The sequence below is a fragment of the Vulpes vulpes genome, chromosome 14, assembly GCF_048418805.1.
Source record: "Vulpes vulpes isolate BD-2025 chromosome 14, VulVul3, whole genome shotgun sequence".
NCBI classification, from domain to species: Eukaryota; Metazoa; Chordata; class Mammalia; order Carnivora; family Canidae; genus Vulpes; species Vulpes vulpes.
In genome coordinates this window covers 102,442,656-102,691,969 of record NC_132793.1, presented here as the reverse complement: position 1 = coordinate 102,691,969, position 249,314 = coordinate 102,442,656, and the positions used below count along the sequence as shown (strand labels likewise).

The 249,314-nt window shown below is 45.0% G+C and overlaps 4 protein-coding genes, 3 long non-coding RNA genes and 1 other non-coding gene across 62 annotated transcripts; 4 read left to right on the top strand and 4 right to left on the bottom strand.

Annotated features, from left to right (window-relative positions):
• Positions 1–7,420: 7,420 nt before the first annotated feature.
• On the bottom strand, positions 7,421–27,251 carry WHAMM (WASP homolog associated with actin, golgi membranes and microtubules). Its single transcript, XM_072737417.1, has 10 exons — positions 26,581–27,251; positions 24,551–24,724; positions 21,807–21,957; positions 20,465–20,634; positions 19,265–19,430; positions 16,273–16,460; positions 15,176–15,262; positions 14,829–14,924; positions 10,359–10,827; positions 7,421–8,282 (listed from the first exon to the last, which is right to left on the bottom strand). The coding sequence occupies exons 1-10, from the start codon at positions 27,172–27,174 to the stop codon at positions 7,960–7,962; spliced, it is 2,418 nt and encodes an 805-aa protein (XP_072593518.1). The 5' UTR covers positions 27,175–27,251; the 3' UTR covers positions 7,421–7,959.
• A 2,143-nt stretch (positions 27,252–29,394) lies between these two features.
• Positions 29,395–73,051, top strand: FSD2 (fibronectin type III and SPRY domain containing 2). Of its 2 annotated transcripts, XM_026002565.2 has the most exons (13): positions 29,395–31,027; positions 47,500–48,162; positions 48,288–48,383; positions 49,674–49,904; positions 51,120–51,142; positions 52,373–52,494; positions 55,945–56,100; positions 58,255–58,389; positions 59,127–59,277; positions 61,379–61,512; positions 63,826–63,958; positions 68,842–69,018; positions 71,010–73,051. In XM_026002565.2, the coding sequence occupies exons 2-13, from the start codon at positions 47,557–47,559 to the stop codon at positions 71,260–71,262; spliced, it is 2,217 nt and encodes a 738-aa protein (XP_025858350.1). In that variant the 5' UTR covers positions 29,395–31,027; positions 47,500–47,556; the 3' UTR covers positions 71,263–73,051. The 2 variants fall into 2 exon arrangements, with proteins under 2 accessions (XP_025858350.1, XP_072593519.1); XM_072737418.1 differs by lacking the exons at positions 61,379–61,512; positions 63,826–63,958 and having other exon boundaries at positions 30,892–31,027.
• LOC112921213 (uncharacterized) lies at positions 72,295–76,929 on the bottom strand. The gene is made up of 3 exons (XR_003235206.2): positions 76,744–76,929; positions 74,688–74,795; positions 72,295–72,631 (listed from the first exon to the last, which is right to left on the bottom strand). It is a non-coding gene; the product is annotated as an uncharacterized lncRNA (long non-coding RNA).
• LOC112923582 (small Cajal body-specific RNA 15) lies at positions 73,443–73,570 on the bottom strand. The gene has a single exon (XR_003235719.1).
• A 249-nt stretch (positions 76,930–77,178) lies between the features above and the next one.
• On the top strand, positions 77,179–82,405 carry LOC140595476 (uncharacterized). Its single transcript, XR_011997117.1, has 3 exons — positions 77,179–77,286; positions 77,744–77,806; positions 82,290–82,405. It is a non-coding gene; the product is annotated as an uncharacterized lncRNA (long non-coding RNA).
• A 27,689-nt stretch (positions 82,406–110,094) lies between these two features.
• AP3B2 (adaptor related protein complex 3 subunit beta 2) lies at positions 110,095–143,024 on the top strand. Of its 5 annotated transcripts, none has more exons than XM_072737373.1 (27): positions 113,344–113,503; positions 114,015–114,274; positions 119,512–119,587; positions 119,718–119,792; positions 120,083–120,178; positions 125,024–125,184; positions 125,463–125,529; positions 125,632–125,814; positions 125,915–126,198; positions 126,752–126,806; positions 127,097–127,168; positions 128,453–128,515; positions 128,867–128,999; positions 129,257–129,366; positions 130,023–130,199; positions 134,869–135,055; positions 136,270–136,388; positions 136,854–136,962; positions 137,252–137,369; positions 137,735–137,918; positions 138,062–138,122; positions 138,452–138,558; positions 138,743–138,971; positions 139,366–139,450; positions 139,662–139,759; positions 142,366–142,504; positions 142,609–143,024. In XM_072737373.1, the coding sequence occupies exons 2-27, from the start codon at positions 114,033–114,035 to the stop codon at positions 142,757–142,759; spliced, it is 3,381 nt and encodes a 1,126-aa protein (XP_072593474.1). In that variant the 5' UTR covers positions 113,344–113,503; positions 114,015–114,032; the 3' UTR covers positions 142,760–143,024. The 5 variants fall into 5 exon arrangements, with proteins under 5 accessions (XP_072593471.1, XP_072593474.1, XP_072593470.1 ...); XM_072737369.1 differs by having other exon boundaries at positions 113,401–113,543; XM_072737372.1 differs by having other exon boundaries at positions 113,407–113,503; positions 114,159–114,274.
• A 1,181-nt stretch (positions 143,025–144,205) lies between these two features.
• On the bottom strand, positions 144,206–146,830 carry LOC112921239 (uncharacterized). Its single transcript, XR_011997116.1, has 3 exons — positions 146,721–146,830; positions 146,506–146,611; positions 144,206–144,291 (listed from the first exon to the last, which is right to left on the bottom strand). It is a non-coding gene; the product is annotated as an uncharacterized lncRNA (long non-coding RNA).
• Positions 146,831–152,939: 6,109 nt separating this feature from the next.
• On the top strand, positions 152,940–248,276 carry CPEB1 (cytoplasmic polyadenylation element binding protein 1). 50 transcript variants are annotated; one of them, XM_072737396.1, is made up of 12 exons: positions 152,940–153,431; positions 171,684–171,858; positions 221,011–221,199; positions 234,123–234,349; positions 236,496–236,748; positions 238,504–238,617; positions 238,927–239,016; positions 239,900–240,036; positions 243,100–243,298; positions 244,549–244,643; positions 245,371–245,451; positions 246,836–248,276. In XM_072737396.1, exons 3-12 carry the CDS (start codon positions 221,046–221,048, stop codon positions 246,944–246,946), a joined length of 1,461 nt encoding a protein of 486 aa, XP_072593497.1. In that variant the 5' UTR covers positions 152,940–153,431; positions 171,684–171,858; positions 221,011–221,045; the 3' UTR covers positions 246,947–248,276. The 50 variants fall into 50 exon arrangements, with proteins under 50 accessions (XP_072593497.1, XP_072593505.1, XP_025856297.1 ...); XM_072737404.1 differs by having other exon boundaries at positions 152,991–153,431; positions 221,008–221,199; XM_026000512.2 differs by having other exon boundaries at positions 153,260–153,431; positions 238,927–239,031.
• The last annotated feature ends 1,038 nt before the right edge of the window (positions 248,277–249,314 follow it).

Below are 249,314 nucleotides of genomic sequence, written 5' to 3'. Positions count from 1 at the left end.
TGAAGACACTTTACCCACTGAGCCACCCAGGTGCCCTGCACCCAGTCCTTCTGTATCATTAAGTGTGCTTCTGAGCATTCTCTTGTGTATGTTCTGACACTGGTCCCACTCTGTTGGCCATCACACATTTAGACAAAATGTCTCCATTAGTTAAACTTTTTCAAAAAAATGTTAGTACTTTTTATATTACTATTTCTAAAAGAAATTTGGGATCATTTTGTAATGTTTAGAGGAATCAGAAATTGGATCATGTAAAAATTGATGGCTTACTCTAACTTTTCAGAGAGAAGTAACATCTTTATGATATTAACTTTGATTGCAGTACATTAATAAAGTATTATGTTCCTCCATATATTTTTTCTAGTATCAGTAATTTTTGTAGTTGTGCTCACTAGTGTAAATGAGCCCCCTTGTTCATTATAGTTTCCAGCTGCCTATTGTCCATATAAAATATTACTTTTTTTAAGTATTACTTTTTTTAAATGAAAATTAGACTCACTGATTTTTATTTAAAGTATTATATGAGTTATATAAATGTACACATTAGTGGAAGACAGACCAAAAGTGCCCCATAATGAAAATACCCTCTCCCCTGAGATAGTCAACAATTGGTGCAGATTCTTCAATTTTTTTTCCCTAAAAATGTTTTTCTCTTTTATCATTTTGACCACCTGCTACAACTCTTCCACTACTTGTATTTTTACTTGGCAGTAGAGCTTGGGCATCTTTCTGTGTCAGGACATATCAATCTACCTCATCCTTAACTCTACATAGTGGTGTATACTGGTTTATTTAATGGAGCAACTGGTGGTTTATTTTTGTACCTAGGCAATTACTGAGTATTCTGTTGTTCTGGTGGTTTTGCTGTTGTTCATTCTTTTGCCTGTCTCAGGTAGCTAATAGTTCTGGGTGGTGATGATAGTTTTACCTCCACATTTTCTTCCTTATCACATTGACCAGCACTTCCGGAAGAACGTTAAGTAACATATATATCATTGTGCCGGTGTTGTACAATCTTTACATATATATAAAAAAAGGATTTTTTTTTTTTTACTTAGCAAGAATACTACTAGTGTTTTGCTAAAAGTACAGATTTGACTTAGTGTAAGATATTCTTAATATTTGAATTTCTATATTAAAATTATGTCTTTCTAGTTTGCTGAAAGCTTTATCAGTAGTGGATGTTGAAATTTATTAAATTCCTTTTTTTTCACATCTGTCAAGATGATTGGATGGTTTTTATCATCACCTAAGATGAATCATTTTCATAGACGTGCTAATGTCTAAACCCTTTCTGCATTTCTAAAAACTACTGGCTTACTAATGGTATATTATTCTTTTCATATAGATCTTTACTCAATGTTAATAGTGGTTATTTATGGTGGGTTAGTTTAGGGTAGATTTTTATTTTGTGTTCTTACCATATTTTCTGATTTTTCTAGAAGTCTCACATATTACTTGTATAATAAAAAGAGCTTTAAAATAAAAAAAATTCTGAATTTGGTTTGCTCCTATCTTGGAATTTTTCATATGTTAGGGTGGATAGTTGTGTAATTTTTTTCTCTGCTTTGTCAGATACTAGTGTTGGGTTTATGTTAACTTCTTTAAAAAAGAAAAAAACAACCAAGAACTTAGGGAGCTCTTGCTCTCTCTTTTCTATGCCCTAGAAACAGTTTAAATAATATTTAGAATTTTTTGTTCCTTCAAGTTTTTATAACCTGTGTAAAACTGTCCACGTCTAGTGCCTTTTTAGGAAATAATTCCCTGACACTTTTTTTTTAATTAACTCTCTTTTGTTTTTAATTTTAACTCTATTCTGTGAGTTTTGGCCCATTTAAGTTTGCTAAATAATGATTCCGTTAAGATTTTCAGATTTACCAGCATGGAGTATTCTCCTTTCTCGTTTATAATATCGTATGTCTGTGTTTTCCTTTTATCCTGATTAGTTTTTCCAGAATTAGTCTATTTTATCAGTCTTTTCAAAGAACCTAAACCCAAATTTACCCTTTCACCATTTTATTATTTTATTTGTTATTGTTATTTCCTTAATTTTTTCACCTTCTCAAGTTTACTGCCATTTTAGCTTTGTCTTGTTGTTGTTGTTGTTGTTGTTGTTTTTAAGATTTTATTTACTCATGAGAGACACACAGAGAGAGGCAGAGACATAGGCAGAGGGAGAAACGCTCCCTGTGGGGAGCTTGATGCAGGGGTCAATCCCAGGACCTCCGGGATCACGACCAGAGGTGAAGGCAGATACCCAACCACTGAGCCACCCAGGCTTCCCAAGCTTTGTCTTGTTTAATGATGGACGCGGTTACTAGCAGTTGTAAGGCCGTGACTTCTCTTCTGAATACTTCTTTATCCATTTCCCTTGCATTTTTAAGTAGAGTGTTTTAAGTTATAAGTAATTTGTAATTTTCAGATCTAACTTAATTTTTCACTGGAGAGTTATGTGAAATTATGTTCTTAACTTTCCAGATAGTTTATTTGCTATTGTTGTTTTTAATATTTGTTAATCATTTTGAGTTCAACTGCTTTGCTGTCCAAGAGGGTATGGCCTGGACAATTTCTGCATTTTGGAGTTTATTGATCTCTTCTTGGACTGAACAACACTTGTCAATTTTAATAAATATTCCCAGGAAACTGGAAAAGAAGGTATATCTCTGAAAGGAACAAAATTCAGTCTATCTGTATTAATTTGACCTTATTAATTATATTATAAACTGTTAATTTTTACTTGATCCATTAAAGACTAAGGAAAGTGTATGTCTCCCACTACTGTTGAATTTCTATTTCTCTTGTGTATCTAATGATTTTTTTCTTTATGGTTTGAGTATGATGTTATTTGGCAAATTATCTTTTTATATTTAAGGGGAAGAAAATGTCCGTTTGAAAACTTGTATATCTTTGTGAATTTTACCTGATTTTGTTGTAACAGAGTTGTTTATGTAGAAATACACAATTCAGTAAAATGTTTGTGTCTGTTTTTAAGTCCACAAAAATCTTTCAGGATTTCAAAAATCCTTTGTGTCTTAAGAAGGTATTTTAGAAGCTCTTGATCACCCCAAGGGTAAGTTGATGTTCTCTGGGGTCACTTCCTGAGCTAAAGCAAGGCTGGCAGTGTGGGTTGAGGCCCATACACTTTTGGTGGAACAGCATAAGAGTTTTCGAGTATACCAACATTTCCAGTTTCTGCTTTGGGGCAACCCAACCTGTGGTTGGGTATGCTTAAGGGACACCTGCCCTTTAGGTGGTGACATTTTGTCAATACCAGAACCTGTTCTCAACCCAACCAGTTTCTTTCTTCTGCAGGCCTAGCCTTCTGAGCAGAAGGCAGCAGGGTGTATGCTTGCGTTCCTGGCTGTTGGGGGGAAAGTTAATCCCAGAGACTTATTCTACTGGAAAAGATTTTTCCAGAGCTGTTTGAACAGATATTCACATGACAAAGTCTGCATCAGGCAGACAGCAACTTCTCCCAAACACGTGTAGGACATGTGAATCTCAGCCCACCGCTCAGGAGTGGAGAAAGTAAGACCATCTCTCTTTTCCCTTCATTCAAGTTCATTTCTGTTTTGAGTCCGCATTTTTCCGGGCCTGGTCTTGGTCAGTTCTGGGACTCCCCTCTTTACTCCAGTGTGAGTCTTCAGAGGTTCTGGGGTTGGGGGGGGGCTCATGTATCTTTCAAGGTTTTTGGAGGAGGGGGTAGTGCCTACCGAGGGATCCTCTGTGCCTGCCCCTGCCCTGCTGTCTCTCACTCTGCTACCTCTGTGTCGCGCTTGCAGCTTGGGAGTACAAGAACTACCCAGATGTTCCCATGCTACAGAACTCTCCCTGAGGCTGTCCTAGGCCCTCTCTGCAGAACATCCCATTTGACAGCCAAGGTTTCTGGTGGAGGGTGATTTAACTTGCAGGGACTGCTGGATAGGCCAGATGCATTTGCACGGGAGCTCCCTGCTGAGTGGAAGTGGTTCTGTGGCCACCAGTACCTGCTTGTTTGCTGATGGCCGCAGGCCTCACAGCTGCCTTGTGGGTTAGCCTGTGACCCTGACCACTGCGAGAACCACCTCCCCGGGGGCCTCCTTACACTATCTCAGGTCCTGCGTTTTACCTCTAGGACATTTGGCCAGGTTGACCTGGGTCTTGAAATAATCCTCCCACAATTCTGAAGTTTTTCTTCCCAACCCTGTCTTAGCTCTGACTATCCCTCCTCCTTCCACTCGTCCTCCTGCTTTGGAGTGTTGAGGTCTCTGAGGATCCGGCCTGGGGCCACTTTCCCTTGACGTTCTCTCCCCTGGCCACACAATTGAGTTCCCATCTTTGCTGCCTGTGCAGTGACTCGTGATCTTGGGGACCTCCCCTCGGGCCGTCCGATCTCTTCACCCCTGCCACTGTCTGCAGACAGAACACCCCTGCCTCCTCCTGGCCTTCATCATCCCGGAGCTCCTCCACCCTCTCGTTCCTCTTATGTGAAGCTGCCCAGGGCCTCTTCCTAAGGCTGGAGGCATCGGGTCCAGCCCCACCTTCCCGCCTCCTCAAGGCCTTCCAGGGCACCTCCCCACCTGCCCAGCCTTGCCGTGCTCCTCCTACTTCTCCTCTGCCACTTGGAACCCTTTCGCTGGGCCAGCCCCGCTCTTCTTCCCACAGCCAGCCTGGGCGTGCAAAGGTGAGATTCCCAAGAGTTTCTGCATGTGGGTACCTCCAGGGCTGAGGTAAGAGGGTATGTTTTGGTACTAATGGAACCCAGCTGATGGGAGATCTGTGGAGCCAAGAACAGGGGTCAGAGCACAGCCGGCTTCTCCAGAACTGGGGGACCCCAGGCCACTCTGAAGATCCTCAGCCCATGAGACATCAGGCTTCGAGGCCCCGCCCTTGGAAGGAGCCCACTGTGACTCTCAGCATACCTGCTCCATGCTTCCCTCACCACAGCCCCCAGTTTGCGGTCTCCCTGTGTGTGCTGGTATCTTCCAAGGGTGGTCCACAGACCAGATGCTTCGGGGCTGCCTGGGGTTTCCAGGCCATCCCAGAAAAGCTTTCTGGATTAGTACCTTTGCAGCTTGTCCTGGCAGTATGCATTCTAGCAAGCTCCTTGTGCTGGACAAGACGATGGCTCCCCAAAGATGTTCACATCCCAGTCCCTGGGACCTGAGAATATGTGACCTTACGTGGCAGCAGGGACCTTGCAGATATGACGCAAGTTATGGAACTCCAGGTGGGGAGGTTATCCTGGATTATCTGGGTGGGCCCAGGCTAATTGCTGAGTTCTTAAAAACAGCACTTTCCTGGCTGGGGTCAGAAGGAGCCATGATGGCGGAGGAGAGTCTGAGAGATGAGACCCTGCTGGCTTCGAAGATGAATGAAGGCCACAGCCAGTGAACGCAGGTGGCCTCTAGAAACGGGAACAGACAAGGAAACAGCCTCTCCTTTGGAGCCTTCGGAAAGGAACACGGCCCTGCTGACACCTTGATATCAGCCCAGTGGGTCCCATGTTGGAAGTCCATGTTGGACTTGGATCTACAGAATGGTAAGATGATGCATTTGTGTAGTCTCCAGGTTTGTGGTTATGGCAGCAGGAGGAAACCAGTGCGCTCCTCACAGAGTTTACATAGCTAAATATTGAGAAGTTCTGCTGCATAAATTCATTCACCTGCATGGTTTCATGTGGTGGGTGGTCATGAATAGAAAAGTACCTGCTACTACATGCTGCATTCCCCTACTCAAATTCTGGAGTGGGCACGAGTGGATGCATGAACAGGTAAATTAGCCCAGCTCCTCCTCTTTCACTGCAGGACACCCCAGGGATGCTGCTGCCAATATGGACTGGCTATCCTAGGACCGGCTTGGGCCAGAGGGCTCCGAGGGAGAAAATGTGGCCTGGGTGGGCTGCGTTTGTAGCTGGGCTGTGGGTGGGGAGGCAGCACGAGTGGTGTCTGGGACCAGGTGCAGTGGCCATAGAGGAGGGAGAGGGGCAGGAGGATTTCAGGGAGGAAGGCATGTGGGGCTGATGCTGAAGGATGGCTGGGGCTATGCCAGGACCTGGAGCCGGGGGCAGCCAGGCACTTAGGCTTCAGGTGGGGCACCATGGTGCCAGACTACAAGCTGTGGGAGGGATGAGGCTGCCCGGGGGACAGCAGCTAGGCCCCGAGGACTCAGTACCTGTGGGCAGCTGCGAGGCTGGGACCTGGGAGGGCAGGCGGAGAGTGAGGGGCACTTAGAGACTGGGAGACTGGATGTTAGCAAAGGAGGTAACACGTGTCCCTCTCCATGGCTCTGAAGTCCCTGAGGCCAGAGCCTGGCCAGAGTCTGCCATCAAGGTGTGGCTGGAAGAAGGGGGCAAAGGGAGGAATGAGGGAGAGGAGGCTCTGGGGAAAGGGAGGTTTTGGTGCCCGGAGAGCTGTTAGGTGAGGAGCTTTAACCAGGAGGACTCTGTTTTGAAAAGGGTCCTATTTCTGAGGGCTTCTTGTCTTTGGCAGCCCTTACAAAGCACATTCAGAATGATCCAAGCCTGAGTCAGTCTCAAAATACCAAAATTACAATAATTAGAATAAAAACAATTCCAAACTGCAGAGTAAGCATAGGAAAGTCCAGCAAAGCTCTGACTTTGCCATTTTTTAAAATATCAAATTCTTTCCAGAGAAACGTTTTGGTGCTAAGCTTGGCCTGTCTGTGCTGCGGGCAGGAGGCCTGAGGCACAGGCACTTGACTTGCCTCGGGTTTGGGACCAAAGGCCAGCAGGCGTCCTTCTGTGTAGCGCCCCTGGAACCTGTGTGGGGGCCAGGACAGGCAGGGGCAGGGCCAGGCCATCCAAGCCTGGGTTCCACTTACAGAGCGTGCCTGTTCACGCACAGGAACCAGATTCGGGCTGGTACCTCCTGAGGTCGGGAAAGGCAGGACGCAGGCCAGACCTGTGGGCACCTGACCATGGCCACCCACGAGGCCCAGGCCCTGGTGTGGAAGAAGGTTATAGATTCCTCCCGGCTGAGGCCCCTCCCAGCCAAGGCCTCTCAGGCCTCAGTTTATCAGGATGGAGTTAGTCAAAAAGAAATCGGAAGTAGGAGGGATTTTGGTAAATGACTTTTCTGTGGAAACAAGGGAAGGCCAGTGCATCTTGTTCTGCATCTTGTAGAAACCCAGATGGCTAGGGCAAGGGTGGGGGTGCTCTGGACAGTCTGAAGGCAGGAGCAGACTGCCTAGTGTGGGTCCCTCCCTCTTCTTGATTTTAACACAAAGCAAGGAGGAAAGGTCCCAGCATGAGACTTTAGTTCCTGAGGGGGACATTATCCCTCACCCTTGGTATTTGTTTAAACAAATGTTTATCTGAAATCTCGTTAAAACCTTTAAACCACCCCTGCCCCCCACGCCCCACCAGGCAGGGACAGCTATGTTCAGATATTACATTTCATGTTCTCATGAGTGACACTGGTGCATTATAAATAGTTCTTTATTATGAGTTTATATAGTGCTCAATACATAAAATAGATTTCATTTAAAATATTTAAAATATTTCCTGGCTATGAGCAGTTTTTTCTAATTCTTGCTAAAATCATTTTCACATTCGAAGCCTTCTGTGCAAGGAGACCCCCGCTCCACCCAAACAGGGAGACGCGGACCGTAGCTCAACAGCGCTGCTGAGCACAGTGGTTATCAACTTTTTTCAGAACGAGGGAATGATTCCAGATAATCCTTGGTGGAAAATAAATACTGTTCTCTTACGCCCGTAATACAGTGGGTTCTTAGATCCCAACTACCTTTTGGTGTGTGGAAGTCACCAGCCCTTGACTTCCTGCCCTGATGTTAAGAGCCTCGGCATTCCAGAAAAGCTGCAACATCACACGGAGGCCTGCTCACCAACCAGGCTGTCACGTGGCTGACGGACCTGCTCATGTGCTTTTCCAGAACAGGCCCTGGGCCTGCATCCCCTTGTTCAGCCACCCGGTGTGGAGCCTGCGGTGGGGACAGAGCTCAGCGGTCCCACTCACTGCCACCACCACAGCCGCCAGGGCTCTGCTCATCACCGTCCTCCCCCTCCTCCTCCTCTGAGTCAGCAGACACTCTCTTGATTCTCTGGAGCGCTGCCTTGATACTTCTCTCCAGGTCGCTGGCTGGTTTGTTGCTGGGGTTCAGGCCTGGGCCAGAGTGAACTTTCTTCAGTTTGACCCCCTGCCTGATGGCAGCCAGAAGCTGCTCATTGAACGAGGCACGGGGAGGGCTCAAAGTGGGCGCTTCCATTCTCCGCAGAGGGGTGCTGCTGCTCCGCAGGGAGGCCAGCACTTCATCCATGGATCCTGAAATTGGCAAACAGCAGGTGCCATCAGCAAACCGCATCTCTCCCCCCAAGATGCCAGCGCACTTTTGTATAGCTCTGTGTCAAGTCGCACGCTGGATACTGACATGATTGGAACAAACCATCTTCCATTAAACAAACGCCTTGATTACCTGTGAGAAAGGCCAACCACAGGCTCCCTGGGTGAATACGGGCGAGTTTAGTCACTATCGTGTCCCCTGACCACTCACTGTCCACCACTTCCTCAAAGCCACAGCCACTCGGAGGCCCAGTCATGCGCACCTGCTGTCACAACAGCTGTCTTTCAAGACATGGGGTTATCTTTCTGTGATTCTGAGGGACAGGGAATCCTGGGGCTGTAAATAATTTGCCCCCAATGTGCGTGACAGCTGCACACAAGTTCAGGAAATTGTATTTGCTTCCCACTTCAAGAAGATCTTTTTCTACAACGTACCCGCCGTGTTTCTCTAACTTCACCCTGCAGTATATCAGTGGTGACATGTTCTGTGATGGTGACATGAGGAGGTTTGCACACACAGGGAAAGGCTGAAGGTAAACTTTCATCAGCGACAGTGAACCTGGGGGTGGCACTGGTAGGTCGCTGTGTGCTGTGTTAATTCCACCTACAAATGTTACCTGAGCCAACGCACAGCTTCCACCTGGGACGGTGCAAGATGCTGTCACAACACAGATCAGATTAGACTTTCAAGGCTTGGATGAGAAGCTATTCTTCACTCAGGTGCCTTGAGATAGTGCCCTCCCCCGCTCAAGGGGGTAAACTCTGTAACTGCCCTCCAGAGGTGGGGGTGGGGGCGAGGGGGACTGTGGCCACCACCATGGAGGTTTCCAGGAGGCTTCAAGACAGAGTCCTTCCTGGTTCGGGACTGAGGCCATGCTCTACCAACCAACCAATTTTGGATTTAAACTCACAGTAGTCCCCTTCCAGGAGTAAGAAGATAAAGTTTCACACTGATTTTCAGGTACTAACTCACACCTCCTTATTCTTTGCAGTGAGAGGAGGTGGGGTGGGGTGCTGAGTAGGGCCTCCTGATACCGTGCGCACTAACCCTAACTGGGATGACCCCCACATGCAAACTGCTGGCCCAGGCAGGCATGCTCTTGCTCTTCATTCACACTGTGTTATTGCAGACGCCAAGTGGAAATGGGCCACTTGGCTTCCACCTAACAGCATGAACGTTTTCACCTGTACCTGATTCTGGGTAGAGGGAAACTGTGAACTCCAAGTAACCGGAAAAATCAATTAACCAGAACTGCACTTTGGAACTGTTGTGTTTATAGGATTCCTGTCGCCTACTCCAGCGGCCCTGCCTGTGCTCAGGGGAGCTGCTCAGGCACAGTCTTTGTAACACAGGTACATGGAATTTTTCTGGGGTTTATCTAAACCCTTCCTCCACCACCGAGCAGCAGGCTCCAAGTCTGGGCAGATGGATTTCAGCCAGTCGCCTCAACAGTCAATGTATCAGCCATCACCAGAACTATGAGTCAGAACGACAGCCCTCATTCAAGAATATTCGTGTGTATTCAGTGTATTGTACTTGCAAAGGCAGAACAGGGTCTGCTGTTCTTTTGACCACTTCCGTTTAGAAAGATCTCCCAATATATGGTTTCCCAGTCCAGCAGTCTGTAAGAACACCCTTCTATATTCTAATATTCCTCTCCAGTAATTCCCAACCAGTATTCTCCTTAAGCTGCAACAGTTAAATTCTGTAAATGACTCACAGATGCTTAATTCAAAGCAACAGTGGCAGAAATCAAATGCACACTCAAGTCCTAAGGACCTGAAACAGGCAAGTCTTTAATAGTGATCCCAAGTCATGGGACCATTAAATGTATAGAGATCGTTTCTTCAAGATGAGTTAGTGTTTATCGAACTCAGATTCTGGCTGTGCTAACTTTGCAGTAATGATAACTTAAGGCAGCAAATGCTGGAGAATTTCAAGATTGTAGAGAATTCTGCAAAAGGTTTTGATGTGAGGGCAATTGCTTCTACAGCAAGAATGCTTCAGCCCACCGCTCAATGACCCTTGCTGAGCAGAGACAGAACTGCAGCGGTTACCTGGGCCTCCGAGAGCAGCTGAGGAATAGTGTGGTCTCCCAGCAGATGGTTCGCACATCAGGGGCAGTGGCTGATCCTCGGCTACTGGAGTTCTCAAGTGTGAGTTCTGGCGATTCGTTGATTGAGAATAAGAAAAGGGCTGAGCAGGGAAGGGTGGTGGGGGTGGCGGCGGTGGAGGGGGCGGCAGTGGGGGTGGCGGTGGAGGGGGCGGCGGTGACAGTTCCTCACTGGATCTGCAATGTGTCTGGTCACCAACTAGAACAGAGCTCTGGGCGGTATTTCCAGGGCTGTGCAGATCCTCAGAAGTTTTAGCATTATTGACTTCAGAGGGGGGAGCCCTTCTGGTCTCCCCAGAGGACAGATGGCTTGCAGCAGCCGCGGGAGAAGTCTGCAGGGAAAGCCCACCTGGCAGGTGTGGAGCTGCAGGCTCTGAGCAAGAGGTCTTTAGTACAGACCCACGTGGACATCTCTGAAAATGAAACACTGCTGTGAGAAACTTGCCACAAGTGCAAACCATCAGAATGCTGAAACTTGCTGTAAATAAGTATACACTGAAGGGCCTCTGTCCGTGGATTGTTCTCGTTTGCAGTGGCTCCTTCTCACTTTGGATAGCTGCCCTTGCTACTAAATCTATTACTAAGAAATAAGCATTTATTCCTTTGATATGTAATACTTTCTCTACAGTAAAATAAATATATGAAAGTATAAGCATAAATGAAAACATGCATATTTTTGTATGAAAATAAAAATAGGAAGTTAGCTGAGAAAATTATGGTGAATTTATTTAAAATATTACGCAGCAATGAAAAATCATAATAAGCAGTATACACAAAGTTGGTAAAACATCCTAAAAAAATACAGGTGATAGAGTTAAATTTATAACCATGTAAAACTCAGCTGTATGAAAAAAATTCTACCAGCATCAACCTCAAAGTGACAGTTGTAACATGTCTCTTCTCTAATTTGTAGGCTTAGAGTAAATTTTATACTTTAAAAATGTAAATTTAAAACATTCTGGTTTCTCGGGTGTTGGTTTGATAAAGAAAAACATACCCTATAAAAAAATGAATTTTGAATGGTGGGAGGCCTCCCTAATGAAGGCACTGACTGGCCAGTAAAACACATAAAATGTTAACACTATGTGGCCATTAAAATGAACTAGATTGGGCAACCCCAGTGGCTCAGCGGTTTAGCGCTGCCCTCAGCCCGGGGTGTGATCCTGGAGACCCGGGATCGAGTCCTATGTCAGGCTCCATGCATGGAGCCTGCTTCTCCCTCTGCCTGTGACTCTCTCTCTCTCTCTCTCTGTCTGTCTCTCATGATTAAATAAATAAAATCTTAAAAAAAAATGAACTAGATCTATATATATAAACATGAACACATCCCAAAAATATAACTTGAGTGGGGGGAAAAAAAAAACTGGCCAAGGATGTATGTAATGTGATAATACTATGTAAACTTAGTAGTAATATACCCAAATTGCAATTCATGATAAAACAAAGAGTACAGATTACCTCGTCTTTTTGCAGTTGCTTTATTTAATTTGCAAATATTGCATTTTTTTTATAAATTAAAGGTTTGTGGCAACCCTGCATCAAACAAGTTTCGGGTTCGTTTTTCCAATAGCATTTGCTCACTTGGTGTCTCTATGTCACATTTTGGCAATTCTTGCAGTATTTCAAATTCAATTCTTGCAATATTTTCATCATTACATTTGTTACAGGTGATCTGTGATCAGTGGTATTTGATGTTACAATTACAAATGTTTTGAGAGGGGCGCCTGGCAGGCTCAGTCAGTGAAGCGTCTGCCTTCGGCTCAGGTCACGATTCTGGGGTCCTGGGATCGAGCCCCCTGTTGGGCTCCCTGCTCAAGGGGCAGCCTGCTTCTGTTTGCTTGCTCTCGCTCTCTCAAATAAATAAGATCTTTAAAAACAGTTGTTTTGGGGTGCCCAAACTATGCCCTTATGACAGTAAACTTCATTGTCTTATTCTAGGAAACCCACCTTCAGCAGCCACCACCCTGACTAGTCAGCTGCCATCAATGTGGAGGCAGGACCCTCCACCAGTGGAAAGAGTACAACTAGCTGAAGGCTCAGACAATCGCATTTTTAGAAGTAAAGTAATTAAGATATGTACTTTTCTGTAGCCATCTTGCTATTAACACTCAACACACTACAGTACAGTATAAATATCGCTTTTAACATTGCACTGGGAAACCAGACAATTCACTTGCCTCGCTTTACTGCTTTAGTCTGGCACCGAACGTGCCCTGTCTCCCTCCCAGGTTCCTCTGCCTTTCCTGAGCACTAGGAGAGCCTGGCGCCAGACCCCAGACCTCAGCCATGCAGTCACTAGGCCTGCAGCTGCCAATCACGTGTTGTGCTGGTAGAACTTGAGCCCCAGAAACTCCAGGCGAGACTCCAGGGTCATCCGACCATCCCCTGATGGCAGGGATGATGCTCCCGCCCCGGCACTCCGGTGGCTGCACTTTGCTGTGACTCTGGCCTGTTGAGTTCTGCCTTATGTTGCTGGGAGTCCCCAGGGCTCACCTAAGACAAATTCAATCTTTTGCCTCCCAGCGGCCCCTCAGATATTTAAAAGCCTGCCTGGGCCCACCAGCTAGCATGCATCACATGACTCACTTCCCATCCTCTCCTGCTCCTACTTCCTTCCTTCAAAATGTGCTCAGATTGGCTTTGTCCCCTTCAAGGGGGCACTTCTTGGCCAACGCAGGGTCCCCTCATTCCACAGAGGCTGCTTCTGTTCACACACCGTAAAAACACACTGGCTTTTCTGGAGCTTCATCACAAGTGGTGGCAGGAGGCTGAAGAAGGTTCTTTCCCCTGCACTCAGACTGCATGCACGCCTTCCTCCCACCCTCTGGAGAAGCGTACCCCTCCGAGGACCACAAAACCCACACCTTAAGCCAATATGAGGTCAGCATGTTGGATTTTCACACCTCCTGCTCAGTCTGAGAGCGTTGGTGGCCTAGTTCTGCCATGTCCATCAGTTACCCCTCTCATCTCCACAGTTGAAAAACTGATCACTGATCAGCCTATTCGAGGCTTAAGAGCCAGACTTGCATGCCTTGATCCTTCTTCCATCCTGACTGCACTCCATTAACCAGTGCCCTCCAGCGAGAGCCCACCAACCTTTCATCCTGTGCACATTCACTCTGCCTTCACGTGGGTCTCACATGATATACCTGCAACTCAGTCTCCCATTTTTGGAGGCAGGGGCAGGTCTGGGCATCCGTGACTTTCAGAAGCCCCCTGGCTGGTTCAGGTGTGCTGCCTGGGCCGGAGAAGGCCTGTGCGGCTCCAGAGTTACAGACAAGTGGCTGCACGCAGCATGAGCTAAGGTGGGTCACCACTGGGGCTGCAGCCTTAAGTAAAGGAGAATGAATGCAGGTGTTTAGCACTGGGCTGGCATGCAGCAGGTGCTCATTAATCATCAGAGTAGCGAGCGTACCAAAAAGTGAGCTGAAGTCAGTGTGTCCTGATTTACCACTCCAGGGCCCCTTTTCTGGTTAACATCACAGCACACCTTCAATACCTTATTCCAGAACTTTGGGAATGGATAGTCTCTCTTTTGGGGGGCAGCTACCAACTTGGGTCTTTGTGAGGGTATGTGGTGAAAACAGATTTATGTTTTATATTCAACTAGTTTAACATTATTTTTAAGTAAGTAGCTATTTACTTTCTTTTTAAGCCTATTCACTTTTTTTTAAAAGATTTTATTGATTTATTCACAAGAGACACACAGAGAAAGAGAAGTAGAGACACAGGCAGAGGGAGAAGTAGGCTCCATGTAGGGAGCCTGACGTGGGACTCGATCCCAGGACTCCAGGATCACACCCTGTGCCAAAGGTGGGCTCTAAACCACTGAGCCACCCAGGGATCCCCAGCCTATTCACTTTTAACAGAGCCCTTAACTATCTACTTGTCACAACACTGCCTTGACTGCTTTGAGAGACTTATTACAAGTGAGGAAGAACTGAGCTAAAGTCGAGGTCAGTTTAACTGTTTTTTAGTTGTCCTCGCTGGGCAACAGCATAGCAGGGAGAGTCAGAATCAGAACCCTGGTGTACAGCAATGTCAAAAATTTCTTAATATTCTACTATTTTGGGGGTGCCTGGGTGGCTCGGTAAGTTAAGTGTGTGCCTTCGGCTCAGATATGATCCTGGGATCAAGCCCCAGGTCAGGCTCCCTGCTCAGAGGGGAGCCGGCTCCTCCTCCTCCCTCTTCCCACCACTCCATTGGTGTGCACTCCCTCTCAAATAAATAAAATCTTTTAAAAAATATTCTTATATTTTCATTTTTTATTTCTACACTAAAAATAATGGCATTTGGAGAACATTTTGTGTTTCAAGTGATCTGTTCATAATACTCGACACTTTTCTCCTAGGATGGGTGACCTTCATTTATTTCTCCAGAAAATACAAGTGAGGCCACTATTTCTAGAACTTACCTCTTTAAATGTTCTCAACCGCTGGAGTGTTTTTTTGCGTTCTTGGTTTATCCATTCTTTTTTCTTTTTCTCCTCTTCTTTCATCTTGTCTCTTTTCTATATTTAAAGGAACATATGTTTGTACATTTCTCAAAAGAGAGGTCTTGAGAAAAGAAAGGGCTGGTGATCTGATACTGGTGCCTACCCCAGCCCCACCCCGCACCCCCTCCCAAGCTGCAGGGCTGGACTGCAGGCTCCCTAGGATTAAGGCTCGCAGCTGCCCGTCGAGGGCAGGGGGTTCTACTCTTTACAGATTGAAGCCAGTATGTCATGTTATGCAAACATAGAACATTTCTTCGACCACTTACCACCTGGATACTATGATGCTGATGAAAATGTTTCATCCTTTCTTCAGCCAACTGCAGTCGCAGCCGATGATTCTCTTTGCATTGATCCTGGTGGAATAATACAAGTCACTTGCACAGTTTTTACTATCGTAGTAGGCTCTAGCAGAGAAGTTTAGCAGAAGAAAGCACCACCGTGTTTGTGCTGTCCTGTGAGGCATTTGTTCTCATAGTTTCTGGTGTGGCTCCAGGGTCCTGCCTCCCCTTGGTTACATGCTGACTGGCTACTTCGAGGAATCGACCACACCCAGTCATAAGGGCAAGGCTGGGATTTAGTGCTGTGAAAGATGGAAATGAGGGGATACACAGGCAGCCCTCCATGCTTACATGGCATGTGTCCAAAGAATCTATTTCCATGCAAGTGTTTTAAACACCTCTCCCCATAATATTACAATAGTAATTATATTTCCAAACATACCTACATAACCATATACAACCCACAAATACATTTACATTAAAAACTGTATTTTAACTGTACTAGCTATTCTTATATATTACCTTTTATGTGATTGTGGAATTTATAAAAATTAAGAAAAAAGTCACCAAATATAAGGGTTGAAATGAGCTGAATGTTCTTCTTATAGATTTAAAAAAAAAAAAATTTAAGTCATCTCTGCACCCAGTATAGGGTTCAAACTCAACCCCCAAGATCAAGAGTCGCACACTCCACTGACTGAGCCAGTCAGACACCTCATTATTTTTGACAAATATTCTATAATCAATAATTTACAATAAAATAAACTTTAGAATGTACTGAAGATGATTACTTGAATTTTCTACCTACCATGATTTTTTTAAATACCTGGGCATGTAACAGGCATTTAACAAACAGTTGTTGAATGGATTAACTAAAATCTAGAGATTATGGTAAATGCTTAGACCCCCAAAAGGGAATCCTTTTCAAAAAAAATAAATAAATAAATTGTAGCCACTGATACCTGTATAAACACCCAAGAAGAGGTTAATCACTGTGTTGGTAAAAAGCCTTCCTTTCAGGACCTCTTCAGCTTTCATAAAAGGAGCCTTGGCAGGAAGAGAGCTGCCCTGCATGGCACTCCTACCTTTCTGTTCCTGAGACAGGCTCTCCGGGCACAGATCGTGCCCCGCTGAGTCTCCAGGCGCTGGCGCTGCCGGCTCAGCTCCTGTACCTCTACACTCTTGTCACTTGGCAGCCCTGTCACACAGTCAAGGGCTCCAAGCTCCTCAGGACTTTCACATGGGTCGTAATAGACAACTTCATCCTCTTTATCTAGAAATGTATTGATGATGTTTTTAAAACATTTTGGTAAAAAAAAATAACACACAAATATACTTTAAATTTTAGAAAGTGAAGATGACTTGTAACCCCACCACCCTGGGAAAGCCACTATTAACATGGGTATACACATACACAGCTACAGACACATACACCTGTACCTACACACACAGCTATACACTTATGCACATACACACAGACCCTACACACACACACACACACACAGCTATACATAATCAATAACACATAGCTAAGAGGACATCTTCCGTGTGATGGAAATAGAATTTTAATGGCAACACAGTATTCTCTAATTTGAGCATTCTGTATTGTTAGAATATTCCAGGGTTCCATTATTATTAATTTCACCGTGATGAACATCTGAACATAAAATCTTTCCGTACATTTTTATTACTTATTTAGAAGATGAACAGTCAGGGCTCTTGATAATTAGCATTCAGTTTCCCTCCAGAAGGGCAACCTACATTCTACCAGCAGTGTGTCATTAAGGTCCCTTAAAGATACTTAATTTTGGTTACATATGTATTTTTTTTAAATACATGTTAGTTGTAACAAATCAAGTCCTACAAAACTAGAAAGTGAAATTTTCTTCTTCTCCCAAACCTTTGGAATCCCATTCCCAGAGGAAAATATTATGAACAATTTGGCATGCATCTTTCCGGGATTAGCTTTTTAAATAAGATTTTCCCTTAAATATGTATAGTGCTTATAACCTGAAATTACTATAAAGTTTTTTGAATACCTAGGATTAAATTAAATGTTTAGATTCAGTATGAAGAAAAATATTATGCTTGGAGGAACTTGAGGGGAAAAAAGAGATGTAAGTAAAAGGAAAGACATACCATGTCCTTGGATGGGAAGATTCAAAATTGCAAAGATGACAATTCTCCCCAAATTAATCTCTAATTTTAAGCACAATCCCAATAAAAATTCCAAGGAGGTTTTTAGGTTTTTGTTTGGAACTTGCCAAAGTGATTCTAAAGTTCGTCTGAAAGAATAAAGGAGTGGAAAGAATCAGGAAACCTGAGGAAAAGCAGAGTACTATGGAAGGCACTTGCTGAACCAGACACTAAATTGTACACCCAAGTACAGTAATAGGAACATACGGGACCAGCACCAGAAGCCATTCACAAACTAGTGAAAGAAAATGACAATTCATTATTAGGTAAAAATAACTATAATAATTCTGGACATGAGACAGGAAGCCAGTCAAAGCACTTTGGGAAAACATTTTCAAAATCAGTGACTGAGATTACCTAACAATTTGGGGGAGGGGGGGGGAGTTAGATTCCCACCACACATCAAGATTAATTTAACCTGGATTAAAGAGCAAAATTTTTTTTAATCAGAAATATACTAAAAGAAAACACAAGTAAAATTTTGATATAGTTTGGGGATGAGGAGCACTTTGACAGATGCAGAAAGACTTTACCAAAAGCAGATATGACTTCATAAAAATGAAGTATTTCTACAAGGCAAGAAAAAGCAAATGGTGGAGAGAAATTCTTTGCAACACAGGACAGATAACAGAGTAATAGTCTTAGTGTGGAAAGGGAATGTTCCAAGGGAAAGTGGGCAAAGACCAACGATAGACAGTTAATAAAAGAAATGCAGCCAGTCAACCGCAAAATCATGCCCATTACACTTGTAATTAAATAAATGAAAAGTACAAGAGGCCATTGTCTTCTATCAAGTAGGCAAGAACTTAAAATAATGGTGTAAGTGTGGAACAGCTATTTTCATAATCAGCTCTTTTCACAACCTCAATCTGGAAGGCCATTATGTAGTATGGAATTCAGAAATCAAAAGATAACAAAGGTGAGGGGAAAATGTGCATCGAATGATTATTGCAGGGTTAGCAGGTGTGTGTCAACATGTAAAATCTGCACTGTCCTTGACCCAATGATTCCCCCTTTGGAAATTTATTACAAGGAAATAATCTCAGGGCACCTGGGTGGCTCAGTCGATAAAGCATCTGCCTTCAGCACAGGTCATGATCCCGGAGTCCTAGGATCAAGCCCAGAATCAGGTTCCCGGATTAGGTAGCAGTCTGCTTCTCCCTCTCCCCCTTCCCTTCTCCCTGCTCCTCTCTTTCACTCACTCTCAAATAAATAAATTAAATCTTTAAAAAAAAGGAAAGAAAGAAAGAAAGAAAGAAAGAAAGAAAGAAAGAAAGAAAGAAAGAAAGAAAGAAAGAAAGGAAAGAAGAAAGAAGAAAGAAAGAAAGAAAGAAAGAAAGAAAGAAAGAAAGAAAGAAAGAAAGAAAGAATCTCTTCTACACACAAGGATGTGTCAAGGAGGGTTCTTTGCCAAATTGCTGTTTGCAATAGTTTAAGACTAGAAATCACGGTATATCCGTATAACCAAATACTGTGCTGCCATTAACATCTCTCATGTTTTTGTTACTTACCGAAATGGAAAGGTGCTTATTATGTATTAAATGAAAGGAAGTTATTAAACAAGATATATACATTTTGGGTTTAAAAATTGGTATTTACTTGTATACAGTTGTATCAGTATACAAACAAGACTTTCCAGCATATTATTCTCACTTGGTATCTGTGATGATGGACTGGGGGGTGGGTAAGTTTTCCTTTGTTTTGCCTTGTGTTTAACAATGAATATATTACTGGAATAACAGAAATGCTAAAAGGAAAACTTTTTTTTAGGAAATTTCAGTAGATGTTTTAGCCAATTTATAAGAAGTAATAACGTGGCCTGTATTTCTTTGGAGGTGTGATTTAAACATTTTAACATACACATTGAAATATATACCTTACCTTTTATAAGCCTTTTAATTGAGTCCAACTGTGTTATAAGCAGTATTTCTTCATATTTTAATATCTCAAATTTAACCTCATACAGTTCTAACTGGACTTCATAATACTGTATTTCTAATTCGTCTACAACATCTACATTTTTTTCTTGTTCTGGAAGATCTTCCATCTTGTTTTCATGAAAAAAAAATAACAGCAAGTTAAAATGATTAGTATGTTTAAAGCTAATGTTAGGGGCACGTGGGTGGCTCAGTTGGTTGAACATTCCCTTCGGCTGGGGCCGTGGTTTCAGAGTCCTGGGATTGAGCCCCACGTTGGGCTCTCTGCTTGGCAGGGAGTCTGCTTCTCCCTCTGCCCCTCCTCTGGCTGTGCACGCACGCTCTCTCTCTTTCTCTAATAAATAAATAACTCTCTCTTAAAAAAAAAAAAAAAGCAAATGTTAAATGCATTTGAACAATTTTCTATTTTTTGCTTAGGACCAAATAGAAAACAAAGTGAAAAAACATTTTTCCAATTTCAAGTAACAAAACAAAAATGCTTTATTCAATGTTTGTTACAAATGCTTTAACTTACCCTTGAAACAAACGAAAACAGTTAGGTTTAGAGAAAAATCAAGGCAGTGAGCCATTTGCAGTGTTTACTGCTTCAAACTCTTAACATTACAGGAAGAAATTTAAGGGGCTGTGATCCTAGGCTGAAAGACCTTTGCATTACTCTCGAGTTGTGCTGAAATACTGCTTGATTGACTTAAGTATATTACCCACTTCAGTACTGGGCTCAGTGTTACTACCAGGAGCATCCTACAATAGAATATTTCAAAAGCATCTTAACCAAGAGGAAGCTTTAAGGCCAACCTTCCACAGTCTAAATTCTCAGCTAGTAAATGTTGGAATGAATGAAGCAAGGAAGCTCTTAATGCTGCCTGGAAAGAAAGGTACTACCTAAAAGTGTGGGGTTTCTTTCTTTAGAGAGAGAGTGAGCATGCACACATGCGTGTGCATGAGGTGGGGGTGGGGAGAGAGGGAGAGGGAATTGTAAGCAGGCTGTACCACCAGCATGGAGCCTGATGCGGGGCTTGATCCCATGACCCTGAGGTCATGACCTGAGCCTAAATCAAGAGTCAGACACTTAACCAACTGAGCCACTCAGGTGCCCTAAAAGTGTGGGTTTTTTCCAACCAAGTTTCATTTATCTTTATCTTACCTTCCTCTGAATTTCAGCTCTTTTGTGATTTAAACACAACTCTTTGGCTCTCATAAGCTGTAGAGTCTCTCGGGCTAACATCAGCTTGAGTTCTTCTAACCTGGGAGTTGCTGTGGCCCAGGCAGCCTGGCCAAATCTCTTCTTGTCCTGTTCCATTTGTTTCTGCATTTCTGTTGGATTGGAATTAATAAAAATAAAACATAATTACAACTCATTGAAAAGGGAAAAATGTATTCTGAGCTAATTCTTTACTGCCTCCCACCTTACTTGCAAAACATCCTTTTTTAAAAGAAAAAAATGTTTTAATTACCTTTTATTGTCACAAAAATTATACATGGACATCAGTATAAACATTTTAGATACTTTGGGGAACCTGGCTGGCTCAGTTAGTAGAGCACAGGACTCTTGATCTCAGGATTGTTGAGTTTGAGCCCCATGTTGGGTGTAGATATTACTTAAAAATAAAGTCTTTTAAAAAATTTTTTTAGATACTTCATTAAAAAAAAAAGAAGTAAATCATGAATCTCACCTACTTGAGGCGATGTTTCTTACATTTTGGTGCATACACTTCCAGACTGTTTCTAGGTCAAGCTAGATAGGCAGTTTGAACCAAAGACAAAAAATAAACAAAAAAACCCCACAAGATCATCGTTCTTCTTTGTAGTTCATTTATTTCACTTAATGTATCATGCAACTCCCAACAGTCATAAAAACAGATATAGAGAATTGGGCATCACAGCTACGGGACATTTCACTTTATGAATGAAATGTAACAAGCTGGCAGACACTAGGTTTCCTGTTTGGGGACGCCATCTATAATGACATCCTCTATGAGAAGTCTTCCGCAACCCCCCCCCTCACCCCTGCCTGTCTGCTGAATTTGCTCACATCTCTCTCCCCTCCCCCTTCCTCTCTTCCCTCACACTTGCCAAGTTCCTTCCAGTCAGAGGGCCTCTGTGAGTGCCATTTCTTCTGCCTGGAACACTCTTCCCTCACTCTGATGGTCTCTCAACTCCCACTGACCTTCAGGTATTGGGGCAGGTGCCATTCCCCAGAGGCCTTCACTGACCTAGTGAAGGAGCCTCCTGCCTCTTGGCAGCTCTCAGAACACCCTGCTTCTCTTCAGGAGGCCGGCTGCTACTGCCATTTCCCATGTGTTTGAATGTATACATAAATAAGATCTCTCTCCCCTCACCAGACTGTACCATGTCTGTTATGCTTACCCTTATACTGAATCCTCAGCTCCTAGGAAACGCAGTGCCTCGTGTGCAAGAGGTACTCAAATGTTTGTTGAATAAAATGAAAATCACATACACCTTAATGTAGAATTTTACACTGTTACCTGCTAATGCTTTTACTGTTTCTTTAAAATAATTCACTGTAATGTCCTGAATAGAGACTACAGCTTCTTCAGCCTGTCTGGTCCATTCTTTGGCTTCTTTCTGCAAGGCAACTATCCTCTTAGGACCCAAATCATCCTCATTCAAGGATTTCTACAAAAGAAAGGAAAATTGTATTCACAAGAGAGAATACTAATGCAGAGACACAGGAAATTGGTTACATGGATTATTTCAACTACTTTTATTACTACTAGTTAATTACATTTCATTCATTCAGCAATTCCTTACTGAGAATGAATGAGGCTCTAAGCCAGGCAACACTTGGGAGACAAGGGATACTCTGGGGCATAAAGAAAAATAAAAACCTACTTTCACTTTGCAATATTAGAATAACATTTTCTAGACAGGAATTCTCTCAAGTTATGTTCCTCTATTAATACACAATTGTTTAGGGGCACCTGGCTACCTCAGTTGGTGGAGCCTGTGACTCTTGATATTGGGGTTGGGAGCTCGAGCCCCACGCTGGGTGCAGTGATTAGGTAAAAAATTAAAAAAAAAATTTTAACCCACAATTGTTTAAATCACACCGGTTTTGTTAAACATTCAGCACAAGGCCCAGTACACAGCATTCAAGTGTTAGCTGTTGCTACAGCTTCTTTCAGGGACACGGCAGGAAGCTTTTCAATATAATAATTCTTCTCTGAAGGGCAAAAATAATACAGTAACCTAAAAGATCATAAAATCTAAAAATTCATAATTATGACATGTACTAGTAGTCATTTGGCATCCAGTTCTTCTACAAAACTAATAATATAAGAAATATATACAGGTTAGCCATCAGAGAAATGTAAATCAAAACCACAGGATGGGGTACCTGGGTGACTCAGTGGTTGACCGTCTGCCTTTGGCTCAGTTCATGATCATGAGGTCCTGAGATCGAGTCCTGCCATCAGGCTCCCTACTGGGAGCCTGCTTCTCTCTCTGCCCCCCCCCATGAATGAATAAATAAATAAATAACCTTAAAAAAAAAACCACAGGATACCACTTTACATCCACTAGGGTGGATAAAACCAAAAAGACAGACAATAACAAATGTTGGAGATAATGTGGACAAACTGGAACCTTCACTTACTGCTGGTAGGAATGTAAAATGGTACATTCTGCATTGGAAAACAGTCTGATGGTTCTTTGGAAAGGCTACATATAGTTACCATAGGACCCAGCAATTCCACTGCTAGGTATATATCCAAGAAAAATGAAAACATAGGTCCACATAGAAACTTGTACTCAGATGTTCATAGCAGCATTATTCCTAATAGTTAAAAAGTGGAAACAACCTAAATGTCCATCAAACAACCCAAATGCCCATCAACTGCTAAATGGATAAGTGAAATGTGCTATAGTGAATACTAAAGGATAAAAGAAAGAAATGAAGTTCTGGGACATTGCACAACATGGATGGACCTTGAAAACATTATGCAACATGAAAAGAGCCTGACACAAATGACTACATCTCATGTAATCCCACACAAGATGAAATGGCCAGAATGGGGAAACACACAGAGGCAGAAGGCACACTGCTGGTTGCCCAGGGTTGGGGGAGAATAGAGAATGACTGCTTATGGGTATGGGGTTTCTTTGGGGAGTGATGAAAATGTTCTGGAACTAGATAGTGGTGATAGTTGCACAAATGAATATACTAAAGACCACTGAATCATATATCTTAAACAGGTGAGTGGTATGGTCTGTGAATTGTATCTCAGTGAAGCTGTTAATTAAGGAAAAAATATATACAGGAAGTAAAGACTATCCAAGTAATATGCTTTCAGTATAATGAACAGAACAATTTTCTCTGGAAATTTGAGTGGCATGAGTTTTATCTAAACAGGACACCATTTCTACAGTACAGTAGCTTGGCAGGGGCTGTGAGTATGTGTGTGGAAGTCTGGCCCAGTGCAGAGGCAGAGCTCAAGAGATCTCTCTGATGTCTTCTGACTCCAGCTGGTTGAGACCCAGGGAAAGCTATTTCACCCCTCTGGGCCCTAGGTTCCTTCGTAACACTGACAGGAGGATGTCTACGCTAACCAGGGTCACTGGGTTGCTACATAGCTCAAGGAAATAAGAGCGATGGCAACATTTACTAAAGCTTAAATTACTGAATTATGATCCAGGGCCTTGCTATTTATATTTTCATTCAGTTTCTTGGAAATCTGCATATGTCCTTAGAATCTGAAAATAGGCTAACATAAACAAGCTTCTCATCAAAAACAAGTCATTAGCAAAGAATGTGGTTTAACCCTCAGAAAGCTGCAGAAATCTTAATGTATTCAGATGACCAACATAAAATGCCTTCATTTTCAAATTAATTTTTAAAAATAGGGGATCCCTGGGTGGCTTAGCAGTTTAGCACCTGCCTTTGGCCCAGGGCGCGATCCTGGAGTCCCGGGATCGAGTCCCATGTCAGGCTCCTGGCATGGAGCCTGCTTCTCCCTCCTCCTGTGTCTCTGCTTCTCTCTCTCTCTCTCTCTGCCTATCATAAATAAATAAATAAATAAATAAATAAATAAATAAATAAATAAATCTTTAAAAAAATTTTTTTTAAAAATAAACTCAACATATGTATACTATCATCTAAACACAAAGGTGGACCCAAGGTGCCAACACACACTGAATCTGAAATGGGACTAAAGAAATAATATGTGACACATAACAAATCTGATAAAATACAGATATAAAGAAAACATACCAAAATATCAAGCTTACATAAAGTTGCAACTTCTCTCATATCCCTAAATGGCTTCAGTAAATACTGGAAAAATGTAGTTGCTCCAGTAACTAACTCTTGGTATGCTTCATCTTCCTCTCGATAAACTTTCATTAGTGCTACCATGGTGTGGGCTTGATCATGCCCCTGAAGAACCTGGAAGACAAAATGTAAATAAAAGCTCACGTAAGGACAGTATTTATAAGATCATACCAAATAAACAAAACTAAAGAAACTTTAATGCCCTCAACTTCACAAATTAAAATACTGATTATATGAAAATGCTATTGTCCTACAACTAAAATGTCAACTAAAACGAACAGTTAAATCATGGTATATCCAGGGCAGAATGTTATGACTATAATCATTCAATGGTGTAAGACCCTCTAACAAACTCCTTTTATTTAAGATTTTATTTATTTATTCATGAGAAAGAGAGAGAGAGAGAGAGGCAGAGACACAGGCAGAGGGAGAAGCAGGCTCCATTCAGGGAGCCCGATGTGGGACTCGATCCCAGGACTCCAGGATCATGCCCTGAGCCAAAGGCAGATGCTTAACCACTGGGCCACCCAGGCATCCCACAAACTCCTTTTATAAAACCATTTTGCTTGGGATCCCTGGTGCATGGAGCCTGCTTCTCCCTCTGCCTATGTCTCTGCCTCTCTCTCTCTCTCTCTCTGTGACTATCAGAAATAAATAAAAATTTAAAAAAATTTAAAAAAAGCCATTTTGCTTTAAAACGCTGGTTCTAGGGACTCCTGGGTGGCTCAGCAGTTGAGCGTCTGCCTTCAGCCCAGAGTGTGATCCTGGAGTCCTGGGATCGAGTCCCACATCAGGTTCCCTGCGGGGAGCCTGCCTCTCTCTCTCTCTCTTTCTCTCTGTGTCTCATGAATAAATAAAATCTTAAAAAAAAAAAAAAAAAGCTGGTTCTATATGTTGATTAGGAAGATGTAATTAAGACTTTGAAATATGGCTGAATTCTTCCCTCACACTCCTCCCTTCCTCAAAAGAATGCGCAGAAAAATCATCCAGATTAAGATCGGCCTGTAATGAGAACAAGCAAGCAAGAGGAGGTGTCCAGGGTGTCAGAGCCTCAATCTTGGCCACCCGTAGTAAATTGTGAATACACACAGCCTATTTTTCTCCCAAACTCTTTTGTGAACTTGCGTTCCCCCTACCCTCGTTAAATTCTGTAAGTTTATCACTCAAAGAATGAGTTGTTGGGCTTCCCAAATGACGTCTTTTAAACTTAAAATTGCACTCCGGTTGCCCTTCCAAATAAAAGAATAAAGCTCACTCCCCGTCGGCTTTCCACCAGACGTTTGCGTTACTTTCCAACCTTTCCCCTAGAAGCCCCTTCATCCTCTAAAGCAGCTGGTCTCCAGTGTTCCGGACGGCCGCCGCCGCTCCCCACCCCCGCCCCCCGCCGTCCCCGCCGAGAACCGGGAAGTGTTTACATCCCGTCCGCCAGGCTGTTTCCCACGTGTACTACGGCTGCTTCCGGTTCTGCTTTCGCTATTCTCTGGCAAATCCTGTTAGAGGGCAGCCGGGTCTGCCAGAGTCTTCGGAGAAAGGGGTCAGGGGCTGGCTGCAGACAGAGGATGCACGCTGACCCGCCTGAGAACTGCAGGTGACAGGAACCTGTGCACCTGCGCGCGCTCCCCCCCCCCCCGTCCCCTACAGGTGACAGGCACCTGCGCGCGCCCTCCCCCCCTCGCCCACAGCTCCCCTGCAGGTGACAAGCACCTGTGCACCCGCGCACCTGCGCGCGTCCTGCCCCGTCCACGCCCAGCTCCCCTACAGGTAACAGGCACCTGCGCGCGCCCCCCTCAGGTCCCCTAGAGGTGACAGGCACCTGTGCACCTGTGCGCGCCCTGCCCGGTCCACGCCCAGCGCCCCCTGGCCGGCCGACAGCCCGGCTCTCCGGAACCGAACACAACCCACCCACCCCCACCCGCGCCACACGCACCGCGGCCCCACCCCCGCGGCTGCCCCTCCCGCCCCGCGGCTACCTGGCGCAGCCGCGCGCCCGCCGCGGCCCACCGCGCGCGCAGGGCCCTCTCCCGGAAGTCGCGCAGGCTCTCGCAGTCGGGCGCGCCGCCGTCGGCCGGGAAGAGCGCGTCGCGCACCGCCGCGCCGCCGCAGCCGCTCGCAGCCTCGCCCAGGTAGCGCTCCAGGCGCCCGCACAGCTCCTGCACCGCCGCGTCGCCGGGGCCCGCGCGCGCCGGCCACACGAGCGCCCAGAGCCCGAGCCCCAGGCCCCAGGCCCCGCCGGCGCGCGCGTCCAGCTCGGGCGGCAACGGCGGGAAGCAGCGCTCCAGGGGCGGCCAGAGCGCCGCCAGCTGCCGGTGCGCGCCGCGGAGCCCGGCGGCCGAGAGCAGGCCCGCCCAGCTCGGGGGGGACGCGGCCCGCTCGGGCTCTGGTTCGGGCCGGCTCCCCTCGCGCCGCCGCCGCTGCGCCGTGCGGTCGTGACAGGTCACGGCGAACTTGCCCTCCGCGTCGTTCCAGGCCACGAGGAAGCGCAGCTGGTGTCGCTCGGGCTCGGCGAAGAGGTCGTCGCGGACCGGCACCCAGCCCTCCAAGCTGTCGGGCTGCTCGTCTTCCATGGCCTCGGATCAGCGGCCCGAGGGCTCGGCCCGCGCGCGCCCGGCCTCCCCGCGCCCCGCGCCGCCGGCCGCGGACCGCGACATTCTGGCGGGACCGCGCTCGCGTCAGCGCCCCCGGGGCGCCACCCCACCCCCGGCGCCTCCGATTGGCTGCCAGCGGCGTGGGCGGGTTCTCGGCAGCCAATGGGAAGGCTGGGACTCTGTCTCCGGCCGGCGCTGGGAAGCGGTCCCGGTCGCCCCGCGGGGCGGGGGCCCAAGGACTTCCCCTCTTGCCTCACCCTTCCCACCTTTGTACCTGCTGACGTAGGGAAAGTGTTCCTGACGAGTTACCGTCTTAGCCTCCTGCGCTCAAAGAACCTCTTGAGAACGGGGACCCACTGATTCGGTCCTCGCTCACTGGGGCGTCGGGGAGCACCCGAGGGTTCCTGCGCTCAGAAGGGGTGCAGACTTGCTGGAGACCAAAGGTTAAATCAAACGTAGGAGTTAGGGGCTGAGGGTCTCCAAGCGCCACCCACCGGGTAAAAGCCACCCGATTGTTGTTACCAACTCAACGAACTTTTATGGAGTGCCTGATGTGTGCGGGGCGGGGCGGGGGGGTGCTGCAGAGGGGCATACACAAAAGATGTCTCTCTGTCGTCAAAGCATCCCAGCTCCCAGACAGCGTGTTTAGATAGTGTGTTCCTACTCTTCGCTTTACAGCCAAGGAGACAGATCCAGAAGGAACCTTGTCCCAACAATACACAAGCAGGCTAGTAAGAAAGACCACCTGGCTGCCCAAGACCTGTTTAAGGAGATAGGGGAAATCTAATTTGCACGTGAGGATGGGATGTGACTTGGAGCTGGTCGGGTTCACCCAACAGGGAATAAGACAGCCCAGGTCTGTGTCCGGGAACCGCACAGTGAGCACTGACTGAGACACAGAGCAAGTCTGCTTCCATCCCGTGAGTTCATGGGATGGGTGGTGGGAGGAGACAACCCAGGGAGCCGCGAGGAGAAGCCTTTCTCCACGACTAGGCTCCTGAAGGCTAGACTCAGGAACCGGTGAGAAAACTTTTGAAGGTTTGGATTTGGGAAAGCAGGAGATCAGATTTACAGTTGCTGTTATGCCCAAAGGAAAACAACAACAAACCAGGGCCAGCCTGGAGCAGTGGTTAGGGCATCTCTCCCCCTGAAGTTGATCCCAGGGTATCTAGAAACTTCTGTGGAATGAGCTTAAGGTCGAAAGTTGCTTATCTGAGTCTCCCCCCACCAACCCTTTAGTGCTTGTGTAGTGCTGTGGGGCCTTGGACTCAGAACTGCTGCACTTGGTAGTCTTCTTGGAACAAGAATTTGTTAGTTGAAGGGATTTATTTTTCCTCAAGTCATTTTTAAATATATTATCTTAGCTAACATGATTTACTTGTAATTCAATAATAGTCTGTTTTAATATCTTTTTTGTATATTCTTTACAGTATGTCTTTTTACTGTATTTGTCTTATATTGTTTTATCTTTTTTAGTATTTCTAACTTACCTGCTTTATCAAAATGACACTAGCAGGCTTTCTAATTATAAAAGTAATTTCATTTTTGTGTGAGGGAAAGATGTTTGTATATTCTTAGAAAAAAATAAGGGTGAGTATACACTAAAACTAATCATTGTTGTTACCAGGATACATACCTACTTTATATTCACTTTATGGTTCCTTTGTAATATTTGCCTTTTTCTAAGCCAAATATCATATATTATTTCTCATTATTAAATAGTTTTTAAGAATTAATAAAAGGTGTATAAATAATTGTTATCAAAATAGGTACAATAAAAAATATAAAGAAAAAAGCAAAATAACTCAAAAGTTAAACTCTGCTCTCATTTTATGTGTTTATTATTATATGTAATATCATATATTATTATATGTTTATATATTATGCTATATATTATATATCATCTATATAATATATATATGATTATGCTGTAATTGTATTTTATACTCTCTACTTACAGATATGTTGTGGGTATTTTCCACATAAAAAATAGGTATTTACATGATTGTTTTTAATACTTGCCAATATTGAGTGACTGTATTGTGGTTTACAAATTCTATATTGATAATCATAGATTAATTTCAGCTTTCTGCCAATATGCATAATGCTGTGGTGAACATCCTTGTACATATATCTTTGCGTAAATTTTTTCTTTCAATTTTTTTGTTCTGATATTTTATTTTGCTTCTAATATTCTAGATACCTGGCAGTAATGATATTTTTCAAATTATACTTTGATTGAGATTGAAAAAGCAGCAGATGTAAAATTCTGAGATAAAATCACCATAAGGAGACTTTTCAAGGAAATGGTTCAGAACCCAATTCATGCTTTCAGGGGGGAAATTGGTGGAGCCATTTCTCCAGAGAATGCTGTTAGTGGGATGGAGGGAAGGTTGGAAGTCCTGTCCTCTAGCCCCAAGCCCAATGAAAGATCTTCAAAGGGACCCTTCAGAGAGTTTGCTGTATCTCCTGCAGGTGGACCAATGGTGGCCTGAGGTGAGCGGATTGGCTGCTTTGATGGCAGACCCAGGGGAGGTGGTTGCATTGGTTCTGACAGCATTCCAGAGTTTGCAGGGACCAAGGATGGGCCTGCCTCCTATGATCCAGTTGTAAGCCAGGAGGAAGACAGAGTCAGCAAGGAATCATCAGATCCTGCCCAAAAGAGCCAACTGCACGGGTAAGGAGACCTCATTTGATGGATCCTGGAGGTGACCCACCAGAGCCTATAAGGAGAATGCAAGGGGCCTCCTGGAAGAGAAGGGTTCTCAGCCTGGTTATGGAAACCCAGGGGAAAGGTCTCCATAATGGAAAACTCCAGAGATGTAAAAAACTCTCCATGAGAGAGGGAGGGAGAGTGTAGACACACACACAAGTGCACAATAGAGAGCTCTAAGCACCTGCCAGCCCAGAGAGCCGGAAGATAGCACCCACTGTGGCATTAACTCCAATAGGAGCCATCTTATCACCTTGGCGCCTCCTGCCCTGGCGTTCCACCAGCAGCTCAATAAGGAGGTGTGGGGAGAAGAGGGCGACCTCTTTCCTCCTTTCTGAGGGCAGACTTCCAGCTAAAGAGGCCCAGACTGGGTAGCGGAGAAGATTTTGATACTAGCTAAGCGAAGTCTGACTTTTACATTAATATTCTGCACTATACATTCAGTTGCTGAATGCAGACTATGCCTTCACCCTTGGACTGAATGTCACCTAAGAGGGATCAGAAAGTTATGGATCTGCTGGACTTTTTTATCCACTGAGGGAAATAATTCCCACTGTGAGTAAATGTTAAAGGAATGGTGGAAGAAAAAAATATTAAGTTGCATCTGATTGCCTTCAGAGTTGTGCTTGTTCAAAACGCTCTTGAAATAGAGCGTCAGGTGGAAGATGCACCACACAAGGGCCCTCAGATGCCCTCCCTTTCCACATGCCCTGCAGCTACCCTCCTGCCCCTGCTGTGGCAGCCTCCAGCCCTCTAAACATGACCAGCCATTGGAATAGCTCAGTGGGTCTCCAGGCCTCAAATCCTCCCAGTATGTGAAGAAACTCAGAGGACAGCATATGACCTCTCCCGGTGACACTTGAGCAGCAAGAAGTGGCAAGAGAGCCTAGGCAGGTCTATATTTGGGCCTTCACTCATGGCAGGCCTGTTGCTATTTGCAGCGGGAAGCCAGCTCATGTTACCATCACCTCTGCACCCCAGCTGTAGAGTCCTGCTGTGAGACAGTCGGGGCAGCACTCTGGGGTGCACAGGTAACCCAGAGGGAGATCTTCAGTTTTCCAGCTATCATCCAGAGACCTTGGAGGTAAAAGGAGACCCTGTGGACCCTTAAATCAGCAGGCAAGTTTTTGGATAATCATAGTCTTTTAATGCAAAGGGTATTTTATTAGAAACCCCGTAACTTGATGCCACAATGTTAATGCAAAATCGTTCCTTTAGGGAGAGAGGTATCATCTTAAACTGCAGAATCTTAAACTGTGAATGTCTTCTGTGCCTTCCAGTAGCATGGATTTGCCTTGCTAATCCAACGTAGTGTTGGTACAGGGTGTGGAAGCTGGCCGTTCTTAAAATGTACCCTTAGAGTATTTTTAGCGCGGGGGCCCATTTGCTAGAACAGTTTGGAACCCTAAATAGTGTTATCCTCTGGCTCCGGTGACGGATTGATAAATACATCTTGTTTTAATCTGTGTGGGCATCCCAAGAAATCAGAATTTCATGTTTTGATTGACATACGGGAAGACAGGACTATGATCATTTTTCACCTGTTATACATACCCCTCCTCCCATGGAAAGTTTCCAGGTTTGGACCGTGTCTGTAAAAGTCGATTTGAGCTATTTTGCGTAACTGCACAGCCAACACTTTATTTTTTTTAAAAGATTTTATTTTTTTATTTATGAGAGAGAGGGGCAGAGACACAGGCAGAGGGAGAAGCAGGCTCCACGCAGGGAGCCTGATGTAGGACTCGATCCCGGGTCTCTAGGATCAGGCCCTGGGTTGAAGTTGGTGCTAAACCGCTGAGCCACCCGGGCTGCCCACAGCCAACACTTTAAAGCAAAGTTTCTTCAGCTGCAGCTTGGGAATTTCTAAGAGCTACACAGGTGAGCTTCTGAAACTATAGGCAAAATTACTTTTGTGCCCTCATGGGCTCACTTTTGGGGAGAGAATTAACACCTTTCAGTAGATTCCCAGAAGCTCTCGTGCCCTATAGAAGGTTAAAAATCATTTTTGTGAGGGACTTTTCTTTTTTTCTTTCTTTTTTTTTTTGTGGGGGACTTTTCTAATTAATGCACTGGGGTATACCTCCCACATAGACAGCAAAAGTCTGTTTTCTTTGTAACTGCAGCCCCATAGCCTAGAGTAGAAGCTGTCTAGCTACTCTATTCTTTATAGGCTGTGACCTATTTATTTCTCTGAGGTTCAGTTTCATCACTTATGAAATGACAATTTATTGTTAATGTTCCTTCTCCCCAGATTCTGAATATTTTGGTAAGACACTAAAAGAGTCTGGGCGTTGAGGAGGAAAGTGCATGGCAGCTGTGGAGGTGTGTTGCAAACCTCCTGCTTAGGTGCCGGGCGCCCAGACCAGTTTGTTTATCTGTCCAAAGGGGAAAGGCTGGCACAAAAGAGTTTATTCCCATTAGATTTGTTCTCAATGTTTTCCAGTCTTCTTGCTTGTATGACAGTTCAATTTGGTATTTCACCCTTCAGTTTCCGGTTGAAAGAATTTGTCAGCATGATTTATTGGTAATACAGAATTCTGGTTTTCTCCCTTTTGGTGGCACACAGAAATGTGTTAGTTTTAGCAAGCTGCTCCAGGGTCTGTAGGCAATATGGTGTAGTGGAAAACTGAGTCTGGATCCATCTCTTTACCCGCTGGATTATGTGTCCAGCATACAGCACAGGGCCGGACACAGAGTAGCCCTGGGTCACCCCTTGTTAAATGAAATTGGGCCTGGCAAGTCCTTTCTCCTCACAGAAACTCAGTTTTGCCATCCTAAAATCAGAAAGTTGAATTAGATGCTCTCCAAGGGAACTTCTGTCCCTAGAGGGTCTATACCTCAGCATAGGCCCCTTGGAAGCTCATGTTGTGAGGACCAGTGACCTCACAGTGGATGTTTGTGCCTGGAGATGAGGCCCTTCTACTCTGGTGCCTTCTCCCATCTTTGGTTGTTTTCAGGGGATGGAATGATCCCACAGCGGCTGCAGGGCCTCCACTCTGCCATGGCTACTGTGAGTCTTCACTTTCTGACCCCCGTCCTCTCCTTTCGTGGGTGCCCTGGTGGGAGAGGCCAGGGTCCACATAATGATACTAACAGCCACCCCCACATTAATAATAGCAATTGACACGTACCGAGCACTGACTTTGAGCCCTGGGCTAGGCGAAGCATTTTACACACATCATGTTATTTCATCTAAATGCTATCTTTAGGGTGCACCTGGGTGGCTCAGCGGTTGAGCACCTGCCTTCAGCTCAGGTCATGATCCCGGGGTCCTGTGATCGAGTCCTGCATCAGGCTCCCTGCAAGGAGCCTGCTTCTCTCTCTGCCTATGTCTCTGCCTCTTTCTCTGTGTTCTCATGGACACATGAGTTTATTTATTTAAATAAAATCTTTTTTTTTAATGCTATTTTTAGGAGGCAGGAAGCACAATAGGCCCATCTCATGGGCTCATGACAGTAAGACCCGGAGAGGTGACTTTCCCAAGGCTACCATGATAAGAAGTAGCAGAGACAGAAAACAAGCACAGAGCTTTCTGAATCCAGAGAGCAGTGGCCTTACAGAGGGGTTAAGGGTGGGGTGAGGGTGTTCCCTGGAGATTGAATTGATAGAACCAGAATCAGCATTAATTGGGTATTGGTTACCTGGATGATGTCAAGGATGAGCTCCTGGTCTCTGGTTTGAGACCCTGGTTCTATTTCCTTTGGATGTATACCCAGAAGTGGGATTGCTAGAGCTCATGGTAATCCTGTTTTTAGTTTTTTTAAAGAACTTCCATACTATTTTCTATAACGGCTGTACCATTTTATATTCCCACCAACAGTGAATAGGAGTTCTCTTTTCCCACACCCTCTCCAACACTTGTTATCTCTTGTCTTTCTGGGACTGCCATTCTAAAAGGCACGAGGTGCTATCTCATTGTGGTTTTTTGTTTCATTGTGGGTTTGGGGGAGGTTGTTTTTTGTTTGTTTTTAGGTAGGTTCCACAACTGGCGTGGAGTACAACTCAGAACTTGAACTCATGACCCTGAGATCAAAACCTGAGCTGAGATCAAGAATTGGCCACTTAACCCACTGAGTGACCCAGGCTCTCCCTCACTGTGGTTTTGATTTGTACTTCCCTAATGATGAGTGATATTGTGCATCTTTTCATATGTCCGTTGGCCACCTGTATATCTTCTTCTGAAAAATGTTTTGTCATGCCCTCTGTCCATTTGTAATCAGATTATTGGGGGGGGTTTGCCATTGAGTTGTATGAATTCCTTGTATATTTTGGATATTAACTATCATGTAAATAGTTTACAGATATTTTCTCCTATTCCATAGATTGCCTTTTCATTTTATTGATTGTTTCTTTTGCTATGGAAGTTATTTTTAGTTTAATCTAGTATTGCTTGGTTTTTCCCCCTCTTGTTGCTTATGCTTTTGGTGTCGCATCCAAAAATTGTTGCTAAGACTGATGTCAAGGACATTTTCCCCTTGTTTTCTTCTAGGAGTTTTATGGTTTCACATCTTACATTTAAGCCCTTAATTTTTGAGTTAATTTTGGTAAGTGGTATAAAATAGGAGTCCAGTTTTATTTATTTTTTGCATGGGATTATCCAGTTTTCCTAGCACTATTTATTGAAGAAATTGTCTTTCCCCACAACAGGGTAATTCCGATTAGCTAGAGCGAAGGCAGTGTTTAGAGTCCCTTAGGTTGAAAGACTCTGATTGTTTTGTTGACCAGTAAAGGATGTGGGGTCATTGGATGGATCAGAATGGGGAGAAAACAAAGCAGTGTTTCCACAGCTGGATGGCCCCTTAGGCATTGGGAACCTCTGAAGAGAGATGTGGGCTAAAGTAGGGGTGATGCATGTGCTACTCAGGAGTATCTTGCAGTCCTTTGGGTCTGGCACATGTGTTTAGGGGTACGTAGGGAAGGCCTCTTGGTCCATCTCAATGCTTGTTTTATTGGGATGCTGACCCATCATAGGGAAATGTGTCCTACTTCACTTGAAGCCATACCTCCCCATCCCTAAAGCAAGCTATGTTGTGAGGAGATCCCAGGACTGCCCCAGCCAGAGTTTAATGGTGGGCAAGCTTTAGGAATTAACCCAAAAGAACATCCAGGCTCTGGGATCTTCATAAATCACACATTTTAGGAAAGCAAAGCACTGGCCCTTAAACCTGTTGCTTTGTGATGCTGCGTCTAGGAACAACCTTCTTCATTCATCCCCCCTCCCTCCACACACACCCACCCAAGGGGCAGACTGAGTCCCCATGGATCTGTTGGTGGTCCAAGCCACAGTGGACCTAGTACCTTGTGCATCAGTCCTGTGTGGTCATGGTGCTCAGCCCCAGCACACATTATTTAAGGGATGCTGACCACTGTCTTCCATATAAGAGTTTTGGAGCATTAGAGAACAGGACTTGAAGCTTTTCTAAACCTAATGTGACATGCCTGGTCTTGGAATCAAGTTTCCTAATGTGGATCCAGCCCCCAGAGACCAGTTGCATCGATGGTATGTGGTGAGGGTAGCAGTATCTTTGTCCATAATAGCAGCTGCAAGTAGGCCTCTCTGTGTGGTGCTAAGAGAGGAAGTGGAACTGCAGCATCCTATGTGAACTTCAGAGAGGGGGTAAGAGGCAAGATTCCCAGGGGCTCACCGGGGCCAAAACTGTGCAGTCCATTCCCACTATCCCAACCACACTCAGAGAAGGCCTGCGGGTGTTATGTTTTGTCTTGTCATCAGCAAGAGCTGACATGAGCCTCTGGGGCATGTATGAGGGACTTCCAAGGAGGGTTATTGCCCTGAATAAGTTGGAAGAGTGACAATTGGTACAGAGCCCAGATGAAGAGAGGTGGCCGAGGGTTTCCCCAGGGTAAGGGCAGAGCAGGTCTTCATCACTGGGATCCAGAATCTCTGAGTCTTCCAGAAGTAAGGCCAGATGGGGGGCTGGGTCAGTCCTCTGCGCTCCTCATGACTGCCCTGAGCCTTTCCCTGTGCTCATAGGACAGAGCTGGGAGGGTGTATGGCAGGCAGCCAGAGGAGCCTGGTGGCTGTTTCCAAGAGTGTGGAGGGAAGTGTGGGTCACAAGAGCAAAAGTGTCCTCTCTGACCAGCCTGGAACATGGGCCAAGTTCTTTTCCCTGGGAGAATGGGTAGAAAAGCTGAGTGATCCTTGGTCTCCTCAGAGTAGAGGAACAGAGGAGATGAAACAGAAGACCTAGAGCAGGAATATGCAGGATGAGGATCAGGACCCAGACAGTGCAGGACATCACAAGCACTCAAGGGCAGAGCATAGGGAGGCTGAAGAGTGTGTTTTCCAGAAGTGTGCCCCGTCACTGGGACCTCAGGCATTTGCTAGTGTGGCCTGTGGGGGTGATCGCAGGCTTGTGGCTCGGGAGACAGGATGCATGTCGTCACACCACACATCAAAGTGGAGAAAGTGAGAGGCAGTGAGCTCCATCTGGCGGTGTCAGATCTGGGGAGAATGGGAATGTTCAGGAAGCCAAGGCTTCTCTAAACTTCTGCCTCTGCGTGGAACAGAGATTAGGGCCAGAGACAAGGATATGGAGCCGCGAGAGTAGACAAATCAGTTGCAGGAGGTAGAGAGAGAAGACGAGCAGGAATGGAAGCCCGGGGAGTTGCTCAGTGCAGGACTCAGAAAGAGTTCAGCTGTCCCAAGAGAAGATGGTAGGCTGAGCTGGGTCACCAGGATCGAATGTCACAGAACAGCCAAGAGAGCATGGGCCAGTGTCCATGGATTTTGCAATTAGGCCATCAGAAAATGCTATATTGTTTTAAAAGGCAATCAAAAACAGAACATGGAAAGAAAAATGAACGGCATTTTTAATTTTTTAAATTTTTATTTATTTACTTTTTTGAATGGCATTTTTTAAATATAGCTTTGGGATGGTTATTAAAAGGACAGTCAGTCTGTCAGCAGAGGTCACAAAGTCCCTCCCTGCAGAAAAACAGGCACTGCTGGTCAGGGGAGCCACTGAACCTGAATCCTGGGTACAGCAAACAGCTGGCTGCTGGCCCTGATCCCACAGTGGAAATTAAGGGAGGCTGTTTGGATCATAATAAACATTATGACTGGGGTGGGGAGGGAGTACTAAGCTGTATCTTTAATTTTTTTTTGATTTTGTTATTTACCCCCCAAATTTATTGTATATGTACCATTTGGAATAGTTAGGAATGGCAGTTTTCCTATTTTATTATTTTTAAATTTTATTAAAGATTTTATTTATTTATTTGAGAGAGGGAGAGCAGAACAGAGGCGCAGAGGAGAGGGAGAAACAGACTCCCCACTGAGCAGGGAACCCAATGACTTGGGGTTCGATCCCAGGACCCCGGGATCCTGACCTGAGCCGAAGGCAGACTCTTTGAGCCACCGAGGCACCCCAGTAATAGTAGGTTTTTTTTAAAGGCATTAAGTTTACCACAGTTTATTTTTAAAGGGGGCATCAGGAACTGGATTATGGGGGTGGTTATACGACTTGAGAAATTCACTAAAAACTATTGCATCGTGCACTTAAAACAGGTGAATTTTATGATTTGTAAATTATATTTCAATAAAGTTATTTTCAAAATAGATTAATGAGTAGGCTAAGCAGCTCACAGAACTCCTGGTTTTATGTAGGAATAAGTTGTTGATAAAGTGCTTGTGCATGTAAATTGGAATGGTAGAACAGTTCAATAGATAGAAATTTTGGCCAATATTTGGACATCAAGTGCACCTGTTTGTGACTTGTACAGTTAAATAGAAAAAAACCATAACTGCTCCTCTATACCAAAAAGGTCATTCTAAGGGGCACTCAGGTGGCTCAGTCAGTTGAGCATATGACTTTTTTTAAATTTTTTATTTATTTATTTATGATAGTCACACACACACAGAGAGAGAGAGAGGCAGAGACACAGGCAGAGGGAGAAGCAGGCTCCATGCACCGGGAGCCCAACGTGGGACTCAATCCCGGGTCTCTAGGATCGCACCCTGGGCCAAAGGCAGGCACTAAACCTCTGTGCCACCCAGGGATCCCGAGCATCTGACTTTTAATTTTTGCTCAGGTCATGATCTCAGGGTTCTGGAATCGAACTCTGTGTCAGGCTCTGCACTCAATGGGGAGTCTACTTGAGATTCTCTCTCCTTCTCCTTCTGCCCCTCCCCCTGCTAGAGCACACACTGTCTCTAATAAATAAATAAATAAATCCTTTTTTAAAAAAAGATTTTATTTTATTTATTCATGAGAGAGGCAGGAACACAGGCAGAGGGAGAAGCAGGCTCCATGCAGGGAGCCCAATGTGGGACTCGATCCCGGGTCTCCAGGATCATGCCCAGACCCAAAGGCAGATGTTCAACTGCTGAACCACCCAGGTGTCCCAATAAATAGATCTAGAAAACAAGCAAGCAAAAATCATTCTTTTAGGGACACCTGGGTGGCTCAGTTGGTTAAGCACCTGCCTTCTACTGAGATCATGATCCCAGAGTCCTGGGATAGAGCCCCAGGTCGGGCTTCCCCATCAATGGGGAGCCTGCTTCTCCCTCTCCACCTGCCTCTTCCCCTGCTCATGTTCTCTCTCTCTCTCTCTCTCTCTCTCTCTCTCTAGTAAATAAAAAATTCAACCATAAGTAGACAGATAACCCAATTTGAAAATGAGTGTATTGGGGTTCTCCAGAGAAACTGAATCCAGTGAGGGGGTATGTGTATGTGCGTAAAGAATGTGAAAGAGGGACGCCTGGGTGGCTCAGTGGTTGGGCATCTGCCTTTGGCTCAGGGCGTAATCCCAGATCCTGGGATCGAGTCCCACATCGGGCTCCCTGCATGGAGCCTGCTTCTCCCTCTGCCTGTGTCTCTGTCCCTCTCTCTGTGTTTCTCATGAATAAATAAATAAAATATTTTTAAAAAAAGGATGTGAGAGAGACATTTATTTTAAGGAATTGGCTCATGCAGTTATGGAGGCTGGAAGTGCAAAATCTGCAGGGTTGGTTGGCAGTCTGGAGACCCAGGGAAGAGCCAGTGTTGCAGTTCAAGTCTGAAGGCCATCTGCTCCCAGAATTCCTTCTTGCTTGAGGAAGAGCCACCTTTACTCTGTTAAGCTCTACAACTGATTGGATGGCGCCCACTCACATTACGGAGGGCAATCTGATTTACTGAAAACTCACCAACTTAAAAGTCAACCTCATCCAAAAAACACCTTCACAGAAACATTCAAAGTAATATTTGGGGGATCCCTGGGTGGCTCAGCGGTTTAGTGCCTGCCTTCGGCCCAGGGCGTGATCCTGGAGTCCCGGGATCGGGTCCCACGTCGGGCTTCCTGCATGGAGCCTGCTTCTCCCTCTGCCTGTGTCTCTGCCTCTCTCTCTCTCTCTCTCTCTCTCTCTCTCTGTGTGTGTGTGTGTGTGTGTGTGTGTATCTCTCATGAATAAATAAATAAAATCTTTAAAATATATATTTGACTAAATACTTGAACACCATGGCACAGCCAAGCTGACATATAAAAGAAACCATCACAGTGGGCAAAGGATTTGAATAAACTTTTCTTCAAAGATAATATACAAGTGCCACTAAGTGCATGAAAAGATGCTTTACATCATCCATATGGAAAATGCAAATCAAAACAACGAGCTAGAACTTCACATCTGCTAGGATGGCTCCAATCCAAAAGATGGACAACCCTTTCACGAAGATGGTGCCGAAGGTGAAGAAGGAAGCCCCTGCCCCTCCCAAAGCCGAAGCCAAAGCAAAGGCTTTGAAAGCTAAGAAAGCGGTGCTGAAAGGCGTGCACAGTCACAAAAAAAAAAAAAGAAGATCTGCATGTCACCTACATTCCGATGACCCAAGACCCTGCGTCTCTGAAGGCAGCCCAAATATCCTCGAAAGAGTGCCCCCAGAAGAAACAAGCTTGATCACTATGCCATCATCAAGTCCCCCTTAACTACTGAGTCAGCCATGAAGAAAATAGAAGACAACAACACACTTGTGTTCATTGTGGATGTCAAGACCAATAAGCACCAGATCAAACAGGCTGTGAAGAAGCTCTATGACATTGATGTGGCCAAGGTCAACACCTTGATCAGGCCTGATGGAGAGAAGAAAGCATATGTTCGACTGGCTCCTGACTATGATGCTTTGGATGTTGCCAACAAAATTGGGATCATCTAAACTGAGTCCAGCCGGCTATAAATCTAAATATAAATTTTTTCACCATAAAAAAAAGATGGACAATATCAAGTGTTGGCTGGAACATGGAGAAATTGGAACGCTCCTACAGAACTGGTGGGAATGCAAAATGGTTAAACCACTTTGGGAAAGAGTTTGGCAGTTCCTCAAAAGGTTAAACATGGTTATCACATGATCCAGCAATTCCATTCCTCAGAATGTACCCAAGAGAAAGAGTCAAAAAGTGGAAACAACCCAGGTATCCATCACCTGGATATGTTATTCATGACATAAAGAAAATAGGTTATATTCCTAAACTGGAATATTTTTCAGCTGTAAAAAGGATACATTGTACAACATGGATGAAACTTGAAAATATTATGTTCAATGACAAAAAGCTAAACACTGAAGACCATATGTTGTATTATTCCATTTATGTGAAATGTCCAGAATAGGCAGATAGAGACAAAAAGTAGATGGCAGGTATCAGAGGCTAGGGGAGCAGGTAGTGGGGAAGTGACTGCCAATGAGTAAGTGATTTTTTGGTGGGGGTAATGAAAATGTTCTGGAATTGGATAGTAGTGATGAGCACATAACTCTAAGTTTATTAAAAATACTAGATTGGGGAACCCTGGGTGGCGCAGTGGCTTAGCGCCTGCCTTTGGCTCAGGACGCGATCTTGGATACCCGGGATCGAATCCCACTTCGGACTCCCGGTGCATGGAGCCTGCTTCTCCCTCTGCCTGTGTCTCTGCCTCTCTCTCTCTCTCTCTCTGTGACTATCATAAATAAATAAAAATTAAAAAAAATACTAGATTGTACACTTTTTAAAAAAGATTTATTTGAGAGATAGAAGAGAAGGAGCACACAAGTGGAAGGAGGGACAAATGGAGAATATCTTAAGCAGACCCCCTGCTGTGCATGGAGCCCAATGCGGGGCTCAGTCTCCCAACCCAAAGATTGTGACCTGAACCAAAACCTAGAGTCTGACACTTAACCAACTAAGCTGGGCACCCCTAAATTTTACGCTTTAAAAGCTGAGCCTTATGATTTGTAAATTATATCTTAATGAAACCATTATTTTTAAAAGTACAAATAGGGGGGCATCTGGGTGACTCAGTGGTTGAGAGCCTGCCTTTGGCTCAGGTTATGATCCTGGGGTCCTGTGATGGAGTCCTGCATTGGGGTCCTGCGGGAGCCTGCTTCTCCCTCTGCCTATGTCTCTGCCTCTCTCTGTGTCTCTCATGAATAAATAAATAAAACCTTTAAAAAATAAAAAGTACAAATAGTTTCAAAAGATACACTTTCTGGCATGCTATAAATGTTTACATTTCCAAATAAAACTTTTTTATAACTCTTGAATTTACTTAATGGACTCTTAAATACTATGGTAGTTTGATACCCTTCATCAGGTATGCTTTAAAAAAAATGCAACAGAAACTCTTATGGAATGCCTGTGATGTGAGCATAACTCTTATGTGAGCCTGTGGCTCAGTTGCTAAGCATCTGACTCTGGGTTTTGGCTCAGGTCATGATCTCAGGGTCGTGAGATTGAGCCCCACATTAGGCTCCACGTTTAGCATGGAGTCTGTTTAGGATTCTCTAGAATGTCCCTCTCCCTCTGCCCCTTTTGCTTATTTTCTCTCTCTCTCTCTCTCTTTTTCACAAATAAATATATAAAGCTTCAAAAAAAAAACATCTTTTATAACATTAGAAAGTTTACCTTGTTCTTTTTTTCTCCTTGAGCTTGTGTTTACATATAACTTCTCCAAAGAGTTTTATCCTAATGTATTTTTTCTATCCTTATAAAGTCTTATTGATCATCTAGGAGAAATCTCAACAACAACAACAAAAAACACATATATGCATGCAATTTAATTTTTTTTACTTTCCTGGAACTATAAGTCTCTGAATGATAATTTATCAATACAATTTATAGTCACATGTGAGCAAAATAACATGCATTACTAATTTTGACAATTAATAAACAAAAGTGAAATGGAAATGCATCTCTTGAGCTGGATGGGGCTTTAAAAAAAAAAAGTTAATTCGGAATGCCTGGTGGCTCAGCACTTAAGTGTCTACCTTTGGCTCAGGGCATGATTCTGGGGTCCCAGGATAAAGTCCCACATCGGGCTCCCTGCAGGGAGCACAATTGGTTGAGCATCTGGCTCTTGGTTTAAGCTCAGGTAGTGATCTCAGGATCATGAGATTGAGCCCCGTCCCATGTCAGGCCCCATGCTCAGCTTGGAGTCTGCTTAAGACTCCTTCTCCTTCTCCCTCTGCCCCCTCCTCTGCCTCTCTCTCTCTAAAGTAGATAAATGAATTTTTTAAAAACATAATTAATATGCACCAAATAACAGGGCACCAAAATACATGAAGCAAAAAGTGACAAAAATGGAGAAAGAGACAACTCAACAAAATCAGTTGGAGACCTCAGCACTCTACTTTTGATAACAGAACAACTAAAAAGAGGATCAACAAGGAAATAGAGGACTCAAATAATACTGTAAACCAGCTAGACTTCAGACAACACTCCACCCAACAGCAGTAGAATACACACACTTCTCAAAGCATATAGAATGCATTCCCCAGAATAAATCAAATGCTAAAACAAATCTTCATAAATTTAACAAGGTAGAAATAATACAAAAGTATGTTCTCTGACCATAATGGGATGCTATTAGAAATCAATAACAGAAATTTGAGAAGTCATAAATATGTGGAAATTAAAAATACATTCCTAAATAACCAGTGTTTCAAAGAAGAAAGCAAAGGGGAAATTAGAAAATAGTTCAAGATGAATAAAAATAAAGATAAAATATATGAAAAGTTTTTTTTTTTTGCCACAGTATCGGAATGTAGCAAAAGTCATGTTTAAAGGGTAATTTACAACTATAAATGCCTGTATTTAAAAAGATATTAAATCAGCAACCTAACCTGCCACTTTAAGACTCTGAAAAAAGAACAGCAAACTGAACAAAGCAAGGAGAAGGAAGGAAATACTAAAGATTACAGAGGAAATTAATAAAGAAGGGAATAGAAAAACAATAGAGAAAATCCAAGAAAACCAAGAACTGCTTGCTTCCTAAAGAGATCAGCAAAACTGACAAGCTTTTACTGGCCAAGAGAAAAATAGAGAAGACTCACATCACTAGAATCAGAAATGAAAGAAGGGACATTATTGTCAACCTTACAGAAATAAAAAGAATTTAAAAGAATACTATGAACAATTGTATTGCAAAAATTAGGTAAGTTAAATGAAATGGACAAATTCTTGGAAGAATCCAAACTATCAAAATGATTCAAGAAGAAATTGACAATGTGAATGGGCCTATAATAAATAAAGAGACTGAATTAATGATAAGGAAAAAAAAGGGACGCCTGGATATTTCAGGGCATGATCCTGGAATCCTGGCATCGAGTCCCGCATCAGGCTCCTTGCAGGGTGCATGCTTCTCCCTCTGTGTGTGTCTCTGCCTCTCTCTGTGTGTCTTTCATGAATAAATAAATAAATAAATAAATAAATAAATAAATAAATACTTTAAAAAATAATAATAAGGAAAAAAAACTCAAAATGAAAGCCCAGATAACTTCACTGGTGAATTACCAAACTTGTAAAGAGGAAGTAATGCCAGTCCTTCAGAAGTTCATATATATATATATATATATAACCAAGTTCTTCCAAAATATAGAAGAGAAGGAATATTTCCCAACTTTTAAAAAAATTTTTTTTTTTTATAGTCACAGAGAGAGAGAGAGGCAGAGACACAGGCAGAGGGAGAAGCAGGCTCCATGCACCGGGAGTCCGACATGGGACTCGATCCCGGGTCTCCAGGATCACACCCTGGGCCAAAGGTAGGCGCTAAACTGCTGCGCCACCCAGGGATCCCGAATATTTCCCAACTTATTCTATGAGGCTACATCTTCCTGACACCAAAACCAGACAAAGACATTACAAGAAAAGAAAGTTACAGGCTAATATTTCTTAGGAATATGAATGCAGAATTCCTTTAAAAAAAATGCCAACAAACTGAATCCAGTAATATATATATATATATATATATATATATATATATATATATATATATATAATTAAACACTATGTCTAAGTGCAATTTATCCCAAGAATGTAAAGTTGGCTTAACCTCAGAGTTGGCAGTGAGTTCTTAGATATGACACCAAAAGCACAAATAACAAAAGAAAAAATAAAATAGGCTTCCTCAAAAGTAAAAACTTTTGTCCTTCAAAGGACACCATCAATAAAGATGAGAGTGCCTGGCTGGCTTAGTTGGTAGAGTGTGCGACTCTTGGTCTAGGGATTGTGAGTTTGAGTCCCACGTTGAGTGTAGAGCCTACTTTAAAAATGTTTTTTAATTTATAAAAAGCAATGAAATAGACTGTCTACAAGATGGGAGAAAATATTTGCAAATTATGTACCTGATAATGGACTAGTCTCTAGAATATGTAAAGAAATCTTACAAATAGCCCCGTTAAAAATAGGCAGACTATTGAATTGACATTTCTCCAAAAAAAGATATACAAATGGCCAACAAATGTGTGAAAAAATACTTGCCATCAGTATTCATCAGGGAGATGCAAATCAAAACCACAATGACATACTATTTCACACCCTCCAGGATGGCTATAATAAAAAAAAAAAATCAGATAATAACAAGTGTTGACAGGGGTGTGGTGAAATCAGAGCCTTCATACACTGCTAGTAGGAATGTAAAATGGCACAGCCACTTTGGAAAACAGCTGGGTAGTTCCTCAGAAAATTAAATGTAGAGTTACCCTGTGACCCAGCAACCCCACTCCTAGGTATATACCCAAGAGAGATGAAAAAGATGAAAACATATACACACACAAAACTTGTACATAAACATTTTAGCAGCATTGCTTATAGTAGTAGTCAAAAAGTGAAAACAATCGAAATGGAAAGGGAAACATGCAGGGGTGCCTGGGTGGTGCTGTCAGTTGAGCATCCAACTCTTAGTTTGGGCTTAGGTCGTGATCTCAGGGTCGTAAGATAGAGCCCTGCATTGTGCTCCACACTCAGTGGGGAATCTGCTTAAGTTTTTATCTCCCTCTGCCTCTTCCTGCCTCTCTCTCTCTCTCAAATAAATATATCTTTAAAAAAGAAAGAAAAAGGAAATGTGTAAATAGGCTGATGAATGGATAAAAAAATATGATATACCCATACAAGGGAATATTATCTCGCTCTAAAAAAGGAAAGAAGTACTGGATGAATCTTGAAAACATGCTATGAAAGAAGCCAATCACAAAACAGTATATTATATGATCCCATTTATATGATTCCATTATATGAATCCAGTATATTATATGATCCCATTTATAAATCAATAGAGACAGAAAGTAGATTACCAGTTGCTTAGGGCTGGTGGAAATGGAGGAATGTGGGTGGTGGTAGCTAAAGAGTGCAGAATTTATTTGTGATGGAATGAAAATGGTCTAAAATGTTCTGTGGCAATTGTTGCTTGTTTTCGTAAATATACTAAAAATCATTGAATTATACACTTCTGACAGGAGAATTGTATGGTATGTGAATTCAGTATCAGTAGCAAATATTATCAGAGGTAATCTAAGATAATAGCAATTATGTGCCAAGAAGAAAGCAGACACTTCGGAATCCAACAGACTGTATAATCCAGGTCCTCCAAGAACCAAGCACCAAACAGGATCAGATACACAAGGATTTTATTAGGTGAAACTCTTATCTGAGATAAAATGGGGAGAAAGATAGGAAAGGCTGAGAGTGCTCTCAGACCATGGTGCAAGTCTGACCCCAAGTGAGGGAGGGTAAGATGGTTTGGAGGAGCCACTCCAGTCTGCCTTGCACCCTAAGAAAGATTCAGCAAGGCTGTCAAGGAGTCCTCCGGTCAAAATCTGCTGTCAGAGGAGTTTTGGGTCAAACAGAAATGGATCTGCCTTAGAATCCCTGCTACACTGTCATTGGATGGAAATGCCTGTGGGAAGTGTGTCCTCCATGCAATGTGATGATGGATTTCAGAGCACATCTGAACACCTGGTCACCAAAGCTCCTGTAGTTGGGACATCTGTCAGGCACAGTATCGTGGCCACCACACAGACTAAGGTTCAAATATCAGCTCAGCAAATTATTGACCATATGACCTTGCTCCAGATACCCTGTGTGAGCCACAGTTTTATCAGTTGCAAAATGGAGATAATAGCAGTGCCTACCACACAGGGTATGCCTCTAAACTGCCGACCATAGAGAAAGCACACAGTAAGTGCTCCATGAGTAGTAGCTGCTACTAATGTTGTATTTACTACTTCTACCATTTATTATTTCCTTCTAGATTTGTATACCTCCATTAACTAGTAAACATCATAGTCTCCATATAATGAATATTGTTTATTTTACTTAATATCATACTGTACGTCTTTGCCAAGTTATCATTTGCTCTCCCTAATATTTTAAAGTCTGCATTATATCCTATAGAGTATGGATATCCTAGTTTACTTAACTATTCTCCTAATCACTGGGGCTTTACAATTTAATTTTTTTGCTGTCGTAATAATTTTTGTGGGCACCTGGGTGCTCAGTTTGTTGAATGTCCAACTCTTGATTTTGGCTCAGGTCATGCTCTCAGGGTCATGAGATCCAGGCCTGCATGGGACTCTGCACTGGGCATGGAGCCTACTTAAGATTATCTCTCTCCCTCTCCCCCTCCCCACTCTAAAAAATTTGTGATAGATATTTTTATATAGAAACGTTTTTTCTCCTGTATTGAATATTTCCCTTCAGGGTCCTCATGAGGATTACTAACTTAAAGAGGGTGAACATTTTTAAGGCTCCTGATCTGTGTTGTCCCGTTTGCTCTCCAGAAAGTTGGGGCTAGTATACATTCCAACCCGCAGCATGTGAGCATACTCACTTTGCTGTACCCTACCCAGTCTTGGGTAACATTCTTATATTTTTAAATATTTGCTCACTGGAAAGGCTAAATGGCATCTTACTTATTTGTTCTCTATTATTCATAAGGATAGACCATTTCCCAAATGTTTTTGCACAAGTGATTATTTTGTGAGTTGTCCTTGCACACTAACTTATTGAGATCTTAATTTTTTTCTATCAATTTATACTATTTGTTTAGTAATAACTGCCCAAGTCACTTTGCTTTATTTGGCCTCTGTTTATTTGTTTTAATGAAGAGGAAACTATTGAAATTTCTTTGGTAATATCTGGTCCTCTTTAAGCTTAGAAAGTCCCTCCTTCCTGGAGAAAGTAAACTTCTCTTTGTAGATAGTTCAAAGTAAAACCGCAGCTGAGCTGCCTTTTTAAATTAAAAAAGTTTAAAAAACATTTTTTTAAATTGTGAATGAGCGAGACCAGTCTAATGACCATGTACTGGGATGGCCTTCTCATGAATGGGGTTGCTCACTCCTTCTGTGTCCTAGACCCCAGGACGCCCAGTAGGAGCTGCGGGGCAGGAACTCTGCAGGTGCAGAGGCGCCATGGACGGGGAGGCTGCGGGGACACCCGAACTGCGCCCAGCCCGGGCACCCCAGGACTTCCACTTCTACCCCATGGATCTGTATGACCCCGAAGACCGGCTGCACCTCTTCCCGGAAGAACACTTGCAGACAGGAAGAGAAGTGCAGGCCGAGATGAGCAGCGAGCCCAAGGGGGCAGCCCCGAGAGACCTGGAGGAGGACGTGGAAGAGCTTGTCCATTTATACGCACTTGGAGACGGCAGCGAGTGGGACGCGGAGCTCGTGGACGGAAGCTCGCCCCATCTGGAGGTTTGGGAGCAGCGGCCACGCATGGCGGGGGCACACAGGGACTGGAGACTGGGCGCCGAGGCCGAGGCCGGGGACCGGGGCTGCGCAGGTTGGGGTGCACCTGCCCCCAGCCGGGACCTGCGAGAGGCCTACAGGTACTCGCATGGCCGGGCCAGTGAGGAGTACGAGTGCTATGTGATCCCCGAGGAGGAGGACGAGGATGAAGCCGCCTTGGTCTTCTGTGTCACTTGCAAAGCTCCGGTGAGGGCGTTGGAGGTTTCTGATGAGCACAGAGAGCACGAGGTGACCCCACTCAGCAAGGCCCTGGAAAGCGCCAAGGTAAATAAATGTTCTGTCTGTAGCGCATATATATCTCAGGTAGGCAAGCAGAGAATGAATGGAAATGCTTTCTACAGAAGAGAGAATAGAACACTAATGTCTCCTTGCTAACCTCTGTTTGCTAGGATGAAATTCACAAAAACATGTTCAAATTGGAAAAGCAGATCATCGAGATGGAGAATTTTGCAAATCACTTGGAAGAGGTTTTCATCACGGTGGAGGTAAGAGCAGGTGATGGACCCATCAGTCACACGCTGGCTTCCACAGGTGGTGGAGTCTGTAGCTGTTGTCAGGTGTGGGTTAGAGACTGCCTCCCTACTGCCCTAGTAGGGGACCTTAGGAGGATCTATCTTCTGGAACCAGGTACCTGTCCACATTCTCTCCTGAACTGGAAGCTTCTCTGTCTTTCTAGCCTCAGCCCTACTGCCAGGTGGGGCTCTTGCATGGCCCAGGCTTGACAGGGCCCTGCAAGGCAGCCATCCTTCCTTGTTCCTTTCCCCAGCTGTTCTCTGTATCTTATCAGATTAATACACATTTGTGCCTATCACCAAACATGTCACAGCCCTGGGTCAGCCTCTGAGACATGTAGTACCACTGTGATGCCAGCACTCAGCCTCACCATCCAGATAAAGTGCCCCAGGACAGAGGATTGGGAGACTTTCTACCTCCCTTCTCTTCATGCAAGTGCTCCGCTTCTATTAATCTGCAGGAGCATCTCATATGAATTAGCTGAGCCCCAAGCCCCTTTCCTGTGAAGCTGGACCTTCTTCACCACCAGTCTTAAGAGGGAGGAGAACTATGGCACAAATCCCTTCTGCAGGGTACAGGGAAGGAACAAGCGAAGGTAGTGGTAGGAATAAGTGTGCAACCACCTGGACAGAACTCCCTATACTCCCACTGGCAGTGCATCTCAGATCAAAGTCAATCACCCTCAGGGAAGACTCTGAGTCTTCTCGTTTACACCGACACCAGTGCCATTCTGAGCAAATCTTGTGCACATAGAAGAGGCTCAGCAAATACTCCCTGAATCCTAAGGGCTTCTTCTTTGGAAATGTCTCTGTTATCTGGTGAGGGTGACATCGGTCAGAACCTGCAGAGCTCTCTTGACTTTCCAACCTAAGTAAGAGGACCAGTATTTGATGGGCTTTAATTAATATTACACATCTGCTGTGCCCCAGGATTAAGTACTATCACAAGTCTCCCCCTGTCATCCTGCACTCCCATCCATTAGGCAGTGCCATCTGGCCACAACCCTTCCTCCCCTGGGTGAGGGTTGCAAAATGCTGCCAAGAGAAAGCAGAGCTTCTCATTGAGATTATCCCAGGGGTTCTAGCTGCAGACTCCTCTTCCTAGCTCCTGCTGTGCACACCCCGGCATCCTGGCAAAAGAAGCTAAGACCAGGGGAGGTGACTAAGATATCTCTGGGTGGATACGTTTTCATGCCCCAAATGGCTCTGTTGCCAACACACCACATTTCACCAAGCTGATGGCTGAGATCAACTATCTTGCAGGAGAACTTCGGAAGACAGGAACAAAACTTTGAGTCACATTACAACGAGATCTTAGAAACACTCGCTCAAAAATATGAAGAAAAAATACAAGCTCTAGGGGAGAAAAAGAAAGCAAAGTTGGAAACCTTGTATGGACAGCTGGTCAGCTGTGGGGAAAACCTCGACACCTGCAAGGAACTCATGGAAAACATAGAGGAGATGTGCCATGAGGAGAAGGTTGACTTCATCAAGGTCAGTCATGAGGTGACATGAGGTCAGGAACCCAAGTCACAGTATGGCTAGGACAGGTTAGAGCAGCCCGTCTCTGCCTAGAGACCTTGCAGTTGACTGCTGTGGGCAGCATCCATCTGATTGCTGGATGTTCATGATGGCGAGGTGGTCTCCCATGTCCCTGCACAGCTTTGCCACGAGAGGCTGAGCTGACTGGGACATGACTGACCCCTCCCCTGCACCATTACTGAAGCCTCCAGGGGGCTCAGCCCCTCTGTACTAGAGATCTGTCTCCTCACCCAGGAGTTGAGCAACATCAGCACTCAGAGTTTTCTTGTCACCTCAGGTGGCTTCGAGAAGCCTGGCAGCTGGGGGTGGTGGTGTGTGTGTCCAGGCTAAAAAGGCACCTCTGACTCTCCAGTTATAAGGGCACCAATTTGAAATTTTTATAAACTCAAACATGCCATCCTCAAAGTCCATTTCTTAATTTCTTTGAAATCTAGTTAGATCTGACCTCAAGGCCCCATGCTGCTGGGCTGTGGGAATTTTAATCTCAGTCAGAGGTGGGGTCCCCTTTCTTCACAAGGACCCACAGGAATATGGGACAGTTGTGGTGTCAAGGATGTGAGGGAGGGGCCTTCAGCCACCAGAGCTCCCCCAGTTGCCAAATATGGCCTGCACTCTGCCCCTGCCCACAGTGGTGCCTCAGAACCCAGCAGCACTTCCTTCCTGCCATGCCTGGGACAAGGGACCCACAACAGAAGCTGAAAAGCAAGTGGGGAGGTACCATTAGAGCCCCCAACATGCAGGCCTTTTGAACCACTGGCCCCACAATATCACTGTATCTCAGAGACATAATCCCGAATGTGTAGAAAGCGATATGAACGAAAACGTTCTCACTGATATTGGAAATGATGAGACCTTAGAAACAGCCAAAATGTCCATTAACAGAGGAATGATTCAATAAACAATGGAGTTCCCCTTCAATGGATGGTTACTCAGTCTTTCAAACTGATTGTGTGAAACAGCACCTGTAGTGGGAGTGCTCACGCAGCTCATGGGGAGGAGCTGGGAGAGGAGTATGGAGCCAGTGCTCGGCTTGGCACAGTGATCTTGCTAGAGTGGGGGCTATGGCTGCTCAGTTTTAAGATGTGTTTTTAATCATTATATACTTTGAAAAGGAAATTTATTTCCAAAATTGGTTTAATATTTTCTCCTTTTCCTCCTCCTTTTTAGGATGCCGTGGCCATGGCTGACAGGTAATACTTTTGTCCTGAAATATATATATATATATATATATATATATATATTTTTTTTTTAAAGATTTATTTATTCATGATAGACACAGAGAGAGAGAGAGAGAGAGGGGCAGAGACACTGGAGGGAGAAGCAGGCTCCATGCCGGGAGCCTGACACGGGACCCGATCCCGGGACGCCAGGATCGTGCCCTGGGCCAAAGGCAGGCACCAAACCGCTGAGCCACCCAGGGATCCCCCTTGAAATATATTTTCTTATACTGTTTGTTCTCCTCTAGTATTCCAAATAGATTTGGTTCCACTTGGGTATATGATCCCAGTTTCAGCTTTTGTGTCTGCCCAGAAGATCCAATAGCACTGGCTTTGGAGGGATGATGGGGGTCACAAGGACCCACTAGTACCAAATCTCAGGATCCCAGGGCTAGAAGCAAGAGGCCCAGCCAGCAAGCCCGAGGTCAGGTCTCCTCCATGAGCCCCTCCTTTCACCAGGAGGAGCCAGGATCCAGTGTCTCCAGCACCCACCCCCAAGCTGTGCCAAGATCCAGACTATGTACCACAGAAAATGCACACATTGTGGAATCAGACAGGAGTTCAAATCCTGCTACCCCGATGTCCCTGGGCTAGTCCAGTCAGTCTAAAATCCACCTTCCTTATCTGCAGACAGGATAGTTTTATGGGAATTAAGGGAGGCAGTGTCTGTAAAGCAATGCTGAAACTTGATAATATAAGGATTAAGAGAACTGGGAAAAGACACACCTGGTTTCAAATTCTACCCCTGCGACTTACAAACCCCATGACTGCCAAGAGGCAAGAAAATTCAGAGAACCCGTCCACTGTCAGCAGGTGGAGTACCCTTGGCCCCATGGAGAAGAAACCCCAGAGTCTGTACATCATGGGGCCTAGGGTGGTCTGGGGGTGGGAGCCTCCAGGTCAGCACCCAAAAGGTCTTCCAGAGGGCACAGATGTGGAACTCATAGGTGCGTGCCCCCCAAAATGACCCCACCTCTTCCCCTTCCATCAAATGCAGAAACCAATCCACCCCATCCCCACTGGAGACCCCCTGGGTCAGTCACCAAAGCAGATGGCAGAAGGAAGCCAGCGGCATGTTCAAATAAAGAAAGAAAAATTCAGCAAAGAGGCCCTTCGCACCTATTACCAGTCATCCAGCTCCTTAGACATACCCCCAGGAGTACACCCCTTTGTTCTTATCAGTGTGTCCTTTTATACCAACAGACTTGGAAAATTCTTGAATACAGAAACAGATGTGGAAATCTCTGCACAGCCCGACTTTGAAGATCAGACCTTGGACTTCTCTGACGTAGAGCAGCTGATGGGCTCCATTAACACCATCCCAGGTGCATGTTTACCCTGTGTGTGCACCTCACAGAAAGTTCAAGTTCCCTGAGCTTTGATAGTTAAAAACATCATAAAGATTTAAGAGCAAAGTTTTTTTTTTTTTTTTCACTCAAATTTCATGTCTTTATGGCTTGTACAAGTGAGAATAGAGGCCGACCTCCCTCTGGGGTAAGTACCCACCTCACTTCCAGGGAGTCAACCAACATTTGGCCCCAGGCAGCCTTGAAATACTTTTTGTTTATAGGCTGCCCAGATTCATAAACACCTGTTCTGCCTGAGTCACTCCAAGTGAGCAGCCTGAAGTTTATTTACTTAAATAGCACAGCAGCTAGGAAGTGAGCTTTGGGATCCTGTGGAGCTGGTGAGAATCCCAGGCCTGCCACTTCATAGCTGTGTGACTCTGGACAACTTACCTAACTTCTCTGAGTCTTGATTTCCTTGTCTGCAAAATGAACATAATAATGCCTCCTGGGATATGGTAAGAATTACATGAGGTAATACATGTATGGCATGTCACATGGTACCAGAAAGCTCCTAAAAATATCATTGTGATTATTTATTTCTTTTTTATTTTTTATTTTTTTTTTTATTTATGATAGTCACAGAGAGAGAGAGAGAGAGAGGCAGAGACACAGGCGGAGGGAGAAGCAGGCTCCATGCACCGGGAGCCTGATGTGGGATTCGATCCCGGGTCTCCAGGATCGCGCCCTGGGACAAAGGCAGGCGCCAAACCGCCGCGCCACCCAGGGATCCCTGATTATTTATTTCTAAGAATAATCCTGTATTCGGGGTTTTGGTTTTCTTTTTTTTTTTTTTTCTTGGCTGCACACCTCTTTCTCACCAACACCCAACTACATCGTAAAAACATTATGTATATCATTTAGATTTTTCTTTTGCGTAGGTTTTTTAAATTTTTTATTATTTTTTTAAATTTTTTAAAAAATTTATTTATTCAGGAGAAACACACGGAGAGAGGTGGAGACACAGGCAGAGGGAGAAGCAGGCTCCATGCAGGGAGCCTGATGTGGGACTCGATCCCGGGTCTTCAGGATCACGCCCTGGGCCAAAGGCAGGTGCTAAACCATTGAGCCACCCAGGGATCCCCTGCACAAGTTTTTTATTTTATTTTTTTTTTTAATTTTTTTATTTATTTATGATAGCCACAGAGAGAGAGAGAGAGGCAGAGACACAGGCAGAGGAAGAAGCAGGCTCCATGCACCGGGAGCCCGATGTGGGATTCGATCCTGGGTCTTCAGGATCGCGCCCTGGGCCAAAGGCAGGCGCCAAACCGCTGCGCCACCCAGGGAGTTTTTTAAAATAAAAAGGGAATTCTTCTGTTTTGCAACCTTATTTTATCAAAACAATTATGATTAATATTTTCTTGTACTGATCTATAACATCATTTTAATATATACATTAATTTGTTTACTTAATCCTCAACTGGATGGGATACTGGACATCCATCCATTCTTAGACTCATGGTTCAAGGGATGATTTCTTTTTCTTCCTCTAAGTAATTTATACATATAAATAAAATTTAAGTTCAATTTGGCAACATACAGTGTTAACACCAGTGCTCATCTCATCATGTGCCCTCCTTAATATGCATCACCCAGCTACCCCATCCCCCCACCCACCTTTCCTTCTGCAACCCTTTGTTTCCCAGAGTTAGGAGTCTCTCATGGTTTGTCTTCCTCTCTAATTTTTTTCCACTCAGTTTCCCTCCTTTCCCTTATGGTCCCTTTCACTATTTCTTATATTCCACATATGAGTGAAACCATATTATAATTGTTTTCTCTGATTGGTTTCACTCAGCATAACACCCTCCAGTTCCATCCATGTCAAAGTAAATGATAGGTATTTGTCCTTTCTAATGGCTGAGTAATAGTCCATTGTATCTATATACCACATCTTTATCCATTCATCTGTCGAAGGACATCATGGCTCCTCTCAGTTTGGCTATTGTGGACATTGCTGCTATGAACATTGGGGTGCAGGTGCCCGTTTGTTTCACTACATCTGTATCTTTGGGGCAAATACCCAGTAGTGCAATTGCTGGGTCATAGGATAGTTCTTTTTTTAACTTCTTGAGGAACTTCCATCCTGTTTTCCAGAGTGGCTGTACCAGCTGGCGTTCCCACCAACAATCCAAGAGAGTTCCCCTTTCTCTACATCCTTACCAACATTTGTTGTTTCCTGTCTTGTTAATTTTATCCATTCTCACCGGGGTAAAGTGGTATCTCATTGTGGTTTTGATTTGTGTTTTTCAAGGGGTGATTTCACTGAGCTATGATGAGCTTTCCCATCCTAGGGATGGTGCTGCCCAAATAATCAGGCCCAGACATTTGGAAGGAAAGGCAGTATCACTCATGTCAGAGTTTGAAAAACATTGACACTTCTCTTCACCCCCAAGTCCAGGTTCCATGCAGACTACCACCCTCCCGCCTGCATTCAAAGCCTCCTGTGTGGAGTACCTACCCCAGGGCCACCCCTCTTCTTACTGAAGCTCCTGATGTTCTTGCTGCGGGGCCATTCCTTGCAGGGTATAGAAGGACACATGCTGTACATCCTGGACTTTGTCATTTGGGGATATGGGTTCTTCCTCCTCTTCTTCTCCTTTGTCACGTTAGGACCTTCCAGGCCCTGACCAGGGAAGAAAGGCTGAGCAGTGGCTAAGTAAACTCTTTTGAGTTTGGTCATGCTCTTACCTGGACTGAGCAATGTCAGAATTGGAAGCTAAGGTGGTCGTACAAAGGCTGGGTTGGAGGGAAGAATCATGGAGGGAAACAAGCAGTGCTTCCTACATATGTGTTAGTCTGGAGAGTGGTAAGACAGAAGTATCAACCTCCAGAGAACAAAAGAATCAACGCAGTTGCTGGAGTCTGATGATAATGGTTCCCAAAAGCACAATTTCACCCAACCCAGTCTTCTCTCATTATAACAAAGACATGGCTGTTGGATGGGTCCCCCAAGGAAAACAGAGCTTCCCTGTTGAAGGCTTCTCAGACTCCTTGGTTCACTTCAGGGCTGCAGATAGCACTGCTGTGGTCCTGGCTGTCTTCCATCTTTGGATGATGTAGAAGGGGCCAAAGGACCCATACCTAGGGCAGGTCCGGCAAACCACAATCCAGCCCAAGCTGGAGGGGATTTGTCACCAACCCCTTCTCCCCAAGCTTGTGTGGATTTGTCAGAGCAAGAATGGACATGCTGGTTGTTGCTTGCAGACTCAAGGTTGAGGGGTTTGGCTTTCCTGACCTTGTCCAATCTGGGCTGCTGCTTCCACTTCCAAAGCTTGTAGGTATGTGTAGGTGTGTGTGTGTGTGTGTGTGTGTGTGTGTGTGTGTGTGTGTGGTGGGGGGTGCAATAGACCTATGACAGGGGTCACGCCCATCCCACACCTCTACAAGGCTTCTCACTTGTGTTTGTCTTTCTCTATTGTCTTCATCTAGCTCCTTCTGCTCCAGTGATAAACCCACAGACCCCTAACTCAGCCACGGGATCCTCTGTCCGCGTGTGCTGGAGCTTATACTCTGATGACACCGTGGAGAGCTATCAGCTGTCCTACCGGCCAATGCAGGACAGCTTACCTGGGAAGGACCCAGAAGGTGAGGCTCTGCTAAGAACACACTCGTGCTCTGGAATGGCTGAAGGCCCTCAGAGGTTAGGGCCCTGTCTTCCTAGCACTCAGAAGGGCGGAGGTGGGATGCATCTGCGCATCCAGCTCCTTGGAGCTGTCATGATCCAGGAGCTACTCAGAGGACAGGATGCAGGCAGGTGAGCGTGACAGAAAGGGTGAGAAAGGCAAATTGGGGCCTGGCTGGGAGAGTCACAAGGCCAGGCTAAGGTGTCTGGAGTGTAGATAGAGCTGTCAGGTCAGAGTTGCCCTTGGGATGAAGCCCTGGATGCCCTGGATGCCCTGGATGCCCTGTGTGCACGAAGGGTGGGGACGCCTGTCCTGGAGGAGGCCCAATTGGGCTGTCTGGGTTCCAGTGGGCCTAGCATGTGAGGGGAGGGTAGGCTGGCTCTTCTCAGAGCAACCCTGTGCTGGTAGAAACTGGAGAGGTAGCACGGAGACCCCCATGAAGGGTGAGGGGGCCTCTGCAGCCTGGAAGGGCCACTGCTGCTCAGATTCACATTCCCAGGCTGAGCAACCTCCTGGGAATGGACCCTCACCTCCCAGTGGGCAGCCCATCCTCCTCCCTGGGAAATGGAGCTGGCTGGTGTGGGGCTAGGCTCGGGGTAGTTGCCTCCCCCACCCCACATAACAGATAAGCCATGTGCCTGTTGAGAAGAGAGGCCCAGACAGTGCAGGAGCCCTAGTTGAGTGCCTGAAGGAATTCCAGGACCAAGGCTAGCCTGGCAAGACCTGTCCCGTGTGCATGGAGGCAGAGTGAGATTGGTGGCAGGGCCTTAGGGATTTCCACTTTATGAATACAGAGACTGAGACCCCGGAGAGAAACAAGCTGTCCATGGGAACACATGGGTGATAGCAGAACCAGGACAAGAATCAAGTCTGCAGGCTCCCTGTACTTTTTTTTTTTTTAAGATTTTATTTTTTTATTCATGATAGGCAGAGAGAGAGAGAGAGAGAGAGAGAGAGAGAGGCAGAGACACAGGCAGAAGGAGAAGCATGCTCCATGCCAGGAGCCCAACGCAGGACTCAATCCCCGGACTCCAGGATCGCGCCCTGGGCCAAAGGCAGGCGCCAAACGGCTGAGCCACCCAGGAATCCCCCCTGTACAGAGCTTTGCTCACTGTACCAGGCCAGGCAGGTGGAGGGGTCAAAGTGCTGAAAGTGAGGACTGTTTTTCTGCCCAGGATGTAGGAAGGAACGGGAATTCTTAAGGAAAGTAATTCTAACTGATGCTGAGTGAGGTCAGGATAAGGTGAACAGATGGTGAGGGTGGTCTGAACAAAGACTAAAGTTAGAGTATAGTGGGGAAAGAGGAAGACTTGGAACAGGAGATCAGAGACCAAGAAGCCAGACCTGACTAAGCCCAACTCTTGTTGTGAATTGACCCTGCTGGCACTCTATGAAGATACACAGAGGAAGCCAGGATATTTGGGCTGTGTCATGACCATCTGTGAAGATCTTTTTAATGGACCACTTTGTAATAAAAGAACTGTTATCAGAGGGTGGATTGATGACATATCACTGCCTTCCAAGAATCTGGGGAGGTTTGGAGGTGTAGCAGTTAGAACACCTTAGCCCACTCTACTGTATGCATCTATATATAACTTATTGCTTAACATGACAAACATAAACTGTTTCTTATAATTCTGTGAGTTGGCTGTCCATTCTTCTGGTCTGGGCTTGAGTAGGGCTGGATGGTCTAGGATAGCCTCACTTACAAATCTGGGGACTTGGCTAGGATGGATGAGATGACCTGGATGTCTGGGACCCTCTGTCCACCTGGTCTCATTGTCCAGAAGGCTGGCTTGGGCCTGTTCACATGGAAATGGATGTGTTCTCAGCAGCAAGAAGACAAGCGCCTGCTCACGGGCATTCCCCAAACCTCTGCTAGCATCCTATTTGCTGCTGTCCCACCGGCTACAGCAAGTCACATGGCTGAGCCCATCAAGGGAGGGCAGGAAAAAATGAACCTCTTGAAAGAGTAGGGAGTCAAACTGCAGAGGAGTGCACGTGTAGGGGTAGGAGGAATCTGTGGCCAATTTTGTAATCTACTATAGCACAACTCATTTGGAGCTATTAGCCTATTTTTAGGGTTGAATCATGTCCTTTTTTTTTCCCCCCCCAGAGTTTACAATGACTGTCAAAGAAACATATTGCTCAGTGACAAATCTTATGCCAAATACCCAGTATGAATTTTGGGTCACGGCTCAGAACAGGACTGGCCCCAGCCCTGCCAGCGAGTGTGTGGTGTACATGACAGGTAATTGGGGTCACTTGTTTCTGGAGCAGGACCTTCATTCCAGGGGGACACAGGAGTCACAGCTTTCTAGATGTGGCAAGACGCTCGATCTTATTTGGCAGGGCAGGAATAGCTGTATATTTTCTTTCATGCAATACATGCAATCTGTATTCCGAGGATGGAAGGGACATTCGCTCAGAGTTGGTCTCAAAATATCAAAAAAGCCCTGCTCCTAATCGCAGGGCCATAGAACCCTTCAGCCACCTTCTGCTCCAGGAACATGGGAAGGGGATTCTCTGTGTCTTTGTCCATTTGGGTGGCCGTAACAGAACACCACAGACAGAGTGGCTTATAACCGACACATGTTTATTTCTCTCAGTTGTGGAGGCTGGAAGGTCCAAGATCAAGGTGTTGGCATATTCAGTGTCTGATGAGAAGCCTTCCTGGTTTGGAGATGGTGGGCTGTGTTCCAGCTGTGTCCTCACACAGCAGAAAGGGGCCACAGAGCTCTTTCATTCTCTTTTATAAAAGATGTCCTCCCTCTCCTCTCCCAGAGATCCCACACACCATAATGTGGGGAAGTAGGTTTTCAGCACATGAATTTGGCGGGAGGAGGGAGGGGGGCACAGAGCCTCTGTCTGTTGCGCATGCTTTGCTTTTTCTTGCACTGAATCTCTTCTGTGCGAGGACAGTGGCCATGCTGTGTGGCCCCACGCCGGACACATGGCTGTCTTCCTCTCCCTTTGTCCTGCACCTAGCGCCTTCCCCGCCCATCATAAAAAGCAAAGAGATACAGAGCTGCGAGGAGGCAGCGCTGATTTGCTGGGAGTCCGGAAACCTGAATCCCGTGGACTCTTACACAGTGGAACTGACCCAGGCAGAAACGCCTGAACCCTCAGGTGTAACCGAGTGAGTCACGGGGGGATGTTTGCTGGGAGCAAGAGGCCTTGACACCTCATGTGGTGACCCAGCTCAGGCAATGCATGGGGACTAGAGTGGGGGTCGGTGGTTGGAGTTTGGGGCACATGGGAACCTTAATTTGGGGCTGCTTCGATTTCATGAGAAGTTGCTGGAATGTTATTACTGAAGGCACATGTCAGGTGAATAAATGGTTTAAGTGTCGGGTTGGCTTTCTCAGCCCAACAACGATTTACAGTTCATTATTCCTAAAAGTATTGTGGGCGTAGGTGGTGCTGTGTCCTGTGCTGGGGTCCCCCACAGAGCTGGCCATCAAGCGGAGGCAAATAGAAAAACAAGAAAACAAGCAAGCGTATGGGGTGCTGGAGAAACCGAAAGACCCACCAGGCTGGAATTTACAGGAGAGGGAGAGCATCCTGAGGCAAAATGAGAGGTTAGAGTTCAGCGTACAAAGAACCTCATATCTATGGAGGAAGGCCGTCGGAAGGCTCATATCGCCCCAGGCTGGTGGAGCTGAACGTGTTCACAGGCGGATGAGGGCTGGACTCAGCATGCACAGGGTGCCCGCAGATCCCACAAGCATGCAGCTGTGTGCAGTGGGGGACAAATGGACGCACCTCTGTTCACCACTGGGCAGTCCTGGAGTTTGTGGAAAGGGAATGAACCATCCGGGCAGCCCAGGACCAGCCACCACCTCCAGGGCTCTGGAGAGAGGGAGGAGGCAGGGTTGGTGTCAACTGCTAGGAAGGACGGATTCTTCTATGCTGAATGTAGGCTTGGAGCCCGGCCATCTATCCTGAGCACCCTCTGCTCCTGGTAGAATCCATGCATCCACAGCCATATCAGGGTTACTTCCAGAGATACTCAGGAATGAGGCGGGAGCGGCCCAACAGTTCTGGCCACCTGAATGATCCGGATTTTCTTTGCAATCTGTGCTGATACTTTAGGAGCACCTGATGCCTGGGACCAGCCCATAATGATGGGGGTCACCAGAAGGCTGGTCAGTGACTGAGGTGACCTGGGGTGGTCCCTGTTCCCTAGTACAAACCTAAGCATCTTGAAGAAAAGACAAAATCCCTTCCTAGGCTAGGCCTTTCCTGCATCTCGAGCTCATCTTGTACCAGCTTCTCTTCCCTCTCTGGGTCCAGCCACACTGTCCTATTTTAGTTCTCCTACTTCCCGTGCTCCTTCCTGCCACGTGCTGTGTGACTCCATGTAGGACACTCCTGTCCCCATTTCATCCTAGTTACTTCCAAGTCATTCTCCAGGTCTCAGCTCAGAAGTCACCTCTCCAGCATCATGCACCCTGTAGTATGCATCACCATGTCACGGTTACCACCTTACATTTTCTCCAGTGATGGCTTGAGGGGTGCCTCTCTACCCATCCAGACTGTAGCTCTGTGAGGGCAGGACTACATTCAGTTTTCCCCAGAGCCTCCCTCTATGGTGCCTGGAGCCTAAGGTGTCTGGTTAATATTAATTGGATGAAGTGTGAAAGTGCCCCTCTGGCCTGGAGCTGCAACCTTCGGGATGACCTGGACACCCAGGCCTCAGGGTGAGGGTGTTGAATTTGTGAACAGGCATCACCCCAAAGTCTTCTCTCTCCCGCTGGGCTGAAATGGGTTTAACAGTTGCAGGAATAGTCAGTGGCAATTAGGGGTGTGTATTGTGTGTTGTAGAATTTAAATACATCGGATTGTTCCCAGGGGGCTTCTGTCTGTTTATAAACACAGACTGAGGCCTGGTCAGGGCCCAGAGCTGGGCTTCGGGAGGTGGTCCTCAGCCCCTGCCCGCAGGGGGGTTCTGACCCATCAGACAGCTGGGGGCACGCCACATCCCCCTCTTGCCTGCCTCCACAGACACGGCATCAAGCCGTGGCTCGAGGTGCCCGGGACACCAGGGTCGGGAACCCAGAGACAAGAGAGACCAAACACAAGGAGTGACAAAGAACAAGGAAAGTGGGAGGAAACACTCCTGGCTGTGCTGCTGTTGGTGGGAGGACAGGGGTGTGAGGCTGGGTTTATACTCTCGGCTTGGAAACTGGCCACCAGGCCCCACCATTCAGTAACTGCGGCCCTGCCTTTTTGCTCAGGTCAGTTGTGGGGATCCCCACTTGCGAGTCCCTGGTGCAGCTGCATCCCAGGCAGAGCTACACGGTCTACGTGCGAGCCCTCAACGTGGGGGGGCCCAGTGCAAGGAGCGAACCTGTGACAATCTACACCACTGGTACGTGCCCAGGCCGCACGCTCCCTAGGACCTAAGGAAGCCACTCTGTGGAAGGCCAGTGCTGCATGACTTGGCTGGAAAATGTGGCAAGTCAGGCCAGGAAGGGGGTCGGGGATAGAGGCCCCGTGGTCCCACTCTATAGACGGGAGTACTCAGGCCCAACTCAGAGCAGTTTGGTAGCAAAGCAAACGTTAGCACTCAGGGGTTTTCTCCATGTCCTCAGGTAGACTAGAGGCTTGTCAGCCAGATCTGGTGGGTCCAGACACCTCACAGCTCACTCAGGCCACATACTACTCTTGGGATGGCGTCTTTATTCCCAGCAAGAGCTGCTGGCCTTGGCTTGTCTCCTGTTCTTGCTTTCAGCCCAAGAATCTCCCACCCACCACAGGCCCAGCTTGGACCTGGCTGCTCAGCCTCTCCCTACACCCTGTCTGGCCCTGATGGGTGCCCACACCCCCAAGACCCAGCCACTTCCCCATCTTACTTGCCATACTCCTGTCATATGACTATCACATGTACTGTCCAGATCCTGAATGAGCAGCGACATCACCAGCAACATTCCATACCTCCGCTTTCCTGGCAGTGCTTAGCTGTGGGTTCTGAGCTCTGTAATGGTGCACTGGAGCCCAGTGGCTCTCCCCACACAGCACAGAGCCAGTCCAGCTCAGCCGGCTGACTGGGTGACTGGCAGGTAGGAAGCAGAAGCAGGGAGCTAGGTCTGGGCTCTGAGGATGACATACTCTTGACTGGAATCATTCCCTAAGGAACATTGTGTCATTTGTCCTCATTTCCAATACTAGGAGGAAAGGTGTGTGATTAATTCCCACGATGTTTCTTCCACACAGATGGGAAAAACAAGCTGAGTGGCCACCAAAGGCCCCAGAGCTGGTGCAGGCTAGTGCTGGGATTAGGACTCCGGTTTTTCTGTTCTGTTGGCCCAGGGCCTGCCTTTATTTGGCTGGCCCTTCTCATTTTCTGTGCTGACCTAGTGTTTTGAAATGTCAAATTCTGGCTGTTTCAGTAAAAGAGAACAGAGCAAAAGGTACAGCCAGTTCTTGATTACTCAGTCATCTCTGAATTAGTTTGTTTATATAATTCTTTTTAAGAGTGTATATTTATGGAAGAAGGGGTGCCTGAGCGCCTCAGTCAGCTTAGCATCAAACTCTTCACCTCAGCTTAGGTCTTGAGCTCAGGGTCGTGAGGTCAAGTTCCGCATTGGGCTTTTATTTATTTTTTAAAGATTTTATTTATTTATTCATGAGAGAGAGAGAGAGGCAGAGACACAGGCAGAGGGAGAAGCAGGCTCCATGCGGGGAGCCCAATGCAGGACTCATTTCTAGGACCCCAGCATCACGACCTGAGCCTCCACATCGGTCTCCCTGCTCGGTGGAGAGCCTGCTTCTCCCTCTCCCTCTGCCCCTGTCACTGCTCATGCTGTCTTTCTCAAACAAATAAAAACATCTTTTTTTTTTTTTTTTTTAAATGCTCCTCTGTTAGAACTAGCGCACCAGGAGCAAGGACCATGTGCTGCATCAGCTGGGGACAGTGGGGATGGGGAAGACCCAGCCTGCCCCTTGCTGGAGAGTGCAGACAGTAAATGAAATTTCCAGTAGCAGCTAACTGTGAAAATAATTGTGAACAGCTTGATGGTGATGCCCAAACTCAGGTTTGAAATGAAGAGGAGTGACAGGACAGGAACTTGAGAAAAACAGAACTTGGTTAAGACACAGGAGTATAGAATGAGTCACTGTGCTCTTATATGATGGATTTTTTACAAAATAATTTGTTAATCTATTCCATACCACTTTGTGGTGAGCTTTGTTTTAACTGTGATTTGGGGAGGTCTCTCCCCCACGGCCTTAAGTGAAATGTTGAATTTTACTTCCTTTTGTCCAACTGATCATTAAGAATCCCAATTCCTATTTCCCCTGGCAGGTAGATTAGAGGCTCCTGTCTGCCTGCAGGCGTTTACAGCCTCCTGGTTAAGAACAAAGTCTCCGGAATCAGAGGGCCTGGGGGTTCAAATTTGAGTTCTGTCATTTGCCTGTTCTTTTTAACAACCTGGTGCCTCGGTGTTTTCCTCTAGAAGTGCAAATGTAACAGCTGTTTCTAAGGGTAATTGTGAGGATTGAATGAGCTAAGACTTGCAGATCGCTAGCTGGGAGCAAGGCACAGGGACGCCCCCCACTAGCTGCCCCACTCATTAGTAACAAGGTGGGGGGGGTGGGACCCCACAAGCCCCAGGCTTCCGAGAGGAGCTGGCAGCAGTGATGGAGTGATGGGCTGGGTCTGCATGTGTTTCCGCCTTCGCAGGCAGCTCCTTTCACCTGAATGAGCACACCTGCCATCCCTGGCTGACCATCTCTGAAGACGGGTTGACTGTTGTGCGAAGCGAAAGGAAAACCCTCGCAAAGGAGCCGCTCCCTAGTAACACCCGGTTTACCAGGTACTTTGTTTGAGAAAGACAGCATGAGCAGGGACAGGGGCAGAGAGAGAGAGAGAAGCAGGCTCTCCACTGAGCAGGGAGACGGATGTGGAGCTCGATCCCAGGACCCTGGGATCATGACCTGAGCTGAAGGCAGCCGTTTAACTGATTGAGTCACCCAGGTGCCCTGAATTTTTGAATATCTAGCAATTTTTGCTGATTCATGCTCATTTAAGGCTTTTATAAATACATTCCACTGGAATGTTCTGTGAACCTTCCTAATCCTTGCCGTAGTTCAGGGAAACATAGATTAGGACAGATGCCGCCTTGAAGATGGAAAGAGGCCCCAGAAATGGACATGGGGCGAGGGGTCTGGTGGGGAGGGGAGGCTGGGGAGGTGGAGGGCAAGGGTCTGGCTGGTGTGAGCTGAAGACACGTGGGCCTCTGAGGTTGGGTCCTGGGTGACTAAGCGGGGCGAGTCTGACCATGAAGCGGTGATGAGAGTCACACTGACAGGCAGTGGGAGAGCCAAGCAAGGAGGTAGGTCTCCCAGGGCTTGGCCCGCGCTCTCTCTCCTACACTGTGAAACCTTATTTTAAAATTCCTGATGAAGGGACACCTGGGTGGCTCAGTGGTTGAGCGTCTGCCTTCAGCTCAGGTCATGATCCTGGGGTCCTGGGATCTAGTCCCACATCAGGCTTTCCGCAGGGAGCCTGCTTCTCCCTCGGCCTGTGTGTGTGTGTGTGTGTGTGTGTGTGTCTCATGAATAAATAAAATCATTAAAAAAATAAAACTCCTGATGAAAACCCAGGATGGAATCTGAGCTAGCATTGGTGGAAGAGACAGGGATTGTGCTAGTGCATGACCTGAGGGAGGGGTGGTCCTGCAAAGATGTGCGCCATCTGTCCAGATCTGTAGCTGTTTCCAGACCTTAGTGCTCAGTTCATGCTGAAACCATTTACTTATGCCTTCATTCTTTCTGAATACTAAAAGCAGACTTAAGGGGCAAACATACATTACTGAAATAGAAAAGTCAAAGCAGTGGAAGAACACAGATAGGTTAAGTTCAAGAGCTAATTCCATTTCCAGGATTACACAATGAACGTGGCTCTCAGCCTCCCCAGAGTCAGGAAGAGAAGGTCCTGGTGGGTTGGATTTAGAGTCAGGAGTATCTTCCAAGGAGGAAATGGGGCTCCCCTATGGGGGTCACAAAGGCCACTGATGCAAACTGTATCCAGCCTCCCTGCCCGGGTCCTAGACTATCCTGGGACTGGGGTTTTTACTGTGTGTGTATGTTAAGCACCTACTGTATGTAAGTGTTCGCGTGCCGTAACACAACCACATGGGGTATAATGAAAGCAACTTTATCCTTTCTCGCCTCTGCCCATTCAGCCCAGGGTTGGGGGGCATGGAGAGATGGAGAGGGATAAGAAGTGATAAAGGTCTTACTTGTATATAAAATAAAGATTATATATATATAAATATTTTATTTATTTATTCATAAGAGACACAGAGAGAGGAAGAGACATAGGCAGAGGGAGAGGCAGGCTCCCTGTGGGGAACCCGATCCCAGGACCCCGGGATCATGATCTGAGTCACAGGCAGACATTCAACTGCTGAGTCACTCCAGTAACCCTTACCTGTGTTTAAAGAAAAAATTCAACTGAGCAGATTTTAAAGATATTCTTGGCTTTATTCACTGATTTATGAACTGGCCATCATCCAGTCTAGCAGGCGGAAAGGATCTCTAAGGAGCCGTCCAAAATGGAAGACCTTCATGGGCCGAGTGAGCAGGAACAAGGAAGTTATAAGTAGGCAAACAAGTGGGTGGTTGTGGCAGCTTCATTTCCTTCAGGGACAGCAGTGCCTATCAGGTATATCCTCACCAGTGCTCCTCAGGTGATGACTGGTGGTTTAAGATTCCATATCTGAGAGAGCTGAACTATAACTGAGTTGTCTCCGTTTGGTGACATGGGGCTTAGCGTACTGGACTCCATTTTGGGCTTGTTGTCCTGTTTTTAACCTGCTTGGTACCTGGCTGGTCCCAGGGTGGTATGTGTCTCAGGCAGTCCCCTCCCCGTTGAGGCCCCTCACAACCCCTCAACCTCAGCACCCAGTGCTATAGCTCTAGTTCTACCAAGGTCTCCTGGGCCCTCACAGGAAACTCTCTGGCAGGATCCTCTTGAGAACAATATAAAGACAGGTGTCCTCAGTGGGTTCCATTCACACCTGGTCCCCTGAAAACACACACCTTTGACCAGGCCACTGCTCCTTCACTGTGTGTGAACCATAGGGAAAGCTCTCTGTGCAGACAGAGCCTCAAGTATCCTCAGCTCCAGCCCTTTTGGTGTTGCACTAAAAGTTGCAAAACAGTTTTTGGCTGCCGAGTCCTACATAAGTGGTCTAGCACCTCAACTTGAAATATGGGAGAGCTCACCGTCTATTGTTCTGTTCTTGGCTTTCTGGGGTCCAGTCAAGCAGAGTTAGTCCCATTTCATTATCTTTTTACCGATGTATCTGTTGCCCTGTGAAACACCATGCTGTGTGCTGGGGACAAAGAGAAAAGGATGCTGTCCCTGCCCACCTGACTCAGACTGGCAAGTGGGGGAGACACGTGTCAAAGACACACGTATGAAAGATAAGGTAGAAGTACGGACAGGGCATTGTAGGAGTCCCAAGGAGGAAGGCTTCCTGCAGGGGGAAGGACAAATGGTAGTCCTCCAGGCCAATGAGGCAGATCCAGTGTCTTACACCAATGACAGAAGCCAGAGAGACCGTCTGTATGGAGCATGATGAGCAGTTGAGTGTGTCAATGGTGTAGGGTCCATAATGAGAAGAGGTGGAAGATGAGGCAGGAAAGATGGAAACAAGTTTGGATCTTACCCTTCAGGTTGGGGAAAATTCAAGTAGGGGAAGTGACAGGATCAGATTTTTATTTGAAAAGGATCACACTGGGCGGTGAAGTGTGAACTGGGGATGTAGGGGAGAGTGGGTGGGGCACAGAGGACAAGGAGATCAGAGGGGAGGCTGCGGCAGCCCTGACAAAATCAGTAACAGGGTAGATGAGCCGAGCCAATGGACTCAGTAGATCCTTAGTGCATAAAACCAGCAAGGAGAGTGGCCAACTGGTTAAGGGAGGAGCAGGGGAGGGATGGGTCCAGGATTGTAATTTATGGAGTGCTTATCAAGTGACAGACTCCGTTTCAAGTGCTTTCCACAATAGCCTGTGAGGTCCAAACCACATAAGGTTTTACATAAGAGGCAGAGAGAAGTAAAGGAATGTGCCCAAGGGCACACTGCCAGATAAGGGTTGGGGTCAGAATTAAACTAGAAGCTAAACTTGTAACACTGCATTATTCCTCTCCTAGTTTGCCTGGGGGTTACTGGGTGGATAATGAGTCTATTAACCAAAATGGAGAAAACATGTGGGGTAAATAACCCACGTGTTTGGTCAGTGGGAGGGGTAGGAATGGAGAAGTCCTGTTTGGGAAATTCTGAAAGAGACAGCAGGGGGTGGAGATGTGGGTCTGGAGCTTGAGGTAGAGACGCTTCGTTTTACAGAGGAGTTCCTTCACTTGCAGCCTCCTTCCCAAAGCTTTGCTTGGCCTTCAGAACTTGGGGTCTGAATACGTGAGGGTGATCTGGTTGCGACATGTCACCCTTCAGATCGCCAGGGTTGGTGCATCTGAGCTGGCTGATGAGGCAGGAGTCCCCTTGCTCCTCTGCTGCTCCCCTGTGCGAGCCTCCCAAAGCTGCAGGCTGGGTCGAAGAGGACCTTCCCTGATAGAGGATGTAGGAGTCAAGGTCAAGGTCACCCTGTTAAGGGTGTAGGAGTAGCTGTACTCGCCTTCAAGAACCCCTCCCCAAACTCTCAAGGTCCATTTGTAGGAGAATGTATGTAGTCAAGCTTCCAAGACTCCAGGCACATCCAAATGAGGCACTGCATGTCTGCAGTCTGCCTTTCTTTAAATAAGAGCTTGAGGTTTGAGTAGACATCATGTGTTAATGACAGCTAAACAAATCTGCCAAGGGATTTGGGGAGCCACAGAGTTTGGCTAATGTAGGAGTCTCCTGCCGGAAGTGGAATATTTTGGAGATACTGATGTGGTCCAACTACCAACAAGAACCTTTCTCTAAAGAATGTTGTATTGTTGTAAAACAAAAGAGAACTCTGACCTTTGTAAACCTAATTGTTCCTGGTAGCATCATTTGTGAGGAATTTGCCATTTGCTCTATTTGGGTCTGCCCCTGTGATGTGAATCCCTGTATTATGCTTGTAGACGCCTGGAAGATATACATCACCTCACTGCCCCCCATGCTAGTGTCCTAGCACCAGCAGTGCTGAATAGGTCCTGAACTTCAAGCACGTGGTTCCCTGGACTATACAGAGTTCCTTGAGGTTTCAATCCCTTCCCCCACCCCTTTTTAAGGATTTTATTTATTTGAACGAGAGCGCGAGTGCACATATGGTCGGCGGTGGGAGGCAGAGGGAGGAGAAGCACTCTGTGCTGAGCAGGGAGCCTGATGCAGGACTCAGTCCCAAGACCCGGAGATGATGACCTGAGCTGAAGACAGATGCTTAAGTGACTGAGCCAGCCAGGTGCCCCCCCCCGCCCCTTTTCAACAAGTAATTCCAAACTTTTATTTTTGTACTAAAAAGGCCAATCATTTAAAAATGCACACAGCGGCTTTTCTATCCTGCCTCCATACCAGCAGGGTAATAATCCTCTTGTAATCATCAGCATCATGAACTGAGGGTGTGTCGCTTCACAAGGGAGGTGGTTCAGAACACCTACCTCCACATTTATAGACCACCTCCTACCGACCCCAACCACTGGGATCACTCACCTGCACAGCCAGGCTTGGGTCACCCCAAAGCACATGTTTCCACTTTCTAAACCCAGGTGTGTTGCTGTCATGGGGAATCTAATTCCAATCAGAGGGCGCCATTACTGGGAGGTGGAGGTGGATGAGCGTGTGGACTACACGGTGGGTGTGGCCTTTGAAGATGTCCCTAAACAGGACGACCTGGGAGCAAACTGCCTGTCTTGGTGCATGAGGCACAGATTTGCATCATCAAGGTAAAGTAAAATCTGGATACCCAACGTTAAAGTTTGTTTTGAAAGAAGAGATCAAGAGGTTTCACTAGCAATAATTAAGGCCTACAGTACGTTTCGTAAATCTTTTTAGGGTATTACAGGTCTCTTTACCAGCCCTTCTCCGTAAAGTCCAGATGAGAAGAGAAAGAGCAGCTTTGGGTACTTTTCTTTCGGATTAAAATAGCTAAAATTCATGGAGAGCTTGTTCTGTGCCAAGCACTGTTCCACACTCTTAAATGTGTACTAGCCCATTTACTTCTATTATCCCATTTAAAAAAAAAAAAAAAAAAGTATGCCTCATAACAGTCATGTCATCTATCCAATGTTTTCAGAGCTTAAAATCAAATCCAGGCAGTCTGGCTCCAAGGACAGCATTCTTAACCACTAAGTAATTGGTTTTTCATGTTGAACTTATGTTATTAAACGGATAGTTTGATCTGAAGCCCCAATTCCATCTTTCTAAGTGGGCAGAGGCTTAAAATAGTTATGGCTCATTCCAGTTTGCTTCTGCTGCTAAGCACTCTGTCCTCTATGCATGGACTAGTTCCAAAAAGAGGCCCCCAGTGGGGTGGACATTGTCAGACTTAGAAAGCCATCATTGCAACCTCCCTTCACCTCAAAAATTGTAAAAATTCATCCTATTTTCCTAGTACCTCTTCTACCACGGGGCCTCTGACCCTCGTTGGCTTGCTGAATCCTATTAACATTTGATCCGATGTTCTCTGCTCATGAGCCTCCATCATGGTTAAACACTATCTGTCATGCCCACACGTATGTGGGAAGACCAGCTTGCCCCCTGTAAGATATCTGGATTAGAATGGACTTTACTGAACTTAGACCCAGTTTGAGGAATACAAATACCAGGCACTGAGCCAAATGGTTTATTTGGATCCTGCCTGAAATAAGACTAAAAATCAAAGTGTCCTCTCCTATAAAAGGAAAAACGAATGGCAGAGGAAAACAAGAGAGAGAATAAAGGAAGAGTAGGGGTCTGTGTATAGTGGGAGGGGTGGGAAGTCAGAGGACAGAAGAGGATGGGAACATGAGATGGCATGAAAAAGGAAGGACAAGAGCCGAGCACTGGAGCCAGAGCAATTTCTTGCAGTCCCATCTTTGAAAGACACATGAGAGAGGGACCGAGTTACAAGTGGAGGGTGAGGGCTGGGTATCTTAGCTGATTCGTATTTCTTGCTTTAGTCTTGACTCTACTGTGGTGGGAAGAGGTAGAGGAAGAGTGGCTTCTTAGTTAAGGAAAAGGAAAGGAGCAGCAGAGGGGAAGATGAGGTGACGCGTGCTGGAGACAGGCTGGCTTAGCCTGATGCACTGAAGGCTATTCCAAGTGCTCCTCCCAGGCATGTGGACCAGCGTGCTGCTGCTGAGCTCTGCAAATGTCTGCACATAGCAGGGGTAGGAAGTTCCTGTGGCTGGTTTCAGTTCAGGCCATTCTTCAAAGCACAAAGGATACAGAGCCTGGCGAGAGGGTACTGCAGTGAATGGAGACGGCCCCCAGGGGCCATGGCTGAACCCAGACGGCTGAAGGTTTGAGAATGGTGCCTGAGTAAGTGCTTGCTTGTGCACAGATTCTACCAAGAGGCTCATTTTATTCCATGAAAGATCATGAGGCTGCCTGTTTCAAATGTCTTTATTACAAAGGTTTTATACATCTGAACCTTAAAAATCTAAATTTCCAAAACACCTATATCTATACAAATTTTTATGTAGTAAGAATTTATGTTACTGTACCTAAGTATTTTAGGTTAACAGATTGCTTGAAAACAAATGGAGTTAAAAAATAAAAGTCTCTTAGGACAAATTTTAGAAAAGATATATAATTTTGGAAAGGGCCTTTTTTGGTAATCAGTTAAAAAAATAACATAAGCATAGGAGTATATGAATAAAATTAATATGAAATGTTCTGCAAATAATCCAGACAGAATTTCTGAAACTTTGTTGTATCAACATTTAATTTTCAGGCATAAGTATGAGTTCCTGCATAACAAGATGACTCCAGACATAAGAATAACGGTGTCCCCCAGGAAGATTGGCATTCTGTTAGACTATGAAAATTCAAAACTGTCATTTTTCAATGTGGACATTTCTCAGCATCTATACACATTCAGCTGTCAGTTCTACTGCTTTGTGCATCCGTGTTTTTCTTTGGAAAAGCCTGGGTGTCTGAAGATACATAATGGCATTGCAATGCCAAAGCATGTTGCTTTCTATTAGACCATTTTGATCCCCGACTTCCGTACCTACCCCTCTCAGCCACTCGCCCCTCGACTGGTTGGACTTGGCATTCAAGCACCATGCACCGAGCACAACTTATGGCTCACATTCTCATCTGGCAGACTGGTGCATTGACACTTACTTCACCTGACCCGGATTCCAGTCCTGTGCACTGCCACCTGTGTGACGATAGGCTGGTCATTACCAGGCCCAGCTGTAAAACGAGAGCTCAGCCAACATGAACCCAGAGGTCTTTCAAGTTGTCAAATTGTACACATCTATTGTTTACATGCAAAGTTACCTGAATCTCCAAGGCCTTCAGAGCCCGGGATGAGGGGCAGTGGAAAGGAAGGGAAAAGATGCATAAGTGTTAATGGCTGCAGCACATCTGTGACATGTCACTAGCACCAGTAACAGACTTGAGGAGGCAGGGAGCTGTCCCCAACCAGAACCAGGGAAGCCATGGACCAGCACCACCTAACCAGATGTGCCTTCCCCTCTCCTATCTTCCCGGCACTGCAATGAGCACTCTGAACACCCCGTTCCGAGGACTTACCCCACTTAAACTTTGAAATGACCTCTACCAGGCCCAATTCCATGAAGGCAGGCAGTGTTTTATTCATCATTCAACCCCTAATGGCTAACATGTCACAAACAGGTACACACCATGTATAGACTAAATTAGTATCTTCTTCATCCGACCACTGCTCTATTGATATTAACAGCAGCTCAGATACTTGAATTAACAAGTCACCTTGATGATCTCACAGCTCCTTATGTGTACACACACGCCTGCCCTGCCAAGCTGGATCACTACCCAGAAATAAGGAAAGTATAGCCAATGAAGCACAGAGATAGTTCAAGTTATAGACACATGTGTGTATTCAAAACTGTTCTCAGCTACCAACATAGAAACTGCCAGGTAGGAAGTAGGAGATCATAGGCAAGCCTGAATTCAGGATTCTAACAGGCTTTATGGAATATTTCACATGTAATACGAACATGAATAAAATGATAAAAACTTAACACCTATAAGGTTTAAGTGAAATTTTTATTTGACTAAGAAAAAAAAATCTAGAATTGCCACTGACCATTAACATTTAAGATCCACTTAAGGCAGATGACCAGCTTAAAGCATCACAATTATTCAGCATAAAAAACTTTTGATTAAACATGTTTCTTCTACAAGAAGAAAAAAAAGAAGTCTAGAACAGAACCAAACAAAACTTTTTCTGTAAAATATTCCAATTCCTAAAATACCATGAATAATCTACTGAAATTAAATTTCAACAAGGGGCAGGATTTACCTCAAGGCCATGTTCACCAGCAACCTGAATCTGTTAAAAAGATTCAGGTAAATCTGATAAATCTGTTAAAAGACAAAACAAAAAAAAATATTTTTAAAAGTCAGATCATTATAGCTACAATCCCTGACTCTGCAGTTAAAACATGTCAATCTGTTCTTACCTGTATCACTTTATAACCCTTGAGCAAGTTATTAACATAAGCTTAGGCTTCCCTCAATAAAGGGGAACAAGAATATGGAGAATAACCACAGAATCCTAGTGTAAACTAACATGGGCTTAGTAATTCAGAATAGTCAGATTTTAAGACACCTGGTGAAGGGACTGGAAAGTTGGTTGGAGACTTGGGATATAAGATGACATTGGTTCCTGGTAAAATTAAATTGCCTTTTTTGGAAAAGTGTATGTTTAATAGTTGACTTCCTGCTGGTTCAGACAATGATATGCAATCACTTGTACACATCCAATAAAATATTTCAGAAGCACATGCTTGGTGATCAGTATAAAGCAGAGAGATTACATGGGTACCAAGGCCTTTTCTTTAAGAGTTCTCATCCTCCAGTATTTGTCAGAATCCTAACTCACATGGCTCACACGCTGGCAGTTGCTCTGGAGCACAGTTCACTGTGACACAGCATTCTGTAAACGGGACTGTGCTGGTCTCTGTCCAAGGAGGCTCATCTAACCAGAAAACGTGCTGGGCCCTCTGAAGGCTGCGCTCCAGGAGAGGACCTGTCCTCCACTTCTTGAACAACTTCTCCAATTTCCAGTCACCTTCCCACCAGTACAATGAGAGTCTCATGGGTTCACTACCTTCTCCCACCCTTTCCAATCTCTTAATTTACCGTTCTTATTTTCCAATGCAAAGTATGTAATTGCTGTTGGTAGATTAAGTAGGTCTTGAATTTATTTTGCTAACAAGACCTGTTCTATCTACCTTTTCCTTTAGGAGGCTAATAGCAGAGTTGGCTTGACTTCAAGGACTCTGTTTTCTTAGTCTCCAGACAACCAAGTCCAGTTTTTAAAACAGTCCTCTAGTGTGTTGAGACATGAAAGGAATAGTAATGGACTACTTTTAGGTAATTGATTACTTCTCAAGTTTTCAGAGATTTGAACTCTTACATACACATGCTTCACTGCAAATAATGGTTAAGGAATCTAAGTGTAAGATGAGAGTTGGTGATTTGGGAAGACGACTCCAACCAGTCAGCATCTTCTCTGTCAGCAAGTCTCCTAGAAGGAGCATGACAATGAGCTGGGTACAATGCCCCAAGTTAGGAATTACTTTAGAGTTGCTACTGCACAGGTGGTAGTTCTTGTCACATATATCATGTCCCACTACTTCACTGCTTGTTTCCTGCTACCCTCAATCCCAGGAAAAAATTATGCCACATTCACAGATTGCTTTCTCTTCATTCTCCCAGACTTTGACAGATCAGGTTTTTCTGCTCCACTTTCATCTTAATCAAATCCCGGTGGAATTAAACTATCATTGATTTGAATTGTGACAATTCAACTATACAGCATGCAGCTCAAACAACATGCACCCACGCAGATAGAGCCAATAAAAATGCTTTTGTAATAGGAACTCGGATTCTAATTTTGTTGTTCCTCCATGCTCATTCCTAGGCTTAAGAGATACCCTTAAATTAAAAAAGACTGGTTTGGAGGCAAGACTATAATCCATTCACTGGGAAAGCACTCAGTCAACAAAACTGAGGTTTCCCAGCTGTGCATTTCAACAAAGAAGGAACTTAGTTTTTAGAGGTGGATTTCCTGAGTACATTCATTACTTCTTGGTAAACCTGTCATGTTACTCTGCCACTCAAAGTTTCCTACCCTTTGACTTCTTTTATATCCCAAACACCCAACCAATTAAGGGGGAGATGGACAAGAAGGAAAACAAGAGAAGCACCATCCAAAAGTAAGGATAGACCTCTGAAGAAAGGTGTAACATACTTGCTTGATACTATCTTTGTAAAATCTACAATTTACAAAAAAGCCACAGATCCCTAGGCACCTGGATCGGACGTACCCTTTCTTGCCCACCTAATTCCTCCCCTCCCAGGCTGAAGTCAGTGCCACACACTCACCTCTGAGTGGCACACTGTGACTACTGACCTATGTCTGCTCCACTTGACAAAAATGAAAGGCAGGAACTGTATCTTCCTAATCTCTGAATGATCAGAACGCGGAAGCAATGGCATTCTTTCAGAAGAGCTCATAAACCTGAAAAGAGGTAAGAGACATCCAATTGTCTTCCAAATTAAAAGAAAATCTCTTCATCAGAAAGCAAAGCACTTTCAAATTGCAGGTGATGGGTGGGGAGGAGATAAAAAAATACAGTGTGATTCTCAACCTTTCTTCTGTCCCAATACACCTGAAGGATCTTACCCACACAACCCCATTTAATAACAGTGACTTCTAACTTGGGAAGATTGGGAGGGGGCTTACAAGAATCTGACGTGAGGAAGATGTATGTAGTTTAGGATGCTTCCTTCCCATCCCTGCAAGAGATCTCTAACACTCATTTAATATTATAGTTTTGACTATTCTTAAGAGCCCAAAGGTCTACAACATACATGTTTCAAATGTTCTGAAACATCAATAAGGCTGCTAAGTGGAAGTTAGGGCCTTCAAAGCCTGATCTGAAAGCACACCACACCATGACTCTCTACGGTCTTAGAATCCTACATAGATGAAAATCCTACAAAATCCTACAAATGAGGCACCTCTCATTCTTGAAATCTCATCCCTTCCTAAAAAGCTGATAGAATTTTCAGATCCTAGGTTTCATTATTTTAAAATTATTTCATTATTGGAAAACTACGTTCCCAGCCCTTCAAAGAATCTCAAGCCAATCTCTCCAAAATAACCACATATAACTATTTACCAAGGATTTCTGTCAAGTAAAAGGCATTTTCAACATTACCTACTTCTGTAATAATTATGAACTCAGTAGTGAGTACATTTCTGTGCAGTTACTAATCCACTGAAGTCTCGAGTTCTGGAAGTGAGAGATGAGAGGTGCAGACTGCAGACTGTAACCTGCTGTGGTCCCAGGTGGTGAAGGTGAGCAAGAGTTAAATGGCCAGGGGAATGAGTGGTGTAGAAATTGCCTACAGCCTGTGCATGTCCAAATCCACTCCATGGGTGGAGTCTCTCCTTAGCCCTGACTCTCTAGAAGTTAGTCTGAACCACTGTCTGAAGCACTATACAAATCAATGAGGTGAAAAGAACACAAAATGGATAATGTGTTCCTCGTGCCTGGAATTATACATGTCCTGGAAATAAAAGATCCTTTCTTGTTACTGCATTTTTAAGGTAATACTTCTGCTCATGTCACCACCACTTGCAATAGCAATCATGTCTACTTCATCTCAGATTTCTTTGGACCATTTGCCCAGAGCACTTGTTCTGTTGGGTGTGGTTCTTGTGGGGGCCCCTGAGACCCTTTTAGAGGCTTAGTCAGGTCACAACTACTTTCATGATAATACTGAGACATTATTTGCCCTTTCACTCTTATTCCACGAACCTACAGAGCAGAGTTTAACCGGAGGCTACATGCATGTGAGGACATTCATAACTCTGACAACAGTATATGCTTGTATATTCTTGTGTTTAAAACATTTCTCAGTTTTAATCTCCAACACTAAAAATACTGATATATAGATACAGCTATCTATATATCTCTCACATAAAAAGCTCTTTGGAGGGGATCCCTGGGTGGCTCAGGGGTTTAGCCTCTGCTTTCGGCCCAGGGCGTAATCCCGGAGTCCCAGGATCGAGTCCCGCATCAGGCTCCCCGCATGGAGCCTGCTTCTCCCTCTGCCTGTGTCTCTGCCTCTCTCAAGAATAGATAAAATCTTAAAAAAAAAAAAAATGTGGAGGACAGAAGTCTAGGCTGGAAATGAAGAAATCTCACCCCTAGTCCTGCCTCTGTCACTGACCGGCTCGGCGACCTTTCAGCCCGCCTCCTCTCACTATATGCCTTCAATTTAAACTGAACCGAGGTGGGGAGGGCCCAGATGGCTCTTCCTCCTCTGACACCGAATGACCTCCCCGGCGGATTCAGGAAGCTTAAAAATGACCAGCCGGCGGGGCATGTTTCCACATTAACGCAACAGGTGCCGCTGCCTCAAGCAGGAGCCACCGGTTCAGACCGTCCGATTCTTACCGGCCCTCGCGTCGCAGCCCTGGGCGACCCAGGCCACCACTTCTGTGAAAGTCACCTGCTGCATTATTCCTCCTTAAACCTCACGCTGAGCGGGTACTTCTTCTCTCCGCATATACCCCCACCGCAGCTCCGTGAACCACCGCGCTTGTTTTTCTTCAAACGAAGTCAAGAAAGCTGAGCACCAAGAACGAGCCCCAGCACGTTGGTGACGCGGACGCCGCGACAGATACGCCGACCTCTCACCTCTACGCCGGCTCCCCGCCAAACTCCCCGAAACCCGACACACCAGCCAGCCTGCCTACTAGAGGGCCGAGGTTGCCCGCCCGGCCGGTGGCCACAGATCAGCCTCAGACTACGCTACAGACGCACCTAGCCCTCCCTCGTGGGGGCGCGGGGCAGCGCCTTCTCTCTCCTTCCGGTGGGAAAGAGCCTTTTCCGGTTTCCGGGAGTGGAGAGGAAGTCCCTCCCCCCACGGGTCACCGTAACTCAGCGGGACGCGCTGACGTACCACGGATGCGCCCGCGGACGCGCGTGAATGATGTGGTAGGTGGACAGGAGAGGCTCCGGAACGGCCCCGGTCGCTACTGCTGGGTCTGTGGTGGGGAATGGGAGGGGGCTGAGCTGTACAGCGGAGCCTGGGAGAGCTGCTCGGAGACTCCCATCTCAAGAACTCCGCCGTTCCTCCCTGAGCGTCCGTTCGAGGCCATTCCCCAGCCAGCTGCCCCGTGTTTTACTTACTTTCCGACCTCAGTTTACCAGCGTGGCCGCCTACCTTGCATCGTGATGGTGACCACTTAGCATTGGCTGTCAGTCCGGCGTCTCATGGCCGGAGCTCATAAACGTCTGGGGATTCCTGCTGCTGCTTCCGGAAGCCCGCGTCAGGAACTGGGCTAGGGACACGGCGCTGTTGGGGTTGGGAAGATAAATTCCAAATTAAAATCTGCCCTATCGAAATATCACTAATTGGGTGGCTTAGAGCAGCGTGTTTGCTCTCTTACAGTTCTGGAACCCAGAAGTCCGAAATGAAGATGTCAGCAGGATCATGCTTCCCCTGAAATCCTGGGTAAAATGCTTCCTTGCCTTTTCCCAGTTCCTGGTGGTGACCAGCCATCCCAGGAGTTCTTTGGCTTGTTAACTGCATCGCTCAGATCTTTTTTTTTTTTTTTTTTAAGATTTTATTTATTTATTTATTCATGAGATACAGAGAGAGAGGCAGAGACACAGGCAGAGGGAGGAGCAGGTTCCACGCAGGGAGCCCGACATGGGACGGGACTCGATCCAGGGGCCCCAGGATCACACCCTGGGCTGAAGGCAGGCGCCAAACCGCTGAGCCACTGGGGCTTGCCCCATGGCTCGGATCTTTTAACTGTTCCAATACGATGTTTTTTCTGTGTTTCTGTCTCTGTTTCTTTATTTTTTTTTCTTTATTTTTAAGAGTTGAGAGAGCGTGTTCACAAGAGTGGTGGGAGATGAGGGAGGAGCGGAGTAGGGTGAGGGGGAGAGAGAATCTCAAGCAGATGGCCTACTGAGTGTGGAGCCCAGTGCAGGGCTCCATCCCATAACCCTGAGATCCTGACCTGAGCCAAAATCAAGAGTTGAGTGTTGAATGAACTGAGCCACCCAGATGCCCAGTCTCTGTTTCTTTAAAAGGACAAAGTCCTCTTAGATAAAGGACCACCCTACTGTGGTATAACCTGGTCTTACCTAATTACATTTGCAATGACCATGTTTCCAGGTCAAGTCACATTCTAAGGTTCTGGGAAGGACCTGAATTTTGGGGGGGTGACACTGGCCAACCTCATGTAGCTGTCAGCCTTAAGAAGTTGGCAGGCTGGGCAGCCCCGGTGGCTCAGCGGTTTAGTGCCGCCTTCAGCCTGGGGTGTGATCCTGGAGACGCAGGATCGAGTCCCACGTCGGGCTCCCTGCGTGGAGCCTGCTTCTCCCTCTGCCTGTGTCTCTGCCTCTGTGTGTGTGTGTGTGTGTGTGTGTGTCTGTCTGTCTGTCATGAATAAATAAATAAATAATGTAAAAAAAAAAAAGTTGGCAGGCCATGGGGCACCTGGGTGGCTTGGTGGTTGAGCATCTGCCTTGGGCTCAGATTGCCATCCCAGGGTCCTGGGATCAAGCTCCACATCGGGCTCCTGCTTCTCCCTCTGCCTGTCTCTGGTTCTCTCTCTGTCTCTGGTGAATAAATAAATAACATCTTTTTAAAAGAAGGAGAAGGGGGATCCCTGGGTGGCTCAGCCATTTAACACCTGCCTTCAGCTCAGGGTGTGGTCCTGGAGTCCCAGGATTGAGTACCACATCGGGCTCCTTGCGTGGAGCCTGCTTCTCCCTCTGCCTGTGTCTCTGCCTATCTCTATCTCTCTGTGTCTCTCATGAATAAATAAATAAAATCTTAAAAAGAAAGAAAAAAAGAAATAAGTTGGCAGTCCAAAAGCTGACAATAATTTGCTGTAGGACACATGAATTCAAACATTTCAGTTGGATCCAAAAAGTTCTCGTGGACATGTGAGCTATTCCCTTGGTAAGCTATTCCCTTGGTAAGTGGGTAGAATCTGGATGTATCATCATAGATGATACACAGCATTCCAGGCAAACAAACATCACAGACAAGAAAGCACAGGCTGAAATGTAAAATAAAACAGGAAAGCTCTTGAATACAAGCTGAAGAGTTTGGATTCTATTCTGTATGTAAAATAAGCAGTAAATCAAAGTGTTTTTGGCAGAGGAGCTGTGCTTTGAAGATTAATTAGCAACATGAGTCAAATATACTTTGTTTTACTTAGTCCATTTTAAGAAGTCTTAAGTCCTTTTCTCTGAGCATATCTTGCTATTTTTCATCCTGGTGTCTCTGCTCTTGCTGTCCCTTATTCCTGGAGCCCTGCCATCAAGGAGAGTTCTGCAACTCATTTTATAATGTTTGCATCCTGTGATGCTGAAACTGACAAAGATAGCACAAGAAGAAAAAGCTACCAAACTCTCATAAATACAAAGCCCTATAATAAAGTATTAGTAAAGTCAATCGTGCCTTCCATCTAGAACAAAAAATGTTTTATCCCAGAAATGATTTAACATTAGAAAGCCTGTTTCTATAAATCAGTTTTAGTAGTTTAAATCTACATGATCATTTCAATTGATAAAAGTGTTTTTTGAAAATATTCAATACCTCCTTTGAAAACACTTAACAAAATGAGAATAGACAGGGGATCCCTGGGTGGCGCAGCGGTTCGGCGCCTGCCTTTGGCCCGGGGTGCGATCCTGGAGACCCGGGATCGAATCCCACATCGGGCTCCCAGTGCATGGAGCCTGCTTCTCACTCTGCCTATGTCTCTGCCTCTCTCTCTCTGTCTCTGTGACTGTCATAAATAAATAATAATAAAAAAAAATTAAAAAAAAAATAAAATGAGAATAGACAAATAGCAACTTGATAAAAGGCACTTAAAAGAAATGATAGTGAATTTCATACTTAATGATAAAACAGTAGAAACATTCCATTAAACTCAGGAAGAAATGGAATATTTACCTTCACTAATATTAAACACTGTGCTAGCATTTCTAGCCAGAACAATAAAAACAAGAATGGGACAAAAATGTTAGGAAAGGAAAAGGGAAGGTACTATTTTTAGATGATGTGATTTTATTTCTAGAAAGTGGAAAAGAATGAAATTACAAATTACTAGAACTAATTAAGTGGTTCAGCAAGGTGGCCAAATAAATTACATACAGAAACTTAAGTTTTTCTTATATGCCAGTTATAAAGTAGGGGGGAAAAATAACCAAATATGAATGTACTGCACAAAAGAGGCTTTTTATGAGAAGTATTATGAAAAGACATTAAGGATAAAGATAAATAAGTGGAGATTTTATGTTCTGGTATGGGAAATTCAGTGTTTTAAATATATCAGTTTATCATAAATTAAGAAAGTCTTCATAGAGTGCCTATTAAAATACTGATCGGGGGATCCCTGGGTGGCTCAGCAGTTCAGTGCCTGCCTTTGGCCCAGGGCGTGGTCCTGGAGTCCTGGGATCGTGTCCCGCGTCAGGCTCCCGGCATGGAGCCTGCTTCTCCTTCTGCCTGTGTCTCTGCCTCTCTCTCTCTCTCTCTCATGAATAAATAAGTAAAATCTTAAAAAAAAAATACTGATAGGATCTCCAAGTAATTCTCTTTGGTCTAAGTATTGTATTCTTTTGATACATTCTTGGGTGCCATTTATTGGTATTTTATTTAGAATGTATCTCTTATTAGACTGATATATAGGGGAGGTTTTTCGGTACTGTATTAATCATATGTTGGTACTTAAAATTATGCTAGATCCCTTAAAATAACTTTAGGGAGCATTTCTTATTTTACTAATTATCTGAAGTAATTTAAGTGACTTTAGAATTATTTGCTCTTTTAAGATCAACTAGAGAAATCATTTGTGAAACTCTGTTATATGATGCAGTATTATATGGTGGATTTTAAATGATGTGTCCGCTCTCCTCTGTGATCACTTAAAAAGTCAACTCTTTTGTGGGGGATCAGGTATAGTTTATACTTTGCTTAGAAGTCATCCATTTTCAATAGGTTTTCCAAATTAGTTGTCCATTGTATTGTCTATGAATTCTCTTGTGATTCTTTTATTTTTTTAATTTTTATTTATTTATTCATGAGAGGCAGGCTCCATGCAGGGAGCCCGATGTGGGACTGGATCTGGGGACTCCAGGATCACGCCCTGGGCAGACGCTCAACCGCTCAACCGCTGAGCCACCCAGGCGTCCCTCTTGTGATTCTTAAAATCTGATCTGCTTGTCAGTTGTTTACTTTCTCATTCCTAACCTTACACATTTTTATTTTCTTTTTTTCTCAAATCAAGCTCATAGAGGATTTGTCTCTTTTGTTGAATGCTTCATAGAACCAACTTTGGAGTTTTTCTGCTTTTACTATTTTGTTTTCCAATTTGAGTTTTGATGATCATTCCTTTTCCTACTCTCTTTTGTTCTTTTATAATTTCTTAATATTAATCTGAGAGCCTTTATTTTTTAAGTACTTTTATTTTTATTATTTTTTAAAGATATTTATTTATTCATGAGAGACAGAGAGAGAGAGAGATAGAGACACAAGCAGAGGGAGAAGCAGGCTCCCTGCAGGGAGCGGGAGGTGGGATTCAATCCCGGGTCTCCAGGATCAGGCCCTGGACTGAAGGTGGCGCTAAACCGCTGAGCCGCCTGGGCTGCCCAGATGCTTTTATTTTTAATCTTTCATTTTCAATGAAGACATTTTAAGGCAGTAATTTGCCTCTGAATACAACTTGTGTTTATGTTACATAGCTTTTGGTATAAAGCGTTCTCTTTTTCATTGCTTTCTACGTATGTTGTCATTTTGTCATTTTTTCTCTTTGATCTAAGAGTTATCCAGGATCATATATAATTTTTTAAAATAGTTATGTTTTTCAATTATTTTCTTTGCTCAGTTTTTTTGAGAGAGAGACGTATTGACATTCATCACTCTTGTAAGTTCAAGTGCACAGCTTTTTTTTTTTTTAATTTTTTGTTTATGATAGCCACACACACAGAGAGAGAGGCAGAGACATAGGCAGAGGGAGAAGCAGGCTCCATGCACCGGGAGCCCGACGTGGGACTCAATCCTGGATCTCCAGGATCGCGCCCTGGGTCAAAGGTAGGCGCCAAACCGCTGCACCACCCAGGGATCCCTCAAGTGCACAGCTTGATGGTAATCATGTTTGTATTATTTTCCAGTTTTATCATTAGACAGAATTAGCCTCTGTATTTTTTAACCAGGCATTACTTCTTTGGCCAGTACATAATCAATGATTACAGGTATCAAAATATGTGTATTTTCCACTTGGAATTAAAAAGTTCTATGCCTCTGTTCCATCAAGTTTACTGGTTTTAGTATTCAAGTTTATTGATTTTAGAGTTCAATTGTCTGATATATTTCCTAGATCAGTTTAATTCTAGAAGAGATGTGATTAAAATTTCCAACTTAAATGTATTTTTAAACAAGTTTTTCTTGCATTTCTAAAAGATTTCCTTTATGTATTCAACTGCTACATCAGTGGTCCACCCAAGACTATGCCCTGTGTTCTTTGCAAGTTCCTTTTTATCCTGTTTAATGCTTACTTATGTCTGACCAATATCCCCTTATCTGATGTTAAGGATACCATTCCTTATTTTGTTTACGTCTGTCTGGTTTCTCATAGCTTACCTCTTATCTGTTATATTACTTTTAAGTTTCATTTCTAGTAAAAGAAAAAATTATAGATCTAATGAGTGAGCAATCTGGGTTTAGTTTTTCACCTGGAAAGTTTAGCAGTAATGATGCAGAAGCCAGGTGATACACTGAGGAGACTTGCAGATGCATGGAGGCCTAGAGCTCTTGGATAGTTCTATGTTGCAAAAAAGAAAGAAAAACAAAAAACTTTCATATGATGTTAAACAGTTCACAATACTGTGATCACTATTGTCAAATATCATTAATTTTATTCTGAGAAATCAGAAGCAGATCTGCAAGAAGTCATGGATTAGATTTTGCATTAGTGAAGATTATTTTCTTTATAAGTATTTCAGGTGTCCTATGAATGGTTCTGAGGTGACTAAAACCCAGGCCCACTTTCTCCTTGCTTTCCTTTTTTTCCTGCCAGAAATCAGCCTGCCTCCTCACATCCTGCCTCTGTGCTGCCCGCCTAGCTCTGAGTTGTCAGAAGCTAATGTGGTCAGAGGTCCTGCCAAGGCTCTTGCAGTGGAGGGGAGAAAGGTGTTCTTTTTACTCGCAGCCAGTAGGTCAGAGGGTGAACACAGGAAAGCTTGAGAACTGGAAGCAAAACATTTCCATTCCTATTAGTTGCTGGGTTCTCCCAACAATAGCCAGTTGGAAGAGGGGTTTCCAGGACCAAAAGTACATGGGCCCTGTTCACAGTTTCCCACTGAAGAGGCGCCAGGTTAGGAGCAGTGCTGCTTACCTCACATCCCCAGCTTTTCTCCTTCTACTTCCCTGCCTCCTTCCCTAATCAAATGGTCAGATTTGGTTCCTGTGGTACATCTCCCTTTTTTCCTCCTCTATAACTGATAGACTTTGGGATTGTGAGAGATGCCTTGGGATAAAGGTTGGAAGGCTTGCTTTATAGATAGCAGAGCAGAAACCCAGAAATACTTCTCTCATTACTCTGTGAGCTTTGTGGAAAGTGTCCCTGTAATTTGTTCCATATAAATTTTAATCCGTGGTCAGATCTGATTTCTCTCGGTGCTAAATTGAATCTAAGAACAAGAGTGACACCTGAATGAGTAAAGGTTTCCCTTGTGAGGAATACTGGGAACAACACCTGGATGCTTGGTGTGTGAAGATGTTTTTTAAATGAATTTGTGGCACTTGTACAAACATAGGGGCATTGGAGACGAGAGAAAGGAGACCCAGTTTGACAGGAGGTGCTTGCTGCCAGTGCTTGGGAAAAACACTCCAGCAAGTCACCTGAATGCTGTGTCCTGTGTTGCAGTGATGTTGAAGAATGTGATTCCCTAGAAGTGCCTCCTTGGCTCTCACCTAACTGCGAGAGGCAGCCTCTGCAACCCCTGGGTTTTCAGTAGAACACCTGCTGTCTACCTTTCTTCAACACGTACCCTTCCTCCACCCTATCAGAGGGAAGAAGTGGTCTTCCATGCAGGGCTCCTTTTCCTTCTGTGCCCAGATGCCACATCTCTCTCTCTCATCCTCATTGCTTCCTCACCTAATACACATTTTCTTGTTTTGTCTTCTGAGCCCCATCCAAAGAATACATATCTCTAGATTTCTTTTAGGCGTTTGAAGTGATTAATCCCTCCTTTAAAAAAAACTTTATTGGGATATAATTAATATACTGTACAGCTTACCCACTTAAAAGTGTATGATTCAGCGGTTTTCAGCATATTCACAGATATGTGCAACCATTACCACTGTCAGGTGTAGAACCTTTTCATCTCCACAAAAAGAAGCTCCATGTCCTTTACCTGTCATCCCCATCCCTCACAACCAAAGCAACTGCTGATCAGAATATTTTGTAGACAGAAGATTCTGTTGCTAGAGATTTGCATCTTCTGGACACTTCATGTAAATTGAGCGCTATATCAAAAAAATAAAAATAAATAGAGCGCTATGTGTGTTCTTGTGTCACTGGCTACTGAGGACAATTTTTTCAGGGTTCATTCATGTACTAACATCTATGAGTGCTTCATTCCTTTTTATGGCCAAATGATACTCCATTATATAGATATATCTATCAGTTGATAGGCATTCGAGTCCTTTCTACCCTTTGGCTATTGTGAATAGTGCTGCTATGAACTTTAATGTACAAGTTTTCATTCAGATGCCTGTTTCAGACCTTTTGGGATAATACCTAGGAGTGGTACTGATGGGGCATGTAGTAGTTGTATGTTTAATATTTAATGTTAGCTTAAATATTTTAATATTTAGTGTTTAATATTTATATGTTTAATATTTGGAGGGACCACCCAACTGTCTTCATAGCAGCAGCACCGCATTAGCTTCCCCCAGCATGCACTGAGATCCACTTTCTAGTACCAAATTCCCAGTGGTCAGTAAGGCCTTTCAGTCTGAAGGCTCTTGCCCTCCAACTGTGAGAAATTCTCTAGTTTCCTCACTTTTATTATTTATGTTCTTCCTGGAATTTCTGTTAATTCAAAGTTGAACTTTCTGATTGATTTTTCTGTCCCTTGTCTCTTTTTCCATTTATGTGTTCAGCTATTTAGTTGAAGATTGCTTCAGTTTTGATCTCCATGCCCTTCCATCAACTTAATTTCAGCCCTACTCTTAACTTTCAGGAGTTGTTGTTCCTTGTTACTCTTTTAGAGTATCCTGTTATTGGCTTAAGAGTGAAGTTTCTTCAATGTCTGCATTTTCTCATGTTCCCTGAATTCTTTTCTTCACAGTATAGTTTCTTGTTTATTTATTTATTTTTTAATCTTTCTACTGAAGATGTTATTTCTGTCTTTTCATCCTATAAACTTCCTCACATTTCTGCGGGTCTTGATTGTTCATTTTTAAGAATGAGGTACTAAATGGATTATCATGTTTCTGTACTTAGGTGACACTTATCATCTGCTAAGATGATAGGGCAGGAGTGCTGACATTTTGCCCTAAGTAGCAGAATGCAGGGTATTTTCTATGGAGCCATTAAATTTATATACAGAATAACATTTCAGTGTTTTCTGTGTGTATGTGTTATTGGGAAGCTCTGGGTGTTATCCTGTTCCTCCTCCCACCCTGGGGGTAGATCTTGGCTGTGAAGTGCTCTGTGTGCTGGATTAGAATGAGGGACACCTCTTTCATGTGTGGTTTCTTGGCTCTGCCTCTCATCCCTGCACTCTGAGGTTCCTGGTTCTAGACCTTTCTAGCAATATGTGGAGTACATTGGTTTTTTCCTTGGCTTTATCTCTCACCCTCCCCAGTTTCTACTACCTCCCCTTAGCTCTTGTCATTCCTCATCAGCTTCCTGTCTTGGCTAGTGGTTTTGAAATCTCTGATCCACTGATGGTCCTTTTTTCCATTCTCGTCTTGATCTTTATGTCTCCTTTTATCTCTTAAGTGTTGTTTTAATGAAATGTTAGGAAGGTGAGATAAGTCAGTGTGTTCAGTCTTCCAAATAATTTTATATCATTACTTTCTTTTTTTTTTTTTTAAGTGTTTTATTTATTTAAGTAATCTCTACACCCAGCATGGGGCTCAAACTCATGACCCCAAGGTCAGGAGTCACATGCTCTACCAACTGAGCCAGCCAGGCAACCCTGCTTTCTGATTTTCACCATTAAAAACAACTAAAAGTCCATCAAGAGTTGATTAAATTATGCTCTGTTCATACAACAAAGTACTAGGCATTCATTAAAAGTGAATGAACCTATTTTGGCATCAATAATTTGCCAAGATGAGTATGTCTTTAAAAATTTACAAAGCATTGAGTTATAAAAATATAAACTAGATTCATACATGTGACTGAGGAAAGAACCCAATTATAACAGTGGTTAAATCTGAGAGGTAATATCCAGAGTTCTTTGTTTCAGTTTCTTTAAACATCTCTAGATCTTCTGAACTTTTTAAAAATAAGCATGTTTTTAGTAACCAGAATATATGTAAATTTATTTGTGAAATACTATCATGACTATCCTTGTACATAAATAAGCTTTTGTGTGCATCTTGGCTTTTTCAAGTATCCACATTTATTTGATGAGGAGAACATCATTTGAAACTTTAAATATTTTCAAATTTACTCTCCAGAAGGAATGCAGACATATATTCACCAGCAGTATTTGACCATGCTGGTTCCCTAGGCTCTCACTGGAGCCAGGGAATGAGATCATTATGCAGTTCCTGCTTGGCCAGTTTGATGGGTCATTGCTTCCAGTTGCCTTCTGCAAGAGATATCTCATCTGATTGGCACCCAGAGAGTCACCCCTTTCAAACTGGTGTTTGTATATTCTCCAAAGTTGTGCTTTTATCTTATCTTTTTCTATTGTCAGCATTTTTTTTTTCTGATTTATTTTCTTATGAGTAATTATCAAAATAGTCACTTTGATATTTGGAGCTCTTCTTTACCCAGTTCAAAAAGTGTGATAACTAAAATAGTAAATTCCTGAGCTCAGTTCTCAGATCTCAAAATGATTTTTCCTCTAGTTAAGGCAGTATAGGGAGAGAATTAGGAGTTTGAGCTTTATAGTTAAGCTGCCTGAGCTAAAAATCTTAGCTTTACGACAGCTTACCTGCTGTAACCCTAGTCTAGTTAATGAGCTGGAGCCAGTTCCCTCACCTAAATAATAGGCGAACCTTTCTATACAAGCATGTGACATAGTGCTGGCACATAATAGACTCTTGAATTACGTTTATTCTATCATTACTATCATAAGACGGGACACTCCTGAGTAGGTACAATGGATTGAAATGTGCACTCTACCCCAGAAAATGTATGTTTAAAAAGAATTTTTTGTTTTAGTATAGTTAACAATGCTACATTGCCCTCAGATATACCATATGGTGATTCACTTCCTCTATAAAAAAGTTATATGCTGTAAAAAAAAAAAAAAGTTATATTTTAAGCCCTACCTCTGAACATGATGGTATTTAGAGATGGGATCTTTGGGAGATGTTTAGGTTTAAATGAGGTCAGGAGAGCAGGGACCTTATGATGGGATTAGTGCCTTTATAGGAAGAGACAGCAGAGCTCTCTTCCCATCTTGCTCCTCAGCAAGAAGGCAGCTGTCTACAAGCCAGGAAGAAAGGCTTTAGCAAAATTCAACTATGCTGGCACTCTGATCTTAAGACTTAAATTCTCCAGAACTGTGAGAATTAAACAGTCTGTTGTTTAAGCCAACAATTCACTGGTATTTTATTATAGCACCCTGAGCTGATTAAAACATACAGTTTTGTTATTGTGGAGCATAGGGCCTGTAGTCCTAGGTGAGAAATAAGAGGGGAGCAATGATGATAGACCATGAGATGAGTTTGGGATGCAGGTAGAAGTAAGAGTACATAGTATGGACATCCATGCTTTTCTTGCATCTGTTTAACATCTAGACTGTTTATCATCAGAAAACAGCAGTGAACTGGTAACTCTTTTCCCAAGCAACAAGATCTTGATTCGTCTCAGTTTGAAGGCTAATTTTGTGGAAGATTATGGAATGACGTTTCTGTATAAGGCTTTGTGTCATCTGACTATAAAATGCATAATAAAATGCAGATTGTGTTCTGCAGCTTTCCTTCAACATGGCATTTGTTAGGTAGGGATTCTGTTCATGGGTGTGAACGCTGGAACCTGTATCTGTTAAGAAAAAGTTGAGTTCAAAATGACTCTTTTTTTTTTTTACTCTTTTTTTTTAATGGAATTCTGAGTCTTTTGTCTTCAATATAATCATAATACAAATTTTTCTTTCCCAAAGTCCCACTGATTCTTAGAGTTTTCTTTTTGTGGGGGAAAAAAAAAACGCTCTTGTTGTTACTAAATCGGTATTAGGGTATTGTGAAGAGAATTAAAATGTTTCAATCCACAACTTCATTAGATTAATACCAACTACTTTAAGGCTTATTTGTTTATTCTGTATGTGAACAATTTTGTACATGTGTTTATTCCCTTAATATTATTTCAGTGACTCAGTATTGTTATTTGTTTAAAATATCCCCATTATCTCTGAAAGGGTGCTGGTTTTACACACTGTGTGGCCAGTGGGTGCCACTCTGACCACTCAAATCAGGGCCCCAGAGGATACAGTTTGTCCAACCAAAGGACCAGCCTTCATTTTTAGGCTAATAAATTCAAGGTTTACAATCTTTACAGGAGATTTTGAGAAATTAATTTTTTTTTAAAATTTATTTATGATAGTCATCAGAGAGAGAGAGAGAGAGGCAGAGACATAGGCAGAGGGAGAAGCAGGCTCCATGCACGGGGAGCCCGATGTGGGATTCCATCCCAGGTCTCCAGGATCGCGCCCTGGGCCAAAGGCAGGCGCCAAACCGCTGCGCCACCCAGGGATCCCGAGAAATTGATTTTAATTAAACAATTTAGCAAGAAAAGCATGAAATTCTAGAATATAAATGTAAATAGAAGAGAGGAGATTTGGAATTGATATTTGGTATGTAAGGATTCTTTATTAAAGTCATTTTCCTCTGGAAGGAATGTTTGAATGTTCTGAAAAGTCATTTTCTTCTGGAAGGAAAGTCTGCCTGGAACTTTGGGTAACTAGATGATCATTTATTTATAACGAGGGAAAACTGCAACATACAAACACACTTGTTCTGAAGGCTCTTGATCAGAGACTCTTGAGGTCCCCTTCCCCTGCTACCTGAGATGTTCACCAGGATTCTTCTTCTACCTCCTGGGCTGATTGTTTCTCCCACAGTGGTAATAAGCTGGGAACCTGTTGGCAGATAAACCAAAGTAAAGAAAACCATAGCCTGGAATTTTTACAAATGAGGACTTAGCAGGCATGGGATCCTTCTTCCCAAGAGTATCTCCGAGAGCCTGCAGACTGAGAGAGGAAAGTAGAGATTGGAAATAGAACTAACATTAAAGGGATTTACTGAAGGATAAGACAGATGACAGCATGGGTTCGTCCTGTGGCTCTCCTCAGCCCTGCATGCAAGTGATGGAATTAGCTGCCGCCATCACTAAACAAAAACTAAACTGGGAACAGATGCTAGAAAACTGTTCCTGCTTTAGGAAGGCACTTATTTTCAGTGTAGGAAAGCCCTTCATACTTGGGCATTAGGAAGGGTCCTCCTTCCTGCTCTCTGCCTGTGTTCCCAAAAGTGAAGTCTCACTTGACTTGCCCTCTGTGTTTTAGAGGTTCATGTTCCTCCCATTCCACAAAGGCCAGCTGGAGAATTTGAACTCCCAGGCCCAGAGGAAACTCAGCCAGCCACCCAGAAGCCAGGTCTTTTGTTTTTATGTAAATTATATTCAATGTTCAACCAAAACTTATTACATATAAAGAAAGCCACAGCAGTTAAGAAAAAGCCCTTACTGATCAAGCCACTGGCCTAAGAGGGTAACTAAAAAACTTTAGTGTCTATGGAAAGATATGAAGCTCCTGCACCATAAATCAAGAATAGGCTACCAGGGAAAATGAATAATGAGAATGAAAGAGCTTTTAGAAATTAAAATGATTGTCAAAATAAAAGTATAATCGTACTGGAATAAAAAATACATTTTCCCTAAAAAGATAATTAAAAAAAAGATACAATAACAGCTAAAATTACTTATGAAAATTTCTCATTCAATGACCTTTGAGATGGTCCTGTTATTGTGGAGTTCTGTGAAGCAGTTCTTTAAAATCCTCCCCCTTTATTTTGAAACATGTCAAAAACCTCCAGAGAAGTTGAAAGAATTAAACAATGAACATCCATATATCCTTCATCTCAACCAGTTGTTGATATTTTGCCACATTTTTAGTATATTTCCTACTTAGCCATTTTGTTTCCTTCCAAATTTCTGAAAAGTAAGTCATAGCCACCAAGATCTGTAAAATTTTGATCCAAGTTTAATGGTTGAGATGATTTTGGCAGAGTTGGGCAAGACTTTTTTTTCTTCAAAATCAATTATTTAGGGATCCCTGGGTGGCTCAGCAGTTGAGCATCTGCCTTTGGCCCAGGGCGTGATCCTGGGGTCCTGGGATCGAGTCCCACGTCCGGCTCCCTGCATGGAGCCTGCTTCTCCCTCTGCCTGTGTCTCTGCCTCTCTCTCTTTGTGTGTCTCTCATGAATAAATAAATAAAATCGTAAAAAAATCAATTATTTGCATGCAAGTACTTTTTTTTAAGTACTTGTTTTTAAAATATATTTTTGAACATGGACGTTTCATAATTGTTATTATGTAGCCTTAAAAGTTCATGGGCTTGATCATAAAAGTAAACATAAGAAGAAAAAAATATTAGTCCAGAAAAAAAACTAAATACCTGAAAGAATTTAAGAAGGAAATAATCAGGAAAAATGGAGGAAAAGAAATAATAAAAGAATGATAGTTCAGGTAATGCAGAGATACGTCTTTTTAGTGAAAACTAAGTACAATAAATTTAAACAGTGTCTGTCTCACACACACACACTACAAACCTTTGGGAGATTTTTGATTACTAAAGATAATAGCCTAAAAGCTTCCAGAGAAGGAAAAAAGAAAAAAAAACCTAAGAAAGAATGAGAATTAGATTGTCTTTAGCAAAAATGTATGTTAGAAGATACTGAAGCAGACCTTTAAAGGTCTGAATAAAAAGGGTTCTGAATATGGAATTCTGTACCCAAACAAATAGAAAATGGAAATAGATAATTCAGTTATGTAAGAATTCACTTTTGTTTCACATCTAAATTTTTATGAAATTACTTAGTATACTTTGGAGAGAATAAAACATCTCTCCAAAGTGACAGGAGAATCCAATGAAAAAAAAACCCTAGAATGTTAGCAGTAGCCTGAAAAATAATGGGTCTGCATTAGAACAGGCTGTTAAAGGATCAGAAGAATTCATTGAAACAAAAAGCAGATTCCTGTTAAACATATAATTAAGAGGCTGGATGATCATCACCAAAAGAGGCATAGGTGTATGCTTCATTTTGTCAAATAAAAGAGGTTATTGGAAATGCCAGGGAGGGATGCCTGGGTGGCTCAGTGGTTGAGCGTCTGCCTTCGGCTCAGGGAGTGATCCAGGGATTGTGTCCCGAATCAGGCTCCTTGGAGGAGCCTGCTTCTCCCTCTGCCTGCGCCTCTGCCTCTCTCTGTGTGTCTCTCATGAATAAATAAATAAAATCTTTAAAAAAAGAGAGAGAAAGAAATGCCAGGGAAGAGGAAGTTCTATAAGAACGTAGTAGTCCAGATACAAAAACTAAAATGTAACATTGAAAGCAATTACTAGAGTGTGAAAGTATTTGATCGTACAAGTCTGGTGATAGGATTACATTTCTTACTCTTTGGATTTAATCTTAGTCCTTGGTCCTGCAGTGAATGATATTTATAGAAATATCTCATAAGTACTATATACTCATTTGGAAATTTTAGAATATATATATATATATATATATATATATATATATATATATTTAATTTATTTATGATAGTCACACACAGAGAGAGGCAGAGACATAGGCAGAGGGAGAAGCAGGCTCCATGCACCGGGAGCCCGACGTGGGATTCGATCCTGGGTCTCCAGGATCGCGCCCTGGGGCAAAGGAGGCGCCAAACCACTGCGCCACCCAGGGATCCCTAGAATCTATATTTAAAATACAGAAAACAATGACTAAACTGTGTAAAGCTCAAAGTTATGTAACCAATTAGGATAAAAGAAGTGCACAAAAGTTGGGAGATAATTTCCTCATATAAAAGTCAATGGATGTATCTACTATGGTATCAAACTAAAGTATTGACAGGAGATATAAAAACAATGTAAAATATGTACAAAGGAAAAGGAGCCTTTGGTGGAGTCACTCCATTGAAGACGTGTGAGTCCAGGGGGACCAAGGCAGCTAGAGTTTACAGGACAGTGTACCATAGAGGAGAGAGCTGGATAGGTCATTGTGGAGATTGGGTCCACATGAAGTATTCACCAGAGTACTGATGATCAGCTTGTGTGTGAGGAAACCTGATGCTAGTAAAAGAACCGCCTGAAAGAATTTTACTGCAGTGCTCACAACCAAAAGTAATGCCCATTCCTACCACCAAGACTGGAAGAACTCCTAATTCATTAGGCATTGGGGAGAGTACTAAAAGTCTTGCTTCATTAGTGGGGAATAATTATCTCTAGCCTAAATACAGTTCTAGTTACACCAAACAAATCTTAAGACCAGAAAGGACCAGTTTCCAAATAACTACATCTTAGATCTACATCAAAGCTCCAAAAATTTTGTAGGGATACAAACATATCCAGTAGTAAATGTAAAATTCACAATGTCTAGCATCTACTCAATGATTACTGGGCATGCAAAAACGAAAAATAATCTAATCCAAGTGGAGTTAGTTGAAACTAACCCAGAACAAAGATATTAGAATTAGCAGAGAAGGACATTAAAAGTTATTAGAACAGTATGCTATAGATTGAAAAAGTAGAGAAACGGAAGACCTACAATCCCAATTTAAATTTTTGAGATGAAAAATACAGCACCTGAAATTTGAAGCTGGGTTGGATCCATGGCAGATGAGACATTGGAGAAGACTAGTGAATTTGAAACATAGTCATAGAAACTATCCAACATGAAACAGGGAAATTTGTTTTCAGGGCAGCCCTGGTGGCTCAGTGGTTTAACGCCGCCTTCATCCCAGGGTGTGATCCTGGAGACCTGGGATCGAGTCCCACGTCAGACTCCCTGTGTGGAGCCTGCTTCTCCCTCTGCCTGTGTCTCTGCCTCTATCTCTCTCTCTGTGTCTCTCATGAATAAATAAATAAAATCTTTAAAAAAAAATTTATTTTTAAATGAACAGAGTATAAGTATGCTATCAGATAATTTACAAGTGGCCTAATACACTTGTAATGTGAATCCCTAAAAGAGAAGAGGGGAGGATATACTTGAAGAAATAATGATCAAAATTTTCCCAAATGGTTGAATACTATAAATCTACAGATTGAAGCTCAGTGTACACCCAAGAACAGGAAATATGAAAAAATATACCAAGTACATCATAATCAAAATTTTTAAAACCAGTAAAAAAATCTAAAGCAATTGGATTGGGGGGAGGAGTTATGGTAGAAGGAGATATTACATACAGAAGAACAAAAGTAGAGATGATGGCAGATAACTTGGTGGAAACAATGCACGTAAGAAATATTGGACTTTAGGGACCCCTGTGTAGCTCAGTGGTTGAGTGCCTTTGGCTCAGGGCGTGATCCTGGGGTCCCAGGATTGAGTCCCACATCGATTTCCCTGCAGGGAGCCTGCTTCTCCCTCTGCCTGTGTCTCTGTCTTTCTGTGTCTCTCATAAATAAATAAAATCTTTAAAAAAAAAAAAAGAAATATTGGACTTTAAACAAAAAATCTGTCAAGCTAAAATTCTATACTAATTCTGTACCTTATTTCAAAAACCAAAGGTGAAATAAAGAGTTTTTCAGACATACTAAAGCTGAAAATTCATCAGCAGCATCCCCTCCCTACAAGAAATATTAAAGGAACTCACTCAGGCACAAGGAAAATAGCACCAAGTGGAAACCTAGATCTACTGGAGAAATGAAGAACACCAGCAGTGACAACTACATGTGCATTTTTTCCTCAAAACAACCTGTCATTTTTTAAGAAAGAGCAAGGCTGTTCTTAGGACACTACAAAACTGAGTGAGTTGTGATTTTTCCTGATTTTTGCTTGGAATAGATATGGATCATTGCATCCTGTGGTATGACATCCTTAATTGAGCAAAAACGTCTAGAAAGTCATTTCTGTGACTTTAGCCACCAGTTTATTCATGATACTCACCCCTTTATGAACCCGGAGAATAAATAGTGGTGGGAGGCACACGTTTTTCATTGTTTAGCTAACTTGTTTCTGTGATTATGAAATGGACACATGGTCTCTTCAAGGTACAAATTTTAAAATACTGGTTCATCAATGTTTCTGGGACTATCAGTCTGTTCTGTTAGTCATTTTGTCTGATCTTGCACCAGTGCCACCCTGTCTTAATTACTCTAGCTTTATTGTAAAACCTGGTATCTGGGAAGATAAGTCTGCCCTCCTTATTCTTCAAGACTGTCTTAGCTGCTCTTGGCTGGTTCTCCTCTATACATGTTTTATTTTTTTTTTTAATTTTTATTTATTTATGATAGTCACAGAGAGAGAGAGAGAGGCAGAGACACAGGCAGAGGGAGAAGCAGGCTCCATGCACCGGGAGCCTGATGTGGGATTCGATCCCGGGTCTCCAGGATCACGCCCTGGGCCAAAGGCAGGCGCCAAACCGCTGCGCCACCCAGGGATCCCTCCTCTATACATGTTTTAAAGTATGACAGTTTCCACAAAGTAAAGGTGAATTTGTGAGTTGTATAATTCTCAGGTAGGGTTAAAGGCAAAAATTTATGCTTAAGCTACTTCTTAGGTGCAAATAGTGTATGTGTACTATAAGCTTTTTTTTTTTTTTTTTTTTAGTGTTAAATAGTTTATTATACGGTCTATAGGCAGAGTTCACCAATTATTCTGGTACACTTGAGTCCTTTATAGTTTTTTTTTTAATTCAATCTAGAATTAAAAGATTGCATGTTGCATTTAGTTTTCATATTTTTCTTTCCTTTTTTTAAAATAAATTAATTTTTATTGGTGTTCAATTTACCAACATACAGAATAACACCCAGTGCTCATCCCGTCAAGTGTCCCCCTCAGTGCCCATCACCCATTCACCCCCACCCCCCGCCCTCCTCCCCTTCCACCACCCCTAGTTCATTTCCCAGAGTTAGGAGTCTTTATGTTCTGTCTCCCTTCCTGATATTTCCCACACATTTCTTCTCCCTTCCTTTATATTCCCTTTCACTATTATTTATATTCCCCAAATGAATGAGGACATACACTGTTTGTCCTTCTCCGATTGACTTACTTCACTCAGCATAATACCCTCCAGTTCCATCCACGTTGAAGCAAATGGTGGGTATTTGTCGTTTCTAATGGCTGAGTAATATTCCATTGTATACATAAACCACATCTTCTTTATCTTAAGTTTGTCTTTTTCAGGATTTTCACAGGGTTCTCAATTTCAGGTTCACAAATGGTTTTTCTGATTAGACTTTAGTTTGGGTCATTTCTCGCCTATATGTGTCTTCATTGTATTTTTTTTTTTTTAAAGACTCCGTGAGTCTTTTTTTTTTTTTTTTTTTTTTTTAGATTTATTTATTTATGATAGAGAGGCAGAGACACAGGAGGAGGGAGAAGCAGGCTTCATGCCGGGAGCCCGAAGCGGGACTGGATCCCAGGACTCCAGGATTGCACCCTGGGCCAAAGGCAGGCGCCAAACCGCCGAGCCACCCAGGGATCCCTTCATTGTATGTTTGAGGGATATTTTTCACTTCTGATTGTTGTGACAGTTTGCCTCCGTTCTTAATCTCAAAAATCTGTAATATAAATGTAGCCCCAAACACCTTGAATCGTGATGGGATGGCCCAGTTATATAATGCTTTGAATCACCCAGAGTGTAACCCATGCATGCTCAGGTAAGTCCCAGCTGTGTCCTGTAGAGAATGTGTCCAGTGAAAAGGTGGTAAGAGTCTGTTATAGCAGCAGGTCATGGTGAGTGTCCTCTGGGGTTTGCAGTGGATCATGCTGCTCTCATTGTCCCCCCACCTCCAGTAGATTGGCCAGTGAAGCATGGTAGATAATAAATAGTTAATGAACTCTAAGTGAGACAAACTTACTAAACTATAAATCATTACTGCTCAGACTCCAGAATCCTTATTCCTTTCTCTCAAATCCTAAATGTTCAAAATTTGAGCATTCAGATGCTCTCACACGTGTGTGTAGATAAGATCCAGGATGATAATGAGTTCTCTATCCTGGAACCTCAGAACCACAAATAAAATCAAATGCAGGAATCCCACAGAAGCATCCTAAAGGTTTTCCCAAGTTCAACCCAGATGAATAAGTCTATCAGATACACATACGTTCATGGTTAAATACAAAAACTCATTCTCTTTTGAAGAGACCAGATGGATGATGGCAATTATTTGTGATAAAACACTATTTTACAGGAAAGATGGTTTTTAGTTGGGTTAGCCTGTTCTTGGTTGGTCAGTGGGATGTTCCTAGCATTCCACTGGAGGCAGGAACCCACTGTGGGGTGAGGAGAGTAACATAATCAAGATCAGGGGATGGACAGATGCTCTATGCTGCTGCTAGGCTGTGAGAAGGGTCAGTTGTAAAAACAAAAATGAACCCTACAGTTTTGTTTGGATGCTATGAGAGAATTCTCTGAGTGCTGTTGAGAAAGATTGATAGAATTATGAAAGGCAAAGAAGATATTGGTGGTGATCTTCCTGATTTGAAGACCTCTAAATGTATTCTGTTGGAATGATCCTGAGTAGAGATGGAAATGAGGCTTATCTGCAACGAGCCAGGACTGAAACCTCATGAAGGTTTATGTGCCGCTCTCTCAACGGCCCTATTATCAGCCACATAGACTACAGTTGCTTCATGTTGTTACCTGTGGAATTCAACTGTCAAAACACCTGGGGTTGGGTCCTGGTTGTGCCCTTTGAACTTTGAAAAAGACCCTTTAAAATCATTCTTTCTAACGTGCTTGTCTTTACTTTGAGAGGATCGAGTATGCTAATGTTCTGTCATTTTGAAAGAGTATAAAGTATTATTTACCAGTGGACCTAAATCAAGAACTAGAGTAGAACAAATGTTAACCCTTAACCTACTTTGGTTGGGAAGGGAGATTTGAAAGGATGTCTGGGCACAACCCAACTAAAAGGGTTCTCAAGTGTCAGTCACTCAATCTGTCCTTTATGTCCTTCTCTTTTTATTGTGTCTGCTGTGGTTTTAGGTGACACATTCATCTCTTAATTCATCTGCCCTCATCTAACCACCCCCGAAAACCTGCTTTCCCAGTTTCCATTATCTTTCATGCTGGCCACTAGTTATTCTCTAGAATTTATTTAATTATATAATTCCTATTCCAATAGCTCCTTTTAATTATCAATATGCAGAATATATAAAAACTATATTGAATATAAATATTTTAAAAATAAAATTTACATATAACATTTTACATATATGTATAAAATTACCTCCGTTTCTATCCCCTTTTCTATCTGTGGAGATGAGGGATGAGGCTGAAAGTTCCAAACTTCTAACTATGGCTTGATCTTTCTGGTGACCCACCCTACCCCCCAGAAGCCCACCCAGGGTCACCTCAATAGAACAAAAAAACATTGCTGTCACAATGAAGGAATCGAAGGGATTTAGGAACTCTGTTCGAAACCAGGGTCAAAGGCCAAATATATTTTTAAAATATTTTATTTATTTATTCATGAGAGACAGACAGAGAGAGAGAGAGAGGCAGAGACACAGGCAGAGGGAGAAGCAGGCCCCATGCAGGGAGCCCGACAGGACTCGATCCCAGGACTCCAGGATCACACCCTGGGTGGAAGGCGGCGCTAAACTGCTGAGCCACCCAGGGATCCCCATTACTAGGAATTTAAAAGGATTTTAAGAGTGCTGTGTCAGGACCCAGGGACAGAGTATATATGTACATATGTATATGTATATGTGTATATATATATATGTGTGTGTGTGTGTGTGTATATATATATATATATATATATATATATATATATCTTTTCTATCCTCGCATTCACCATTTACTATACTTGGCTCCCTGTGTTAAATCCCATTATTATTTGCCTAAAGTGTATAGCTTTCTTCTTTGGTCGTTTTTTCAGGTCTTCATTCTTTTCTGAAGCACCCCGCCCCTGCCATGTACGCATAGAAATATAAGAACAGTTTTACACTTTTCTCCTGCTAATCTTTTATCAGTTTAATTCTTTGGTCCAGCCAGAGACCCTAAGAGGGTTTTGGAGAATTTTTTCTTCCCATACACTAACATCTTCAGTACAGTGCTGAATAGAAGTAGTGATAGCAGACATCCTTGTCTTGTTCTAATTTTGAAAGGAAGCTATATTAATTTGCCAGGCTGCTGTAATGAAGTACCACAGATTGGGTGGCTTAAGTAATAGGAATTTATGGTCTCACCGTTCTGGAGGCTAAAGGTCCAAGATCAGCATGTCACCAGGATTGGTTCCTTCTGAGATTGTGAGGGAAAATTGTTTCATGCCTCTCCTGTAGCCTCTGGTGGTTTACTGGCAACCTTTGGTGCTACTGGGCCATAGACACATCACCCTGACCTCTGCCTTCATGTTTATATGGTGTTCTCACTGTGTATGTGTCTGCTTCTGTGTCCACATTTCCTCTTTTTGTGAAGACACCAGTTATAATGGATTAGGAGTCACCCTAATGGCCTCATATTAACTAATTACATCTACAATAACCCTATTTCCAAATAAGGTCACATTCTGAGATATTGGTTAGGACTTCAACATATTAATTTTTGTGGGATACAATTTAACTTGTGAGAAGCTCTGACACTTTGCTATTAAATGTGTTTGCCATGATAACCTTTATTAAGTAAGTTCTTTCCCATTTCCAGCTTGCTTAAAAGCTGTTAGCTTGGATGTTAACCTTTAATCAATGTTTTTATGTACTTAATGAGAGTTAATATATGGCTTTTCTTTAATCTGATAGCAGGTGATTTATTCTAATAGCTTTTCCATTTTAGTCCATGCCTGAATTTTCAGAATAAGTCCAAATTGATCATGATTCTTAATACATTTCTATATTCAGTCTGCTAATATTTTAGAAGATAGTTTCTGCATCTTTGTTCATAAGAAAGATTGGCCTATAAGTTTTATTGTTGTCATTGGACCGTCTTTACTTTTTTTTAATATTGTTAAAATAGTGGGGAGTGTGACAGAGATTGTTGGTTGGTTCAGTTTGGGATAATGAAAACATTTTGGAGATGGATGGTGGTGATGTTTGCATGACAGTATGACTGTACTTAATGCCACTGAACTATACACTTAAAAATGGTTAAAATGGTAAATATTATGTTATGTATGTTTTACCACACACACACACACACACACACACACACACACACACACACACACCAAGCCCACAGCTAACATGCTTAATGATGAGAGACTAAAAGCTTTCCTTTAAAGATTAGGAATAAAACAAGGATGTTTGTTCTTACCATGCCTGTTCAGCATCATACTAGACATTCTAGGCAGGACAGTTATGAAAGAAAAAATAAATAAAAAGCATCCAGATTAGAAAGGAAAAAATAAAACTGCCTCTATTTAAAGATGACATGAGGGATCCCTGGGTGGCGCAGCAGTTTGGCGCCTGCCTTTGACCCAGGACTCGATCCTGGAGACCCGGGATCGAATCCCACATCGGGCTCTCGGTGCATGGAGCCTGCTTCTCCCTCTGCCTGTGTCTCTGCCTCTCTCTCTCTCTCTCTCTCTCTCTCTGTGACTATCATAAATAAAAATTTAAAAAAAAAGAAAAAAAAAGATGACATGATCTTATATATAAGAAATTCAAAAGAACACAAACCTAACAGAGCTAATAAATTCAGGATTGTTTCAGAATATAAGACAAATGCACAGAAGGTCATGGATTATATAATTCCATTCATATAAAATATCCAGAATAGGCAAATCTAGAGACAAAAAGATTAGTGGTTACTAGGAGCTGGGGGAAGAGGGGAATTCAGAGTGACTGCTTCATGGATATGGGGTGTTTTTTGAAGGTGATGAAAATGTTTTGCAATAAGTGGTGATTGTTGTGCATGTTTATGAACAACCTAAACCCCACTAAATTGTATATTTTAAAATGGTGAACTTCAACAAGATTATATAGATGAAAAGTGCACATGAAAATATACTCAACATATTAAGGAAGTACAAATTAAAACCATTGTGAAAAGAGGAGCCCAGAGAAAGATGGACGAAATGTTATATGGTATCTGGGATGGAATCCTGAAACAGGAAAAGGACCTTAGCAAAAAAGTAAAGAAAGCTGAATGAAATACGGACCTTAGTTAATGTGTTGGGGCGCCTGGGTAGCTCAGTCAGCTAAGTGTCTGCCTTCAGCTCAGGTCATAATCCTGGGGTCCTGAGATCGAGCCCCACATTGGGTTCCCTGCTCAGTGGGAGCATGCTTCTTCCTCTCCCTCTGGCCTCCACTGTGCTTGCTCTCTCTAGTGCATGCTCTCTCTTTCTGAAATAAATAAATAAAAACGTTAAAAAATATAATGTGTCAATTCTGGTTCAATAATTGTCCCAAGTGGACAGTACTAATACGTTTAAAAGGGTTTTTTGGGATGGTGAAACTGTTCTGCATGATTAATCTATCTATACATGTGTTAAAATTCATAGAAATGTACAACAAAAATAGTTTACTGAATGTTAATTTTAAAAAATAAAATTTTTAAATGATTTGGAGGAATTGGAGAGTAACTAAGAATCAGGAGAACCTGTAGATTTGGTCCCTGAAAGAAGCAAACTGCACTGGATGAGATCCATCTTTACAAAGGTTTCTCCTTAGGACACTCACCAGGCTGCACAGTGTAGGTGGCTTAAATTCATGCACAAAGCCACAGACTTCTTGGCTTAAGATAGCAGTGGATTTTAGTGGGGGAGTGGGGAAAATGGGTAAAGGTGGTCAAAAGGCACAAACTCCCAGTTAGATAAATAAGTCCTGGGAATGTAATGTACATCATGGTAACTATAGTTTAAAAAAATACAAAAGATATCAGTGGATAAAGTTTACTGCTGCCAGAGCGGCTGAATATTGAAGGAGAATACCCAGAAAGGAGGCACTGGCAGGGAGGAAGTCCCCTCAAATCCTTAGAAGACCCCTTTCTGCACATCTACTTGGGTGAGACTCCAAGGAGTACAGTGGAAAGCAACAGTCAAAGGCAGGAAGCAAAGGCCAGATATTTCAGCTGCTGCCTGCTCTAAAAGAGGTGATATTTGTAGTTTGCTTTTCACAAACTCAAAGGGGCATGGTAAATGCCTTAGACTGTCCGCTGAAATCCCATAGGGGCCATGTGTTGGAAGACTATGTCCTGGGACTAAGGCTTTTACTCCAATAATAATGGGGAAACTTAAACCATAACAAAGGTTGAACCCAAACTACACAAATACAAGATCAAATTCCAGCTACTAATTTGACTGCCTGCTAATACAAAAATCAACATTCTTCAGAAGATAAAAGAATGTAGAATCTGTGTAATGTCATCCCAAATGTCTATTACAGAATTTTAAGAATCCTAGACATGCCTGCTCCCAAATGTAATTCAGTATTAATAGAAAAGCCAGACAAGAGCAGTAAATACCAAGACCACTCAAATATTGGGAGGGAGGGGGTGGAGAATTTGAAGCAGGTATTATAAATATCTACAAAAGAGTTTAAGGAAAAGAGTTATAATGAATACATGAATGAGGCATTTTAACAGAGAAAAAAAATTATTTTAAAAAATAGAAATACTAGAACTGAAAAAATAATTCAGTGAGTGGGTTTAACAGCAAATTGATGGTGTCCACACAAAATGTGAGATCAAACATCAAGAGACATCTCAGTTAAGGGACTGAGAACAAAATATTGAAAAAGAAGACCTATCAAACAATATTCAAGTGATGGGATTAATTGGAGTTCCAGAGGGAGATGAGAGAGAAAATAGGGTAGAAAAAAATGTGATTAATTAATGGCCAAAAAAAAAAAAATCCCTACATTTTGTAAAGACAAAATATTTCAGGGATCCCTGGGTGGCGCAGCGGTTTGGCGCCTGCCTTTGGCCCGGGGCGCGATCCTGGAGACCCGGGATCGAATCCCACATCGGGCTCCCCGTGCATGGAGTCTGCTTCTCCCTCTGCCTGTGTCTCTGCCTCTCTCTCTCTCTCTCTCTCTCTCTCTCTGTGACTATCATAAATAAATTTTAAAAAAAAATTAAAAAAAAGACAAAATATTTCAGATTCAAAATCTCAGGGAACCACAAGATGATAAATATGAACAAAACCAATCTAGACATATCACAATCAAGTTGCTGAAAAGAGAGATAAAGAGAAAATATTGAAAGCAGCCAAAGATGATAAACACATGACACACTAGAGAACAAAATGACTGGACTTTTCACTGACTTCTCACTTGAAACCATGAAGGTTGATAATAGTAGGGAAGGGCGGGGGTCGGGGGTAGTATCTTTAAAGTACTGAAAGAAAAAGATCATTAATACAGAATTCTATATCCAATAGGATAAATGAAGATTAAATAAGTATCTTCAGATTAGAAAATCATCTAAATTTATTGCCAGCAGATCTGGACAAGAAATGCTGAAGGAAATTCTTCAGGCTAAAGGGAAATAATATCAGAGAAAATCTTAGACCTTCACAAATGAATGAAGAGGACAAACAAAAAAATACAGAGAACAAGCTGGTGGTTTCCAGAGAAGAGATGGATGGAGAGATGGATGGAATAGATAAAGGGGATTAAGACTTGGCTTGATGAGCACTGAGAAATGCATTGAGTTGTTCAATCAATTTATCATACACCTAAACTAATATATAGCACTGTATATTAAGTATACTTTAATTTAAAAGGAATGAATGAGGAGCAGAAATGATAAATATATGAGTAAACATAGAAGATTTTTGTCCTTTTCTCTAGAAGATAGGACACTTTAAAGCAAAAATTATGTTATCTTGTGGTTTATAAAGTATATAGTTATATATAACAAATACAGCATAAAGGATATAGAGGGGATGGGGTAAATGGACCCATGTCTTCATACAACCCATGAAGTTGTATGATATTATCTCTAAGTAATTGTGAAAAGTTCAGTAGGTGTATTGCAATATTTAGAGACACTACTCAAATATAAGACAAAGAGGTAGAGTTAACTATCAGTAGATAAAATGGAACTCTTAAATACCTGACTGTTAAAAGACAGGAAAAGGAGAACAAAGGAACAAATATCAAAAGAATTTTTTAGATGGTAGACCTAAGTCCAACCATATCAATTATTTTTTTTTTTAATTTTTTAAAATTTATTTATGATAGTCACACACACACACACAGAGAAAGAGAGAGAGAGGCAGAGACATAGGCAGAAGGAGAAGCAGGCTCCATGCACCGGGAGCCCGATGTGGGATTCGATCCCGGATCTCCAGGATCATGCCCTGGGTCAAAGGCAGGCGCCAAACCGCTGCGCCACCCAGGGATCCCCATATCAATTATTATATTAAATATTTGTGGACTAAACAGTTTAAAGGCAGAGATTGCCAAAATGAATAAAACGAGACTATATTCTGTCTAGAAGAGCTGCACTTGAAATATAAAGAGACAGACTATAAGTAATTGGATGGTAAAAGAACCTGCAAATGGGGAGCATAACATCAGATGCAATAGATTTCAACGCAAAACACAGTAGCAGAGATAAAGAAGAACATTCATACTAATAGAAGGTCAACTCATCAGAAAGACATCACATGCATAAAGTGTTTATGTACCTAATAAAAGAGTTTCAAAATCCACAGAACAAACTTAACAGAATTTTTTTTAAAGATTTTATTTGAAAAAGAGAGCACAAGTGGGGGGCAGTGCAGAGGGAGAGGGAGAAGCAGACTGCTGAGTAGGAAGCCCCATTTGGGACTCAATCCCAGGACTCCAGGAACATGACCTGAGCCCAAGGCAGATGCTTCACCAACTGAGCCCTAAATTCAATCAAATTAAAGGGAGAAATAGACCATCTCTCAATCATAGTTGGAAGTTTTAATATTCTTAACAACTGAAAGAAAAAAACAAAAAATCAGTAAAGACATAGATGATCTGAACATTACCAACTACACTGACTTAATTTATATTTCTAGAATACTGTAAATGTGCAAAGTAAATATTTTTAAGTGCACATAGTATAGTCAACAAAATAGACCATATGTTAGTCGATAAAGCAAGCCTCAATACATTCAAAGGGAATACAGAGTTTCTCTGACCACAATAGTGTGGGGATGGGGCACTTGGGTACCCTAGAGGGCCAGTGAGGGGATAAGTATGGGTTCAGAGAGCAAGCACAAGCAGGTGTGGAGGTAGGGGCAGAACATTATGAAGAAGAGATGGGTGAGGGCACCAATAACCCACCCAGACCCCAGCCTCATGGTCATTGGCTGCCACCTGCCTTCAGAGCTGCCAGGAGGGAGTACTACTATCAAAATGGCCTAGGCCTTAAAGCTCAGGACAGAGCCCCAGGGCTTCCTGCTTGGCTTCCTTGTCTACCTGAGGGACTAATAGCTTGTTCTCCCTGCTCTGGCCACAGAGGGAGAGCACCTAGCAACGTGTGGAGTGTGGCCACTCCAAGGTAAGCTGCTTGGGCTGGGGGGCTGGGATTCAGGTAGGCTTACTCTATGCCAAAAGGGAGGGATGAGCAAACCCTTTGAAAGGACAGGAAGGGTCAGAGCGGACTGTACTGAGGGCTCAAGGGAAGGGCCTGCTCTGCCCCAGTAGGGAGCCCCAACCCTTGTTCTGACTGAAGGTACCAGTTGAAGGCAGCGACCCCAGAACCTTCCTCCCCACAGAAGAACTCTGTCCAGGGCTAGGCTGAAGGGGGATGGGAGGGGTTGGAAGTTCTGGTCCGACTACAGCCCCAGAACCAAGAGCTGCCACAGTGGCCCCACAATGTCTGTACTTAGTGACAGGACCCCATTGGGTTGAGGTCCAGGGCTACCCTCATCATTCTGTTCCCCTGAAAGCCTCAGGTGAAAGGAGATAAGCTCAGGCCCCCAGCAAAGCCCCAGTGAAGTAGGCAGCATTGTCAAGACAGTGCAAAGAAAGAGGTGCTTTGTGCCCCCAGTCTCTTGCTCATGGGTCGGGCCTTGCTCCTTTCCTTTCTTACAAGGAAAATGGTGGCTTGGTTCAATGAAAGCCAAAGGGAAGCAGCTGTTTCTCCTGGTCAGGAAGGATGCACTTCCTAGTGGGGGTGTCTGGGGGAAGGGGGCCATCGTGTGCTAGCATCATGAGAGCTGTAGTACTTGTACAGTGGTGGAGATCAACGGCACTAGACCAGACCCTCTGGGGTTGAATACTGGTTTCTCCACCTACTAGCTTATAATCTCTCCAAGCCTTGGTTCCCTCAACTGTAAAATGGGAAAGCTAACGGCATCTATTTTATGACAGTTGTTGTTAGGACTAAATGGGGTTTTAGTACAGTGTTTTGGCAGTAGATATTATTATGGGTGGAGCACCACATGTAGACCTAGATCCTCTATCTGAAAGGACATCTCATCCAGACCCTGACTCAAATTCCAGGGCCCGGTCGAAGGTGGCCAGAGTGCTGCAGGGCTCCTACCTTCACTGGGGAACTTTCAGAGGGAGTCAGGGGTGGGGCCCTGCTTGCCTGGGCCTTTCCAGCTGGGTGATTCTCTTGAGAGCTCTGGGCCAGGGGTCACAGGGAGGCAGCCGGCCTCTGAGGGCCCATTGTTCTTCTCTGAGCTGGGAAAGATGCCTTCTCCCCACCTCTCTTCCCCCTGATGCCTGACTCTGCATGCTCAGGAGCAGACCAAAGGTAAACAAACACTGCCGTCTCTCCCTGTACAGCTCACAAAGAGCTCTCAGTGTCTCACAATGGTCCTGTGATTCCCAGCCTTCTGAGCTCAGTGCCTCCAGTTCACAAATGAGGAAGTTGAGGCCCACAGGGAGGAAGTGGTATATGTGATGCCCCAAATAGAGAAGTGGCTCATCCAGGATTCGGTCTCCCAGTCCTGTATCTGGTATTGCAGACTCAGGGGCACAACAAGTTCACAGCCATGCACCGACAGCTGCCCCCTCCCCCCCATGCACATACACACAGACACACATAGCACACAGCCCAGGGAGATACAAAGGGAGGGGCAATGGCCTAAACCCTCCCTCTTCAGCAGCCAGGTGATGATAGCTAGGTTTCTTTTTGTTTGTTTGTTTTTTTGTTTGTTTTCCTCCCTAGATGAGCTTCACAGGTAACTGGAGCAGCAGAAGTCCTCAGCTTGTCTTGTCTTCTCCCCAGGTGGGATGCCTGCTGCCCCAGTAGGAGCCAGGGTACAGCTGTGGCCACTAGTTGGCCTAGTGTTAAAGAGGGGAGAGGGAAGCATGAACCAAGGTGCCCTCCCTACCTAAGGGATTGCCAGAGTATGACCAAAAGCTGAGGGCTGTGCATGTAACTGGTTTAAAATCAAAGGACGTGGAAGGGGAGAGACCAGAGTCTAGGGTGACCATCCAGGTTTTCCTGGGTTTGGGATGTGCAACTTTCAATTTTAAAACCTGGAAAGGGGATCCCTGGGTGGCGCAGTGGTTTAGTGCCTGCCTTTGGCCCAGGGCGCAATCCTGGAGACCCGGAATCGAATCCCACGTCGGGCTCCCGGTGCATGGAGCCTGCTTCTCCCTCTGCCTATGTCTCTGCTTCTCTCTCTCTCTCTCTCTCTCTGTGACTATCATAAATAAATAAAAATTGAAAAAAAAAAAAAAACCTGGAAAGTTCCAGGCAAACTGGGATGAGCTGGTCACAGTCTTCCACAGCTTCTAGTCTGGGAAAACAAGACCTCCAGGAATACATAGAGGAGACTACAGGCTAGGGCCAAAAAGGAAACAAGAGTGTCAGGGATGAGTGAGACACAGCCACATGGTGGTTGGCACCTCTGCAACTTTGGCTGAGTAGCTCCACTCCTCGTTTGCATACGGGTTCTTCCCACCCCAGTCAAATCTGCTGGAGTCAGACCCCTCCCTTCCAACAAAGACACCCAGAGTGTCTGGTGGGCCCACCACTCCCACCCACCTGGGAGTGGTGGGCCACTTCCTTGCAGCCTGGGATGGGTCAGTGCTCAACAGGCCCCAATTTTCACCTTCTTTCCTGGGGAACTGTCTCAGACCATATCTCTGGCACAGCCCAGAAGGCCATCTTACCAAGTCCCTAGATGGCTCTGTTCCCAGCAGATATGAGAAACCTCTTCCTTCCATATAGGGAAACGGAATGTAAAGGTGACCAGACACACAGCTGTGTGCCTTGGTTTTCTTATCCTGAAAACAGGGATACTGTCCCTTTTTTGTAGAATTGTATTAAACATCAAATGAGCAGCTGCTCAATAGAGGTTTGCTGCCAAGCCTGTTGGAGGAGATGCCTCTCTTGGGTCCAGAGGTCATTTGGGTTTCTGTTTCTTCAGCTCAACTCGGGTACATGCAAGTCCCAGGTGTTGCCTCCAGGGAATGGCAACATGGGAGATGGTTGAGGAAGGGGATGCTGAGGGTGGTGGGAGTGGGGGGAGGGAGATTGGAGAGGCTGGAATTTAGGATGAGAAGAACACACTGGATGAGGAGCAGGTCCCAATTGCTGGGAACCCAGGGGTTCTCAGCAGGCTCAGGGTAGGATTCATTTGTGATGCCCAGGTCTCTGGCATTCTTCAGCACACAGAGGCATGGGTCGCCTTGGGCCCTGAGAGGCCCAGCTGACCTGCTGCCCTCCTGCCCAGTGGAAGGAACGGGCTCCTCCATCATCCCGGCCTGTGCAAACAAACCCCCGGCGGTCTGGTCCCTGTTTCCTCTCAGGCCCTGACCTGGGCAGTCAGCACCATTAAGTTCCTCTCTGAGGCTTTCCTGGGTCGCCACTTCGAGGCCGTGGAGTTGGAGGGCAGCGAGCCTGAGCCAGGAGACCTCTTCCCGTTCAGGCTGTTGTCCCCCACCGGACGCTGTGCGGGGCCCACGTGGGTGTGTACTGTGGCCACGGGGAGATCATCCACTTTGAAGGTGAGCATCTCCGGCTGGGACACCAGTGGGTGGGGCAGCGAGAACAAAAACCGGGTTCCATGCTGGAGGTGTGGGTCTCTGAAGATGGGCGACCCGGCACGCAGGGTGCAGGGCTCTGGGCCCCCAGGGCCTCGGAGATTTGGCTGCAGGATCAAGGCTGATCTGCGCCCACTGGGCGACCCCTGCAGGGAGGAATGTCGCAGGCCAAGGGCCTCACCCGTTTCTGGGCTCCTATGAAGGCATCGTATCCAAACAGGGGCAGCGCCCAATGCTGCGCTCCCGCTCGCTGTGGCGTGGACCGCGTGGCTCTGGAGCACAGCATGTGGGAGGCAGTGGATGCGGACCCGCCCCCATATCACCCCCACGAGCAGCAACTGCGTGCACTTTGCGTGGTGTCTGCTGGGCCCCATGCCCATCCTGGACCCCCTGCAAATAGATAGCCGTCCTATTAACTCGGTGAGTGCTGCCCAGCTACCCTTGCACCACCTCACCTCACCTCCCAAGCCAGTTAACAAATGCTGCTAACCAGTGTGCTCCTGCAAAATTCACACTTTCCCTCCCAGCCCGGGCCACGTTCCTCAAGCACAAGGTCCACTTTACTCTGGCAGACCCAAAGCACCCAGAGGGAAACTAGGCCTGCCAGCTCGTGGAGATTCCACTTCTCTGAAACTCTTGGGCCCACTCCAGGAAGGCCCCAGCTCACAGATCTTGGCCACATGTGTTTCCTTCAGCCTACCAACTTCTAAACCCGGGCGCTGCCCTGGTCCTTGTTACCCTCCATTCCTGTTCCCCCAGGGGAACCTGCCTATGGAGCCATCTTCCTGGGCCCTGTCCGTTTACACCCAGGCCCACAAATTCTGGTTCTGGAGACACTGGGATCCTAGTCTATAGATTAAGACTCAGCCCTGTAAACTCTTCTCACCACTTCTTCTGCTCACCAAGTCAAGCCGTCTTCACCTCCTCCTCCAAGCCCAGGGAAGAGACCGCAGCCATCCAATCCAACGCCTAACTAGATCCCACCCCTTTACCAAACCTGGCCACTACTTTCTAGATCCAGGCCGTCTTTCCTTGGGGGTACTTCTGGCCTTGGGAACTGAGCTGGGGGCCTCACATAATCCAGGGGTCCTGACTGTCACACCAGACCTTACCCCAGCCTCTTTCTTCCCTCTCTCCCTTCCTTCCTAGGTGTCGGTGGACTTGAACTTGGCTATGGACTAGGTGTGATCTTAGGCCCTCCTGAATAGGCACGGGGCCTCAGAAATGGGCATTAAACTATTTTGCAAAGATGAATTCCGGGCTCACTGCCGCTTCTATTCAGTCTCCGTTTCTCTGCCTGCAGCCTGCTGTAGGCTCCTCACTAGGACAGACCTCCTTAAATTCCGTCGCGTTCAGGAACCCCCTGAACCCCCCACCCCCCACCCCCTCCCCCCGGCTTCCTGGTGAGAAACCAAAACACCACCAGAGGGCCCAGATTTTGCAGGAAAGATGTTGCAGGGAGACGGAGGGTCCTTGGTCTCTGAAGTGGGTCTCGGGGTGCAGTGCCTCCTTCCCGCTCTAGGACCGCCCCCCGCCCCCCGCCCCCCGCCCCCCAGCGCTGTCCTCAGTCCAGCGGCGGGGCGCGGAGGTGCATCCAGTCCTGCAGGACCGAGGCTTCCTGACGGGGAGGGGGGCGGGGGCGGGGATTTCCGAGGCCTGCGGGCGGGCCCGGCCCCCTTGGCTCAGCCCCGCCCCCCGCGGACACGCCCTCCGCTCCGCACGCGCCGGTCCCTTTAAGAGCCTCTCGGCGCGGCGCGGCGCGGCCCCGCTCGGGAAATCAGCGCTTTGCCTCTGCCCGCGCCGATTGCGGCCTCTGCAGAGCCCGGCCCGCGCTGCTTCCCCGGCCCCGGCCTCCGCCCCGGCCGCCCCATGTCGGCCGCCCCCGCCTACGGCGAGGACAAGGGCGGCTCCGCCGGCCCCGGGGAGCCCGAGTACGGCCACGACCCGGCGAGCGGCGGCATCTTCTCCTCCGACTACAAGCGGTGAGGAGCCCGCGGCGCGCCGGCACCATGGACAGCGCCCGGCCGCGCGGACCGGAAGCCCGCCCTGCCCCCTCCCCGCGCCCGGCGGCGCCCGGGCCCTGCCCCCACCTGGCCCAGCCTGCCCCAGCCTGCCCCAGCCTGCCCCAGCCCGGCCCCCGCGGCCCCAGCCCTGCTCCGGGGCCCAGCGGGGACCGGGAAGGGGCTGAGGCCCACCAGGAGGGCCCGCCCCCGCCCCCCCCCCGGGCGTGCCTGCGGTCTGTGGGTTTGCACGACAGCTTCCCCGCCTCTTCCACGCGGGCGAGCTGGCTCCGGAAGACCGTGGGGGAGGCTCGGCGTCGGTGAGCTGGCCCTGCGTGTGCCCTCCGAGCCTCCCGAGCCGGGCCTCTCCTACGGATCGCTTCCCTCGTCCTGGCCCCACGCTCAGGCCCCCAGCTCCCATCAGGCTGGCGCTCACACACCTGCTTCCCACTGTGCCCCTGGAGTTCAGCCCTACGAGGTCTTCCCACTCTTGCCCTCCACCTTTGGCTCATTCTTTGGTTCTTTCCTTTATCTGTAAATCCTGAAACCAGCATTTTTTTAAAAAAGATTTTATTTATTTGTTCATGAGACACACAAAGAAGCAGAGACATGGGCAGAGGGAGAAGCAGGCTCCCTGTGAGGAGCTTGATGAGGGACTCGATCCCAGGCCCCCCGGGATCACGGGGAGGGCCCCACCCTGGCCCTCTCCGTAGGCCTGCAGCCCCCTTCCCGGCCTGAGGCAAAGGCAGATGCTCAACCACTGAGCTACCCAGGCGCCCCATGAAACCAGTATTTTAAGGGGGTGTTATGTCCATTCTTGTCCTAGTCACTGTGAATGCAGGACCATTCTCAGTCCTCGTCCTCTAGTGGCTCTAGACGGGAGCACAGAGGAAGAGTCCATGCTGTGGAAGCAGTCGGAGGATTGCGAGGAGCTGGTGCCTGGCCTGGAGAACAGAGGCAGGGGAGCATGAAGGGTGTTCTAGGCAGAGCAAAGAACTGGTAGGGAGAGGGGAGATGGAGAGCCAGGCTTTGTAGGTGCTAGTGGGATATGGCCCAAATCGTTGTGCAATCCCCTGGAGTGACCAGAAATGAGGGTTCTGAGCAGGTTATACAGATTTGCATTTTAGGATTCTAGGCTGAATCATGCAGAAGAGATTGGGGTGTGCTAGTTTGAGCAGGAAACAAGGGGTGGTGTGGAAGTTGGGGGACATGACATGGTGATCTAGACTGTGGGAGGGGAAGAGGATTTGAGGGTTCTTGAGACTGTAGAAGTCACAGACCTGATTAACTGGGGGAAAAAGGTAAGTATAATACTCAGATTACTATTTCTTATAACTGGATAGATGGTAGTGCCTTACAGTGTGTTTGGAAATAAAGATGTTACAAACAAATTTGTGAAAATAATGTGGAGCCCAGCTTTTGAGAGCCTGAGATTGTAAACTCTGGGGGGTATTTAAGCTTAGGAGCTAGGAGATTTTAGGATTTGGATTCCAGGACAGATCCTTAAAATATATATATAAATAAATACGTTTAATATAAATAAATAAATAAATAAATAAATAAATAAATAAATAAATATATGTATATATATATTTATATATATATATATATTAAAGCCACAGAAGGAAGTGAAGGTAACCCAGGGATATAAAATGAGTACAGACAGTGCACAGATAGGAACTTTAAAGACACAGACATTAGGGATGACCAGAATGCAGGGGAAGAGTGTTTCAAGGTAACTGAGAAAAAGTAAACTGAAGGCATCATGCGGTTTCAAGGAGGCAGCAATCCATAATGTCAACCCAAAAAAGGGAAAGAAATCACGACCATTGGTTTGACAAAGAGTCGGTCAACCTCTCCCTGTTCTGCTCCCCACTTCCTGTTCTGTGGGACAAGTCTGGCGAAGTCAGAAGAGGGGGAGCTGGATTATTTTTCCCCAAAAATGTTAAACATACAGAAAAATTGAGTTCATAATACAAGGAATACATACATACCCTCCACCTAGATCCAACCATTGTTGACATTGTGCCGTGTTTGCTTTATTATTTTTTAAAAATATTTTATTTATTTATTTGTGAGAGACACACACACAGAGGCAGAGACACAGGCAGAGGGAGAAGCAGACTCCCTGCAAAGAGCCCGATGTGGGACTCAGTCCCCGACCCCACCATCACGCTCTGAGCCAAAGGCAGATGCTCAACCGCTGAGCCACCCAGGCATCCCTGCTTTATTTTTTTTTTTTTTAAGATTTTATTTATGTATTCATGAGAGACAGAGAGAGGCAGAGACACAGGCAGAGGGAGAGGCAGGCTCCCTGTGGGGATCCCGATGCAGGACTCCATCCCAGGACCCCAGATCATGCCCTGAGCCCAAGGCAGATGTCCAGCCGCTGAGCAACCCAGGTGCCCCTCAGCCCTAAATTCTTATCAGCGTCTCAAACCAGGTTAAAGTGAATAGAGGAGCAAATAAGAGATAAATAAATAAAACACAGTGAATGGGAAATTTGGTTTCCAGAAGTTTGTAAAGGGGAGAGAGAGAGAGAAAAAAAAAAAGAGTAGCTGGAGATAATTAGTTCAAGAAGGTTTATTTTATTTTTGTTGTTATTTTTGCTTATTATCTGGATGGGGGAGCCTGGAGCAAGTCTAACTGCTGATGGGAAGGAGCCAGTTGTGTGGGAGAGGCTGAAGGGAACTGAAGCAGGCCTGAACCCCTGGGTGGTGGGAGGGGAAGCCTACAGAGCTGCCTTTGAGGAGGATCACTGCCCACGGGGGAGGAGGACAGGAGAGGAGATGCAGATGTTTGGGAGCTGCAGGGGATTTTATCTGAGGCCTTTCATTTTCATGAGAAGCAGGTGGTGAAGCTCTCAGAGCCAGAGAGCAAGGCTGTGGGTGGGGATTTGAGGCGCATTGAGCAGGTCTGAAATCCAGCAAATAAAGCCAACTACTCCTGGCAGGGTAGGGGCAGCAAGGATGGGAGGGCCCTGGGTATGAGAGAGAGCAGCTAGAGGGACAGGCTGGGGGGCCTGGGCCAGGTGGGGAGGAGGTAGAGACCAGAGAATACTGAGAAGAAGGAAGGAATCAAGGACCTGGCTCTGGGTTCGGGTCAGAGTGGGAAGGGGGTGTACAGGGTTTCTGAGGAAGAGCAGTTCTGGGGAGGCAGGGGTCCAGATGTGGCAGGAGAGTGGGAGTAAGGAGGGCTTCCCTCACCTCTGTCTGGATCAGCTCCCCTGGCCCACAGGCCAGAGATAGGGGTGGTTTACTCCCCAGTCCCTGCCGTCCTCCCCATCTGGAGTCCTATCTCTGAGCCACGAAAAGGAAACCAGAGCCTCCTTCCCTGCCAGTGTCTGGTTTCTGAGTTTCGGGGGCGGGCCGTCTAGGACAGGGACAGGCATCCCTGGCTCCCTGGTTGGCTCAGTCTCATCTCAGAGCAGGACCCGGTGCCCCATGCAGCGATTCCTGCAGCTCCCGGGGTCTGTGGTGAGGCCAGGGGGCAGAGGGGCTGGCGCAGCTGACCAGGAGGCTGCCAGCCCTGTGCTGGCCCCTGAAGGCGGGCCCCCACCCTGGTACCAGGCCCTGCAGCCTGAGGAGCTCCGGTGGCTGCAGGCCCCCGAGGAAGACACAACCCCGGAGGCGTCCCTGGAAGGGCCTGGCCCGGAGCCTGGCCAGAGCCAGAGCCAGCCGCTAAGGTACAGAGGAACTCCCAGGGCCCCTCACCCCCATGCCAGGAAGAGTGGACAGCTGCTGCTCTAGCTCAGACTCCACCTCCCCAGGAGGAGGTCTAGGCGGGTGGGGGCATCAGGGGTGCAGTGTGGGGGCTGAGTGTATGAGGCGATGAACATAACTCGGGCAGCTCTGGCGGAGGGGGATAGTGTTATGGTTCCACCTGGACCTTCCCCCTCCCAGGTCCCGGCTGCAGTGGGCTCTGGGTGAGGTTTGGAGACAGGCTAAGACGCAGAGTTTGGGCAGCCCACCCCCACCCCCACTTCTAGGGGATTGGGATTCTGGTGGTGAGGAGAGGGAGGAAGGTGTGTATCAGGGAGGTGAGCACGTCTGGCCTCAGTGTCTGGGTGGCTCTGGCCACCCCCTGGAGAGTTCCTCGGCCAGGTCAGGCCAGGGGTCAGGGCAGAGAGAGTGTGGTGTAAGGGGATCTGACCACAGAGGCTAATGTTTCATGGCTTCGGAGCCTTGCTGTGCATCCCTCACTCCCTCTCCCTCTCGGGCACACAAGATGACGGCCCGGGGGTGGTCACATCCCAGGAGGGGGCTGATGTCTGCTCATGGGCATTTGACAGTCCTGCCTGGGCTCCCTGTGCGGTGTACCCACAGGCCCTCCCCTCCCTCAATTCCCCTTGGCCAGCTGGAGCCTCCAGGGCCTGGAGTATATGCACCAGGCCTGGAGGGTGGGAGTAGTATGGGTGCTGCAGCACGGCCCCAGAGGTGGTGCATTTGACAGGGGCCTGTGGCATTTCTAGGATTGGTGAGGACGCTCCGGGTGAGGAAGTCTGCTTTAGACAACACCCAGGCAAACTCCAGCTGCTCCCAGTCAGGTCACCCAGGCCCACCCCTCAGGAGGAGGCCGGAGAGTCCATGAGGCTGCCTGTGTTTGTTTGATCCTAGAAGCCTAAATTCATCTTCCAGCATCTCAAATAGGAGTTGACTGGACACTGGGGAATGAGGCCAGAGTGACAGTTTTGTTGGGAGGGTATGTGTGTACGTGGTGTGTGTTGTGGAGGGGCTTGGGTGTGGGGGTGCACTGGGTGGGATGTGCACATCCAGATGGGGGGGTGGGGGACAATGGAGAAGTCTTGTGGGAATGTGTGTGTTTGTGGGGGTCTAGGGATGTGGGTGTGAGGTATGTGTTAATGCATATGTGGGTATATGTGTGTAGAGTTTCTGTGGGAAGTGTCTGAACATGTGGTGTGTGTGTCTGTGATCGTGTGTTTCTCCAAGGGTCGTGGGTGTGTATGGGTTTATGTATGAATTGTGTGTGTCTGGGGGTACAGGTGTGTCTGGGGATGTGTGGATATATCTATGGGGTGGAGGTGTGGGGGCATGGGTATGTCTAGGGGTGTAGGTATGAGGTGTGTCTGGGTGTGAGAATGTCTGGGGTGCAGGTGGTCTGTGGGGTGTGGGTATATCTGGGGGTATGAGTATGTCTGGGGTACAGATGTGTCTGTGGGGGGATGTGGGGATGTCTGGGGTACAGATGTGTCTGTGAGGGGTACAGGCGTGTCTGTGGGTTGCAGGTGTGCCTGTGGTACGTGTGGATGGTGCTGGAGCGCGGAGGGGGTATTGGTATGTGTGGGTGTTTGTGGGATGTGTGCTGTGAGCTGTCCATATGGTGGAATGTGGCAGTTCAGTGGCCTGCACTCGTACTCGGGGACTGGGGTGCCCAGCGTTTATCCTCCCGCAGCCCTAATGGTGCCCATGCTCAGCTGCACCGGCTGGGCCTCCTGTACCCCGTGGGCCTGAGCTCAGCCTGCAGCAGTGGACCACCTGGCCTGTGTTTGGGAGAGTGAGAAGATCCTCTGATCTGGGGGCATTTAGATGAGCATGGCTGGGGCTGGACATTCTTCTGCCTCTGTGACGACTAGCAGGTCTTCTGTGTCCTGGAAGACATTAGCTTTCTACCCTGCTTTCCACCAAAAAATCTGTTCAGGAAAGACCCTTTCTAAAACCCTTGGATCATCCATAGCTTAGCTCTGCTTCTGTCCCTTCTGAGTGTGCATTAGGTACTTGGGCATCTGTGCAGAAGGCAGCCCATGCATCATGTTGGCTTCTTCCTTTCCTCTTGGCTTTTGTCGCTGACTTGCCTCTCAGCACCGGCAGCTTGGCCAACCTGGCCTGTCTGTGACTGTTGTCCTGCTCATCCCTGCTGTCGCTATTCCCTTCAATTTCTGACATTCTGCTGTCTCTAAATATGTCATTGCTTTTTTTTTTTTTTTATGGGTTGTCATTGCTTTTTAATTTCTACTGTTGGTGATAACCTTTCTAGGCTGGGTTCTCCTGCCTGTCTCAAAAGCTGTGGCTTATTATCTGGGAGATGAGAGAACTGTGCAGGACTCCGCACACACTGATCACCACATCTTGGAACCGTTTTGGCAACACATGAGAACATCAGTTGTCCCACAGCTGTCTTGGCTGTGTATAGAAGCATTTTTTCCATGAGTCTATTCGCAGGTCTCTGTTCACTTCTTTGACCACCCACCCCCTAGACCTCTGAGTATGGTCAGGCAGGTTGTTCACTGCACAACCACGTGGCTGAGGACTACCAGACTATGCTCCACTCATTGAAAGGAGAGCGATAGCTCAGGGCTATGTCTCCTTGGAGGGACTAACAGGTGTGGATATGCTTGCAGCAGCCCTTACAATGAAAGCTGGATATAGACCTTAAATCTATATTGGTGTTTTATTTTGTTTTTGTTTGTTTGTTTAAGGTTTTATGTATTTATTCATGAGAGACAGAGAGAGGCTGCGACATAGGCAGAGGGAGAAGCAGGCCTCATTCAGGGAGCCCTATTCAGGACTCAATCCCAGGACCCCAGAATCACAACCTGAGCAGATGCTGAACCGTTGAGCAACCAGGCGCCTTAATGCTTTACTTTGAATATTAAATTTTTGTTTGCCATATCCCAAATATTTTCCTTTCTGTTGCTTTATAGGCTGTATTGTGTCCCCTTCAAATTCCTATGTTGAAGTCCTAACCCCTGGTACCTCAGAATATGACTATATTTGGGGCAGGGGTCTTTAAAGAGATGATTATGTTAAAATGAGGTCATGAGGGATCCCTGGGTGGTGCAGCGGTTTGGCGCCTGCCTTTGGCCCAGGGCACGATCCTGGAGACCGGGGATCGAATCCCACGTCGGGCTTCCGGTGCATGGAGCCTGCTTCTCCCTCTGCCTATGTCTTTGCCTCTCTCTCTCTCTCTGTGTGACTATCATTAAAAAAAAAAAAAAATTTAAAATGAGGTCATGAGAGCCCTAATCCATTCTGATTGGTGACCTTATAAGAAGAGGAAATTTGGGGGCACCTGGGTGGCTCAGTGGTCGAGTATCTGCCTTTGGCTCAGGTCGGGATCCCAAGATCCTGGGATCGAGTTCCACATCGGGCTCCCTGCATGGAGCCTGATTCTCCTTCTGCCTGTGTCTCTGCCTCTCTGTGTGTCTCTCATGAAAAAAAATCTTAAACTAAAAAAGAGGAAATTTGGACACAGGGAGACACAGTGGGAAGACCATGCACAGACACAGTAAGACCACCATCTATAAGCCAAGGAGAGAGGCCTCAGAAGAGGCCACTGCCCATGCCCACTACCACCATCTCAGACTTCTAGCCTCTAAAATTTTGAGAAAATAAATTTAGGTTGTTTAAGCCCACATAGTCTGTGGTACTTTGTTATAGCAGACCTAGCCAACAAATACAGTTGCCATATTTGTTTTTTTATCTTAAATTTAGTTTCATATACAAAAGTTTTAAAACATTAAACCTTAGCCATCTGGTTACTGATAATTTTATGACCTTGAAAATAAGAATTTCCCTTTCCTCTTCCATATTTAAAAATCATTTCATGATTAATAAAAAATGTGGGGTTTATTTTGGTCAGAGACATGTGTACAAGTTAAATTCTTTGCTGCATAGCAGTTGTCCCAACAGCATTTATATATGGGAAGGAAAGGTTCTTCCTTCCATTGGTGAGTTGTTCCTAATGTATCACTTTAGATTCATTTATGGGGAAAAAAAAAAAAGAAATTGCCCCCTATGACCTTTGACTTTTTGTTGTTAGCCTGGTACCATGCAGTTTTGTCATTGCTGTGTTGATTTGTGTTTGGAATTCCAGGAGGATGAATTGTCTGTCATTTATTCATTGTTCTCTTCTTTCCCCAGACTATTCTTTGGAGTTCTTAACCTATTCATTATTTTTAGATTTCTCCAGGCAGATTTTGCTGCCACTTCAGGATGTTTGACAAAATGCCTTCATTGAACTTGTAAGGGGCATTGCATGAAATTTATGTATTGGCCTGAGGACTACCTCTATTCCCTTCAGCCACATGCAAGGGGTTATTTATCCAAATCTTCATTTATTTCCCCCATGAGGTTTTTATAACTGCCTGAAATCACTATTGAATGTTAAGGGACAGCTCTGGCTTTTGCTGTGAAGCCATCTCAGTAGATTTCTGGAGCTCTGGGACCCATCCAGTCCCTGGGGTTAGATCAGTCTGTGGAGTCGGGGCTCAGGACACACCTGGGGTGGGCTTAGGATATCCTGTTTCTGTTTGGATACCAGCTCCAGATCCTTCCCGTCTATCCAACTGGCCATTTTCTGGGCAGGGTCCATACCTTTCCTACCCCAAACCTTTCTTCTTCTGGCTCTAGGTCCCCGGCTGTATAGGTTTCCTGGGGTGCTAGAAAGAAGTGCCACAGAGCGGGTGGTTTAGAACAACACATGTATTGTCTCACAGATCCCGAGGCTAGAAGTCCAAAATCAAGGTGTCAGCAGGGCCATGCTCCCTCTGAAACTTGTAGGGGATCTGTGCTCATCACTTTGTAGCTTCCGGTGCTGGCGATCTTTGGTGTTCCTTGACTTGTAGATGGATCACACCAATCCTCTGGCTTCACATGGCATTATTTCCATGTCTCTCTCTTCACACCGCTGTCTTCTTATGAGGACACCAGGAATACTGTGTCAACCATTCATCCTAACTAATGACAACTGTAGCAAGTCTGTTTCCAAAAAGGGTCCCTGGGGTCCTGGGGGTTAGGACTTCAACAGAGCTTTTTTCAGGGGCACCCAGCTCAACTTGCACCACATCCTGGCCCACGTTTCTCTGACCCCAAGTCCCCTACCCATGTCGCTTCTTTCTATCCTCTTGAGGCATACCCCCACCCCCACTCTTGTGGCCTCCCCTGACCTCCTGTGCACCCCCAGGCATGATGACCTGAAGGAGATGCTGGATACCAACAAGGATTCCCTCAAGCTGGAGGCCATGAAGAGGATTGTGGCTGTGAGTGGAAAAGGGGTCCTCAGGGCAGGGTGGGTGGCGGGTAGGAATCAAAGAGCTGCTCTCCTTGTGTCCTTGTGGACTTTCCCCTAATGAGTGTGGGGCCCCTTCCCTTCTCCTTCCCACCACCCAGATGATCGCCCGGGGAAAGAATGCCTCAGACCTGTTTCCCGCTGTGGTGAAAAACGTGGCCTGCAAGAACATAGAGGTGAGCACCACCCAGTGATGGATCTCTCATGCTCACCTCCATCGGGAATCAACTCCGGCCGGTTGGGGTGAGGAAGGGAAGGATCCAGCCCCTGGGGGCCTGACTTGCTCTGAATGTTCTTGGTTCAGGATATGTCCCTGAATCAGATGTGGGTCGAGTGGAGGCCCCAGGGCACAGTAGGGATGCTGCCCCCCACTGGGGGAATTTGCCTGTGTGATCACAGCCAGCCAGGTGATGGCATATCACAGGGTGGGGGGCACCAGTCCTGCTGAGAAACCTGCTCTCCCCAGGTGAAGAAGCTCGTCTATGTGTACCTGGTACGTTATGCCGAAGAGCAACAAGACCTGGCCCTGCTGTCTATCTCCACCTTCCAACGTGGCCTAAAGGTCAGAGGTTTCGGTTTGCCTCCGTGGCACCTGGGGTTGTGGATGCCATGTAGAAGGAGGCCGGGGAGAGGCTGGTGCCTGAGGGAAGCAGCTCTGGCCTTTCCTACCTGCCAAGAATGGGGAGGGTCAGTGTCAGAGAGAAGGGCCAAAGGGACCCTCGGACGGTGGAGGCTGGCTCAGTAGGGGGTTGAGACGCAGAGTGGGTGCCCTGAGAGCGTGCAGCCCCTCCTCTGAGGAGCCCAGGATGATGGTTGCCTCAAATGTGAACCAGTTAAAGCCCTGGAAGTAGAGAGCCCTGGGCTCCCTCCCAGTCGCACTGGCGTGAAGGATCCGGGGTCCATAACCAGGCAAAAGCCAGCTTCCTTAGGACAGGACTGTGAGGGCCACGGCTGACCTGGGCTCCTCAGCTCTGTATGTCAGAGCCTGGGTGCCGGCAGGTGGGCCTGGGCTGGGTTTTTGTGGAGAACAATGAGTTTGGAACCTTTTCACCTGTGACTTGTTATGGAGGACAGAAGGGCTTACTGAACACAAATGAGCTCTACTGACAGGAAAGCAACAGAGTTTACCCTGTAGGAGAGCTGCCTCAGACTCCGGGGTGGGTTCAGAGGTCAGCGCAGATGCCATAAACACATGACTGTCCACGTCCAGTGAGTTCAACACAATTATTCCTCTAGAGCTGAAACAAGCTCTAGGTGATCATTCTTCCTTCTTTTTAAAAAATTTATTTATTTTTTAGAGAGGGAGAGACAATCTCAAGCAGACTGTGCACCAAGCATGGAGCTGAGGGCAGGGCTCGATTCCAGGACCCTGAAGTTATCACCTGAGTAGGAACCAAGAGCCCCGAGGCTTAACCCACCGTGCCACCTAGGCGCCCATGGTGACCGTTCTGTTTAGCACCAGAAGTAGTTGACTTGTCTTAGATGTCCTGGTGTATGCAAAACACCAGCTTTTAAAGGCTGGATCATGTCTGTTGTCCTGACAGGCTCTTTGAGGCAGGTAGAAATTGAAATCACTGAGGGGCACCTGGGTGGCTCAGTTGGTTAAGCATCTGACTCTTAATTTCGGCTCAGGTCATGATGTCTTGAGAGATGGAGCCCCATGTCAGGCCCTGCACTCAGGCAGGAGCCTGCTTGGGATTCCCTCTCTTCCTCTCCCTGTGTCCCTCCCCACCTTTTCCCCTTCTTTAGAAAAATCAGTCAATCAATCACCTAAAGGAAAGATCAGTGGGAAGATTCAAATCCTTTAGAATGGAGTGGGTGCTAAATCCCCTCATACTATTTAAACTGAATATTCTCCACTTGTGTTTTGCATATGACATGCATGTGTGATGGTCTCCACAGCATGCTTTCCTGGTCGGTATATGTCAAGGGGACAGAAGCCAGTATCTCTGAACGCCATTCTGTTCTCTCTCCACAGCAGCATTTTCAGCTCAGATGACAACCATTGACTCCCCTAGTCTTTCTGCACATGTAGCTCACATTCCTGTGAGAGCATCTCTGAAAGGTCTAGCTCAGCTTTTCGTGATCAGCTGGTTCAGTAGGTTGCTGAGCAGCCTGAGGACTGACTGCCCAGATCTGGGCCCAGCCCTAGGTCACTGTGCTGTGGCCAGCAGGAGGGCCTGACAGGGTCTGCCTCTCAGGCGGGGCAGCAAGCAAGGGCACTTGCATTTACATTTAGTCAGCCAGCAGTACCTGGGTATCCCCGGCCACACATTGTGCAAGGTTAATTCTTAAAGACAAAACCAGAGGATCGATCTATCTAGACTGGCAAGTGATCTTTTTATTTGAATCAGGGTTAAATCCTCTTAGAAGAACTATTCTAGGATTTTTGCATAGGCAAGTTCTACATTTACCCAAAGCCTCCTTAGTCCACTCAGTGCAAGGATTCTCAAGAAGAGTGGTCTGCAAACTTTTTCTGTATACTGTCAGGCAGTAATTTAGACTCTGTAGGCCAGATAGCTTCAACCCTGCAACCACTCAACTTTGCCCTTGAAGTGTGTAAGAACCTGTCAATGAGTGGGCATGGCTGGGTTCCAATAAATTTTTTTAAAAGATTTATTTATTCATGAGAGACAGAGAGAGAGAGACAGAGAGAGAGAGAGGCGCAGAGACACAGGCAGGGGGAAAAGCAGGCCCCATACAGGGAGCCTGATGTGGGATTCGATCGGGGGACTCTAGGATCATGCCCTGAGCTGAAGGCAGGCGCTTAACTGCTGAGCCAGCCAAGTGTCCCTAAATTTTTATTTATAAAAAAGGCAGAAGACAGATTTGGCCTGAGGACCATAATGTTCCAACCTTTGCTCTAGAACATATCCAACAGGCCATCTCCAGTGACAGAGATGTCACTCCTTCATAAGGCAATTTGCTGCAACTTAGGACAACTACAATTTCTTTTAAAACCATTATATTGTGGGACGCCTGGGTGGCTCAGTGGTTGAGTGTCTGCCTTTGGCTCAGGTCGTGATCCCGGGGTCCTGGGATGGAGTCCCACATCGGGCTCCCTGCAGGGAGCCTGCTTCTCCCTCTGCCTATGTCTCTGCCTCTCTCTGTGTCTCTCATGAATAAATAAAAATCTTAAAAAAAAAAAATGAAACCATTATATTGTCTCAAAACCTCCATAGCTACATTTTTAAAAATTTATTTCAAACTCACAAAAGGCACAAAGAATAGTATAATGAATATCTATATGCCACACGTAAGAAATGAAAAATTTATCAATAGCCAAAGCCCCTTATGTATCTTCTCCTGTTTATCATTCATGTGCATGCATTTACTGTCTTACTACTTATTTATGCATTCCTAAATAACATATAATATTGTTTTGTAAATGGTATCACATGATATATGTGTTCCTCTAAAACTCATTTTCTTTCTGCTGTTGGTTTTTTTTTAAGGATTTTATTTATTTATTTTTAATCTTTTTTTTTTTTTTTAATTTATGATAGTCACACAGAGAGAGAGAGAGAGAGAGAGAGAGGCAGAGACATAGGCAGAGGGAGAAGCAGGCTCCATGCAGGGAGCCCGATGTAGGACTCGATCCTGGGACCCCGGGATCACTCCTTGAGCCCAAGGCAGATGCTAAACTGCTGAGCCACCCAGGGATCCCCATCTTTCTGCTGTTGTTAATGACTCTGGGCTCTCCTGTACATTAGAACCATTCATTTCCATCAAGGACTCTCCCTTCTTATCGATCCAGGCTGAGACCAGGTTTGGTTTCTCAGGAGCCCACTACCGTGTTTGGCTCAATTCAGACAAACTCCAGTGGGCAGTCAGATAATTTAGGTCTCCCTACATACTGTCTTTATGCAGTTGGTCCCCTGAATCCCATATGACATCCCATTACATTTCATTTTATTGGTTTAGCACAGCGTCCAATTCAGGGCAATTCTAAATCTTCATTTTTGTCCTCTTGCGTCTTCCTCCAAGATATTCATAAGCTGTACAGACCACGGCAACAGACTGTGAGTCCCAAGGTTATCTGTTAATAAACCTTCCCCAAGTACAATGTTTTACCAAGTTGTGGATTCACCTAATTATACAGTCAGCTGGCATTTTCTTATCTTGTTAGAAAGGATCTTTTTCAATAGCAGAGAAATTTCTTAACACCTTTCATGGGCAAAGGGCTGTAGGGATACAGAAACAAAATAGACAGGAATTCTGCTCTTAAAATGCTTACATATTCAGTGAAACAAAAAGCCTGCATCAAAAGTGGCAAGCCAGGGGACGCCTGGGTGTCTCAGTGGTTGAGCATCTATCTGCTTTTGGCTCAGGGCATGATCCCCGGGTCCTGGGATTGAGTCCTGCATTGGGCTCCCCGCATAGAGCCTGCTTCTCCCTCTGCCTCTCTCTCTGTGTCTCTCATGAATAAATAAATTAAAAATCTTAAAAAAAAAAAAAAAAGGCAAGCCAGGATTGCTAACCCTAACCCTAACCCAGGGATGCCTTGCTGAAATCGAAATACACAGTGTTAATATCGGCCAGCCTAGTTACTCTATCAAAAAGGAAAATGTGTTTTTTTAGTAACTTCTTGTGAATCCGTATTCATTTCCAAATAAAAAGGAAAAAATAGGCTAGAGCAGTGAGATATGACATGATTTGACTGAGAAAATACAGACTCCTGCTTTTTAAATAAGTGCTTCTAAACCATGTGTTTAAAAATCAGTTCTAGAATTTTGACAGGGATTACCATTATCGTCCCCTGTCATTTCATGGATCTTCTCTTTTTCTGTTTTAGAACCTCAGGGAGGCATCTGCCATTTAGTGTTCTAAAACCTCTCCCATTGTCCACCGTTCTCTAAAATTCACAGCAATTTACAGTAGTGCTGCAGCCATGATTGCAGTATACTAAAGGCTCTTCCCAGGTGTGTATTGGATGCAGCAGGAGCAAAGAGGAGGGACCTGTGCACCTATGTATTTTAAACACTGGAGGAAAAGAAGAGGAGCAACTTTTGGGAAGTTGCTGGGGAAAAGGAGCGTTAAAGATGAACCCTGGGAAGAAGGCTAGTTTACATTTGCTGGTAGTCAGCTCTGGCATAAATACAAAGACCCCTCCTCCCCACCAAAATCCCACTCGAGGACCAGGAGGTGTTTCAGGAACTTCAGGTATTCTAGAAGATTTTTACTCTTCCTGAAAGTGAAGCAACCCATTGCCACAACTGTTCAGGTATCAGATTTCTGCAGCGGGGGCCAAAAGCCAGTTCCCTCAAGTAGTACCCCCCAGGTACTAGCACTGGCACATCATTCAGGGAGTTGGGGAGGTAGCCAGGAACAGTGGGTTCCAGAGGTGTAGCCTTTCCTATCAGCGCACTGTGTTCTCTCAGGGCTCTGCCTCCACCTCTGCTCTTAGGACCCCAACCAGCTGATCCGGGCTAGTGCCCTCCGTGTCCTGTCTAGCATCCGGGTGCCCATCATAGTGCCCATCATGATGCTGGCCATCAAGGAAGCTGCCTCGGACATGTCACCCTATGTACGGAAAACAGCAGCTCATGCCATCCCTAAACTCTACAGGTATGCCCCAATACAGCCCTTCACTCCTCTGGGAGCGGTTCTCAAGTCCCCAGCACCCCTGACCCCTCCCAGGTCTTGCAGATTGCCCTTTTTCTTTTATACTTGGGATACTTTGAGACGGTTTGGGGAACTGACAGAGATGGAGGACAGTGGTGGTGGCAGCTCACACCTCTTCACCAGTGCGGTTGGGGTGCGGGAGGTGGGCACAGCTTGGGCAGATATTGGGAAGGTGGGAGATGGGGCGAGGGGCAAATTCCTTTTCACTGTTTCTCCTTCAGTCTGGATTCTGACCAGAAGGACCAGCTGATCGAGGTCATTGAGAAGCTTCTGGCCGACAAGACCACGGTGTGTACACCTCACACACGGCCGGGCGGTGGAAAGGAGCGGGACAGAGGCCCTCGGCCCCTCCTGCGCGCCCTCTCTAGCCACTGCCCCCTTCTTCCCCAGTTGGTGGCGGGCAGCGTGGTGATGGCCTTCGAGGAGGTGTGCCCGGAGCGCATCGACCTGATTCACAAGAACTACCGGAAACTCTGTAACCTGCTCATCGACGTGGAGGAGTGGGGCCAGGTGGTCATCATCAGCATGCTCACCCGCTATGCGCGCACGCAGTTCCTGAGCCCCACCCAGAACGTGAGTGCCAGGGCCCCAGCCCTCGCCCCGGCCGCGCAGGGGGGAGGGCGGCCGGGAGGAGGCGCCCACTGCCCCACCCCCGCCCCGCCCCCGCCCCCAGGAATCTCTGCTAGAGGAGAACCCCGAGAAAGCCTTCTACGGCTCGGAAGAGGATGAGGCCAAGGGCCCGGGCTCAGAGGAGGCGACCACCGCAGCGCTGCCCGCCCGCAAGCCCTACGTCATGGATCCCGACCACCGGCTGCTGCTGCGCAACACAAAGCCGCTGCTGCAGAGCCGCAGCGCGGCCGTGGTGATGGCGGTGGCGCAGCTCTACTTCCACCTGGCGCCCAAGGCGGAGGTGGGCGTCATCGCCAAGGCCCTGGTGCGCCTCCTGCGCAGCCACAGGTGCGCAACCCCGCTGGGCCGGCTGCCCCGCCCGCTGGGGGCACTGCACACCCTCGCCGGCCGGGCCCCGCCCCGCCCCGCCCCACCCCGCCCCACCCCGCCCCACCCACACCAGCAGGATGGATGGGCTGGTGCGTGGAGCCTGCCCCGCCCGCACTGCGGGCTGCTCGGGCTGCTGGGGTGGATGGGCCGGTTCGCCCCGCCCGCTCTGGGGGCTGCTCCGCCCCCGGCACCGCCCACACAGGTGCCTGCCCGCTGAGGCCCGCCCCGCACCGCCCCGCACCGCCCCGCCCCGCCCACAGAAGGCTGCGCGGCACGGCTGGCCTGCCTTTGCCCGCCCCGCGCACTCCGCAGGCCCTCCCAGCAGCCAGCTGCTCTGGGAGCACATAGCACCCCCAACACCCCAGACTTTGTACTGACCCCATTCTTCCCCCCCACACACTGGTCCCCTCCTCTCCCTCCTGTTTGTCTGGCCCACCTCCCTTCCCTCCACTCGCTGCCCCTTGGCCTGGTGGAGGGGCCCAGGTACCTCTGACCTGTCCTCTCTCCGTAGTGAGGTGCAGTACGTGGTACTCCAGAACGTGGCCACCATGTCCATCAAGCGCCGGGTGAGCAAGTGACTGAAGCCTGCCCAGGAAGCCCGAGGCGTAGCTCCTGTGGGTGTGCGGGGCACTGGGGAAGGGCTGTGCAGAGCATGGCAAAGGGGAGATCCCAAACCCAGGAGGATAAGCAGGGCTTGGATCCTGGGGTCCGCTGAGAGAGGAAAACCCAGTGAAGAAAGACCTGGTCAGATCTGAGAGGGAGGATTCTGGGCCTTGGGCAGGAGAGTGGGGTAGCTCTGGGAGAGAGGCAGGTCTACTGCTGTGATGAAGCTCCCTGGGCTGCCTCTCTCTGCCAGGGTATGTTTGAACCCTACCTGAAGAGCTTCTACATCAGATCCACCGACCCCACCCAGATCAAGATCCTGAAGGTGAGTGATGGACAGAAGTGCATGGGGCCTTCCCGCCTCACTCCCACCGCACCGACCTACTTAGATATCCACAGTGGCCACCTTGGGCCTGCCTGTTTCTGCAGCTGGGCCCGTGGCTGCTCCAGCCAGAAGCGTTTGCTCAGGAAGCCAGGCTGACGAGAGTGGGAAGGGACTCACCCTTTGCCTCTCACCTATTAGACATCTGTTACTTTGCACACGTAAAGTAATCTGATTTTTGTACTAAACTTGGGAAGCATACATGATCTTCATCTTATAAAAATGTAGACCCAAGGAGGTGAGGTCTGTGGCCTGCTGACTCCAGAATGCCTACTTAGCCCCCACTTCGGGCAGGCTCCTGTGTTCCACCCAGTGTTCCTTTCCCTACACATCTACCCCCTCAGGCTTCCATGTAAACATACACCCACAGAGATGTGTCAGGAGCCCGTACCCACATTCCATTCCATCTCTGCTTCCTCTTTACTGAGTAATTTCATTCAGCAGCAGGTAGTCCTGACTCTGAACATCTACTATGTATCAGTCACAGCTAGATCTAGGGATAGGAGAGATGGCGAACTCATCAGACACCTCACCCTTGGGTGCTTGCCGTCTAGTTGGGATGAGGAGGAGACACTGAGCAGCTAATCCCAAAACACATGGAAAAATTCACTTGAGAGATGTGGTAAGAAAGAGAATTGCAGAGGACCGTCAGAGCATAGACTTGGAGAGCCTGATCTAGTCTGGTGTCAGGGAAGCTTTCCTCCAGGCAGTGAGGCTTGAGAAATGCCTGAGAAATGAACACGAATTACCTAGGTGAATGCAAGGACAGGAACGGCAGAACAGCTTCACACAGAAGAAGCAGTATAAGCAAAGGTCCTGAGACAGGAAGCAGTCTGACAAAAGGCCAGTATGGGGTGTGGAGGCCAAGGGGGAATGCAGTGTGAGAACAGAGGTAGACAGCGGTCAGCTCATACCGGGATTTATAGACAATGATAAGGATGTTGCTCTTTATCCTGAAAGCAATAGGAGGCTTTGTTTTCAATGGAGGTGGAGAGGTGACATGATTGTGCTATGAGCGTACTCTGGCAGGAAATCCATTTACGAGGCAAACTGGTCCTCCTGCATTTTGGATGAGTTTCACAATCTGTCATCTCTTTCATTGGTTTAAGGATGTTGCAGGGCTGTCTGTAGGATTGTGTTCTAGTCTGTGGAGGGTGTTTGGAATGAGGGGTTGTGAAAGCACAGAGAGCCCACTGGCCATGCTGCCCATTTTCTGCCCCCCTGCAGCTGGAAGTGCTGACCAACCTGGCCAATGAGACCAACATCCCTACTGTCCTACGGGAATTCCAGGTATGGGCCAGGGCCCAGCTCCCAGCAGAGGGGCCCTGGAGAGTTGCCCTGTAGCCCCTGTGCTCAGAAAGAATCATCTCAATGGGCCAACTTTCTCGTAAGGGCTGAAAAAGTGGAGAAACTATTCTCTTCGGCTCCTTGCAGTGCCTTCTGCTGGCTTTGGGCTGGGGAGTCACTGCATAATGGCTGAGGGTGTCACTCCCTCTCCTGGAGGTTAGTCTCCAGCATGATGAGTCGTTGAATGAGGGTGACAAGCTGCCCCAGCAGTCACCCTCAAGCCTGCAGAATCACTGAAGTCACTGCCTGCATGGTCACCCCCCAGAGGGTTCACTCTGTTGTGCTGCCCCACAGACCTATATCCGCAGCATGGACAAGGACTTTGTGGCAGCCACGATCCAGGCCATTGGGCGCTGTGCAACCAACATAGGCCGAGTCCGGGACACCTGCCTCAACGGCCTGGTGCAGCTGCTATCCAACCGTGATGGTCAGTGTGTGTCCGAGTGGCCAGCTTTGATGAGCAGTGGCCATCGGCCTGTCTGTCCAGACACAATGCATGTTCATCTGTCTGTCCATCAACCTCATTTAGCGTCTGAGTGTTGCTACGCCTTTGGGGGCCATTGGAGAAGTGCAGGGAGTTGTGGAGGAGACCCAGGGGTCAGGGGCCCTTGCAGGTGTGTCTGTCCCCCTGCCTGTGGCTGTCTGACTACCCTGGGGCCCACACGCTCATGTCCCGGTGCACAGAGCTTGTGGTGGCGGAGTCCGTGGTGGTCATTAAGAAGCTACTCCAGATGCAGCCTGCACAGCACGGAGAGATCATCAAACATCTGGCAAAGCTCACAGATAACATCCAGGTGAGGGAGGAACCCTAGTTTCCCTCCCATCCCAGCGGGCCCCCCCCCCCAACGTGATTTTAAAACCCTGTAATTAAACACTTCTAAGTCTTCATAAGATCAATGTCCTTACCTTCCATGCTGGCTCTGAAAGGTCTGCAGGTGGAAGGGGAAAAAGGGAGCATCCACGTGGTCCCTATGTGTTGCCCAAGACTCACTTACCCCTTGAGGGTCCCTTGCTGAGCTCCATGCTCTTATACCACTGCTCCTCTTTGCTCTGAAGCTCTGGCCAATTGACAAAGCTCATGTTTTTCTGTTGCACTGCGAAGCTGAAACATTCAAATAAGGTATTCCTTGAAGATTCAGGAAGAATAGCACGAAAGTAAAACACTGAAGGTGCAATGGATCTAGAAAATCAGTCTTCTAAACCAAACCAGGGCTGACTTTGGCCCTTGAAAACTGTGCCTATGCTAGTAAACCCCTGGGGAGAGGGGAGACGCTGCCCAGGCAATGCTCACCTTTTAATCTCTCTCCCACCAGCCCCCTGACCCATTTCCAGAGATCCCCATGATTCATAAGCCAGCACAGTTGGGAGGATCCCCATTGGTGTGGCAAGCCACATGCCCACCCACATTTCCACATGTACACCTGTCTTGACCCTTCTCACACACCAACAGGTGCCCATGGCCCGAGCCAGCATCCTGTGGCTTATCGGCGAGTACTGTGAGCACGTCCCCAAGATTGCACCTGATGTCCTGAGAAAAATGGCCAAGTCCTTCACGGCAGAGGAGGACATTGTCAAGCTACAGGTCATCAATCTGGCAGCCAAGCTCTACCTGACTAACTCGAAGCAGGTAAGGATTGAAAGATGCCCCCTAAAACATGCTGGGCCCTGGGAATGGCTGAGGCAGGAATCTGTGGGCCCTCACCAAATAAGTGTGAACTCCAGCATCTCTTTTGGAAGAGAGAATGCAGGGCAAGAGTCTAGTGTATCCAGGTAACTGGTGTCCCCCCAGTGTCCACAGCTGCTCTGAGGACCTGGGGCCGGTAGGGATGGTGGCCATTGTTGAAGAGGCTCTGCTGTGGGGCTGTGACCTCCAGTCACAGAGTGTTCCTACCTGCTACCTTGGGAGCAATGGGGCCGTAAGAACCACAGTGGAGTGGGACTGAGGAAGCGGCCAGTGATGACAGACACTGGTGGGAGAAAATGTGTCCTAGGAGATAGGGTCTGTCCTTCCTTCCAAGACTTGGTCGTGTTCGGCCAGTCTGTGCCAGAGATGTAAGGGCAAGTCTCTGCTCGGCTGGGGCAGTACTGGTGTCCATTGTCATTCTCAAGGTTAAAGGTTATGAGAGGTACCATAGCCAAGGGCATGGCTCCACTAAGCTGGAATATCAGGATATTAAAAGCTTCTTAAGTGTCGAGCAACCCCTGAGATGGTTGAAAGATATTGTCCTAAAAATACAGTGTAATGTGCAGAGTTTTCAAGGTGTTGGAGAGGCTAAGCACTGTGACAGTTCCTATACTCACTACCCCACTCAGTTAAGGGAGTTGGGAGTTGGTAAATGATCACCTGTGGACCAAATCCAGCCTGCTGCCTGTGTTTGTAAATAAAGTTTTATTGGGAATGGAAATGTCCATTCATTCGTTTATTGTATATGGATGCCTTTGTGCTACAGCAGAGTTAACTAGTTTCAAGAGTCCATATGGTCCACAAAGCCTAAAAGAGTTACTCCTTTCCCTTTCTAGAAATAATTTGGCAATCATGGAGCAGAGCTCCTGGGCGGCTGGTTGGGGTCAGCAACATGCGTAAACCCTAGAGATTGTGACATCCCTGCCCACCTGCAGGTGGTTTCTTTGCCTTCCCATCGAGTCTTTGGATAGTGGCATTTGTGCTTCTTCAGTGGCTTCTTTGATCCATGTGCCTACGGTGGGTGCCGTAAAGCTGGAGAGGCAGGGCCACCATAGGCTGGGACACTTGTCGGGAGTTGGGACAGGCATTTGTGCTTCTTCAGTGGCTCCTTTGGTCCATGTGCCTATGGTGGGTGCTGTAAAGCTGGGGAGGCAGGGCCACCATAGGCTGGGACACTTGTCGGGAGTTGGGACAGGCAGCTGTCATGCATGGGACCAGGTCTGTGAGTGTCAGTATTGCGGGAGAAGTGGGTTGAAGAGAGAAATTAGAGCACCGTGGGGAGGTGTTCAGTCCCTGAACAAATATTTGTGTGCCTTCTTCGTTCAGAGAGGAGGAAGGAACAGGTGGGAGGAACATTTGAAAAGATGAAGCCGCGTGGGTGGGGAGCTGCCCAGAGAGGCTGAGGACCGAGCAGGACTCCTGAGCCCCAGGATGGTGATGTGTGATGTCGGCACGTTCTCATAAGCTGGGTGTGTCCACATGCCATTTCCCTAAGCTGGGACTGTTAGCTATATGTACATTTGCTCAGTGCTTTACCTAACATGCATTTCCTGCATGCTTACTGTGCCTGGCACAGAGATATGTCCTGGGATAATGACAATGAGTGAGACATGTTTACTGACCTCCAAAGGCTCACAGCAAAGTGGGGGAATTGGTACAAAACACAAAGCAATAAGAACTGTAGTCAGGGTTGGAGCAGAGAGTGTGGGTGTGTCCAGCTGAACCCCTCTTCTAGATAGGACAGGGGGGTCCTACTCCCATCAGGGCGGCCAGTATAGCTGTTCTGGCAAATGGACATTAACTCCAGGTGCCCTGTACTAAAGGTGCGCCCTCCCAGGTACAGGCCCTAAAGGATGGTTCTTTGATTCAATGAAGAGAGCTTTTCTCCTCCCTCCATTTTTTTTTTTCCAATTTTTTTCTTCCCAGCCTGTTCTCAAAGTGGTAGAGAAAAGGGAATCCCTAGCACACCAGAAGGGAAGAGGTTTGCATGTGCATATGGATGTTCACGTAAAACAGTGGTGATGCTTCCTCCTCCTGCTACCATGGGTGAAATTCTGGGGCTGCAATGGGCCATAGCAATCCCAGCCATTTCCAACTTACTGACCCCCAGCACACGCCAGATCCTGGCCCAGGCTGAGGCCAGAGGGATGGCCATAGCTCTGCCTGCTGTGGCTCAGCAGATAACCAGGTTCCAGGCCACAGGCCACCAAAACTCTGATAATAGATGTATTAACAGAGGAACTGGGGTGGCGGCAGCAGTGAAGGTGCTCATTATAGCACCAGGGTACAGCACCAGGGGCAACTGCCTGGACTTCTTTTGACAGTGAGTTTGCTTTTTGTGTGCCAGGTGAGATATGTGGGAGGAGGGTCCTTTAGGAGCATGGTGGGAGCTAAAATCTGGCCTCCACGTTGGATGGAAGATTTTGATAAAGTTCTGCAGAATTAAAAATTAAAAAGGTAACTTTTTTTAATATCAGGAAGCTTATGCATGATCATCATAACATATTTGGAAAATCCAGGAAAATAATAATTAAAAATTTAAATTAGCCATAGGCCTACTACTTAGAAAAGACAACACCATTAATCTTATATTTTCTTAGCTCTTATTTATTTTTTAAAGATTTTATTTATTTATTCATGAGAGACAGAGAGACAGAGACACAGGTAGAGGGAGAAGCAGACTCCCTATGAGGAGCTCAATCCCAGGATCCCGGGATCACGACCGGAGCCAAAGGCAGATGCTCAACCACTGAGCCACACAAGCGCCCCCCTTAGCTTTAAAAAATACATTTCTTGCCTATAGATAGCCATCTAGAAGTTGCCCATCGGTGTCTTATTCAATATATTAATTTTTTCATTTCTGTTTCCTTCAAGTGCCATCATATTTAGAAAGTTATTTCCCCAGTCATATGTCATTTAAAAATGTCACCAGTAATTTCATCTAGATTTCTATTTTTGTGTTTTTTAAATCCATTGTAGTAGTTTTCTCTTGCTGTGTAATAAATTACCGTAAGCTTAGTGGCTTAAAACAACATGCTTATTTTCTCACAATTTTTGTGGGTTAACAGTCAAGGCATGGGGTTTCATTAGGTCTTATGCATGGCTACCATTGAGATGCTGGCAAAGACTGGGTTCTCATCTGGGACTCTACAGGGAAGGGTTCACTTCCAGATTGGCAGGGTCGGTGCTTGGGTGCAGTTCTTTGGGATGCTAGGACTGAGGCCCTGGCTGCTTACTGGCTGTCAGCTGGAGACCACTTCAGTTCAAGGGAGCACTCTCAGTTCCTTGCCGAGGGGGTCTCCCAACACCACTGCTTATTTCTTCAAAGCTACAAGGTAAAAAGTCTCTAGAGCAAATCTTATATAATGAAACATAATCATGGGATTAGATTTCACCCCATCACTTTGGCCATATCCTATTGGTTAGAAGCGAGTTTTAGGTCTTGCCCACACTCATGGAGAGAGGATTGCATAAAGGCACAAACACCAGGAGGCAGGAATTATGGGGGAGGACCTTAGAATCTGTGGGCCATGTCCATCTAGAGCTTATTTCTATATGTAGGGTCAGGATGTATTTTGTTGTATTTTTTTCTGAGGAGCTGGTGTCCCAGTGTGATTTTACAGGTGGTTGGAAGGTGGCAGGTATGTTAACATCCATTCTTGAAAAGGAGTCCATGTTCCTTACTTAAAAGTCTACCCCAGAAGCTGGAGCCCACTGGTCCATAGGGACCTGGTTCTGTTCTTGGTGCACTGTCGCATGTCTCATAGGCCCTCTTGAGCTGCCCATAAATCCTGCACATCCTGGCTGAATGAGGTGATGGTCCTGCTGGCAACAGTCCCTACCTCTCAGAAGGGCTGCAGACATTCCGTGAGGTCATGTGAAGCACCATACACAACACACAGCCCTAGAAGGCCTCCATCCATGACGTCTGCCCCCTATCATGCTATGAATGCAAGTCAGAGAAGTCCAGGATCAAGATTTTGGGTCCTGGGATGTGGCTGCCTCCATTGCAGACAGTGGATCCTGCATGATTCCAGCAAACCCATAGGCAGCTCCAGTCTGCTGTGATCTCAGAACCTTCCAGGGGAGGCCATGGCCTCTGGAGACTCCAGGCTGCTCAGAGTCTACCATATGGGTTAATGGGGCATGAGGACAGCCCTTGCCCAGGGGATCCCTGTGTGTCCTCCGGTCTCCTTCTGTTGTCTACTTTTCCTCTGGGTGATGCTGGCTGGGAATTGTGGGATTTCCAGTAGAATGTTCCAGACCTTCACTCATCCTGCCACCCCAAAGTACCCAGCCTGGAGTAGGCGGGGTATAGTGGGGACCCCAGACTGAGAAATGATGGGGCCCACGGCCAAGAGGGAGGAGATTCCAAAAGGGCAACCTCTTTTGCTGGGCCACGGCAGTTGTCAGAGTTCGGGTCAGGCATCAGCCAGGGACGTGAGGGGAATGGCAGAGTGGTACAACAGCAGGTGGGAGAGGGCGTGGTGGGGGCAGCTGGCCCTCAGCTGGGAGGGAAGCACTTGCTTGGAGGTGTCGGCTTACAGACTGCTGCAGGGCCTTCTGTGTCCCCACGCTTTCTGATGGCTGCTGATCATCTCTCATCCCCCAGACCAAGCTGCTGACCCAGTACGTGCTGAGTCTGGCCAAGTATGACCAGAACTATGACATCCGTGACCGAGCGCGCTTTACCAGACAGCTGATCGTCCCTTCAGAGCAAGGGGGGGCCCTCAGCCGTCATGCCAAGAAGCTCTTCCTGGCACCCAAACCAGCCCCAGTCTTGGAGTCATCCTTCAAAGGTGTGAGCAGAAATCAAGGGTGACCTCCTGGTGGAGGGGGAAGAATTGGCCAGAACCCCAGATCCAGACTGTGCCCCTAAGGTCCCAGTCTTAGCCAAACATCAGGACTTCTGGAGAAATGCCAGTCTCCCACTTCCCCCTAGCCCACCCCCTCTTGCCTGTCCTGCAGCACCCAGGACTTAATCACCCACTAACCCACAACCATACCTCCCAGCTGGTATGGGCTCCTGGCTCCTTCCCCATCTGGCTCCCCTGCCCACCTCCCTCCCTGAGCTGGCACTACCTATCAAGATTTAAATACCAAGGACCTGGGAAGGCAGGAAATCAAACAGCATTCAAAGGAGAGGTGTATGTTTGTAAAATTCCTGAGGAAGAAGTTGCCAGCACTCTGGGCTGTCCCTGGAGCTCGGCCCAAATGCTGGGTCGTCAGCGTTGCCTCTCTGTCCTTGGGTGCATCTCCTATGACAGGGGCCTGGGAAGAGGCCAGGAGGGGAGGGTCCTTCAGCTGGCTCTCTGGACCTTGGAATCTTACACAGGAGGGGAGCCTCTGTCACAAAGCTCAGTTCTCCAGGGTGCCTTTCGGTTCTGCATTTTCCCTTCCCTGGACCTCAGGAATAGGGAGATTCTGAGGGATGGAGCAACTTTGAAAATCTCCCAGGAAGGAGGAATTCCTCTCTCCTCAACACCATCCCCACTCATCAGTCTCTGATTTGCCCTCCGATGCCACAGGCTGGACCTCAGGCCCCGACTCTTTCCCACTCCCCTTCAGACTGCACGTGCCTCCCCACGGGGTCCAGAGTTTGACCAGGCATGTCTTCCGGCCTTGATCCAACCTGCCCAGCCTCTTCCTCCTACCAACCAGGCCGCCTTCCCAAGCCTGGCTGTGCAAAAGCATGCATCCCACATTGCCCCGGAAAAGGAGCCACGCTCATATGTCTGCCTCCCCTTTAGATAGAACCAAGCAGAGGAGCCAGCAGCATCTTCTAGGCCTGGAGTCCACCACCCCCTGCCCCCCTCCCTCAGCCCTTGCTCTAGTCAGGCCAGACAACCCGAGGGTGCGATCAGGGTGGAAGAATCCTAACAGAACATGCTCACTGCTTTCATCTGCCTAGAGGGGGATCCTGACCAGAGTCGTGCCCCCCACCCCAGGAGACAACTCTCTTAGGGGATTTCCTAAAACCTACTACTGGCCTGACCTCTAACCCTGCCCCCAGACCGGGATCACTTCCAGTTGGGTTCACTGTCCCACCTGCTCAATGCCAAGGCCACAGGCTACCAGGAGCTCCCAGACTGGCCAGAGGAAGCTCCAGACCCATCTGTGCGAAATGTGGAGGTCAGCAGGGGTAAAGGATTGAATTGTGTGTGTGGGGGGGAGGGCAATAGCAGAGAGTCCTGGCAGTGCTGCCCGGCCCTCCTGACACCCTCCCCACATGCAGGAAGAAGATCTGTCTCTTATCGAGACCCACGTGGGCCTGTTGGGCGAATACACTGAGGTCCCCCTGCCTGTGTGCCATGTGCCCTCTACTCTGTGTGCAGTGCTCTCTCTCCCACCCTGCGCTCCCCTCTCACCCTCCTCGTGTGCTGTACCCCATTTCCTCCTTGGTTAGCAGTGCTGCCTCTTTCAGCAGCCTCTCCTCCCCTCCACGGACAGTGCCTCTCCACTCATCCCCACTTTCCCTCTTGGAGACTGGTCCAAGTAGGGCTCAAGAAGAGGCAGGTGCAAAGTTAAAGCCTTGTGCTTTCCTTCCTCTGCCCCAACCATGATTTAATGTTCCTCTTGCCCCACCCCCATCTCCAGGTACCTGAATGGACCAAGTGTTCAAATCGAGAGAAGAGGAAGGAGAAGGAGAAGCCCTTCTACTCAGACTCTGAGGGGGAGTCAGGCCCCACAGAGTCTGCAGACAGTGGTGAGGAGATTGGCAGAGCTGGGATTCTGTGCTCCTGCCTGTGTGTGTGTGTTTCACATGGTTTCATGTGTCCCCGGGGTTGTGCACCTGCTTGTGTAGACCTGTATGTGTGTTGGTAGACCTGAGGGATTGCATGTCTCCTACTAGTCCACCTGTGTCCTGGTTGGTGCAGGTGGCATCTGGGGCCAGAGGCAGCTCAGGGGGTTGCAGCTTCAGTGCTGAGTCAAGGTGGGGTCCCAGGGTACCTGCTCTGCACACAGGGAGGGGGCCTGAGACAGTTCCTCCACAGACCCCGAGTCCGAGAGTGCCTCAGACAGTAAGAGCAGCAGTGAGAGTGGCTCCGGGGAGTCCAGCAGTGAGTCTGATAGTGAAGACCAGGAGGAGGAGAAAGGGAAGAGCAGTGACAGGTAAGAGGCCAGCCAGCCAGATGCTGGTGGGGTTTAGGAAACTCCTCTGGAAAAGAAGGGGGAACGCTCAGCCTTAGCCACTCTCCTAAGAGCCCCTGTGCTTCCTCATGCAGACCTCCTGCAAATCCCAGTCTACTCCCATGATCGCTGCTGTGGTTGGCTATAGAGGATCTCTGTGCTCTCATGGGGGGCAGCCTGGAGAAGCAGTCTGGGGCCAGGGGCCCCAGCATAGGAACCTGGGTGTGGGCTCCACTGGCTTAGGCTCCCTACCCTCCCTCCCACTTTCCTGGGCTTCTCCTGCTCTTCTGTGAGACAAGAGGGGTGTCCAGGCTGGGTCTGAGCCCCACCTGCCCTCTCTCCTCCAGTGAACAGAGTGAAGAGGAAAGTGGGAAGAGGAAGGTGAAGAAGAGGAAGAAGGTAGCCGAGGGACAAGGAGAAGGTTCATCCTCAGATGAGGGCAGTGATTCCAGCAGTAGCTCATCAGAGTCTGAGAGGACATCAGACACCGAAGAGGAGCAGGTGGAACCTGATTCTTGGAGGAAAAAAACAGTGAGAACCTTGGGGCGGGAGGGGGGCTCATGGGCCAGGCCCAGTCATCTCCCCACCATTTAGAATAGACCATGGTATCACCTACCCAACCCAGAACAGGCCATGCTCTCCTCCTGCACCTGCATCCCATTCTTTTCTTTCAGCCTCCCAGCAGCAAAAGTGCCCCCGTGGCCAAGGAGATCTCCCTGCTTGACCTAGAGGACTGTGAGTTTGGGTGGTAGAAGTCACGGGGGAGGACACCTCGGGAGGATGGCTTAAGAAGGTCCATGGGAGCTCTGGGTTAGGCTCCCCAGGTCTCCAGGGTAGAAGAAGCAGACGGAACACACTTCTGGGTTGAGAGGCAGCAGGGCGACCTCCCCAGGTGTGGGGTTGGGATCAAGGACCAAAATCTGCCCGGAGCCCCCAGGCGACCATGTGCCTCGCTGTCCGTGGTGCTGAACCGTGTGCTCCCCGAACTCTGGGCTCCCTGCTCAATCCAAGCCAATTCTACATTGCCTGTCCCTCATCATCCCCTCCCTCATCTACTCCCACAGTCACTCCTCCCAGTGTCCAGCCTGTGTCTCCCCCCACGATTGTGTCCACCAGTCTGGCTACTGACCTGGAGGGCCTGACGCTCACAGACTCCCCGCTGGTGCCCTCGGTGAGTGGGATGGTGGGGGACTGCTGGGGCGGGTCTGCATCATCTCTGTGGTGCATCCTATAGTGTGGCTTTGTGTGTGTGTGTGGGGGTGAAGTAGGGGATAGTGTTGAGTCCCCATTGCTCGATGACTGTAGATGAAGACAAGGCAGGGATGGGCGCTCTCCTTGCTCTTCCTCCCCTCCAGCTGCTGAGTCCGGTGTCTGGTGTTGGGAGGCAGGAGCTGCTGCATCGCGTAGCTGGCGAGGGGCTGGCTGTGGACTACACCTTCAGCCGCCAGCCTTTCTCTGGGGACCCCCACATGGTGTCTGTGCACATCCACTTCTCCAACAGCTCTGAGACCCCCATCAAGGGCCTTCACGTGGGCACTCCCAAACTGCCCCCTGGCATCAGCATCCAGGAATTTCCTGAAATCGGTACGAAGGGCCTTGGACATGGTAGAGAAGGAGGCACCTGGGTAGAGTCCATCTTTCTGTGGCTGCCAATGCCCTCTCTGCCCTGGGCCAGGCTGTGGGGGTACAGAGAGGGCATCTGATGTGATCATGCCCTGCTAGGCAAGATAGATTGGGAAACCAGCACATCCATATCAGAGCAGAAGGCCTTTGTGGTTTCAGGACTGATTTAAATGGGGTGAGGGTGGCATTGGGGAAAGGGTAGTTAGATTTAAGGAGAAAACCAGGAGCTGTCTCTAAAGGCCCAGAAAGTCAGGAGTGCCTAGAGGAGTGATCGGTTCTGGCAGTGGTGGGTTCTAGACCTCTCAGGTGATGGTGTCTGCCCCTCTCCCCCTTTCCCTGCCTCATACCGCTGCAGAGTCCCTGGCGCCGGGAGAATCTGCCACTGCTGTAATGGGCATTAATTTCTGTGACTCAACCCAGGTGGCCAACTTCCAGCTGTGGTGTGTATTCAACTCCTGGTGGGGTGGAGGGTGGGCTGGGGAGAGGAGGGAGCAGAATGTCAGGGATGCATCATGAGCTGCTGGATCCAGAAGCCATCTCAAGCCATCAGATCTTCTCTCACTTTCTTGTTGCTTCCAGACAAAGTGGGGGAGTGAGGGGAAAGATGCTGGCCTCATTTCCTCTCCTTCTGTCTCCTCCCACCCTTCCCAGTACCCAAACCCGGCAGTTCTATGTCTCCATTCAGCCACCCGTTGGGGAGCTGATGGCTCCCGTGTTCATGAGTGAGAATGAGTTCAAGAAGGAACAAGGTGAGCGCTCCCTGGGGTAGAAGGGAGGGGACTCAGCACCATCCACTAGGGCTCTCAGTAAGCTCCCAATGCAGTCCTGCTGGAGGAGCCTCGCCATCTTCAGACAGAGGGAGGCCTCATAGCCTGTGCCTCCAGCAGAAGCTTCACAGAGGGTGGAACACTTCAGTGAGGCTTTAGAGGGAGTGGGACTTGGCCAGGCAGAAAATTCTAGGCCAGCATTCCAACTTGGGGAGATACCATGAGTGTGTCCCAGTGAAAGTTTATAGGGAAGAAAGGAAAAGAGTTTGGTTTGGAGCTCAGGAGTCCAGCACAGAGGGGTAGTCAGAACAAAGCTGAAAATGATATGTCTGGTCTAGTTTCTGAAAGCCTTGATTGCTATGCGAAGGGATTTCAATCTCAGAATTTCAGAGCTGGAAGGGGTCGCCAAAGTTATCAGGTCCACCAAGACTGTGAGGGAGATTAGGACGGTAGGTCTCATTTCCCTAGCAGTGGAGGACCCCCTGAAAGGTGTCTGAGGAAGGGGCCAGGTTCAGATCTCTGTTTCAGCCAGGAGAATCCGGCAGCACTCATAGCTAGGACTGGATGGGGAGAGCCTGCCCCAGGGACAAGATGCGGGACAGCGTAGGCAGGGGAAGCATGGGGTTTCGTGACTTATGGCTCAAAATTCTAACCCCGCTGCTCATTTGCTGTGTGACCTTGGCCTAAATTCTGTCACTATGTGCAAGACTATTGCAGTAGCTCTGGTGAGAGATGGTGAGGATGGAGATGAGAGCCCCAGCAAAGGGACTGCAGGGCTGGGGCGGGTAGTGGTGCTGGGAAGGGGGAGCCAGGGGCTGCTGCCCTGATGAGGAATAGAGGGAAGTATCCAAGGATGGCAGGAAGAACTGTACCCTTCACTTAGACCAGGAGTTGACAAACTTTTCCTGTAATGGGCCAGAAAGCAAATGTTTTCGGCCATATAGTCCCTGCTACAATTACTCAACTCTGCTGTTGTTAACACAAAGCAGCCACAGATAATGTGTAAATGAACAAGTGTGGCTATGTTCCAATACAATTCTATTTATGGACACTGAAATTTGAATTTCACATCATTTTCATATGTCATGAAATACTCTTTGATTTCTTTTCCCCTGACTCTTAAAAAATATAAAAAACATTGCAGGCCATACAGCCCACTGGATCAGGCTAGATCTGGCCTGCAGCCTGTAATTTGCCAAAGCCCTGATATGGGAGAAGGAGGAATGGGCTAGTCAGGGGAGGAGGGGAGATCATGGTTGGTTTCAGAGGAGCTGATTGTGAGGTGCATTTGGGAGATTCAGGAGGCAGCCTTTAGCAAGTAACTGAAGATGTGCGCCTGTGCCCTGGAAACACCTCTAGGCTAGAGTCATGAGTACAGAGGTGAGAGCTGAAGCTGTGAATGAGTCAGAGGGCCCTGGGAAGGGAAGGCCAGGGAGCATCCTTGCAGAAAACCTGCATTCCTCAGGAGAAGGAGGGGAGGGGTAAGAGAAGGAAGAGTGAGAGGCAAAAAGAGAACCCAGAGAAAACACCAGAAGCGTGCCCTGGAGTCAGATGGTGACAGGCCAGAGCGCTGCAGCAGATCGCAGATTGGAGGCTGCTGCTTACTTCAGCAGGCAGGTCATTGCAAATGGGGGACAGAGGCCAATTGCAGTGGGTGGGAGGAGACCAGGGCTTGAGGCAATGGAGCCCTCTGTGGAGGACTTGACCATGCATGGAGAGGGAGACATGGCACTGCCATGAGGAACTCTTGCTTCTGGAGAGGACTGTGTAGGGACTCAGAGACTTGGCCGCAGGAAAAGTAAAGGTACAGAGACAAATGTCGCTAGTCAGAAAGGAAGGGGATGAGGGCAGCAGGAGAGGGAGGTCTGTTCTCAGAAAGAGAAGAATGAAGGAGGACAGAAAGGCTGAAGAAAGGGTGGCAGGAGGGCAGGAGGAGGATATCACACGGCTGGCCTAGCATGTGTGAATGGAGAGTTGAGGTCAGACCTGTAGAGTGAGGGGTTGTAGGGGTTTCAGGAGCCCTGGCCAGGCTTGGAGCTCTTCCCACAGGTGGAATGAGAGGTCCACCTCTGAGAGCCTTGAGTGGCTGCTGGACTCTGGCCTGTCCAGTGAGGACCAGTGCCTTGATCAGGAGTATAACAGCCATCCATAATCTGTTTGTGAGGGCTTAGCTTCCAGGAGCTGGGAGGGATTTGAACGTGAGTGGGAGAGCCAGCCAGGAAGGACCAGAGTGTGAGGGCTGGATTGGAGAAAACCTCTTCGAGCTGACTGGGCACCACGTCCACTGGTCCCTTCCTTCCAAGGGGCACATAGCCCAGATGTCTGACAGTGGGGAAGTGCCAGACCAGTCTTTGGTCAACAACATGGATAGAGCTTGGGGTGGCATAGGGTGGGGAGGCTGGCTTCCTAAAGGAGGGTGTGGTCCAGCAGGAAAGTAGCCCCTTGAGATCGAGAGATTCAGACCCTCTCTTAGCATGAGACCTGGCCAGACTGAGGGGAACTTGGTTGAGGATGCTCAGTGGACAGACTCAGATGCCAGCCTCTGGTCCCAGCATGGCCTCTGCCCTCATCACAATCTCTGCCCCCAGGAAAGCTGACAGGCATGAGCGAGATCACAGAGAAGCTCACGCTGCCAGACACTTGTCGGAGTGACCACATTGTGGTGCAGAAAGTGACAACCGTTGCCAACCTGGGTCGTGTACCCTGTGGGACATCTGATGAGTACAGGTACAAGGCCACCAGCAGAGGGGAAGAGGTGGGCTCTGGGGAGGCTGGCTCTGCAGGAGGCCCCACGCCCCGAGGCTGAGCCCCTTCCTCTACCCTCACCTCAGATTTGCAGGCAGGACACTGACCAGTGGGAGCCTGGTCCTACTGACCCTGGATGCCCAGCCCACTGGAGCCGCCCAGCTGACTGTCAACAGTGAGAAGATGGTGATTGGCACCATGCTGGTGAAGGACGTGGTACAGGCTCTGACCCAGTGATTCCCAAGGGCTAGGACCTCTTTGACCTCCACTTGTCACTCCCTCATTGTATCTGGGCTGTTAGCCCCCCTCTTCTCTCTCTCATAGCAGATAGTATCCACAGGGGCCTCTTGCCCTCTGCTCATTACGAGGCTCCCCCCACAGGGCCCCTCCCTATAGGTTCCACGGTGACCTATGCAGGGGGAGCCAGCAGCTGCTCCCCTCATCTTCCTGGCTTTCTGCAGCTATTTATGTAGCAATATCCCAATAAAATGTCTTCTCCCTATATGCTGGTTCAGCTTTCCTTCCTTCTGGATTCTGATAAGGCAGTGGGTGACCTGTGGTTCCTGTGACTTTCTAGGGAAGGCTGTGGCTGATTCTCACAGGTGACTCCGCTTGGACTCTATGGTGACTGTCCCTGAATCTCCAGGTCTGTCTGTGGAAGAGACACCCAAGCAGAGACAGGGAGACCAAGCAGGAAGAACTCCCTGGTCATTTTTATGAGCCTCTGCAAAAGCGAGGCCTCTCCAGTAACCGTCAGCCCCTTGGTTTCCCCCATGGGCTTTTGGGGAAGACTCATAATGTGGGGAACTCCCCAGATGTAGGTGTGAGGTTCAGAATATGTCTGCAGCGGAGCCCCCACCAGGCTGGGGAGATGACCCAACCAGCCATCGCAGTTGGGGAAGAACAGGAGAGGTGGAAGAATGCTTCCCCTGTCCCATCAGCTGGGGATTTTATTAACATGCAAATTCCGGTCAGTGTTTGCAGGGGGGCTTGAGATTCTGCATTTCAACAAAGTTCCAGGGGCAGAGGCTATTGCTCTGTGGACACTTGAACAATGAAGATAGCCTCTGTCCCTGGGACACGCCTTCTGGAGGTGGCAGTGAGGGTCAGGGCCATCCTTGATGCCTTTCCCCCTGACAAAAGAGGCTGAGCAGTGGTTCCAAAAGGTGTAAAAAGTATCACATTAGCATGTGTTCTATTAAAAAAAAAAAAGTCTATGATCAACAAGATTAGGAATAATGGATTTAAATGAAACAAGTTTATTTCCCACATACCTTCTCAGAGCCTTTACTATGTCAATTTGCACTGTGACCTATCCTTCCCCCAAAGAGGTTGGAGCAGTGTTACCCAAACTTGGTTTTGCTTTTGAAACACTTTTTCCCCAGAACGTGTTGATTGCCTGGGTTACAAGGAACACACTCAAATGATGTGAGATGTGAGATGTGATGCCTCAGCCTCTGGTCCTCTGTGACCAAGACTCCACTCCCTTGGCCATACCTCCCTCCCCACAGCCCTGTCCCTGAGGCTTTCCTGAGCAAGTCGCTGCGGGGTAGAGACAGGTACAGCAGGTGTGCCCTCCTCTCAGGGAAGGAGGACAGAGGAAGTGCCAGGGGATGCCCCTGCTGCTGTCCTTGGAGACCGGCTGGGCTCCGTGGCACCAGAGAGCAGCTGGAGCCCCACAGTCTCCCTGGGATCACTGTTTTTGTCGCTGCTCTGCCAGTCAAGGGCAAACTGGTCGACTCATTCTCATTCTTGTCTTTGAATCAGCACTGCACAGAGCAGAAGAAGGTGAGAGTGGTTTTCTGAGGAATCTGGACAAAGACCATCAGAGAATTCTAGGCTGACCTGTCCTTTGCAACAAAAGCCCCAGAGTAGATTCTGTAAGAGCCAGAAGTGTATAATGCATAGCCCCCAACCTCCCTTGAGCGGCTCCCAGCCCCAATTCCCACAGCCTCTCAGGAAGGGTCCTGGGGTTTCCGATCCTGAGCGAGAATCCTACGTGCTGGAATCTGGTTGCGGCCCTGTGCTGGGTCCTCTGGAGCATGTCCCAGCCTGTGGGTTTGGTACTCGCAACCCTTTATAAGCAAACGGTTCTTGTGCTGGTCTCAGGAGAGAGGCAGGGAGTGGGGGAGTGAGGTGTGGCCGGAGAGTGTGACTGGGCAGCTGGCCAGGAGGAGGAGGAGCCCAATGAGCAGGCTGTGCAGCTGGGGCTGGAGATGCTGCAGCCTCCAAGCTGGGAAGCTGAAAGAGCCCAGGCTGTGCTGAGGGAATGATCGAGGGAAAGAGAAGCTTTGCCAGAGGAAGGGATCAGCTGCCCCAGCACCCAGCCCCCAGACCAGCCCAGCCCTTCCAACACTCTAGGTCCCTGGCTGAACCTGCCACAGCCCTGCCATGTCAGCATCCCCTGAGTGTCTCTGCAAGGGTAAGAAGGGGCCCACCCAGCACACACTGGGGGGATCAGATGAGACATGCAGGGCACGGGGACCTCACTCTCCCCTAGAACACTCTTCATTCCAACCCATATCATACCCTGTATTTTGTCATGGACCCAAGGCTTTGCAACTCTGGTGCTGCTTTGTCCCCAGGGCCTCAGGGGTTTGGGCTCAGATCTCCTGGATTTCACACTGTCCCATTAGCAGCGTCAATGGGGTGGCCAGGAAGCTGGCCCAGGACTGGGGCCCCCAGACCACAGAGCACTAAGACTAGGAAGCACTCTTAGGATTCTGCTGGTGCATAAGGACGCTGGGAAGAGGTGCAGATGGTTGGACTCACAGGGGGAGAATGTGCCCCCAGCAAGGATGGGGCACAGCAGGAATGCAGACCCAGGAGGTCTGAGTGTGTCTGAGCCTGACCACAGGCCTCCACAGGCCAGAGGACAGTGAACTGAGTGAGGGGCTGGTCACAGAGCCCAGTCCAGCATGGCTTCAAAGTAGTGCCCTGGAAAATGCAGAAGAAATAGCTTCAGATTCTGGCTAGGCTGTGGCAACTGGCTAGCTGCCATGACTGGCAGACAGATCTATCTAGGGCTGGTAAGGAAGCCACTATGAGGCTGTGCCCATGCCAGGACCCCCACCCAGCCAGTCCCTAGGGTGAGGCTCTGGGCTAATCCTTCTTCTGGGCATTCTGGGGGCACCTCCTCCTGGCATAACCTGCAGATCAAAGGGATGGGTGTTGTGTGGGTAACTCAGTGTGACAGGGCTTTCCCTGGTCTGACCGGACAAGGAAGGGAATGTAAAAAACTATGCCCCACAAGAGGGCCTGGGTTCTGGATAGTCAAAATCCTCACCACCAATTTCTTACCTGAACATTGCTGAGCCACATGCATATCCTGCTCAATCACCCCCATCTCTACTATGGCTCTAGATGACAGGGCTTAGAAGGGGTGGTTGGGGAGGGAAGGCCTGCCTAGGTCCCTCCTTCCTCTTCGGTGACTGAGCAGCTGATATGTCCTAGATGCTATGGTGACAAAGCTATAAACTAATGACTATGACAGGGCTGTGAACCACAGAAGGCCTACTCAGCCCCATAGGTCCCATCCTACTCTACCAGATGCAGAGCTAACTGGGTGGGGAGAGCCTCAGCTCTGGGGTGCAGACAGGAGAGCTGGAGGAGGGTGCTCAAGGATGAGAGCTGTGTCTTCCCTCTCTGACTGCCTGCTCTGTTCTGTCTCCCGGGGTCAAGAGAAGGACAGTGAACTAGGATCTGGAAGCATGAAACCCAGGATAGGGTATGGAGCACAGGGGGTACCAGCAGGGCACACCATCTTGGATTTTCTACTAGAAGGTCTGAGCCCACTGTCTCCCCTATCCCCCACCCCACTGATCTATTAAGAGAAAGTGCTTAGGGCTGTGCTGTTTGACCCTGACCATTAGGAGCTCCATCCTTGTTGCCCCACTACTGTAGAGGATGCTGTGGGATCCCCGAGGCCTCACAGTGGGGCCTGGAACGGTGCTGGGAGTGCCCACACCCCCTGAACTTCTCACCACTTCTTATCCTGGTGTCAAGAGTCCTCCAACTTTAGTCCATTTTCAGATCTTCCACCCTGAGATTCTGCTTAAACAGAGATACTGCATGGCTTCTCTGTGGTACCTGGGGACAGAGGTTGGCAAGAGCACAGAAAGAATGCTTATCTTCTGGGAATATCCCAGACACCTCTTTATTTTTAAAAGACTGTTTTAAAAATACTACTCAAGGGCACCTGGGGGGTTCTGTCAGTGAAGTGTCTGCCTTCGGCTCAGGTCATGATCCCAGGGTCTTGGGATGGAGCCTCACATCGGGATCCTTGCTCAGTGGGGAGCCGGCTCTTCCTTTCCCTTTGACACTCCTCCCTGCTTGTGTTTTTTTTCTCTCCCTCTCAAATAAATAAATAAAATCTTTAAAAAATAAAATGCAAATACTATTTAAAAGAATTATGTATAATATTCATATAGAAAATTGTGCAAATCAAAGCATGCAATTTGATGAGTTCTCATAGAATGACACCCCCTCCACCCCCGGCACGTAAACAAGAAACAGGGTGTGACGGTACAGCCCCCACATGCTTCCTTCTGGTTTGGGGCAGTGTTTTATTTCGCTGAGAGACCACGGAACTTTGAAGCCATCTGACACCCGATTCCAACTGGCAGTGGGATCCCAGGTGGCCAGCATGGACTTGTGTCTGACAATGCCAGCACGGTAGTATATGCTACTCTCTGGGGCCACCAGAGAGGGCACCAGCGACCCCTGTAGCAGAGGCGAGGGATGTGGAGATAAGCAGGACTGTCTTCTTGTCTTACCTGAAGGAGAATGTGAGGGGCAGCTCTGGGGTTGGGGAACTCTTGAGGGCTTGGGCAAGGTGACTTTGATCTAGGCTTTTACATGCCAGAGCCCAGCATCTGCACCTGCAGAGGGAAGGCAGGGAGAGGTGGGGTTGGGAGAGGGCGTCTCCCTAGGACGATGCAGCATGGAGACCCCAGGATCCTGACAGGAATAGCTGCATTCTCTCAAGTGAATCCTGAGACATCTCAGTTTCCTTAACCGAGAACAGAGGCCACGGCCTCCTGAGTTCTGCTCCTGGTGCTGAGACTCCAGTTAGCTCTAACCCACTATGAGCATCTCAGGATAAGCAGCTAGCCCTCAGCTTTCACTGTGATCAGTGTGGCAGTTCACCTCTAGGACAGCACCCAGGGATCCCTGCTTCTGAACATTTGTGCCCTTGGGCCACTCTCTCATACATTTCCTCAGGCTTGATGGGTGTGAACAACAGGAAACTGCAGAAGTGACGGTATGTCCTTCCTGAGATGAGGTTATGAGAGTCACCGTACCTCCATCCTAGTCTCCCTCTCCATCTGGTAATTCGCTCTAGAGAGGGCCAGGTGCCATATCTTGAGCTAAAGCCAGCAGCCCTCTGGAGGGAGAGGCCCTTGTGACAAAGAACTGGAGTTTTGCCAGGGGCCACTTGAGTGAGCTAAGAAGTAGACCTGCAGCTCTGGGCAAAGCTTCCAATGACTGCAGTCCTGGCCAACAGCTCATCTGCAACCTCAGGAGGGATCCCAAGCCAGAGCCACCCCGCTAAGTCATTCTCGGATTCCTGACTATCAGAAATTGTGTGAGGCGAGACATTTTGTTGTTTGGAGCTATTTAGTTTGGCGTTAACTTTACAGCAATGAATTAATACGACTCAGCCCTGGACCCAACTTGTTGGGTCGAGGGAACGTCCCTCAGAGGGGGCCTGGGCCTTACAGGCCCTTTGCTCTGGCCCTTACAGGCCCTTTGCTCCCACATCATGTCGGTGGTGTGCTGGAGCGGGCGTGCTGGCTCGGAGCACTGACTGCTCCCAGGAATTCTGTGACACTGGTAGTGTGAAATCAGGTGTGGTGGGAGTATTTATGTCACAGAAATAGGTGACTATGGCAAATCACTCCCCTTCCCACAGCTAACCGTCAGACGTTTGCCAGCACACTACTGCCTTTAATCTGTCCCTTATTTCTTTAAAAAACTGTGGTATTTAAAGAATATCACATAACAACCACGAATGTACTGATTCCCAGGCTTAAGGAAGAAAGCACTTATCAATTCAGGCAATACTCTTTGTCCTCATTTCACAAGCTCTTCTCTCCTCACCTGAAGTAAATCACTATTTAGAATTTTCCATTTATCAATGTCATGTGTTTGTTTTGTACTTTTACTACATACGGATATGTCCCTGAACAATAAATAATATGGTACTTTGTGATAGCAGTATACTGCATGTTTTAAAGTTTTATGTAAATGGCATCATAAAGTATGTATTCTCCTACCTCCTACTTTTTTTCACTCACTATTTTTTCTTAGTCATCTATGTTGATATAATTTGGCTTTAATTTACTTTTACTTATATATAGTATTTCACTGTATGACTATACCAAAATTTATTGACCCACTCTCCTGCTGATGGATATATAAGGTTATTTTATTTTTGCAATTATGAATAATACAGCTATTGGCATTTTTACTCATACCTCCTTTAACAAATACAAAAGTTTCTCTAACAGGTTACCCTAGGAGTAGAATTGCTGGGTCTTAGGGTATACACACCTGCATACCACCAGTATCGCCAGAATAGCAGCAGTTCACATCAAGAATGATCACAGTACCTTTGTTCATAAGAGTCTTCAAGCTGGAAGCAATTCAAATACCAAACTACAGGAGAATAGAGAAATAAATTCATTATATCCACACAGTGGAACCCTGCTTAACAAGAGGACTGAACTGTTGCTACAAGTGACAACATGCGTGGGTCTCACAGATACCATATTGAATGAAAGACACCAAACACTTATATGAAGTTCTACAACAGGCAGAGTGAATGTCAGGAAATGAATGAGAATAATTGGAGATACACAGTGGGAAGAGGTATGATGGAACCCTATGGGGTTCTGGAAAGATTCTATGCCTTGATGTGGGTGATAGTTACCTGGCTCTATATGTAGGTAAAAAATTATCGAGCTGGACACTTAAGATTTGTGTATTCCACACTGTGTGTGTTATCCCTCAAGTCAAAACAATGTAGAAAATAAAAGCAAAAAACTTAAGTAGGGGAGCCAATTTATACCCTCACTGGCAGGGATCCTGCTATTGGGAAAGTGAGACTTTTTCATTTTTCTCTCCTGTGGTTTCATTTGCATTTCCCTGGTAATTGCTTAAAGTACACATCTGCTGATATGTTTGTTGGGCATTTGGGTTTTCAGTGTCTGTCAATTGCCTGTTCCCATCTTTTGCCTATTTTTCTATAGATTTGCCTTTTTTCCTCATTAATTCCTCATAAGGAGTTCTTATGCATTCTGGAAACTAGTCCTTTATAGATCTCACATTGCAAATATCTTCTTCCAACTTATGACTTGTTTTTTTTTTCAGATTTTAAAAATCTTTTGTTAAATCAAAGTTTTAAATTTTTTCTTTTTTTCCCAAAGTTTTAAATTTTAATGTGGCCTGGGGCACCTGGGTGGCTCAGTGGTTGAGCATCTTCCTTTGGCTCAGGTCATGATCCTGGGGTCTTGGGACTGAATCCTGCATTGGGCTCCCCACAGGGAGCCTGCTTCTTCCTCTATGTCTCTGCCTCTCTCTCTCTCATGAATAAATAAAACCTTAAAAAAATAAATTTTAATGTGGCCAAATTTAACGATCTTCCTTACGTCTTGTGCTTTTTGTTTCTTATTTACAAAATTCACCCACACTCTGAGGTAACAAAATATTCTCATATTTCCTTCTGAAACATTCCCAAGTAGTGCCTTTCACGTTTATATCTTTTTTTAAAAGATTTTTATTTATTTATTCATGAGAGACAGACAGAGAGAGAGAGAGAGAGGCAGAGACACAGGCAGAGGAATAAGCAGGCCCCATTCAGGGAGCCTGACGTGGGACTCAATCCCAGGACTCCAGGATCACGCCCTGGGCTGAAGGCGGCGCTAAACCGCTGAGCCACCGGGGCTGCCCTCTCGTTTATATCTTAACCCACTTTAAATTTGCATTTGTGTATAATGAAAGGTGGGGCTGGTCCACATTTTAAAATCCCACTTTAAAAGGCATTTTAAAAATACCCAAACCAAAGAACATGGTTTCTTGCTAGCTTGGGAAAAGTCTAGCAAAGAGTTGTGTGCTTATTTTACCTCGTAGTTTTGAGTTCCTAAGTGAATCCCCCTTCTGATCTTTTTTAACCAGGAAAATTATTTCCTCCCAGCACTGCCTTCTCTTCTTTCAGTTCTCTGCCTGCGGTGGAAGCAGTGAGCACGACTACAGGGTTCCTCCAGTCCTTCTAGTACATGCATTTAAAACTTAGTCCAGCCAATTACCGTTACACTTAGAACCTGTATTGTAAATCTGGGGCTTGACTGCAGAGACAGTGCCAGGCATAGCTGGGCTCAAAGGCTGTTTGTTGACTCTGAGAATGGATAATGCTGCCTATTTGTTCCTGCTACTTCTGTCAGTGACCAGCTGTGGGGACTTGACCGAGTCATTTAATATCTCCACCTCTGCTGCTTTCCACACCCTACCCTGTGGATTGTGGACACCTTCCAGTCAGAGGTACTGTTCTTCCTGTTCTACCTGCAGGTATGGCCAAGTGAGGGCAGGGAGCAAAGGGGCATGGCTACACCTGAGGCCATGACTGTATTTTTGACTCAGCCACCCCTTCCTCCACCATCTGCAGTAAGCTCTGGGGTCAGTCTGAAGAACTGCACACATAAGGGTCCTGGCAGTTTTGTTCTGATCTAGTTAAGGCTCTGAAACAAGGAGATTGTCTGGGTTTGAGTTCCCACTCTTTCATTTCTAGCTCAGAATCCTTGGGCTAGGTACTTTGCTTTTTTTTTTTTTTTTTTTTTTTGAGCTTCAGTTTTCTCACCTAACACAGGTAAAACACTTAGAACCGTGCCAAGCACATAGTGCTCAGTGAAGGTCAGCTGTTATTACTGGGACAGCAATTTCTGTTCCAAGTCACCTAAAAGATGCCTTCGTTTTCTTATGGCTAGAAGCTTTAAAATATGAACGACTTCCCAGATACCTACTCCCTTGGGCACTATTCCAGGTTTCAGATTCTTATCTTTTCAGCTTTGGGTCAAGGAGAAGGTTGTACACAAGTTGGCGGCAAGAGAGCTGCCCGGGGACCCTAAATATACTGGGCTTTGCTCTTTTAATTTGAATTAAGCCAGATTTAGAATTAGGAAAGTTTCACGTTTAAAAAACCCAAGACAGGGATCCCTGGGTGGCGCAGTGGTTCGGCGCCTGCCTTTGGCCCAGGGCGCGATCCTGGAGACCCGGGATCGAATCCCACATTGGGCTCCCGGTGCATGGAGCCTGCTTCTCCCTCTGCCTGTGTCTCTGCCTCTCTCTCTCTCTCTCTCTGTGACTATCATAAATAAAAAAAATAAATAAATAAAAAAAACCCCCAAGACAACCCAGAGTGTCTTAAAAGATCTGGCTGCGTGGGGACCTCATTACAACATGGTATTTATCAGCTAATTACCCTTTTAGATATGCTCAGCCCTTCTCCATACTCAGTCACTCACCCTCATGTGGCTCCTGTGCCATGGGTGACCAGGTTATGACCCCCAAGAAGACAAGATACACCACCCCAGAGCAGCTGTCCTATGCTGTGTGTGGGCCAGAGTAAGACTTGGGAGTGGGCTGCTCCCCAAGAAGGGCGGGCCCCAGGAAGGACCCCCTGAGGGAGGGTCCCAGGGAAGCTGAACCACGAGGTATGGTTTTCTGGATGGCTGGTGTGCACCACCTTAAGAAGGAGGGCAGGTGGCTGGGCAGGAAGAGGGTAGAATAGGTGACAGGTCGGGGATGCAGGACCCCCTTTTGCTCTACCCCTGCAGCCATCACCCTCTCTGCCTGTGACCCCCAGCAACCCAAGAAGTTCCCCGCACAAGGACCTAACTGTGAATGGAGATTGGCCAACTTTCACTGTCACTCTGAGTCCTCCTACTCCATCTGTTCTTACCCTGGCCACCTTCTCCCATTAATCCTCCTGATACAGTAGGTTTAGACCACTGACTTCCTCTCCTTCCACAGAAACCTGCAGTTACCCGCACCCCTCACCCCAGCCAGTAAATCCAGGCCAGCCTCACCAGTCTGCCAGGAAGAGCCCCGTGCATAATAAATGCTTTATAAATAGTGTTATGATGAGCTTACACAGGTAAAACCCTTAGTAATGCTTTACAGATGCTGGCTCCTCTCCTCGCTCCAGTCCCTGTTTCTCCTCAGCTTCTACAAGTCTCCAGTAACATCTCAACAGACCTGATACAGCCATTCCCCTGTTTACAATTCTTAATAGCTCCCTGCTGTCTGCAAAATAAAGGCCCTTCACAAACTGGGCCCAGGCTTCTTCCCTCCGGTGGTATCAGCACACACGATCCTCCGTCCGGTCGGATCCAGCCGCTCCGTTCAATCCTCCCTCCCCGCCTTTGCCTGGTCTCCGCCTGGAATGCCATCTCCGCCTCTGCGAGCGCCAGGGGCTTCCGGTCTGCTCCTGCACCAGCTACCCCAGGTCGCCTTCCGTGGCCACAGCCAGGCCCACGGTGGTGCCTCCCGTCCTCTCTCCCTGTAGCTTCCTTCTGCAGGAGAGCAGGAGCGTCGGAAGCGGTTTGCCCAGGGAGCTGCGGTCCGAACAGGACCCCTGGTGTCTTTGGAACTTTCCGGAATCCCCGACGCGTCCCCGTCTCCAGCACCCGGTGCAGCCGAGCTGGTGTGAACGCGCCTGCGGAGCCCGGGGACGAGGGCGGGGGCAGGGGGGCAGGGGCGCGCAGGGCTGCCTACCGCCCTGGAGGGGTCCTTGGAAGAACAGGAGCTTGGACCCGGGGCTCTACTTGACAAAGCACCAGGTCGCCGCGTCGCAGAGGCTTGTAAGTGGCGCCCCACACGAGTGTACGGGGCGAAGTGGGGCCCCGAGGAGGTAAGTGACTTGAACAGAGTCACTATGTGAGCGGCGCGCTCGAGCGTGGGGCTCCGGCCCCGCAGGCGTTGGCTGCCACCCTCCAGGTCCCCGAGCCCGGCTCCGGGTGGGCGGCGAGCCCTCGGCCCGGCCGGCTGGGAGGGGCTGGGAGGGGCGGGGCGGGCGCCCGGGCGGGGCCGGCACAGGTGCTTCGCATCCGGCCGCGGTGGGGGGGGGGGGGGGGGAAGGCTCCACGGGGGCTTTATAAGCGGCCCGGGGCGCGGCGCTGTGCGCGGCTCGCTGCAAAAATAGCGTCCACGTGTCTGCGCGTCCCTCGCCTCGCCGGCCCGCCGCCCGCCAGCCCGCCCAGCAGGGCCACGCCGGCCCCATGGCGTTCCCGCTGGTAAGAGCCGCCCGCCCGCCGGCCCGCCGGCCGCCGGGGCGGGGCTGGGCGGGGCGCGGTCCTGGCCGCGCAGCTAACGGTCCGCGCGCAGCCTCGGCCAGCCCGGCGGCCCCCTCTTCCCCGCCCCCCCCCCGTGAGCGCGAGTCCCGGGCGGGGCGCGGGTCACGTGCCCGCGGGCGTGGGGCCTCGTGGAGGGGCGTGTGGCGAGGGGGGCAGGGAGCCTCCTCGTGACTCAGGGCCTTTGGGCTTAAAGGCGCCGCGGCCCTCCGGGGGCGGCCGGCGGGGCCTCCAGGCTGCGCTGCGGGCTCCCAGGGGCCTCGAGTATATGTCTAGGCGGGAGCCCACCGGGCGGAGGGGCGCCTCGGCGCCGGGAACGCTTCCTCCTCCCGCAGCCGTCGCACGTGAGACCCGAAGCCGCCGGCGCAGGGAGCTCCCGCGCCTCGCAGCGCCCCCAGCGAGTCTCGTTCGTACCCAGCGGGCGGCGGGGGCGGGCGGCCCGGGTGGGGCGGGGCTGCGGACGGCGGGGACCCCCGCGCGGGCCTCGGCTGGCCGGAGCGCGCCGCGACGGCAGCCGGCGTGGTTCCTTTAAGGCGGAGGGATCGGCCCCTCGTGCGGCCCGAGGTGCCGGCCCGGGAGGTCACATGGCTTCACACGTTCGACTGCAGGAGCCGCGTTCTGAGGGCGGGGTCGTCTAGGTGGGGTCGCACTCGGGGGCGGGGGGCACGTGCAAAGGGGGCTTCGCGGGGGGCGGGGGGAGGCCCCAGGCGGCGCCTGTGAGGTGAGTCCTGCGGGCCCGGACGGACGGACGGACGGGTAGGCGGCACCTGCTTCTGCTTCCCCGGCCGGGCGGCGCGGACGGAGGGCAGGCGTGCGTGTGGCCTTGGTTTTGTCATTCTCTCGTGCACCCAGGTCAGCGGGGCCAGGTGCACCAAGCTGGGAGGAGGTGGAGTTACAGACTCCGCTCCGGTTCGGGTGTGGAGCTGCAGCTGGAGGGCAGCTGGCTTGGAAGGCCTGGGCCAGTGCTGAAGCCTGCTGGGGACCCGGACCGAGGACAGGTCACTCGCTCACCTTTGGCTGTGCCACTCGGCGTCGCTCCTGGGCTTTTTCCTGGTGCCGGTGTTGTCTGTCGTCCAGGAGCCCCTGATTTCATACCCTCGTTCGCAGGAGGCCCTGGCCAGGTAGAGGCCTGGTGAATGGCCGGGTGCTGCCCGGGCGCCTGTGGGAGGCTAAGGCACACCTGGGCGCTGAAGCACACCGCCGCACGCGCGCCGGAGCTGGCAGGGTGCACCTTGCGGGCCTCGGTCCTCCGCACGTGCCTCCAATTGGGATTTCGCTCCCGAGGGAGGCCAGAAGCTCGGCAGCCTCCGTGGCAGCGCAGAGAAGCTGGGGGGTGGGGGGGCGCGCTTCTGGGAGCCCCGTGGAGGCCTCTCCCCTCCCCCACCCCTACCCCCACCCCGCAGTCTCGGTGCTCAGCGCTGCATTTCTCTGGCAACTGCTTCTGGTCTCCCTGGCTACCACTCCGCAGCCACACTCCCTGTTCTGGCTACCTGGGTAAACTACTGCTCTGCGTCATCTGTCGGGGCGAGGGGCGAGTGGGCCACTTGGCTCTCTGGGAGGCACAGGTGTGCCGCCTGTTTCGTCTGCCCCCCCCCCCCCCGCCTCCCCGCCCCCCCGCCCCATCAGGTGACAGTGCGCCAGCTGGAAGTGCGACTGGGAGGTTGGGAGGATAGTTTGCACCCTCAGGCTCCATTTGAGCCTGGGATGCACGCTGGGTTAAAAATAAGAGTAAATCCAAACAGGCAGCACAAAACCTTGGAAACCTCAGCTTGGTGATTGTTTCCTTGCGTGGTTGATTTGGGTCATAGGTAGGAGAGGAGTAAAAGAAGTTCTCCTGGAGCTCAGGGGAGCCCCTAGGGATAGCAATGCTGCGGGGCTCAGCCCTGTCTGCCATTCCTTGCAGGACTGGCTTGGAGCTGCACTGCCCCCAGAGCACGTTGCCATAGAGTTTGGTGTTTGCCAAGTGATTGAATTGAAACTTGAGTGGCCTGGCCCTGCGGGTCAGTTTGTAGAACTAGAATTTGGGAGTTGGCTACCCCATACGTAAGTCAGTCTTTGTAATAAAAAAATGGTTGCCTTGCCCCCTCCCAAGGCTTGCCTGCACAGTGAGAGCTGACGCAGGTGGTGAATGATCACAGATATGTTCTCAGTTTGGGTTGGGCCATAGGCACCTGATACAGGAGTGGGTCTTGTGCTGTGGTTCACCTCCCATGGCAGTGATCCTGAGACAGAAAGCAGAGGAAGGTGGGGAAAGTAGGAAGACTCCAGGCTTCACACCGAACTTGTTAGCAAGTAAGTCTGTGTTAATAGCTGTCTCACTAAGTATTTTCATGAGTCATCAAGCTATTTATTTTGTTTTTAATCCTGAAAACTGGTTGCATGCTCAGATCCCTGCAGGGAACTGAGGTAACGTAAATGAGGGAAGAAGGGAGAGAAGAGTAGTGCCTACTGAGCTACAGAGTTTGTGTCTAAAGGGAGCAGCTAGTAGCAGGTTAGTGTCACACACAGACATGCAGCCAGAATTGATAGGTCTTTGACTTTTTTCCTGGTTAAGCTGACAGTCGCGGTTTTAAATGTAGAGCTTAAAAAATTGTGGACCGTGTAAGGTTTTAAGGTAACGTGTCTCTGAAGAGGAGATTCAAACTCAGGGCTGGTTTGGGATCCCAGTCTTCAAATCTTCCTTTTAGATTTTTCCCCTATTTTGCAAATGAGGAGACAGGCTCAGAAATTGTTACAAGGCTTTTGGGAGATTCAAGTGTGAACCTAGCTCTTTCCTTCTCCAGGTATGATACTGTGTGGAGTCTGGTAGGTCAGAGGGATCAAGGAGTTATTAGTGATGGACATTGTACAGGAAATGCAGTGGTTTATGGGCTGGTCCCATTTATAGGCACAGCGAAACTTAACTGCATTGGATGGAACCTCTGGTTGTTATGGAAGTCAGTGTGGGTCTTCTGAGCATTTGTGCAGTGGTGTTGATGTCAGGAGGAATGTGCTGTGTCTATCATTCCGGGATGTGTGTCAGAGCAGTTAGCTGATCTGAGAGAGCCCGAGGTTTGGAGAAATCAGGCTCCTCCCACTGTGGGGGTGACCCTCCCCAATCCTCTAAGCAAAAGACTTTCCTTTTTCAGGACAGTTAAAATTTCAATAACTTTTTCCTTCCGAGATTAGGCAAATGTGATATTATATAATTGTTTTAAGACCTTTGAAAGTAGAATATGGCTTATTAAATCTCACCTTTTCTCTCCTAGCTAAAATTCCCATAATCCTGCCTCCTAGATTTCCAGGAAGAATTAATAAGGGTTTTAGCAGTATGTGCTTAAGATCTTCTGGAATAAGCTTCCAGAACATAAAATAGCCCTGTGCCAAGAATGAGCGAATGGGTTTTCATTCTGGGTGAAACTTAGGTACACAGAAGCGTACATAGCCACACTAGCAGATGTAAAGGGGTATGTACCTTTATTTCCATATTTTATTCCCAAGTGGCTTAACTCATAAAGCAGTAGAGACCATATTCAGAGCTTTTGCCAAAGAGATTTTTTTTTTTCTAAAAATGCAGACTCAAATACAAATTAGATAACTTTTTTTTTTTCTTTCTTTAAACCTGTGGTCTGGGAGGTTTTTGGAAAGACAGAAACTTTAGAATGTTTTCTGGTGTCCAGCTGATTCTCTAGCAAACATTTATTTATTTATTTATTCATGAGACACACAGAGGCAGAGACCTAGGCAGACAGAGAAACAGGCTCCCTACAGGAAGCTGGATGTGGGTCTTGCTCCTAGGACCCCAGGATCTCGACCTGAGCAGAAGGGAGGTGCTCAACCACTGAGCCACGCAGAGGCCCCTCTAGCAAACATTTTTAGTTCAGGCACTCAGTTGTGAGTTCAGTGTTTGTGAATTTGGGGGTGGGTAGGAGAAAAAGTAAGGTGACTAAAGTAGCTGTCTATTGGCATTTTAATGTTCATGTGGTAGACATTATCTACGCAGACTTTCTCATTCATTGGTTTCCCGTCCCTTGGCTAAATGACCATTGCCTAAAATAATGTGTTTAAAACGCAAATTAATTAATGGGTTTGTGCTTCTGGCTTGAAGTTTGGGACAGGAAAGCATATCAAACCTGGATATTAATGTGTAGGCTGTTGTCTTCAGCTGCTAGTTGTGGAGTCAGTAAAAGAATCATAGAATCAAATAACAAATTATTCTTTTCCTATGGAAGAGCTGTGCTAATCCCATCCTGTTCTGCAAATCTGCGTTTCCTAAACAGTATCTAAGCTATACTGACTCTGGGGAGAACTTGCCAGAAACCCTGGGGACAGAGGGTGAAGGGTAGGAAGGGGGCTAGACCTAGAGGTTGGAGTAGAGGAGGTTACAAGAATTTTTGCTCCTGTTTGATTTAAAGCCAAGAAGTGTTGATTGCACCCTTTCAGTATTAAGCCTTTTGCTTACTGCCAACTCAGTCTCCCTGGCCCCCCACATTGCAGCTTTGGAAATACATATTGTTTTCTTTCCTGCCTTTGTTGCTGCCTGTTTTTGGTTATACCTCCTCTTGAGAGCTCATCCCTTCTGCTGTAAGCACAGATTCTCAGGGCTGAAAGTTTATGTTCAAGATAGGACTCCCAAAACAAGGCTACTATCTCAATTATAGTAAACTGGCTGAAAGTACAGAACAAAAAGGTACATCATATATGTAATATTTTGCATTTTTCATGGGAAAATTATCTGACTCCATAAAAAGCCAATACCCAAATTTCAGTGTTAAATTTGCCTTGTAATGATAATTTTCACTGAGTTTTGTTATTGAGATTTAAAAAGTCTCCTGTCAGGGGTTGTTTTGCTTTCTTAACCTATAGTGTGTTTTTAAATAACAGACGCGTGGGGGGAACATTCCTGACTAAATGGGTTGAGCTTTGTGTGCAGAAGAACACTTAGGCAGGGACAACCTTTGGTTTCTACTTCGTTTCTAGTATTCCTGTATGGTTCGAGCACCCTTTAGATTGCAATGAGTTAACACTCTTTTGTTTTGATTTTTAAGGCATTTTGTGATGACTCACCTTGAGGTAATTGTAGAATCCCCAGAGGACAGGTCTAAAGATTGATTTGTGTTCGAAAAATGGGTCACAGTTAAACCTAGCTGTTGACTCTGGGAGTAATTTAACTATACTAGTATTATTCGTTTCTTTATTCTTGGCCAGCATTATATGCAGATATATGTACCATCCTGATGGGTTTAGCATCTTGACCCAAAGTCTCCTTGGATAAAGGTATGGGAGTAGCTCTCTGTTGGAGGCAGGCAGTTACCTTGAGGGGCTGGTTGGGGGTTTTTTTTGTTTTGTTTTGTTTTTGGTCTTTTTTGTCTTTTTTGTCTTTTGACGGAACACTTAATCTCTTGCTACTTAACACCTGTGCTCTCTACATTCTGGCTTTGTGCTCCTGGCTCTGATACCATCTGTCTCCTGAGTCCTTTCTCCTGAGACTTTTTTTTTTTAACTGTAATTTTGGAATTGTTATGAACCTCAAAAGGTATTAGAGACCTATCTCCCAGGTATAACTCAAAGTTGACACCAAACACAGATTCTGATGTCTACCTATTTTCTCAGACAGGAGAACTAAGCTTAGCATGAGAGTGATTGTTTTAGGGTAATTCAGTGAATGGATGATAGTCATCTTCATTTCCATGCTGGTATTTCTAGAATTCATGGATCTCGACCTTTGCTATATTGGTCTCTGATTATCTCCTACTTAAAGTTTCCGTTTGTCTCTAAGATTCTGTAGCTCCATCTCCCCACCCCCCCAAGTAGATCTTTGTCCAGGCACTTACAAGTTTCCTCCTCCCCCTGAATGCCACATTCCCTACGGTTCATTCTGTTGGCTCTTCTTTCCCCTTATACAGAGGGCTTGTGTATTCCTGCTGTACTAGTTCTCTGAACAAATTTAAGGTTGAGCTCTAGCCCTGATTGTTCTCAAAACCCATGGTTTTGATTGGCCTACTGAACGAGTTGTCAGAGGCATATTAAATTCAGCAGGTTTAAAAACAATCACGGGGCAGCCTGGGTGGCTCAGCCATTTAGCATCACCTTCCACCCAGGTTGTGGTCCTGGAGACCCGGGATTGAGTCCTACATCAGGCTCCCAGCATGGAACCTGCTTCTCCCTCTGCCTGTGTCTCTACTCCTCTCTCTCTCTCTGTCTCTGTCTCTCATGAATAAATAAGTGGAAAAAAAATTTAAATGCTAAAAACAAAAACAACCAGGATGTCTGGGTGGCTCAGTCAGTTAAGCGTTTGCTTTGGGCTCAGGTCATGTCCTGCATTGGGCTCCTTGCTCAGTGGGGAGCCTGCTTCTCCCTAACCCTCTGCCTGCCACTCTCCCTGCTTGTGTGTGCTTGCTCGCTCCCTTTCTCACTTTCGCTCTCTGACAAATAAAATCTTTGTAAAAACAGAACTAATTTTTTCTCTCTACTCCTCTCCTGGAGCTAATCTAATTCTATCTCCTCCACCCAATTAGTGTATTTTTCTTGGACTAGACTCTAGTGTTCTCTTGGGGGAAAGGACTGTATCAGGGGTGTTTTGGTTCTTATGTTTTGTATTTTTAGTCAGTGGAGGCCCCAGTACAGAAGGACGAATGCATACTTGCATACTTCTTTGGAAACCTCTTCGCAATTTCTGTAACTATAAAGCCTTGATGTGGTCTGTGTCTTTCTTTGCTTCTGCATCCTTTTATTGGTTCTCTTTTCCATTGCTACCGCCAGGTCAGGTCTTTCTTGGAGAAGAGTTTTCAGTCTTCTCTTTCTACCTTCTTCCTCAGTTGTTGCTACCTATTCATACCCATTGCTCTGAGTGGAGCTCTATCATGCTAGTGATCCTCTTGCTTCCCAGACTTATCCTTCTGATCCTTGGTCCCTGGATGGGTGCATCTCCCAAATTCCTCCCTCTTGTGCCCCTTGCCTCTAGGAATTGACTACTGAGGTATTTCAGCTTGATTAAATCCACGAAGTGGTTTTTGTTTTTGTTGTGGGGCTCCAAACTCATGATGGTGAGATCAAGGCCTAAGCCAAGATCAGGAGTCAGATGTTCAGATGACTGAGCCACTCAGGTGCCCATTAGTGTAGGAGTTTTAAGATGAAATTCAAAGTTGCTTTGGATTTTGGACTTCAGAAAGCTGAATTTAGTTCTGCTGATCAGGATGTTATGTCTGCTCCACCACCATCATGCTGCTTTGCTTGTTCCTGTTGCCCTACCTGAGTTTGGGAAGGTCTCTTAATGCCAAGGGTTCCAGATGTTTCACATGGAGCATTGAGAACCGTATTTCTCTTCCCTTGTGAGAGCCTCCCATACAGTTCCAAGTTGCCACAGAGCAGTTCCCTGGCCTGCCCTATCTTTTGTCCTCTCTCTTTTTCTGGCTTCCTTGATGCAGAAGAAGACATTTGGAGTCTGAGATCCTCATTTGAATCCTTGTGCTCTGTTAACTGGTTGATTTTTGAGGAAGATTTTCAATTTCTTTAAGTATGTCGTGTTAATACTTTGCAATGTGAGATGGATACAGACTTATATTGTTTAGGCTAAAAGACACTCTCAGCTCTGCAGTTGGTCATCTAGTTGGTGTTCTTGCCTTCTCCAATTGGACTTGCTCTCATTATATTCTTTATCTTCAGCTATTGCAGGAGTGGCCTTCTCCCAGTTCAGAGAGCAGTTTGTGCATTGGAGTCCATCTTTCTCACACCCTCAGGACCTTTTGGTACATTGTTTCTGCCACACCTTTCACCTCTGTTGGTGAACACGATTACTTCTCTCCTTTGTTTAGACCTTACTTTAGTACAGCACTCACCTCAAGCAGTCAGCCTCAGTGGCTTTGCTTGGCTTTTTCCCATCAAGCTTTTGTACATAGTACCTCCCTCCCCATTTTGGCCTGCCCTTTGCTCATCTCTTAAATCCTTGGTATCTGACATCAGATGCTCCTTTCCTGTCTCACATGTGCATTTCTGAAACTTTTTCCCAAGTACACTGTGCCATTAGGAGCATTTCTTCAGGCTTTATGGATGTTTGTATTTCTGCCTGGATGTTCCTATGTGATCTTTGAAAAGTGCCAGTTTGATTACCTGTTGTAATGCAGGGGTTCTCAGACCTTTTCATCTCAGACTTCCATTACTGAGGACCTCAGTATGTGGATTGTATCTATTGTGTTAGTGGATTGTATCTTGATACTTGTGTATGTGGATTGTGTTTATTGATATTTGCCCATTAGAAATTAAAACTGAAAAATTATTAATCACTTAAAGTTACAAATCCATTTCATATTAATAAAGTTATATTTTTGGAGACAAAGGAAGATGAAAAGAGTGAGCAGTCTTGTATTTTTGCAAATCTCTTTAGTATTGGATTTATTAGAAGATAGCTGGCTTTTCCTGTCTCTGTGTTTAATCTGTTGCCATGTGTTGTTTCAGTTGAAATATATGAAGAAAATTTGGCCGCACACAGATGCTGGGTTGAAGAGAGGAGGAATATGGGGATCCCTGGGTGGTTCAGTGGTTTGGTGCCTGCCTTTGGCCCGGGGCATGATCCTGGAGTCCCAGGATCGAATCCCACGTCGGGCTCCCGACATGGAGCCTGCTTCTCCCTCCTCCTGTGTCTCTGCCCCATCTCTCTCTCTCTCTCTCTCTCATAAGTAAATCTTTTTTTTTTTTTAAAGAGGAATATTTAAATAACCTTTTCATTTAATTGTGGCTATTCCTTTTTGATACTACACTAAAACTCAACAAGTATTAACTTCTTAAAGGTCAGTTGCAACATGGATTCCAAAGCCTTGTAGGAGTACTCTTACTCTGTTAGATTAAAACACATATATCTCTCTCATACTTTGGATAGATCATTCACCCATGCCTGATTTTGTAACACCGTAATCATTTGGCAAATACTGGTTCATTGTTATGCAATATTGCATAGTAAATGTATAATGTCTACACATACACATATATATACTATGCTGACACACTAATTACACCATCAGTCTCATCAGAGGAGTCTTAAAATATTGAGGAAAGTGGCCGATGAGGGTTTCCCAGAGTTCTGTTTTTTTTTCCTTCAAATCTCAAATTTTAACTGTTGGCAACAAATACTGACCATTGTTTTATTTGAAGTGTCTGACTTGCTTTCTTTTCAAGAGAATGTTTGCCAAGTACCCAAAGTTGGATCTAACTATAGTATATCAGTTGTGGCTTCAAGTGAAAAAGCTATTTCTTTAAAAAAACAAACAAAAAAAGACTAGTTCTTCCTGAAACTCAGGCACATAAACACTTTCCCTTGAGACGACTATTAAACTTCAATATGCAGCAAGTGGGCTTTATGCTTACTTCCCATTTGTCTCACAGAATACTAAAGGCTTGTACTCAAGGGTCAGGATTTAATACGTTTTTACTGCTTTCTCAAGGACATCAATAAGAAAATCTGTCTCTGGGATTGCAGAGCATGAAGAATACAGTAACTGCTTACTATAGTTTATTGGCATTGCCTCAATTCCTGTTAAGGTGGTAGTTTTACCCACACTTAGGATTTTTGTACCATCATTTCAAATGTCAGCATAGTGAAAAAAAAATCTTAGAATTGTGAAAGTAGTTTTGGCTTAGGGGGCCTCTAAAAGGATCGTGGGGACCTCCAGGGACCAAGACTTGGAGAACTACCACCACACAGGAAAGGTCAAGGCCCTTAGTGGTAGCATACAAAGCCCGTTATGGTTGAGTTTAATTTCTACTGGTCTCCTCCTTGAACTTTTTTAAAATTGAGAGAGAGAACATACACATAGTAAAAAGCACTAATTGTGAGTATATAGCATAATCAGTTTTTATATATTTATGTTATTTTTACACACTTAAGTAACTACCACACAGATAAAGATATGGAATGTTTTCCGTACTGGTTAAGGTTCCCGTGTGCCCTTCCCACTCTATTTCCCCACCCTCCCACCCCTAAATTAACTATTCTGACTTCTTTGTCCTTAATTGGTTTTGCCTTTTCTTTGAACTTCAAATGAAATCCTGTAGCATGTGGTCTTTGGAGTCTTACTTTTTCCCCCACCACTTAATTTAGTATCTGAGACTTCTACAAGTCACAGTGAAGTCCCAAGTTTACTGCTGTAGTCCCACCATTCCCAGAACCGATAGAGTGACTTACTACACCTAAACTGTGCACACAATGTGATTTATGCCGAATACCTGCTCTCCTCCTGGAGTCTGGAATTTGGGCATATTCTAGGAAGAGGCTGCCTATGTGACCACTCTTCGAGAAAAATCCTGGGTGCCAAGTCTCTAGCAAGCTTCCCTGGTTGGCAGCATTTCATGTGTGTTGTCACAACTCATTGTGGGGGAGCTGAGTAACTGAGCTTAATTTTAATTGTAGGACTCCCTTGGAAGCTTGTACCTGGTTTTCCCCCCTGACTTTGTTCCAAGTGCCTTTTCCCTTTGCTAGTTTTTCTCTGTATCTTCTGGCTGTGATAAATGTTAGCCATATGTGCTGAGTACATTGTATACTGAGTCCTGAGAAATCTTCTAGTGACTCATCAAACCTGGGGGCCCCAGACTTGGGGACCACTGACAATGGACATCAGTTTTCAGTTTTTGTTTCTTTTCAGGGTTCAAATATAACTAAAATTGCTGTGGCTGTTCTTCTACATGCTTTTTTACAATCTCATGTACTCTTTTCTCTTGCATATAGGAGCCTGAGTGCAATTGCTGGGTCATAGGGTGTTCCTTGGCACTTAAAATTCTAGCAGTAGTGCCTAAACCATCCCTGTTTCTAGCTGCCTAAAACCATCCCTGTTTCATACCTCCTTGCCTTTGTACATGTTCTTTTTGTCTAGAATGCCCTCCCCACCCCTACTGTGACTCGTAAAACCTTTTAATCTTCTTACCTTCCTACTACTCTTGTTACTTATATATTTGTTGTTGGGCTTATATAGTACAGCATTACTTGTTTATGTGCTGTGTTCCCATTAGGGTAACTCCTTGCGTGCAGGGATTGTCTGACTTACCTCTGTCTTCAGAATGGCTCCTGGCATATGATGAAAATACAATCAGTAAGTGTAATTATAACCTTTGAGTCTGCAATCACCAGGTTATGTTGTTTATGGGTTCTTTGTTTTTTGTTCATGTGAATTGTCTCTGGTCCAAGGGACTTAAAACCCCAAATCCTAAAATGACTGTGGCTTAGAGCTTTGACAGAAGAGATAAACTGGATGACTGAATATTGATTCTGATCTTAAGATTGAAGAAAGGAAAAAAAAAACTGAAGGAGTCACTGCCATTGATGGAGCTTGTGATCGAAGTGGTGGAGCATACCTGTGAAAGGGGTGTGCTGTGGGTCTGCCCTTCCTGTGCTGTCTGTATTGAGTACCTGGGAGTGCTGCAGGTAGTACGCTGAGTGCTGCTTAGATAAAGGCCTTGGAGGACCTTACCATATATCAAACACAGAGCTAACAGTGCATATAGCTAACAGTTTGACAAGTAAATGTGACAAGAGCTACATTTACAGTGACCCTGTATTCTGGATATTTTTGAGCAGTCAAGGTATTAAATATTCTCTTAACATTCTCATAAACCTGTCTTGGAAATTATATTTCCTTTTCCAGACTGCATTGAGACGAAAGAGAGCGAGAGTCACATTTGATGTACCCTGTAGAAACTGAAAACTAGAAAAGTAGATCGATGAGAAGGAATCCTGAATTAAGTGAGTGGAGAATAGTTAAGGATCGGATCTCCAAAGATTCCAAGTAAAATAAACCTGCAATACTGGTTTGGTTTGGCAGTTATGAAGTCATCAATTTAGGAGCAATTCTGTAGTGTTGTTCTGTTGTTTGTGAGGAGGGTGTCATACTACCAGGATATTGTGGATTGAGAGGACAAGCAGAAGGTTAGGAACTAAGTATAGCATATTTTCTAGAAGATTAGGAGTAGAGCAAGAGAAAGAAGGCAGTGGCTTGGATGTTTTAAGTCAAGGAAAGTGTGTTTGTTTTTTAAAATGAGCCTTGGGTATACTTACAGTGGAGAAGAAAGGTCAGATCATGAAGAGGAAGAACGGGTGATATCTTGAGTCTTGTACCTGGTGATGGATTCACTTTTACTTTCTGTAAGTAAGGACCTATAGCCATTTATCCTTTATTCCTGGTGAATCTCCCTGTCTTCCACTTCCTTTTCTTGAGTTTATAGTGTTCTGTATCCACTCTGTGCATATTCTCTGCTTGTCTGTTCTTTCCCACCCTTGGAGAAATTCTGATATTTCATTCTTCAGTTTAGAAGTCTGAGTTTTGAAACCATTACAGGTACCTTTTATTTACTACTCTCCTGTATATGTGGCATTTTGTACTTGCCTAGCTAGATTTCCTTCTCTTGCTTGACTAATTCTCCTTAGGGCAAGGATTATGCTTCCTCTATCTGTAATCTCAACATCCAACCTAACAGGTTTTTTGAATTTATGAAATAGATTGAACTGTGTGAGTATCTTATTTTGTTGGTTGCAAAAGGTAGAATGTTGACAGTTCTGTATGAATCAATCTAATAAGTTTTAGTTCGTATAAGGTTGCACAGAAAACTTGAGGTGGAAGTTCAGTTAAGATTGGACAGGTAAAGGTCAAGGAGAAAATTAAACATAACGAAACATTTCTTAGCAATTGTAGAGTCAGTAAAGTTCAACCAGAAACTGACTTTGAATGGCCAGATTATTTAAATTCTTCCATAAAAGAAACCTGTCAGTTTCTCAGGTGAGTCTCTAGCATTTCCTAATCTTTGATCTGAATGACCTTTTTCTCAGTGGGTGTTTATAGAAGGGGGCTGTTCAAAGTTGTAGTCAAACAGCATCTTCAAAATCATGAGTATAAATGCTATAGATAGATTCTGTTCAGCTTTATTACTTACTATAAAAAGCAAATTGACAAAGTACATCTCTGAACCAGTTCTTTGGGGGCATCTAAGTATATCTGTTGGTATGTCTTTTTTTTTTTTTTTTTGAGTAATCTCTGTACCTAAGGTGGGGCTTGAACTTACAACCCCAAGATCAAGAGTTGTTTTACCAACTGAGCCAGCCAGGCAGGCGCCCTTCTGTTGGTATGTCTTAATTAAAAAACCTAAATGTTCAATATTAATGCTCTCATGTAAAAAACATCTAATTAGAAAATCTTATTCTCAGAAAAAATTTCAAGGGTGAATACAGTTTTGCTGGAGACTTAGTAGATGTTAGTCTGTGGACTTCAGGTTAAAACTCCCATCTGGAAGAATAAACTGTATATACTTCAGATAGTATTCCATAAATCTCTCAACTGACTTTTCATGAACATAGTAAATGGCTAGTAGGAATAGTCTTGAAGGGGTCTGCAATATAGGTGTTGTGTTTTTGACTAATGGCAAACTGAACTATTATCAACCCAGAGGTGGTAGACTTTGCATTCATTTATGACCATCAGATATCCACAGACCAGGATTTTGACCTAAAGCATGGCTGTCCCATCACCATGTTGATGCTGGGTTGTATGGTATCTGAAGGCAAGGCTTGGATTTCCAAATTAGGCAATTCTAGTATACAAATAAGTATAAAATTTGGGGATCTTAGTCTATAAGTAGAAAAACTTAGCTAGATGATATGGGTTCAGATTTTTAAAGAGTTAATGAGTGCTAGTTTCAAGCCACAAATGCAGAAAAACCTCCAGTTAGAAGTGCTAAACAAGTAAATGAGCTTCTTAGTGAACTTGACTGGGATGAGCCTATCCAGGCACTTCATAGATTTCTCATTACTACAGAGTCTGCAAAGTAGATGGTACTCCATTTTATACCTAAGACAACCAAAGCTCATAGCGGATACTTATATGGTAGAGTTAGTATTTATGCTTCGAGGGCTGTGTTCTTTCTGCTTTGTGAAACAGTGGTTCAGTTTGGGGAAGATTTTTTTCCCTTGTGGAAAAGGGGAATTCTGCCTTCTGAATATTGTCTCCCTCTGGCTCCCAGTTGAGAACTATTGCTGTAGGAGACCTGTGTGTCATGATAGGAATGTCAGCTCTTACCTGTTTGAAGAGCAGAACATAGAGACCTATAAAATAGCATGTATTAGCGAAGATTCCTCATGAACCATTCTTTCTGACAATGAGGAGGTACGAACTGGTTTTATCTTGACACCATTTTTAGCCAGTGACAGTAAGCATTACTGTTTCTCTTCTCTAGCATTGCGAAGTAATTTGCTCTTTTGATCCATGGTTCTCAATAGTATTAAGATTTGCATTCCAAGGCTCTGATTCTCTTAAAATCTCCTTTCCTGTCCATTGTGAAAGACCAAATAAAGGTTTAAAAAAACCTTTGCAAATGATCTCATTTTTAAGACAAAATATGCCAAAAATAATCAGGAAAGTTATTAGACAACAGTGGTATAACCAAGGGGGTTACTTTTTCTTTATGGTAAAAAAAAAAAAAAAAAAAAAAACATTGATGTGAACATAGTTGCAATAGAATATATAGAGTAATGGATGTGGACCAAAGGTTTATGTTTTGAAAATGAGAAACTGAATTCATTTAGCTGGAGAATTTGAAGGATCACTGAATTGTGGTGTTAGGTACACATTTTAGGCAGTTCAATTTATATCCAATCTTTAGTCCTTTTAATTAAGCTTTCTAAATGAAATGATTAGGAAAATTAGGCATGGAAGGGTCTGGGGTCTTCAAAGAAATAATAGGCTTGTGTCCTCAGTACATTTTCTCCTTTAATGAGCAAATAGTCTTGTTTTCAGGGACTCTTGTGGTGGCCTCTGACCCATTGGTGTACTAGTAATGATACTACTGCTAGTCCACATTTGTCTGTTTAGCATGTCATCGTGTGCCAGGTACTGTGCCAAGCCTGTTATGTGTATTCACAAAAAGCCATCTGAGGCATAGTATTAACTTTTATCCCTGTTTTGTACATAAGGAAGGTGGTAGATCTACCCCCCCCCCCGAAGTTGCTTGTTTTGATCCCCCCCCCCCTTCCAAACCATTGGTACTTAGTGATGTGATTAAGCAGTTTGGGGTGTCAATCGAATGTTCCATTTCCTTAAGTTCTAATTACCCAGAGTCTTACAGATAACTGGATTGGTGTACCTGAGAGGGAGGGAGGCATTCCAGACAGCATTTGCCTTGAGGTTCGAAGTTACGGTTTTTTTTTTTTTTAAGATTTATTTATTTATTTATTTATTTATTTATTTATTTACTTATTTATTTAAAATTTATTTATTTATTTATTTTAATTTTTTTATTTATTTATGATAGTCACAGAGAGATAGAGAGAGAGGCAGAGACACAGGCAGAGGGAGAAGCAGGCTCCATGCACCGGGAGCCCGACGTGGGATTCGATCCCGGGTCTCCAGGATCGCGCCCTGGGCCAAAGGCAGGCGCCAAACCGCTGCGCCACCCAGGGATCCCTATTTATTTATTTATGATAGTCACAGAGAGAGAGGCAGAGACACAGGCAGAAGGAGAAGCAGGCTTCATGCACCGGGAGCCCGACGTGGGATTTGATCCCGGGTCTCCAGGACCACGCCCCAGGCCAAAGGCAGGAGCTAAACCGCTGCGCCACCCAGGGATCCCCAAGATTTTATTTATTTATTCATGAGAGACACTGAGAGAGGCAGAGACATAGGCAGGGAGAAAAGCAGGCTCCATGCAGGGAACCTGATGGGGGACTTGATCTTGGGACTCCAGGATCACACCCTGGGCCGAAGGTAGGCGCTTAACTGCTGAGCCACCCAGGCATCCTTGGTATATGTTCCTAATGGGATTTGGAGTAGAGTTGGCCAGGCATATTTCTAAATTGGGTTTTTTTTCAGGCTGCTCAAGACGGTAAGATTCTTAGACCTTGCCCTCCTCCTGGGGAAGCCAGTTTCTCCCACAGGGTCTCTGGGCCTGCATCTTCCTTGGATGACTGTGTACTTTCCTCACTGGTTCTTCCTGTCCTCTTTCACATAGTTGCTTGAGATCTCCTGAGACTTACATACTGTGTACATACCTCCTCACCAGGATCTGAATACATAGATTTATAGCATATCTGAACTACTAAATAAAAATCAAAAAGTATTTGTGTGTTAAGAGGGGCCTTTTAAAATTTGGAAAGCTCTGGGGGTACCCAGGTGGCTCAGTGGGTTGAGTGTCTGCCTTTGATCAGGTTGTGATCCCGGGGATCGGGTCCCACATTGGGTTCCCCACAGAGAGCCTACTTTTCCCTCTGCCTTTGTTTCTGCCTCTCTCTGTGTCTCTCATGAATAAATAAATAAAATCTTGGGAAAAAAATTTGGAAAGCTCTGATTATATAGGAGACCATTCTAAATCCTTAAGCTGTCATGAGGCATTCTTTCCAGTTTGCTTTTTTTTTTTTTTAAAGGTTTTATTAATTTGAGAGAGCATATTCACAGGGTGAAGAGGGAGAAGCAGACTACTGAGCAGGGAGCCTGATGTGGGGGCTCGATCCCAGGACCCTGGGATCATGACCTGAGCTGAAGGCAGACCTCCCTCCAGTTTGCTCTCCTGCGAACCCCATACATTGCCATACTGGACCACTTTTGATAAAGCTCCTCTGTTCTCTTTGTGCTTCAGACTTCCTTCCTGTACTTTCAGGTACATTGTTGTCTTTGAGCCCCTTTGGCTGAGAGGACAATGTATGATCCCAGCAAACTATAACTTGTGTGGAGGCTGTTGACAGCCCGATCAGATCTTCGTTTCCTTTCTAGACTTCAGAAATCTCTTTTGGTTGAGTCTGTCTAATCTGCCTACCCTTCAGGTGCTTACTGTACATAGCAGACTGTTGGTTAATGTTGATGAGGCAGTGAGTGAATGAAGCATGTAGCCTTAAGACCTGAAGATTGGGACGCCTGGGTGGCTCAGCAGTTGGGTGTCTGCCTTCGGCCCAGGGCATGATCCTAGAGTCCCACGATCAAGTCCCACATCAGGCTCCCTGCATGGAGCCTGCTTCTCCCTCTGTCTCTGCCTCTCTCTCTCTCTCTCTCTCTCTCTCTTTTCTTTCTCAAGAATAAATAAATAAAAACTAAAAAAAAAAAACCTGAAGATTGATGGTAAATTCGTGCATCTTAGCCTTTGTGATGTTGCCTTAGTGAGGTTGAGAATCCTTAGAAATCTACAGTTGTGGAAGGACCCTTGTGTCTGTGGGTTTAACTGCTCTCAGTGGTGGCTCTCTGGGAGGCTTGGGGAAACAACCTTGTAGGACTGAGTATCCTGGTCATCCTCACAACTTGCAAAGGATGCCAGACTTCTCAAGAAGTTGAGAATGATATGGGACTCAAGTTTGTCCCTTTAAGGCTGTCCTGCAGAGTTGTTAAAACTGTCTCTGGCCATACTCATGCTTACCTGAATTTCAATAGGCTAAACATAGTCACTCAGCTTTTTAAAATTTTATTTTGAAGTGACCAGCTGTCTGATCCTAGGTTCTAGTTTCCTTACTTCGTCTGTTTTTTGTTTTCCCCAAGGTAACTGGGAATCCTAGAGCTTGATAAATTAGACTTTACTTAGAAATGACTGTCCGGCGGTATTTCATTGCTTACTATGTCAGGCATTGGATGTGATGAGTGAGAAAGAATGAAGAATCGTACCAAGATTCCTGTCAGAGACACCTGGTAGTGTTGTCTGCTGAGCTAGAGAATACTAAGGGAGCATTTTAATATATAGGCAAGAAACTTCAGTTCCTTGTTACTTTATCTCATAGTGTTGGTTTAGGAGGAAGGAGGGGTATTTATCGTAAAGGAGTATAGAGAAACCTAAGCATCTTTTCTTTGTCTAGGAAGAAAACCTAAATATCTTTTTTCTGTGTCTAGGAAGAAGAAGCTGGAAGGATAAAAGATTGTCGAGACAACCAGGAAGCACCTGCGCTCTCCACATGTAGCAATGCTAGTATCTTTCAAAGGATAAATGCCATATTGGATAATTCTCTGGATTTCAATAGAGTCTGCACTACACCCATAAACCGAGGAATTCATGATCATTTGCCAGGTGACTTAGACTTGAAAACTTGAGCAAATATTTTTGTATATACACTATGTATGTATGTAGAGCTGTTTCTGGGCAGCTTTCTCATGACCTGTGAAGAATGACTGAATCTTTGGTAATGCCCTTTTTTGTAGCTCACTTTGTGCATTGGGTTCTCTGGGTGAAGACAGCCTTTGATTTCTAATGCGCAAATCTATTTTATGACGCATATAAAGACTGGATTAAAAAAGGATAGGTCAAACATAGCAGGACTGTTTATATAGAGAATTATAATGGGAGTCATCCATATATAAATGTAGCCACATTTTAAAGGTTTTTTTTTAAAAGGGATGTTAATATTTTATCTAACATACAAAATATGTGACATATAATCAATATAAAAACTATAAATGGTATATCATTTTTTGTTAGTGCTAAAACTTCAATATATATATTTCACATTTACAATGCAGTTCAGTTGGAAATAATTGTGTTTCAGGTGCTTTGTCACCATGTGACTAGTGGCTGCTGTATTGGACAGTGCATTTCTTGAATATTTTAATTGCTTTTAACTACAAATGCAAGTCAATGAGCATTTAGTTTTGATGGTATGTAGGATACCCCCATAGGATAGTGGAGGGAGAAGGGAGCATCCCCTAAGATGATACTTCAGAAGGAGGCTTGGATGTCCTAACAAGTGTTGTTTCATAATCTTTCGTGGAAGTTGCAACATGTTGTAAAAATATTGATGGAATGTTTCTTGTTTGAGTTACTTTAGTTGAAAGTGAACATGTTTTTAATTTTTTTAATGTACTTTGAAGAAATTTGGCAGTAGTGGTGTCTGCAGAACAAGGACTGGTAATTGCTGTTTTTTCATCATAAATTCTTTGATTTGCTTCCTAACTTGATGTTGGAAATAGTTCTTATAAGGATACAGGTGTATGTGAACATAAAGTAGCTAAACGTCTGAGGGAGAGCTTTTATTACAAACAAGATTGACTTTTGGTAACTGTGGAATTTATAAACTCTTCTAACTGGAGAAGTGGTGGGTGGGTCCCAGACCACTGCAACAAAGCAAATATGGCAATGAAGGGAGCCAAAGGAATTCTTTGGTTTCCCAATACATAAGAAAATTATGCTTACACCATGCTGTAGTCGGTTAAGTGTGCAAAAGCACTATGTCTAAAAAATTGTACATACTTAAATACTTTATTGGTAGAAAATGTTAACCATCATTTGAACTTTCAGTAAGTTAGTCTTTTCACTGGTGGAAGGTCTTGCCTCCATGTTGATGGCCGCTGACTATCCAAGGAGGTGGTCACTGAAGGTGAGGTGGCTGTGGCAGCTTACTAAAATAAGACAACAATTAAGTTTGCCACAGATGGACTCTTTCTTTCAGGAATGAGTTCTCTATAGCAGGCAATGCTGTTTGATAGCATTTTACCCATGGTAGAACTTCTTTCAAAATTGGAGTCAATCTTGTGTTACAGATGAGAAAATTCTCCTCTAGGTTAGAGGACTTGTGAGACTACCTAGCTAGTCAGTAAGTGGCTGATCTCAGACTCAGACCAAAACCTGCGGTCTCAGTCCATGTTTGAGTGGCACCAAGGCTACTTCCTAACACGTGACTCCCACTAACACCACATCTTTAGGTACGTGCAGGTGTATTCCCAGCTTTGACTTTTTTTTTTTTTTTTAAAGATTTTGTTTAAGAGTGAGCACACGCTCCAGACAGCACAAGCAAGGGGAACAGCAGAGGGAGAGGGCGAAGCAGGCACTCGTGCTTGGTCTTGGTTTTATTTGGGCTTCAGTGGATGCTGTGACTATTGCAGGTCGGGTTTCTGCTGAGTCAAGTGCTTAATACATGGAGCCCTAGCCTTTGCGCCTAGATCATGCTGCCCTAACCTTAGGATGGCTTGCTTGGCTGTTGGGCCAAGAAGACATCAGTATTTTCTTCTGAGACATTTCTTCTGAGACATTCAACCATCCCTGGTTCCAGGGATGAAGACCTGGACATCTTTGGGAGACATCATTCAGCACTTACATTAAGTAATGCAGATCAACTCCACCTTGGACCTGTAGTTCAGGTCATTCCTTATAAAATCTAGCTTTAGATTCCACTTCTCTTACTATACACTTGGTCCCACTGCCACATTGACCAAATTCACCAGAAGTTCAACAGTAAATAGTTATGGAATGCATACTTCATGCAAATCACTGTTGTTAGGCTCCGGGGATTCCTGACTTTATGTGGTATCCTCAGAACCTGTTCTCCCTTCGTGGATGGGAAACAGAAGGAAAAAAACAAGCAGAGAAATAAGTAAAATAATGGCAAGTTTTAGTAAGTACTATGAACTAACATTTTGAGTCACCTAGGCCGGAACTCTCTTGGGAGGTATGTTTAAAATGGAGTTCTAAAGGAAGAGAAAGAGCTAGATCATGTAAAGAGTGTGGGTGAAAATGTTTCAGACGGAGAAGATTGGACTAAGGCTTTTGAGAGAGCTTGGCATGTTTGGGGCACTGAAGGAAGAGTAGGGAAGGAGGAGCACCTCATGATGGCTGCAGGGGTGATGGGGGTCAGAGTGTCGTGGGCTGTGCAAAGCCCCTGGAGGTTCCAGAGGTCCATGGCCAGTAATGTTAAAGGGCAGATTTGTCCTCCAAACTCTGTTACTCATTTCTCCAACAAAAAGGTGGAGGACAAAATGAAAGCCACACTGCTGAGCTTGGCAGCCTTCTGTGTTGGAGAAAATTAAGGTTGACTTGTCGTTTTTCTTGATGCTCAGACAGGGTTCCTGGCGTTGCTTCTCTGTTTGCTGCTGCAGCTTCTTTATAACTCTGCCTCAAAGATCACTTTTTTTGCTTTAAAAATCATCATGTTCTTTGACTTACTATGTTCAGATCTGAGTGTGTCTCCTTAGGAGTAATAATGAATATAGATAGGATTTATATAAAAGGATACTTAGAGCATTATTATGATGGTGAAAATTTGGAAAAGAAAAACACAAAAAACCTAAGTGTCTCCCAAGAGGAAAATATTTATATATTTTCAAGTATATTCAAGTGATGGAGTATTCTGTAGTTACTAGAATAATACCTTTTGAGAGTAGTATCTTTCTACATGTTTAGTTACATAAAAATCTGTATAACATGAAATTAAGATAAAATATTAATCATATATCTATATACGTATAGAGTCTCCATTTTGAGACCTAAAATTAACATAATAATATAAATACAGTGGAAAAAATTGTGGAGTCTATCCTCTCAAATCCTCTCTCTACCTTATTAGCAGCTAAGTGTTTGTAGTATTCTGTTTGTAGAATCCTTTGTTGTCATTTCAACAGTCTTCACAGCCTCCTCACTAGGAGTAGATCCTATCTCAAGAAACTACTTTCATTGCTTATCCACAAGAAGCAACTCCTCATCTGTTAAAGTTTGATCATGAGATTACAGCAGTTCAGTCCCATCGTTAGGTTCTACTTCTAATCCTGTTCTGCTGTTTCCACCACATCAGCAGTGCCTTCCTCCACTGACGTCATGAACTCCTCATTCATCTGTGAGGATTGGAATCCACTCCTTCCATGTTGATACTCTGACCACCTCTTGTGTATCATGAGTGTTCTTACTGTCATCCAGAATGGTAAATCCTTTCCAGAAGTTTTCCAGTTCACTTTATCCAGATCCATCAGAGGAAGCCCTGTCTATGACAGCTATAGCCCTTTGAAATATATTCAGTAATGACTTGAAAGCTGAAGTTACTTTTAGATCCATGGGCTGCAGAATGGATGTTGTGTGAGGTGTGCAAATATGAGTCTCATTGTATATCTCCCTCAGAGTTCTTGGGGGGCCAGGTGTGTTGTCAGTAGTAATATTTTTGCCAGGAATCTTCTGAGCAGTAGGTCTTAACAGTGGGCTTAAAATATTCAGGAAACTGTGTCCTACTAAACAGATGTGCTGTCATCCAGGCTTTGTTGTTCCACTGATTGAGCATAGGCAGAGAGATTTAGCATCATTCTTCAGGTCCCTAGGATTTTCAGGATGGCATGTTGAGCACAGTCTGAACTTCAGGTCAGCAGCTGCATTAGCCCCTAATAGTCCACCCATCCTTTGAAGCTTTGAAGCCGGGCACTGACTTCTCCTCTCTAGCTATGAAAGTCCTAGATGGCATCTTCTTCTGATAGAATGTTGTTTCGTCCACATTGAAAATCCATTGTTTAGTGGAGCCACCTTCACAAATGATCTCTACATCTTCTGGAGAACTTGCTGTCGCTTCTGCATCAGCCCTTGCTGCTTCACCTTGCAGTTTGATGTTACGGAGACACTGTCTTTCCTTAAGCCTCATGAGCCCACCTCTGCTAGCTTCAGACTTGTCTTCTACAGCCTTGTCCCCTCCCTCAGCCTACACAGAATTGAAGAGATTGAGGGCCTTGTTATGGATTCGGTTTTGGCTTCAAGAATATCGTGGCTGTTGGATCTTAAGACCATTAAGACTTTCTCCTTAGCAATAAAACTGTTTTCACTTTATCACTCATGTGTTCACTGGAGTAGCACTTCTAATGTCCTTCCAGAACTCATCCTTGGCGTTCCCAACTTGTCTAGGGTAAGAAACCTAGCTTTTGGTTTATCTTGACTTTTAACAGGCCTTCCTCCCTGAACTAATCATTTCTAACTTTTGATTTAAAGTGAGAGATGTGGGATTCTTCCTTTCACTTGGACACTTAGACACCTAGAGGCCATCATTGGGTTATTAATTGGCCTAATTTCAATATTACTGTACCTCAGGGAATGGGGAGGCCCAAGGAGGGGGGAGAGAATGGGAAATAGCTAGTTGGTGGAACACTCAGAACACACATAACATTTAGCAATTAAGTTTGCCATCTTGTGTGTGCATGGTTTGTGGTGTCCCCAAAACTATTACAGTGGTAACATCAAAGATTATGGATCATCATAACAAATACAATATTTCAAACTTATTATTATTGTGAGAATTACCAAGATGTGACTGAGACTCGAAGTGAGCAAATGCTGTTGGAAAAATGGCACTGATAGACTTGCTAGGGTCACCATAAATTTTCAATTCATAAAAAAATGCAGTATCTTCAATGTACAATAAAACAAGATATGCCAATATTTGCCTTTTTCAATGTATTATTACTATTTTTAAAAGATTTTATTTGAGCAAGAAAGTGCACACAAGCAGGAAGGAGAGGGAGAAGCAGTTACCTGCAAGCAGGGAGCCCAGTGTGGGACTTAATGATCCTGGGATCATGACCGAAATGCAGATGGTTGACCAACTGAGCAACCCAGGCGCCCCTCTATGTATTGTTATATTTATGATGTCTCCATATTAATATTTTAAGTCAAATCAGTGTGTTTTAATTGCTGTATAGTAGTAGTTTACAAAAATATCTATAATAATTATCTGATCCTATATTGGTAAATTATTTTTTGCTATTATAAATAGTATTTTGGTGAACATCCTTGTTTAGGTCTTCTTATGTGCATGTAACAAGAATTTCTTTAGCCTGTATAGCTAGAAGTGAATTGCAGAATGACTGGGGTTTATATTGTCTTCAAATTAAGTTACTGACTTCTTTCTCAAAGTGAATTTCTCTGTTTACAATCCAGCCAGGATTTCATGAGAGTCTTTTTTCCCCTACATTTTTGTAGACCCCAATTATTATTGTAATTCAAAATTCCGATCAGCCTTGGGTGTAAAACCTTCTTAATTTTGTTTTTGTGAAATATTTTCTACAGTTCAAAGACTACATAAGCATATATGATCTGGTATCAACCTAGGAAAGATCTCTAGAACCTGGCTCTCAGGGTTCTTTTATCCTGTTCCATTTGTTGTGTTTCTTGAGATTCCATTTTATATAATTAAAATCGTTGGCTTAGGTGAAATCATGCAGGAAATGCTGTTTTGCTACATAGCTGAACTGTTAAGCAGAATACTAAATTGAATATTATCTGCCTAGAAAAATCCTTCTCTTTTTTTCAAGAATGGCTTGGTTATCACCTCTGAAAAATTTCTCACGTTCTCTGCCTCTGTTAGATATGTAGCAAGATCATCCATGGCTATTTTACATTGTTCATTGACCCCACTGTGTGGTGTTCTAAATGTAAACATGTAGTCTCAAAACAGGGAAGATAAAGTATAGTTTTGAAGAAGCATATTCATTTTGCCCATTTCATAATAAATCTACACAAAAGTGTAGTAGCCTCTGGAAGATTAACTTGAACAGATCCTGGCCGTGGTTCTTACTTCCTCTAATCTTGGCTAACTCTCTAAGATTATGTTTCCTGAATTGTAACATGGGAGTAATAGCCATACTCATCTATAGGACTTGGGGGAGCTTGAATAAGGTATGTGTGTTGAATATGTATAATCATGCCCATAACTGTACTAATGCACTGTGTGGTGGTCCTGATTGTGACAGTGTGGATATATATAGAGTGCAGTTGTGAGAGAGCATTGCTTGAAGTCATTGTGTTTAAAAGTTGAATTCCTGGTTTCTGGCTTAGACTGTCAAGGACCAGTCTTAAACACCCTTGGATTCCCTCTGACATATAGGTGTCGTCATATAATTGTTTGGTATGTATGTTCTCACAAACTGTGTACTGAAGCTGAAAGAGGCCCTAATCTTCAAATAAGTTCTCTCCCCATATTCCATATTGATTAACTTCTAGGATTTTTCTTTTTTTATTGTAGCAAAAGAAAATCTACCATCTTAACCATTTTTAAGCACACAGTTTAGTGACATTATTTTTTTAATTTATTTATGATAGTCACACACACAGAGAGAGAGAGAGGCAGAGACATAGGCAGAAGGAGAAGCAGGCTTCATGCACCAGGAGCCCGACATGGGATTCGATCCCGGGTCTCCAGGATCGCACCCTGGGCCAAAGGCAGGCGCCAAACCGCTGCACCACCCAGGGATCCCCAGTTTAGTGACATTAAATACATGCATGTTGTTCAACCATTACCACCATTTATCCCTATAATTCTCATTCTATAAAGCTAGAAGTCTGTACATGTTGGATAATAACTCTCCATTCTCATCTCTCCACCCACTTCTGGCACCTGCCATTACACCTTAGATCTTTGATTTTGACTATTCTTAGTACCTCATGTATGTGGAGTCCTACAGTATTTGTCATTTGTGACTAGCTTATGTCACTTAGCATGATGTCCTCAAGGCTCAACCATGTTGTAGCATTTGTCAGAATTTCTTTTTAAGTCTGAATAATATTGTTATGTTGTATATATCCCATTTTGCTTATTTCACACATTGATGGATACTTGATTGCTTCCACATTTTAGCAGTGAATAATGCTGCTATAAACAGGAGTGTACAAATCTCTTCAAGACTCCTTCTGATTCTCCCAGGTATATACCAAAAGAGGTAGTTGCTAGATTACATGTTCTATTTTTAATTTTTTGAGGAATCCCTGTATTTGCCACAGTAACTATATCATTTACCTTCCCACACCCTCACAAACACTTATTTTCTCTTTTGTGTTTATATTATAGTACCATCCTAATGGGCATGAAGTGGTATCTTACTTAGTTTTGATCTGCATTTCCCTAATGATTTGAGATGTTTAGCACCTTTTCATGTGCTTATTACTTATTTGTACATCTCCTTTGGAGAAACATCTACTCAAGTCCTCTGTACATTTTTTAATCAGGTTGTTTAATTTTTGTTCTAGTTGCTGAATTTTACAGGTTCTCTGTATGTTACAGGTATTAATCTCTCATTTACATGTGATTTACAAATCCTTTCTCCAGGGGATCCCTGGGTGGCGCAGTGGTTTGGCGCCTGCCTTTGGCCCAGGGCGCGATCCTGGAGACCTGGGATCGAATCCCACATCAGGCTCCCGGTGCATGGAGCCTGCTTCTCCCTCTACCTATGTCTCTGCCTCTCACTCTTTCTCTCTCTGTGACTATCACAAATAAAAAAAACAAACAAAACAAACAAACAAAAAAAAAACAAATCCTTTCTCCTGTGGGATGCCTTTTTACTCTGGAGAGTGCCTTTTGGGGTACAAAATCTTAAAATTTTCATGAAATCTAATTTGACTTTTTTGTTTACTTGTGCCTTTGGTGTCATATACAAGAAAACATCGCGAAGTCCAGTGTCATGAAGCTTTTGTCCTGTGTTTTCTTCGAAGGTCTTAACATTTAGGTCCTTGATCATTTTGCATTAATTTTTGCATATGGTTTTAGATAAACCTCTAACTTTATTTGGATGTGTATATCCGGTTTTTCCAGCACTGTTTGTTGAAAAGGCTATCCTTTCACCATTGAATAGTTTTGACACTCTTGTCAAAAATCATTTGACCATATATGTAAGGATTTATTTCTGGGCTTTATATCCTAATGTATTACTTTATATGTCTGTCTTTATGCCAATACTACACTGTTTAGTTACTGTAGCTTTATAGTAGGTTTTGAAATAAGGAAGTGTGTCCTTCAACTTTTTTTTTTTCCCAAGATTGGTTATTCAGGGTCACTTGAGATTCCATATGAATTTTAGGATGGGGGGGGGGCAGCCCTGGTGGCACAGCGATTTGGCGCTGCCTGCAGCCTGGGGTGTGATCCTGGAGACCTGGGATTGAGTCCCACATCGGCCTTCCTGCATGGAGCCTGCTTCTCCCTCTGCCTGTGTCTCTGCCTCTCTCTCGCTCTCTATGAATAAATAAATAAATCTTTAAAAAAAATTTTAGGATGGGGTTTTCTTTACATATTTCAGATATTAATCCCTTATCAGACATGATTTTCAAATATTCTCCCATTTGATAGGTTACCTTTTCATTTTGTTGATGGTTAGAAGGTTTATAGTAACATATTCGCATGTGTTTATTTTTGCTGATGTTGTCTTTGCTTTTGGTGTCAGGTTTTTCTATTTTCTGTAACACTGTCATTGGGATTTTGATATGTATTACATTGAATGTGTAGTTTGCTTTGGGTAGTATTGACATTTTAACAATATTAAGTTCTCCAATCCATGTTTGTACATAGAATGTATTACCATTTATTTTGTCTTTATCAACAATTTAGGTTTCATTGCACAAGTCTTTTACTTCTTTGGTTAAGTCAGTTCCTAAGTATTTTATTCTTTTTAATGCTATTGTGTATGGAATAGTTTTTGTAATTTCCTTTTCAGATTGTTCATTGTATATAGAAATGCAGCTGATTTTTTTGTGTGTGTGTTGACTTTGTATCCTGATACTTTGCTGAATTTATTCTGATAGGTTTTCTGTGGACTCCTTATGGGTCTCAATATATAATCATGTCGTCTACAAACAGGAACAATTATACTTACTCCTTTGTAATTTGGATGCCTCTTATTTCTTTCTCTTGACTAAATAATTTTGGTAGAACTTCCATTATGTTGAATAGAAGTGTAAAAGTATGCATCCTTATCTTTTTCCCCTCTGATCTTAGAGGAAAAACTTTTAGTCCTACAGTTGAGTATTAAGTTTGCTGTGGGTTTTTTTTTTTTAATAAAAGGATTTTATTTGAGGGTAAGTTTCCTTTTATTCCTATTTTGTTGAGTGATTTTATCACAAAAGTATCTTCTCAGTTTTTCTGCATCATTTGAAATGGCCCTGTGGTTGGCTTTTCTTCCCTTCATTTTGTTCATGTGGCGTGTGTGTGTGTGTGTGTGTGTGTATACACACATATATATGTATGTATATGTATATATGTATATATATTTTTTATGTTGAGCTATCCTTGCATTCCAGGAACAAATCCTATTTGGCCACAGTGTGTAATTCTTTTGGTGCACTGTGGAAATTTGTTTGCTAGTATTTTAGTTCAAATTTTTAAAAAGATTTTATTTATTCATGAGAGAGGCAGAGACATAGGCAGAAGGAAAACCAGGCTCCCTGCAGGGGGCTGATGTGGGACTTGATCCCAGAACCCTGGGATCACAACCTGAGCCAAAGGCAGACACTCAACCACTGAGCCACTCAGGTGCCTCTCAATTTTTGTTTCTTTTTTTTTTTTTTTTTTTTTCAATTTTTGTTTCTGATCAGTGTTCATAAAGGATGTTGGTCTGTATAGGTTGCTTGTAGTGTCTTTGGTATCAGGATTATGCTGCTTTTATACAGTGAGCTGAGAGGTGTTCCCCCCTCTTCATTTTTTTGGGGAAAGTTTGGTATTAGTTATTTACATATTTAGTAGAGTTCACCAGTGAAGCCAATAGATCCAGGGCTTTTCTTTTTTGGGAGATTTTCTATCTCCTTACTAGTCTATTCAGATGGTCTATTTCTTTGTGATTTAGTCTTGGTAGGTTTTGTGTTTCGAGGAATTTGCCCATTTCATCTAGATTATTCAATTTTCTGGTGTGTACAGTTCATGGTACTCTCACAATCCTTTTTATTTATGTAGAATAGGTAGTACTGTTCCCACATTTGTTATTGATTTTACTAATCTGAACCTTCTTTTAGTTCATTTAGCTAAAGATTTGTCAATTTTGTTGATCTTTTCAAAGAACCAACTTCTGTTTTATTTTTTTGTCTTTTATGTTTATCTCTGCTCTTAATTCCCTTCTTTTGCTAGCTTTGGGCTTAGTTGGTTGTTCTTTTTACTTACTTTGTAAAGTTAGGTTGTTGATTTGAGATTTGTTTTTTGATGAGAATATTTATAGCTATAAATTTCCCTCTTTCCCTTTTGCTGTGTCCCATGGTTTTGGAATATTGTGCTTTCATTTTCATTTGTCTCTACGTATTTCCTAATTTCTTTGTGATTTCTACTTTGATTCATTGGTTGTTTAAAATGTTTTTAAAAAATGTTCAATTTCGGGATCCCTGGGTGGCGCAGCGGTTTGGCGCCTGCCTTTGGCCCAGGGCGCGATCCTGGAGACCCGGGATCGAATCCCACGTCGGGCTCCCGGTGCATGGAGCCTGCTTCTCCCTCTGCCTGTGTCTCTGCCTCTCTCTCTCTCTGTGACTATCATAAATAAAAATTAAAAAAAAAATTTAAAAAAAATGTTCAATTTCCACACTTTTGTGAATTTTCCTGTTTTTTTATTGATTTTTTTAGCACCATCTGTTGTAGTCAGAAAAGATACTTTGTATGATATATATCTTCTTAAATCTGTTGAGGCTTGATTTGTGGCCTAACATATGGTCTATCCAAGAAAATGCCCTGTGTGTACTTGAGAATGTGTATTCATTTTTGCTGGGTAAAATGTTCTGTATATATCTATCAGATCTAGTTTAATTATCTTTTCTGGTTCTTCTGTCTATTGTGAATGGGGTATTGAAATGTTGAACTCTTGTAGAACTGTTTCTCCTCAGTTCTGTCAGTATTTGTTTCATACCTTTTGATGGTCTGTCATTAGATGTGTAAATGTTTATAATTTTTCTGTCTTGATATATTGAACCTTATATTAATATACAACATTCTTCATCTCTTCTAGCCTATTTTGGTTTAAATCTGTTTTGTCTGTTATTAGTACAGCCACCCTGCTCCCTTTTGGTTACTATTTACATGGAATACATTTTCTGTCATTTCCCTTTTAACCTGTTTTGGTGTCTTTGTATCTTGAGTCCTTTGTAGACCTCGTATAGGTGGGTCATGTGTTTTTTATCCATTCTGCCAGTCTTTTTTAGAGTAGGCTCCATGCTGGGCATGAACTCCCAACACGGGATTTGAACTCAAAACCCTAGGATCGGGATCCCTGGGTGGCGCAGCGGTTTGGCGCCTGCCTTTGGCCCAGGGCGCGATCCTGGAGACCCGGGATCGAATCCCACATCGGGCTGCCGGTGCATGGAGCCTGCTTCTCCCTCTGCCTGTGTCTCTGCCTCTCTCTCTCACTGTGTGCCTATCATAAATAAATAAAAATTAAAAAAAAAAAACCCTAGGATCAAGACCTGAGCTGAAATCAAGAGTTGGATGCCTAACTGACTGAGCCACCCAGGCACCTCCAGTGTGTCTTTTGATTGAATAGTTTGGGGACTTCGGTCATTGTGTTGTTTCCTATATGCCTTACAGCTTTTTTGCTTCTCATTTCTTGCATTCATGTCTTCTTTTATGTTGATTTTTTTTTTTTGTAGTGAAATGTTTAAAACCCCTTTCTGGTTTCCTTTTGTATGTATCCTATAGCTTTTTTCTTTGTGGTTACTATGGGGTGTTATATTTGACATCATAAAGTTAGAACACTAATTTGGATTTAGACTAGCTTAATTTCAATAACATACAAAACCTCTGCTCCTTTACAAGTCTGTACTCTCCCCTTTCAGTTGTTGCAAGATTATATCTTTATGTAGAAAACAAGATTTGGGAGCACCTGGATGGCTCAGTCAGTTGAGCATCTGCCTTTGGCTAAGGTCATGATCCAGGGTCCTGGGATTGAGCCCCACGTTGGGCTTCCTGCTCATAGGGAGTCTGCTTCTCCCTCTCTTCCCCCACTTGTGTGTCTGTGTGTATATGCTCTCTCTCTCTCTTTCTCTCTCTCTCTCAAATCTTAAAAAAAAAAAAAGATTTGGAATTACAAACCAGAGTTACAGTCATATTAGCTTTTACGGTAATAATTTTTCTTTAAATGTAGTAATCTTTGAAATCACATGGGAAAAGGATAGTTATAAACTGTTGTTACAATGATACCTACTTAAAAAAAAATTCCAGAATAGTTAACCTGTAGTATTAGAGTAGTTTCAGGTGTACAGTATAGTGATTTAGCACTTTCATACATTACTCAGAGCTCATCCTGATAACTGTGATATTAATCTGCTTTATTTTCCCACCTACCTCCTATTGGACAACCATCAGTATGTTCTGTGTTTAAATGTCTGTTTTTTTGTTAGTCTCATTTTTTTTTCATTTTCTTAAATTCCACATATGAGTGGAATTATAAGGTCTTTGTCTTTGACTTTTTTTTTGCTTAGTGTTATACCCTCTAGTTCCATCCACATTGTTGCAAATGGCAAGATTTCATTCTTTTTATGGCTGAGTAGTATTTCATTGCAATGACACCTGCTTTTGTAATTGTCCATGTAGTTACTCTTGTGGTGATGTTCACTTCTCCATGTAGCTTCAGGTTACAGTTGAATGTACTTGCATTTCACCATGCAGAATGCCTTTGAGCATGTTTATAGGTCATATCTAATGGTCATGAACTTCAGCTTTCATTTGTCTGGATATGTCTTAATTTCTTTTAAAGATTTTTATTTATTTGAGAGGGAGGGGCAGAAAGTGCATGTGAGCACAGGCAGTGGGGAGGAGCAGGGGGAGGACGAGAGGAAGAAGTAGTAGACTCCCAGCTGAGTAGGGAGCTTGATGTGGGGCTTGATCCTGAGACTCCAGAATCATGACCTGAGCCAAAGGCAGATGCTTAACCGAAAGAGCCACCCAGGCACCCCAATTTCTCCCTCATTTTTGAAGGACAGTGGTTGTATTATAGGATTCTTAGTATGTATTTTTTTCATTTTAGCATTTTGTACTTACAGGCCCATAGTTTTCTGGCCTCAAATGTTTTTGATGAGATTCTGCTGACAATCTTGCTGAGCATCCTTGAATATGATGATTGGCTTCTCTCTTCCATGAAAGTGTGATTATACCATAACGTGGTGTGGGTTTCTGAGTTCATCTGACTTGGGATTATTTTGTGCTTCTTCAGTGTTCATACTCCATTTCATCACATTTCAGCAGTTTTAGGCCATTATTCCTTCAAATAGTCTCTCTGCTCTTTTTTCTCTGTTCTCCTGGGACTCCTACTGTATTAGTCTCCCTGATGGTGTCCCATGTCTGTCCCTGAGAAGCTGAAGTCTCTCAAATCTTTCTTCTTTGCCCTTGATCATTTCCATTGTCCTATCTTAAAGTTCACTGATTCTTCTCTCTGCTTAAATCTGCCTTTGAATCCCTTTAGTGAAATTTTCATTTCAGATATTGCACTATTTAGCTCCAGGTTTTTGTTTGTAGATTTTCTGTCTCTTCGTTGATCTTTGTTTTCGTGACTTCACATCTTCCTTTTATTCCTTTATCGTCTTTAAAACCACTGTTTTTAAAGTCTTTGTGTAGCAAAATTTCCAGTGTCTTTTCAAGGACAGTTCTTGATTTCTGTTCCTTTGAATAAGCCATACTTGTTTCTTTGTATGCCTTTCAATGTGTTGAACACTGGATTATAATGTAGTAATTCTGGAAAACAGATTCTTTGCCTTTCCCAGCATTTTCTGTTTTTTTTTAATGTTTCTGGACTTTTTTTCATTTTTTTTTTGTTTTGTTTTCCGTTTTTGTTTTTTGGTTGTTGTAGGCAGTTTCTGTGTGGAGGATCAGCCTGAGGTGTATGTTTATGCTTAGGTGTCTTCTCTGGTCTTTCTTGAGCCTTTAACTGGGCATATGCAGGCACTTTCTGATATTCTCTATATATGTGGTTGTCTTAGAGTGTCCTAGCCAGTGTCTGGCTCTTGTAGGGTGAAAAAGTGGAAAATGAAGGGGGGAAGTGGCACCTGCCCTTTCAGTCCCCTGGAAGCCATTTCACCTGGAGGGAGAGGGGAAATAGCAATGGCTGACTGTCTCTGTGCCAGCACTTCTATGGTCAGAAGCACCAATCCAGTGTTCAGAGCACATATCCCCAATATTTGGATGCCTGGGTCCTTGCTGGCCTTAACTCCTCCAGACTAAATACAGGCTGCTCCAGAACATGTGCACAGTTGGTGGCTGGGGTGAGGGATGGGTAGCTGCTGGTATGCTGGGATCTGAAATTGACCAATATTAATGCAGTTGACTCTCAGGTTTTCCCTTGGAAGTTGCAAGCCTTCAACAGACTCCAGAGTTCTGAAATAATTACATCATGGAGGCACCTGGGTGGCTGTCAATTTAACATCTGACTCTTGGCTCAGGTCATGATCTGAGGGTCATGAGATAAAGTGCTGCACCCGGCTCTGAGCTGGGTGTGGAGCCTGCTTAAGATTCTCTCTCCCCCTGCACCTCCCTCACCTGCTAATGCATGCTCTTCCTCTCGTTCTCAAAAAATTTTTTTATTTCTTATTTTTTTAAAGATTTATTTATTCATGAGAGACACAGAGAGGCAGAGACCCAGGCAGAGGGAGAAGCAGGTTCCTTGCAGGGAGCCTGATGCAGGGCTCTATCCTGGATCCCAGGATCATGACCTGAGCCAAAGGCAGGTGTCTAACTGCTGAGCCACCCAGGTGTCCCCCCCCAAAAAAGTTTTTTTTAATGAAATCATTATATTACAGGAGATCATGGTAGTATAATTTTGGTGCACTTTTTACACTTCTATCTTCCAAGAAGCCTCCTATCATCTAAGGTTTTAGTTTTATATGTTTATACATCACTTATTGCAACTTTACTTTTAGTAAGAAACCACTAAGTTTCTTAGATTGCCATTTCCCCCCCATTTTTGGACTAGTTTTCTTGGCTTTTCAAATCATTAAACATAGCATACATATACAGGAAATTGCTAAAACCATTGTTTTACTCTGATTATACAGTAAACACCCAGATAGCCCTTACCTAGATAAAAAAAAATAGAACATAAATGGGGCTCCTGGGTGGTTCAGTTGGTTAAGTGGCTGACTCTTGATTTTGGTTTGGGTCATGATCTCAGGGTCCTAGGATTGAGCTCTACATAGGGCTCCATGCTCAGCAGAGAGTCTGCTCTGCTTGAAGACTCTTTCTACTCCTCTCCTTGCTTGTGTGCTCTCTGTCTCTAAAATAAATCTTTTAAAAAAATGAAATATTACCAATACTGCAGAAGTTCCCCATGTTTTCTTTAATGATCATATCCCCTTTTCCCCCAGATAACCATTGCTTTCCTATGATTTTTGTCTGTATATTTCATCCCCATGCATATATCCCTAAAAAGCATTTACATTTTGAGCTTTATTCCATACTGTATTCTTTTATGGACGCCTTGCTTATGAAACCTATCTTTGTTGAATGCAACTATAGTTAAAATTGATGGATATATCTAGCATTATAAAATCTCCTAATTTATCAATTCTAATATTGAACATTTGGGTTTCTAGTTTTTTGCTGTTAAACAGTGGTGCCATGAACATTCTTGAGGGTAGGTCTGGTACACAAATTCTCTAATATCTAGGAATGAGTATCTTCAGAATGAATAAGTAATGCCCAGCCTTTCCCAAAGACGTTGTACCAGTTAACTTTTCCACCAGCAGAGAGTATTTTGGTGCTAGCTGCTTCACACCCTTACCGACTACTCTGACATTGTCAGTCTGTAATATGGAGCTGTGGGATCCCTGGGTGGCTCAGTGGTTTAGCGTCTGCCTTCGACCCAGGGTATGATCCTGGAGACCTGGGATCGAGTCCCACATCAAGCTCCCTGCATGGAGCCTGCTTCTCTCACTGCCTGTGTCTCTGCCTGCCCCTCTCTCTCTCTCTCTCTCTCTTTCTCATATAAATAAAATCTTTAAAAAAATGGAGCTGTTGTTATGGAATGTAATACCTCATGTGCTTTTAACTTTTGTATCTTCCTGATTTCACTGAGGTTCAGCATTTTCAGATCTTTATTGGTCATCTTGAGTAATTTTCTGCAACATGCTTAAGCAGGTTTTTGTGCCTTTTTTCGGTTGGGGGGAATCAGATTTGTAGGACATTATTGTGGAGTGGAGTCCTTTGTCAGATCTATGCACTGCTAGTATATCAAACTTTTGGCTATTGTCTTTTGATGAACATAAGTTAATTTTAAGATCTAATTTATTGAGCTTTTTCTGTACTGTCAGCATTTTCAAAGATTTAAGAAATCTTTTTCCTTTTTGAAGAAATGATATTTCTTGTGTTGTCTTTGAGAAGCTTTCTTAATTTTTTTGGATAATATCAATAATTTACTCTTAGGATCCTGTGGATTTTGTATATACAGTTATCTGCAAATTATGAATGTTTTATTCTTTCTTCCCAGTCCTTCTACCTTTTTCTCCGTAACTTATTTCAGTGGTTTAGATTACACAGTAGAGCATTGAATAGCAATGATAATAACAAGACTATCTTATTGCTAGTTTTGTGGAAGATGTTACAGGAATGGAAGTCTTCAGCATTTCTTTGTCTTAGCTGAAATTGAGATTTTTTTTTTTATCTAAGGAAATTCATTTTTCAGAGTTGGTGGAGTGTGTGTTTGTAAATTGTGAGTGAGTTTTTAATTCAATTTTTCTCAGTATTCATATGATCTTTCTCATTTATTATATAAACACAGGAATAAAAAAATAAAAATAAAAATAAAACACAAGAATAACTTTCAGAAAAGTTTGGTTTTACCAAAGTAAAACCAACCTGGCATTCCCAGAATAAACCCAATTTGATCGTAATATACTTTATTTAGTATATTGGTGAATTTGGTTTGCACATGTTTCCTTTAAGATTTTTGTATACATGCAGGTAATAATCTCTTCCATAAAATATCCTTGGTAACAAGGTTATGCTAGCCTCTTGAAATAAATTGGGAACTTTATTTTCCTGTTGTTTAGAAGAGCTTGTGTAAAATTTGCAGTGGCCTCCTTAAATTTTGATATAAATTACTGGTTAAGTCACCTGCACTTGCAGCATTTATATTACTTGGTGGGGGTTTTTTTTTTTTTTTTTTGAAGAAAGGTTTTAAATTATGTATTCAGTTATTCAGTTTCCTTTTTTTTTTATTCAGTTTTTTTTAATAGAATTATTCATACTTTTTCCTTTTGAGTTTTTCTAGGAATTTCTCCACTTTTAGAATTTCAAACTCCTTGGCATAGATTTATATATAATAGCCTCTTAAAGTTTTAGAATTATGAGTATTTTTTTAATTTAGATACAGCTGGGGACGCCTGGGTGGCTTGGCGGTTGAGCATCTGCCTTTGGCTTAGGGCATGAATCTGAGGTCCTGGGATCAAGTCCCACATCGGGCTCCCTACATGGAGTCTGCTTCTCCCTTTGCCTGTGTCTCTGCCTCTCTCTGTATGTCTCTCATGAATAAATAAAATCTTAAGCTGCAACTGATGTACAGCATACTAGTTTCAGGTGTACAGCATGATTTGATACTTGAACATCCTGCAAAATGATCACAGAAATCTAGTTAACCTCCATTGCCCTTTCCCCTGCTCATGATCTTTAACTTTTCCTCTTGAATAAATAAAATCTCTTAAAAAACTTTTATAATTTAGTGGTTTCAGTATATGTGCAAAATTGTGAAGCCATCAGCACTAATTCTAAAATCTTTTCATCACCCGAAAAAAGAAAACTGACACCCATTTGTCATGACTCCCCTCCCCTATTTACCCATTCCCTGGCAACTACTAATCTTTTGGTCTCTATGGATTTGCCTACCTTGGATATTTCATGTAAATGGAATGATGTAATATGCAGTCTTTGTTTGGCTTTCTTCACTTAGCATAGTATTTTCAACATGCATCCATATTTACTATAGATTAGTGTAGAATTCCTTTTTTTCTGGCTGAATAATATTCTGTTATATAGACATGTCAAATTTCCTTTATCCATTCATCACTTGGTGGACATTTGGGTAGTTTGGGTTTTTTTTTTTTCCTATTATGAATGATATTAAGAACATTTCCTTATGGAAGTTACATACCTAGGAATGAATTTTTGGATCATGTGGTATCTTGGTGTTTAACTTTTTGAGAAATCGCTGAACTGTTTTCCAAAGCAGCTGCGATAATTTTACAATGCTACCAGCAATGAGGATTTGGATTTTTCCATATCCTTATCAGTACTTTTTATTTTTTATTTATTTTTAAGATTTTATTTATTCATGAGAGATAAAGAGGCAGGGACCTAGGTAGAAGGAGAGCAGGCTCCTCAAGGGGAGCCTGAGTGGGACTTGCTCCCAGGACTCTGGGATCATCCCCTGAGCCAAAGGCAGATGCTCAACCGCTGAGTCGCCCAGGTGTTCCAGAACTTCTTATTTTTTAAATGGTTAGCCAAACTAATAGATGGTAAAGTGGTATTTGTATTTCATCATGGTTTTAATTTCTCTAATGATTAACCTATTCACTATGTATATTTTATTTGGGCAGATGTTTCTTTAAATCCTTGCTCATCTGAGAATTGGGTAGTGTTTTTTTTTTTTTCTTACCATTAAGCTGTAAGAGTTCTTTAAATACTAGATGTTAGACCCTTATCAGCTTTGATTTGCAAATATTTTGTCCATTTTGTAGATTGTCTCAGCTTTCTAGGTAGTGTCCTGTAGCACAAGGTTTTCTTGATTCGGTTATTACATTTAGCTCTTGGATTCATTTTTAGTTAATTTTTGCATATGGTGTGAGGTGTGAGTTTTAAATCTTTTTTTTTTTTCATGTAGATATTCAGTTATCCAAGAACTATTTGTTGGCAAGAGTATTATTTCCTCATTGAATAGTCTTAGCATCCTTGTAGAAAATCAGTTGACTAGAAAATTAGTAATGTATTTCTGAATTCTCAGTTCTGTTCCATTGATCTATGTCTATTCTTTAGGCAGTACCACACAGCCTTGATTATTGTAGCTTTGGGTAATAAGTTTTGAAGTCAGAGTGTGAGTCTTCCAACACAGATTGTTTTAGGCATTCATAGACACTCACAATTCCATATGAATTTTAAAATTGACCTGTCGAATTATGCAAAAAAGACAGGTCAGCCTTTGAATCTGTAGATCAATTTAGAAACTATTGCCATCATAATACTAAGTCTTTCAATCCATGAATATAAAGTGTCTTTCCACTTAATTTCTTTCAAGAATGTTTTGTAGTTTTCAGTGTACAGGTCTTGCACTGTATTTGTAAGTATGTTTATTCTGTTTTGATGCTGTTGTAAATTGTTTAATTTCATTTTCAGTTTATTTATTGGTAGTATATAAAAATATCATTGATTTTTGTTTGTTGATCTTGTACCCTGCCACATTACTGAACTCTTTTAGCTCTAATTGTTTTGGGTATGTGGATTCCTTAGGATTTTTTTAAGTCCAAGATTATGTCAGCTTTGAGTAGAGTTTAACCTTTTCCTTTCCAATCTGGGTGTTTTCTATTTCTTTTTCCTGCCTAGTTTCCCTGGCTAGAATATTTGTACAGTTTTTAATAAAAGTGACAAGAGTAGACATTCTTGTTTTGTTCCAGCTTTATGTGGAAAGCTTTCAGCCTTTGACCATTAGATATGATGCCAAATATGGGGTTTATTAGGAGCCCTATATCAGGTTGAAGTTGTTCCTTTCTATTGCTAGTTTATTGAATTTTGTTTCGATCATGAAAAGGTGTTTGATTTTGTGAAATACACAAAATCATGTGTCTGTTAAGATAATCCTGTAATTTTTGTCCTTCATTAATATGGTATATTTCACTGATTGAGTTTCATATGTTGAACCAACCTTGCATTCTTGAGAAAAATCTCATTTGGTCATGGTGTGTGCAATCCTTTTTATATACCATTGCATTGGGTTTGCTAGTATTTTATTGAGGATTTTTATGTTATGGTCGTGGACTTTTCTAATGGGAAGTTTTTGATCACTTGTTCAGGCTGTTTCTTCATTATAGAACCACTCAGACTGTTTCTTTTGGTTTTGGCAGTTTTTATAGGAATTTGTTCATTTCACCTAAGTTTTTAAATTTGGAGGTACAAATTTTCACCTTCTTATTTCTGTAGGGTTGGTAGTAATGTCCACACTTTCATTTCTGGCTTTAGTAATTTGATCTTTTATTTCATGGTCCATCTAGCTCAAGATTTGTTCATTTTGCAGATGTTTTCAAAGAACCAGCTATGGGTTTTGTTAATTTTTTTTTTAAGATTTATTTGAGGGAAAGTACAAGCAGGAGGGGTAGAGAGAGAGAAGGAAGGAGAATCTCAAGCAGGCTCCCTGCTGAGGGGGGAGCTCCACACAGGGCTCAATTCCAGGACCCTGAGACTGCAATCTGAGCCAAAACCAAGAGCTAGATACTCAACTGACTGTACCATTCAGGCACCCCATTATTGATTTTTCTCTATAGTTTTTCTAGTCTTTATTTCATTTATTTCACCTTTATGTGCTTTTTGGTGTTTTGCTTTTATTTCCCCTAGTTCCTTAAGGCAGCTTTAGGTTTTTGATTTAAGGTCTTTTTTTAAAGATTTATTTATTTATTCACGAGAGACCCAGACTGAGAGAGAGGCAGAGGGAGAAGCAGGCTCCTCAATCCCGTATCCTGGGATCAGACCTGAAACGAAGGCAGGCACCCAACCGCTGCAGGTATCCCAAGGTCTTTTTTAATATAGGCACTTACAGCTGTAACTTTTCTTACAAGTACTGCCATATATTTTAGTATGTTGCATTTTCATTCATCTCAAAGTATTTTCTAATTCTTTTTTTTAAGATTTTATTTATTTATTCATGAGAGACCCAGAGAGAGAGGCAGAGACACAGGCAGAGGGAGAAGCAGGCTCCATGCAGGGAGCCTGATGTGGGACTTGATCCTGGGATTCCAGAATCACACCCTAGGCCAAAGGCAGGCGCTAAATTGCTGAGCCATCCAGGTGTGTCCCATATTTTCTAATTCTTGTGATTTCATCTTTGATCTATTAATTATGTTAATTTCCACATATTTGTGAACTTTCCAGTTTTCTGTATTGATTGCTAATTCCATCGTGGTCAGAGAACATACTTTGATTTCAGTCTTTTAAAATTTATTTAGACTTGTTTTATTGCATTACATATGGTCTGGATTGTAAAATACTCAAAATTCACTTAAGATTGTGTATTCTGCTATTGTTGGAGTATTCTACAGATGTCTTTAGTTCTGGTTGGCTTATAGTATTCAAGTCTTCTGTTTTGTTGATCTGCCTTCTTGTTCTATTCATATTGAAAGTGAGGTATTTGTTTCTAATTACTGTGAATTTATGTTTTATCCCATCTGTTCTATTTTTACTTCATGTGTTTCAGTACTCTGTTCTTAGGTTCACCTATGTTTATAATTGTTACATCTTCTTCATGGATTAATCTTTTTTCACTATAAAACACCCTTCTTTGTCTCTAGGAACATTTTTTTCTAGAGAGGGTGGGAGGGGCAGTGAGGAAGAGAGGACGAGAGACTCTTAAGTAGGCTCCACACCCTTTGCAGAGCCTGATGCAGGACTTAATCTCGCAACCTCTGAGATCATGATCTGAGGCAAAAATCAAAAGTTGTGTCTAAATCAACTGAACCCATGCAGGTGCCCCACCAGGGACAATTTTTAAGATTTATTTTGTCTGATGTTATTATAGCCACTCCATCTCTTTGGCTACCACTTTCAGGGTATATCTTTTTATAACTCTTTACTTTCTACCTATTTGTGTCTTTGAATCTCAAGTGTATTTTTATATAGCATATATTTGGATTATGGCTTTTAAAAATCCATTTTGCCAATCTCTGCCTTTTTAGTTGTAGAGTTTAGTCCATTTACATTTAATTCATTATTGGTAAGCTAGAATATACATCTGTCCTTTTATTATTTACCATAGGTCTCATGTCCTTTCTGTTCATTAATTGCCCCTTTTTTGGTGTCAAGTATATATATTCTTTATATAATATAATATATATATCTCTTTATATATATTATATATGTGATATAATATATATATATCTTTATGTTCTTTAGTACCATGTTGATTTCCTTGGCTTCTTTTACTATATTTTTTTAGTTACTTTGTTGCTCACTGCTCTGGAGATGACAAAAAGCATTTTAACTTATAACAATCTAGTTCAAATTAATACCAACTTCAGTAGCATACAAAAACTTGACTCCTCTATGGCTGCGTTCTTCCTCATGTGCTGATAGCATCACACAGATGACATCTTTTACATTTTATGCCAATCAACCCAGATTTATAATTATTGCTTTTATTCAGTTATCTTTTAATAAGATAGAAAAAAATGGTAGATACATTTATATTGTCTTTTTTATTTAACTGTGTACTTTTTTGTGTATCTTTGCTACTTCGTGTGGATTAAAGTAACTGCCCAGTGTCCTTAAATGTCATTTAAGCCTGAAGGACTACCTTTAGTATTTATATAGGACAGGTCTGCTAATGACACTCAGTTTTTGTTTAATTTGGGAATGTCTTAAATTCTTCCATTTTTTGAAGGATTGTTTTCTTGGCCATAGAATTCTTGGTTGAGTTATTTCCATCAACACAGATGAAAGCCCAAATGTTTCCTCTCCCTGTTTTCTGGTTTCCCTGGGGTTGCTGATGAGAAATAAGCAGCCAGTCTTAATCTTATTGAGGATTCCTTATACATGATCTGTGAGGAGTTGCTTTTGTTTTGCACATTTCAAGGTTCACTTTACTTCTGGCTTTGACACTTTGATTCTAACATCTCAGTGTGACTGTTTGTATTTATCCTACTTGGACTTTATTGAGTTTTTTGGCAGTGTAGGCTGATGTTTTTAATAAAATTTGGGGAGCTTTAAAAATGTTTTTCTTCATATTTTCACCCTTTCCTTTTTTTCTCTCCTTCTGGGACTTGATTGTATCCCAAGGGTATCTGAGACTCGCTTCATTTTACTTCATTTTTTCTTTCTCTTCTCACACTGGATAATCTTAATATACCTATCTCTTGGTTTGCTCATCCTTTCTTCTGCCTTTTTAAATCCTGGGATGATGTACTGAATTTTTCATTTGTTACTGTACTTTTCGGCCACAGAATTTCTGATGAATTCCTTTTTGTAATTTTAACTCTTTGGTGAGACATTGTTCTCATACTTGTCTTTAATATTTTAGATGTGGTTTCCTTTTAGCTATGTAAGCATATTTAAAACAGCTGAGTGACATTGACATCTTTGTCTAGTATTTGGAATGTCTAGTCTTTGTCAGGTAATTTCTTTTGATTTCCTTTTATTTCCTCTGTGAATGGACCATATTTTCTTGTTCCTTTGCATATCCTGTAATTATTTTGTTGAAAAGAGGTACTTAATTTAATAGGATAAGTCCGGAAATCAGATTATCCCTTTTTCCCAGGGTTTGTTGTTCTTTCTGTTTGCTGTTGTTCAGTGGCTTTCCTCAACTACTGTAGAATTTCTACTGAGTTATCTTACTGGTTAGCTAATGATTGCAAAGAGATTTTCTTACATACTTGGAACCAATAAGTCTCCAGCCCTTGCTAAGGGCCTCAGCATACCTTCCACAATGAGCCATACAGCTTACAACACTACAGTAGCTTTTAATTCCGTGCTTGTGCAGAGCCAACCTTAACCAGAAGTGAGATCTCAGGGCCTTCTTAGGTCTTTTCTGAGTGTGCACATGGCCCTCTAGATACCCAGAACCATGTTGAACTTTTTAAATCCCCCTATAGAACTCTCATTCCCTAGCTTTTCTTTGCAAATAGTTTTTGGTAATCTGTTATTTGCCCACATTATTCACTACTTGAGACACCAAATGTTTAACAGTTGCCTTTTATTGTTGGACAAACTTCCCTGGAGGAAGGCTGTTAGTACTAAGTGAAACAAGGCAGGTAAAGCAAAGACATCCTTAATAAAAATGGAAACTGGCAGGGAACCACCAGAAAGGTCAAGTAATGACAGTTTGTTGAGCTCCAGCCTTGTTCTACCCCTGCCAGTGGCTACCAGGCTGCTAATTTTCACTCTTTATTGGGCTCTTTATTTTCAAGGTGACTGCAGAGCTAGGGAGGAGGAGATGGGAGTAGTGCAAGGTAAAAGGCCACAAAGCTTACAGTTTTTACCAGGATCCAGCTGATGTTACCCAGTTACTGTAAGTCTTTAATTTCCAGAAATCTGAAAAAGTTCATTTGAACAGGTTTTGTCAATGTTTTCATTGACCAAAAAAAAAAAAAAACTTTTGGACGTCCTTACTTGACCGTTTAGCTGACGTTACCCTGATCATCGAATTTTTTTTTATTTAAATATATTTCCAATATGTGCACCAAAGTCTATAAATTTTCTTCTAAGTAGGGATTTAAATGCATTTATGACTTGTTATTAATTATCATTTACTTTCTGATTTCCACTGGATGTCTTGTTAACCCCTGAAGAAGTGTGTAGTTTATCTTCAAAATATTTGGGACTTCTTGTTTTTGTAATGGAGTTCTTAATCTTCATTCCATTATGAGTTTAGAGTATCTTCCATATGATATCAGTCTTAAAATTTACAGAGGCTTTTTTTATGGTCTAGCATATGCCCTAGTTTGTTAAATGTTCTGTGTATACTTGTAAAGAAAGGGCGTAGGGCACACGTTCATGACTTGTTTTATGTCCAAAAGGTCCAGTTTGTTGATTCTACATTTCACATCTTCTGTATTTTTCTTATTTTTAGTCTGTTTATCTGATCAGTTACCAAGGGAAATGTATTTTTTGTTTTATAGATTTTTGTAAAGTTTTAGAACTGTAACCACCTATGGATTGATCCCTTAGTGCTTATGAAAAGCCCTGGTTTTATCTCTTATTTTTGCTTTAAAATTTACTTGATAGTTGTTCACACCAGCTTTCTTTGATTAGCTTTGGCATGGCCTTTTACTATATTTCTCAACCTATCACTGAACTTGCATTTGTAAGAGCTGACTCTGTTAAACAGCAAATAGTAGAAATTTTTATTTATTTTTTAATCCGTTCTGCCGGTAAGTGTCTTAACTGCAGGTTTTTTTTTTTTTAACACCTGTCAATATACTTATGCTTAAATCTGTCAACTTTATTGGATCTTCTCTTTGTCCTTCATGTCCTATGTGACTTTTAGATTAATCAGGTATTCTTTATTCAGACTTCGTTCTTCTGTTGTCTAAACATTGTTCCACTATTCTACCCTAGTTTTTTCATTCCTTCCTGGAAAATGCAGGAAACTTGTACAAGTCTGATTACCCTGTTCCCACAGCTTTTGTAGTATTGTTACTATGCATTTTAACTGTGTGTATAGATTTTTAAATTCCAGAAGGAATTATTTTATATAACTAGTATTTACTTAATCTTGCTCACATGTGTCCTTTTTCTTATTTTTTTTTAAGATTTTATTTATTCATGAGCGCGCGCGCGCGCGCGAGAGAGAGAGAGAGAGAGAGAGAGAGAGAGGCAAAGATCTAGGCAGAGGGAGAAGCAGGCCCCATGCAGGGAGCCCAACCGGGACTTGGGACTCGATCCTGGGTCTCCAGTATCATGCCCTGGACTGAAGGTGGTGCTAAACCGCTGAGTCACCCGGGCTGCCCTATTCTTTTCTGAATATAAATGGGTTCACTTTCCTTCTACCAGAGGAACATCTTCAATGTTCTCTTCAGTGTGAGTCTACTGGCAATGAATTTTTAAAATTTTTCCATGAAAATGTCTTGATTTCACTTTGACTTCTTATAACATACTTACTGGTTATAGGATTCTTGGTTGGTATTTATCATTCCATTCCATTCAGGTTCATTATCTTTAGGTGTTAAAGGTTTTGTTGAGAAATCCGTTGTTCTTTTTTGAAATTTCTTGTTATTTGTCTCTTGTGCAGTTTGTTTTTATTGTACCCATGTCTCTTCTGCTGTTTCACTCTGAGTCTGCATACGATAATATCTTTATTTTTCTTGCTTGTGAGTTCTTGGGCTTCTTTTTGTTTTTTTAGTTCTTAGGCTTCTTTATGGATGGATGGGTTTTCCCTGCTTAGTTCAGTCATTGTCTCTTCACTTATGTCCTCTGCTTCATTTTTCTCTTTCCTTGTTACTGCAATTAAACATTTACTCCACTTATTCAATCCTTGGTCTCTCATCTTCTTTTTGGTATTTTCTATTTTTTGTGTCTTTCCTTTGTTTTGGACATTTTGGCCCAGTGTTCTAGTTCACTTCTTGTCCTGTGCTGTGCCTCATTGGCTGTTAAACTCCACCTGAGAATTTCTCACTTCCAGTATTTTGCTGAGAGCTTTTGGTCCCTGGCTTCATACTGGTTCATTTTTACCCTGAAGTGCCCTTGGGGTCCTAGCCTAGAGGACAGGGTGTCCTGTTAGACTTGTTGGTGGGCAGGGCCATGAATCTTAACCTCTTTCCCTTTGTTTTTTCGGGTCTCAGACCCAAACCCCCATATTGCTGAGCAGGGGCAGATGCCATCAGAGGGTCAGTGACTTGGGTGCTCTGGTGTTTGCTTTCTCTTCTGGGTTTCTGCTTTCTTTCTGAACTAAACTTGTAGTTCTCTACTGTCCTCTGTGCTAGGTACTTAGATGCTTTAGAGATAATGTCTGTCTTAATCGGTATTTTTTATTTTCTGGAAGATTAGTCTGAATAAACCTTGTCAGCCACACCTGGAAATGAAACTTGAATGGTTTTAAATTTTGATTTAAACTTTGTTTTAGGGATCCCTGGGTGGCGCAGCGGTTTAGCGCTTGCCTTTGGCCCAGGGCACGATCCTGGAGACCTGGGATCGAATCCCACGTCGGGCTCCCGGTGCATGGAGCCTGCTTCTCCCTCTGCCTGTGTCTCTGCCTCTCTCTCTCTCTGTGACTATCATAAATAAATAAAAATTTAAAAAAATAAACTTTGTTTTAACCTTCTCAAGGAACTGGTACCTACTGTGAATGGTTGCTGTAAAGAAATACAAAGAGAGAGCATGTATAAAGAGCTTAGTATGCATCCAGTTGCCTATAGTGAGTAATTTTTCCAATTTCATTCATTTTTCAACTTTTTTTTGTCTTCCTATTTAATATAATTCTTGGAAAACTTTGTCTTTCCACTTAAGTTCTTTAGCTCTATTATGCCAAGCAGACCATTTGCTGGTCTTCTGTAATCAAATTTTAACTTTGGAGGTCTCCTGTGGACCTTCTAGTTTTTGGACATATTTATTTTAAAATCTTGTTCTTTGCTTTTTTTCACCTTTATTCAGGTGTAGATTTCATGTTAAGCTTGCTGCCTCATGATTCTGTTGGTCTGAAAATACTTGATCAATATTGGTTGTAACTTGTATTTTAAAATAGCCTTTACATTTGATGTTGCCCAAAAGCCAGTGCACAGATACCATCTCCATTTACTCCAGCCTGTCCTCAGGATGAGAGAGCACTTCACAGGTGACAGTGAGCCCTTCTATAAAGTGGCCGTGGCAGTGCTGATGGTCACCACCTGGATGCAGTAATTCATTAGGGATTGCCAGAGAGTGCTTGTATAATTCTCTTGCCTCCATTTATTAGCTGATAAACTTTTGTAAAAACAAACTTCACTCATCATCCATTTGATTAAGTGGAAGAATGAAACACTAAGTAAAGCCACAAAAATGCTTATTTTTTTCTACTTCTTTCGTAACATTGAGCCAATTCTCCAGCATTCTCCACAGCTGACCAGTAAATTGTTTTCCAGTATCATTAGGAACTCATGGTGTGATCTGTTTGTGTCTTGATCCATGCAGTCATCCCTTTTGAAAAGTTCAGATTGTCTAGTCTTTGAACAGTTAAGCTTCTCACACCCAGTAGGGTGACTGTAAGAAGAAAAAAAAAACCCAGGCAATAACAGTTGTAGAAAAACTAGAGTCCTCAGACACTGCTACTGCAAAATAGTACAGCTGATTTGTTTTTAAAAAAAATGTTTAGCAGTTTAGAAAGATAAACATAGAGTTACTATATGACTCAGAAATATGATCCTGGCTGTAGACCTAAAGAGAAATGGAAACGTGTCCACACAAAAGCTTGCATGTGAATGTTTATAACTTACTATACATAATATCCCAAACATGGAGACCATTCAGATGTCTGTCAGCTGATGAGTGGATAAACTAGTGTGGCATATCCATACGATGATATACCATTTGGCAGTAGATAAGAATGAAGGCCTGACTCATGCTAAAATGTGGATGAACTTTGAAAACAATATGCTAAAGTGAGAAAAGCTAGTTAAAGACCATGTGCTATATCATTTCACTTCTGTGAAATGCCCAGAATGAGCAGATATTGTAGATACAGGCTTAATAATAAAGTAGATTATTGGGCTGCTTTTTTTTTTTTTTTAAGATGTTATTTATTTTAGAGAGTGAGAGCATGGAGAGGGCAGGGTGGGCAAAAGGAGAGGGGGAGAGAGACTTTTTTTTTTTTTAAAGATTTTATTTATTTATTCATGATAGAGAGAGAGAGGCAGAGACACAGGCAGAGGGAGAAGCAGGCTCCATGCAGGGAGCCTGACATGGGATTCGATCCCGGGTCTCCAGGATCGCGCCCTGGGCCAAAGGCAGGAGCTAAACCGCTGCGCCACCCAGGGATCCCGGGGAGAGAGACTCTTAAGCAGACTTCCTGCTGAGCACAGAGCCTGACACAGGCCTCCATCCCACAACCCTGAGATTATGCAGGACCTGAGCCAAAACCAAGAGTCAGACACTTAACCAGCTGAGCCACCTAGGTGTCCCAGTTATTGGGTTTCTTTGGACTGGGAGAAGTTGGAGGGAAATGGGGGTTTAGTGTAAAGGGTACCCATTTCTTTTTGGGGTGATAGAATGTTCTAAAATTGTGATTGCACAACTCTTTGGAAATACAAAAATCATTGAATTGCATGTTTTTAGTGAGTGAATGTGACTAAGGAGAAAGGAATATTTGCAGTACATAACACTTTCTTAAAGTGTTCTTATGGGGCAGCCTGGGTGGCTCAGTGATTTAGTGCTGCTTTCCGCCCATGGTATGATCCTGGAGACCCGGGATCAAGTCCAGTGTCAGGCTCCCTGCATGGAGCCTGTTTCTCCCTCTGCCTGTATCTGTGCCTCTCTCTTTGTGTCTCTCATGAATAAGTAGATAAAAACCTTAAAAAAAAAAAAAAAGTGTTCTTATGAGTTAGACTAAACCCTATTTTAAAATGGTTAGAACACACATGAAGAGACTGTTCTTTTAGCCATCATAAAATTATCTGCTCTCAGGCCTGGGAATACAGATGTGAACAGATGTGCCTCTCTAGAGAAGACCTGTTAACTGTGTGCATGTAACCACAGGAGTCTAGTGGGTAACAGGGACACATAGTTCAGGTTATGCTAAGTTACATGAAAGCCTCTGGACTGGGGCTACATGATAAAGAATGGCACCATGGGGAGGGTTAGTGATTGCATGAATGGTTTCCTCACATACTGTTAAGGGAGATCCTCTTTCTAAGGAAGTGGCATATATATATAAGACTCCAGTGATGAGAAGCCAGCCTTATAAAGGAAGTGATTTAATACCAGGGCAGAGCAAGTAGAAATGTCCTGGGGTAAGTGGGATGGATCTGAAGTTAGTAGATGATGGGTGGAAAGGCTTTAGTGGGATGGGAAGTATGTTAAGTGTAAAGCAGAGTTAATGGGAAGCTGTTTCCGTAGTCCAGGTGAGGCATGTGTTGGCTTGGACTAGGATGGGAACAATAGAAACGGCAAGTGGACAGATTTAGTGTGAATTTCAGAAGTGGGTTCAATAGGACTTGCTGATTGTGGCAGATGAGAGAGACTAGAATCAAATTTGTCTGACACACTTAAGTGGATCCACTTCTTAAGATGGGGGATATTAGGAGAAAACAGAACAACTAACCAGTGAGAGAATGCTAAATCTTTTTTTTTTTGTTTAAATTTTTTTTTTTAATTTTTCATTTATGACAGTCACACACACAGAGAGAGAGAGAGGCAGAGACACAGGCAGAGGGAGAAGCAGGCTCCATGCACCGGGAGCCCGATGTGGGATTCGATCCCGGGTCTCCAGGATCGCGCCCTGGGCCAAAGGCAGGCGCCAAACCGCTGTGCCACCCAGGGATCCCTAAATCTTAGAAAAGTTAGACAGGGTAGACTTTTCTCATTCAGTCGGAGAATCTTATCACACATTGAAACAATGGGATTCTATTTTTTTACCTATTAGATTGATACAAAGTAAAGTTTGGTAAGAGTATGGAGAAATAGGTCACATATAGTTGGGAATTAGGACCAGAATGACTCTTGGGGCAATTTTGGCCAACATCTATCCATTTTAAACCTACTGGATCATGAGGAATATGTATTTGTCAATGTTTGCATAAGAAAAATGAAAATAAATGCAGAGGGGTGTATATTGCCTTATTGTTTGTAGAAGAAGAAATAACTACTAGGAAAGACCTGAGTGTCCATCAGTAGAGACATAGTGCGCGCTCACAAGCTGGATGCTGCCACGTGACCATGAAGTCAATCTCTGTACACAATGGAAAGAGGTCCAAACTATAGTAAGGGAAGAAAGATCTGAAATAATACATTTGACTCTTTGTGTCTATCTCGTAAAAGCTCTGCGTTTATGTGCTTTGTGCTCATGAAAGCATCTTCTACAGGTACTTCTGAGTTGGGGAATTTGAGGAAAGAGGATTCTCACTTTATATTTTCCTTTCCTATTTTAAGTTGTGCACATCACTTCACAGCCTCTTGGCTAAGATCCAGTGAAGTTGTGCACAGCATTGTCAGGAACTCTGAATGTGGCAGTGAACCTCCTGTGGGACAGTCTGTGATCGAATCCTAGAAACCTTGGACTGCTAACATCTGTATAGGATATAAACACAAAGAGACTCTGGATATATAGGATCAAGAGCATCCCAGAAGGTTTACCAAGTTCTTAAAAGACAGCTCATTTTTATTTAAATGTGCTCTTTAAGTATATCTTGTGTTCCAGGGTGCCTGGGTGGCTCAGTCCGTTAAGTGTCTGTCTCTTGATTTTGGCTCACATAATCTCAGGATGTGAGATCGAGCCCCACGTCAGGTTCAGCATTCAGTGCCACGTCTGCTTAAGATCCTCTATCTCCTCTGCCCGTCCACCCCTCCATGTGCACACATGTGTGCACCCACTCTCTCTTAGATAAAATTTTTTCAAATAAATATAATTTAATATTTTGTAAGTTTACCCAGATTTTAAATTCTTGAAATCTATCTTCTGAATTTTTTGTGTGTGATTTATATTTGCTATAGATGATTTCAAAAATGCAGTACCAATTTATACATCCTCCTACCTGTAGTCTACTTTGGTCATTTGGAAGACTGTTAGTCCCTTTCTGTGTACTTGTGGAAATTTTCATGAGTTGTAATCCTGCTTTTCATGGTTTAGTCTCCCTCCCTAGCCACTTAAGCATTCTCCTCTATCATGTGTGGAACCAGGGATATTAATGGCTAAGTTCCTGCCTCTTAATGAGCGAATAGTTATTTTCAGCTTCTCAACATTAATAGCTTTGTCACAAACATCTTTATAGGTAGGCATTTCTCTGCCTTTATGAGTATTTACTTAGAGATTCTTAGCAATACAATTACTAAGTTGAACAGTTTTAATTTTTTAAGCTCCTTATGACTTATGGAAATGCTATCTTTTTATGGTCTCTCCAGCAATTTGAGAGAGCTTGTCTTATGTATTATGCAGAGAAGAAAATTAGTGAAATGATGCCTCACCACTGCATATTATACCTGTAATTTTTCTGATTTGGTAAGCAGAATTCTAAGTTGAATTCCCATTTGTTTTAAAGTGGAACAAGTTGGGGGTTTTTTGTTTGTTTTAAAAAAATAAAACAACAGTGTTGGCCTTTTATCTTTTCCCTGTTGAATTTCCTACTGACCTTCTTTTTCTCTTTGACTGGAAACTCCACCAGGCACTCTGGAAAACCAAACTGCCTGAAAGACCATTGTGATTCCTTCCTTTGTTGTTAAGTTAAAAGAAAATATGTAGCTTTTTAATTCATTGTTATCTAGTTCCTTTGAATAAAATCCCATGAGGAAAATGTGTTAAAATGGGCTTAAATTGGTAAACACTCTTTACTGGCAGTTTCGACTCTTGGACGTGTTAAATGGTGGTCAGGAATCGCAATTGTCCTGAGTCACACCTGTGTGGCTCCATGTCTCTGTATTGGAAGGTGTGTGTGCAGGTGCTAATTCAGGTTTGGAATGGCTGTGGCTCCACCTTGAACCCCACTCCCACTCTGTCCTCTGATTCTTTCCCAGTGAATACAGAAGTATAGACTAACCTTTAAGTGTTCATTCGTAGGCACATCAGTGCAATTTCTGTTTTTTTTCCCAGCAATCCCTCTGTTTTACACAAAATGTAACTTATATAACGTTTTATTCTGACCAAAATTCAAAGTGCAGGAGAGAGATCAGATTTATTTAATGTGCCTTTTTAAAAAAGGAAATTAATATTGAAAAGTAAGGGTCTACATAAACAGTGCCATGCTTTAAATCTTAACCAAGTGCTTAGGAAAATGTAGTCAAATTTTTTAAGGGTTTTTTTAATTTTTATTTTGACTTTTTACCTTGCAGAAGAAAATACCAGCTTATTAATATAAAGGAAAGGCCACCTGATCTCATCCTCACAGAAAGGAGGGCAGGGTTATGAACTGAAAATTGATAGCTACTGGCTGTTTTTAATTTTTCTATTAGGAAAAAGTTTCAACTATCTAATCAAAGATATTGTAAATCAGATTAACAAAATATTTGAAGAGTGTTTTTCCTCAGGGAAGTCTTAACCTACCTTTCCCCACTGGACCAGGGACCTTTTTTTTTTCTTTTTCTTAAACACTTTTTTTTTTTAAGATTATTTATTTATTCATAGAGACACAGAGAGAGAATGAGAGGCGGAGACACAGGCAGAGGGAGAAGCAGGCTCCATGCAGGGAACCCCATGTGGGACTTGATCCAGGGTCTCCAGGATCATGCTCTGGGCTGCAGGCGGTGCTAAACCGCTGTGCCACCTGGGCTGCCCCAAACACTTTATTTTTAAGTAGTCTCTACACTCAACATGGGACTCGAACTCACAACCTTGAGACCAGGAGCAGCATGCTCCATTGACTGAGCCAGCCTGGCACCCGCAGGGCCAGGAACTTCTTTATGTACTTATCTTTCCTCTTAGCACTTCACTCACATGGTAGTTCGTCACTTGTATGATTCTTTAGATTGACTGTTCCACCTCTAGACTTGTAATCTATAAAAGGTGTAAGAGCTGTAGCTGTTTTTTCTTCCTTATCATATTAGCTGGTACCTGACACATAAGAATCTCACTTAAGTACTTTTTTTTTTTAACCTAACACATTGACAGAAATTGGATAACACCAGTGTTGGTAAAGGTGTTCACAAATGCAAAGAAAATGATATAAAAGAAATCTATTTTAAACTATTAATTTTGAGATTAGAATTGAGGATGAGGAGTGTTGCAGGAATGGAAGTGAGCTTTTACTCTCTACCGTGTGTTTGTGTATTATTTTGAGATGCCACCTTTTTTCTTTAACATAAAGTGTGTGTCTGCCCCGAGAGCTAGCTGTGCCACCTTGGTCACTGCTTCACCTCTTTTGAGCTTTGGTGTCAGTACTTATAAAATGATATAGTGTCTTTTCCATGTGTTTATCTTTTTCATTTTAATAATTTTACTCCAAGATATTCAACATGTAATTTACATAAACATCATGAGATATTTTGATTTTTTTTTCATACTGAGTCTTCAAAATACAATGAATATATATTTTAAAAATTTGTGGGCAGCCCCAGTGGTGAGGCGGTTTGGTGCTGTCTTCAGTCCCGGGCGTGATCCTGGAGACCCAGGATTGAGTCCCATGTCGGGCTCCCTGCATGGGCCTGCTTCTCCTTCTGCCTGTGTCTCTGCCTCTCTCTTTCTGTTTCTCATGAATAAATAAAATCTTGAAAATAAAAATAAATTTGTATTGTGCTATAATTGATATATAACATTACATTAGTATTAGATATATGATTTGATGCATGTATTTATTGCAAGATGATATGCAATTTATTCTAATGATCTGCATTATATTTCACATTTCACAACTGATTTGAACTATAAATTTTCATCTGAAGTAGTTGATACATATTTAAGTCTGTAAAATACAAAGTTGAAAATGCAGATTCACATCAAGTTGTTCTGAATCATACTAAAAGTGTTCCAATAACAGACCCAAGTTGCCAGTTTTTTATTTAAATATTAATTCACCTCCCTCGTTGGAACAGCTGCTTTTTAAGTGCCCATTGACCTCCTGTGTGCTCTGAATGGTCGACAGTTGTAGAGGAATGTGTGACAGGCAGGCCAGGGGGATGGCATCCATCCTCTTTTGTTCGCCTTAGGATTCTTCAGCCTGGCAGCCAGTCCAAACTTGCTTGTGTCCTTGGCTCTCCAAGTGAAATTTCTGGCTTTCATATTTACTGTGGGGATTCCCATTGGTCCATACACTGCCCTCTGATGAGACTGTTTCAGGGTTTGACCAAGAAGCAGAGCCGCTGCAATGTTTATTATGGACTAAGGATTTATTACAGGATTTACATTTCATAGTTGGTGGGGTTGGGAAGCGAAAGGTCACAGAAGCATCACTAAAGAGCTCTCTTAAAGGACTGGTGTAGGTGGACAGTCAGGGCTTATAGGGTACTCTAGGAAGCAGGCACATGTGGCTGCCAGGGTCAGGCCTGCAGGGGAGTTGGTGGAGAATCTGTACAAAGCCACAGACCTGGAGATAGGTGTGGGCTTGCTCTTGTCATCAAGGCCTGTTCTGGGCAGAACCACAGAGGTGGAGTGAAGGAGGACAAGCACACACTGGATGCCAGCATCTTTGTGTCCATCCCTCACTATGTCCAGCTCTGCTGACCTCATGCCGTCTTACATTCTCAGTTGAGCTCTAAGTGAGGTTGGGACAGAATAATACTTGGACTTGAGGAACTGTGGTAGCAAGTGGGAGGGGAAACCCACCCTGAGACTCCAGTCCCAGGAAGGAAATGCATTTTTATGAGATTGCATTTTATGAGATTGTTCTAGAATCTGTCCATGGAGTCTGCTTTCTTTCTCACTTTGTAAAGTAGGGTTTTTGAGGTTGAATTTATAAAATCCTTGATCTGTGAGATGCCATCCCCATCTGCTGGAAGGGCAGGGCTTTGCCACTTAAAGTGAAGGCTTGATGATGTTTTGAGCCACAGGTAAGACTACTCCCACTGTAGTGTGTGCACTCCACCTTCTGAATGTAGGTGTTGTATTTCTTTCTGACTGAAGAAGCAGCAGGTCCAGTGATGGGAGCTGTGCAGAGGTCAAGGGTCAAAGCCAGAATCTGCACCAGGGAGAGAGTTTCTGCTGTGAAGTGAGAGGCGTGGACTAAGTGGACTCCAAAGTTCCTTTTATTTTTAATATTCTATGGTTTGTTGTATTTAAATTGTAGTTCTAATTTTGTATTGTCATTGAACTCATAATGTGTGAAGTTTAAAATCTCTTAACATGGATTTTTCTTGTTTAAAAATTATTAGACTTTTTATTTAGGGAATATTAAATCTTAGTTACCTTACCCTGTTTAATAACCTTATGTTTTTCTTGTTTCAATGTGTTTATGGTAAAACATTTGAAGAAAACAGACAAAAAAGAATCCTATGTAATCCCAGTACTCAGGGATAACCATTAACATTTTAGCATACCCAGTGTTTTTCTAACATATATATTTATTAAACTGAAAGCTTTGTGAACACACAACATGATGATTTCCTTCTTTCTCTTTTATCTTTTATAATCATTGACTTTTTTTTGTAAAGATTTTACTTCTTCATGAGAGAGACATAGAAGCAGGGACACAGGCAGAGGGAGAAGCAGGCTTCCTGCAGGGAGCCCAATGTGGGGACTTGATCCCAGGACCCCGGGATCACACCCTGAGCCAAAGGCAGGGTGCACTATACATTTTCATTTATAGACGCTCAACCACTGAGCCACTCAGGTGCCCCTAGAATCTTTCTGTGTCTGTCAGTTACATAGCATTTTACTGTGTAAATAGACACAATATGGGATTCTTAATCCAGATTCATGGAGAGAATTCAAGGAGTCTAGGAACTTGGACAGGAGAATACATCTTTATTTTATCTTTAACCAATGTTTACCTGAAATGTAGTGTTTCTATCTATTGTAAATGTTGGCAACAAATCACAATAGTAACAGGGCCTGATTCTTTGGTAATAATCTTCATCATCCATTGGATGGTCAGACATTTTATATCTGATTTCTTTAGTCATTGCACATATTTTGAAATGTCTATACTCATCATTACTTCAAAATTACTATTATTTTACATATTTAACATTATTCTCAACATTGATGGGCTTTAGGAGATTTCCAAATTGTTCATGGTTTAAAAAGTTAAGAATTTCAGGGGCATCTTGGTGGCCTCAGACAGTTAAGTGTCTGCTCTCAGATCACGTCATGATCTCAAGGTCCTGGGGTCAAGCCCCACATCAGGCTCCCTGCTCAGTGAGAAGTCTGCTTCTCCCTCTGCCTTTGCACCCTGCTTGTGCACATGCGTGCTCTCAGTCTCTGTCAAATAAATAAAATCTTAAAAAAAAAAAAAAAGTTAAGAATTCCAAACTATTGGAGACCATTTGCTTACATAAGTGTGTATTTTAAACATTAGTAGGAAGTACCTAAAGGTAAAACTTTGGCTACATCTTTGGTTATTTGGACATAACATAAATCTCTAGAAGTAAAATTCCTTATCAGATAAGTATCTTTCAAAGTTTTGAGTGTATATCAGATCACCTTCCAGAAATCTTGTACCAGAGTCCTCTTTTCCATATTATATGAAAGCACCTACTCCTTTTAAAAATCACTAGCTTTTATATTCTCTAGATCTGCTGTGGTTTGGCACTGTAAGGGGTCTCTATGTGGTGTCACGTTTAAGGAACCTGTGCAAACTCCAAATTTGAACAGCAGAGCATCACACTTCATTGTGTTTTGATTACACTAGTTGTACATGCAACTCAGGCATAGCCTCTGGCAGCATGTTGTATTCCAAGACTCTGGATCAGGGTCTTCAAGCTCTCAGTTTCATATATGGCCATACCAGGAGCCATAAATTAGGTTGAATCAGCAGTGCTCTCTTGTTTTCCATGGGGAAGAATTAAATTGTCACATTCAAAAATAATACACGTAACACGCACATGGCAGTGGAATCTTGGAAACACCAGAATGTGAACTTGACATTTTGCTGAAAAATTGGGAGACTTGGGGGAGGATAATAGGAGAGAAGCTATTGTTAAAAATTGAACCCTTGATGGGATGGGTTTAGTACAAAGCTCCATGGGGACCTAAGTGGTAAAAAGAGAATCCACTAATTTACTGATAAGTCTGAGTTGGGGCAGATAGGAGTGCAGAGATCTAGGAAAGTACCCCACGGTAGGAGAGAGGCAAGAGAACAGGTGGTTCTCTGGATTTGGATCCCACCTCTGCCACTTAGTAGCTTTGTCACTTTGGCCCTCTCTGGGCCTTGTTTGCTCTCTGGAGAAAAAGGTTTTAACCAACTGTTTTCCTAGATCCCTTCCTGCTTTTCTTTGTGGCTGACTCTTACTTGGTGACAGGGTGTTAGGGGGCTTTTGTCCTAGAGCTCTCAACCCTGCCTGTAGTAATTACTTTCTTGGTCAATCCTTGCTTAACAGACCCGAATTATGCAGAATGCTCTTACTTGCAAATAACCAAACACCTGATTAGAACTAACCTTAGCATATTACGAGATGTGTTGGAAGGCTCTTGGTATATACCTCACAGAATTGGAAGAAATGGCCGGAAAACTAAGTAAGGACACTGAATCCAGAGCCTTCAATGTTAAGATCCTGTCTCTTTGTGGCCTCTCCCCAAGTGTGGGTTTCATTTTCTCCTTTTGCACAATTGCCCCATTATCTGGGGAAGGGGTTATGCTTGCCTTCTCTAGCATCATGAAGCCAGGAAGTGGTTCTTCCTCCACTATGTCTAATTAGAAAAATTGCAAAAAGGACGACCCCCAGGTGGCTTGGTGTGAGTTGTGCCCATACTTGGACAAGTCTCTGTAGTCCCGGGAATGGGTTATTCAAGCCCAGGTGGGGTTACATGTTCACCTGTGGACCATTGCTAATCAGTGAAGCAGAATCCTGCAGGAGGGTGGCATTTGCCTTTAGGGACCATTTATATGCCATAGGAAGAAAAAAAAGATCAAACAAAAACCTGATGTATGGGAGATTTTTAAAAACATGGTCTGGGAGAACCATGAACAAAGTAGCCGTAATCTTAAAACGTTGGTTTGTATACATCCTATTGATTTAGAAACAAACAAGGATGCTTAGGTGGCTCAGCAGTTGAGCATCTGCCTTCAACTCGGTAGGATCTTGGAATGTCTGGATTGAGTCCCACATCGGGCTCCCTGCATGGAGCCGGCTTCTCCCTCTGCCTGTGTCTGTCTGCTTGTCTCCCTTCCTCCCTGCCTCATGAATAAATAAAATCTTTAAAAAACAAACCAATATACCCACAGTGAGATACCCGTTCACACCGATTAAGATGGTCATTGTTAAAACAGTAGAAAGTAGTATGTGTAAGGATGTGGAGAATTTGGAACACTTGTGCATCATAGAATAAAACTAGTGCTGCCAGTATGTAAAGCTGTATGGTGGTTCCCAAAAATATTAAATGTAGAATTACCATCAGAGGTGTGTATGTGTGTGTATATATAAAGGAATTGAACCCATATTTGTACAATGGTATTCACAGCTGTACTTTTCACAGTAGGCAACACGTGGAAATAACCCAGATGGCCATTGACAGTTGAGTGGATAAACAAAATGTATATACATACCATGGAATATTATTCAGCCTTAAAAAGGAAGTATATTTTGATACATGCTACAACATGGATGAACCTGGAACATCCTACAAAGTAAAAAAAAAAAAAAAAAAAAAAAAAGTTGGACGCAAGGGACCAATAATATAGGATTCTGTTTCTCTGAGTTACCTAAAGTAGTAGAGAATTCATAGAGACAAAGTGGGTTACCAGGGACTGAGGATGGGGCTTGTAGGGTTAGTGTTGAATAGGTACAGAGTTTCAATTTGAGGTGAAAAAGTTCTGGCAATACATAATAGTGCTGGTAGGTGCACAAAAATGCAAATATACTTAATGCCTCTGAATTGTATACCTAAAAATGGCCAGAATGGTAAAATTTTATTTATAGTTTATTACCACAGTGAAAAATATTTTAAAAATACAACATACTTCTTGCATATTTAATTTGATATCTAAATAATCATCATAAGTAAAAAAGTAGCCAGTGGAATAAAAATAGATGTATTTAATACCTATTATCTATTTAAAAATACATAAACCCATTCTTGAACATTAGGACACTTTTTTCATTGTTCCTCTTTTTTCCTCATATTTCTAGTCTGCTTCTCCTGTGGAATTTTATCCTAATGTATTTTACACTTAAGAGTCTTTTGTCGATCATAGGTTATTCTTCTTTGTAACAAAAACAGTACATAAATTGAAATTTTAAATTATTTTCTGTGACTAAAAGGCTATAAGTATCCTGGATTGCTGTAGCCTTGGTTTGCTAGGACAGTTGATTAAGACAGTCTAAATGTTACGAATTTTCATGAAATTTTCTTTAATGATTGTTTATTGGAAACGCTTCTTAATGAGATAGATGAGACATTTAAAAAACCCATGTAATTTTAGAAGACTCCCTTATTGCTGGAATGACTCAGAGTTTTCAGCACCAAATATATTCCTATTTTTTGCTTTTTTATAAATCTGTGCTCTGAGTAAACTTATTCACATAAATAAAAAGATGGGAAATTAAGGAGTTATTAGAGCAGTGTCTTTCAGTTGTTTGAACTCCTCAAATTCTCTGCAAAAAATCAGACATCTGTCATTATTTTTAGTCTTGTACTTGCTGACAGTTCCATTCACTCCTTCATATTTGTGACAAAGGAGGAACTGGAAACCGTCTAATTTGTGAAAAGATTTGTTACCCAAGTCATCAGTTATTGAATTTCTCAGTTTTTTGAAAGTATACCAAGAGTGCTTTATGAAGGTCTTAGATAACTAGTATGTCTGTCATTCTTTGACTTAGAGACCTTGTTTACCTCCATTTACCTAAAGGGTCAAGAAAATTGTTAATTTAAAAATACACCTTTGCCACTACAGTATCTTAAAACACTATTTACCTTACACTTGCTTTAAGTATGTATTGTCAGTACTTGGGTCTATAGATTCTAACATGCTGTGCTTTTCTTTTTTTTCCTGCTGTGCTTAATAGAAAATGTCAACCATAAAATCTAATAAAGTCCGTTCTTGCTGTCAAACCAGAGTTCAGTCAGACTTACCTTTTGTCAGAAGTCTTGCTTGATTTTCCCCAACATTCTACTATGAATGTTTTCCAACATAGAGAAAAGCTGAATGAATTATGAAGTGAATACCCATCATACCTACCACCCAGATTCTGCAGTTGACACTTTGTAAGTTTGTCTTACCACATACCTATTTATCTGTCTCCTTAACCATTTATCACTTCATTTTACTTTCACCATACATTTCAAAGTAAGTTGCAGACATGGATATTATTCACCCCTAAATACTTCAGTATGCATATCATTAATGTTCAGTATTTGTTTACAATTTTTTGAGGTAAAATTTCTACATAGTGAAATATAAAAATCCTGTATGGATCACTAGATGCATCCTGACAAATGCACACACCCAACTCTGGGTCCCATCAAAATGTAGTATATTACCATCCTCTCATAAAAGGTTCCTCCTGCCTCTTCCTAGTTAGCTCCCTCCACTCTCCTCCTCTACCTCCCCCAGAAGTAAACACCAGATTTCTTTTCACCATATATTAGTTTTGCCTGCTCTAGAACTTCAAATAAGAGTATGTAGATACGATTCCATTTATGTAAAGTTTCTTTCAATGTAATTATTTTAAGATTCTTCCATGTTGCATCTATTAGTTTATTCCTTTTGGCTGCTGGGTCATATTCCAGTTGATACATCAGCCACATTTTATTCCTCTGTTGATGGTCATATGAGCTGTCCCCGGGTTTTGGTGATTATGAATAAAGCTGTCACCATTCGAGCACAGACCTTTTTGTAAATCCATGCTTTCATTCCTCTTGGTTGAATACCTAGGAGTGGAATTTCTGGGTCATAGAATAATGTTATGCTTAGTTGATAAGTGTGCAGACCTTTTTCAGAAGTGATTGTACAGCATCTAATAATGCACGGAAGTTCTGATCTGCAACATTAAATGTTGACAAAATGTGGAACTAGTCTTTCTAATTTTATCTGTCTGGTGGGTGTGTAGTAGTTCCCTGTGGTCCAATTTGCATTTCTTTTACTAATGATGTTGAGCACTTTTTCAAGTGCTGTTTGACCAGTTATTTGTCTTTGTGAAATGCCTTTTCAGTATTTTGTGCCCTTTTGAAAAACTTTTTTTTTTTTTACTTTTGAGTTAAGATTTCCTATATACTCTACGTACTAGCCATTTATCAGATATGGTTGTGGATATTTTCTCTCATTTTGTAGCTTGTCCAATTATTTTCTCAATGGTGTCTTGATGAGCAGAAGTTTTTAACTTTGATAAGCTCAGTTTATCAAAAGTTTTTTTTTTTTTTTTTTTTTAGGATTTTATTTAGAGAGTGCACAGGCATGCCCATGTGTGCAGGAGCAGAGGAGCGGAGCAGAGGGATAAGAAGCAGACTGCCTGCTGAGCAGGGAGCCTCCATCCCAGGACCCTGAGCTCATGACCTGAACCAAAGGCAGATGCTTCCAGGCTCCTCCCAAAGCTTTTTTTTTTTTTCTTTTTTTTTTATTTTTATTTTTTAAAGATTTATTCATTCAGAGAGAACGCGAGAGAGGCAGAGACACAGGCAGAGGGAGAAGCAGGCATCATACAGAGAGCCTGATGTGGGACTCGATCCTAGGTCTCCAGAATCACACCCCAGGCTGCAGGCGGCGCTAAACCGCTGCGCCACCGGGGCTGCCCTTTTTTTTTTTCTTCTAATGATCATTGCTTTCTGTATCCTTCATAGGAAACCTTCGTCTGTGCACTCCTCCCACCCCAAGTCACAAAGATAGTTTATAGTTTCTTAGAGAAGCTTTGTTTTAACTTTTTAAGGTCTCTGATCCATATTTATTTAATGCTTGTATATGGTGTGAAGTACGAGGTCAAGATTTATTTTTCTCCCTGTGGATCTGTGGTGGTTCCAGTACTGTGTGTTAAAGGGTCTTTCTCCACTGAATTACTTGAAGACCAGATATATTATTGGGCTTGTATTGACCACGTGGATTGCTTTGGTGGATGGCTATCAACTTTTTGACAATATTTAATCTTTCAGTATGTGAACATGGTATATGGCATTTTGGAATCTCTAAACATTGTTAGTATTTAAGAAATAGGATGGAAATCACTTCTTACTATCATGGAAATAATTTGTGGAATTTATTTAGAGATTATTAAAAGCAGTCAAGGCTAAAGCCAATGATCCCATTTTCATGGTGGGACGTAGAAAGTGAATTGGTTGTCTTTCATACCTTAATCTGCAATGTGATTTAACGTATAACTAAAATCATATGTAAGTTTTCTCTGAATGTCTTAGCCCCGTGTATGTTCTCTCACCTCAACTATTGTTTCACTTATTAGCACACAGATTAAGAATAAATTATTCCCTAGAGTGTGAACTTCTGAGGACTTGTGATTAATTCAAGCTTAACCTTTAATGTTTGATGAATAGTGTAAGAGTAAGTTAATAAGTAAGCCAGGACCTGAAGATTGGCTTTGATCTGAGAGGCCAGAGGGAGCAGTTGAAGGTACTTGTTCAGTGGAGCGAACACCATGAAGAAAGTGGTATTGAGTAAGAATGGGGTGAATTGCCTGGAAGACACAATCTGGGGTAGAAAAACCCTTTTATACTTGTGCTACTCAGAGTGTGGCCAGCATACCAGGACTGTTGACATCTTTTGGGAGTTAAAATTGCAAGTTCTGGGCTTGACCCAAACCCACTAAATCTGAATCAGTGTTTCAGAAAGATTCCCTAGTCATTCGTTTGCCCCTTAAAGTTTGAGGAGGACTACTCTGGAGAAGCTTGCAGTTCCCCTGGCTTATGAGTGATTAAGGGCCATAGTTCAAACAGAGGAGTTTAAATGATCTTGACACATGGCTGACTTTTTGCATGTTTGTACTTTATCTTTAAGTTACTAAAATGGATTTTCAAAATCATCATTTTGGTTTTCTGGATTTTTGGGTGAGAAAATTGTCTTTCAGACAGTCATTTTAGAAATACATTCTTAGAAATGCTACATTATAGGCTTGTTAAAACCTTAAGAACCATAAATCATTGACTTAAGTAGACTCGTCTGACTATAAAGTTAGTCATTTGAAAGAATGTAATGGGGACAAACAATCCAATGTCCTATCTCTGCTATTCCCGAGGACTGTAATTTGGGAGTGAAGCTGAGATTTTATAAAAGAGCTCAAGTGTGGTTGCTAAACAAACTATAATAGTGTGCTGCTTTCAGGTCAAAAGAAGGAAAAGAAAGGAGAGGACAGATTTTATTTTGCATTGTTATAATTGTACAGTAACTAAAGGAAAATCCATTAGCAGCCTGCTAACTTCACACATTAGCTGTTCTTATTTTTCTGTGTTCCTTTACCAAAATTTCCATCAGCATACAGAATTTTCACATTGTTCTACTCATGGTATTAGATGCATCTTTGCTTATGTCATTTAACATGGTTTCCTCCTCTCCAGCTCCTCCTCCAGCCATCCCTTCTCTTTCTCCTCTTCCTCTTATCCCTGGCCTCTCTGGCCTCCCTAACTCTGATATCTGGTTCATCCCAGGCCCTTTAGCACATTGTTTCCTGTTTAAGAGTTCAGACATTCCTCGTTGCTTGACTGAGTGTCAGTTTGAGGTTCCAACCTCTCTTCTCCCTTGGTTTGGCTCCTGCAAATAAATACCTTCTTCCCTGTCACCTCCTCAAAATGAGGTCTCCTTTTTCCTAGAATCAGCTTGTGATCTTTTCTCTGAAGCCAATTCAGGTGTCCAGTGGGCCTCAACTAACTTCTTGCAGTCACCATCTGCCTTGTGCTATGGTGCCTGCCTTCATGGTTTCACAAGTGAGGGCCTCCCAGCACTGTTCTTGTCTAACTTCCTGTACTTGCCAGATGCTCAGGAATGGTGGCTGCAGTGGACCCTAAAAAATTCTGTGCTAAGTTCTGCTGGCAGAGAAGTCCTGAGAGGACAGACAGGTTCTTAACGAAGATGGAGAAGCTGACAAAGCCACTCCAAGGTCTGGAGCCAGGGTCCCTGGTTCACCTCTGCATCTTGAGTCTGCCAAGGGATGCTGTATTTTAGATTGTTGCAAACTTTGAACTTTGGGTCAGTTTATTTATTCCCTTATTAGTTGGCTGCTAAGAAATTTGGGAGATTAACCATAAAGAATCTAACTGACATTTTCAAAGGGAAATTATTTTAAAATTTTAAACTAAACTAAAAACAATTTTTTTGAACCAAGTTAAACTTAAATCAGAAGCTTTATGTAAGTATGGATAAAGGAAACTTGTAGAAAAAAGCGTTTGAGAGACATTGTTCAATAGATTGCCTTAGAATGAGAATTTTCACTTCGTCTTGCACTGGTTACCAGTATTTAAAGTACTTCAGGGTGCCTAGTTGGTGCTTGGCAAAAAATTTTGAATAGCCTTTAGTAAAAATGGGCAGACTCCTGTCCAGCATCTACTGTGAGCTTGAGAAGCAGAGAAAAGCTTTTGCTTTTTGCCTCTTACTTCATGTCATGTATTAGCCTGTGTTGACAGTATTTTTCAAACTGTCTTTCAATACAGAGGAAAGAGATGGAGCAGAATGGGTGAGTCTGGAGAGATGGGATCAGGCATTCATTGGAAAGGAGGCATTTTGAGTAAAATGTTTCTGGAAGGGCACTTGGCTGGTACAGTTGGTATAGTGTGTGACTTTTGATATCGGGGTCGTGAGTTCAAGCTTCACATTGGGTATAGGGATGCCTTAAAAAAGTCTGAGTAAAATGTTTCTAAACACAACTGGTTAGAGTGATCATGCCTACCAGTTCACCTACAATCTCTGCTTGCTGTCCTTTTTGTTTTAATTGAAGTATCATTAACATACACTGTGATGTTAGTTTCAGATGTACAGCCTAGTGATTCCACAGTTCTGTATGTTAGTGCTCAGCACAGTAAGCAGTGTAACTGTCTAATCCCTACTACTTTACTAGTATTGTTGAGTATCCTATGCTGTACTCTTCATCTCTAACTTATTTTTTTTTAAATTTTTATTTATTTATGATAGTCACACAGAGAGAGAGAGGCAGAGACACAGGCAGAGGGAGAAGCAGGCTCCACGCACCGGGAGCCCGACGTGGGATTCGATCCTGGGTCTCCAGGATCGCGCCCTGGGCCAAAGGCAGGCGCCAAACCGCTGCGCCACCCAGGGATCCCTCTAACTTATTTTAAAACTGGAAGTTCATCCTGGTGTGATTATTAAAATTTACCCCCTTTCTCAGAAATGCCTTGGTTTGGATGATAAATTATATGGTCACCTTACTGAAGATACTGATAAAATACTATGTTAGGCAGTGTACCAGACACTTTATGTGATCCTGATGAAAAGATACTCAGAGATGCTAAGTAACTTGGCCGAAATCACACAGTGGCAGACCTGGTGAGCAAAAGCAAGATCTATCAGACTTTTATTTATTTATTTTTTATTTTTTTATATAAGTATTTTTTTTAATTTATTCAGAGAGAGAGAGAGACTGAGAGGCAGAGACACAGGCAGAGGGAGAAGCGGGCTCCATGCAGGGAGCCTGATGCGGGACTCGATCCTGGGTCTCCAGGATCAGACCCCGGGCTGCAGGCGGCGCTAAACCCCTGCGCCACCAGGGGTGCCCTATCAGACTTTTAAAGCTATTCAATTTTTCCCAGTCTGCTACATTAAGCATTTTAATGGGTATGGGTTCCATTGATTTTTTTTTTTTTTTTTTTTTTTTTTTTGATCTAGTGAAGGAATCCTGCAGTGGTAGTGAAACCCTTTTTCTGGAGGAAATGGTAGAATGGAAATTGTCTGGATAAGGCCAGGGGTGATGCTTGTAGCAGGGATGCTGGGCGGGAAGGTCGGGTTGTGTTTAGATTCTGGAGCATCCAGATGTGTGTAGCCGTAATTGTCCTTAATGAGCCCTGCTGCCCGGGCCTGGGTCTGTTAGCTCAGGGCGTGAAGGTTGTGGAAGTTGTATAGATAGTATCGCTCAGACTTTTATGTGCATAGATATCAACTGGGAATCTTGTTAAAATGTAGATCAATTCCGTAGGTTTTAGGGAGGGGGCTGAGATTCTGTGTTTATAACAAGTTTCTGGTGGTACTGATAGTGTTGGTCTGTCGCAAGAGACTTTGGGCAGCAGTGTAGTTGGTGATTAGATTCTCTTTGCCAGGGGCATGGGGGTAGTCACGGACACAAATACTCTCATTTTAGAGGTTGGGGGGCAGTAGCTTCTAGGCATAGGAGGCCTCACCGTGAGGTGGAAGGGACTATATGGATAGCTGGTTTATGGGACATGGGTACTTAAATGTGGATCGCCTTAAAGGTAGCATCACATTTTTGTGATTAGTACATAAAAATTATTTTTAAAGTATATCCTTAGTTTGTGTGAAGGGTGAACATAGAGAAGCAGGAGGGAGTGTTCTGGGGTGAGGACAACAGCATGGTGCAGTGGTGAGCAGGGCTTTAACAAACAGGGAGCAAGCAGAGTATCTACAGCCAGACAGGAATAACGTGGATGGATGACACAGCAGCAAAGCTCTTTAAAAAAAAAAAAAAAAAAGAGAGAGAGAGAGAGAGAGAAAGCAAAAAATGGAAAAAACCACCTCCAAGGGGAGGAGTCCCTGCTATGGACGGGTCACTTTTCCCCTCTCTGCTCTGCCTGAGTGCCTAAGGACGTAAGGGTAGACAGTGCAGGTGGCTCTGTCTGGCTTCTCCTGTGGCTAACAGCATAATCCCTGCACCGCCCATCTGGGACTCTGTTGGATGGTCCCAGGTGGGCCTGCTGCCTGTATCTGGTTACTACTCGTGTAGCATGGGAGGACACTCAAGGCGAGGTGCTACCAGCCTGGTCTGGGTGCCAGCGGCCTGTCTGCTGAGGCTGGGATTTTTGCTCTACCCTCTTTTTTTCGTGGGGAAGCCTTGTGACTACAGGTCATGATGGAAAGGGACTGATATAGGCGAGCACATTGGCAAAGAGCAAATGGCGGAGGTTCTGGAATCTCTGGGCAGAGCTGGACTTTGTGGCCGGAGCTGTGAGTGGCACAGAAGCAGGGCCTTGGTCCTGGGCAGCACCCTGAGTGAGACATCAGTGAGCCTCCCAGCTGGCCAGTGTAGCTCTGAATGCTCGGAAGGCCAGGGAAGGGTGTCAGCAGGGCCGGGTAGTAGGAGCCCCTGAACACTGGACACCCAGAATGCTGGGACTGCTTCTCTCCTTTCCACGTCTCTGAAACTGTTAGTGTGGCCCCAGTCTGTCCCTGTGGGTGCAAGACTGGAGGGGAGCTGGACCTAACCTGTGTGTGCTCCTGACTTGTGCACATCCTGTTGGGGTGCGGAATTGTCCTGGTCAGGGCACAGCTTATGCCGCATGTGGGTTATGGGACACACCTGAGCAGCCCAGTGACTCCCTTCCCTCTGCCAAAGCTGACCCCTTTTCTCTGTGATGAACTGTTGTAGACAAGCCTGTAGCACCAGGTGGTGGTCCCCAGGGTCCAGGTGTGCAGTGTTTTCCTGAAGGTTATCCCATTCCTCAGTGGTAAACACTGCTGTGTCAGGGTGCTGCTTAGGGGCCACTTGGAGCACACAGATTTTTGCTAGCAGGATTGTGAAGCTTTGCATTGGGCTGCAAAACCAGGGCTTGAGCAAGCAGCTGGAGAGAGTCCAGGACTAGAGTGTTTTTGGGTTTGGGGGTGGAGAGCAGAGGGAGGGGAAGGGAGGGGCAGGAGGGCAGAGCTACACGAGCAGGCAGTCGGCTGCTTTGGCTTTGCTGTCAGCAGAGAGGACTTCAGTCGTGCCCGAGGGCCGCTTGGCCACCATTGCTGGAGACCGGAGGGCGCTGCCTCAGAACCCTGACTTACCGGCACTGCACCCGGACTGTTCCAAGTAGCTGTTGTGCTATCTTTTCCCGGGGAGGCAAGTCTCCTCCCTGTCGTCCCCTCCTGCTCCTCCCCCATTCTGTGAGGGATGATGCCGCTCTCTATTGCACGGCTCAGCCGGCTGATGTCACTGGCAGCGGGAAGCATCAGCAGCCTGATCACATGCTGGCCCAGTCTGTAATGCAGACGGGATAGGGGTGTGTTTGTGGGGAGGGGGGCTGTATGGCAACTGCTTTTGCTCTAACGCCCCCAAAAGTGCAGAGGCAGCGGCCGGCCGCAGCATCCAGCCAGCTTGGATGTCTGCTCCTTGGGCTTGGGGAAACTATTATTAATAATATTTATTGTTGATAATACTGGGGAAAACAGCCCTTAACTCTGAGGTTTCTGCTGTCCTCCTGTCCAAAGCAGACTTCCAGGACTCTGAAGAAACAGTTGCAAGCAGGATGCTTTTCCCCACCTCTGCGCAAGATTCTTCCCGGGGCCTCCCAGATGCAAATGACTTGTGCCTTGGCCTGCAGTCCCTCAGTCTCACAGGCTGCGACCGACCCTGGAGCACCCAGGACTCGGATTCCTCAGCCCAGAGCAGCACACACTCGGGTGAGTGCCAGAAAATGAGTTGGCTGGGGGAGGGGGGGTTTATGGGGTGGTGAGCAAAGACATCCACAGCAACAGTTGTTCTTTTCCCCTTTGCATCACTCCCCCCCCCCACCCCAATACAACATGGAGCTGTTTTGCAAGAGATGGAAATGCTGGCTTTGAGTGTGGCAGGACAGATGGTTGCTTGTAAAGGCAGGCATGGCTTTTCCACTTACCCTGATAAATTCCCTGGAGTTATTAGTCTGCACCTGGGGTAGCCCTGAGAAGGGTCCCCAAGGTGACAGTCTTAATGCAGAAAAGATCCAGCTAACCTCCTCGAGCCCAGGCCTGTCTTGGAGATGATGAAGCAAAACACTTTTAGGTGGGGGAGGGGACCAGAGGGGCTGATCCCTGGATGTCCAGATTCTGTTTCTCAGTGGTTTTTAAAACTAGGGACCTGTATACGAAGATAGGTGGTCCCTGAATTATGGCAGGGGAATAATTTTAACCTCAGGTGAGGCTGGGTGGCACTAGGATATTGGAATTGACTTACCATCTGGGTGAGAGTCTTGACCCTGGAAAGAGATAGGCAGGGTCAGTGGGGTGGAGTAAGTCTAAGCTGCGGAGCCTTTGTTTTTCTTTGTGTGAAGGGCAACCAAATGGATGGAGGAGGAAGAGCCACTCCCCTTTAGGACCCTGGACCCCTTATTGCGTTGAGAGGATTTGATGGGGACAGATTGAAGGGGCTTCTGGGCAACCCCTTGAGCTGCTTCTGGCAAGACCTTCCCAGTGCCCGTTCATTACCTTCTTGTGGTACACAGGGGACGGTTGACCAGACCAAGTCTTGAAGTATTCAGCAAGAAATGAACTTAGGAAATATGATAGGTAACTTAAAATCCATGTATTTTGCTTTATATAAATTGTGTCTTAAAAAGAGTACTAGCAGCATATACTTTAGGAAGATGGAAAGGTAGTGGGGGTGGGGCAGCCATTTGCTGTTGGTGCTGATCCTGGGATTCACTGAGCCTGCTGTCCTTCCCTCGCCTCCCCCACTCCAGAAACTGGCAGTCATGGCAGCAAGGTACTGTCTTGTTGATTTCTCTGGCCTCCACCCTATTTGGCGTAGGTTTTTTTTTTTTTGTTGTTTGTTTGTTTTTAAAGAATGCTTTGCAGAGCCTGGGACTGTTGTGTCTGCTGGCATTTTAATGGCCACGTGTTTCAGCAAAATCCCATTTGAGGGTAGGGGGTTGGATTTTTTTTTTTTTTTAATTTGAGGATGGGAAAGAGCTTTGCCCTAAATAACTAACTCTGGGTCAAGGTAGAGTTTCTTGAATACTGGCCTTCAGTTGAGTCAGGTTTATCCAGAAAGGTTGGTAACTGCCCTGTTCCTCTGGGCAAGTAAGTGTGGTATCCTGTGCCTGGAGATTATGGCTACGAGGTCGTGGTCTCTGCTTTTATGTGGTACTCTGAAGTCGACCCAATTGGCCTATGAAGCTGACCTTCCTCTCACTCCTACTGTATCTGAGCAGAAGACAGAAGCGCTCACAGAGGAGGTGGGCATCTGTCTGTGGTGATCCATGTTTGACGAAGGCACCGTCTTTCACTGATACCAGCTTGGGGCGTGGCCCTGCCTTGTCTGTCTTAACTACAGGGGTCCTTCTGAAAAGTACTACAGCACATAAAATTGCAGGAGGACCCAATTTGGGCCTTGGAAAGCATGGTCTGAAAGCTACTGTGAAATTGGGCTGTAAAAAATAGGATGGACCTGGCCGTAATTTCTCTGGCTTCCATACTACCTGAATGTCTTGTGCTTACAGCTACTTGTCTCCAGAATAGGGATGGATTTATTTCTTGACCTTTCATCTCAGGCACTTTATTGATAAATATTACATGATTTTGTGGATCAGGGAGGGACTTCAGTATGTGGCCCTAGCATTCATAGGGACTAGAGGGTTGCCCCAGTGGTATGATCTGGCTATGGGCAGGGCTGGTGTGACTGTGTCTTTCTTTCTGAGGCTTAAGGACACACGCATCCCTAACACTTGTGATGTTCTTGAATTTTGAAGCTTTGGTGATGGCCACCGCTCTTCTTTCTCTGAGCTCTGGGCCTTCTTGGAAAGCCCACATGAGGGTACTGCCTACTGGAGTAGGATGTAGCCCTCCCACCAGCCAGCTGCAGTGCCAGATCAGGCACCCTTGCCAGCAATGCGGGAACATGCAGCCCACATTCCAGTGCCTACACTGCCTTCCCATCTGAAGACCAACTAGCTCACTTTATTCAGGGAGGGAGGAGGTATTTCAACAGCTCTGGACAGTTTGGGAGTTATCCTGCATACAGCATGGTACTGGGCTGTCTCTGTGGAGCACAGCCCATTCCTTGGGCTCTGCATGGTGATATATTGCCCCACGCAGCTATGGCTTCACATTTGACCATCTCCTGCCACTGTTAAGTATTTAGCAATGTTGGGGGCAAGGTTGGAGATAGCAGGGCCCTTGACTGAAAATCCTGGCTAAATTTATCCAACAAGCATTGAATCTTGGCTATGAGCCAAATACTAGGTTAGACACTAGAGGTACATTGGTGAATAAAATCCCATGACTATGAAGGGAAAATAGGTGAGAAAGGTATACCAAATGCAACATAATAGTTGCTACAGTGGGTGCTTCCATTTTCTCCCCTAAGGATTTGATATATATATGTGTGTGTGTGTGTGTGTGTGTGTGTGTGTGTGTGTGTGTGTGTGTGTTTGTGTGTGTGTAGGGACAATCTTTCATTGGGTTCTCAGCATGAGGCTGGTACATGGAGACCTTTCTCAAGGGGCTTGGGTCTTTCTGCTACATGGGTTCCATTGGCCTCAGAGGCCTGCATGAAGACCCTGAAGTGGAATCTGGGTTTGAGATTTGTGCCTGCAAGGCCAGCGTTGGTTGGGATATGGCACTTCGTGGAGTCCCTCCCTCTAGGCTATGCCTACATTGTGGCCTCACCTCTTGATGGGAGGGGAGCCCTTTGGGAAAAATGAATGTTAGAGGTGGATTTTTCCCTGAGACCCCAGTGTCCAGCACTACCTTTGTCTTCCTGGCAGTGTCTTAAGTCCTGTAATGGAACAGCAGGACTCTGAAAGCTGTCCTCAATACCTCAGGATGGGGGATAGAGTGACTAATAACCACTATCTGCCAGCTGCTTCCTATGCAAAGTCCATCATGTGATTTTAATGCTTGCAGAGTCCTGTGAAGCAGGTATGGGCATTACTTCTATTGTAAAGATGAGGAAGTAGGCTCACAGAGGTTGTGAAATACCAGAAATCACAAAGCTGTCAGGATTCTACCCAGGTCTCTTTGGTTCCAAAACTCTTAAGCTTTCTGTTACATCTGTGTTTCTGTAAGCAGAACTCTAACATGTTGGACAAGAACTCTTCTGTTAAAGTACCTCCACGCACAGCCCTGGGGCTGTCTGGCCAAAGATGGTGAGTTCCCTTGCTGAGACCCATCAGGGCCAGGTTGTGCAGTGGACAGTTCTGACTCCTCTCCACCTGAGTCTCTGCTCATCAGCAGCACCAGCTAATGGTTGTCTTCCTGACTCCCCCCAGGGACTCTGGCATGCAGCATTACTCAGCAGGAATGGGGTGCCCTAGAATCTACTTTGGGGGGCCTGGAAACAGGGACTCCTAATGAATGCCTTGTACCAAAGCCCAGCAGGTAGACCAGATGCTCAGTGTGAGGATGCCAGAGACCATGTCTTGTTTTCTCTTTACAAGTCCCTCAGAGATTAACCTGTCGATCTTCTCTGGTTTCTGCCCACCTGCTGACCAGTCAGGTTATGAATGGTATGTTCCCCATGCTGTGTTACTTACAAGGTCCCTGTTGGTGGGCACGCAGGATCAGCCTGGTATGAGAGGGGAGCCCTCAGTACTTTGCTTCTGCCACTGCAGTCCTTCCAAACAGCCTTTCTGAGGTGACGTTCAGAACAGAGTTGGACTCCTCTTCTGTAGAACATGGATTTTCTGGGCCTAAATTCTGCAAATCTAACTCAGTTATCTAGTTCATCACTATTCTATCCCCAGCATGTAGCACAGTGCCTGGCTCATGGCTTTTTATCAGGATCTTTTTTTTTTTTTTTTTTTTTTTTTTTTTAGGATTTTATCCATTTATTCATGAGAGACACAGAAAGAAACAGAGACACAGGCAGAGAGAGAAGCAGGCTACATGCAGGGAGCCCCAGAGCCCCATGTGGGACCTGATCCTGGGACTCCAGGTTCATGCCCTGGGCCAAAGGCAGGTGCTAAACCACTGAGCGACCCAGGGATCACCAGTAAGGATCTATTGAATGAACGATGAATGCTGAGCCACTGTGGTGTTAATCCTGGGTAGTTTTGAACTGTAGAATACGGTCAAGGCCTCTCCCATTCTTCTGCCTCCTACTTGTTATGGTCAGCTGGATGGATAGATTTTTTTCAAAGATCAGTATCTCTGAACCTCCATAGCTTCTAAGGCATGAAGATGCATTTACAGAAAATTATGTCATACACTGGAACATGAATTCTATCACCGGGTCAGGTAGTCTACTGAGGAATAGCTTTCAGTGCAAGAGAGAGTGTGTGCTGACCTTACATGGGACTTGGGTATATCATTTCTTTAGGTAATGAAACTTGTCCAGTGATCAAGATGGGAGAAAGGCTATATTTGGTACCACCTTGGACCTGTGGGATCCAGAGTCAGAGGCACTGACACTCAGGAGACTGCCACTTAAGTTGGGGTATGGTGTATAGTTGCAGCATTGGAGTTCTAGGCAAAGAGCAGTCTGTTGTTATACCTAGAATGAGTGCTGCCCTCCCCCTTCCTACCTCTGTGCCTTCAGATGGATTTTGAGCAAGCAGTCCAGTGCCAAGGGTTGTGATAGGAAAGGAACAGTTCTAGTATGTGGTCCTAAATCTCAGGCTAGAAATAATGGCTCCTGCTCTGGGCTTTTTCCATGACTACTCCCCATAGATAGCAGGCATCTGACTGTAATGTCTTGGGCCTAGTCTCTCCCCTAACTAAGCTTAAACTTAGGGTCTTGCAATACCCACATCTAGTGCCAAGCTCTTACTACCATTGCTGCTGCCACCATCAGACTCTGGGTGACTTTGTACTTTTGGGGAAGGCTTCAGAAAATTCGAACAGTGACTCAGCTGTAAAACCCACAGGAGCTGGCGTAGAAGGGTGAAAGTGGAGAAAGTTAACAAACGGTCTAAAAATATTACTGCTGATTTGGTCTCTTGTACCCTCTGAGGTAGCATTAATGAGCTGGAACCCTCTGCCAGGTCCTCTTCTCCCCGTGACTTCCTGAGAGCTGTCTGTTAGCTGATGCTGATTCTTGCCAGCATGTGAGTGGGGATGAGTGCCTCTGCTCCAGGAAGAGCACACTGCTTTTCTTAGTCACTTTTGGAGAATACAAGTGCCATACGCTTGGCCACCAGGCTGGAGGCACTTGGTAAAGCTCAGGCTTCCTATAGTCCTGGAGCTGTAGAGTTCAGGAATAGAGCAGAGAGATCAGGGCTTGGCTCCTGGGGTGCCTATGGACTTCTCTCCCACACTCCCCACCCCCTAAGCCGTCTGGGTTGTTAATACTTGACACCTGGCCTTGGTGAAGCTCTGTGCCCTGTGATGGGGAGTGGACTTCAAGATAGGTTACTGGCCTGCAGTATAAGTGACCTATTGCTTACATTGGATTTAGGTTATGTAGCTTAGAGTGTGCTTTTCCAGTAGATAGACCTCCTACTTCAAGTTAGGAGTAGGGAAACCATCAGTTGCTAGCTGTTTGGCTCCTTCCCTCCCGATTCTCAGCTGGTGGAGATCTGTGCTGGCCACCCAGCACCCTTACAGCAGGAGAAGTATGGTCTCCTGACCTGAGCCAGGAACAAGACAGGTTTCCATCTCTTGAGATGAAGTCCCATCTTCCCTAGAAACTTTTCCTGATCTATAGATATTCAAAGAACTACCTGGCCAGGCCCTGTGTGAGTTGACTATATCAGAATAGTTAAGTTACTCCAGGGCATCTGACCACGCGTGACAGTTTCCAGAAACCTGGCTCCCTCTGTAGGTTGAAGGAAATATCAAAACACCTGGAAAATCCTAAGCCTTTTCATATTAGGCAAGGAAGCCTTGCCTTCCTTGTATCTTGTAGCCAAACTCCTACAATATCCTTGGCCCCTTCCACTGTCATATTTGCAGGAAGCTGCGTGGAAGTGCTGATGTGACCCAAGTGTGTTAATCCTGGGGCACCCTTATCTTATGTCTGCTAGATGGCATTGCGCCTTTCTGAGCCGTTGATCTAAGCTCTTTTCCTCTGTTCTTCTATGTGGTTGGGATGGTGTTGAGCGAAGCACTCTTTCCTGCTCTTCGTACTTGAATATGGAAGTATATACCCATGGCTGTGAGGATCCCAACAGATGGCAGGGAGGAGACTCTTCTGACCTGCCCTTCCTCGAGCAGAGTAGCTCTCTTCCACCTATACCTACATATGTTTAGTTCTCTTTAAAGAAAGTATTTGAAACCAGTGGAAGGGGTTTTGTCAAATAACTATTTGACAAGGCTAGTAGCTACTTCTCTCAGCCTCTGTTTTGGTGATGGGCTGGGTTGGGATGAACCAAGATTTTTTTCCCTCTAGTTCCAAGTTGCCTCTAAGTCAGTATTGTGCCCATAAGTTGAATAACCTTGATGGAAAGGGTGTAGCCTCAGTGAGCTCACTGGCTCTAAGGGTAAGGGATGTGATGTCTCCTTCCTTCCAGTACTATTCAGCATATACTGAACCCCTGCTCTCTGCCAGATGTTGAGCTAATTACTGTTGGAGTGGGTTGGCCAGCTTGGTACAGAAGACAGAACTTCGTATACATGTGTGCCTGCAAATATCCATACAGATGTTTTTGAGGCTTTAAAAAGCTTGTTTAAAAGAAGATTATTTCTTCTTATAAGAAGAGGCTCCAAAGGTACTTATGCCCTGCCCCTCCCCCTCTACTCCCACTGGGATTCCAGGCCCTATTACTTGTGCTTGATTCTTTTCAGGCTAGATCCAGTTACCTTGAAAGAGACAGAGATTCCAATGGGAATTGACTAGTTTTCCTTCGTGTCACTTAAAAAAAGTTTTTGTTTGGGAGTAATTTCAGATTACTGAAGTTATAAAGTTATACAAGGAATACTTTTATTTCTTTTATCTGGACTCTCCTCTTGTGATTCTCACCTTCATCACTTGCATGTTCTTTTTCTGTCTCTACATGAATTCGTCCTGGACCATTAAAAGCAGAGATGTTCTTATGTAATTAAAACCATTCTCAACTCTTTGTCAGCGTAAGGTTGATAACAGTACTTTAATTAAAGTCCTGTTCATGCTCCAATTTCATCACGTGACCCAGGATGTCCTTCATGGTACTTTTCTCTGTCAGCAGGTATCTTCTCAAAGCAGTAGGCCCCAGCTCCTTTTGCTTTGGCTGGTTGTCTTGAATATTTTTCACAACATTGGGCTTGCTTCAGTCAACATTTTTCCTGAACCTGTTACCAAGTCTGTACCACTCTATCATAGTCTTTGTTCCTGGTTGTCACCCTCCCTCTCTCCTCCCTACCATGCACCCCACCGTTGTTTTCAGAGATCACACTCCTTGGGAATGTCCTGTATAGCCACCTTACTGCTGTTATTTTAGTTACCAGTTGCCATTATGCTGTAAGAGCTGTGTTTAACCTATGGTTTCTAAGGCAAGGGAAATAATGACATATGGAAGGTTTTTGGGGTGTGGTAAGGGGAACTGATTAGAAGCTTGACATAGCAAGCCTTAGGTTTTTCTAGATGAGTGCTTCTCAAACTTTAATGTGCACACAAACCTCCTGGGGATCTTGTTCAAAATGCAGGTTCTGATTCAGTGGGTCTGGAGTGGGGCCCAAGATGCATTTTTAATGAGCTCCTACAGTGGCAAGGCCCTAGAGAAGTTTCATGGCCTGAATGATTTAGATCTCAAGGCACTGACTTTTGGAAGGAGGGAGAGCTTTGTCAGTAGTTGATGGTCTTAAAGGAATTTTGAACAAAAGAGGGACGCCTGGGTGAGCACCTGCCTTCGGCCTAGGGGGTGATCCTGGAGTCCCCGGATTGAGTCCCAAGTTGGGCTCCCTGCATGGAGCCTGCCTCTCTCTCTGCCTATGTCTCTGTCTTTCTCTCTCTCTCTGTCTTCATGAATAAATAAGTAAAATCTTTAAAAAAAAAAAAAAAAACAGTGTCGATAACAGGAAGATAAAAAGATGTAAAGTCCTAAGTATTAAAAGGGAAAAAAAGTAGCTAGTAAATGGTACCACTACAGAAGCTATAGTTCAGAATCGGAGAATTGGGTCCCACCCTGTCACTGACTAGCTGTTACTTACACAAACACTTGCCCTTTGAGCCTTTTATTGAGATGGGGTAATAGTACTCATGTTTTAGAATGTAGTGAAGATTACTTACCTAAAGTGCTTCTAACAAAGCATCTGACACATGCTATATGTACAGTAGATGAACCTGGTCCAGATCGTAGAAGAGATGATTGACTATGAACCACGGGCACTTAAGGAAGTAGAGTTCATTAGTGGCCAACATGGATTGTCATGACATTTTCGTTTTAGACAGGCTTATTATCACATTGAGAAGAATGCTATAGTCATAATTCATAGCTTTGACACAGGAATTTGACAGAGCATCAAGATGTCTTTGTGGGCATGGTAGAAAAAAAGATTGCATGTTGAAGTAGATGATCTGTGGCTAGAACAGAAGTACCAACACAGTAGTGAACAGAAACTGATGTGAATGAGAAAAGTGGTCTTCAGTGGCACCCATTTTGCTTTTTTTTTTTTTTTAAACTTAGGGTGAAGACAGTTACCGTAGCACATGTTTATTGTCCTCAGTGTCCTCAGACACAAGCCCTTTGGGCCAGCCATCTTCTCTTGAGCTTTGCTCTGCTGCTTTATGCTGTTTCCCTTGATAGCTCCTGGAGTTACCTACTGTGCTATACCTTTTTTTAGGATTGACACACAGCTCTGTGTCTTCTCTTTCACTGGGGAGTGCTCCCTCTGACTTGAGCATTTGCTGGGGGCTTTTCCTTGAAGGTGCTGCTTTCTCAAGCAGGAGATAGACATTCTTCCAAGCCTCATCTACCACTTGTCTCACAGCCATTTCTTTTGTTCTTCCTTCTAACTTCCCAGTTCCTTCCTTCTCTGAAGATCTCAGTATTTGTTTTAACCCCAGGCCCAGGTATCACCATGGGTCCCTTGAATATCCATTTAGATGACCTCTCCAGTATTTCAGATTCCACACATTCCACGTCAGCCCACTGTGGTCAGCATCCTGTATTTTGCCATCCTCAAAGCTCAGTGTTCGCCATCCCACCACCTTCTTATTCTGCCCCTTCATCCCTCTTGCAGCTGTCAGCATGTTGAAATGGCTGGTTTTACATTTGCTTCTACTCTGTTCACCCACTTCTGTGTTTCACCTGTATCACATGACCTCCCCTAGAGCTGCTTCCATCAGTTCTTGTCCCACTTCCTCCTGCATAGCCCTATGTGGGTCCAGTGTGTCTCCAGGTTCCTAACACTACTGGAGAGAGTGGCCATCGGTGTAGACATGGTCCCTGTCAGTGGGCCCCGGTGTGGTGGTGGCCTTCCTGTCAGCCTCCTCTGCCACCCCCACAGCAGCTCCTCAGTGTCTGCCTGGGACCTTCACAATGAAGTCTCAGTGCCCTAACTTGGTTTTCAAAGTATGATTTGGTTGTTATCTTGTTATTTGGCACCCGACACTTAATTCTGTGAAATGTGAAGAAAAATGAGGCGCTCTAGGGCATCAGTACCACTTTTAAGGCCAATATGTATGATCCGTTAGTTTTCATGGTGCTTTTATGCCAGGTTTTGCAGCACCAGGAAAGAGCCTTGAATAAATCTTCACACTTCCAGCCTTCTCAGGGCATGAGCTCCGGGGCTTTGATTTTGTGCTTTGGTGAGGCAGGGGCTTGTCAAAAGTATTTGAGAAGTTTGACAAGGATTATTTTTGGTGGAGGTCAGAAGCCAAGCATTGAGAAACACTTTCAGCAAATGGTTATGCGCTCATGCTTAGGAAACTGCTTTCAAAGACCTAGTTTAAAAGTTTTCTTAGGGGATCCCTGGGTGGCGCAGTGGTTTGGCGCCTGCCTTGCCCTAGGGTGCGATCCTGGAGTCCCAGGATCGAGTCCTGCGTTGGGCTCCCGGCATGGAGCCTGCTTCTCCCTCTGCCTGTGTCTCTGCCTCCCTCTTTCTCTCTATTATGAATAAATAAATCTTTAAAAAAAAAGTTTTCTTTAAATTTTTTAAAATTTATTTATGATAGTCACACACACACACACACACACACACACACACACACACACGTGGGGGGGGGGGCAGAGACACAGGCAGAGGGAGAAGCAGGTTCCATGCACTGGGAGCCCAACGTGGGACTTGATCCTGGGACTCCAGGATCGCGCCCTGGGCCAAAGGCAGGCGCCAAACCGCTGCGCCACCCAGGGATCCCCAAAAAAAAGTTTTCTTAAAAAACAATGTAATAGGGATCCCTGGGTGGCGCAGCGGTTTGGCGCTTGCCTTTGGCCCAGGGCACGATCCTGGGGACCCGGGATCGGGTCCCGCGTCGGGCTCCCGGTGCATGGAGCCTGCTACTCACTCTGCCTGTGTCTCTGCCTCTCTCTCTCTCTCTCTCTGTGACTATCATAAATAAATAAAAATTAAAAAAAATTAAAAAAAAAAACAATGTAATAAATGAACAGATTCCTTGCTGTAGGTGGTATAGACTCCCCCACCCCCAGGACACATGCATATTAGACTGGCTGGGATTAAAAAGACGGACTATAGCAAGTGTTGGCATGATGTGGAGGGATAGAAGTCCTCTTCAGTGCTAGTGGGAATGTAACATGGTACGTCCCCTATGAAACCAGTGTGACCATGTCTTTAAAAATCAAGGGTATATTTACCAGAACGAAATAAACACACATACTCATAGTGTGCCCCCTGCACTTAAAAAAAATAAAATAAAAATCTGGGACGCCTGGGTGGCTCAGTGGTTGAGCGTCTGCCTTCAGCTCAGGTCGTGATGCTGGGATTCCAGGATCGGGTCCCACATTGGGCTCCCCAGAGGGAGCCTGCTTTTCTCTCTGCCTTTGTGTCTGTCTCTGTGTGTCTCTCATGAATGAATAAATAAAATCTTAAAAAAAAAAAAAAACTAAAGATATACCCACCATATCTTCATCTTTTGGCCACAGGAGAGTCAGGTGATCGCATCTGGCACATGCACTCTGTTGTGCATGGTACGTGTGTGCGGTGCCCCAAGAGCAGGCTTCCACTTTGACTTCATGTTTGGAGAGGTTTATTCCTGCCTCTTGGTACCTAGCACAGCCCCAGCAGTCGGTCAGACTGACCTGGAACCCCAGTTCCAAGTCAGCTCTGGAGACCTGTGTGTTACCCAGTGACCTGGGGAGGGGAGCCAGACGTGGCCACTGCTGATTGAGCCCCTACACACACACACCACACCCCTACACCCCTCACATACACCATACCCCCCCACCTCACCCCTACACCCTCACACACCATACCCCCATGCACACCCCTACACCCCTCACCACACACCTTACCCCTACACCCCTCACACACACCATACCCCCACACCCCCCGATGCACACCTCTCACCCCTAACACCCCTCACCCCCCTCACACAATACACACTCACACCCACCACCACACACTACTCACACATACACACACTCTCAGATACACTCATCCCCCCCACACACACTCACACACACACACACACACTCTCTCTCTCTCTCACACACACACATACACACACACTACTTTGGTTTCACCTAACAGCCATTTTGAGGTGGACATTCTCCCTTGTCATGGGATGAAAACATTATCAGATGAGAGCTTCTTCCCTAGCCTTCGTGCTGCCATGCTCCATGGAAAAGCCCTTTTATTCCTTATTCTCATGGATAAGAGATGTATTTTTCTTTGGATTCCTTATGTCTTCAAGCCAAGGATAGAAAAATGTCCTCTTCTGTTCACTTTACCTCCCTTACCTCTTCTGGCCTTTGCTTCACTTGTTTTTGATGTTTGGTATTTAAATATTTATTGTGTACCAGGCACTGCTTTGCTGAGCATTTTGCATGTGCTTTCTTAATTATTGAACCCTCCTGACAAAGCTATGAAACAGTTGGCATTCCACTCAGGATGTTATGAGAAAATGGGAGCTCCACGAGCTTCTCAGAGCACGTAGCCGTAGAGAGGTGGTGTCAGAAGTGTGGGGTTCCAGCCCAGGTTTGTCTTTAGCCAAAGGGGGCTTAATCACACTGTCTTGCTTCCATCTCAGTGTCTGAAGCTGGAGACAGTCTGTACAGGACAGGAGAGAGTCTGTACATGCAAGGACTTTGCATGACGGAGCTTCACAGAGAAGCTGGTGTGCTCATGTTGAAACAGACTTGTGGAACATGGCATGAAATTCTGTGTATAGCTATATAGTGTTAGAAAGGTGGAATTATTTGAATAGATATGCTGACAGGCAGGCAGGAAGGACCATGGTTTGGGCTTCCTAACTGTGTTGAATGTGTCTCCTTTGTACAATGTGTGTAACCAGATGTTAAGAGCAGTTGTGACCAGGGTTCCTGCTGGCACATCTTCCCAAATACTGACCCTGCAGTCTGGGTGGCACAGAGCAGTTTTGCTGCTATTGCAGCAAGTACTCTGGTCTTCAGATAGCTGTCCTGGAACTGCCTCCCTGGTTGGCCATTATCTGCTCGTTCTACTCTCACTGTGGTTCTGTCGTGCTTTGGTGATTGTGCCTTTGTTTATCTTATTGGGCGGCTGTGGGAGAAAAGGGAAGGACTGTTGGGAAGAAAACAAGGAGGTCATGAGACTTCTTTATTTTTTTCTTCTAGTACTGAGTGTGCTCCACAACCCATTGGGCAATGTCCTGGGGAAACCCCCCTTGAGCTTCCTGCCTCTGGACCCCCTTGGATCTGACCTGGTGGACAAGTTTCCAGCACCCTCAGTTAGAGGATCCCGCCTGGACACCCGGCCCATCTTGGACTCTCGGTCTAGCAGCCCCTCTGACTCAGACACGAGTGGCTTCAGTTCTGGATCAGATCATCTCTCAGATTTGATTGTATGTAACTTGTCACGGAGTTAGGTGGGTGGGGCAAGTGAGCTTCAAGGGGATGTGTGTCCCCCAGAACGTGGGTCGGGGGTGGGATGACGGAAGTGGTGGAGACCACTGTGAACGTGTATGGAACTTATTCTCTATGGAATAGAGGGTGCCTTATACACTCCTCAAGCCATACATTTCAGGACCCAAGCAGCAGAGTCTCTTTTTACAAGTTACTTCAAGGGCTTTGAGAAAGTTAATTTCAAAAGTTAATATGGGAGTCCTGGCATTGTTCTGTTTCTTGGCCTGCTTGGTGGTTTTCTTTAGCCTTGAAACAGTAACCATTTATGTACCTTTACATGTGTTATCTCAAAATTTCTAAGGGAAGATTTAAAAAATCATGCATTAGTAATTATCAGAGCCAGAATTTTTAATCCCAGTCAGGCTGACTGTAGCTCCTTTATCCTCTTTACCTACCCATGCCACCTATCAGTTTGAGACCATGATGAATGTATGAACTGGTGCCTCAGAGTTAATTTATATAGCACATGCTCTTTATCCACAGCCATGTGTGACAGGTGAGGCACATGTGCTAAAGTAGGATTAGCAAATGGATGAGAATAGACAAGGGATATAGGAGACTGTGGAAGTAAATACATGGGAATGACCATGAGAAATTATCGTAAAATAAAATACAATTTCAGGTGCCTTCTGAGCCTTTCTCCCTTGCCAAACCCCTGTCCGGTGACCATTCAGTGAATAGGATGGCTTTTCTTGCCCTTTTCTCTTCCATATCCAGGACTGGTACCTTTGGATGTGGTTAGTTTACTGTCCATAGCGTGAACTTTTAGGGTCTGTCTCCTGTCAGCCTGTCGTAGAATATGAAAGCTGGTATTGGTGTTCCCATTGCTTGTTGGTTTTATCTGTTTAGGCTGTGTTTGCAGATGGGTAATAACAAGCAGGTCCTTTTGATTCTCTGGACTGTAGCTTACTCCCCTATAAAATAGGGTTGGATGCTTGGGGTTCTGCTTATGTTAATTCAGATGTGGGCATGCCTGGGTGGCTCAGTGGTTGAGCATCTGCCTTCAGCCCAGAGCATGATCCTGGAGTCCCGGGATCGAGTCCCACATCGGGCTCCCTGCATGGAACCTGCTTCTCCCTCTGCCTATGTCTCTGCCTTTCTCTCTCTCTGTCTCGTATGAATAAATAAAATATTTAAAAATAATAATAATAATTCAGATGGAACTCTGTCTTGAAAATTTACCTCATAACTAAATTTGATATTTTGGGATTTTGTTTAAAGAATTTTCTCAGATACCATACTCCCAAGGGTTAATTGGTGAAGGGATATGAGCAGACAGCTAACAGACGGAGGAAAGAAATAAGGGCACCTGGGTGGTTCAGTGGTTGAGTGTCTGCCTTTGGCTAAGGACATGATCCCTGGATCCTGGCATGGAGTCCCACATTGGGCTCCCTGCAGGGATCCTGCTTCTCCCTCTGCCTATGTCTCTCTGTCTCTCTCTCTCTGTATCTCTCATGAATAGTTAAGTAAAAAATCTTTTTAAAATTTTTCAAAAGAAAAAAGAGGCGGTATTTGAATTTATAGGAAATATTCTGAGTAATTAGTTTGTGGGGTCTTTTTTTGATAATGTATCATTTTTATCTACTTAAGTAAAATTTAGAACTTTGACATAAGCTTATAATAAAACCCTCACTCTCATACATTTCTGATAGAAAGAACCTCATAGAAAGCATGTTGGCATTTTATATCTAGGAATTGAACCTAGAAAAAAAACCCACCATACATATAAAGCAAGAAGAAGCTATACCTTAAAGTTTGTATTTATAATCCTGAAAACTTGGAACGTGTCTAAATGTTTAACAGTAGGGGAATAGGTTAGCGAAATGTAGCATGTTCCCTAAATAGATTATCATAAATTAATTAAAAATGATTATGAAGACTGCCTGGGAATATGAAAAAAAATGAATTGGGGAGAAAAGTATTTGTTTAAATTATAGCATAGAACAACTAATCAAAAATGAATAAGAAGAAAGCCTAAAAGAAAATATCAGACCTAACTGGTATAATTTCTATATAGAGTGTGATTATTGATTTTATAACAAAACTGTCCTTTAAAAACCTGTATCTTCCTTTTTGCTTCCCTAGTCAAGCCTTCGAATTTCCCCTCCCCTCCCCTTCCTGTCTCTGACGGGGGGTGGTCCCAGAGACCCTTTAAAGATGGGTGTTGGGTCCCGGATGGACCAAGAGCAAGCTGCTCTCGCTGCGGTCAGCCCCTCCCCAACCAGTGCATCCAAGAGATGGCCAGGAGCTTCTGTGTGGCCATCCTGGGATCTCCTCGAAGCTCCCAAAGACCCGTTCAGCATAGAAAGAGAGGCCAGGCTGTACCGGCAAGCTGCAGGTGAGTGTGGGTTAATTTATATAGCACATGCTCTTTATCCACAGATGAAGTGGCCATGTGTGGGGCCTGAGGCCTTGTTTTGGGCACAGGGAGTATATGACCTTAGTTCCTAGACTGGTGAACTGTCCAGAAGAGGGACTTAGGTTTGTGGTGAAGTCTCTGGTCTGTTTTGTGGGGTAAGTACTAATGGGACAAACTCAGGAATTTCTCTGAGGCTGAACAGAGAGGAAAGACGCTGTGCCCCTATGGGGTTGGAGGCACCTCTTCCTTGTGGTCTTTCGTGGAGGTTGGCTGTGTAGCAGTGTAGCTTTTGATTCTTTTCACAGGTGGGCATCTTCAGGAGAAACCCTGGAAGTGATGCCCAGAATTCCACCTTTCCCCTTTCTAATTCAGAAACCTGTGAGATATATAGCCTATGCTGGAGCTATTTTCCCTGAGGCTTTCTGTTTGATATCAATCAGTTGTTTACCAAGGCTTCCAGGAGATACTCACCGACTGATCTTCTGAGGTTCTGGAGTTGATAACTAAGTGAATGTTCAGTTTCTCTATCCATTTGTTTTTTGTAGGCTTCAGTACATTTGTCCCATCACAAAACTGGACCTGATCTCATTCTCCCCTGATAGTTCTGCTGCCCTGTTCACTTAAAGGTTTTGGCAGCCCATGATTGTATTAGTGCCACTGTTTGCCTGTGAAATGACATTACCTTGCTTTTGGATGGGGCCGTTATATTGATTTATGTTTTTGTTTGCAAAATATTGCTGATGGTACCCAAGTTCTTGGCGTAGCAGCACCCTGGATCTGTGCCTTTTAAGGAATGAGCTTCTATGTCATTGTCCTGGATGGAAGTGATGGTTTTTTGGCGCCCTGCCCGTGCTGAAGTACTAAAATGGGCAAGAACGAGCCAGTCCCCACTGAGCTTTAGTCTCTGGTCTGGAAAGGCATAAATTGAGACAGGTCAAAGGCCAAACTGGTCGCTAAGAACGGAGAGGCCTCTAGGTTTTACAATAGACCAAACAGAAGATAGTTTCTACTCTGTACATCAGGAGTGGTTTCTTAACAAGGTGTTTAAGTCAGAGAAACTTCACTGTGAGTTTAGACAAGCTCGGATTTGGTATAAATTGGAAGTGGGGTGGATGGGGGAATATCCATTATCTTACAGTGTTGGCATCAAGGAAGGCCCAGTGTCCGTTCAGGTGCTGTGAGACACCCGGCAGTGATGGGACATGGCTCTGAGTAGGTGGAACAGTGGAGACATTCTTGTCTTGTCAGATTGCTATGGGTGGTTTTTACTGGCAGTGTCCTGATTCCTGTGACTGAGTTCAGAGTGAAGACCAGGAAACAGTAGAATGTTCCTCCTTTGAACATTTGGGGACAAAGCCAGTTTGGACCAGTAAACCTGTAGGACATTGTATACAAAATTGCTCTGTTGATTTTAAAGTAATTGGAAATTTAAATTAGTATAGTAAGCCATGACTAGATAAAACTGCTTTGTGGCTGGCTTATCAAGAACATGTTTGAAAATAACTTGGCTGTGATCACATCTGCTTTGCTATTTCTCTCTGTTTTAGTGGAGACAGAATTAGTGATTTAGAGTTGTCACACTGGGCTGACTGGTTTGATAAAGTATAAGGTTTCTTGCCTTTCAGAATACTCATGGATGTTGTCCCACGCCGCCAGGCCAGGGACCATGGCCTTTCTAGTTTTTCCTGGATAAGTTCATCCTCTGACCCATTTCTCTCTTTGTCGTCTCCAAAGCTGTGAATGAAGCCACCTATACCTGGAGTGGCCAGCTTCCACCGCGGAACTACAAGAACCCCATCTACTCTTGCAAGGTGTTCCTGGGAGGTGTTCCCTGGGATATTACGGAAGGTGAGCTGCCTCTGAGACCTGCTGCTTGAGCACTGAAGGTGGGGCGTGTCTCTCAAGAGCATTAAACTTGGACTTGAGGCCAGGGCTGAAGCTGTGCCCAAGCACAGGGCTTTGCAAGAGTCAGTGAGAGGGCGGGGTACATTCTGTAGACACCCATATCATTGCTTCTGTTTTCTGGTGCTTACACTTGTCACCTGGGACCCAAGGTCAATTCTGAGTTTGGGAGAAGGACACTGATGGTCCTGTGCTTGTGCCGTCCTGGGGATGGGGGTCCATCAGTTTCTGCCATTCTTTTCCATCTCTCTGCAGTTGGATTGGTTAACACCTTCTGTGTTTTTGGCTCTTTGAGTGTGGAGTGGCCTGGTAAGGATGGCAAGCACCCCCGGTGTCCTCCCAAAGGTAATATGCCTAAAGGTAATAAAGACATGGTAGGAGCTTTTTTTTTCCCCTCCCTAGTACGTAATTGCACTGAGGGATGCTGGGATGTCCCAGCTGCATGCTGGTAACCTGGTTTGGGCACTCGAGAGCACAGAACTTTCAGCTGTCGGCACTTCTCTCCAACCTAGCACATCCTTCTGCTGCTTCTGAGCTAAAGTTCCATCTGTTCAAACTTACACTGCAGTCAGAGCCACCTATGAATCTTGCTGTGTGAAACTTCCTTGTGCATATCCCTCCAAACCTGAACCCCAGCAGCTACTTTTCCTCTCAAAATGAGACATTTGAAAAGCTTTCCTTTGCCTGCCTTTCTTGCCCGGTTACATTGTTGTCTGACCTAATTCTGAGATCCCTTTGGAGTTGGTAGGAATGAGGACCAAGCATCTGATTCCTCACTGGTCTGAAATGAGATCCCTTCCCTGTAGAAAGGAGCAGGTGCTATTTTCACTCTGCCCCATCTTCACCAGAAATGTTCTGATGAACTGAACCAGTGGTCTAACTAGGCTTTTAAAGCAATACCTTCCTGCCCCAGGACAGCCTGGCTCTGCTGACCAGAACATGCTGTGTGTTCTGGGATGGAGTGCTGGTGCTTATGATGGGATCCTGTGTCCCACCTTGCTCGTCCCTTCCCTCACTTGGGTGGGAGATGGTGTGCTTCTCCCTCCCTTGGCCTGGCATCTGACACATCAAGGGCGCCCATTTGAAAGACCTTGTTCCAGAAGTAGGACAAAAGTGTATCTTAGACATGAGGCCATTTCTCCTGGAAGAAATCCCCTACTGCAAAACCAAAGCTGAAGAGTAACCACCTCAGGGATGTTAATGCAGTTTCTCCTTTTATTGGAAATAGGGTATGTGTATCTGGTCTTTGAACTAGAGAAGTCTGTCCGGGCCTTGCTTCAGGCTTGCTCTCATGACCCGCTGAGCCCAGATGGCCTGAGTGAATATTATTTCAAGATGTCCAGCCGAAGGATGCGCTGCAAGGAGGTGAGTTAGCACAGTGTCCTCTCTGGGTCAGGGTGGGTGCATACACAGGCTGCGAGTGAGGCAAGAAGGCTGCTCCTCCTGTTTTCCAGTAAGGACGACAAAATGCTCTTTGACAATAGAAAAACAAACCTTTGGACCTTACTAGTATGTGTGTGTTTCTGTCTGGAGAGAAGACTATGTTCCAGCCCTTATTCTAGCCAACACTTCTGTCACAAACCTCTGGTCTTAGAAATGAAATTGAAAACAGCTTTCTGTCCTTTGAATAACTGATAATCTGCAGCTGTTTCTTTCTGGTCCTGCCTTCTGACCTCCAGTCTGTGGTGGGCAACTTCCTCCTTAGACCACACCATCCATGGGTCACCTCTTCACTCCCACTCAGGGTTTGTCTATTGTGTGTTCCTTCATGTCTCTCTCTCCTTAAGCCTTTTCCACCACTGGCCTTGTGACCGTGCCCTTAGTATGGGATCTCTAGCACAGTTCCTGCACCTGCGACCCTCACTGCTGGTGCTGCCAAGGCTGCTGCTGGGTCCTGTCTCAGAGTTACTGGTCCGTTTGGGAGGAACTTAAGAATCTCCCCAAATGGTTCTCATGGATGATGTTTGAGAACCACTTACTTGTCAGTTAAGTTTTGCACTCAGGAATCAGTATTATTTTTTAAAAAATCAGGTTCCATGGGACGCCTGGGTGGCTCAGTGGTTGAGCGTCTGCCTTTGGCTCAGGGCGTGATCCTGGAGTCTAGGGATCAAGTCCCACATTGGGCTCCCTGCATGGAGCCTGCTTCTTTGTTTACTTGTGTCTCTACCTTCTCTCTCTCTGTGTCTCTCATGAATAAGTAAATTAAAAAAAAAAAGGGGGTTCCAGAGAATATCACTTTTGTGATATTGGACTAGATATGTAATATATCTGAAACCTCATTTCCTCATATATAAAATGGGGACTTGAAATGCCTATTTTAGTAAAAAGATCAGTGGTTACCAGGGATTATGAAGGAGGGAGGGACACATAGGTGGAACATGGGATTTTTAGGGCAGTGAGACTTTGTGTGATGCTGGAGTGGTGGGATCATGTCATTACGCATTTGTAGAACTCCTAGAATGTACAACACACAGCAAGATTAAGCCTGAGGTAAACCATTGTCTTGAGGTGGTAATGGTGTGTTGTATAGGTCCAATGATTATAGCACAGGAACCACTGGGGTGGGGATGTTAATAGTAGGGGAGGCCGTGCATGCATTGGGGCAGGGGGAACATGGGACCCTGTACTTTGAGCTCAGTTTTGCTGTGAGCTTAAAACTGCTCTAGGAAGTAAATCAGTTAAAATATCTAGGGTAAAGGGGAAAAAAAACTACTTGAGATGGTCACATTGGATTTAAAATACAACAAATAAGCCAAGTAACAAAGCTGGCTCTTTATTTTATAGATGCTTCCTGGTGTTAATTCACATTCTGTCATAGTGCAGGGTGAGTTTGTCTCCCAGCTGCCCACAGTGACCCTCGGCACTGCTAGCTGGCCTTTCTCACTGTGTGGGGCTCATGCAGGTCTCCCACCTCATTACCCTTTAGGACTTGGTTAACGTGTTCTGTTGTCCCTGTCCCCTGCATTCATTCATGGTGAGCAACTGCCGTGGCCGTACCACAGACCCCTGGCCTACCTCAGTGCTCCTGCTGGCACCTCCCAGTTTCCTATTCCCCTTGTCACCTTGCAGTGATTCCCAGTCTTTGATGCACTGACTGTCCTGGTTCTCCTTCCTCTCAGACTCCTCTCTCCTTGGGTCCCCTCCCTGCCACCAGGGCAGCCAGGATCTGACTCTCTCTTCTCTTCTCTCCTCATCACTTAGATCACTTGCTCCTATGGCTCTGCTCTCACTTTTGGACCTACAGTCACCTCTCTAGTCTCCTATCCTCATGGAGCCTCACCTTCTTATGGGGCCTTTCTTGGGGATGTTCCATGATCCTAGATTCTTGTGCTTAGTGTAGGAAAAAGCTTGGAAAGCTTGTTGGCCACTGGTGTGTGGACCAAGATGGTGATACTTCCTCATGCGGTTCCATGGAAAAAGAAAAAATGCACGTTCATCTTTCCATGAAATGAACTGTCTTCCCTCCAAAAGTGCCATCAGTGCTCATCCCAGGGTCTTCTAGGCCTGGATTCCCTCAGCCCCGACTCTTCCATTCTCCTGCCAGGCCATCTGACTTGTGCAGATTCTCCTGCCAGGCCATCTGACTTGTGCAGATTCCTCTGTCAAGGAATCTTCTTGGTCTCAGCCTGTTCTGTGCCCACCACCACTAGGACCCTCTAGGTCCTCCTCACCTGTCCTCTCAGCTATATAGAGATGTCCTCTCAGCTATATAGAGATGCCTCGCATCTCTTCCTGCTTTGAGACTTTTTGCTGTTGTCATTGTTGGATCTTCAGATTAACTTTCCAGAAACCCCAGTCATCTGTTAGCTCATTCCCTCTTGGAGTCTTCTGCCTGCTATGCCAGGTTTTGTTCTGGACTCAGGGGCCTCAGGGGCAAAAGACACAGGCAGCTCCTGCCCTGCTGCGACGCTGCCCTGTGAGCTCTCCAGTCACTCCCACTGTTCCTGACACACACCCGTTGATGCCCACATTGGGCCAGTGACCGTCTCCTAGTGGGACTTCAAGCATCCCAACCCTCTGACCTTCCAGTCTTAGCCTTCAGTTTCTGAGTCCTTCCTGCCCTAAGGACATCATGCTTTCTTTCCATGGCTCTGTGGTCGTCTACTGGAACCATATAGTTGATGGTTGTGGCAGAGTGCTAGGTTCCTGGGTGTGACAGCTCGGACTGTTTTGCTTGCTCTGCAGATGGGTGGCTGCTGTTCCACTTGGTTTTCCCCATTTTGGACACACAGACCAAGTAAAACCCAGCTTAGGTTGGGGTGAGGTGGTGGCTGAGTGTCTGCTTGGGACTGGGCAGCACACCTGTTCCCCCACAGGATGGGCCTGGTAGGCCCAGTTTGAGGACCTCCCGAGCATGCACCTCACGGTATGAGAGCCTGTCTCTCTCTGGCTCCCTGCTAGGCTCACACACCTTTGGGTGGTTTCCAGGTGCAGGTGATTCCCTGGGTCTTGGCTGACAGCAACTTTATCCGGAACCCATCTCAGAGACTTGACTCCAGCAGGACGGTGTTTGTCGGTGCTCTGCATGGGATGCTCAATGCTGAGGCCCTTGCAGCCATCTTGAATGACCTATTTGGTGGAGTGGTGTATGCCGGGATTGACACAGATAAGCACAAGTATCCCATTGGTAAGTGTCCCACTTCTGTGTGGGAAAATTTGGTGGCCCCTGGGACCTTGCTAGACTGAGATTGTGATACTTCTCACGGGAGTGGAGAGGGAGGCCTGACCCAGGTCCACAGATCAGCATCTATCAGCAGCATACCATCTTTTTGTAGATAAGCCATTGGTACTGCCCCTTGCACCCACATCTCTCCTACCACATCCCACAAAGGGGGAGAAAGTGGTAGATCATAGGTAGTGAACGTGAGACAGGAACTTCGGTTGGAAGCTCAGAGTGCATAGCCACACCAGTCTGGGACAAGAACAGGTAATAATTTCATTAAAAGACCAGGACTTTCCTGAATTTGCCTGTTTTTTTATATTTTATACTAAGTGTTCTTGAAAGTAACCCTATCTCTAGGGTCAGAGACCATAGAAGGAGATGCTGGGTGACTTGGGCAACAGAGTACACTCATGGCCTGTGCCATCCTAGCATAGGGGAGTTGGTGGACCTAACTGTTGGGCTTTTGGTCAACTCTCCTAAGAAAGGAGCTTCATTCCTCAGCCAGAGCAGAATAATCTTGAGTGGTGGTTTGGAGGTGGAGCAGAGCAGAGCCTAAACTTTGTGATCAAGCCCTGGCTCACCCACCTCCCCGAGTGCTTACTCTGCCCACCCACACTGAATCTGGTCAGGAAGGAGCACTGTGTTCTCATAAGTGCTGCACTGCCAGCTGGGAACAGGGGCGTGAGAGGCTGCAGGGCAGAGGGAGCATTTGGCAGGATGAGTCGTCTTCTGGCTTCCCTGCTAGGTCTTCAGACTACCTCCAGGCCAGGAGGGGGTTGCCTGCTGCCCTCCCTTCAGAGAGGTGTTCTCTCTGTACCTGGCTTCCCACTTGTAACCTTGCCTGTGCATCTGCCTGCACTAGAGGAGTCTCTCCCCACCCCCCATTTCACTCAGCAAATCCCTCCCCCACCCCTGAGTGGTTTGTGCCACCACGGTCTACATAACTACACTGTTGAATGAATGTGCTTGCTGAATGCTTAAGATATGGCTAATGGCACATGTTGAAATGATAATATTTTGGATATACTGGGTTAAATAAAATAAAAATTCTACTACTTTATTTTCACTTAAATGTGGCTACCTGAAGACTTAAAATTACTTGAGTATCTCACATATTTCTGACAGCCCTGATATAGAAACAGGGTTTCCTGAGTGTTGACAAGTAGCATTTGAGAGAATTTGGCTAGAAGGTCAGTTTGTTCCCTTGTTTCTAGGGTCTGGTCGCGTGACTTTCAATAACCAACATAGTTACCTGAAAGCAGTCAGCGCTGCTTTTGTGGAGATCAAGACCACCAAGTTCAGCAAGAAGGTGAGTGCACTGGTCTCTATCATTACTGTGGGTCTTTACCACCCAAGGCAGGCCTGGAACTGGAGCTGTTCATATGCTGGGGGTGCGCAGGGAGTGCCCGGCAGTGGCAGGCTCAGGAGGGAGGAGAGCTGGGACCGTGGAGCCTCATCAACATGTGAGGTGTCTCTGCTCACTGGGTATTTGACGTTGTCACTAGGCAGCCTGGCTTCCCATTCTCCAACCTGACCTACGTCTCCTCAACACTTACCGTTTGCTGGGTAATCAAATGCTGGCGTATGATTTCACCAAGAAATCCATGCAGTAATGTACGTTGTTGCCCATACTGTGGAGCCTGCCAGCTTGGCTTTGTGTGTGGTGTGTGCATCTGACCTCTAGGGGCTGTGTTTGTGCTCTGCCCATAATTCTCTCCTTTAAAAGGAAACCTCCTGGGATCCCTGGGTGGCGCAGCAGTTTGGCGCCTGCCTTTGGCCCAGGGTGCAATCCTGTAGACCCGGGATCGAATCCCACGTTGGGCTCCCAGTGCATGGAGCCTGCTTCTCCCTCTGCCTGTGTCTCTGCCTCTCTCTCTCTCTCTGTGTGACTATCATAAATAAATAAAAATAAAAAATAAAAAAAAAAGGAAACCTCCTGCATTCCTGTGTATATCCCAGTAATGTCCTTTCTCATCTGGCCCATTTGGCCTCCTGGAGAGAAGAGCCACTCATTCACCCGTTTTTGCTTTGTGCAGGTTCAGATTGACCCCTACCTAGAAGATTCTCTGTGTCACATCTGCAGTTCCCAACCTGGTCCTTTCTTCTGTCGAGATCAGGTGAGTCCCCTGGGTACTTGAGATGTCTAGTAGTTGAGATAACAATTAAAAATTGTCGTGCCATATTTGTCACTAGAAGGTTGGTGCTCTCCAGTACTTCGTGGTTGTCTGAGAAAGCACAAAGGAGGCAGCAGTAATGTTCCCTCATGGTCAGGCCAGGGAAACACTCTGGCAGCTTGATGCAAAACTCTTGGGAAAGCTTGTTGAGTCTTGGCACTTTGACCTTCCCATTGCCTGGGATGTTGGTGTGCAGTGTGGCACAACTACTTAACAGGTCTCTGCAGATGAAAGGACCCTGGATGGGTATGGTTAGCAGTACCTATGAGCCAAGCACTGTGGTCCTAACTCAGACCTTTCTCCATTGATCTTTCCCCACTCAAGGATCCTTCTTCTCTTGTGAACCTCTGGATGCTTGAGATACGTACCCAGTTTATCCACAGTTGTCAGAAATGGGCAGCAAGCAGTTTGGCAGCTTCCTGTTGAGTGTTCCCGGGTGGTGGGGGCAGGGATCCGGGTCTGTTTGGGCAGAGTTTCTCATGTTAATGAACACACATTTGAGGATCTTGTTTAAATGCAGATTCTGACTCAGTGGATTTAGAATGGAACCTGAGATTCCTTATTTCTGACAAGTTTCCAAGTGATGTCAGTGTGGTTGGCCGGGTACCATACTTGCAAAGAGTTGGGAAGTTTGAGGCCTATTCAGACACTAGGAGTCAACCATGCTTGTCTTTTTTGCACTGGTGCTTATTGCTCAGGGTCAGAGGCTCCAAAGCGAGAGTGTTAGGTACATTTGGGTTGCTGGGTTAACACCCAGAACAAGTATCTCTCTAATGAGCCTCTTCTAGCAGACTTGTGTGTATCCCTATCATTCACAGATGACCCCCATGTTCAAGTCATGGTTCAAAGGTTGGTGGGTTGGCTGGTTACATGGCTAGCCAGAGGTGGGACCAGGGCTGTGGTGTGTACCCTGTTGCCTCTCCTCACTTAGTGTGAAGAGGACGGCATGTTGCCTAGCATTAGGACATGGAGCTGCTATCTTTGAATGTTCTCCCAAATTAGCAGCATATGATACAGCTGCTCTGTAGGATGTGAGATCAGGGCACCTGAAGGCAGCCCTGGTGGTAGGAGAGCGTGAGGGGAGCTAGCACAGTCTGTACACAGTAGGAACCCAGTATGTTTGGTGGAGTTGAGCATTTAATGGGTTTGCCATGGTTGGTCAGGCCTCTGTGTTTGGGGTGAGGTTCGCCAAGACTTCTAACTGCACGAGGCTCTCAGGAATCCCTGCTCCCTGTCAGGCAGCAGGGTGCATCCCCCCACCCCCACCCCCACCCCCACGGCTGGTGCTGACTCAGACATGGCTTCTCTCCTCCTTCTCCTCAACCAGGTGTGCTTCAAATACTTCTGCCGGAGTTGCTGGCACTGGCGGCACAGCATGGAGGGCCTGCGCCACCACAGACCCCTGATGCGGAACCAGAAGAGCCGCGATGCCAGTTAGAGGAGCTGTGGCGCCCAAGGCTGGCAGGTCAGGCAGCAGCCTGCAGCATCCTGCCCCTGGCGACCAGGGAGCTGGCTTCCCAAGGACAAGGGAAAATCGTAGTCACCTTTGCACTTGCTGAATCTGTCTTTGTTTCTGCACTAATTAATGCACAATGAGTTTTGTCGGGTTTTGTTTTCAGGGGGTGTGCCGGGCAAGGACCCTCTGGCTCACCCTCCACGCGACTCTGTAGTTGTCCCAGATTTTAGTTCTTCATTTTGCCGATGAAAAGCAAAAAAAGAACTACGTGTCCAGAAGGTATTGACACGATGCCTACACCTAGGTTTATTTATTAAAAGCGCTTTTTTACATTCCTTGCAATACTGATGGTGATGATGCGCAGGTCTCGGTTTCATTCTTGCAGTTGCCATACAGTGCCTTTCCATTGATTTAACCCCCACCTGAACGGCATAAACTGAGTGTTCAGCTGGTGTTTTTTACTGTAAACAACAAGGAGACTTTGCTCTTCATTTAAACCAAAATCATATTTCATATTTTACGCTCGAGGGTTTTTACCGGTTCCTTTTTACACTCCTTAAAACAGTTTTTAAGTCGTTTGGAACAAGAGATTTTTTTTTTTCTTTCCTGGCAGCTTTTAACATTATAGCAAATTTGTGTCTGGGGGACTGCTGGTCACTGTTTCTCACAGTTGCAAATCAAGGCATTTGCAACCAAGAATAATAAATTTTTTTTGGATTCGAAACTCGACCGGATAAACGGTATTTGAGCGGCTGCTGTATATAGTTCTAAATGGTTTATTGCACCTTCTTAAGTTGCACTTATGTGGGGGGGGGAGGGTTGATAGAAGTTTTTAATCACAAAGTCACAGGACTTTTTTCTTTTGTAACTGAGCTAAAAAAAAAAAAAAGGGCTGCTTTTTGGTGGGGGCAGGTGAAGGCTCACAGGAGCCCTTTCTCTCAGAGGGGACAAGTACCCTTCCCTTCTTTCTTTGATTTGAGAAGTGTATGAAGCAACAGTTGCAGTCACTGAAATGCTACTGGAATTTGAAAACTTGACGTTTTCTTTCTTCTTTTTTTAACAAAAACAAAAACCTACTTGCCCCTCTTTGGGAAGCTGTGTGCCAAAGAACCAGTGTCATAACCCCCCCCCCCCCCCTGCTGAGCTGACGTTGCATTGTTGCATATCCCAGCTACTCTGTGGGTTTTGTGAAGCTGTGTGTGAAGTCTCTACCTCATTGTAGTATATGCAGGCAAGACTGCACTCTCCTACAGATGTGTGGAGTACGCTGTGGTGTAGTTTTTTTGGCACATAATAAACACGTTGCAGCAGAGTTCTCATTCTGTCTCTGTGTCTGAGGTGTGGGAGCCAAGGGGCAAGTTAGGGTGATAAGAGCAAAAATTTGTGTTTCCTTTGATTCTCTGTGATGGGATTCCAGCCCAGGTTGGTGGTGGGGCTGTGGGGAGATCTGCCCCTGTACTACTTGCTCACTTTGGTGCTCAGATGCACCTTGGAGTTGTGGGTAGCTTTAGTCCAAGCATAAAGAGCCCTCTTCTCAAAGTCCCAGACGCAGCTTGGAGAAACCAGAGGCACAGCTCCTCGGGCCACTGGTTCTCAGCTGCTCCTTGAGGCCTCAGGCTAATTTCTGGGGAGGCTGACCCTGTGCTGACCCAGTTCCTTCTGAGAGGGAGAAACTTACTTTCTACTGTTCTTTGGAGATCCCTGTTCATTTGGACTCCTGATTACAGGCTCCCAGGATTTGTGAGGGGGTCTGCTGATTTTTCCAGGTAGGTTGGGCCTGGGCCCAGCTGCTGGACTGGTCCTTTGGATTCCATTTTAGTCTGAGGTAGAGGGAACCTGGCACACCAAAGTATCCCTCCTTGTGAGAGGTGCAAGAACTCACTGTTGCAGGGGGTGGGGCGTCCTTCAGCAGGAGGAGAGGCTGCCTCCTTCACTCAGCCTGGCTGGCAGCAGCTTGACGGGAAGCATGCTGGTGAAGGAAGCTCCCTCAGGGGAGGCGTCGGTACAGAGGCCTCTCTCCTTCGCTCCACCCCATCTCGTCCAGGTGCCACTCACTTTCAGGTAGAGAACTTCCTGTCCTCTGGCCTTCCGTCCCCAGCCAGTTTAAGGTCTGACTGCACTGGCCAAGGTGACCAGAAGGGAGCTGAGGGGTGAGGCCCAGCCCCATGCCCCTTACTGCCTGCAACCTGGCCAGTCCAGGCTTTCCTTGAGTCCGTGGGGGCTTGGGACTTGGTTCAGCAGAGCTGGAGGAGGAGGGGGTGGTCTGCTCCAGTGGGCTCCAGAAAGGCCTGGTTGGGGCGTGGGTATAGCAGGAAGAGCCTGAGGACCCTGGTGGTTGGTGGAGGTGCCT

What these genes read in the sequence shown, in the direction of transcription:
- AP3B2 (XM_072737373.1), top strand. Translation starts at nt 114,033, where the DNA reads ATGCAGCGATTCCTGCAGCTCCCGGGGTCTGTGGTGAGGCCAGGGGGC. An exon ending in CCCAGATCAAGATCCTGAAG is followed by an intron (nt 127,169 to 128,452) that starts GTGAGTGATGGA and finishes GCCCCCCTGCAG; the next exon opens with CTGGAAGTGCTGACCAACCT. An exon ending in CCAGGAATTTCCTGAAATCG is followed by an intron (nt 138,972 to 139,365) that starts GTACGAAGGGCC and finishes ATACCGCTGCAG; the next exon opens with AGTCCCTGGCGCCGGGAGAA.
- WHAMM (XM_072737417.1), bottom strand. Translation starts at nt 27,174, where the DNA reads ATGGAAGACGAGCAGCCCGACAGCTTGGAGGGCTGGGTGCCGGTCCGC. An exon ending in AGCATCATAGTATCCAGGTG is followed by an intron (nt 14,925 to 15,175) that starts GTAAGTGGTCGA and finishes CTTTAAATATAG; the next exon opens with AAAAGAGACAAGATGAAAGA. An exon ending in GGTTGAGAACATTTAAAGAG is followed by an intron (nt 10,828 to 14,828) that starts GTAAGTTCTAGA and finishes TTTCATTTTCAG; the next exon opens with AGATGTCCACGTGGGTCTGT.
- CPEB1 (XM_072737374.1), top strand. Translation starts at nt 154,139, where the DNA reads ATGTCTAGGCGGGAGCCCACCGGGCGGAGGGGCGCCTCGGCGCCGGGA. An exon ending in GCTGTACCGGCAAGCTGCAG is followed by an intron (nt 236,749 to 238,503) that starts GTGAGTGTGGGT and finishes TCGTCTCCAAAG; the next exon opens with CTGTGAATGAAGCCACCTAT. An exon ending in CAAAGGTAATATGCCTAAAG is followed by an intron (nt 239,032 to 239,899) that starts GTAATAAAGACA and finishes TATTGGAAATAG; the next exon opens with GGTATGTGTATCTGGTCTTT.
- FSD2 (XM_026002565.2), top strand. Translation starts at nt 47,557, where the DNA reads ATGGACGGGGAGGCTGCGGGGACACCCGAACTGCGCCCAGCCCGGGCA. An exon ending in AGGTTTTCATCACGGTGGAG is followed by an intron (nt 48,384 to 49,673) that starts GTAAGAGCAGGT and finishes ACTATCTTGCAG; the next exon opens with GAGAACTTCGGAAGACAGGA. An exon ending in TGTGACAATCTACACCACTG is followed by an intron (nt 61,513 to 63,825) that starts GTACGTGCCCAG and finishes CCGCCTTCGCAG; the next exon opens with GCAGCTCCTTTCACCTGAAT.